Source organism: Anguilla anguilla, chromosome 3 (genome assembly GCF_013347855.1).
Source record: "Anguilla anguilla isolate fAngAng1 chromosome 3, fAngAng1.pri, whole genome shotgun sequence".
Classification (NCBI taxonomy): domain Eukaryota; kingdom Metazoa; phylum Chordata; class Actinopteri; order Anguilliformes; family Anguillidae; genus Anguilla; species Anguilla anguilla.
Genome location: NC_049203.1, coordinates 38,346,988 through 38,573,174, shown reverse-complemented (window position 1 = coordinate 38,573,174; position 226,187 = coordinate 38,346,988). Strand labels below are relative to the sequence as shown.

The following is a 226,187-nucleotide window of genomic DNA, read 5'->3' as shown; positions in this document are numbered from 1 at the left end:
ACCATCATATCAGACCCCAGTTTAATGGTTTGCAGGCATGTCTCTTGACATGTTGATTAAGAATGTGACACTCTGGAATCGCATGGCATTGTCACAGGGCACAGAGTACGTATGGTGTTGCATACGCAGATCACTTGCTGTCACTGTCACACAGCCACAGAGATGTTGACCTGTGCAACAGAGCAAGTTCTTTTGGCATGTTTCACTGTTCCACAGCGGAAGGAGAAGGGCCGTTTGTCACGTGACATGTCACCTTTCATTTTATTCACCCTCAGTATGAATCAGACACGTCATATTTCTTTGTGACGCGTCACTGTTATTATTAGTCTGACTCAAGAAGACTATGCGATCGATCAATTTTGAGACAGGCTGATGAAAATGAGAGGACTGAAACAATCACATTTGGTAATGAGACATGCCTCTCTTTGAGCTCAAAGCCGCTTTTCAGAACATTTGACCATGTAAAGTAACGTTGTAATTGTCTGTGCCCTTTAAGGTTGAGCTGAATTTCAGAGCGCTGAGAAATGGATTACTGAAGATTTGCTTATCTCTTAACCTTGCTTCTTTCTGAGGACAACTGTCTTAAGCATAGCTGCTGATACATATGCTGGTCTTTCATAAATTACTGCATAAAAATTAATTAAATTAATTGCATTAAATATGAGTGAGTAGTCATGTTGAACATGCAGTAGTATTTTTACAAACACAAAGGAAATTACCTCATATTTGAACTAATTAAAATGTAAATATACATAAACAAAATTAATTTTGAGTACATTTTCGTGATTTCAGAACTTGCCAAATCATGTTGGTGAAGATATACATAAAACTAACACTTGCATATATTTAAGGACGTAAAATTTAAGCTCATTGAATCCACTCTAGAATCTTGTATATACTCAGCTCTTGTATCTATAAGTATAACTCTCCTACAAAATATAGAAATTTGCTGGTGAAATTGGCTGAGAAGGTGCTGATCAGTGCAGAATAATTGTACTTAACATAAAAAAGAGTGTATCTCTCTGGTCTGTACTACAAGTACAAATGGAAGTATAAAAACACCAATTCCAGAATGATAATTTCTTAAATACATTCTGCATTGTTTATTTCCAAGCATTCCAGAATGATAATTCCAGAATGATAATTTCTTAAATACATTCTTTTTTTTTTTTGAAAGCATATTTTCAGTGTAGTTGTCAGATATACTCTGCATTGTTTATTTCCAAGCATTTCGCACAATTGCACAATGTTTTGGCAAGATTGTTTCTTGCCCTTGGTGGTGAACCAATTAGCATATCATTGCAGCTGAGTGAAAGCCTAAATGAACACAATTTCCTCTTCCTTGGCTGTAATGTTATGTAAGCTGTGCTCCAGGCCAGATACATGTAAAACCAGGCCTCACCTCCTCTGGTTAGGGCAATATGGCTCAACTGTGTTGAATGAGGGAGCAGTTGGTGGAGAATAACGGATGAGTTCATCTGCCTAATTCCATATCTCACTGTCACACGACAGTAGATCTGTGGAGAGGGAAAAGAAAGCTGCCCAAATGGGATCAGTACATGCTGGAAGAGGGGTTTGTTCGTTTAGATGATGGCTGGTTCTAAAATAAAGGCTTTTCTCTCAATAAATACATCTTCCACCATTATTTCTACGCCAGAACAAAAAAGGGCTAACTCAAATATTTGACTTAAACACAAAAGCCGAGCTATTCAGAATTCATAATGCTATAAGGCAACTGGCACAATGTCAGATTGGGAGAATGCCAGCTTTAAGCTGTGAGAAGTATGTCAGAGAGGAGAAAGGTCATTGAGGTGCCATTTTCTTCTCCAGGAAGAGCTTTCTTACATGACAAGTTTCTTAGGCTGAAGGTCCTGTGGTTACAGTTCAATTGACTTCTTTGGTACTGCTGTCTTCTGGCAGAAATCCCCATGAAAACCTAATTCAAACAAGAACGTATGAACATAAAATGTTTATTGATAGAAACAGAGCCTGCAGTCCACCATCTAATCATTTTGCTTAAAGTCTGGAGTGCAGGACTATATCAGTATTGGTCCTCTTCCACTACTCTATGTGTCCTGGTAAGATGGCTCGCATTTTACCAACTCTCAGTGTTAGAAACATGTTCCAGTATCAGTACTTTTAGTTACTTTTCACCTTTGTCCTGTTGTTCTGCTGACAGAACTCAGACAGCAGTCCTCTGTTTCACCTGACCCCAGATTAGAATAGATTAATGTGCAGAAATGTGGCAGGAAGAATAGGTTATGAGTCCACTGGTCTGCATTTGAGATTGGACAGTCAACACAGAGCCAAATAGGAGGAACATCAGATGCCCGGTGGTGACACGGATGATGATGCAAACTCAGATATAGGAACAGTCACAGACAGATGCAGATGTAAATGCAAGCTCAGCTATGGACAGTCACAGAAACAGATGCAAGCTGCAATATAGGCAAAGATACTGGCAGAGGCACAGACAGAGGCAGAGATAGACACAGGCGCAGATACGGACACAGGAAAGGGTACAGGCAGAAATTTAAGCACAGATACAAGCAAAGTTACAGGAGCAGAGGCAGATGCTCAAGCAGTTTCAGTGTGCTGGCAAAGATGCACACCTACGGCCCATCTGTTCCAGCCAGACCTTACATGCCCCCTCAGTTAGCCCATCACCATTCATTGGCATGTAATCAATGAAAATGGAGATTAGCTTCGTACTGTCCTCTGAGTGTGGTCTCATGGGATGAAGAGGTAAGTTTTACAGTCAATACTTTCAATTACCTGCTATGCTAACAGATCTTCTACTTCAAATTGTTTAGTATGTCCAAGAAAACACTCTCCCTTTCACAACTTTTTTTGAATACCGTCTGAATACGTAAAACAATCTTTTGACTCCAAATATGTTATTGATTCAAAGTCCCCATTTGGTAGTTCAGAACACCATGCACGTTCTCCAAAATACGCTTTTTTTTTCTTTTCCAACAACCGCTTCTCCACAGTCCATTTACTGAGCCACAGTCATTGCAGCAGATAATGAGGCAGTGCATTACAGACCCACTTACTCTATGCTTGTAGATGCCTGAGAAGATGAGACACTTTTGTATGAAAGAATGATACTGAGAGTTATCTAGAGCCTGATACCCTGCCTCCATGGGCCAGCCTAAAGGCCATGGCTGCCCAACTCTGTTCCTGGGGATATACCATCCTGTTCATTTTAGCCCTTATTTAACCCTGCTTCTGCTAATTAGCAGCTCAATGAGATCTCTAGCTGTTGAATGAGGTGTGCTTTGTTAGGGTTGGAGTGAAAACCTACAGGATGGTAAATCTCCAGGAACAGGGTTTTGTAGCCCTACTATTGGCCATTATGCATTGTCCTGTGGGTCTGTTGGCCACAGTGGCACTGGCACAGTCTGGATGTGAACATTTCACTATAATGAGAATGAGTGCTTTAGACACAGGCCCCATCTGGTGGCTCCAGTGTTAGTTTAGTTATATTTGCATACTCTAGTAGGAAGACACTTAAAACCTATTATAAGATTCTCTTTGCTCGTGCAGTCTGTCAGATTGCCCTAAGGGGCCTTTTGCTCCATTTGCATTATGAACTGTAAAATTATGGCTCCCCACTCACTATTATGCTTATCGATCAGGGCAACAAGAAAATATAACAAATCCATAGGTCAAAAAGGCCATTGTATATTGTACATTTAATTTTACATTTGATTGGTCATTCATAGAGAAATACTTTTTTATTAAGGAAGAATAAACAATTAAAGTCCACTCATCATTTTAATACAGCAAAAACACTGTCAATCAAGTATAGGAAAACAGTGAAGTGCATTGCAAGAAGTGTATTATTAATGCAAGACAATTGGTTCTAGACATCTGTAAGTATTTCTAATGCACTGGCTTTCACAAGCCAAGCCAGTTTAAAATATTAATATACTTGCAGTCTCTGCTGCCATTTTCCTTTAGCATTATTACCCATCGGAGAACTCTTTGTACCAACCCATTTAAAAGGTGTTTTATGCGGTTCGCTGACAGCAGAACCGCTCTGTATCTGTACAACAATTTGTGCGTCTGCCGATCGTTCATTTTCCTTCGGGGAAGTTTATTGTTTTGGCGAGCTTTTAAGTGCGCAGACTTCCATAATCAATCCACGTGGCCCTAGACCTTTTCGTTTGCCTGGCAGAGGCTGGGAAACGGTCAGGCTTGGCGGTGGATGCTGTTTATTCGGCCTCACATACATACATTGCATCGGCCTTTGTCTCGGAGCAAAATTCCCAGTGCCATGGCGATACCGTTAACGAGAGTGCATTCTGCCGCTCTCCGCAGGACATAATTAAGGGGGAATTCCTTCCGCTTGATTACAGAGAGGTTTTTTTTTTAGCCAACCTGGCCTGAGTAATTGATACGTCACCAGACACCGGTGTGTGTATTTGTGTGCGTGCATGTGTGAGGGTGGCTGTGGAGGTGGGCGGGGGGGCTGGTGGTGGGGGGGGGAGGGTGCGGGGGGGGATGTGGGGTAATTACCATGACAGTTGATGCTTCGCCAGTTGCCATTTGACCCCAGTGACCCCCTCAGATCTGCTCCCAGACCACACCTGCTTCCTGACTGCCTAAGGAATTCTGGAATTCTTTTTAATCCTAAGGTGAACAGATTCACATTTAACCGCATATTTAGATCATTATATTTTAGACTGTATTTAAATATAGGTAACAAGCGTACAGGACCAGGTGCATTCTAATGTGGCTTTTGTGAATCATCGGTGAGTGCAGCAACCTCTCCTTCTCGGCCAGTTAACTATCACACACAGAAACAAATTGGCTTGCATATAGAAACTCCTATAGATATAGAGTAGATAGAGTCTCCGTTTGTGTCAGAGCAGCTTCACATTGGTGTCAGCTGGCACGCCTCCAGTAATAGAAAGGCGCTGGAGCATGAAGAGATGACCCCACCCTCGCTTCACACCGCCCCTGGGGAGAGCCACCAGGAGATCTGGGATCCCCACTCCTGCCCACCCTCCTCCTGGGCTGGCTAATCTGCCACCACGGGGTAGGTTTCATGCCTCGCTGGCCTAACACATGCAGGAGAAGACTCCACCAGCTGCTGACTGTACGCATCAGAACATGGGAGAAAATAAGCCCAGAGCTGATACAGTGCTGTGAATGTGTGCTTGTGTGTGTGTGCGTGTGTGTGTGTGTGCCTGTGTGCATGCATGTTTGCTTGTGTGTGTGTGCATGTGCGTACATGTGTGTGCATGTGCGTGTGTGCCCGTGTGTACATGCTGTTGTGTGTGTGTGTGTGTGTGTATGTGTGTGCATGCTTGTGTGCACGTGTGAGCATGTGTGTGCATGCATGTGTGTGTGGGAGTGTGTGTGCATGCACATTGCCATCTGTTCCTCCAACGATTATAGATTGAAGTGTATGCACATATAGCAATGCCTGGCGGAGCCGGGGTGGAGGATGGGGGGTGGAGAGGGCACACCTTCTTTGCATGATCAAAGACAATTCTGGGAGGCTGCGCATTCCAAGAGAAGGCAAAACAGCTGATCAGTGACAGAGGAGAGAGAGAGAGCGAGCAAGAGAGAAAGAGGGAGAGCTATGATGCCAGGTTGCCAGGCAACAGGAATAGAGAATCTGCAGCATCACCCCTCGTTGGGAAGCCTCCCAAAAGGCTGGAATGTTTTGTTTCCACTGGTGCCCTACCCGTCTTTGGCTGAGCACCTCGCCCTGTGTATTATTAAGAATCCCTGACACAGCGTGGCCAATTACTTTATCACATATCTCATTAATGTTTTCATTTCACATCGATTTGGGAATGTGCAGTACATCGCTGTGGCTGAATTAGAAACTGTAATTCATAACAACATTAGGCTATCCTTTTTGTTCAGCAGCATTGCTCAGTTCAGTACAGAACACATTAATACGTATGCAAAGGGCTATAATACCATATGTACGGAACTTAAGCCTGGCATTGTGCGTGTATGCCAGCTTCATTGCTGACAACATCCCAGGGAGAAAAAATGACCTTGAAATCATTGTTAAACTTAAATGTGAGGAATATTGAAAATCAGAACAGATATCTGTTAAAGCAATCTTTCACAATTCATAGGGCCTGACAGAAACCACTGGCCTCCTAAGAGAAGCAGCTACAGGATGGACGGTGATTAATAATTGATTGTGGATTCCACCCACACAGGATTTTAATAGCTTCCTATCACCAACCGCTGAACCATTTAAAAAACGCAGCAGCTGACTGCTATGCTTGTGCGTTACATACAGAGAAACACGAAGGCCTGCACGACCCACTAGTCCCAGGGATCCAAGATCAGGGTTTCCTCATATTCATTACTGAAGATCATCTAGTGAGCAACACACCACCCAAGATAACATTTATAGAATGACACTCACTGCTTTAACAGCAGTTAACATGATCATTGATACAGTATATAAGTTTTAAGCCCATATCACCGCTGTGGAAACAAACTATTCCACACTTGATTAACCTTGATTCCATAAACAGACATTGGGCTACATAAATTGCTTTATAGAATGTACGGGAGAGAGGCATGACCTTACATACAAGGGTAGTATTGCTAATACTGAGACTGGGCTTGCAGAGAATCAGCTGACTGGGAATGACTAGAAACGGATGATCTAGGCATGCTTTATATCTGGAATCTGTACCAATTGGCAATCTTCACTCATTAAATACAAATACGCTATATGGACCTTGAGTCCGAAATAAAGTTTTGATTGACTGATTGAAACAAGTGCTGTACGTTATGGGAATGGCTGGGCATATGCTCAGTGAAACTGAAGTCTTCGGTAAATCCATCTGAGTGCAAACCGTGCTCTAGAAAAAATACATGCCATCAATTATCCAGTAATTTCAATAATGAAGAAACATGTCCTTAGACTATAAAAGTTACTGTGTACCCAATGTGGAGAGAAGCATCCAGATTGAAGATGTTGCTGTATGAACCAATGTATGCATACATTCAGAACCTCATTGCCAGAGACTTTTATGAAAATTAAAAAAAATTAAAAAATGTCTGAAATGACAAGTGTCTTTAAGTGTCATGTTATTTGGAATTACTGTTCCGGAATTTCAAGCTTAGAATTGTAATCTGTCCCTTGATGTGAGTAACAACATCGAGCTACAGGAAGTGAGTGGATAGTTTCCTGGTTATAGCAGGTATAGACAGGAAAGACAGGGACCGCGCTGCTAAGATTCTAACAGGTGTTAACTCCTTTATGAGAAGCAGGCTCTTCAACAATCTGTCTTTCCCGGCTCTCTCTGTTTCCTGGTGTCTTTCTTAATAATGCATGCGCCACAGCAGGAAATCTGGACATTAATGACGCCTGCGAGTCCTGGTGGTCTGCTCCCTCCTCTCCAGCGACTATCACGTGATCCATTGCCCTTCCCATCAGCCCCGGCGGCCCAAGCAGGAGGCTCGGCCTCCTACAGAAGCCATGGGGCAAGGACCTGATTGAGCCAATCACAGGGTGCGCAGGAGGACTATTATCTCAGCAGCTGCTGCTTTGCTCAGATCGAGCTCGTTCCTTTTAAAACTCGATTTGCGTCCCCCCTGAGACGTCTCTCCTGGGGTCACAGAGGGGACAATCAGACCAAAAGAACTTTGTATATGATGCAATTATTACAAGGGAAAATGCATTTCCACATGGAGGCAGGCATGGTCTGTCAGGTGATTTTTATACCTAAAACATTTGTTTGCATTACAGTGATGTGCCCTATGGTGCAGAATCAAATCCTGGCCATCCCAAAGCTAATTGTAAACAATTGTTCAATTAGTACTAACTGTACAATTAGCCATAGCATTGCCCAGAGAGAGCGGGTGACAAGGTACTGTCTGCCTCATTGCACAAAAGCAATGTTTCTTTGGCACTGTAAGCCTGCGCCACCATTCTTTAAGATGCAGTCCTTTCTTGCACAGTGACTGCAGTGTAGCTGGTTGGGGAAAAGTAGGACAGCTAATCCAAACAGAAAACAGCCGGATGTTTCTGCAATAGGACAATAATACAAGTAATACTGTCCATTCAAGCTGTGGATAAAAGAAAAGGGGGACAAAAAAGATGTAAAACGTTACATAATACACATTGGAAGGTTATATAGTAAATGTAGTAAATAACTGGCCTACGTAATTGATACAGAATCATGGGGTGTTCACGACCAGATTTTTACTACAGTACTGGATGTCTAAATGGGCTTAAGCACCCATTTGTGTGACTTCCAATGTTCTTTCCAATGTCATGAAACAACTTTATCTTCTTAAACAAGGCTATGCTACCATAATGGATTTTATATGATTCATAACATGATAGCTCTAGTACAATACATTATCCGGTTCAAGGTGTACTCCTGAATGCTCAATTATTGGAAATGATTGTGACATATGATATGATATTAATTCTTACATCTGTGGTGTGAGTATATTCACTAATGTTTTGCTTATTTTTAAGAAAATACAGACACAATGCACTGATGCTCACATTCAAACGTGACATGACTGTAGTTCAATAAGAACATAAAACTTACGGAACGTATTTGGATGCATGTAGAAAGAGTTAATCCCTGGATTTAGCTTTCCAAGAATGACTGGCATTTTCCAGAAAATTCCAAGATTTCAAGATCTCGTTTGGGGCACATACATGTCAGAGGTTACCTTATCGGTCCTTTGTGTGTCAGCTTAGGTGACCTTTAAAAAGGGACCCCACTCAGACGGTGTGTTTTCAGCTGCCCCCTCAGTCTCGGTCAGGCTTGATAAAGCGAGGCGTCATGCTGACCCAGAGACAGCGCTACAAACGAGTCCTGACGTGTGACGGCTCCGAGGACTCCTCCTCCCCTCGTCGCACGGTCCCCACCTGTCACCTATGTGCAAACGGGCCAAACCAGGCCTGGACGTAAAGCATTCCTGAAACCGCAGCTCAGCTGTCGCTCTGAGTCTGCGGCGCGGTGCGCCGTTGGCAGGAGAGAGCCAATAAAAAAGCAGCCCCGTTTGCACGTGTATATGTTTTAAAATACTGTTGCTATGGAAACCCTCACCCCCCCCCCCCCATCCTCCCCCGGCCCCGTTTATCCAAGAGCGAGGCTGTTCATTAGTCTTACCACTGGAACTATTTCTACATTACGCAGAAGACGGATGCAGGAAATAAGGCTAAAAAAAAAATCACATATTATATAAAATATTTTTATGTTTTTCATTTCAGGAACAGTACATCGTACATGTGAGGGAGATTTATGGTCCATGCGGATGTGGTCGGGAGGCAGAATCTCCATTCACAGTAGCCTAATAAAAGTTCAAAGACAGACCCTTCAATGAATAGTATAGTATCCAGGATGGCAGACCGCATTGCACAAAACAGGTACAGCTGATTCACAAAGCAGTATACAGCTCAACATGAAAGTGTCTTCCAGCACTAGTAAATGTGTTCATATCTTTTGTGAAATCTACATTTCAAATTGTGTTAAGAACGCAAAGGAAGGTGTAAAAAATAATATAATTACATAAAATTTGAAATAATACATTGATAATAGCACTATAATGTTTAAATCAGCACTATACATGTACACACTCCATGAAAGGGTAAAAGACACAAGGCAGGTAGACAAAGATAGAAACAAAAGGCAAACAAACACCCCCCTCCCCCGCAGAAAGCAAAGAAGAGGAGAAAATGCAGCAAAGGAGGAAGAGAAGCCGAGATCCCAAGCAATACAGAACACAGCTCACAATATAAAAGGATCCGTACGCATACAAACATATATACAGTGCATATGCCACACAATCCTCTAAAACCTTGATTGGCGCAGTTCAGGATCAACTCCTGTTCCTATTTATTACAAGAATTGGAAAACTTTTATTATACCTTTATCACTAACCACCACGCCCCCCCCCCCCCCCCCCCCCCCCTTCCCCCCCCCCCCCCCCAATACAGTGTTATGCCACAACTTTCATTTGTGGTCTCTACATCTAAACCTCTCTTAGTTTCTGAGAAATTCTGTTTGGTCTGGCTACTATTATCAAAGAGTATGCGTTCTTGAAATGATGTTGGTGCTCAACCTTGATCTACAATGCTCATCATTCAGACAAAATTCAATCAGTTTTTATCATCATTCACTTCTCATTCATTCAGTTCTAACAATTTTTATTCACAGATTCAACAGATATTATTTCAGTTCAGACAAATGGAAGGCAGGAACCACAGTGGAATGGGTTCTGTGAATGGCTTTCAATATGGCATGACAAAACAGCCGGTCAAAAAATGAGGGGAGTGTGTTATTTTCGGTCATACAATTGCAGTATAAATGTTGGTAGTTGGCCTTCAACCACTTATTTTGTAAATGTCAAATAAACACTTGAAAAACCAGTAATGTGGGTTATCTTAATGATTCTTGACTACAACATCTTGTCAGCCATTTGCCAATTTAAATAAAACAATGAAAAATTACTAAATGGTTGTACATGTAAATATGTTGAATGCAACATGCTGTTTGTAGCTGTTTAGATGCACCTTTTCATTATAAGCTCATTAGGTTCAAATACCAAAGGCAAATACCTGGATATGCAAAATATGATGTTGTATAGTATCAGTAGTAGACTGATTCAAAATATAGGGTCTAAATATCCAAAAGAGACAAAAACAGTATGTCCAAGAAAGACCAACTGTAGGAACTATTGTTTCCCAATGTAGGGGATTTTAAAGGTGAATTTTGAGTTATTTATTCAGAAGCTTCACAATGCTGCATTCTGTATTCACACTTTTGAAACCAAACCCCATTATGGGAACATTAGATCAGCCAGCTTCCATCAGAATTAAATATATCTAGCCAGACAAATTTAACATTCACATACTTCCACATACAGCAACACATTCCTCAATACACAAATAATTTTTGGTTTTAACCACATTTTATTGAATATATCCCTTTATGTAGTCTTAAGCAAACATACCGTATTTAAATAGCATAGACCAATACCGAAAAATAACTGGTGCTACATTGAACATATAGTGTTGGTGCATGGCTTGCAATGTGATGAATGGCATATCAACAAAAGAAAATGAAAGAAGTTCAACAGACATACCTGAGGTACAATAAACATGTAGCATTTATTCTTTTGGCTTTTTAATGAAATTTACTGTCAGATGGGCTAATTGCAATAACTTGCATGCAGTTTACTAATACTCTACAAGCATAATAAAAATGGCCGCTATCGAATGAAGCTTGTACATATATATGTGCGTATGCGTATTATATTACACATGTCTATATATGCATATACAGTCTATATATGAAATATAATACACACACATATATACATACATGTACATATATTTATGTACATATATAAACCTGTTCATTGTAATGCTCATGTGAAAGAAAAACAGTGGATCCTTACATCATTTGTGCAGAGTGAACATTTTGAAAAATAAAAACTGAAATAGAAAATTGTAAACAAATGTATGTGAAACTGAGGACTCCTACACAGCCCCTCTTTGATAGCCACACTTAAGACAGTGCATCATCTGAATCATAAATATTAATTCTCTTAGATATTTATTACCATACAGCAAGTCTACTGTGACCCCAGTCTACAAAAAACAAAAAAACAAACAAACAAAAAAAAAAACAATCCAGCAGTCAAAAGCGTAATGCACTTCCTGCTCAGTTCTCAAGTGGAAGTCTTTGAATGAAAAAAGTGCAGTGGATTCTAAGTAACAAAAGTGACTCTGGTGCAGACCATGTGGCCATATTTTATATTATTTACAATGGTTGAAAAATAAAAATGAGTATATTACAATATTCATTTTAACATGGAGAGAAAAAGAACCACCAAACTTCTTGTAGCTTGAGTGGAAAACATTGTACTGGATATTGACTTCTGCATTTTCGATCTCCTCTCTGTCCTTACAGAAGACAATATCGTTATGTGGAAAAAAATAATGATAGGACATTTTTTTGTTGAGAGCAGGAAACGAACGGGACTGACTGTGGAGAAGCAATTAAGTATTGCTTGGTGACAGGGAGAAATAGAGGCTTTGCCAAGTAAGGTTTCTGCTGATTGTAGCAGTGACACAGAAGACACCATTTTGAATCTGAACACTTCTTTTTGCATGACGCAGCAGGGAAAACAGCAACAGAAACATGCATGGCAGGACAGGATGCACATATGATATAGAATACAGCATCTCAACTGGCAAAAGCTTAAAGACTAGACCAGGTGGTACATATCTGAAGCTACTATACTGTGGCCTTTGCTTGCTCAAACATACAGCAGGTAAAAAACAAACACACAAAAAAAAAACAAACGAAAAAGAAAACAACTATATATACAACCTGGGGAGATACCTTACCCAGAGCTGGAGATGGCTACTGAATACTGTGGTCTATGAATTGATTGATAATAAGCAAACAAAACAAAATAAAAAATGCACTTCATCCACATTATGTGCTGTACAATGTTCTCAGGAGAGAAGACCCATGAGACTGTGCGTGTGGCGTTAAGTAGGTCATTGATATTGGGGGCTGGTGGTTGTTCTGGAACTGAAGGTTTGTATCATTTGCACTTAAAGTTGTTAGCACGCTTGCAGGCCACCCCCTCTTGACTTAAACCAGCATGAAAAGGGATGAAGAATAGGCACATACATATTCACCAGATTCACCAAAAAATATGATTCGTAAGCACCACCAAGATATCTTGCCCAGAAACTCTGCACAGGACAGAGCAGACGCGCTCCAGTGATGGTGACATCATTTATGTATGACGGGCAAGCGTGCTTTCAGTCTGAACAGCAAATGTTTTCAAGAAATTTTCAGCAGAAACCTGGACACTGTGGTTGCCGCAGTGATAGTTTCTGGTCCTCTAACCTTTCAAGCTGTTCACTAACCCCCCTCCCAGTTACAGAAAAAAACCCTTTTACAAAAATAGTCATACAATCAACTGATGAGCTTAAAAAACAACATGAATAAAAACAAATTTCTATAAGAAAAATAAGAACATAAAATAATATGGCAGTTGAAATGCAAGACACTGGATATAGCAGTAGTAGTACTAGCTGCAGAAGATGTTACAGTATACTTAATTGTTTAAGATTGTAACAACACTCAAAAAAGTTATCTGGTCACAATCAGAGCCACCATTTTGACTTGATCCACGTTGTCAGCTGGAATAAGTCCAAATCCCCCCCCCCAAACATTTCTGTTCACAGTCTGACATGGGTCACTGCCTCATTTTAGGCACTGACCTTAAATTTAGATTTAAGTACTGTCACTGTCAGTTTGGCATAGATCTCCACACCAAAAACGGAGTCCAGCTGACACAAATATGTCACCTCCGGGGGCTGTAAACAATTTGTCCAGTAAATGGAATGTCTGAGTTGCATCTTTTCCATTGTCCTACTTCTTGTTCTCCCTGACATCCTTGCCTTTGTCCTCTTTTTCCCTCTTGTCTTTTTCGTATTTGTCCTTGTCAGGTTTTGTGACGCTATCGTACGAGGGTGGAGACGCAGTGGAGGGGGTCATGTCGGTTTTTTCCGAGGTGGAATTCTCATTGAATTTGTCTATTACCAGGACCTCCTTGTCCTGTAGGTTCACCCCCGCTTTGATCTTCTCCCTGTACATGTAGGAGGCCCTTTTAACAGTTCTCCGGATGAGATACCGTCTGAAGGCTCTCTGTATGATCACGGCGGACATGTCCTCCTGCTTGCGGCGAAGCGTGGTGGTGATGGGCTCGTAGGATACCTTGGAGGGATTGGACGCCATGAAGCGCTCCTCCATCTGGCCCCGGAGGGCATCCATCTCCCCGCCCTCTCCAAGGACACGCTTGGTGAAGGCAAACAGGATGTCCAGGCAGTGAATCCTCTCGCCGCTGACCATAGGAAGGTCCATGGCGATCAGCTGGATCTTGTTAGGCTTGGGTATGCGGAGCGGGGGGTCCAGGGCATCGGCGAAGTCAGACAGCTTGTTGTACTCCACGAACTGCGTGGCGTCGGGGTCGAACTTCTCCCACACCTCGTAGAACATCTCGAAATCGTCCTCGCTCAGCGGCTCGGCGCTCTCCTCCGTGGCCACGCTGAAGTTCTCCAGGATGACGGCGATGTACATGTTGACGACGATCAGGAAGCAGATGATGATGTAGCTCACAAAGAAACAGATTCCCACCGACGGGTTGCCGCAGTTACCCGAATACGTGTTGCCGGGGTGCTCCTGCTGACTGTCGCAGTCAGGTTCTCTTTTGTTGAGGATGGGGGCCAACAGACCGTCCCAGCCCGCAGACGTGGTGATCTGGAACAGGCAGATCATGCTGTTGCCAAATGTCTCAAAGTTGAACATGTCGTCGATGCCGGCTTCCCTCTTGACGTAGGCGAAGTTTGACATGCCGAATATAGCATAGATGAACATGACCAGGAAGAGCAGGAGACCGATGTTGAACAAGGCAGGAAGTGACATCATCAAGGCAAACAGCAGCGTGCGAATTCCCTTAGCACCCTTTATGAGCCGAAGGATGCGACCAATCCTCGCAAGTCGGATGACTCGAAATAAGGTCGGGGAAACAAAGTACTTTTCAATCACTTCCGAAAGAAACATGCCTGAAAAAAAAACAAAAAAACAATTACATGTCTGAGGTTATCACATATTTTACCCACCTAAAATTAACATACAGTAGAGGGCTTTCCTGTGACTGAAACACAATCTCAGTTTTTAATGTAATCATGTCCCCACTGTCAGCCACATTGAGTTCTTACCAACGATTGATAGGATGACGACAACAAAATCGAAAATGTTCCAGCCGATGGTGAAATAATAATGGCGGAGTGATATCATCTTCAGCACACACTCTCCAGTGAAGAGGATAATGAAGACCAGGTTAATCCAGTGAAGTGTGTTGTCCGTTTCTTCAGTCTGGTCATCCGTTTCCACCATCATGGTGACCATGTTGAGGCAAATGAGGATCATAATGACGATGTCGAAGGCTTGCTTCGTAATGAAGTCAAAGACACACCCCTGGAACTTGTTCTGCATCAAAAAAACAAGACAAAATATAACATGCAGTGATTAATAAAGTGATATGAATGACAAATATTAATTATTCATACTGGAAATGACTCAATGTACACAATTGAGTAATCAAGCTCCTTTCCAAAAAGAACCAACATAAACTACAGATTTATTATTATTTATTGATGTTGATTGGGCATGGTTTCATACCACTGGTCTTGGAATTGGCTTCTGAGGTTTCTTTGATCCAAGCTTCTTCATTGCATTGTAGTATTTCTTCTGTTCCTCGGTCATGAAGATATCTTGACCTCCAAAGTAAAGGACCAGTACAAAACTGGTTACAACCATGTGCATTTCATGTACACTGACACACAGGATCATGTTCCTGTAAGCTCAGAGATCAAGGTCTGGCTTATTAATGCTGCCATAGATGGTTCTTCAAACCTAGTTTCCTGTCACACTTCAAGGTTCAAAGCATTGACAACTTTAAAATTGTGACTTGGACTACAGAGACAAATATCTGTCAATAGCAGCCTCCTGCTCAATTAGAATGACTGCTTTTGTCTAGCTGTACAGTCCTTTCATGCAACAAACAAAATGTTAATAGAATCTCTCACATCTCAATTGATCATCCAGTATCAGTTATCTCATATGACACCATTACACCACTTCTAGGTGTATGGTCTCCCTGGCTCAGCTCTAATGGCTTTTTAAAATAAGTGAAGAGCAAATATGTTACTTATTTAATCTGCAGTAATACATTATAATTTGATTACAATTTGTTTTAAATGGGCTGCATTTATTGCATAGCTCATGTTAGTTCTGAGTCATTGATCATCATTCAAAAAGCAAAGGCAAATAATTGTAATTCTTCAAAATGGCAGCCTAAACAAAGCCTGATTCCAAACCAAACAATGGAATTTGTTCCATCCAAAATAGTAGAACACAGGACTTATCTTTTTCTTCTGCTGGTTGAAGTTGTCGATGATGACACCAATGAACAGGTTGAGAGTAAAGAAGGAGCCAAAGATGATGAAGATGACGAAGTACAGGTACATGTAGAGGTTCACTTCGTATTCCGGCTGCTCTTCCAGCTGGCATATTAAGCAGAAGCCATCACTTAACAACAATCGTATCACTGACCGTAAGTAACAGCAAACAAATGCATGGCTGTGTGGAATGCGTGGAATGCACTGACAGGAACAGGTGTAAATTGCTTACATCACGGGAATCCACAGCTGCATACATGATATCCATCCAGCCTTTAAATGTTGCCTAGGAAAACAGCAGAAGACAATCATCCTCAGAGACAGCGTACAGCAAGAGAACTCATGACCCACTTTCCTGGAATTAGGGTCTGACATTTTACCAGCATAATACACAGCTACACATTAGCAATCACAATGCTTTAAAGGATCACAAAAGGTCATTTGGAGCATATAATAATAATAATAATAATAATAATAACAGCATGCAGTGCCCTCCAAATTATTCACACACTTGCTATAGATGACCAAAGATGTATAAAATATTCATAACGGGCAATTAACTATATTGTATGCTCCAAAATCAACAATTATATATTTTATATTTTTTACAATTGCACAGAGAGAAAAAAACATTTAATAAAAAAATATACTTTCCAAATAGATACAGTATGTGTTACAACAATTCACTTTCATCTCAATCTTAGGGAACTGTATTGGAACTTCAATTGGAAATGGATGTTATGGTGAGATGAGACCAAAACTGAGCTTTTTGGCCATGCAACCCAGCAGTGGGTTTGGCTTGAAAGAAGGACACTTATGCTGAAAAGAACATTGTGCCTATACTGAAATATGGTGGTGATCTTTGATGTTATAGAATTATTTGCTGCTGTTGCTCCTGAAGCTCTTCTGGAGGTCATTGGAATCATGAACTCTAGCACGTATCAAAACATTTCGGCCAAAAGCATGTTTCCCTCAAGCAGGAAGCTCAAACCTGGCTACAAATTCATCTATTGACAAGGCAATGATTCCAAGCATACCTCAGAATCACCCAACCAAGAAATGGCTAACTGACCATGATATCACTGTTTTCATTGGTCATCTCAGACTCTAGATTGAAACAATTGGAATGTGAAAGAGAGCAGTTTGCAAGTGCAAACTGAAGCATCTGAAGAATTTTGAAATATTCTGCATGGAGGAGTTCCCCTGCATATTTTCATCTTAAGATGCAGTGAACAAGTGCATAAAGTAGTGAACATATAGATGTGAATATTTGCAACACTGAATTTGGAAATAAATGCATGATTTGAAATGGTTATTTTGGCTGGTTCCATTAAATCATTATTGAAGTAAAACATTTTCAATATATTTTGAGGATTACTGGTATTATTTATTTTACAGTGCATCTTTATCAGGAATGTTAATCATTTTGGGGGATACAATGTCTATGTACTCATATTTTTCTCAAAACAAGCTAAACTGTATAGAACATGCACTATACATTTGAAGCATAAATGGATTGTCTGCTCACATCAATCCTACGTGTAAAAAGCAGAGATGTATATAATCAGAATCGCATGGTCATCAAATTTGCAGTCAATCTGTCAATCAAAGGATCTGCAGTTGCTTGCCTGTTTTCTTTTGAATTAATGCACATCACGTCACAACTCACTGTTTCCACTCACTCTGAATCTTTTGCTGCTGCTGTTTCTTCCATGATGTCTAGTTAAGCTGAACTATCTTTATTCTGAAGCTCCTCCCAATTGTGCTCCAATATTCACCCCTCTTTCAAAGTAAATGTGGTCACCTTTGGTACCCATGCTAGCAATTTGAATTCAATACCCCATGTCCTTTCCTTCCTTTTGTTAAGTCTGCTGCAAACAGGTTTCCCCAGAATTTGAGGTGAATTTTAAAACACTCCTCAGCTGGTGACTTTGTCTGGTGTAACTGCATTGTTGCATTGATGTTTTGTTTTTGTGCCACTGTAAGTACAGCTTTCATTCATTTTTGTATAGACAGCTTATTGCACATGCCAAAGGTAGAGACACTGATTGTGGAACCTTTTTTTAACTCATTAAAATATGCGTGTATTTATTTTACTTTCAGGAAATTTAAATTGTGAATCAAGACGAGACCCTCTGACAAGCATCCCTCAAATCAAGAACATCACATAAAAGTCTAAATTGGCTTGATATTGGGTTGAGTAGTTAATCAATGTGAATTAATTTAGATTACATATTACAAATCAGTGACCATTTCTGCAAATTCTGTGAGAATTTTGCATTGTTGGAGTTCTTTGAATATGACATGAAAATGGTTTTGGTTTGCCCAGTAGGATGCCAGATGTAGTTATGACTAACACCTGTTCAAATTGGTTGAACTTCAACTAGCAGCAATTTCCACCATAAATTTCTTCTGGTCATTTAGCATGTTGCTACTAGCAACACATCTCTCTTACAATGTATCCTGCTGTTTCCCTCCAATTTTCTCCCCATACTATGCACTAGGACGTTAACGCCTACTATTGTCCCAAGAGCCTGCCTATGGTGTAGTGATTGAAAAGCATAGCCAGATCTGCTGGTAATAAGAGAGATTATTTAGCTATAAATATCTAGGAATAAACAGCTCACAAAACTGAGAGATTGTAAGTATTACAGCAGTAGCAAATTAACGACCATATCTAGAAATAGGACAGGAAGGCGAGGATGGCGTGCATTAAAAACAGTCAACAAAGACTTTCAACAATGTTAGAAGAAACATTTTAGTTGTCCTACTTATTTTTGAAGAATACAGAGTAACTAGCCTAGTTTAGTGTTTGCTAGTAGGAGCAGCTTTCTAGCAAACTAGCCACCAAACATTGGCAAGAAAATGCTTTGTTGCATATGGGCTGCTTCATTAAAATGAGTTGTTCAACACAATTTTCCACAAAGCAAATGATGTGGTTCATCTTTCTTTAGAGTCAAACACGCTTTGTATTTAATATTTTATCTGTATTCTATTCTTATGTCAGCCAATCATACGTATGCTGAAAAAATTAGGAGGTATGAAAACAAAGTAATATTTTACATTTTGTAATACCAAATTTTGGAACTTCAGTAGGTGTCCAGTAAAGGACCAGAACATCATCTGTTTTGTTCAGAAGATATCGATAGCAAAACAAAACTGTATGCATATGTTTATTGAAAATACTTCTGGGACTTATTTTAAAAATTTAATTTCTGAACATGGAAACATTCCAGAGAATAGTGCACTTGACCTCATACCTCCCTGGGTCCAAATTTCATTACAAGTCCGCAATCTCACTGAACACAAAGAGATTTATACAAAAACCTTTATCTCTTGACTCCGATCCGCATAAAAGTATTTTTCTAGTTGTCATCTCCAACCACTGAAGATAAAATGACACCTCTGATGTATTTCGTTTCACCAATTTGATTCACCGAGTGTGCCTGGTGATTCAACACTGTGTCATCCACACCTCTGAAAGGAAGAGAAAATGCACAGCATTTCTATTTCAAGAGAAAGCAGCATGTATGGGATGTTGATAGATCCAGCGGGATCCTGACTGACCCTAATTCTGATGACTTCTTGACCAATGGGACAACACATCGGTGAAGCTGCTTTGCAGTCAGCCACAGTGCAAATAGACAGAAGCTGGCACTCACCACTTGCAGGAGAGCAAGGTAGCCGGCCCCCACGTTGTCAAAGTTGATCTTGACATTCTTCCAGCGAGCACTCTCGTTGAGGGCCAAGCAGTCGGACTTATTGTTGACGATGTGTGTGGGGAAATTCTCATCTGTCGTGGTGTTCACGCAGTAGAAGTACTTCCCCGCGAAGAGGTTGACGCCCATGATGCTGAAGATCAGCCAGAAGATCAGGCAGACGAGGAGCACGTTCATGATGGAAGGAATGGCCCCGAGGAGAGCGTTGACGACCACCTGCACCAAAACGTGCAACAGCAAACTCAGGGATGACACACTTTGGCGAAAGACAAATCCAACTGCACAAGCTATATATTTTTAGCACTGACAACAATAATTTGTATATTTTTGATTAGTTACGGTTCAGAAAAATAGGAAAACACAAATGTTATAGTATCAAGTTGCTGGTATACACATACTTTCCAGAATAACACAGCTTAACATATTATGAGCACTGAAAATGTTCATTTCAATATTTTTGATCAGATGAAAAATAGGATAACACAAGTATAGAATGTTGGACTGCAGTAGAATACTGCATATCATTTCAGCATGGCACACAATGCCTGTAAATGTTCATAGGCACTAAGAGGAGGATGAACACACAGCTGGCCAAGAACAGGGAAAGGTACACAGGAGCTATTTTTTCTGGGAAATACATCACATCACTTGTGAGGGTTTCTTAACTACGACAATGGAAGGGCAAATCAGAAAGAAAACCTTGTTGAAGTACGACGAAGTCACAACATTTGTTTACTGCAAATAAAAAACACACGAAAAAGAAAAAAAAGCAACAGTTAAAAGGCATAGAGCAAGCAACATTCAAATGCAGTGCCACATCACACAACATTTATACAGAACCTGAAAAAAAGAAAAGGTAAGAAGCTAGCCATGCAAACAGGAAAATATGGTGACAGTAACACGAGGACAGAACATGTCACCTGATACACGCCATTTCAACAGTAAGAACAACTCAGGAATTTCACACCCAATGTTTACCAGCTGCAAGAGCAAAAAATTCTCCGTCCTAACATACTGTTTCTAAATCAACAATCATTTACAACAGAGTTCAGTATTCACACGGGAAAAAGGTCAGAATCAGAATATGTGGGAACATTCCAGCCTAAGCTATTCTATTTCCATCTTATTTGTTATTTTATTGAGGATAAAATGTGCATTAAGACAGGGGCTACTAGATGACTCATCCTGATAAAGCACTGTTTCAGTCTGTGGACGGACTCCATGGGCTGCACATCAAGTGCCGTCCGCTGACTCATGTCTGTGTGAGCCCCGTTTCGCCAAATGCGGAGTCACAAGAAGCGGCGGCTGACATCACATGCTTCGGAGGAGGGCATGCGCTTGTCTGCGCTCTCCCGAATCAGTGGCAGCGGCCACGGCAATGAGCGCCGATAATTGGGGAGAAAATGGAGGACAAACCATTTAAAAAAGTGCATTTCCGTGAGAAATATCAGACGAGAATGGGCCGTCACATCAGCCGCGTCACGCAGTGAACGCGTAGGAGGGAGGGAGGCAGTTCTGCTGTGTCACCGAACCTAAAGGTCAGGCATAATAGCGCTGGGTCCCCTCCATGTTAGCTAATGCGCGCGGATAGAGAGGGGCCGGGTGCACCGGCAGACGACATTCGCTATTACGCTCGGCTGCCCTTTCGTCTCCACAGTCAGTCGCGGGAGACACACGAATCACAGGGGGCACATCTTACGCCGCGCTCGCGCAACTACAGCAGCTGATACCAGCCGCAGCATGACGTGTTTCTTGGGCGAGCGCATCTGAAACCGTGAGGCTGCAGGTTTTATTCCCGGGCAGGGGCACTGCCGTTGGAACCTGGCGCTCAGTCACATGAATGGAAAAAAGAGAAGCGACATCTGAATGTCTACAGAGTGAATTATTTTGTCAATTGTATTTTTTTTTGAAAAGAGTGGAGACAGCGTGTGTCCCAGAGGACACTGTTGTGGCGGCGCTTACCCTCATCCCCTCAAACCGTGACAGCGCTCGCAAGGGCCTCAGTGCGCGCAGGGTTCGCAGGGACTTTATGGCAGTGAGCTCCGAGTAACCGAGGGCGTTGGCTACCAAGCTCACCAAAGAGACCTGCGGAAAATACAGGGGATGCTATCAACAGGGCTACAGCTGGGATCACACATAGGGCACAGAGTACATTTGTTCTCTGGGAGGATAGTTCATTATGACATCATCCCCCATTCTATGATGAAACTACAATTAAGCAATATGGCACTGGAGGCCGTGCTGTCTTGTGAATGCAGTCATGGCTACAGGGGTGTTGTTAGGCACAACACAAAGTGAAGTGCCTGCAATCCCCTGTATCCGTGATTATTCACGATACAATAAGACCTTGAGTACCACATTGCTAAATTGTAGTTTCATAAAACGTTTACAGCATATAGAAACAATTTACTGATGACACAAGATTATTTATTTTGTGATATTGTCTGTAAATGACGGTTTGCGCTGGAAGTGATTCTGTTTTCAAACAGGCTGTTTCATTAACTGTTACAGAATCGGATTTACAATCACCGTAGAATGTGGTCTCCACCAATCAGCATCCAGGATCGAAACAACCCATTTTATAATCTATTAGTTAAACGTGACCATTTATAATGTTAAATGGAAATGAGAAATGAAAGCCGTAGAGAGAATTTCTCTCTGCTCCAGCTATTCCAAGCATTAAGTCTCTGTAACGATCAACTTGATGTCTGTACTATTCATTATATTAAACTATCCACTTTTCCTGGGGCTCATATTTAAACATTTATTTTTCACAGAAAATGGTAAATTAGAAACAGTACTTTGTGAAGTATACCACTCAGTATTTAAGAGACAACCCCTAAATGTGCTTTAAAAATAAAAAGACAGATATACAGTATTTGTATTAAAAAAGACATCGGCAGGTATTTATATAGCTGTCTATGTATTATATATTGCAAGCAAAAATAAATGGTCACTTGGTCCAGTAAACTGGCTATAATCCTACTGCTTCCACGCAGACAGGTTCAACATTGGTACGTACATCAACAATCAAGAAGTCCAACCAACACCAGGCATTGGTGAAGTATTTCACAAATCCGTAAGCGACCCATTTTAACAGCATCTCCAAGATGAAGATGTAGGTGAAGACTTTGTCAGCAAACTCCAGCACTGTCTTAATGGTCTTCCTCTGCTCAATGTATATGTCTTCAAAAGCCTGCAGGGAAGCAGATGCACTTCAAAATTTGATAAGAAACAAAATGCAGTGCACTTGCAATATTAGTGGCGGCTGGTCACGAGGCCAGTGAAGGAGAGGGAAAAATAATCTATAATTATAAAATGATAATTAGCTTGATTCTCTCATCATGCCCTCACAAAGGCTGTTCCTGTCACCCCAGCAAGGATCGCATCGATCACACTTTTTCAAAACAGCCCTACTTTTCTTCACCATTTCATTATGCTTTGCCACTTGCAGACAAGAACCTTTATCTCTTGCATGCTGAATTTGTATACTGCCAGTTTACTTAATCATGCATTTGCACTAATGTGCTCTTTTGAGAACAGGCCTGGGGCTGTATGTATAAAGCTTCTAAAAGTACAAATCAGCTTTTAAACCAGAAGAATTTCCAATTGTGGAAATTCACTACTCTGCCTACTCCAAGATGTACGAAAGAGCTATGTATAAATATTATTTAGCCTGAAAGTCCTCCTAACTTACCATGTTTTTGGACCTCAGAAAGTATGTTATGAAAAAGAATGGAATGCATGACCAGAATGGATGGCAGAAAGGGTGCAGCATACCTTCTGAATTATGTACTGTTGTTATTAGATGATGCAGAGTTCATTAAAATAAAACACCTAATAATAATAATAATAATAATAATAATAATAATAATAATAATAATAATAATACATGTGTATAAAACCTGATTTATTTTTTAAATTACATTTAATTTTTGAACAATTACCTATGGCACATGCTAATATTCACCAGCCACTATAAAGCCTGTAGATCATCAGACACTTGTATCAACATATCCTTCACTGAACATAAAAACTGGCAGGGGCAATTGCAAATATACACCAAAACTGAAATAAAAAAAAACTCCAGGAAGAGAACTATCCCTTTAACAGGATGAGCCACACAGCAACCCCCATTAGGTGATGTCCTTCATCAATCCTGGAGAGTGCAAACAAACATGCCCCTCCCCCAAAATGCGTACTGCCACATGCTGCTACTTTTCACTCTACAGTCCACCAGCTGAGCTGTGCAGTCACTGTGTCTGAGGAATGCTCTTCAAGTGCAGCTGACATAGGCAAATTACAGGCAAACTACAGGCTCCTAGTCAACGTGACTTGAAACTCTCCATGGCCTTGGTGATGCTGTAACCGATTATGCACCTCCCTATATGGCAGGGTGTGCAACACGTGCCAATCCTTTTCAGGGTTTTGTGCCAACTTCTGCTCTTAGCTATTTAATTAGCTCAATGAAATCTTAGATCTTAGACATTTATATAAGCACCAGCTATAACTGCAGACTACAAGTGAATTGAAAATATTTTATGGTGCTTAAGAACAGGAGTAAGCTACCATAGTTTACAGAACTGTTAGAAAACTAAAACAATGGAGAACTGTATGGAATCTTGCCATGTATACTACTGGCATGGTCAGGTTCCATCAGCCCTTATGCTCTCACCCATGTATTGAAGCAGTTATGTTAACAGAACCTTGGGTTTCTTGGTGGCAGGGATGGAATTTTCAAATCAGTAACTACAGTCCATCATCTTGTTGCTATAAAACAGTTACTCAGTCCTGAGGGAGGTATTTCACAAAGTAATGAGGTTTTGCAGACACTTAATAATGGAACTTGGGCTTTCCAGTTTCAAATCTTACATCTACTCAGGCCTGTTTCCATTGCAACACATGTAGTATCTACTCCATAGCAGGTTAGAGAACATAGATGTGAAATCAGGACAACTCAACGTTAGCCTGGCTGAATGTTCTCATTCAATAAATTAAGATATTCTCCATTCAGATAGCTGCATTGAAACTGGAGCTGTAGGGCAGGGCAGAGAACTTAAAGATAGATTTTATTAACCCTTCATAAGTAGGCAGAGCCAGTCCTAGGATTTTGGCCCTCACCAAGAATGAACCAGTAAGTGGTTTTTTGCATTAGCAGTGAAACTGGCACAAGAACAATTACAATAACAATAACAATAACAAGAACAATGACAAAGCTATTTGTACCCAGGGAATACAGCATAATTAAAATGTCTTAAAAAAACATTTAGAATTTGAATTGTGCGGCCCACAGACGGTTTGTCAGGAGCTGGCTCTGTAAGTATGTTTTTTGGAATGTTTTTTTTTTATTCAGTTTTTTTTAAGTCAGTGTACTAGAACTCCATTTCTCACAATTGCCATTTGTTACTGTTACATCAGCATTACAATGTTCAGTTAATGACATTCTAATCACACATTCTTACACTGTATACAATTAAAGTAAAACAGCAAAAACAAGCACAGAAAATGTATTGTAATATACAACATACATATTGTAGAGGATGACATAGCCAGGATGTCTTCAATTGCTGGCTTGCTGGATTGCACTTTCTTTGACTACCCCATATTAAATGTAAATAAATAACCATATTTTTATGGATTATGGATTAAATTTAATTCCATGCAGTAATAGTACAGGCAGTTGTTTATATACATCATGGCATGCTAAGTGATAATTTATACTTTACAATCTAATATTTTGTAAATGAGTATGTAATAGTACACTATCAGGACTGCCACCTCTAGCTGCCTTTAATTTATTTAACATAATTATAGACGGATTGCCCGTGTTGGTTATTAAGAAGCACACTCTGAGCCAACCTGAGGAGGTTGGGTTCTGCCTCTAGAGTCTGGTTTCTCCCCAGATTCCTTCCTATCTGTTCCACCGAGGGAGTTTTTCCTTGCCACAATACCCTCGGCTTGCTCTTGGGGGGGGTTTAGGCCCTTGTGAAAACCATGCTATGCCTTAGGATGTTGTTATTTTCAAATAATAATAATAATAATTCTACCTTGTCTCTAATGATAAAATCCACTATTTTAAACTGATAGGCCTATAGTTTCCTGAATCAGTACAATTCCATTTCTTATATACTGGATATATATTACCTGGCTTTCAGTCCTCAAGATTTTTCTCCAGTTTCTAAAGACTGTCTAAAAATACCTGCCAGTGGTTTAAAGATGATCTCACCCAACTCTTCAAGTACCCTTGGGTATATGCCATCAGGGCCTTTGTCTTTAGTTCATGTAATTTATCTAGTACTGCTTTATCCTCTATCAAAAAAAAAAAAAAAAAAAAACAAGACCAGGTCAAAACCTAGTATATGGCTGGACCTAACACACGTGATCCGGCCGACCAATGGTGTAACTTCATCACTCACTCAGTCACTCGCTCAGTCAGACATTCGCGTTTGTAGGGCTAGCCCCGCTGTTGCGGTCCAGCCAAAGAAAAAAAAAGAACTATCAACAAAATAACTATTTAAGGCATCAGCAATATCCTTATTGTTGTAAAGCATTGCTCATTCTTTCTTTATGCACTTAACCTCCTTTACTTCCAGTTTCCTACTGCAGTATTGAAAGAAACGTTTAGGATTACTTTTTGCATCGTGGGAAATTTGCCTCTCTAAGAGCCTTTTAGCTAAGCTTAGTTCTTTTTTAACCTTAGCAGTTATATTACAATATTCAGTATCTTTTATATATTGTATCTTATCTCTTTTTCCTCAAACTCTCCCATATAGCTTTATTCATCTACTTCAACTTTTCCTTACATTTGGAATGAATTTACATTGTACATCACGAATAACCCTTTTGAACCTGCCACACTTTTATTCACAGTCTTACAATCATTAAGTTGTACCCAGTCTATATCACTTAAATTTGCTTGGATCTTGTTAAAGTCAGCACGCCTAAAATGAAAAATTCTGGTTTAGAAGCCCACTTAATTTGCCAAAATATATCAAAACTAACTGCCGAATGATCACTTTTACCAAATGGCTCCAAACGCTAATTCTATCTGGATCATCAGATACTGACTGACATTTGGTGCCAAAAAATGGTTATTCATGCCATCTAATAATTCGTCCTCACTTTCCTTGTCCTGAATTCCGAAATAATAACAGAGTAATTGGAAATCACCCATAATAGTAGTCTCACATGCAGACAAGCTTTATTTTATATTTCCAAAAATCATTGCATTCATGCTACTGTCTGAAGCTGGTGGCTGGTAACATATGCCTATATTGAGGCCCTTCTCATGATCCTCTATGAGTTTAATCCAGATGTACCCACTAGGTATGAATTGGTTAATTTCAGGAATTTCTTGAACGTTAAGATTTTCTTTACATAGAGAGCCACACCCCCATATCTCTTACTGGATCTAACCTTCCTAATAAGTTTGTACCCCTCTGTATTATATTCATACCAGTTCCCCTTCCCTAAGCCATGTCTCTGTAATCCCAAATATGTCATTACCCCCATTATTTACATCAATCACAAGTTCCAAAAATGTATTTTCATGCTTCTGGCATTTAAACAAAGGCATTTCAGACTAGTGTGTCTACACATCCTCTCCCACTCCCTTACTCCCCATTGCCCCAAGCCACCCTTACTAAAATTTTGCTTAAAAAAGATTTTATCAGTTCTCACTACTATAGGTAGCATTGACAGCTTCCATCTGAACAGTCTGCACCTCCCTACACTTTTCACTCAAGCTCCCTACTTTAAATAGTCCTGAGCTACCCCAAGCATACAGTGGCCCAGTGCAGCAGTACCCCTCCGGTTCTGGTGCAGCCCGTCATGCTTGTACAGGTCACAGGTCGCCTGTGGAGGTTCTGCTCCTAATCTTTTCCGCTAACTCCACAAATGCATCCTGCAGAGCTTCAAACCTGCCCTTACCTACAGTATCTCATTGGCCCCTACATGAACCATGACCACTGGATCCCTCCCTGCTCAGGGCAGGAGCTTTTTCGCATGTTACAGTACAGACAGTACATACAGTGCATTTCAAATATGCCCAGGAGCAACTCATAAAAATCACAATAAAATCACACAGATCTTCGGTTCAGTGGCCGGCAAAGCTGCAGGCACCATATCATTGATCCCAGCAACCGGCAGTAAGTGTGGAATTAAGGGTACAGAGGGTCAGAAAGTGCCCAAACCCAGGGGTCTGCTTATCCTGTGGTTCAGAGGAGCTCTGGTTCCTCCGGCTCCACAGTAGCTTCTGAGTTTCAGAAGAAACTGGTTTCATCCTCGAGCCAAGAACGCACAGTACTACTACAGCCCTAACTTAAACTCAGTAACAACTGTTATGAGTATGAAATCCTACACTGAAACCCAACATTGGCTTAAACGCCCACAACTTGTAATATATACGTAAATATACTTAAAATCCTGTGACCACACTAGTCCATGTACTTATGATCTTTGTTCTATCCTGGGGTGAAAGTGCAAATTAAGACTCCATGATTTCATGAAATCTCACAGAACACCATCCCACACTCTGATGAAGCTAACCAACCTGCAGCACTTGGGACTGTTCCCATTCCTGGATGACCACCTAGCCATGCTAGCGCAACTCTAAAGGAAGCAGCATTTTACTCACCAGAGCCCCGCTGCTCAGCAGGATCATGAATATGATGAAGCTCTCAAACCAGTTGTGCTCCACGATTCTGAAGCACGTCTTCCTGAGGGTCCACCACATCTTCCCCTTGCCTTCTTCGATGCTCACTTGGCAACAATGGAACTTACGCACGCAGCCTGAAATCAAACATAGCACCCAAAAATTATGAAGCAACAAATACTTTTTTACCATCAAAAAATAATTTAAAATAATGAAAAAATGAAGAAATTCATTAAAAATGAATTATTGAAAATAGGTTTCTGCATAAAAAACTCAAGTAAAAGTATTTGGTCAGGGGATCTAGTCAAGCATTAATTAACCTGCTTTTGGGCTTACACCGATCTTTTGTGTAAGTGGCAATGGCAGCAAAACGGTTATACTGGATTTATTTTTCAACATGCACTGGTTATTATATTCACGTGTCTTTCTGCTACCAGGTACATGTGACAAACAATAATCCAAATGCAAATTACAGAGTCCAGCTCTATGTGCCTTTCATGAAGGAATTTTGTGCATTATATAATACCCAGAGCCTTGAGCAGCATTGCAATGATTTTCACTGCTGTGTAGATAACCATGGAGACACACTCTGGGGCGTACCTGCACTACTCATCACTGGCCTTTCAAATCACGGAACTCCAATCCTTTCTTTCAGTACATTATGTCCATGTTGCTACAGACAATAAAGTGCAGCAATCTATATAATATCTGCAGGCGCAGCTGGAAGAAAATGGCTTCCCCCACACTCCGACGTACGAATTATGAGAAACCATGAAGCCAAGGTGAGTTGCAGGGTTCATTCAAAGGCTCTATTCACAAACAAGCAGGTAAAAACAAGCAAGGACAAACGCTGCATTGTCCTTCGCATAGTTCTGGGTTTCCTATACAGGGAGTGCTCCTGTCACAGAGCCCAGTATCTGTGTGTTTAGGAGTGGGATCCAGAATGATTTATTGGCAGACGTTGGTGGGTGCGTGCTCCCTCCCTCTATGCACATGGCTGCTTTCCTGTGCCCTTGAGATGTGATGGCAGAAGATACAAAAATAAACCCAAAACCCACGCATGTGTAGAAAGACAACAACATGCACAGCACTGCACAGACCACAGTACATCTGCACAGCTCAGTTTGCCCGGTTCCCATTAAATGATTTAAATGTGCATGTGCGGTTAATAGTGCCTTTAATTAATGGAGTGTCTCCTCCCCTGCTGTGTTCATATGTTTCATTTTCTAGGAAACACAATGGAAACACAATGATAATGTCAGAGGTCCTTGCTTTCAATAAAGCAACACTGCCACCACATACTGTAATGTGGCAGAGGGAAAAATTCAGCAGCTCTAAGCTTGTGTACAGGATTGACAAGATGTTTGTTCGAAATCAAATGTCAGGCAGAAGAACAATTTGCCTGGCAATATGCACCAAATGAATAGACGAGTCTAAGCTTGATGACTGTTAATTTAAAAATGATCTTATAAAGGCAGGCATCGATTTCACCGCAGGGAAAGGACTCTTCAGGTGCTCTTTAATCCAGTCGTGGAAGGGAACCGAACACTAAAGAAAGGGGTGAAATCTGTACAACGAGGCTAAATCTAACTTAATCCAGGATGCTAAGACGATCAAGCACTATCACACCAGTGCTCAGATTTATTCTGGTATTACATCGTTAGGAAGATGGATTCCCTATGTCTGTGATCCTGTGTTCACTTGTGGAACTGCTAAAGGCAGACGATCCTTTTTCTCATGTCTTGTGGCTACTCTGGTAGTTCCCGAGAAAATGTAATTATCATATCGAGCGCTGTTCTCTGAACAAAAAAAAAACCAAAACAAACAAAAACAAAAACAAAACAAAAAACAAAACAAGTAGTTCAGAATATCACATCACTTGCACTGTAGCCATATCTAATCAGAGCTTGAAATTATGTGTAAATGTCATTTCACCATTTCAATATGAATTCCAGGGGAAGTCTTTATCTGGACATAATGTGGCAAGTGTGCCAACAGGCCTTATGTGGCCCAATGCGAAATATCAGGTTTTCCTGAGGCTCATTTAGCCATACAGCCACTCTATGTAACCTTTAAACAAACAGAAGAGAATAAAATAGAGTGATGAGGCCGGGCTCCTCCTCACCTTCAGTGAAACACGCCTCAGGGTCTAGGGACTCCTCGGGCTCCAGCTCCACCGACTCCCCTCCCTCTCCCGGGGGCCTGATGTCTACGGTGCTCCCCTCCGAGGAGCTCATCTGGTGATCGGCCAGCTTCTGCAAAAGGAGAGCCCAGTCAGAGCGCTGTTATGGCGCCATGCGTCGCCATGGGGGTGGGGGGGTTGGGGGTCTGGGGGCCGTTTGCATTCGCTTGGGATCCAGAGTCCTCGCATTCATTATATTGGATCATTACCTGATGCAAGGCCGCTATGCATAAGCTCAGAGCGCTGGACTCCAGTTTAAACGTGGCAATGGTTTCCTCATTCCATGCATCGGCAATCAAAAGTACCTACAGATTATTTTCTTTGTCTTTTTGCAAACTCAAATCAGAGTACCCTTTGGGCAAAATATTGACAGATATTCAGTGCTGTCAGAACAGGTGGCATTTATGTTGCTACAAGCTGTAGGTAAAATTGATTTCAGTTCAGTCGCATGGCATGCAGTACTAAGAGTGCACTTGAATTCAAGCCTGTGATCTAACCCATAGAATATGTGGGCTCCTGTATTTTCATGTCCTATGTAGCTGTACCCCCAAAATGGCAGGTGGTATCTTTACACTCCACATCACAGAGGTGTTGAACTTATTTTCCAGAAAACACGTTTTCCTTACTGACATGAAAACACACAATTCCATTCCTTTAGGCGATATACAAGCTTCAGTTGTTTGAAAAAAGGAGGGTATCTGCATTAGCTTAACAGCAAAAACAGTACTGTACGCTCAGTCCAAGATGGCATCAAGACAGCTGCATGACTGCACACTGTACGTTCCAGGTGGTTATTCATAAATATAGACTAGATGCACGAACCATATCAATTAATGTGATGTTGTGGGGAAGTCATTTTAAATCTTTTCCTTCCCCACAGATCATGTTTATTTCCTATTTATGGAGGTCAATTACTCATCCCACCAAAATGTCCAAATTATTTGACAATACAATTATTTAAAGGACTGTATTCATTCACACAACCATTTTGGTTCAACATCATCAATCATATATTCAATTTTGTACAAAGAGAGCTTTTATCATGTAGCATTTATTTTCTTCACTTACAACAAAGCCACTAAGAATTATGAGATTTGTTTTTGAATTATTCCTATTTTAGGACTGAATGAAAGGCTGTTCTGGACATTCTAATTACAGTAGTGGGATCTTTCCACAGTGGAGCTAATTAATGTGCAATCAGCCTGGTTTTCCCTCGCGTCTCTCACAGGCAGACACGGGTGTGTCTCCGGCAGGGGCTGAGGACGAGGGCAGCTTTAAACACCATCATAGAAAGAGCAACAGCACTGGTTGCCGTGGGGCCCAGCTAATGCAGAAGGTGGAATGATGTAAGCATGCTAGGCTAAAATGTTGACTACGATATTGAGATGATCCAAAAGGAGGTCTTTTATAGTGTTATATGATAAGAAAACTTAGAACAACAGGTTGCATTTTCTACCATATTGTTTTCGTTCCAAAAGGAATTTCTACTTAGTAGCTGACTTTCTTCTTATCAAGAAAACAGCCATATACAGCAGCATATTTGCACCTTAATTACTGCAAAATATCATATATATGCACTTAGTACCTTACCATTCTTAAATAAACATATTTTCCTTTGCATTGATCAGTCAAGCCATCTGTTGTCAAATCAAAAGCCAGCTGCTAATACTAAGCTTGGTTGTGAATTCACAAAATGACTTCAGAAAAAAAAAAAAAAGCTGGAAGCCTCTACCATCAAACTTATCTGCTTTCATCATTCCATTATGGGTAACTTTTGAAAAAAAAAACAAAATGCCATAATAAATGTTTTGGGGAGGCAATGAACCAGTCCTCAAATGAATTTTGGCATTCTAAAGCAAAATCCATTTCTCTGCATCAATCAGATTTGTCAGGCTCTGGGTGCTCGCTATCAACAGAGCGATCAAGTTCGACGACAAACCAACTGAAGAAACAAAACAAACATAATAATGAGCTGAGATATTGATGGGAAAAAAAGTGGCACTGCTCATTCATATGATATTTCAAATATTTGCAAAGAAGCCGAATGCCAAACAGAAATAGGAGGAGAAAAAAAAAAATTGACGGTTTCTAGCATGAAAGCTGCAGCTAAACTAAGAGAAAAATCAAGAGGAGGGGAATACATGATCGAGCAAAAATCATATATGAGCAATCCATTAAAAAGTTTGTTTTTTTCCTTAAATGACATTGGCAGTCTCCATGGTTAGTGTTACGTACAATAAATTGGTCTTACACTGGATACCGTGAGATCATCTGTGTAAAAGCTGAAATAACAATCAAATGGCGAATTAAGCGAAGAAACCTCACGCCCAACACATGCCTGACAAGAAATCACTTAAACACTCTCCATATATTAACACACATTTCACAGAAATTGCATAGACAGTAATACGATCAGGTTACAAGGAAAAGATATCAGACCTATGTACATTAATCTGTAAAGGTGCTCTGTGACCAAGAGTTGTAACACAGTTACTTTCAAACTGAAGACCAAGACTCAGCTGCCTCAGTATGAATGTTCAAAAACACTTTATATCTCAGTTGGGAAACAAATGGCCTCCATCTTCACAAATTCTCTTCTCTCCAGGGACACAGCTCATTAAGGGATCATGTTATATTGGTAGTCCTGGGGTAGAATGCTTTCATTTCATTTTGATGGGGAGTTCAATGCTTGTGAAAAAACACAGGCTTTATACATGGTTGTGTCCACATTTACTGTAATTTGAATAATAAAAAACTTGTAAGAAACCTCTGGAGTATTTTACAATCAAGACACAAAGTGGATAGAAAGTAGAAATCAATCATTTTGTGTGTCCACTAACATAGACTTCCATTGCAAACTACATTCAAAGATTAATAAAGATGCCATATCAGCTTTCAGCAGAATTCACCAAATGGCATGGAATACTTGTGTCTTGAATACGAATGAATATTATATCATATATATATATATATATATCAATTCACATTCAGGCAGTAGAAGATTTTATATAAAAATAAAGCAGTGGACTTCAAGAGGATTTCAAGAATTTTCCCTCATACAGCCATTAAGAGTTATGATGTAATTTTGGAGGAAGTTTAATTTTATGCCCGTGATGGAAACCCAGAAGGGATTGACTAGGCAAAGCTATCTTCATCTTCCTCAGACTGAGCATAGACACTGAATGACTTACTGCATGGCTACGGAAAATTGTACGAGTGTCTCAGCCATTTTCTATGGACTCCACAACCTGAGGGCTCATAACTTCTTAACTCCTTTTTTTCTGCTCTCTCGATCAGTAGTTGCCCTTATTGAGCTTCTGATAGCAGGAACCAAATATAACATTAAATTAAGAACCAAAGAGCTTTTAACCCTCCTATTATGTTTGGGGCCAATTTGACCCCATTCAATGTTTACTGTCTCTAAAAATATGGTTACCATACTTTTTTCAGCTAGATATTTCATGACTTTTCCTAACTTTATGGGGAAAACATGGCAAACATGAAATTAACAGAAAAAATTATTTTTGATGTCCTGTACACATGTTGTACGCATCGGTGTTGTTGGGGTCATTTTGACCCCAAGCTCTATTGTTATATAAAACCATCATTTTGATCTTGTTTTTGTTGTGTTGGCTAAGGGCACTTTCACATTCATTTGTGTGTGTGTGTGTGTGTGTGTGTTTGCGAGAGAGAGAGAGAGAGAGCGTGTGTGTGTGTGTGTGTGTGTGTGTGTGTGAGGAGAAAACATAGTTACCACGAGATCTCTGATAATTCTTGCAACATGGAGGCGGGGGCAAACTTATAATAAGGGCTGCACACACAGCCCTCTAAACCATTTCTCTTTGCATTTGTGCCTCAACTAAAGATTTTGAAAATGACCACCAGACAGAGGCGTATATTTTCTGCCACTGAGGTTCTGTCGCAGATCTTTCAAGGAGGATGAAAGTGATTTAGATGAGGATATGTCTGAGACTGAGGATAATGTTGAGGAGGACCCTGATTATGTGGCATCCTCCTCCTCTGAATGAAGCCTTTGAGATACCACATTCTGACCCTCCTGTTGTTTCTCAACCACCAACAAAACGTCCTGTCATCTCTCAACCACCAAGAAACCCTCCTGTCATCTTTCAACCTGCAAGAAACCCCCCTGTCATCTCTCAACCGCCAAGAAACCTTCCTGTCGCCTCTCAACCACCAATAAACCCTCCTGTCATCTCTCAACCACCAACTGACATGTTCACTTCCAAAAATGGAGAACTACTATGGTTCGGATCCCCAGTTGAAAGACAGGGTAGACTTAGTGCTGCTAATGTCATCAAAATGTTTCCAGGCCCCACCAGATATGCTAGCAGTCATGTACAAGACATAAAGTCTGCATTTGAACTCTTCATAACACCATCAATGCAAAAAGATATTCTTGAGATGACAAACTTAGAGCGGAGGCGTGTGTATGGTGACAATTGGAAAGAGCTGGATGTGACCCGCTAGCAATCCTATATTTGGTTACTTATTTTGGCTGGAGTGTACAAGTCAAAAGGTGAAGCAACAGCAAGCCTTTGGAATGCTGACACTGGTAGGGCAATTTTTCCAGCCACAATGTCTCTGGAGCAACCTTTCATGTTTTCTCCCACATTATACGCTTTGATGACAGGGAAACAAAGGGTCGACAGGAGCGTGACAAACTTGCACCTATCTCGTCTGAATGAAGAATTGATACCCACGGGTACCTAGTTGAGCTGTTATGTTCATTTTTTATCAAAACTCAATTCTGGTGACTAATTTACTTTTTATTGGTGTTTCTTCATTATTGAATAACTGTCATGTTACTTATTGATGTTCTGAAGTGTTTTCTGAACCTAAACATTTGAAATGTTTGACGTTTTTAATATTTTGTCATGGGGTCATAAGTGCTCCAACTTTCAAAACACATATAAAAGCTACAGAAAATCTATCAACGGAAATGCGCTGCAAGTGAAGAAACACACTGCAAAATACCAAAGCACATGTAAAAAGGAAACGTGCTGCCAGTTCAGAAACAATGCGCATTTCCTTTTAACATGTTCTTTGGCATTGGCAGTGTGTTTCGTCTCTTGCAACACATTCCCACTGTTGCGTTTGCTTTAGCTTTTTGTATGTGTTGTGAAATTTGCATCGTTTCTTGTTTAGGAGCATGTGTCCTTTTGCTTTTGAAGCATGACCGCTCTTGTGGGCCACCGTATGTTTGTCTGTGTTTGAACCCATTTCAGAAATGTTGTCAATTACTGGCTTATACAGCATCAACATAATGTAGAGCTGAGTCAAGTTATTGTAATGTAACTTAAGGCATGACGCATACATTCTGTCAGATGCAAACAGCACTTGGCACTGATGCAGTTCTAGCACTGCGAAACTGCTATGATGCACACAGGGATTATGGACGCTTTTAACCCTGGGCTAGAACGCTGAATTTAACCATTTCTTCAAAATGACATTTTGTATTCAGAATCACTTGGTGGCTGTGACTGCTCCGCTCAGCCAACCAAACAACACGCATTAGTCTGCCATGACCAACTGAGCGGCAGCCAGTGACAATCCACCTGCCTTCAGAGCCAAAGGCATTTCCTACTCAATTTGTGCTCGCGTCCTTTAATTCCATTGTCCCTGACCCGCCTGCAGTGCTGTTACGCGGCTGGGGCTTATCAGCAGACGGCTACCACCACAGACTGGAGATAATGTTGCCATTTCAAAAGAAAGCAGCCGAATACACAAATGAATAATGTTCTCCTTAAATTACTGCGCTGAAAACATGTTATGAAGCAAGGGCGTAGCTTTAGTTTGAATATTGGGGGGCGTTGAAATACATAGACCCAGAGAACTGCGACTCGCTAGGGGATCTGGGGAAATGCCCCTCGGGAAGAAAATATTTGTAAAAGACAAGCTGGGAAATGATTATTTATGATGAATTCTGAGGGGAAAACACTTCAGACTACTGATCAGTATCTCCCAATCACAACATGAAATCTGCATCTTTATTACATTAAATAATTTTTCTCATCATCACACTATTACTGGCAGGGTTATTTAGCCTGTTTTGTAATATTTGGGGGGAGGGGGGTTAACACCCCATGTTAAAAAAAACTCACAGGAAAACTCACATCAGATATTTAACATTATTTAACATTGTTGGTTCAACACAGGAAGGAACTCATTTTTGGTATCATTTTGACATTTTTGCCTAACTTGCTTCCACAATAAAGAGGCCCCTTACCTCTTTGCTGCCTTCGATGTCTGACGACTCGCTGCTGAAGTCTTCCGTGTTGAGGTTCTCGAAATCGGACTCACCCACGGCGATGGGCACGGTGACGGTGAGGCTGGGGTTGTGGATGAAGGACATGTAGTCGTTCTCGTCGATCACGTACTTCCCCACGCTGCTGCTGAGGCCGCTGGCCGTGCCGTTTCCGTACTCGGGGTCTTTGGTGATCTCCACGCCCGTGTGGTTAGAGATGCAGTTCTCTTTGGGGTTATGGAGCTCCTCCAGGGGCTTGATCTCGTCCAGGACCTTCTTCCTCTGGGAGCAGAGGCTCAGGAAGAAGCGGCGGAGGGTGGCCTTAATGTAGTCGATGCCGCGGTGGATTCGCCCCACCGCGACCTGCAGGTTGTTCATCTCGCTGTCGTCGTCCGTGGCCGCAAGGTTGTCCGCGCTGAAGGAGCTGAGCAGCAGGGCCAGGAACAGATTCAGCACCTGTGGAAGCAGTCAACCTCTCTGAGAAATGCAGAGATAAACCTGCTAGCGCTCTTAAACAGTAACAAGACCAGGTCAAAACCTAGCATATGGCTGGACCTCTCCGGCCAACCAATGCTGTAACTTCATAACTCGGCCGACCAATGGTGTAACTTCATCACTCAGTCACCCACAGACATTCGCATTTGTAGGGCTGGCCCTGCTGTTGTGGTCCAGCCAAAAACAGATTTACAGTAGAGTGTTAGCCTACACCTTATTAACAAGTGCACATTCATTATTCTGGTACAAAGAAGGAAAAACTTCTGTGAAAAGATAAGTTAGAATGGAGAAGCTTAACCTTCTTTAATTTAGCATTAGAAAATGTATATTCTTCTCAAAGTGAATAATTTAATTTTACAGTAAATCTGGATCAACTGGGTATAAATGGCTCCAAACCTGTCAGTGCCTATCCAGGCTTCTCTACAGCATTCAAGTCATGTTACTGCCATTTCATCAGTAGCTGCAGTCTTATTATACACACTCAGAAAGAATTCTGTATCTTGTTCCATGGCCCTCCTGGGAAATGGTAACTATGGTAACAGGCAAGAATGCAGTAAATCTGGGAACCAGATTCAGATTCAGCTAAATACTCCAGTGCATGGCCAAACCTGAACTTTATGTTCCCGATGACGTGGGCTTCCTCTAAAGTGATATGGAACAAAAACCCACATTATGCCGTGAATATCTACATTGCTAGGGGGTGCTGTTCAGAATGTCACTATAATATGACATGGATTCAAGTTACACATTGCTTTGAGAAAATGGATCAATCCACAAAAATCTGTGTAAACACATAAGTGTAAACCAGGACCATTTTAAATAGAGATCTATAATGGACTATGAGATGCATATGTACATGTAAACATAAACTGTACAGTCCACTTTGAAGACTTAGACACTGACCAGGGGAGGCATAAAATGGTGCATGAATATTCTGTTTAGCCATGCTGCATTATCAATATTGGCTCTGGCAACATCAAGGACTGTAACCATCCTTTACAATTTGTAAAAAATGGTTGTGAGCCCCATTCATAGTTATATATTGGTAGTGGACATATTTAACTAGGTCATGGGAAAAAACTGAAACTTTTAATTTGAAAAATGCTCCTTTGCCAGGTTTTCATGGTGAAAGCAGATAACTCAACTTATGATTGCCAAAGCAGAATGACCTTGCAACAGAACTGAGGCAATATGGTTACCATAACTAAAAGGGCTGTCAACTAAATCATCTGTTTAGCTACTATATTGAAAGAACCACTACAGGTAGCCATATTATTTTGTGTGATGTCATAGCCTTGAGATGCCAGTGGCCCAGAACGCTTCCAGCTTCCAGAGGTTGCTGGGTGGTGACTATGCTTGAAGAAAAGCCTAACTTAAAGGAGTAGGAAACTGAGCAGCACCAATAGCATTGACAGGGCTGGGTCACGAGGGAGCCGCAACGCATCCTAAGGTTTGGTAGCAGCGAGCGGGAAGCGTACCACCAGGTTGCCGATGACCATGACCAGCATGAAGACGATGAGGCACATGGTCTGGCCCGCCACCTCCATGCAGTCCCACATGGTCTCGATCCACTCGCCGCACAGCACGCGGAACACGATGAGGAAGGAGTGGAAGAAGTCCACCATGTGCCACCGCGGGAGCGTGCAGTTCTCGTCGATCTTGCACACGCATTCCCGGTAGCTCTTCCCGAACAGCTGCATGCCCACCACGGCGAAGATGAAGACGATGATGGCCAGCACCAGAGTCAGGTTTCCCAGGGCACCCACCGAGTTGCCGATGATCTTGATGAGCATGTTGAGCGTGGGCCAGGATTTGGCTAGTTTGAACACCCTCAGCTGAAAATCAGATATTACATCATCATTACAGCATGGCGAGTAAGTTTTCCATTTTGACTCAAACACTTAGAATTTTTGCTACAAAACCTCATACAAATTATCCATAGACATTGGTAATATACATGCAATGGGAATACTTACCAATCGGAATGACCTAAGGACAGACAGCCCTTCCACATTGGCAAGACCCAGCTCCATTAAGCTTAGGCTGACGATGATCCCGTCAAATATATTCCACCCCTCTTGGAAATAATAGTAAGGATCCAGAGCGATGATTTTAAAGCACATCTCGGCTGTGAAAATCCCTGTGAACACCTACGGGTGGAAAGAGTAAACCAAATGAGCATCTTGCTAACGAGTCTAATATGTTCAGCTAAAATACCTTGCAGATGAAATATCTGTGTTCGAAAATGGGGTGCCTACCAAATTCCCCACCGACAGCACACTGTTGAACTGCTGTGTCATTGGGTAGTGCTCCATAGCCATGAACAAGGTGTTTAATACAATGCAAATGGTGATGGCCAGGTCTACGAATGGGTCCATCACAATCAGGTTGACAATTTCTTTAATCTTCAGCCACATGGGGCAACAGTCCCAGATAAGGAAGGTGTTTGCGAACTTGTACCAGCAGGGTGGGCATTTCTGTCTTGATTCTTCAAGTTCTGTGTTTCATAAAGACATAAAAGTAAAGTTAGTTGATGGTTAAGCAACAGTTAAGGGTTGAGCACCAATAAAACAAGATTAATAAATCACTTTACAGTGACTGCCTGCTTAGCCAATTAGTAAGCCACATTTGATTTAAAATCAATTCTAATTGATAAATGTGTGGGACAGTGAACCTATTAACTTTGTTAACAGTTATATCCCATAGTGTTGTCTTGGAGTCTTCATGAGGAGTTATTCTTTATTCATTAGTGGGCGGAACTTACCCTCCATTGTGTTTGTTAAAATACTTGCAACGCTCAGTGCTCGTTGTCTGGCAACTGGGTCCTCTAAAAAGTCCATGGAAGGCTGCTGGGAGCCCGACCTCTTCTTTTTGATCTCTGTTTCTGTGGTTGTGCCCTGGAGGTCAGACGGTTTGAAAAGTTACCAATCAGGTCGCACACAATTACAGGCAGAATGTTGCATTTTCTCAGGAACAGTACTGAAAAAGTTTCATTTGTAAAAGTGCAGATCTACATTATGCATTGCATTACCCTGCTAATTTGTGAGCAGGTTTAAATTTTGAAAAGCACGTCATGTTCCATCATGATATTTCAATGAACCACAACAAGTAAACTGTCGGTATACAGCTAAATGTTTTCTAAAAATTTGCATGTCAAACATATTTGCCAAGTATTCACTACATAAACTCTGAATAAATAACTTAATAGTAAAGCCATTAAACATCAATACGCACTGCACATATCATTAACCTCTGTAAGGGTCATTCTATCCCAAGTGTACCAGTCTTGCTTCTTGAACCATATGTCTCAAATCAAATTCTGCTGGCAAATGACCAGTGGGGGTTGCTAATTAAATCGTATATGTAAGCAGACACTTCAACATAGTGTGTAGGATGAGGCGGCTCTAAACATGTCGATTCTTCTTTCGTTGGAAACCACCTGCCACTCCTCTAATTGAGAACCCCCTACCCCCTAAAAAGGTGCTATACAGACTGTGTGAGAGTGGCACGATTTAGCAGACGTTCTTATTGAGAATGTGATATTTGAAATACAACTACTCTTTTAGGCTTTGCTAGGTCACAGCTTGGAAGTCACCGAGCTTTGCGAGGAGCAAAGAAACCAGCAGACTTGGAATAAAATGACCCTGCCATGACCTCAGTGAAGAAAGCGTTGCCTTTACTGGTCAAGTGTCTTTCGAGACCTGGAAGACAGGCGCCATATCTGACAGAAGAGAGGAAGCACAACTACGGAAGCACACAGCAAGCATACAGCGGGACTACAGGCACGGCAGGTGGAGACAGCACAGTGCTGGCCGGGTCAGCGAGCGCACGCCATCGGCGCCAAACTACGCTTTCCTTACATTGTCATCGGTAGTGGGCTTATCTACTGTCACCTCTGGCAGAAGGAGTCCGACAGGTGATGTGGGCACGGAGGCTCCGCCCACCAGGGACACCACCCCGTTGCAGTCGACGGCGCAGTGCATCTTGCCGTTGGCCGGCAGGAGCACGTGCGAGGACATGCTGATGTTGCTGCTGCGGCGCTCGGACCGGCGCGGGACGAACAGGGAACCCCGGCGGCTGTCGGCGTCCTCGAACGTGCTGTGCTCGTCGTCGGCGAAGTCGTTCTCCGAGCCGACGTCCCTCGCCCGGCCGCGGAAGCTGAAGAGGCTGGTGCGGCTGTTCCTCCGGGGGGAGAAGAGGGATCCCCGGACACTGAGGAGTGACTGAAGACAAACACAACCCTGCTCACTGCGGAGGAACCGGAAACTTCTCTGCTCCCCACTCACATGCAACAAGCGTTTGAGGACCGGCGTTCAAACTTCATCAGGTACGATTCCAATGTGAATATTATCAGAGATCAGTGTTGATGTATAAAATGAAAACGGGCATGAGAAAGATGATTCCAATGATGAAGATGACCATAACCACAATGATGATGGTGTTGAAGATGATGACAAAGAACTTAAAGGAGGCGATGAAAGTTCTGCTGATGATGATGATGAGAATGAAGAAGAAGATGATGATGGTGATAATGATGAAGACAGAAAAGAACAAAATGGAGGCTAATGCAGCAGAAAAAGATGTTGACATCGATCCTTTATGAGGCATTACTTGAAAATGTTGTTCCATCTTCCTGTACGCTTTTCAAAATTGTAAATTGAGAAGGGAGAATTCTAACAAAAAAAACTTCAGGCGCTCTTACGCAGAACAATAAATATTAAACAGCCTTTATTGGTTTCGACTGCACAAGTTCTTCATCAGGGCGGGACTACAGAGGGTGTGTAACTCCCTAAGGAAGATCTTGCGAGGTCGAAACTGGTTAGGGTTTTAATTCTATTCCAATAAATTGTGCATTTTTGGAGGAGGAATGAACTTGGTTGAATGAGAAGAACCATGGCAAATGTGCGAATGTATTATCAGTCCATTGAAATGACAGCAAATTATTCTCCAGTAGATAGTGAAAATAAAGCATGAACTGGATAAATAATTAATTCTCCACACAACCATCCTCCTTTCTTCACAAGCAGACTTATGTGAAACCATGGCAACCAGCATTTACATTATTTTTCAGTGTAAAAATATGGCACATTCAAAAAAGGCTATATATAAGTACTGTGCTAGCAAAAGCTTAACGGGAAAAAAGCCAAACTCCAATCTTTTCAAGGATATAGAAAAAAGACAACAGCCGGTAGTAGTATTTCATAAGAAACAAATAATTGAAAATGGTAATGAATATATTTTAATGTACACAAAGGTTTTGTGGACATTTGAGTGCTGCCGTATGCATGAGACAGTGAAATTAGGAAAATAAGAGCATGTCATAATAATTTTAAGAAAGAAAAGCGAACAAGGATCCTTTGCCATTTTGCTAATTCTCAAAAAGGACACAGCCTTACATGCATACTTGTGGAGTCACAGTCAAATGCTCATCCCCCAGGGCAACTCAAAGTGGTGTGGGGCCCATATTAAAAACCATGTATGGTGTTGTTTTCTACATGTTACTTTGGACGTACAACACCGTGTCACAGATAGGCTCTCTCACCTGATGCGGGGACGAGTATCTCTTCTCGTAGGACAGCCTGTTGCCATCGATGGAGAAACGGAAGCTGGTCCTCTTGATGCTGTCCTCGGACTCGGACTTGCGGAACTTCTCGCCCTCTCCCCTCTCCTGCTCCTCCCTTTGCTTCCTCTTCTTCCGCCTGTTGCGTCTCTCTTTGGCGCTCTTGGAGCTCAGTTTGGAGCCCTCCGACGACGTTTCCGTCAGTCCCGCTCTCCCGCTGTACTCCCCGCTCTCGTTGATGGCCGCCGCCGCTGCTGCCGCCGCGGCCTGCCAGCCAATTCACACACACAGGCACGGTCGTCATGGCGACGGCGGACCCCATTGCCCTCGTGGGCACGGCAGCAGCACACACCCCGATTCGTTTGGAGGAGAAAATAGCCACAATGAAAGGGCACGCTGCGTTTAATTTGCGGGCCCGATAAAGCAAGAAATGTTTATTTTCAAGGAGCTGCGTTTGGCTGTCAAGAAAGAAAGAGCATCTACTGCGGTCGCCAGTTTTTTCACGAATGTGTCAGATTCAAGCGGCTGCCTATTATGAATCAGTGAATTTTTCATGTCAGACTTTCAGAAGCGTCTGATGTAAAGGGCACTGGTGACTGGGTCGGTTCAGAGATGAAAGAGCCATAAAGTTAATGATGTGACATGTCACACTAAAGCAGAGTCATCAAACTGGATCACAGCCTTGTTCCTCACCAGCAGGGTACTGTTTTTAATGGAGGAGAAATCTCCGCCTGTGAGTCATTTTAGCTGCAGTGCTCAACTAGCCATCTACTTCCCAGTTAAAACTAGCACAGAGAACTGTTTAATAAGATTAAATCATCAGAACGTCTTTGCTGATGCTGTATAGACCTACTGATCTAGAATAATATCTCCACATATAATATCTCCACATCTCCACATATCTCCACTGGGTGGGCCCTCCTACAATGGGACCTCCTACAACATTTTTACTCTTGTTTTAACCTGATAAAACCATATCTTTGAATTCTTATTACTAATTTTATATTTCTAATGGTATTTTTAAGCCAGTCCCATTGCTACAACCACCTCTTGCAATAATTTAACATTTTCCATCTGGGAATTATACACACATTGCCACCCTCATAAGATAACACACAGACATTACAAAACCTTCTGTTACTGAAATGGTGTAGATCCATTAGTTTTTTCTCTCTCTCTTCTATTGTAACTCACATGAAAATTGATTAGAATTTGAATTTCCTGCAGAATGTCAACTCTAATGCCTCTAAGGGAAGGGACATAATCAGTAAATTAGAAGGCAGCACTTTTGAGCAGTGGAGCTTTTCTATTGGTTGATGGCGGAGCTATTCTCCAGTTTGACGGTGGAGTACCTGCGCCTCCTCTTGCTGTCTCTTGAGCTGCTCCAACATGGCTTGGAACTCCTGCTCCTTTTGCTGCGCCTCCTCCATGGTGGCTTGGTTTTGCTCGTCGTAGGCCATGGCCACCACGGCCAGGATCAGGTTGACCAGGTAGAAGGAGCCAAGGAAGATCACCAGCACGAAGAAGATCATGTATGGTTTCCCAGCAGCCCTCAGTGTCTGAAAGACAATGCATCATGCCCAAAGGGATTCTCAGATTGATGGGTAAGTAGTAAACACCATGTTGAACTGTGAAGGACGGCACAGTGCATAATGCATTTAATTTGCTTGTGCATTTTATGTACTTGTTTTTATTGAAGACTTTATAGATTAAAGGTTCAAATAAACTAATTATGTAGATCCTTCAGTAAAAGCATTTAGGACGGTTCCATTCTAAGTCGTAACTCAGGGAGAGTTTGGTTGGACGCATCAGAAAAGAAAGAAAAATTAGGGACTCTAGACCATATTTACTAAGGAAATAGTGGCAGTGCAAAAATATATTGGAATGCAAAATTATACTGTGGCTCTGTTGCGGCCACACATACCAGCACATTAATGACTGATTTACTTAGATTGGTCCTAATTACGTAATCAGAGAATGAAACACCCAGCCTCCCACTAGTGAAACACACTAGTCAATTTTTCAGTAGGAGACACCATAAAAACAATATGGTGCAATGTGTTGGTCCGAACAATATGGCAGGCTTTCACATCCTGATTACAAGGGGCCAAAAAATGAACATGGAGCAACCAGGCACAAAGTAGCAAGGCAACCAGCAGAAAAATAAAATTTCCAATAAAAATAGGTAATGGTACAAGGGATACAGCTTCTCAAAGTCAAATCACAGCATAGGAATACAACACCAATGGACAACATAGAAATTTGGAGTAATATCACAAAATTCATTCATTAAACAAAACAAAATAAATATATATATAATGCTTAGTGTCACACTAAATAAAATAATTTCCTACTACACAATGTGGCCAAAAGACACAGGCCGTGGTCCAAGAGAGGAATATGAACAATGTTTGAACAAGTGGAACAATCCCTGCAAAATGTGAATCGGGGTTGAAAGAATAGACATGGCTGAACTTTTGATGGGAGAAGGCCACAAAGCCTTTGAAGGTAAAACAGGACATACACGTATAACTAGACAATTGTTTGAATTCAATACTGTGTTTTTACACTAACTGCTAGCTGAAAACAGATTGGTCAGTAGAAGTACTTTCAATGAAGCAAATATCATTTTCATATTACTTCTTAAAATAAGTTATAATTGACTAGTAGCAATTAATATAGACCAACAACTAAGACAAAGTGGACAGAAACGTACATAAGCTGAAATTACTGCAATTTAAAAAATATCTGGACACAAGGAGATATTAGGTTGAGAGAAACTTCACTGTAACTGGCATACAAATTGATCTATGTGTGCTTGCCTAAGTTCTTCTTCTATAGTCTCCAGCAATTAAGTTATTGTGTAGCTGTGCAACTTGTGTATATCGCTTCACTATTTGCTGTTCAGTTAAACTAAAGAGGGTAATTCTTGGGTGAAAGACCCTCTCCTGACGTATCCTATTTTTGCTTTGTCCTCTGTGTCTTTTTCTGGCTCTGATGACTGCTGCCATGCTTTGGAGAGAGAACTCCTTATTAACATACTTTTTTTAGAATGTGCGCTAGGCTATCTCAGTGTTCAGCAAATTAATGCCTGCTTTCACGAGTTCTTAAAATCCACATGCAAAGGGGTGGGGCTGAGGGGGTGAATTTATTTCCCAGTGTTGCACTTCCTTGTGCATTTGTATGACAGAGGGTGGAGGTTTGGGGTCTTCGTGATCAGCTTCTGCATATTTTACATGTGCCTCCATCCTTTCTGAGGAGATTCAAACCCCTCTTTGGCTATGTTTCATCACAGCCATTTTGACCCTTTGCAACCATTCAGTAAATCTGATGTAAACACTGCAAGTACATAGGGATTTCTTTTATTAGGAATTGCAGTCCTTTTTAAAAAATCTGGCCCTCAATGTCTTACCAAGTCCAACCTACTGAATGTGTGTTCATTGCCAAATAATTATTGTCATTTTCCATAAATATAATACCAGGTAAAGACCACTAGCATGTCAAAGCTGTTTGAAGTAAAATTTCATAGTGTTAGGCTAAATATTTTGAGAGCAAAGGAGCAAAATCCAAAAACTGTTACATTTATCCCCTACTTAAAATTCAGTTCAATTCGATTCTAGAGAAAATTGTATTCAGACAGTAACAAAAAATGGCATGCACCTGTGTACTCCACTCACATCATCCACTGATGTCATATCGCAAATCTGATCTGCAATGGCCTGTTTGATTTTGGTTTTGACTGGAGTGTCGTGATGTTCTCTACTCGAGAGAAAACAATCCACTTGCTCTGTAGTTTGTTCAAACGCGCTTCGCTTTGCGAAACCACGTTAAGCCATTGTTATTTGAGCATAATGCGCCTGCCTCCCAATAGCAGTTTGTTTGAAGAGCTAATGGACAATAGTCAGGGAAATTGCTGTAACGAGAAGCCGCCACACGGCACAATTCACATGTAAGAGATCGCCACGCGTGAAGCCTCTTTTATGTTCCATGGTAGAAGAAGTGCGGAAAAGGCACACGTTGGACATCCCTGATCAAACTATCAAAGCCCAGTGAATAAGCGCAGCTCAGAAAACAAAACAAAAAAGCAACACTGCCCACTGCCTCAAAGTTGTTCATCTGGAATGAAAAAAAAAACACCTCTGCTTCACAACGCATGCAACTTAATGTGAAAATGACATTCATATTTCAATATCATTTTCAGATTGAGAAAAGTGTCAGACGCAGACCTGTTGGTAGAGGTTCTCCCAGTAGTCCTGAGTCATCAGTCTGAAGAGAGACAGGAAGGCCCAGCCAAACGTATCAAAGCTTGTGTATCCGTAGTCCGGGTTACGGCCTGCTTTGATGCAAAGGTATCCCTCTGGGCACTGCCTGCAACATATCCGGGCACAGCGACTTTCAAAAGACCGGCGCTAAGCATAGATTTCTCATAGAATCATTCTGAAATACATTATGTCACAACTCTCTCAAAACCAGATTCCACACAGGACTCTGTGTTCTCACTCCCACTTAAATAAATTAATTCACAACTATCTTGAAAAACCTGATTCTAAACAGGGCCCAAACCAGTCTCACATTCAGAAATATGTTCACAATATAGCTGTCACAAACCGATTCTGCACAGAATCAAACTTACTTTCAACTTTGGACTACTTCAGTTCACACCAACAAAATTCTAACAGAAAGTGAACACGCTGCCATTGCAGCTATACTTAACCCTCCTATTATGCTTGGGGCCAAGTTGACCCCATTCAATGTTTACTGTCTCTAAAAATATGGTTACCATACTTTTTTCAGCTAGATATTTCATGACTTTTCCTAACTATATGGGGAAAACATGGCAAACATGAAATTAAATGAAAAAATTATTTTCAATGTCCTCTACACATGTTGTACGCATCGTGTGTTGTTGGGGTCATTCTGACCCCAAGCTCTATTGTTATATAAAACCATCATTTTGATCTTATTTTTGTTGTGTTGGCTGAGAGCACTTTCACATTAATTAGTGTGTGTGTGTGTGTGTGTGTGAGAGAGAGAGAGAGAGAGAGAAAGAGAGAGCATGTGTGTGTGTGTGTGTGAGGAGGAAACATAGTTACCACGAGATCTCTGATAATTCTTGCAACATGGGGGCGGGGGCAAACTTATAATAAGGGCTGCACACACAGCCCTCTAAACCATTTCTCTTTGCATTTGTGCCTCAACTAAAGATTTTGAAAATGACCACCAGACAGAGGCATATATTTTCTGCCACTGAGGTTCTGTTACAGATCTTGGAGGGTGAAAGTGATTTAGATGAGGCTATGTCTGAGACTGAGGATAATGTTGAGGAGGACCCTGATTATGTGGCATCCTCCTCCTCTGATGAGAATGAAGCCTTTGAGATACCACATTCTGACCCTCCTGTTGTTTCTCAACCACCAATAAACCGTCCTGTCATCTCTCAACCACCAAGAACCCCTCCTGTCATCTCTCAACCGCCAAGAAACCTTCCTGTCGCCTCTCAACCACCAAGAAACCCTCCTGTCATCTCTCAACCCCCAAGAAACCTTCCTGTCGCCTCTCAACCACCAATAAACCCTCCTGTCATCTCTCAACCCCCAAGAAACCCCCCTGTCATCTCTCAACCACCAAGAACTGACATGTTCACTTCCAAAAATGGAAAACTACTATAGAGAAACTTGGGTAACACTTTCAGTTACAATTATTTTCTGTGGGTTTATATTGCTGGGGTCAAACTGACCCCAAACATAAAAGTTGTTAGTTAATCTGAACATAATAGGAGGGTTAAATTGATAAACATTTTTTAAATTCTGTTTTCTCATATACATATTTAATAGTATAAAAAACAAAAATGACAGACTAAAAGAAAGTCTTACCCAGCATCACTGCCATTCCCACAAAGCAGAGCATCTCTTCGATTTGGTAAGAAATAATGGTTCTCTATATATGCAAGACAACAAGAAAAGCCAGAAATTAACACTAGACATATTATTGTGTTCTCACAAACATTTTTCATCGGAGAAGTGGCTTTGCAGTCCTGAAGCAGTGCAGTAGGCCTACGTTTATGTGTGTGTGTGTGTGTTTGTGTGTGTGGTCTTAAACCAAAAATGTTATCTGGACAATTTACGAGCGTAGGCTGTGAGCTGTGGGTAAGGTGAACATTGTAAACGATCTGTAAACATACAAAGCTCCATTTTATGTGTGACAAACTGGAGCAATGAGCCGCGTGGGCTTACTTGGGGCAAAGCAGAGATCAAGTGTCTTCAAGAAATATGGGCTGACAATTACAGAAGGAAGCAGTTGGAGAAAACCCATAAAATTACAGATACATTTATGATATTGTGTCAGAAGTTGAGCGAGAGGGAATTCAACAAAACCGGCGAACAATGCCACATTAAAAATTAATTTAATTTAATTGATTAGCGCAACAGAATTACAGTAGTGCCTGCCCCTTGTTGGCTTTTAGTGCATATCATGACCAATAAACAGAGGACATTAAGCAGACTGATCACACTTGGAGCAAATCTGGAGTCACGATTCTGAATGTAGGCAACATCAGAGCTCGCCTTCTTCTTCGCAATGTATTCATAGCAGCACGTTGGCAAAATACGACAGTCCCAAGTCCCAGAGTACATCATTCGGTACATCATTTTTCCTCTAATATTAGGCGAATTAATGCCTGAAAACTGCAATCCCCACCAAATTTCTGACCAATCATCAAACCCTTGCGTACACACTAATCGCTTTATTAGAAAATCGGTACGCTTGAATCTTTCAATGTGAAACCGACCTGACTAAATGAAAATTATACAATGTACTGTAACAATTAGCTGAACTCTGGTGTGGACATTAGCATACGAACTGGGAGTAAAAACAGGCAAACAGCCTAAGACAACCTTGGTCTCTCTACTTCCATTTTCACTTTTTCAAAAACATGACTAGACCTCTAGTCTCTCTCCCAAAGAAAACCCAATCTCTGTATCCATTTCACCCATTCAAAATGCTGACTAGTCTTCACTCAGAAAGAAAAAGACCCATTTCTCTGGGTCTGGTATTCCCCCTTCACCATTTACTTTTCTCCATATGAAAGGATGAGCTTTCTCTCTTGCTCACTCGCTCTCTCAAAGAATGCCCAGAGCCTTTCGGCATCCAGTGTCGCTGACTCTAAGTGGTGACTAGGCCACTCTCTCTCTCTCTGGGTGCCCAGGGCCTGCCTGGCCTCCATGTGTCATGCCCGTCCGTGTCCAATTTGTCCTGCACAAAAGCAGTGACTCAATGCCCACTCTAGTGCTAAACGCGCCACTTGTATCGCAGACAGATGGGCCACATCGCGATTATCCGCCGCGCTCGCTCGTTCTTCACCAGGGCTCCCGTCGCACGCACCTCTCAGGCAATTTCTGTCATTTCGTGTTCTGCTCATGAGGAGGAGAGGTGTGACTCACAGTCTCCCAGGCTACTGAGCGTGGCCCTCGTTAACCTTTAAGTGACTGGGGAAAAACAAGCACTTACCGGGATTGTTGGAGTACTCGGTCCAGTTGAACGTGCTCGTTAAATTGAAATCGGTCACATTTAGGTCCAACGTCCTGTTCAAATCTCCTTGGTCTGAGGTGGCATTTTCAATTGGCAGTCTTATGCATTTTTGTCTTAAATTACCCATAAAGAGTTGCAGCCCTATTAGTGCAAAGACACTTAGACAAAAGACGGTGAGGATCATAACATCCGAGAGTTTCTTCACCGACTGGATCAGGGCACCCACAATGGTCTTCAGGCCTGAAAGAGACACCAGAACCCACATATTACCTCCAGAAGAGTCTTGAGATGTATGGAAAACTGAGAAGGTAAGGAACATTCCTGAATAATGTCAAAATGGCATGGAAATGTCTGCTGACGATTATCCGAAAGCCAATGTGTTTGATTCATGTACTTAAAATAAATGCAGTAAAAACAATTTGTAAAAAGCTGGTGCTCATTTAATTGTGAACACAGAGGCCTTCAGCAAGGAGACCTCAATTTACTGGATAAAGGACATGATTTGTATATGAATCACATTCTTTTTTCCACACAATTAACATATGAGCCATAACAAGCGAATCATCTTTTCTGATGTGTACTCCAAACAAATACTCAAGTCAAATGTTTATAACACACTTGTTTGTGCTCCAGCCAAGCTTAAAATGTACACTCTCTCTGAACCTCTATTTAATGAAACTTCACCAGTTCAACTAGACAAGTCCCTGAGAATTTACTTTTTTGGACAGATAAACAATTAGTTGTTCCTTACTGTGCATTATATTAAAGAATATAGTGCACATATGCGAACATTAGCGCTGAGAAAGAGGTCAATTTCACAACATATTGCAGAAGTAAAAACAACCACCAAGTTTCAAGCTTCCAAATGAAATTTGTGGGTTGTATGACAAATGACTGCCTGGTCAAAGCATCTTTTTCATGCAGCCATAAATTTCACTTTGGAGCATTAAATTGTATGAGGGACCTTTTTTCCTGCTGAAATATACTGCATTGCCTTAAATCTACACTAGAAACCACCATTGATGCATGGTGGGAAATCATCTATTCAGGAGACACTTTTACTGTGTGCTTTTGACTAATTCTGAACTGGTGCCATGTGTTATAAGAGCCCATTATTGCTTGGAGCAGAAAAGATTGTTTTAAGTGAAATGAAAACATGCAGTGCCTGTGAGCGTGTATCATGTGATCGGTCACATGATACACCCCCACTGGACAAACACCACAGCCTGTCTTCATTAGACACAGGAGGTGTAATGAAGGCAGACCCCAGGCCAGGGGACACACGAACAAGCACACAAACTTAGCAAAGGAACTGAAGGATAACTGGACCGCCACCACAAACGTGACCACAAAGGCTGGATTCTGCAATGTCTCATGCAAAACAAATCTACTCAGATCCCAAAGCTGTTCTAAAAAAAGAACACCAGAAAAGAAAAAAGGAAGAAAAAAAAAACCAAATCCAAAAGCAAGGAATCCTCTCCATCTAAGTGGACCGGCTTCAGATTCCTGCTTTTACTGGCTGCTTTGCAGTAATGAGAGGCAAACGATCAGGCCTAAAGAAAAGTATAAGGTGACGTGACCCTTAAACTCGGATGGAGTGACCGTCACTGCCCTTTGACCTTTAACCTGGCTCTCACCTGGGATGACAGATATAGTTTTCAAGGCTCGGAGAACCCTGAATGTTCTCAGTGCAGAGACATTGCCCAGGTCCACAAACTCTGTCACATATCTGTAATAGGGGAGGTCACACACAGACGCCATGACAAGACACCGAAGAGCAGTCGCAGGAAACGTCACACAGGGGGCTGGCTAACACCTCGCAGCAGGCATTCCTTACCTGGGATTACTGAAATAGTTTTCAAAGCTCTCAGCACCCTGAAGGTGCGCAGAGCTGATACATTGCCTAGGTTTACAAACTCTGTTACATACCTGCAGGATTAAATTCACAGTTACCACAGGGCTGAGTACTCAGGGAATACACACACACACACATGACCAGGGGTTCCTTGTCTGGTTAAACATGAGCTCTTACACAGTCACGTGTGCCGCGACACAGGGCATGCAAGTGTCATGTTTAATAATGTAATTCAACATATAAAGCCACGAGCCAAAGTTAGGCTTTGACTAAAACGCCTACGGATCCTCACATACTATATGTGAAATAAGAGCTTATTTCATCTTTGAGTTCATTTTTCTACACAACCTAAAATAAATGTATATCCACATGACAAAAGCAAGAGAAAAATGTATTTAAACAACACAGAATTGTAATTATTAAAGCATGCCACGTATCTTCATAAATGCATACATTCATATCCTTCCCTCACTGTAAAATTTTTAAAGGTGCACATACACGCTGATCTAAGAAACAATAGCTAAAAATAGTCACAATTATTTAATCAGATGTAGCAAATTTGTGCCAAGTCTATATCCCTGAAATGCTAAAACTGTGATGTCATTTCAGCCATGTGACAGCAGGACATAATGTATTCTCTCATAAGAACTAAATGTTGACACAGAGGATCAGCCAAACATCTCATCCTTAGCATCAACATTTCCACTAGAGATGAAACTCTCACCTGATTTTGGCCTGATGATTTACTGACATGCAGATGCATATCAGCTGTTACACAGACAAAACTGTTCCATGTAATCACCATTAAGGCCCAAACAGAATACGTCTCCTGACTGATTTAAATTTGTATCATTCCGGTTACAGCAATATGGATTTTTGAGTTCATTACAATGAGCCGATAAAGTAAATCCTATGTTTTTAGTAACTGCAATACAACAGCAGTGGCAATGGTAGCTGTGGTAAATAGCATTTATTGTTACTAGCATTAATCATTAGTTCAGCTCTGGCCAATGATACAGAAATCCCACTAGTAATGAACAAATTATTAATTGCATGCAACTAAATGCTAGTCAATACTTACGCCATGACAATAACACTGAAATCCAGCCAGTTCCAGGGGTCTCTTAGGAAGGTAAACTTCCCTACACAGAAGCCCCTTGCAAGAATTTTTATAAGAGATTCGAAAGTGTATATTCCAGTGAATGTGTACCTGTTCAAAAGAAGAGACACATGTTAAACATATTACTTAGTAAAAGTAAAATGGTAAATATTTAAGTGCCTGTAAGCCTTTCAACTATAGCATTCATCTCTTTTATGTTCCAGATCCATAACCAGAGACATCTCCAAATATGCACGATGATAGATCAACAAAGATGGTTACTTACTCTACATTCTTCGTCCATTCTGGAGGGTTACTCAAGGTCATAAACGCACAGTTGGTCAAGATAGTGCACATGATTAGCATGCTGAACAATGTGGAGAGAACTGTCAAGGAAACCAAGATTCAGACTGTTCTTCATAGCAATTCAAATGTCACTAAAAGCTCAATACTGAAGACACGGGTTATCAGAAAACACCGGACATTCATACAAACTGCTATTAATTCTGAACTTTTATCCACAGGAAATTAAACAGACCTTGAAGGGTACCAATGTCTGCACTCTTCAAATGTACCCAAACAAGCATTTGACAGTGAACTTACATAGAAACGTGCGTTTAAATGCTCAAGGCACATACCAAAAGAATGGTGATTGAATTTATGGACAAACCATTAAGATTATCCCAAATTTCTGGCAATTATTTGTAAGCCAGGCACATTTTCACAATAGCCATGGCATAAAATAAAATGAGTGCACGCCTTCTATATCCTGTACAGATAACGCATTAGCTAAAATTAAAATAAACTGTTTCATAAAGTTGCAGTGAAAGGTACCTTAGAGTGTACTTGTAGACGAAATACAACTAAAATTGTACAGCTGCATTTTTGGCAAAAAGAGAGAGAGGATAGCAACAGCTGCACCACAAATTACAAATAGTTTTCAAGTCCCTTAATCACTTAAAAAGCCCCGATCACCTAAAAACATAGCTTACTGTCAGAGATAACCCTAACCCTAACCCTAATGCCAGAAGTCTGCCAATACATAAACTTTAACATAAACTTTTCAACAAGCAGCAAACCCTAAAATACCTTGGTTATTAAAGATCTAATAAACGTTTATCCTAGTGTGGAAAGAAAATGAGATTAGCAGCATATCTCTCATGGTTCAATTAACTGTGCATTTGCATTTGATGGTTTAATCCAAGAAGTACAAACATGGAAGGGTACATTGCTGATTGATGTCCAGCCCAACACTTTTTCCCAGATTGTTTTCTTGGAAGAAACCTTTTAAAACCATCCATTTTTCATTGTTACTGATGGGAAAAGGATATGCATGTACCAAAATTTTAATTGATATTCTCCTAAGAGGGTTGAAGGGACTTAAGATGTACAAGGCAGGAGTGGCGTTAAAGCGGAAGATTGCCTTCCCTCGGTTCAATACTATAAAGGTCTAAGAGAGAGAGAGAGAGAGAGAAGGGAGAGAGTTGGGGGAGAAAGGTTTTTGGCATGAAATCACATGTAACAATCAACCACAAGACACTGTTCATGCACTGCCTAAACATTTGAATAAGCACTCAGTGTGCTTGCTTTAGAAATGTGGACACGCTATCTGAAAACAGAAAGGCAGTTTGTATTCCAGTTTGTTTCCCCAGTGTGAAGCCTGTCCCCTTACCAAAAAAACACATGTTCAAAAACCATGAGTCCAAAAACCACTTGTGAACACCCAACACGCGAAGAGTACACATGTGAACTATAACATTAATCCCATTAATGAGATGAGAGTGGGAGAAGGTAACCTATGCTATTTCAAGTCACATGTTTTGTTTTCACATTTGAAAAAGTCAGCCACATATGAAAATGTGGAACTTTGTGTGATTTCATGTCACGTTTTGTTTTCACATTTCCAATGCGAAAAAAGCCAATCATACATGAAGATGTCCAGTTCACATGTGACATTTTTTTTTCAAATGTGAATATTTTAAAATTCACATGTGAAATTGCGATTTTTCACATGAGAAAAGGCAAATTTCACATGTGATTTTTTCGTAAGGGTCCTGTCACCATGAAAGAGGGAAAAGGGAGCTCAGGCCAACAGGAACGGGGTCAAAGTGAGCGATTGTGAACCTTCCGCTCACTGAGATGACCAGATTCATGCTGGAACTTCAGTGCAGGTGTTTGCTCGGTGCTTGGTTTCACTGCTTGTGTTGAATAAAAGCAAAAGGCTATACACATTCTGAGCAGTGGTGATAAACTTCTCCCGTGATGGCGATGCTGGCACCAAGCAAACAGCCGACCCTTGCTTTACTGTCACTTTTGACAGAGTATGACAGTGTGCTTCGGCACCTACGCCAATGCAGGTAAACAAAGAACATGGAGGCGAACAACAAACGCATCTATCAATGGGCCCCGCAAATGGAATCTCCTTCTGCACAAAGGGCAGACAGTACGCTTTCCCATAACATGATAAAGGCCTGTCATATCTATACTGAAAAAAAGTAATGCAGATGTCAGGGCCTGTCAGTCTAAAACACACCATCAACAATGGAAAGCTTCTGTTGCTCAGATCTCCATCTAAATTGAACACTGCTTCTGCTTCTCACTTTAAAGCCTTGATTTGAATTAAGTGTTATAAAGTGCTTTAGCTGAGAGAACATGTTTAGCTAGCCTTCCATTTTCAATTGTTTGTGCAAATATTCAGAAACGAATATTGATTCTGAATCCAGGTCCAATCCTCATATCTATCTAAAAAAAAAAAAAACAGACCAAGCATTAGGGTGCAATACTGCATCTGTAACATCTGGTGAATGATAATACTCATATCCAATAAAAAAAGGCCCTGGGCACATTCCAGCAAACTGTCACTCCTGGCTTCACTGTATCCAAAGCCGGCCTCTTCCCGAGGACCAGACGGACTCACTTTCTGATTGCTGTAAAATGGGTCCAGATCCTCCAAGGGCGTGGAGACCATGCCTTTAGGAATGTCCCCGTAAATGAACGGCAGCGACTTCCCGGCCTCGAGGTCGCTGTTGGGCTTGGGCCCGTTCTCGTCGTCGTCGTCATTGCGCCGCTCCCCCTTGGGCCTCTTGGCATTCTCCTCGGCGATCCGCTTCTCGATAGCGACGAGAGACTCGCGACAAAACGGGATGAAGCTGTCTGGTCCTGGCGGTACAAGCAGTTGTGCCATCTTTTCATCCTGCACCTTCAGAATGTACTGTTAGCCTCCTGCACAAGAAAAGGCTGAAACAGACAGGGGGGGGGCGAATGAGACTAGCTAGCAGTTCAGACACGACCAAGGACAAGGCTACTGAGGCACTGACTCTACCAAGTATGGAAAACTAATGACGTTTTGTAAACCACATGATGAATGCAATATTTTCTGGGAAAATATAGCCCGTGCTGTAGTTGACATTGTACATGCAGTAGGCATCCCTAGAGCCTACAGCTGATTGAACAGAAACACAAAGTTGAGCCACATCTCTGATATAACAGGCCTGCAACTGAGAACCAGCAATCCTCCAGCACATTTGCCGACAAGCCAGTGACATGTTTTCCACACAACAATCCCCAAAAGCTCTGACTGAAAGAGAAGCACTCCTCTCACCTCTCAAAGCGATAGCCTGTACACACCCAGGGGCTCATTGATCAAATTTAATTCTAAATTTCAGTGCACACTTAAATGCACAATCCATAATCCAGTCCACAATACTTGTGTTTGTCAAAGTAGTGTATACACACTTATCTGTGTATGCATGCACAAGCTTAAGCTCCATGCCCAGTGAATAACCATTAGGCGGCCTTATATAGCCACCCATTCAGGAGTCGTTCGCTGCTTTCACCGCTCAATGGCAGAACGTGTAAACATGCCAAAATGCACGGTTAATCATATATTTATGAGTCAGTGCAGACTTTCTGCATACAGAACAGCACAGAACAGTCAGTCTGGAATAACTGCTGTTGTTGACACTGACACTGTGCGTGTTGTGTTTGTCATGTTACGGTATTCTATTGGTGTGATCATTGCATCGTGTTATGGTTAGCATTGTTGTGTTGTGGTTATCCAACCGTGCTGATCCATTTATTTTATAGTATGCATTATACACTTTCACCACACCCTTACACTGCAATGGCTCATTTATAAAGTCTTGTGTAAGTAAGACATAACTATTAAGATGGAGTGTGTGATGTCAGGCCTTATATTTGCAGACTACTTGACTCTTGTTGAAACTAGTATAGCATAGCATTGTCCTGAATAACTACTGTACACACACTCAATCTGTTTTTAGCAAACCAAGAAAAAATGTTGGTTTCTTGCAATATGACTTTTCAGCCACTACCTGTGCATATGCTGGTCTGTTTTCTAAGTTAAAATTGGATAAATCACAAAGTTGGTGTGGAAATGAGCATTTTATAAATAATGCCTCAATGGTGATCAACCATACCACCAATGGGATGGCCATTCTGGTGGGAATGTAGTTGATCAGATCTGAAACTGTGATGCTATGAGGCTTGGAGTGCCTTTACTGACTGAGCCACTTTGGGAGGCTCCGCTCCTCTTCTAAGATGTCTTTACGCATCCATTTTTGTAAAGTGCCCTGAGAGCTTTTCAATGAAATCGACTCAGTGCCCCTACTTAATTTCCCTTTCACCATTAATCCTTTCCATAACAACAATAATCCCGTATTTCCATTATTGGCTTAAACATCTTGGTCCTCAGCCATTCGTTTCATTATTTAGAAATAATGTAGCATCTAGCGCATCTATAATGTAAATGGAAATCAATACAAATTCAATTTCTGGAAACGGTTTGTGCAAACATTTCATTGAGAGCAGGGAAAGTATTTAGCTAGACATAATTAGCGCACAAGTCAGTGGCTGTCTTATAAAAGCTTATTGTGTCCAAAAATGGGTGTCTGTCTAGGTCTTGTTTTGTGCTGGACTGCCGGTTAAAGTGCATACCCTTCTGAGTAAACACACCCAGATCTCTATTTTGCAAGTCACAGGTCGACTGTAAAATGGCAGCAGCTCTTTAAAAACAATGAGAGCCCCGAGCAGGGCCCATAGATAGACAGCAGGCCGCACACATAACTAGCTGAGCAGAGAGACCAGAGTTTAATGAGGCAAAAGGAACACAGCCCAGTGGAATAAGTGGATCCTAGCTGCCGTATTTCACTATACGCGGAAAGGGGTCATTTAGACTGACTCGAGGTCACTGATCCATGCGTCCCCTCCCTTTCATACAGACTGATCTGATGACAGAGATCAGTTAACAATGTGTGTCCTCCCTTCAGTTCAGGCTGATCTGAGATCAGAGACCAATTTACACAGTTATCTCTATAAAGCCCTTATGCTACTCTCATGTATGAACAGTGCTATACAAAGTATACTATCATATTATTAAGTCTCCCATCCATTCAGACTAATCTGAGGTCAGTGATGGGCTAAGCCTCTTTCTCCTTCCTTCCTTCCATTCATACTGACCTGAAATCAGGGATGGGGGTACACTATGCATCCTCCCTTCCTTTCAAAATGATCTGAGGTCTGTCATAAATTAAGCACGTCTCTCCCCTGTTTCTGTCATACTGATCTGAGATCAGAGACGAGTTAGGTCTGCGCCCCCTTCCTTCCATTCAGATTAATCTGAGATCAGTGATGGGTTAACCTCATGTATACTCCATTCCGTTAAAACTGACATGAGGTCAGTGATAAATGATGCATGTGAGTCATTTCCCTCTCCTTTGACTGTAACAGCTACCCACCCTCTGAACTCCCTCTACTTCCACTGAAATGCCTGGGAGCCTCCAACAGATATAGAGAGGAGGACGCAATACTCCAGACAGATGAAGAAGGCACTGACGCGACGCGGCACAATATTACCAGGGCCACAGCAAACAGGAATTACAGAGGAGGAGGGATACCTCTCCACATCTGAATGCTCAAACAGACAGTCCAGCCTCACTTCTGTATAATCATCTCAATGGCTCACCAGCAACGAGAGCAAGAGGAGAACGATGCTCGATTTCCACCGAAGAGCAGGAAGGAGAAAGAGCCACCGCATACATTTCAGAGCTTCAAAATGCCCAATGAACTGAGCAAATGGACCATGAACAAATGTACTGCACGGACTGTACATTATTACATACTGTGCATATATCAGTAACTATCATTTCACTGGGGACTGCAGTAATGTCATTCTAAAGGACAGCTGTATGGCTCTGTTCATCGTTTAACTGTGCGACGAGGATCCTGAATTTTACTCTCATTTATTCATAATCACAACTTAAAATTTCACTCAAGAAAATAACTAAAAATCTGTGCTTGATACCACTAAGCAGCTTCATTTTCCCAATCATTTCTGATTTTGTGTTTTGATCATGTCAGGTTGGATTAAGAAAAAACTTATGTATATTTCTCAGTTCCATTTAATTAGGCTCTTAAGGAAATGGAATATATAAATATAGCTATAAATATATGTACACATATATTCAATTTGTGGAACTACAAATATACAATGATATGTATATTTCATAGTAAAATGCTTATCTGAATGCATATATCCTATTTCAGGATTTTATATTTATTATGAAATTATATTGCATTATCTGAAATTATACAATAATTTGTATATTTGGTCAATCTATAATCTGAAATACTTGTATAATGCGAAGTGTTTCAATATCTCCATAAAATAATTTGTTTTATATATATTTTTAGTATATTCCATTTCCACAAACGGTTATTTTAAAGAGTCAATATGTTATATTTAACAAGCAAAAACATTAGCATTTTATGAAACTACATCCCAGAGTTTCATAAAAACAAACCTATGTGAAACTCCATACAGTACTTCTGAAATGAACATTAGCTATTTAGGACGTACTGGCTTTGTGTACAATGACAGTGTATATCAGAGACAAAATATCAACTGCATCATTTGAAAATGTGCCCCATAATATATATAATATCTTTTTATTCTTTTCAATAATCAGCTTTACTGTTATTGCAGGAGCTGCTATCAAACTGAGGCCAACATTTTTAGAGAAACACCATCTGAAAACAGAGCCAAACAAGCCAATGGCTCTGTCCTTCAAAAGCCCCGAAAGGCAGTTAGGCCTCTATTCAATGTAACTGCAGTGCATTCTTTCCTCAGCTTGGAGTGGAGAATCAATTTTTTTTTAAATATTTCTTTTAAAGCATCACTTATTTCGAGACAACTGATATCATCAAAGTATTCTGCGTATTAACCAAAAAAGTAGGCTGTGCTCAAGTTGTTACTCAAAAGTCAAGGACGATACGCGTTGTATTTAGATTGAATAGAGGCCTTGGGTCTAACTGAAACAGTCAACATTCTCTTTTTATGCACAAGGGGTAGTAGCCTATTATGACTCCTTTTCACCTTGTACAATCCATTCACGTCAAGTGGCATGCGCAGCACATTCTGGCCCTTCTGAAAGGCCGTTCTGCATGCACTGTGAGAGCATGGCGTCATTCCCACGCATGCACTAGGAGCCGCGGTCATGAAGGAGACTTTGACACATGAGATAGCTGGCCACTGAATTCTGAATAATGGAACAGATTATTCAGAATGAAATCCCTCCAAAAATTAGGGAGTAATAATGTTTCTATTTCGTCCCTCTGCGTAGAGTTTTTACGCCTCATACTTTCATGCGTTGTCTTTTTTGGCTTCCGACATTTTGTAGCGGCATCGCTACCGAGTGCACGTGAAACTCCTGAGCTTGAAACCATGTCGACAGTTTGAAGCATCCGAAGTGAAATGTCTGACCAAATCACAGACTGTAAATAGCACTGTTTCTGTTTGAAAGGCCGGTCTCGGAGGTCAATTCAGTCTGATTGGCTGGGGAGAAACCCACGTTTGTTTTTTTTTTTGCTAAACGGAAGAAAACATGGATGAAATGGCAGGTGCATTACGGTGTATACGTATACATTTTTTTTAATTTTTATAAATCAATAAATCGATGCAGCGCATTCTGATATGGAGATGCATGAAATGCTTCATGGATGGGAAAGGAAACCGTTTTTAAGCTTTTATGAAAGCTTACTTTCGGGGCGAATGAGATCTGAGCGCGACCCCCAACTTAGAATGAAGCGTCAGGCTGGGATCATGCTGTGGCCCTGGTACCAACCTTTCTCTAAGCCCTAGGGTGGAGGCTTCTCCAATACTGCAACTTTTATTGCCTTCCATTTATAATAGAAAGCTTCTACCAGAGCATAGGGGTCAAAGTCCAGCTGGAAGACAAAAACACTGGCACAATCATTCAGTTCTCTCAGCAACAATTTACTGAAAATATGTACAGATATGAACTGAAATGGAACACTTGAAATGGTCGTCGCCAAGCAGCCATGCTGCCCTTGTCCAGTCAAATTAGACATTCTGCTGTGGGTAAGAATGTTAAGGTATGACACATGGCCACGGTGGCTGGATGTATATTTTGTGGGTCAGTGGCCGTTCACATTTGCAATTCAGCCTGAAAATTCATTTTCAGGCTATATTCTTTTGAGAGATGACACGACAAGAGGAACCATGAAAACATTCAGAAGATAAAATTGCATTCAGTTCATTTTTTATTTCAGAATAGACAAATATTGGCTTGGGAAATTATTACTTTAACTGTACCTGTGCCTGTAAGTATCTAATATGACACAGTAAGGCATGCACAAGAATTGGTCATTAATACACTGACAGATGAATAGGTGAGTAATCTTCCCATGGAAGATTTGTTGGTTGCATCCAGGGGCAAATCGATCCTTTAAATACTCAAGCTGCAAGCCACCTAAGAAAATAAGAAGCCTACTAGAATTTGGGTGAAATAGCAGGCTGTGACACTTCTCACTATTCCCACAGCAAGTTATACATAGCCTGCCATACAACGTAAACCTAGCCTAGCATACAAACATATATACCCATGTAAACACAATGGATCAATTGCAGCATGCTTTAAACCAGAGGTTTAAAACCCTAGACTGCATAACTGTTACAACTGGAACTGCTATCTGCAACTGTGAAGTAAGGATTAGCTTTTCCAGTTGTGATACAGTTCTGTGGCCTAGAGCAATGGTTCCCAAGCTTTTCAGGCCCTAGGCAACCCTGTAAATAATTTCCATTTCCGCAGCATCCCGAAATGCACTTTGCAACACCTTAAACACGTTTGTAAGTGATGAATTGGTCGCAAATGTTGTAAATCTGTAGTATTGACAGAGATAGACAAACATGTCAAAATATTAAATCCATTTCATTCAACTTTTAAAAATTACATATTTAGGCAATTCTCATTAGCCAGTGGGACTATTACTGCATGTGAAATAACTAGCAGTTTGACTGCTCTGCTAATCTAGCCCAGTGGTTAGCACAACAGCCTCAGGGTTCAAGCCTTGCTAGATCCTTGGGTCCGCATGTAGCAAAGTTTGCCTAGAATCCGCACTAAATGTATGCATGTTTCTGATTTGCTCTGTACGGAGGTTTTTTCTCAGAGTCACCAAACAACACAGGTGTGTCTCAATATTCGAAAAACTTATCTTTCTTTCCTCCACTACCACCTCCTCTCCACCGTGCCCTGGAAACAAATCTATGTGTCCTCCCTCCCTCCTTTGACCCAATATTGTAGGCGACGAGAAAAGCACACAGAACTGTATTGGAGAAGCGGCTTTAAACTTGTCTCCTCCCATCCTTTCCTCCACATACTTCCAGGTAGGAGACGAGTAGTATTTGGGGAGTGGAGGAAAGGAGGTGAGGAGTGAAAAGTAATGGGAAACACCCCGTGTACACACGTTTCTCATGACAAATAAGAGCGCCCAGATAAAATCAGCGTAAATGTTTGCCCGCGCGCTTAGTGTCCACTCCTCCAGATGGTCAGAAACACCCACAATTAAGACGTTCAGCATTTATACATCCCTGTTCATATCTTATCCATAGGGCAGAATGTCGAATTAATGGCAGATGGGGGTGTGAAGAAAGAATGTTATTTCTCAAATTGTGAGCAGTCGTGTGTGAAACAAAACGAAATATGAGGAGGAGCAGAACGTCACTGTGGCACTGAATGCTGTCCGTTCAGAGGGGAGAACATTACCAGAAATACAAAGTGGTTTAAGGTATGGTACGAACGATCATCAACTCTATATATGCCGTTGCCAATTTAGCATTTGATCACACAAGAAGGTAATCAGGGGAGCTGATATAATTATCTGTCCATCAAGCTAGCTGGTACTATTATCAGTCTATATTGTGGGGAACCTGATCTGAAGTAATTGCATAACTGCACCATCCTGTGAGGTAAAAAGTGAATTAAATGTGGACAATTAAAACACACGGACAGTAATTTCATGGTACTTTACTGGAATCAAACATTAGGCTATCACACATAGTAAGAACAGAAAAATAATTCTACTTATAATTATTTTCTCGTATGCCTTATTGTTTTGTTGCCAGTGCGAGTCATCAAATAGGCTGCCAAATCAGTACAGTCCTGAAATTCGGTGTATGGCAACTATAAAATATGAGAAGAGTAGGAAACTTCTTACGTCACGTTTTCTCATAAATAGGCTACCGTTCTCTGCATAGAAAGTTGCTCAGCACTTTGATACGTACATACCCTTCATATATGAGGCCCCTGCACCTACACTAATATAATAATGCATCAAGATACTTGGCGTAAATACAACAAGCTATATAGCAGAATGATTCAATAAAAAAGTCAGCATAAAAAGTGGGGGGCAGGAAATCTTAATTTCAGTTTTTTCAAATTTTCTTCATTAATCATATTTTCAGAGGTTATGTTACAAAAGCACCATGTCATTAATCTAGGCAAAACATTTTAAAAATTGGCAGTTTCAGAGGATTAGACCATATTATACTAAATATAGTATTTTATTAGACCATAAAAACTATATTTAAATCAAAATGGGAGATCAGCCAGTGCAGAAAGACATTGAATGCGCAAAGAAGGACAAAGTTCAGACCAGTGGTAATATTTGCAGTATGAGCTTACAAATGCTCCATTATGAATTGAAATCTTAGTTTTTTCATAACTTTTTAATTTTTAACCTAGGCTAGCTTAAATTTCGAGGCACCCCTGGAGGGATTTCACGGCACCCATTTTGAAAAACGGTGGTCAAGAGGTTTAAACCTGAGGTTTAATATCAAGCTAAGCACGCTGCAATTAACCCTATATTCCATACGACAAAAAAAAAAAAAAAATATTGCCAAACAACACAAGTCACCACTGTTTTGCTGCCACTAGTTTGGTTATGTTTTGATTGTGGTGTCAACTGCAGCCTGCAGCGTAACCAAGCAAATCTAAGAAGGATATCCTGAAAAGAGCACCTCCGAAGCAAAACTGGAATAATTCCTCAAAGAAAAGACCTCAGGTGCTCCACCCAACCCATTACCATCACTGTCACCATCCTGCAGCAGCAGTTAACACGAAAATCTGATTGGTAAGCAATGAGCCACCACAATGCCTGCTATTTTTCCTATCCATTTACCTTATGTGAGGAAGAAGTATAACCATGAGCAAAACTAAGCACTCATTCATCACTTGATAACAAGGACCAAGATTATTTCATTATTTTGAGAGGCCAAGAACAATTACAAGGGAAGGGGGGGTGGGGGGTGGGGGCGTGATGGGAGCACCTTAAGGCTAGTTTAAGACTTTCTCAGATTGTGGCAGAAAATGAAACAAAAAACAAGTGGAAAATTGTACTGCAAATTACTTTCTATTTATTCTTTTTTGGCTTCCGAGAAATTAGTATGCAGTGAGATTTTCTCATTTCTGCAAAGTGCGCCTGTATTGAAAAAAAAACGGCAGGCCTCTTTTGAAAATTTGATAATGGAAAAACTATGAATGTAACTAACCAATTTCTCATTATGTTCCCAATCCCAATAGTTAGATACAAAACCATAATAGCTCCCATTCTCACCAGCTGGCTCTGACATTATAACTAAATTCAATGTGCTTTCTTTGCAACTTTATTTTAGGTGACAGATACATAACCCTGAACTTACAATAACACATTTAACTTTTTTCTAGAGTTATTTTTAGCTAACTGAAACTGGTTAAACAGCTCAAGAGTTATCCCGCTGGGATTCTATAAAATAAATTTCCCATACGATTCCATTGGTTTCTAAAGGGTTAATTTTGCAAAGGATATACATCAAGCAAGTCAATAGTTTCAAAGTAAGCCCTGACAGGGCAATTTAACCCCAATGGGGGGTCTTAACCACCCTGAATGGGGCTTATTTTGAATCAACTGACAAGCTTGCTGTACATTGGCCCACCTGTACCATGGTTACTTGCCAAATAAATTAATTTCCACTAAATGTTTAAATGTTTAAAATGCATTATACATTCTTGCACATTTCTATTTTCTGCCACAATCATTCATCTAACAAACAACAATGGTTTTTGTACAAACAAGCTAGCTGAAATAATACACACTGTATTGAACTAATAGTTTGAGTGTGCCCATCTCGGTCTAACGTGGGACACACCCTCAAACTCTGCGTCATGTGTGCATCTCACTCCCCTTTGTGTACACACTGGTTGCGCACAAAATCTAAATGCACTTAATCTGCTGAGGTGCAGATTTAAGTGCAATTTCAGACTGAAGTTCAATCTGTACATGTGTATCTTTGGTCTGAATATGCTCAGCAATGCTTTGTGTGCTCAATCACAGAGTAAAATCAAAAGTCTGAAAATGATCCTGTCAAGTTACAACCTAACAGACCAGCACATAAAAAAGAATTTATCCTGCGGCCCAATCTCCATGCTAGGATGTCTCTGTAGACATGTGAAGCAAGCATCAGCCACAGCCTTGGCCCCGCCTTTCCAGTTATTAGAGAGATAGGCAACAGGGTAGGAGGCTGACAGGGTCACCAGCCCCACGCATACCAAAATAAACAGCAGCGCGAAGCGCAGAATGTCTTTCTCTCTCTCTCTCTCTCTCTCCCCTCTCTCACTCTGAGTGGACGGATAACCTGTGTTTTAACTGTCTGTGCAGTGTATTAGTCATCCTAACTCCAATAACACAGCAAGCTCTGCTAGACTCTCTAAACAAAAAGATGCAGAATTTTTCTATTTAATGATTAGTTGTCTATTCAAGTGATAGCCATTGGTAACACATGAGAGAGCAGAGCTGGCCACCCCAAAGAAATGCCATGTTTCAAAATTACAGTTCACTGACTAAATAGAAGCAATCTCTGAATCATATTTTAACTAAAAGAAAATAATTGAAAGCATCTGTGAAAGCATCCATTTTCAGGGACCAGCATTTTCAGTAGTCAGTTATAAAAGCCCTGCCCTTCTTACATAAATACTGGAGAACTGGGATACATTTAAATGGCAGAACCCCATTGCTTATGGGGCTGATGGGAGATGGAGTCCACAACTTGTCAGATGCACTTCAACATGCCCTCTGTGAAATTTCTTGTCACAATCTGCCTTTTCAAATAACTTCAAATTCTGAGATGTCTGAAAATGAAGAGATTGAAGCACTTTCACTGACTCCACATAGCTTCTGTGTGCTCTGGATTGAGATGGCCACACAAAGGGAGAGAGAGAAAGGGAAAAGAAACTTAACATTAGCTTGCTTGTTGAAAAACATGCAGGTTAGCACCAAATAAATCTGCTTAAGATCTTAATGCAAATGTCTCCTCATTGAAAGATTTTTTGTTGTTGTTGCATTTTCAAGTTAGTATGAGCAATCTATTAAGGTCAATTATACAGCTGGCTAAAAATATCTCTGTCTGAGAGATGTGTTAATGTTGAAAAATCCATTGACAGTTAGATTGTGGATTGGGAGGCTAACTAGCCTAGCTAGTTAGGAATAATCTGTGGCAAGAACTATTTGTTCTGAATTAGCTGGCTAGCCTTACCGATGCATCACCACAATATTCCACAAGGAAAATGACAAATAACGCCAGTAGGCTAGTTAAATGTTTCACAATTGCACTGATGAGCTTACCAAAGGACTTAAGAAATACTTGCAGATCTGTAAAACCAACAACTGTATCCAGCTAGTGAAATTAATAAAAAATGTAGATTATACCAGCTTGCAATGGTACTAGCTAGCTAGCTAGCTATGTTTAGCTTAAGTTCAGCTTCCTTTCCTGCTTGCAGGTTAACTGTGTTGTTAGTTGATGCGCGATGAAAAGTAACACTGTCACAGGCTTCAGCTGAATTCCTATAACTGGGACAACTTCTTGTTTTTCAGGTCTTTAAAGCTGTCCTAAATATAGCATTCTCCTGACAGCACAAAACAACTGAGAGCTAGTGCAAATGTAAACAAAATGCAAATTGCTGGAAAACGATGATAGCTACATGACAACATTGATGTTTATTCTAATGAAGCATGGTGTTTTCAAAAATAGTGCTGTATCCAATATGACCTGTTTAAGTGATCTCATACATATACAAAGTTTAAAAACTGCTTAATCAATTGGAAGTGGTTAGTAACATTACTGCAGCCTTATTTTTTTAAGTAAATGTTGTCATTATATATTTTAACCTAATAATAAATGACCAAAACAGAAATAAACAGGATTACAAAGCAGGATTATAGAAAATAATTTGTGTCTGCTATTTATATGCCTGCTTCCTAAAGGGTGTTTCTGAGCTGTAAGACAGGTGTTCTTTGGTCATCAACTCTAGAGGTCTACCTTGGCCCTTTGCGATTACTGAGCTCACCAGTGCTCTCTTTCTTCATAATAATGTTCTGAACTGTTTATTTTAGTAAGCCGGAGGTTTAGTCTATGTGTCTGTGTTTTTTTCTTATTTCTCAGCCTCCTAATGGCTTCCTTGACTTTCATTGGCTTTATGCAGACAAATGCCAATAACAGACTCCAAAGGCAACCAAAAGTCCAGAATGAAGACTAGATGCTGAAAGCTCTCTTATACCTGCACTGGAGTCAATTTAACATGCCTGACTAATCAGAAACACCTGTGAAGCCATGTGTCCCGACCATTATGATGTCCTGAGGGGGGGGGGGGGGGCTGAGTATAAAAAGTGCTGTTATTGCTGAAACCATGAAAATACGCTTTAATAAAAGTGGAGAATCTGCACTTTAACCTCATATGAATTGTTTGATTACAAATATACAATCATGGAGTACAGAGCCAAATTAAGAAAAAAATATTGCTTTGTACCAAATTTTAAGGAGCTCACTGTCTATATATACATACACATATCAATTCATATATAGTTCCATAGGAAATCGCCACATACGTTGGAACAGTACTAAACCACCTCTGAAAGCTCACACAAATGGAGCATGATCACCTGCTGCGTGGCACTGGTGAGAGATTTGCTTTAGTGGGCGGGACAACGTTTGACTTGGAAATCCCTAGGTCGCTTCCAATGCGAGGTGAGCTCTTTGCTTCGCAAACCAGTCCCACAGATCTGTTCGTTTTTCTCCAGAGATGACACACACACACAGAGGTGCAAAAACAAGCCCTCCTCAAAAGCCATGAGTGGCATTGCATCACCCTGTACCATCAAACAGCCCATACCATCGTACACCCCAAAATCATGTACTGTACACAATTTCAAGCCAACACATTCCAACCTGTCTCTCTGTGGCTTCAATAACAATGGAATGACACCCCTACATTTCCGGAATCAATCCCAACCGCGAAAACACAATCACAACACATTTGAAATAACATCCTCATGCAAAAAATTTCAGACAACAAAACCACAAATGTACAATGATCGCACAAAGTACCTGAAGTCTACAACTTCATCGCCAAAAGAAATCTCAGGGAATGACATTCAAAAACAATTTCCAGATGAATCCATAAAAAAGAAGACTAATCATCGAATTCGCCCAATATAACATTTTTCATTTGTATCTGATAAAATATTAACAAGCAACCAGAGGCAAAATTAGACAGTTCTATTCTCAATCACTGAGCTTCCATTTCTACATTCCCTATTGAACTCATAAATAAATATACAGGCATTTCCTTAAAGAAACGTATGGACACTCTACCCTACAGGCTAGTGCTAGTAATCATAGATCAGGTTCATCAATGCACAGAAAGATGCAGAAAAGCCATGCCCACTAGGTAGGATGTCCACAACACACATTCTCACAGGGGACACCTATGGCAAATTTCATAGGCAGAAAAGCCATGCCCACTAGGTAGGATGTCCACAACACACATTCTCACAGGGGACACCTATGGCAAATTTCATCATACCCACATGTACAGTAAATGCCATTCTGCAGCGTTTGTACACATGCTAGGTAGTTATGAAGTACTTTGGAAGTACAACAAGGACAATGTACCCACATCACAACACACACCAGGAAAGAAAAATGCTGTTTAGTTTCTTTATATTTTCAACTGTGTTCCCTACCTCTGCTCGTTCACCACATGGGCATTTTTAAAGTAAGTAGGCCGGGTTTAAGCAAGAAAAAAACCTTTCTTTGTTATAATGTGCCTATGACACTAAAAATGCTCTGATTTGAACAAATATCACGGTTTTCAAATACAAAAATATTACATTGATTTAAATGTATTATCCGTGCATAAGGTACTCAAGCAATGACTGAGATAATAAAAAACAAACAAACAACGTGTTGAGGACAGTAAAGTCGAAACAGGAATATATTGTTGGAAATCACGTGCTGGACAGCCTAAAGATTAGTTGTTTTGCGTAGTTTTCCTAACCACTAAAAAAACATTGTCTACGGGCGTAGGCGCGTGGTGCTCTCCAGGGTTCTGAAATATTAACTCCTTGAAGGATTTGGGTGTTGTCTCGAGATATTTTTCCCTATTTAGCGTCTGGTATGTCTTAACGAACAACTACATTTTTATGTATTACAACATATTGATTACACAATGAAACATAGCCTAAATGAGATAATTCCCAGAAGAGTATTAATGACGAAGCCTGCCAGTTTTCTGTTTCTAAATTAGCCTCGGTTTCCTCTTGATATGACCATGGCTGTAGGCTACTACGTCAGAATCCAAACATTAATCGTTGGAACACAATGTTGCTGTGAATAGCACATGGCAAAACTTAGGCCTATGTCTTCTAATATACATCAACACAACAGGTTCGAATGCTCACGAAAGCTGTTATACATGGACCACATTAAATTAGTACTTTTTCAAAATGTTGCTCCTAAAAATAACATAGATAGGCCTAAGATTTTTACATCGCCTCTCTGATTTCCGATGACCGTTTGATGACCGTTCTCACGTTTTCATGTAACAAACACGGTCCAGCAATGCTGAAATGCCAAGGATGTCACGTTGAATTTTCAGTTTCGAATTAGTGAACACCTGGCATGCGGACTATCCTGTCAAATAAAAGCAGGACTATCCTTCATTTTTGGAAAAAATAAACATTTCTATTTTCGTCCCTGTATGTTTAAGCGATTGAGTCCATGCTGGAGAAAGTAGAATTTTCCGAGCTCGTCTAGTTCTTTCCTTTCCTATTTCTGGCTGAACAGAAATTTGTTATTTCCATTCGCTTAAGTTCACAAAGAGGAAACAGAAGGGGCACAGCTAAAGGTCAGGGGGTAACAGCCACAGGGGCGTCTACAACAACGTTATCGATTAGAATTACCGGTAGCCTATCACAGCCTGCTAAATCTGTTCAAGTTGCCATTCGCCAAGACATTATGCATTCTTTCCAGAAATGCTAGTCACTGTATTGTTCAGTTAAGTAACCCAGAATTAAATGTTCAGTGAAATTACAATAAACCGAATATAAACGTAAGATATATTAAATGTGCCTCACGTGATAGTCCATGACATTGCTAAGTTAACGATCAGTCTGCTATAATACTCTTTGAGATACTTGAAGTCTTCAAGGACAGTCACCTGATTATGATTTAGTCTGTCACGATAGATCATGGGAAAAAAGTGTTTCACGTAGCCACAAATGTTTTTTTTTTCCTTTTGGGAGGGGGTGGGGGGGGGGGGGGGGGGGGGGGCAACAAACTTACTTGCTCCATTAATCAAATATATATGTATAAATATAGATGTGCAGACTACAAAGCTAAGCGAAATTATATATATATATATATATATATATATATATATATATATATATGTACACCAAATACCGAGCCTTGTTTGGAGTCTGCACACACCTGTTTTATTAATTAGGCTTTCAATAAAATAATATTGTAATGTAAAATTTAATTTAACGCACGACGATTTCGAACGCTTGCTCACTCAACAAATCGTGCTTTATTAATCATTAGAAGCGCATCCAAAACAAAAATACAAATTATTTAATATGGCGCTTATAGCAAGGAAAACGACAGCCCCGGATTGTTCAAGATGGATACGACAACATAAATGAAATCTCGCATTGTGATTGCCTCTAAAAGCATGTGGAATCAGGATCGGTACCTTGTCCGTCGTGGGTTTTATACGAGAAGAAGGATTCGCAGTTGTCGCCATATTGGAGGCTTCGTTCAGTTCCATAGAGAAGGCTCTAATGCCTCTTACCGCAGCATCTCCGCCCTGCCCTACGCCAGCCCGTGAAAATAAACAGCCCCTGAGCCGCCCTGCCCATTCACACTATAAAATATCGCTCAAAGCGACCCTTTACGTCATACACCTTCATAGAAAACGTAAAGATCACATACTATCGGGTAGCTATCGGAAAAGGTTTGCGCTTGTCTCAGTCGGTAGGCTATTTTATTTGAACTCCACACCCTGCCCATCAATATGCATCCGTGCTAAAATGGATGGATGTCTTTCCTGACTGCCGTCTGAATGAGTTTATTTTATAGAAATATAATTTCATATTTAAACTCAGCTTTTAAATGAGCATGTGGTGGTACGTGTCATATATCTAAATATTTTTTGTCAATTTGATGCAAATATTTATTGACGTCGTAAATCCCTTCAGCGGACAAGGCGACAGGTAAAGTAAGTTGGCCAGCTGGTTGACTCTGCCCATTTCCCTTGGTTTCTCCAGTAGGCTAATTACACCAGTCCGAATATCTATGCGAGAGACGCCACATGCGTTGATTCTTTAACATAAAAATGTATTCAGGGTGTCATGACAGTTACTGGCCAACGCAACATTGAATCTTTTGTACTACTCACAATCGCTCAGCTCGTGGGAACACATTTTATAGTCAGAGATCCAGCAAAAGTTGACTATTAGCTATAGCAGGCCATACATTATTAGGGTTCGTCCTTATGTGCAATCAGCACCCCTCCACCTCTCTAAGAGGCGGATGATTCAGGTAGTTCAAGCAGCCTATATGCATGTGATCATATTCAACTGATCGACAAGCAAACACCTTTAACATTTTTTTCCCCCTGAACTATCTTAGCTTAGTGTGTTTGCATGGTTCCCCTTCCTTCCTTAACCCCCTCCATCTATCATAACCGTTTAAGTTAACCTGCTCGGTGTAATGTCACTGTCTTCAAGCTTTTCTTGAAAAAAAAAACGAAAGATGCGCGTGTTAGGGTAAAATGTTATAAAATTCATGCGAAAACTATTAATGGTGAACAGTGATACGAACGGATCCCCATACAACCAGAAATTCAGCCTTTCGGGCAGACACCAGCCTCCGCAGCTTTCTGACCGGTAACATAGGCTAAAGCGCACGATCAAAAACATGATAAAAACTAATCGGACGTCGCATTTCCAATGTTTGCGTAAAACCGCAAGAATATATTTTTAATTTTGGATATTGATCTGCCAAAAGGATTGAGCTTTGGAGACGGTAGTTCAGAACCAATGATGGTAGTTGACGCCTTTTTCAATGTCTGTCGGTATAAAAACAGGATTCATTGGAGAGGCCACAGATAATTACCTTCCAAAGAGCTAAGGACATATGCCAAGGACCATGAACATCATTCAATAAATTGGCTATTATCAAAATAAAGCTTAGAGTTGGTGAGGAATTTAAAAGGAAATCCGTCAACTGTCGAGATTTTAGATGCAACGAACCACTAGCTATAGTAGGCTCTACGTGACCAATGGTGTGAATGATCTTTGTGATATAAGTAATAAGACAGAAAGATAACATGTTAATAACCCGTGTTTTTTATATGATCAGTATTGTCAAGGGCCATACTTTTTATTTATTTTTTCTTTGAAGATATGGCCACGTATTTTCAGCTGTGAAACCAATCGTGTGAAAACACATACAAAAATTAACAAAAATATAAGACTTTTGTTGTTTACACATGTTTTCTTTACAGCAATTCCGAAATTACAAATTATTTTGTCCTTGTTAATGCATGAGAAAACCTCCGCCACGGCATCCCCGTTTCATCACCTTAAGGCGTTGCTAACCCAGTCATCTTCTCTGTACTCACCATCATAATCCGCGACAGGTAGGGATCTATAAACGCGGTGCAGATCCCGAGCTTTCTTCTGTGGACGATGTCAACAGCTCTGATCAACAATGAAAATGAACTTTTCCTCCTCGAATGTGTATTTCCCAGGTAGGTAGAATAACAATCACCGCAGAGAACTATTCATTTGCTGCCAGTGTCGCCAGTAACACCGATCTGCGCTTCCGGTTATTCATCTCTGGGTAAGAATGACGCCAGCTCCTCCGAGGGCTTCACGCCTCTTCTGGAACAGTCAAGAAGGGGAGTCCATGTGAGCCCCCCAAACTGCAGACGACAGCTGCAGACAGGGACCTCGCAGTAATTAATGTGTTAAGTTGTGTTTGTCTGCAGCTGTCTTTAACACAGAATATGTAATGTTTGATCTCGACTTTGCTTCGTCTTGTACAAGCAGAGGGTGGCGACAAGGTCGATATTGACTTCTACGCATCTTTATTGAGAAGGGTGTATGTACTGTTGCTAATATGCTGTAGAACAGCTACAATTTACAATACTGTTTATATATATATCCATAAAACTAACAACCCAGGAATGACTTAAGATGAAATGTATCCTTTGCCATCTACATTTTAAACATATCCTTTTACTTACCCCCAATGAATAAAGGAAAACATACACACGCGCGCGCGCGCCCACACACGCATGCATGCACACACACATGCACACACGCGCGCGCACACACACGCACAGTTTACACTTTAACCCACTATTAGTTAGTAGTACGCATAAAATGGATTTTCTTCGCAAACTGAATGCAAGAAAAGCAACAGATGTTGTCTGGTGATAGGTGAAACAAGTAAATTAAGAGATGTCATTGCCAGTAATTCAACAAATGTATTTACTGTGAAGAAGCAGTGAATGCGAATTTTTCCGTATAATTATTGCAGTCACAGTAACATAAAAGGAAATAGTGAACCCAAATGCATACTGCTAGGCCGTTTCCTAATAAATTAATTAGAGCAGCCCACGATAACCTCGGCTCTGCGTTTGGACTTGTACACTCCTTCCAAGGCTACAGGCGACACCTAGTGGCTATAAGCTAATAGTGCATTTGTTTTGGCTCCTAAATAAGAACTCAGCAACGGGCTGTTTGGCAGTACACGTACATGGAGTGCCATTCAACATAGTGCCAGATGATAAAATAATCTTTCAAATGGCACTATGTTGGATGGCACTCCTTTCACATTTAATGCCAAACCAACATTTTTAGAGTTTTAATTTAGGAGTCAAAACAAAAACACAGTATTACTTATTGTATCTCCCTAGAGAATTATATTCTTTTTAAATCACCGAAGAGAACTAATTGTGTGTGTGTGTGTGTGTGAGAGAGAGAGAGAGAGAGAGAGAGAGAGAGAGAGAGAGATATTTATGTGTGTATGTTTGAGTAACTATGCTGTCTAATGTGTTTTGTTTCTGGAACTGGTTTATATAGGTCTCTTTGGGGTATGCAGTACTGGCATTTTTTGGACAAATTCTAATCTGGCCCTTGGACTCTTTCTGCTGAGGAGAGGTTTGCATCTTGCAGTGTAGCCACTATGATTCCGCTCATGTAAATCCACAATGTAAATAAAATACGTTGAATAACTATTGTTTTTACTGAGTGAAAATAAAGTTTTTACAAATGTTTGAAAATGGAAAAATGCAGTGCTCTTGAAATACAGTGAAAAATGTATCCCCTGCATGTGTTTTTTGGTTTGCATACAGAAAACTGAGCAATCGGTCAGTGCTTTTTCATTTTGAGCAAGAACAATGTGTTCTCAAGTGTAATGGTCGCTCACGGTAGTATCTTTTTAGTTAATACACAACCAGATATTAAACCTTAGGAGTAATCAAAAACCACATTAAATATCTTATAAACATGAGTATTATTGAATACACACACATGCTAAATATGTACTACTTCTGACAACCTGAACAGAACTCTCTCAGCATTAGTCTATAAAGACAAATAATAGTGATACCCTGCATATTTTCCCTGTTGAATCAGAATGTTATTTTACCTGCTGTAAGGGATCATTTCTCAAATTCCAAAATAAAACTGATGCAAACTGTTTTCCTGCCCTTCCATTTAAGTTATAACTATGCGTATTCATTCCCTTGTTTTCAAAAGTACCCTAGAAGGGATAAATGACAAAGATCCTAGTTCTCTGTTTCTTTTGTGTGGTTGTGTCTTGTTCAGTCACCACCCTTACATTTTGGCAAAACCTAACATATTTCCAAAACAAAAACATTAAAAAAATTTGCAATATGTAACATGTCATGGTTTCCCAGAAGCACGACACATGCAAGATATGAAATAATACTTTTTCCTGAATCTGCTTTTGACTGAGTTTGTTAATTTAGGTAGGAATCACCTATCAGCATTATTCTTTCCCCCTCCAGTCCTTCTGGGAAATTAATATTTTGGTCTTCACATTTCATATAATTTTTTAGTTAATATAGATTGATACCAAATGCAAATGTTAATTTGATGTCCTAATCCACAAGCATGCAGATTGTATTAGCTACTGGTGCTTTAATGTTCTGAACAGTTAATGACTTTCACTATCAAGCAATTGAACCACATTTGATTAAGCATTATTTTCCTTCATAATAGTTCACTCTCAAAAGGTAAATCTGTTGCTTCAGTATTTTAGCTAATTGGATAGCTAAAATACTGGATATTTTGGATATCTAATATTTGCTCCCATCCAAGCTCAGTGAAATCTGTGCTTCAGTACAAAATATATGTATGTAATAGAAAGTCATTCTAAACATTTTTGATCTTACCATTAGCCAGCTACAAGGAACGACCAACAGTCTAAAAAATATAGCTAAAAAGATGATGTATAAACGTGAATTCACTTTAAATTTAACCACAAATCTTGCCATTAGAGCACTGAGAAAAAATATTGTGCTTTTCTCTGTCACTGTGGTGTAGAGAACTTATTTTTTGCACAACTACAATTAATTTAATTGAAATTATGAGGCCTGCTAAAGCTTTTGAGATATTTCCTATCACTGAAATGTGTTTTTTTGTTGTTGACTCCATCAGTGAGAGGAAAAGCAGGGCTCGAGGGCTTGATAGTCATTTGACTCAGCTTTTATGGACTGGAACGTAGCACTGATGGGTTATGGTCTCTGGACACTGTACTTAAGACTTAGTTGGGAAAGAAGCCCTTCATGTTTTCCTCACCCTCTACCTGGAATAGCCAGCAAAACTTAAACTTCAGAACCAAGTTACTCTCAATGAATTTAAATGGTAAGCACAAGATACCATTTATTTAAACACCTTCATTTAAACACCAGCCAAATGGAAGAAGTTGTCCTTTTAAATGATTCACAATGTTAAAAACATAATTTTATTTAAATAAAGGCAAGAAATAAGCCCTAATAGATAATATCCCTAATATCCTTGTACTGGACGCACAATGACGCACACATTTGGTATCAGTCTTCTCACATGAATCAACGGAAAGATAGCTAAAAAAAAACAAATTTCCCACAAAGTGCTCTGGTTGTTGGCTTTGGGAAGAATTCTCCAACTCCAATCACCTCTAACTCAAATCTGAATGGCTGTATTGCGGTAGCAGGATTAGCAATTATGTCTGATATCTGAGTCACTGATAATGTTCGTTGATTCAGAATAAAATATTTAAATGCTGTCCATTTCTGTCATCTTTTCAACAAAGGCTGTCCATTTATGTCATTTTTTCAACCTAAAGGTATAATAGCAGAGCTGTTTGTGTTCCCCCTATGACATCATGCATCACAGTCATTTTCCGGCATTACTTTAGGTGTTCCCATCAGGCGTGATCAATTTTTAAATTTTGAAGCCATACTAACAACTATTTCAGCTTAATTTAATAAAACAGTTATCAATAGAGTGTGATACCGCAGACTTTACAAGGCTTTAAAGGAAAAGCACCACATAATGGCATCTGTCAAAGACATTAGATCATTCTATTTAGTCCATAGTTTTTCCAAGTCAATAATTTTATTGCATTTCTCCTTTGTGCTTTTATTGTGTAGTATTGAATATTTTGTCTTTATTCTCTTTTTGAATTGTCTCTCTGAATTATTTGCGGCATGGATTCAACAAGGTGGAGTAAACATTCCTTAGTGATTTTGGTCCATGCTGACTGAATAGCATGGAAGGCATGTTTCTTCCACCCCATCCCAAAGGTGCTCCATTGGATTGAGATCTGGGGACTGCGCAGGCCATTGGAGGAACCTGAAGTCACTGTTATGCTTGTGGAACCAGCTTGAGATGATGTGTGCTTTATAATATGCTGCATTATCCTGCTGAAAGTATCCATTTGAAAAAAGTAGACTGTGGCCATGAAGGGATGCACAAGGTCAGCAAACAATGCTTAGGTATGATGTGACATTCAAATATTGCTCAAATATTGGTTGTAAGGAGGCCTAATGTGTGCCAAAAGAACATTCCCCACACCATTACACCGCCACCTCCAGCCTGCATCATTGACACAGGGTAGGATGGATCCATAAAATCATGCTTTTTATCCAATATTCTGATCCTACCGTCTGGATGTCACAGCATAAATCAAGATTCATCAGACAAGGTGATGTTTTGTCAATCTTCGATTGTCCAGTTTTGGTGATCACGTTTCCACTATAGCCTCATCCTCCTGTTTTTAGTTAATAGGAGTAGAACCTGGTGTGGACTTCTGTTGCTGCAGCCCATCCACTTCAAGGTTTGTTGTGCATCCAGTGATGCCCTTCTGCACACCCCTGTTGCAAAAAAAGCTGTTATTTGAGCATGTGTGGCCTTTCTGTTATCTTGAACATGTCTTGGCATTCTCCTCTGACTACGTCCATTTCCAAGTTGTTTTTTCCACGGTATTGCTGCTCACTGTCGCCCAATTCTCTGTAAACTGTAAAAATCCCAGGAGGGCTGCAGTTTCTGAGATGCTGGAACCACCAGGTGTAGCACCAACAATCATACCTTGGTCACAGTCATTTCTACTGTTTGGTTGAACACAAAAAATACACCGCTTCACCATGTCTGCAAGATTTACATACTGAGTTGCAATCACATGATTTTCTGTTTGCAGGAGCAGCAGGCTATTTGTGTTAATGAGCAGGTGTGCCTTATAAAGCAGCTGGTGAGTGTATGTACTGCTGTCCTTCTTGGCCAAGTCTCTCTTGAAGGATAGATTCTAATCTCAATGGGACTAACCTGGGTAAACCTGGGTAAATAAAGGTTAATAAATTAAAACTTTCACTCGAGGGTGATGATGAAACATCTCCCTCTCCTTGACTGAGGCCAAGTGAAAGGATCCTATTTAGTGAGCTGCAGCTTGAACTAGGATGCTGGGCAAGTGCAGACTTGGTTATCTTATGTCATGTTAAGTCATGTTACATTTTTTCTAAATCTTTTAGACAGAATCATCAAATGTGTAACCTCATTCTCTGAACAGTGCCTCAAAACCCCACACCATTAATGTAAATGGCCATGACACTATTTCAGTTCTCATTGCGTTCACACAAAATGCAAATGCTAAAGCTAATTTTGCAAAACACTAAATGCAATTGCCATTGTGCAGCCCCAATTCTCATTCAGCTATGACATGCCACTCAAACAGATTGTATTTTCCTTGATTGGCCATATACATTTCCCCTTCACATTGACACAGTTCATTTGGTAAATCATTACATGCAAAATACTATGTGCAATGAGCATTGTGTTTGTATAAAAGGCCAGCATGATTGGAGTGAGTCACTTTCCTTCCCACAGTTGAAGAATAATGGAGAACACACGCTGTCAGTCCCATATTTTTTACAGTCTCTGGTCCCATCCCACAGGTGCAAATTTTGAACAGTACATACTCATGAGTACATATAGTGCTAAGGGTTCCAGTACATGGTGTTACTGAGAATGGAGCAAGAAGCAGGTGTCAGACAGGGGCAACAACCCGGCCTGGCAAGAGGTATTCAAATGCGTGGCAGCATCGCAGGGGGGAAGGGGGTGCACGTATTGCAGGGGGGAGAGGGTAAGAGCTAATGGAGCTGGATGCAAGTGACACCCCACACGCATTTGGGAATGTGGATGAAGCAGGATTCAACATAGACAAAGTTAGACGACGTGGCAGGAACATCATCAAGCCACAGTAGATGGGCCTGGCCAGTGTGGGGGTAACAACAGTGCGTGCTTTCATCTCAGAGAATGGTGTAATCCACCATGTTCTGACCATGGGACCCTACAACACAGTCTATCTTGTTGGTTTCTTGGGGGGCCTTTACAATGTGCTCATCCCTGAGAACGAGAATTTGCCAAATTACGTGATCATTTGGGACAATGTCAGTTCTTATCGCCCCAGTCTTGTCAGTGAATGGTTTTTTTTTCACCCACGAATGTTGATGGAGACCCTACCCCCCATTCCACAATCCAACTGAATTCTTCTCATGATGGAGGTGGAAGGTGTACAATCACCAGCCCCATAAGCACTTGTCTCTACTGGAGAAAATGGACACTGGTCATGAGGACATCACAGCTGAGGATTCGCAAGGGTGGCTGCAACAGGCAAGAAGGCTTTGAAGGCCCCTGTGCTTTGAAAGGCAAGACATCAGGTGTGATGTCAATGAAGGGTCGTGGCCTAACAGGGAGGAGAGATGATCAATGAGATAGTGAAGACTGTGATAGACATTTTTTTTTTTTTTTTTACATATTTGTGTGTCCAAGAAATCTTTTGTATAGAAAGCAACACTATGTACACAATCTGTCCAATTTTGAAGCAAATACTTTGAATTTTTAGTGTCAAGGTTTACTCAATGATCAGAAGGTGCCATATATTTGGCGATAGTGTTGTAGCGGCTGACCGACTGTGTGTTTTGTTGCATGTGGTTAACATTTTGAGTGTTGTAAGTTCTGTTGCATGTAGTACACCGTGATGAGAACTAGTATTAGTCCTTTGGGAATTGCACTTTGTGTTTCGAGAATTAAGTCAGGGTTTCAAGAAATGCATGTAAGTGATTGAGTAACTGTAAATGCATACAGAAATCCAAAAGACTCCTGAATGTGCTAAACAAGGTACTTTAAACAGCTATCCTACCATTTAGGATAAAGCCAAGGTTCTCCATGCACCAAATGAAAGTCACGAGGTTTGAAATAAATACCTTTGGCATGCTCCAATTTAGTCCCCAGTCCCATAATTCCAGTGTTGTCCACCCGTGAAATGCATGCAGCATGCAGTATGCAATGTGCAGCACGGTGCAGCTCTGACACTTCACCAGCTGGGCTGCAGCTCTGCCACAGGTCATTTGAAAGTCCCCAATCAACCAGAGGAGCTGCTGATAAGCAACAAGACAAGAGCCATCCTGCTGATTAAGAGTCTACCTCCCTGCGTGATGCTGTGGCCAATTATTCTTCACCCCTTGGTTCTCTGGCCACTGTCAACATTTTGAACGGTCTGGGTTCCCGTTTGAGTCACTGGGTGGACCACTAAACTCTGAAGTACCTCAACCAGGAGTACCACTTAGCACCCAAAAAGGACACCCTCTTTAGCACAAAGGAAAACTGCATCAGTACCATTGCTGTACAGTAGGTAGGTCAAAGTTAGAGAAACATGACCTATTTCTGCATTGTGCAGGTACTGTATGTTTCATTATTGTGATTTGTTTGGGAAATTACATTGCAAGTAATACCTTTCAACCCAACCAAAACTGGGACAGATGTTGTGGTCTGCAAGTTTTCTAGTAATATTGCACATACAGTGAGCTCCATAATGTTTGAGACAAGGAAATATGTTTTTTTTATATATATCTGGCTCAATATTCCACAATATTAGACAAATGGCCAAATGGCTTCACATGCTTTTCTGATTAGTCAGGTGTGTTGCTTCCTGGGTGCAGGTAAAAGAGACGTTTCTGTATCTAGTTTGTATTCTACATTTTTCATTGACTTTGGAGTCTATTACTGGAATTGGTCGACATTAAGACCAGACTGGTGCCAGTAAAAGTCAAGGGAGCCATTATGAGGCTGAGAAAAAAGAAAAATAACATCAGAAACACAGGCCATGCCTTTGGCTTTTCAAAATCAGTTTTTTATTGAAGTGTAAAAAATACCCTTAAATAAAATCGGAGAGTTTGCACTTCAATTTACACCATGAGCCAAATTAAGGACAAAGGTGCCTTTGTCCCAAACATTATGGAGCTCAAGGCATATACATTGAGAAAGGATTATATTTATGTAGCGTTTGAGTAACACTGAACAGGGAATAATGATCTCTTTTTTTTTACCACTTGGGGACTTTTAAAACAATATGTTTTACAGTGGCTGCTTTACAGCCAATTTTCTGGCTAAATGCATCTTGCTGCCAAGGGGCCCGAGCTGACGCATGACAGACTAGCGGCAGAAGCATGATATTTGATATTTGCAGTTCCTCCTTAAACACTCCCTGGAGCAGGTCATGGCTGGGAGGGCCGTCAAGGTTTGTGTTGATTAAACTGGATGGCACGAGCGTGGTACTCCCTGACCCACTTTTAAAAATCAACAGCCACGCTCCAGGACAAATGTTTTAGGATAGAGATAAGCCCCTGACGGGGGCACGTGGAAATGAACTAACTGGTTTTTGTCTGAGCTGATAAGTGCACTTGGCAGTTCAGTGCACAGTGGAGATGAATGTAAAGATACCTCCATGAGTAGTGGCTTTATACATGCACTGTAATGATCGCGCAGGTTTCTGGGTGGATTGCAGATCGTGTTGAATTTTGTCATGGTTGCTGGCTTTGTTAGTGTTGTCTTGTTTTAGAGGTAAATCCAAGTCTTTAAAGTTTAAATCAGTTCTGTTACTGGATGAAAGGTTAACAAGTTGGTATTTATTGGAGTTGTGTAATTCAGTCCAGCATTGGGGATCATAATGTATACTAAGAATCACATGTAGCCATTACCTCAATTACAAAGGTTCAAATTCACCTTCTACACGACTGTAGTGCATCCTGCCCATACATTCTCCTGTGTGGAAGTGGGGACAGAATGAGTGAGTGAATCAAGTCTCTTAATGAATGTGAATGAATGGGGTATTTGTGAATGAAAAACACAATGAAAGGAGTGCTGTGAGTATTTGAGTGAGTGATTGAATTTGTGGATGAGAGCAGTGAGTGAGTGAGTAAGTGAATATGTTGAACATTACTGAGCTTTGACATTGAATGTTAAAAATATTTATGAACAAGTTCAGACAGCTTATTTTATTTGAGCATTTATAGCATTTATATTATGCTTCTAAAAAGAACCCATTAATGGTTGTTATTTTAAGCTGTAAATGAAAAAAGGTTGTTTATCACATCATTGATGTTGTTATTGTGACATTGTGTCAAGCCTTGTTTTGTACCTGTATTACTCCCTGTTTATGCATGAGAAGAGACATTCCATAAATGGCCTGTCAATACAAGCAAATGCTGCTTATATAAGCAAGTTTTTTACATTGCAGCGCCAATATTAGCTACAGTATGCTTTTCAGTGTAGCAGTAGTTTTAATGGTAATATTTAGCTATATTTCAGCCTGTCATAGTAAACTACCTGAATGATGAATTTACTAGAGATGATCTTCAATGTGTCCCATGCCTATCTCCCACGCCCCAAAGAATAAAGTAATCTCCAGAAATTGGCATCTGTTTTCCAAATCTTTCATCACCATAAACAGAGGAAAATATTACATCTTTCTCAAAGTATCTTTGCCTAGTAAGGTATAAAAAAGCACATAAGCAATCATTTTCATGAAATCCTATTTTAACAGTATCATCAGATTTATTAATGTGGATACGGATGAGTTTATTCACTGTCCCTGTATAACTATATCTCTTAAGCCAAGAACACATGGAAAGATTTTAGTTCTGGTATCTGTTATTCTTTTGCCGTAATTATATGATGGAATCTGCAAACTGAAATGCAATGTTATTGTATGTGGCATTTGCTAGATGGTGTGTATCTTTAAGTTATTTTGTATGTGCTCAACTTAAAAGAACAACTGCTGGTAGCCAATAAAAATGATCATTCCACAAAGTAATGTTCCAACAGCAGTTGTTCAGAAATAGTCCAGTAAAACGACTGGAAGTGTGACAGTGGTGATTAACTGACTTTTAAATAATCTGTAATCAGATTCTTTGATATCACAGAACTAGATTGATCAGCCAATTCAAAAGTGTTGGCTGCCCCATTAGTCGCTGAGTGTAGATACATACCATGTTGACCAATTTCACAACTTTCTTGCCTGTCAGCTCCAATACCTGGGATTCTAGAGAAAAAGACCTCCATTGTGCACAGCTGATGTACCCTTTCTAATGATTTGTAAAAAACCATGCTCACTTCCATTCACCATCCTCCTAAATGCAGCAATCATAAGTAGGTTTGATAAGAAGTAAAAGTTTCTGGTAAATTGTTATGTGTGTGAAAACAAGTCACTTGAATCGATTAATTGTTGCTTGTAGATGCAAGGTTATCAGTAGTAAGTTAAGCATTACCACGCCATGTGCAAACTGTTCATTATCAAGAGTATCTATTTTGTCAAAGTTTTAGAATACACCCTTATAAAGTACAGTCAAAAAGAAGAATAAAGGTTTTTATTCAGTTTGTTATGTGTGTATTTTAATAGCAAGAACAAATCATTTTAAAAACAGTGAAGCTTTCATTTAAGTGACTATACTGTTGTACAATGCATTATACAATGACCTTGGAAGAACTTTTCTCCAGTGCAGATATTCAATTGTAATTTTTATCTTCATATCTACAGGCATTTGTTCTCAAGCTTCCTGTTTTTCTTCAGCTCAGTACTTTTGGACTCAAAATGAAGGTATTCAGTGGGTTGTATTTGTTGTAGTTATAATATAAACGTCAGAAATGTAAGTATTGTGAAGTTATGGGTCCTTGAGGGAGAATTTTCCTTGAGAGGAAGAGTGCAGGTGGCAGGAGTATGGAATTATGACTGGCCATCCAAACATCTGCATCTTTGTTTGACTCCTATTTGAAATGCGTCGTTTTGAATGAAAAGTTTGGTTTTATTTAGAATATACTGCCATCTTAATGAGCCATCCCACTGTAGTTCAAATGGAGCGACATGGGGTGATTGTCCAACTTTTAGACCATGTTATAAGGCAGTTGTTCAAAGCCTCGGGTTTGGGACCCTTTCAAAAATGATTGCATTAATGTTACTTTAATTTTTTCGGTCAATGGCTTACGTTTTCCACACAGAAAGTGAAGATATATCCGTTGGCAAGATGAATTTGATGTCATTCAGATTTACGGCTCGAAAGAAGAAGGTTTTTGAAGGTGCTTCCAAAAGTAATGTGAGGGAGTCTGTGTTATTAATGATGTAACTAAATTCCCAATGATTACATCATGAGAGATAAATCTGTACTTTTGGCTATCGGCTGTACAGCATAGAGAAAAACAAACTCCTTTTGGTGAAGATTTTCCTGACAGCAAGGAACTCTAGATCTACTCTGATTCCATTATGAAGTCAGATCATCTTGGCCAGATCCAGCCCGGAGTCGCTTGCTATCTGGATGGGCCTCAAAGAACTCTCATGCTTGTAAGACTTAATTTGTGCAGAGTATAATATTTCGTGGATGATTCATTCAGTCCGTTACATTCTGTTTTTTAGCCTTGAAAAACACATTTAGTAGCGTGTTTGGAGTCCTTGGAGTCCTGCTGCAAGGAGAATCACCTCCACCCTCCACCATGTTTCACAGTTGGAGGTGGGGGGATGGGACGCTTTTGATCATGAGCAGTTCCTTTCATTCTCCGCACTATCCGCTTTCCATAATTTGGGTACAGGTTAATACTTGTCTCATCTGTCCATAAGACTTTGTTCCACAACTTCACAGATTTTTAGGCACTTAGGAACTCTAACCTGGTCATTCTGTTTTTGACGCTTACCAGTGGATTGTATCTTGCGGTGAACAATCTGAGGTTATGCTAGGGTAGTCTTCTCTTTAATGGCAGTTGAAAAGGAGTTTTCTTCACAATTGAAAGTATTATTCCGTCATCTACTAAAGTGGTCTTCTGTGGTCTACCATGTCATTTGCTAATGTGGAAATCACCAGTACATTCTTGCATCTTAACACTGTACCAAACAATAGGTTTTGACAGCCAATGATTTTTCCATGTCCATTTTCTAATTTTCAGCCTCAGGATTGCCTACTTTACTAGCATTGACATTTCTTTGGTCCTCATGTTGATACAATCCCAACAGACTACAAATGAAAATTCCACACCTAGAATCAACTCTAGACATTTTGTCAGCTACCTCGTGCATAAACGAATGATACAAAGACACACAGCTGGTCAAGAAAAAGCTAAGCAGCCAAAAATTGTAAATGGCAGCCAAATATTATAGAGCTTATGGGTCCTAGAGGTAAAAATGCCAAGCATGAGAAGATACACTAATGTACCAAGCTAGACAATTCTGGGACTAATGGAATGGCGGGGCTGAAGGTTTGGAAGCTGTTTATAGCACCCCCCACTTGCCAATTCATGTCATTTCTATTGTGGAGGTTATACATATACAAAAAATAACCTATGTTAGGCCATGTTATTGGACAAAATAGGGGATGATGGTGATAATAATAATAATAATAATAATAATAATAATAATAATAATAATAATAACAAAAGTTTTCCCCAACTTTGCAGTAGAACTAATAAATGCAAAAGGCATGCAGGTTGCAGCACCTGCAGTGCTTGGACTATTCATAATCATAGAAATGAATCACGCCCTTATGGATTTCAATGCCCTTTACAATAAACATGCCATTTAACAACAAAAGGGAACGCCTTTATCTCATTTTTGTCATCAAAGAACAGGTTTTTCAAAGTTAAACATTAATTTAGCAAATACTCTCTCACTCTGCTACTTAAAAAGCATGGTACATACAATTTAAATACAAAATACAAATATACAACTCTTTTTAAATGGGGGTTCATATGGATTAAAATAAACTAAAAGATTATCTCAGTACAAAAGATTTTACTTAGATTGCTTTTAATTGTTGCTTGCTTGTTTGAAGCAAGTAATTTTGTCTCTGCTTTCCTATTTGACTTTGGTTTAGGTGAATTTTCTTTTCTGCACAGTTCAGGCATGCTGATGAAGATACAGTTGTCTATAACAGGGGCTCACAACCCCAGTCCTGTAATCCCAAAGGTGTTTCTTTAATTGCACAGCTTGCTTGATTATTAACAGTCTGGGCATTACTATCCTAGGTACTTCCAGTACATGGTAACCTGTGCTCATTAAGCCTAATAATAATCAAATTATTCAAGAGTAGTCAGGAGTTTGGATGGAGCACAAACCAGAAACATCTTGTACGCACTAGTACCAGGGTTGCCTTCCACTAATCTATAAACCAGATTAAATTCAAACTGCACCAGTTAGCCTACTCAGCCTGCAGTTTAGATCATGAAATAAATTATACCACATCTCCTTTTCCAATGGAAAAGAGGATCAGAAAATATAATATTTTTGCACAAACCTCTTGCATTAATACCCTGGGAAACAATCCTACTATGTACGTTCCAGGCTCTAGTGAGGGTCCACGGTATTAAATAATTCACTATAAATCTATATTTTATGCTCAGGGTGGCATTTCCCCACTAATAAGCATTGAGGTATCACAGTAAATTAATCTATTGAACAATATTGGCTACAGTTACTGCATTGGTTAAGAATTAAACCAGATGTAGATATTAAGACAGCTGCAGTGTCTATTTGATTTGATTCAGATGTAATTGCACAGCTTGCTTTTGATTATTAACAATCTGGAATATATTACTATCCTAGTTCTAGTGGTGAACACTAAACTGCATAGGTTTTTTTTTTTTTTTCAGTTTAGTGGATATGTGTGTCAAATGTAATTTTACGGCTGTAGCTTTACGTGTGAAGTGAGGCGACCTGTGGCTATATCCACTGTTCACTCATGCACAGATCATTTAGATGCTTTGTGAAGCGGATGGAAAAACATCACTGTTCACTAGGGAACTGTCACCATCGTTTGTGGTTGTTCCTTGCTCAGAGAACGAGTTACTACTAGCTCACAATGATTGCGATTGAAAGACATACATTAATATATAAATAACATAGCTGATAATTTTGCAAGAGCTCGACTACACGAAACGAAACAATAAGCATCTTGTTCTAAGGGGTATGATCAAAAACGGGGAGAAAGTAGGGGAAAGGTCAGTATGAATAAATCCTGTGTAACTGTACCAGATCAACGGCTCATCAAACGGAAACAGACTGTCTCATCTAGTTTATAATGTGATGAACATAATGTTGCTTGCACGTAGCCTACGTCTTTTACTCAGTTAGCGCCTTCACCATCGTCTAATACTTGTGTGAAACGCTGGCAACGAGGTGATTCCTTGGGCGGACTATAATCCCTGCCCAGCAGAACTACTGACCCTTCTGAGGAGATGCGAAGAAGGGGAGATCAACTCTACAATGTCTGACAGCGGTTTTATTCTGAGGGACACAGAAATTAGCCTTAAACGCGGCGTCGATCAGCACGCGCAAAGCGTTACGCTTCAGGTACAGTAAAACGACCATCAGTGGTTGTTTTTCTTTTACGTGTAAAAAAAAAAAAAACATTCAGAATGTTGAATACTTAGTCCATTTTGGTGTAATTAATACATATAATATGTATCTATATTATTTATTTTCAGACCGAGCTCAGTGAAAGGAAGTCATTGATTTCCCCGCAAAATGAACTCGGTGAAGGTGGGACAAGTTCCATGCCGGCAGCCTCCTTTAATTTCATCAATTCTATAATCGGATCTGGTATAATAGGTAGGCATTCGCAGCAGCCAAGGAACAATATTGTTGTAGGAATTCAAAAGTTTTATCAAATATCAACGACCGTAATTATTTACTGTCAGTATTTCAAGTGTTAAAGTGCGCGTTGGGAAAATCACCCGGTGATCATGTGATTTGCTACATAAACCAAACATTGGTTAAAATGGCTATCTGAATAATGTGCTTAATTCTGACCCTTAAACACGACAGCTTTCACTTGAGTTAAGTTCAATACAAACCGATTTAACAGTTTATCTTAAGTTATTATAGACTGTAGCCTATTGTTTCTTGTAACAGTGAATCAAAGGATTACATTTCGTGAATAGCTAGGCGACCATGACAGCCTGTTCAAATGGTTCGTCAAAGGTTCACCAAGGGACATCGGAAATAGGCTAGTCCGTTTCTTTACTATAATGGTAAAATATATTTAGTTTACAGTGGGCATTTTAACATTAAGTTGTGCATTAAAATGGCTAAATATTTTAAATAACTTCCCTGCAGGTCTCCCTTACTCAATGAACCAAGCAGGCTTACCTCTTGGGATGCTGCTGATGATCCTGGTTGCTTGTATTACAGGTATGTCAGTAAGATGTAGAGTAATATCAGTGAAACTATATATTTAACATGTAGATCAGACCTGAACACAGTTACTTTTATAAACTGTTGAACGAGCCACAGAAACCTAATAAATTTATATGAGCCATGTTATAACACACTCTTTGATATGTCTCTTTATTATAGACTACTCAATCATTCTTCTGATTAAAGGAGGACAACTCTCAGGTACCAGGAGTTATCAGGCATTAGTACAAAGCACCTTTGGCTTTACCGGATACTTGATTCTTTCCGTACTGCAATTTGTATACCCCTTTATCGGTAAGTGCATGTTAAATCAACATCAGGTTACTTGATTCAGCTGTTCGAAATGCACAGTACTAATCCTCAGCCTCACATCATTTGAGATAGGGACTAGCACAATATGCAACAGGATCCCCATATATGACATGCACCTAGACCTGCACGTCAAACTAAGATGGGGGTGATCTGGCTTTCAGTAGCGGCTTCAAGACCCTGTGCACTCTTTATAAAGCGCTCCTTTTAAAATGTTCATTTTAATAAGAACACTCAAAGAGTTGTCTCTTTAGCTGCCTGAGAGGCTAGCACCAAGGATTTGACACAAGCTGATGTTTTGATGGAAGCTGTTGGAAGATAAGAAGGGGAGTGACACGACTGAGGTTGTTATTCATACGAGCAGCAGCATTCTGGAAGAGCAGTGAAGGCCTGATGGCAGAAGCAGGCGTGTCAGTGAGGAGGGAGTAGCAGTCCAGCCTGTAAATGACCAGTCCTTGGACTAAGGGAGTATGTGTTGAGAAAGGGTTGGAGTCTCTGGGTGTTGTACAGAAAGAATCTGCATACTTGACAAACTGCTATGATGTTCTTTTAGAGTGACAGTTTGGGCTAAAACATTGGCCAGTTAGCTTTGCTATTTTATTTCATTTAGTTTTTTTATTTCTAACAATTAAAATTATTTTTAGTGCCCAGGGTCGGTAATATTGACATCTAATTAGCAAATTATTGAGGCATGGTAATATAAGGTTTGAACCAAGTCAATGTTTTTAAACAGATGGACATTCTCAGTTACCAAACAAATGTCTTACTTGTCATAAAATCATTAGATTACCCGTGGACATTTAACTTACTAACATCTGAATATTATACAATTTCCAATTAAGGGAACATAATATCATGATATTAGGGAGTCTCCAGCCAGACAGCTAGACATTGGAGCACTGGTCAAGCACTCCATGGTCTATAATCACATCCAGATGGTGCCAGTGGCAACTGGAAGCAGGTATCACATGGTTTGATAGCATTACCCAGGGAGGGAGGGTTTCGGTTGGCAGTGAATGCTCTGCCTCAGCAGCCACTCCTCTGGTCGGTTGATTGCCTGCGCTGTAGCTGCTCCAGCTGAATTGGTGGTCCAGGCCTCTGGCTCCTTCATAGCACTGCTTAATGTAGCACAGTGTGCGCCTTCCCAAACTGACTGAAGACAATTCAGCAATGGGACAGTAAATTGTAAAAATAAAAGATAAATAAAAAAAACCTGCCAGACAAGGTTATAATAAAGTGATCACTGCAATCTAGCAAAGGCACATTTAGGACAGAAGTCAGTTTTTTTTTGACTGTGTGTTCATTTTTTCAAATTTAGGCCTGTCTCATCACTTCAATGTCAGGAGGGTGCACACTAGGTCACATGTGCTTTGGAATGTGTGCAGTCTTATCTTCTTTTCACTCAGTCTACCAGCTAAGCACAGTTACAACAACTTAACTATCTGGGGCATAGCTAGATATGCTTGTACTATGTCTTGGGGAACTTATTAAAATCCATTTCTACTGTGTTTACTGTCCTAATATGTATAACCCTGCTTGAACTTTCTCTATCACATGCTAGAAATGTGCTTTCAAATGAGTGTGATAATTGTGCCTATAGCTCATTCTTCTAAAAAGCTACCAGGCTAAAATTTAAAATAACCGATGTTAAAACGCTGTTAAATCCATTTTCATATGAAGGTGGCTGGAGAGTAATTTGATGTGCGCTTTGTATCACAAAGACTTGCAGATACTGAATCCTTATCCTTAATACATCTCTATATTACTCTTCCATCAGCTATGGTCAGCTATAACATCATTACTGGTGACACACTTACCAAAGTCTTTCAAAGAATACCTGGAGGTATGTGGCTCTTTAACAATGTCATAAATTCAATGGAATAAAATGAATGTATTCTAAGAATAGTGTGCACACGTGCCCCCTCTACTGGAATGTGAAAGTACCTACTCATTCCTGGTCAGGGTTAAGGGGGGGTGGGAGGATGCTGGAGCCTATTGTGAGAGGCAGGAATACACTCTGGACACTTTTCCAATCTATCGCAGGGCACAGACACCGTTCACTCACACACTTGTACCTATGGGCAATTTAGTGACTCCAGTTAGCCTACCTGGCTATCTTTAGGAAGAAACCGGAGCTCCCGGAGGAACCCCATGCGGACACGGGGAGAACTTTCAAACACAGAAAGGATCCAACCCAGGCCGGGATTCAAACCGAGGACCTTCTTGCTGTGAGGCGACAGTTCTGCTCACTGCGCCACCCTTTAAAACTATATGCGGTGCCAAATTAGACCCAGTCCAATCACCATAGGGGCCAGTTCAGACTTGAGACACGTGCATGCAAAGTCAGCATGGCAGTTTAATTAAATTTAATTGAGTTGGGAGCTTAAACGGTACATAAGTGAAGGGGAGCTTGTTGTTGCAGCTAAATTAGTACTTGGGGGCTGCCGTACTTACAGTAAGGCAAAAAGTTTTGTTATTCCAATGGGTACTGAAATCTGTAATGCTCTTCACCATTTTGTTTGCAGTTGGGCCCGATCACATGCTTGCGGAGCGACACTTTGTCATCCTCGTGACCACCGTTGTTTTCACCCTTCCTCTGTCTCTCCATCGGGACATATCCAAGCTGGGAAAGGTAACATCCGGAACGTTCATTTGACACTGCAGCGGAGTTCTGCGGGTTTTGTGTGACGTTGAAGTGAGCCTGTGTGTGCTGGCAGGTGTCCCTGCTCTCCATGGTGTTGACCCTTGTCGTTCTTGTCACGGTCGTCATTAGAGCAGCCACACTCGGACCGCAGATGTACGTACCATCTGCGCTCACCCTGTGTCATTTCACCATGCATTCTATCTCTGTATACAGTACCTGTTTCTGGGTACTGCTGAAATATTGGATTTACCTAGCAGAGGATCATTCATTAATTCATTCATTCATTCACCCATTCACTCATTCATTCCATTCATTCATTGTTTTATGTTTGGTAACTGGATTCTGCTTATTTTATTTTCAATAACTAAAATATAATTGAGCTTCTTGTAATGTAATATTTGAGAAATCATTAAAGATTTTAGAATCATTTTGGAGAGCCAAGATGCTCAAAGTTTGAGAGAAATCCTTGAGGAATCATTCAGACATGCAGTTAACTTTTTGATGATGTCAGAAACATTCCTTGGTAACACCCGTGACTCCTGTGTGCCCCAGACCTCCTACAGAGAATGCGTGGTCGTTTGCCCATTGGAATGCGATTCAGGCTGTTGGTGTCATGTCTTTTGGTGAGTTGTGCTAATTGGCGTACACGCAACCCATCAGCGCATTGTACTCCAGAACCTTGGCGTCGGCTCTTCCGATTACATCATCTGGCAGAGCAGCGGCCACCGGCTGTGGGCGTCTTTCAGAGACCCGTCAGAGAGCGTAGCCGAGAGATGACGACCGCGTAACGGAAATGGCACGCGCCGATTGCATCATGTGGGGGGAATTTTCCCCTTTGTGTCTTGCAGCCTTCATCTGTCACCACAACAGCTTCATGATCTACGGCTCGCTGGAGGAGCCCACCCTGAGGAACTGGTCGCGCGTCACTCACGTGTCCGTCAGCTCCGCCGTGCTGGTCAGCCTGCTGTTCGCTGCTGCGGGCTACGCCACCTTCACGGGGTACACGCAAGGTAAACTTTGCTAGCGGGCTACACCACCTTCACGGGGTACACGCAAGGTAAACTTTGCTAGCGGGCTACGCCACCTTCACGGGGTACACGCAAGGTAAACTCTGCTAGCGGGCTACACCACCTTCACAGGGTACACGCAAGGTAAACTCTGCTACCGGGCTACGCCACCTTCATGGGGTACACACAAGGTAATCTCTGCTACCGGGCTATGCGACCTTCACGGGGTACACACAAGGTAAACTCTGCTAGCGGGCTACGCCACCTTCACAGGGTACACGCAAGGTAAACTCTGCTACCGGGCTACACCACCTTCACAGGGCACACGCAAGGTAAACTCTGCTACCGGGCTACACCACCTTCACGGGGTACACACAAGGTAAACTCTGCTACCGGGCTACGCCACCTTCACGGGGTACACGCAAGGTAAACTCTGTAAATAGCCTTTTTCTCCAAGTAGTATCCTGTGTTGAGTGATCAGTTGTTCTTTCGTGTCTTAGGCGATATATTTGAGAACTACTGCAGGAATGATGACCTGGCTACGTTAGGTCGCTTCTGCTATGGGATCAGCGTAATTACCACTTTTCCCCTGGAATGCTTCGTGACGCGGGAGGTAAGATGTCACTTTCTCTCCCTTTGTATTGGAAGGTGAAGGTTATATCCCACCCTAACCATGAGACCTTACTTTCAGAAATCTGCCATTTGTGCGGTTTCAGTCTGCCTCACAGTCTGATTTTCAGGACTAGGACATAGTGTCACGGCTTTACGCAACAGATAGCTCTTTCACAAGCTCTTCCTCTTTGGTTGTCCATGGAGATTATGATTGGATTGCACGCTCGTCTCCAGCGGCGGGTCCACGAGTCATTGACGAGCCTGACCCGCAGCTAAAGGGCGGGGTCACAGGTCACGATGCCGCTGACTGTGCCTGTGTCTGCCGACGGCTGATTGGACGAAGAGAAAAGTAAAGCGAAATCAACCAAACGGAGAGCCAGATTGACTCAAAGAAAGTGTAGAAAAATGGGATTGCGAGCAGTACGTTTGCGGCTCGGTCCGTTCTGTCTGACAGCAGCGCGTCATGTGCTTCTGTTCTAACACACAGGTGACGTCAAATTTATTTTTCAACGGAACGCTCGGCACCGCCGCCCACTGTGCTGTGACTGTCGTGATTGTAGCTCTGGCCACGGCGATCTCCCTGGCCTCCAACTGCCTCAGCACTGTTTTGGAATTAAATGTGAGTTAGAGCACTTTTTTGAATAAATCACCTGGCAAAAGTAACTTGTGACCTTAAATCAGAAACATGCCTCAGACATCCACTTATCTTCACCTTCTCTATTAGCCAAAATGAATCCTCTGCCTAGAAACTTACCATAGCAACTGTATATTATATGACTGTAATTATGATTGTAACTGATTGCCAAACAAGATAGCTATGTCACTCACTAGTATACATTTTAAATTAATTTTTTTCCAGTTGATATGTTTGTAATATGTGTAGACTGGTGGACTGTGCAGATACTTTGTGATTGGTGGAGCTTCGTCTGTACTCTGCAAGAATCCGGATGATTCCGCCTCCTGTCTGTTACAGGGCGCCCTCAGCGCGACGCCACTGATCTTCATCATCCCATCAGCGTGCCACCTCAGGCTTTCGACCGGACGCTGGCTCCAGTGGGAGAACCTGATCTCCTGCCTCATCCTCCTGTCGGGCGTGTTCGTTATGATCGTGGGCGTGACCATGACCGCCCTGTACCCCCAGGACTGCTCCCACGGGACGGAGATGTTCTACTGCTCATCCTCCAACCTCTCGGTGGCCCGCACAACCTCCTCCGCCAATCCCAACCAGTCCCAGAATCTGTCCCAGGATGCTTCTCAATTCACTTGATTTTTACCATTTTATTTTACCTTTCCTGCTGTAGCTTTACCTGTTGTCATGTGTCGCGTATTCCCTGTTTTTAATTCTTTGCCGGTCCAATGCTTTTTAAAGTGATTTCATAAATGCAGGAAATGCAGTGTGTTTTTGTTGTCACTCTTGCCATAAATCCGACCATTTCTTCAACCCTGTTTTATCTTCTTTTAAGTTCCTCTTTTCTTGCTTTAGGAGACACTTCACACAATTTAAGGTACATTTAACATACATCTACGTATGAATGGTTAACACACAAAGGGATTTTAGATATGAAATGTACGGGCAACATTTTTAATCGGAATACATTTGACAAAAGAAAAATTAACAATGACCAGCACTGTCAAATATAGTGTAATCTGTCAGCCAAACATTTCTGCCACAGGACGGCGCTATAAACATTTTCCTAAATTAATTGGCAACTTCGGCAGATACAAAGAGGGTACAGTATTTCACTGTTGATTTTTTTCCCCTCATGGGAAGTTCAAACAGATGCATTCGTGTCAAAGGAGACAAACAAGTCATGTAAGTGATTGCGCTTTAATGAGATATTTTAATTCATCGCATCGATTAATATAAATAATTATGAGTAACCAATGTAATGTAATATTAATTCATAAACACTAAACGTACTGTTGTGTTCATCGGATAAATGTAATCTGATCAACTCGTTTCCAGAGGCTACCCGGCTTTTGCAAAAAGCGTGTTACGTGGGAAAAAGTGCACGCAGCCAGACTGGTACAGGACAAAGGCTGGACTTGACTGCAGTTGTGCGGACAGTGTGATGCGAATTTTAATAAACTGGACTTAGTTTGCCTGTCAGCGCTACGTGAAGTCTTGGCTCTTTCAGTCGTAGCATAGTCTACTCTTTTACTGTAGAAAATTAATATGTACGTGTGAAATGAAAAGGGGCTTTGGCTTTGAATCGTGCCATCATGTCATGACTTGAAAATGTAGTCTGCAAGTTTAATGAAAACAGACCGAGTAAATCCCGGCGACGCGGTGGAAACAGAAGATCGACTGTTATGAGGAGCGAGAAAAGGTGGGAGTTCCAGCGGAATTTGTTTAACTGTCGTGGAAGTAAATATTAATCTCTATTGAACGCATTTAAATTGGAATTATTGTCATTGGTGTTGGGATTGTCAGTTACAGAATCGCTCTGAGAGAACATATTCCTTTATTCACATTGTGTAGTCTAATGTATGATAAAGTAACGGTTTAATTGCCACTAGAGGGATTTGTCCGTTGACGTTGGTTAAATGCCGGATTTCACAGAAAATCTGGTTCGCATGCAGGAGTTGTAGGCTACTTTAAAGGTAAATTGAAATTCTTCGGCGAGTGTTTGACGTGACTGTCAGATTGCTGTAGATGCAGTCGCCCACAACGAACACTAATTCGCATCATTAAAAAATATCTTGGGGGCATTAGTTATGATGAATTGTTCGTCTTCTTGCTTTTTTTAGCCCGACGGATATAGCTAAATCTGTAGAGTTAGACACGGGAATGGACGACCATGGATCTCAGGGTACCCCGCGTCCGCTACCTCCTGCTGCCAGGTATGTTACTAATTTTCCATGGAGAATCATTGACGCAACAGCTTTACGAATAGCCACAGAGTTCCAAGACAGACCAATTTCCCTGAAAGATGGCTGTAGGCTAAGTTTTAAATGTTTGGAGGTAAATATTCAGTTCCTAGAGTTGAAGTATGGGAATATGCCAGAAGAGTGTAGCCTATATTACTCACCACGGATGCAGTTTAGAGGAACAGTTTATATTTCGCGGCAATCTGTGTGCCTTCTTGAGAAAATGTTTAGAAGATATTGAAAATACAGGAATAAGTCGCTAGACAGATCTGTCGTTTTAAAGATGAAATTGGTTGTAAGAATGCCACACATTTTAATTAGATAACGTTCATTAAGTTTACGAAGCAGAAACATTTTCGCGTGTTTTATTTCGTGTTGTGCTTGCGTGGTCATATTGGTGGGACCCTCACTGTCTCATGGCTACAGCGTTGCGTTTCTGTATTTATTTAACTGAGAATACAGCTATTGCAGCGTTATGACAGTGCAATGTGTTTATAAAAATGTCTTTCACTGCCAGTAGTCCCTTACTTAATCTCACGTGTCACAATATCAAACCCCCTAGGTTCCATAAAGTTAGTATGTCTCTCTTGCAGTATTTTCTTTTATTCTCTTGCTGTTATTTTGCCAGGAAGCCAGACGTATTAGGCAGTTTTGAACACCCTATGTCGTAAGGAAATTCCCACGATGACATAATTGCAAGTCTGAGAGCGGAAAGTTTTGCTGATCTTGCACCCAACAAGACGTTATCCCCACGCACTGTAATTAGTTGTAGGCTACAGGGTGTGACAAATTCAGTTGTCCTGGAAAAACTAAAAAAAAAAATATATATATATATAAAAAAACTATTTAATTAAAATGTTTAACTTCTCTTGGGCTTCATAACATCATTAATCTTCCAAGTAGGCTATGGGTGAAGCATTTCTTTTTTGTGTAAGGCTAAGTATTTTGTGTTGGTGTTTACATGCATTATTTACCCCAAAGGCAGTTTAAAATGGAAGTCTTGTGTCCTTTTAGCTATTGCAGTAACCTTTGACCTTTTACTCATTTCCTGAGTTCAGAGAAGCAGTGAGAACCTGGCTGGGCCATCTGGGAGAGCTATGGGAAAAATGTATACCATCATGCCAGATGGATAGGCCTACTATTTCCGGTACTGAATAACTCTATAGTTGTTAACTGTATACAGAACTGCACCATATTTTTAGTTTCTTAAAATACACACACTTCAATGAAACAATGTATTTCTTTTTTATGAGGGTTATAGTGGGCTGCTGTACATTTTGTCCATTATTGATTCAAATAGATGGTGGTTATTTTCATTCCAGCTTGCTGTGCCTTTATCTGTAGCCCATCTGTGTATGTGGTAAAGAAAGCTGAGGGCACCATGGAAACACTTCATTTTTATATGGAATTTTGATTAAGGACAACAGTGAGTCGGGACCTCAATTTACCATGTAATCCAAAGGACAGCATTTCCTTCAGTAGAGCCTCCCAAACGCTGCTCTAGGGCATTGGCTTGATTCCTTGGTCCAGAGGGAACACCCCCCACCCCACCCCACCCCACCCCACCCCACCCCACCCCCCCGTTGGTTCACTAAAGGAACCTCCAGTAGAAATCTTTTTTTCCCAGGCCAGATGTCTGCAACCCTGGTCCTGGAGAGCCACAAGCTCTCCTGGTTTTTGTTTGCACTTTGATGTCATCATCCCATATCTAGCCCAAATAACCAGGTGACGTGAGTTGTGTAATCAGCTGCTCTGATTAATTGAGTGTAGAGTATCACCAAAAATCAGTGGGGCCTTTAGCGTTTTGCCATCCAATCTCCTAACCCTGCCCACCCACTCAACTTCAGACATCAGGCAGAACACTGCTGGGTTGTTTGACAACTGATGTGTATTTTTATATAATTATAAATGTGAGGCAGTCATCTTAATTCCATCGGCCCGCATAAATGATTGTCCTTTAGACTAGGTGAGACACCACTTGAACTGAATGGGCAAACTTTACAGTCCCCATTGCAAGTAGGTGCACATTTCAAATGTGAGGAACAAATGTGAGCAGTATCTGCTTGCTTCATATAAAAAAAATAGTGATTGGTCAGGAGATGATGGAATTTCCTGTGCCTTTGCTCATGATTGGTTACCTGGTGGAGATGTTAGCTCCCAGTTTTCCAGAGTTTGGGAGAGTTGGCTACACAGGCACCCTTATGAGCTTTAGGCAGCCACTGCTCCTTCTCTTGGCACCAAAGCTTATTTTGATTTTAATTAGAGGGGAGGTGTAGAATTTGATAGCGGTTTAAGTCTCTGAAGTCCATCTCTGCTTGCTGCCTTCCAGAATGTTCCACCATTATTCCACACTTAAGCTGGAAAACTACTCTGAAGCCCATGCTATGCTGCAGAAATGGTTATTGAAATAAAGCTGTTATTTCTAATTGGAATTTTAAGCATGTGGAAATATCATTGTGTAACTTAGAACCAGAGCTTGGCCGCTTTTGTCTGGATTTTCACAGTAACAGACAGCCCATGCCTGTCTTTGGCTTGACTACAACATGAAAATGAAACCTTTCTCTTTGAGAGCTGTTGTAGCAGTACAAGGACACATGGTCCTTATTTATTTGTGTTTATAGTGAAATTGGGAGCTACTTGAAAGTGGCCTCTGAAAATCCAGCCACTTTTATAATGATAATTGGAAATTTCAGTGTTCCCAATGTTATGACTCTTACATTCCCAGAACAATAATAATGGCTGATGATGTCATTACATACCATAGGGCCCACTGTAACCCTAAACCTGTGACAGGCATTCTCATCATATGTGAAACTGGTTGGACAAAATTATACAACACTTGGCTTTTCACTGCAGTGTGTGAATGTATTATGATTTCCATAGAAAGTGGCTAAGGTGTTCAAAATGATACTTTCGAAACAAAACGTTTTGGAAATAAAAGAAGAGGGTCTTACCATGAGATGTTACCATGTTGCTGCAGTTGATTAAATTTGAGCTGATTTCAGGATTGCATTGCTGGATAATCACCAGCAGCAGTCTACAACAATTCATGCGTGTGTGAGTGCGTGCGTGTGTGAGTGTGTGTGTGTGTGTGAGAGAGAGAGAGAGAGAGAGAGAGAGAGAGGAAGAGAGTGACAGAGACAGACAGAGAAAGGGTTGGAGTTGGGATGGATAGTGACAATGTGTGTCCAAGCGAGAGAGTGGAGAACAGATACTGACCTCTGACCTGTGGTCAGCTTTTTGGAGGGTAGGAGTGTGAAGTCACATGGAGGCTTTAGCTGTGTCCCAGATCGCCCCTCTGTCCCTGGTCTCAGTTTGATGTGTTGCTGACACTATGTGGTGGACTACATCTAGAGCAGTGGTTCTGATGTCCCCCCTGTGTGTGTTGGTTTTCATTCCAACCACAATTGCAATCCCAGAATTCTGACAAGCTGTTAATCTTTCTTAATGACTCTTTTCATGTTTAGGGATTATTTACCCTCTTACGACACATTATGTTAGACATAGCTATACATGCAGGGAAGAAAAAAGTCCAATATTTACATTGTGCTATATTGCAAGCAATTGAAAAAGAGAGTAAAAATGTTTTAACTGAGCAGACTGAGATGGACTGAGGTGAAACCCTAGGGTACTGATTGGTAAAAGTGTGGACACCTGGCCATTAGAACTAACCATTTGTTAGATAACAAAAAATCAAAGACAAAGCAAATGATAATGAGCCAAACCTGCATTGTGTTAATATTTTAAAGGAAAACATTATGATGGAACTTAAACACATGTGTTTGACAGCCTAATTACGTTGCCTCTTGGGCCAGTTAAATTTTTTTGTTACCTGTTTTTATGTCATGTTTTGCAATATGGCACAATTAGCACAATGTGAACATGGGACATTTATTGTTTATGGCATGCATAGCTATTTCTGACATAATATGGCTTAAGTGGGTTATCCCTCTGAACATGAAAAGCAACTGATGAAGAAAAATGAACAGCTTGTTAAAATTCTGGGATTGCAAATGTGGTTGGAACGAAAGCCAGCAGGGGGGGCTCAGCATCGAGTTTGAGAACCACTGATCTACAGGGGGCTTTTAGGGGTAAGGGGGTTAGTACGGTGTTCAGCTTTGGAACGCTCGTAGCAGTGCTCCTGTTATGTTCATCTGGCAGTTCCATAATGGTGTGGGCTGCATTTTACTGGCATGGTGTATATTCACTCATACTTAGAAGGCACTGAGTGATCATTTCACCCAAATTAAAGAGTAGTATAACCCTTGAGCGAGGTACTTAACCTGCATTGCTTCAGTATATAGCCCAGCTGTATAATTCGAGACAATGTAAATGCTATGTGAAAAAATAATGTAAGTCGCAATGGATAAGAGCATCTGCTAAATGCCTGTAATGTAATGTAAAAAAAATTTTTCTTGTGAAAAGGGGTGTCTTGCCCCATTCCAAAGAGGAGGAGTAGTCACCCACTGGTTTGATATGCCATGAACTTCTCAGTCACCAGATCTGAACCCTGTCAGCCATTAATGGGATTTTCTGGAATGGCAGCAGCATTTCACACTTCGGTCAGCTAAACATCAGTTTTGTTGAACTTCTCTTGGAACAGTGCTGTCAAGGCCCTTCTGCAGAATTGCAGACCTTTCTAGACCCTGCTATGCCGCAGATGCACTGGCCACACATGGTGGCCCAACACACTACATTGGTTTTTCCTCATTCTTCACTGTCTCATGGTTCTGTCATTTTGAAACTTTCTTTGTTGAGTGTGTATCCCTTATGAAACCAGTATGCCTGAGCCACATGTAGCATTTAAGTGCTGTAGGGTGCCCTTTGCCTCGTAGCCAGCAAAGCTGCTGGCTTTAAATCAAAGGCATTTTAAGGGCCTGTTAAGCCACTCGAGTTTCCTTCCCTCACTAACTGTGGCTGGCCTGTGTGTGCACATGTAAATCAGCGGGGTGTGGTCTGGATGGCAGGGCATGGCTGAGGCCGATGTGAATCCTGGCAGCTGTGCACCGAGCCCAGTTCCACAGTCACAGGGCAAGGCTGTCAGAGGTGGAACAAGCTTTGCTATGCTGCCTACGAGCAGTTTCGCATGAACCGTGTTAAGGTCAGAAGGTCTTCCTTTGCTTTGGTTTTTATTGAAGCCCGCACGTGCGCCAAAGGTCCATCTTTCAGATGAGACCTTAAACTGAGGTGCTTTGTTGCTATGAAAGATCAAGTGGCATTTGCTGCAGAGAGCTGGGTCTCCCCGGCGTCCCGGCTAAATTTCCGGCCTTCTCCGCCCTCTCAATTACCCTTCAACAGTGGGAAGCGTGGAACACGATATTTGTGAGGTGAGCGCACTCTATGAAACTTTTGGAAAAGCGGTTAGCAGTTAGCACCCCTCTGGTTGTCTGCGGAAACTCTGGGACAAACGGGACCTCTGTTATAGGGCTCAGGAGGAATTCGCCACGGAGGTAGAGGCAGAGACCTGGAGGCTGCTGATTAAAAAGCTTTTTCATTGGCCAGCGCCTCTGGGGAACAATGGTAGGCTATTTGTTGCCTTTTTTTCCAAGCGTTAGACAGGAAGGGAATTCCAGCTGTGTGTATGAATCGCTTGTGCCATAGATGCACTTCTGAATTTACCAGAGCACCCTAAAGGTGCTCTCCTATAGTTCATTCAGCTTTGCCGATAACAATAGGTTACAGAATATATACAAATATTCATGACAAAAAAGATATTTTTGATTGCATTGTCTTCTGGACTGTATATCACAAACTAGCTCCTTTGCTTTTACAAAGCAAGCCTTCTGCTTAGACCCTTTAGGCACTAGGCTGATGTTATTTGCATACTGTGCCTGCACACATATTTTATGTAGTTTTACAAACTACCCCCCCACCTTACAAAGTTGCACAGCTGCATTTTTAGACTTTGCTGAAAAGGGCAGTTGCAGCAGAAGTACAGACAGAAAACAACATTTCTTTTGGAACAAAAATATCATTGAAGTGCAGGACAAGCTTGCGTTTTCAAAGCTCGTCTTGTCTGGGGAATACTAGGCCTTTCATGCCTTATGGAAAATATGCTTTATGCCCCAGAATCGGAAAACAGACACTTTGACCATCCTCCAGAGTGGGAGAATAATGCTTATTCTTTGTTACACTCTGGAGGTCAGTGCAATAGCTGTAAATACCAGTAAATGCTAATTAACTGGATGATGTAAAAATCTAGCAAAAGAGCCTGCCTGGGTAAATATTGCAGTATCGCATGCGACTGGTTTATGAGCCAAAATGGAGTGGATTTCACATTGATGATGCTGTATTCCTATGTACAAAGAGGTCGCCAGGGGGATGTTGTAGCTCGCTGCTGGCTAATGGCCTCTGTATTTTGACTCGAGGAGACGAAGCTGCTGCTGGCGGGTCTGGGGTCAGTTTGATGTTAGCCGGGCGTCCGAAGCGGCGCAACGGCGTTTTAACAATCGTGACTTCATTTTCTCCCCCTCCATCACAGCAGAGAAACTGTATCTTCCTTTGGCTGGAGCAACTGGAATGTTTTATAGTTCATGGGATTTGGCCGCGGTGAGCATAGTTTGCTCATGACTGTCATGATTTGGAATTTTTTTTTTGAGGATTAAATGGAAAAAACATTTTTCCAATGCAAATAATCATTTCATTAATGGAACGTCCACTTTCGTATCTGGGTTAGTGTGTTGCATTTTTTCCATTCCGTGCACATTTTCTCAACGTTTAATGTTGATTTCTGCAACTTGCGAAGTCACTGAGTTCTTGGAAATGCAAAGCAAGCTCAGATTTCTTGTACAGAGTTAGAAACAAAAGGATTTGTGGTCAGAATAAGCAGAGGCCTTGTTTGTACCATTAACGTAATAAAATAACTATCCCCCTCTTGTGCAGTAGCTGCAGTAGCACGTGCTGTAAATCTAAACAGGCAAACAGGAGCTGACAGTGTTTGACCGGAAAGACAGTTGCAAACGTTATCTTTCGTCCGACAGTGCTTCACAGGAGAGAAGAATGTAAACAGTCTTGTCTGCAGGGCAGCTTTACGTACTGCCCGTGATTTAAAACCAATACGTGGGAAGAATTAGGGCAAGCAGACAGTGTACAGCAGCAGCGGTAATAAGAGCGTGTCAGAGGCCCACATCTACAGGGGTGTAGTGGCGCCCCCTCCCTATGACATACAGTAAGCTTTGACAGGTCTGCTTTTCCTCATCCAGGGTTACTGTGATGGAAATTATGCCATTTTACACCAGTTAGGGCTTTTGCACCCTCCAGCCATGTGTGCAGCTGTGTTTCTCATAATTCACCAGTGTTGCCTTAATTAGGCCAATGTTGCACAGGTCATGTGATCATCTGATCTCTGAATAGGCTGCATTCTAATGGCCTTCATAAGCGATACTCTTGTAGTGAAGCACAGAGTTGGTGATCAGAGTCACCCTGCCACTGTTAACAGGGCTGTCCACTTTTTTCCTAAATGTTTATTGAGGTGTTTTTTCTGCATCCCATCATTCTCTAGAGATCACTGTCATTGTAGAAGGGCTCCAGTTTCCTTTCTGGTTTGGATTTCTAATTGATAAAGTAGTAGTATGTCTGAATGTGAGTGTATGTGTGTGTGCGTGTGTCTATGTGTGTTTGTGTGTGTGTGGCTAGGTGTGTGTGTGCATGCATGTGTGTGTGTGTGTGTGTGTTTGGGTGTGTGTGTGTATGTGTGTATGCAGGTGTGTGTGTGTGTGTGTGTGTGTGTGTGTGTGTACTGTATGTGTGTGTGTGTATGCATGTGTGTGTGTATGCACATCTGTGTGTGGGTCCAGCTACAGGAGCTCAGTTCTTTCCCCCTGGCCTCAGGGGAATTGGTGATTACAGCCTGTGGTGCACAGGCAGATGCTGACAGCACCAGTAGAATCACAGATAGATTGCATGCATCAGGCCCAGGACAGCCCCAGAAACAAAATTCAATCATGAGTAAAACGACTTGCTCTGCAAAGTCGATTACAACGTGCTCTGCATCGAGTCAGCCCCTTTATCGCTTTGCTAATCCTTAAATAGGCAGTAAAAAGCAGGCAGAGAAACTGCTGTTTTTTAAAAATATGAGTTAAATAAATACAGACTTGTGTAATGCACATCGATTGGGAATTAGACTCAAGGCCATGCAAGACAAAAACTAAACACAAGGTGGCACTCCTATTAGGCAGATTTAAAGGTGTTGATATAGAGAGCTTAATCTGACTTTCGCCACCACGTAAGTGTATGGTTTAAATGCATCATGGTAGGATTCTTCTAATGTTATATTATTTTGTTAGTAAATTAATTTATAAGCAATTGCAATTGCCCTGTGTTTAGTGTCATGTATTTAAGTGTCCACCAGATACAGTATTTGTAATATCTGAAACAGAAAACACATGAAGGCGGCTTTGTTTTAGCAATGTGTCGGCTCACACATATGATGTGAGTTATTTGCGTGAGCTCATGCTGGCTTGCGCTTCAGGGCTGATGTAATGGTGTCAGCCAAGGGGCGTCTCAAACGGCCGTGACCGCACTCACGCAGGGGAGCACCACTTCGGCCATGTGACGGTCAGCAGGGTGCGGTCCCTCTGGAAAAACCAGGTACCACACCCTGGCCTCTGTCCTCCAGAAAGCTGTGCGGTGTTTAGCAGAAAGAAATGTTTCTTTGTGAGTGGGGCGGTTATTTCTGCCCTCGTGATGAAAGTCTTCATTGTGAAGTCACTGAAATGAAGTGAAAATAGGAATATGCAACTGGGGCTCCAAGGCTAGCACTCTGCTATTGTCTGACATTGTTGGGACAGGGAGAAGGTTATTTTTTGTGTATTTTAGTTTTCATGATGAAAGCACCTTGTGAGGTCAGTGAAAGGAAATGAATGAAAGCTTTATGCTAAGGCTAGCTCTCCGTTAGAGTCCAACATTGCCTCGCAGGGCGGGAACACAGGGCCGGGTCGCCCTGGCGAATGCTTTTGGAGGGGACAATGGCTCATTGTCTCACAAAAACGGCCACAGTGTAATTGATATAATTATGACTCATGGGAGGGAAACTCTGTTTTTGCCACTCCGTTTATGTAAAGGTTTGCTTGGCAGGATGAGTTGCTGCAGTCTCTGAAAGACCTTGATGCCCCCTGTTACACAAAGAGCTGGGATGTAGGCCTACTGCTTATTGAGTTTGTCCTGGTGAGCTTGGATATACACATCCTCCTCATGAGTGAAAACAATTACTGTCTGTCTGCCAGTCAGTGTGAGTTGTGTTCCCGACGCTAACAGAGGGGGGGATTGTGGGCAGCTAACGACCTGTGTAGCCACGTAATTACTCCTGCGGGCGCCTATCGGCACTTAGCGCGGCTCGTTTTCTGTCCTTATCGCGTGGGCCGCGCGCGGTATCAGCATGTCAGCGGAGAGCTAGCACACGCCCTCTTTCGCCCGCAGCATGGACTGCTCCGCAGGTGTCGCGAACTGCAGAGTCGCCGCTGTGTGCTGGGAAGCCTGCGAGGACGTAGCGTAGCATAGCGACGTGGTTCTTCTCCGCCGTGTGGCTCCTTTGGTGGGGGAAACCCGTAGCATGATTTGAGACCGAGGGACCTCGTTTTTCATTTTTGAATGAGGGATGTGGGCACGTAAGGCTAGGTGTTATTTATGTGCAATATAATTGAGTGTGCAGTTGTGTGGATATGAGAATCCACTAAATCTTTATCATCATGACTCACACAGGTGCCAAATGTGCTGACACAGGTTTTGAAACCTGCCTGAAATGCACTGTGGGAAAATTATATTTGTTTGCTTTAAATAAAAAAAATGTGCAGACAGGAAATGGGGAGTTCTCATACAGACAGTTGCTGTGTAGTTCCACATTACACATGGCTCCTGCAGTAATGGCCTTTCCAGACCTGCCCTTTTCTAAACAAATGATGTTTACTGTGAGTGACCTCTTACCAAATTCCCAGCTGCATCCCCGGCTCTGTGTTATGTCTGTCCACCGGGACCACCCCCTCTCTCCTCTGCCTGAGTCCCCAAACCCCAAATCCCAGCACCCCTCCCCTGTGAGCTTATCCCCGCCCTCACCGGCCTCAAGCTCCAACCACGGTTTGCCACACTGTCAGCTGATAAGGCCTCCTCTTGGGTTTAAAGTGGAAGAATGAACAGAAAGTGATTACCATGCAGTTCATTCATGGAAGAATTCAGACAGGCCCGTAAGGTGTTGTTACTCGTGTGTGGACTTACGTGACTCACCCACACCTGCAGAGGCTTTTTGGGCACGGACCGAAAGGGGTGCGCTCCCTCACAGTAACTTGGTTAATCTGTTATTGCAGGCATAAAAAGCACTGTCTCCAAATTCTACAGCAGGGCAGGGAGCCCAGGAGAAGTTGCTGATTGTGAGACGCATAGGAAACTTCTGTGAGTCACCGTAAACTTGTGTCCCAAGGTCACAGTTTCCTGCCTTTAGTCACAACTATTCAATGGACCTCCTGCGAAAACACGAACACTTTCAAAACAAAAGCGCTGGAAAACAAAATAGAATAGGGAAACGGGCCGAGTTCTCCCTTGCAGGGGTCCGATTTCCTCAGATTTCGCCGTACCCGGCTAAAAATAATTCCGATGAATAAGCGATGCTTCGCGGTGTTTTCAGGTTTTGGCCTGGATGTGTGAGCGTGCTTGAATGCGCGTTCCTTTCTCTACGATATCTGGCACGGCTTTCGTAAATTACTCTGCTCTAGGGCAATGCACACAAACTGACGAATCGTCAAGTTTGGTTGCGCTTCACACCCCCCGGCTCAAGACCATGGCAATGCTGGGAGGGGAAGGGGGACACCATGATGATGAAGGTTGAGCTTCTCTTAAATATAGCAGTCAGCCCCAAACTTACCACAGAACGAGCCAATAAGCCGCTACAATTTCAGTCAAACTTTTGAGCTGAAGGGGAGCATTGCTGCACTACTATGATTGGCATGGAGGATCTTCATAGAACAGATCATCTGATCATGGAATTATCGCAGTCTAGCTAACCAGAAAGAGGAATGCTATGTATAAGATTGGCCGGATAACTTTGACAAGATAAGCATAGAGATTTATTTTCAAGTAAATCTCTGATAATGGACATTGACTACATGAGCATATAAAATGTTCTATGTGAATTTAATGTTTTATAGCATTAAAATGCATTGGTGCTTTAGTCATCTGGAAACATCCCACCGAACATTAAAGTTGTTTCGGTCTAGTAGATATTATTTCTCCTTGGGTAAATAGTATTATCTTTAACATTGTTTTAGGCCCCGCTTATCAGACATACATGTGTTAGCTATTCAGTTTAGAAGAACAATAAGAAATCACACTCTGACTCTCACACTCTGTTGGATGTTTGTGTCTGCAAGCTAATTTGTTTTAGTCAACCTAAATTTGTTGTTACTATAGAACAACCATATCTGCAATGCTGCTGTGGAGTTCACATTAATTTATAAACCTAATTAAAAGATTAAATGATGAAAGAAGGAAAGAAGAAATGTACTGATATGACTGTTTAGGTTTGGTTCGTTTGCTGACAATGACCTTTCAGCAGCCCAGGGGTCAAGGTTGACTGTAGTCAGTAAAATATGTTGCTGCTGGAATCAGTCAGTTTGAGCTTTTATCACAGACAAGCAGAAGCAAGAATTGTCTAACAATATTCATGCTGGGTATCCAGAATGCAAATAATACAAATGAGCAGGCTGATGCCTTGCACTGCATGCAATGGTCTTGTAGCCTATAATCAGAAAGTAAGGTTTCTGCATTGTCATGGGTGTGGCTGTCATGAAGGTGATTGCATAAAAGGACTCAGAAATGGCTGAATTCGCCAGCACGAAATTTTATTCCCCCTTTTCTTGGGGAATAGCAGATAAAAAACAGGGAAAACCAAAACACAACAAAACAAAAAAAACTCACCAATAGAAAAGGCATACAGTACGTTTCTCGCCATGTGATTCATAACCACGCCATTAAAAAGTGCCTGAGAAGGCAGCTCTACCACAGGGCTGATTGCTAATCAGCTCGAGGTGTGCGTGCTGATAGGCAAGGCCTCCGCTGCCTGTAACCCCGAAGGTGTTCCAGGTGTTGGGAGGCAGCAGAAAGCGCGGGCGGCAGCCAAAAAGAGCAGCAGAGAAGGCCGGGGACAGGAACCGAGCCCGCCCCTCCTGGCGGCGCGGAGCTTCGAGTAGCGTCTCGAAGGCGTTTTCCATTACCGAGCTTTCCAGTTTGGGCTAGGTAGCGTCTTGCCGTGACACGAATGAGCACCTGCGGAGCGAGTAGCGTTGCCTGAGCCCACACAAATGGCTTGGCTTCCATCGCTGAGGTTTCTGGGTACTGATGGTTCCAAGAAAATAATCACATGCAATATTTTTTATTTGTGTAATAAATAAAAAAATAAATGTGATTTTGAGCGTTGTAGTAGTATTGGTATTTGTAATTCAAATATGGGCATAGTAAATATGAGATGTTTATAGTTGTCTGGACTGCAAGAGATATTTTTGGTTTCAGAGGCATATTGATGGCTGTGTAGAGACGTGAATTGGCAGGTTGTCAGATTTTATTGGACAGCGTGCTGAACATGAACAGATAGCTTTAAGTGCAGGCAAACCAACTGCACATTACTAAAGATAATGGAGATATAATTACCATTCTAAAGATCAGAACCACTGATGCTTAATATAAATGTTAAACTGAAGAATTACATGAACTGTATTTGATTTACATTGCGTTAATTGTATGTATTTTTTTCTACTAAAGTTAATTTCCTCCATCCTGCTTCTGACTGGAAATTCCAGTGCTAAAATTACAGCCCTTGTTAAAGTCACAACAACATTGTACGTCATTGTCTACCTTGGCTAACGTGTTCTTAAAACAAAACGGCTAATGTTACTGAAGAGAAACGTTTTATTTCTGTTATCAAAGTAAAACATCACGTTTGGCGTGATTTTACCCCAAGAAGCCGCTGTTATATTGCAACTGGCGTTAGAGTAATGAAATTCTACAAAGAACATTTCAGCATGTGTGAAAATAGCTGCTGACACTAGTCTTGCTTAGTTTAATCTCAAAATAAGCGGATGGTGACACTTTTATTATAATGGAGCGTTTTCACTTTTCACTGTACCATTAAATGCATTACACTTAAGAACTGTCAATATCCAAAACGTCTAGACTCCCCACAAAGGATAAATATAGTCCTTGTAAGGGTTTCCTCAGGTTCCTCTGGTGGGCCAGAGAAACATATATCCAGTGACAGCACTTCCCACAGAGCTCTCAGGTCTCCTCAGTGCTCAGGATTTCATCACTCCGTCTCCGTACCTAATGAAGTGCAGGTTGCCTGGCAAGACCAGCCCCAGCAGGCAGCCGCCAGCCAACAGCTGCACATTTTCTCTCACACGTAGCCCACAGATCTGCTTTAAGGTGGGATTTGGACGCGTACCTGACACATGTCATTTTACAGGCAAGATTGTAGTGAGGGAAAGATATATAAATCTCACAGTTGATTTATCAGGCGCAAGCATATGTACTCATGGGCGTTTAGGGGGAACCGTAGGCTATGCCAAATGAATTGAATTCTGTCTTCAGTCTCCTGAATGTTGAGTTACAAAGTGCCATGTTTACCCTCACAATGTAGCTTGTTAGTGTTAATGTTACATTTGTGGCAGGTGTCTGCTTAAGAAAGTTGATTGGTCCTCTGGGCATAGGTGGCATAGGTGGTTCTCTGGCCTTGAACGTGAGCTGCCCTTACCGTATTTTTTCTATTTCATTAGTACTGAATGAAGTACTGAACATGGTACTGAATTTAAACTGAATCCACACTGTTTAAAGCCATTTTAAAGCTGATTGAAGTGTTTAAAAATACACCTCATCATTCCATTCATCTTCCGCTCAAGTGACTGATTATACAGACATTTTCTAATACGTTTTTTGGTTCTATTAATGATAATTTTGATTGAACTACAAATGCCAAAATGACAGTCCTGGAAGTGGCCTGTTAATAATTATCACATTCCAGCAGAGAGGAGAGTAACAGTCACCTTTTTTCTTGCATGCTTTACCCCTAAGGCATATTAAACCTGGGAGTTGCTCGTTATTTAATTTGAATGTGCTGGCTTTCTTTGTGAGCTCTTTGATTTCCCTTTTGGGAAGATCATGATGGAACTGTTCTGGTTTTGTTCAATAGTAATATAAATCAATATTTGTATTGCTGTCTGGAGTGGCATCTGACAAGAGTATTTTCATGAACACTATTGACAATATTGGAACTTGTATTTTTATACCCCGTTATTCCATTGTATTTACAATTTCTGGTCAAAAGCCACTTTAGTAAACATGTATTTTTAGCACATATGTACCTGTCAATTGCAATCATACCTGTATGTATGTATGTATAGAGTTGTGAAAAACTCCGTTTGAATATCTTTAGCCTAGGTGTATGTAAACTTTTGGCCTCAACTGTATATATATATATATATATATATCATTTATTCATCATTTATTTTTGGTGATTGCAAATTATGCTTGTGAAGGAGGAATGAGCATTCCTTGAATTTCATTGGGAACCCAAGTTAAGGCCCAATGTTGAATGCTGAATTCAGACCATTGTGTGTGTCCTATACACAGTTTAGGGCCCTGATTCATGAAGCATGAGCTAGCTGGATAACTTCACTGAGTAAAACCCAGAACCCTCCCAAATCTGGAGCATGGACTGAAGTTAAAAAAGGTTGGGTTTTGTTCAGCTCAGTTATCTTGCAAACTCAGTTATCCTGCTTTGTGAAATACCTCCCAGGTGGGCTATGTATTCTGAGTATCTAATACAATTGGAGCAGCATTAGATATCAACAGATACTGTGTAAAGTATCACCACCTCAAAGTAAGCCATGATAAAATGATTGTGAGACATAGTTTAGTGGTCAGCGGTGATCTGTTGATCATCAGAGTAAACACTAATGTTCCAGTATGATAAGATTGAGATTTCAAGATGACAGCCCATGTAACCGTATTGTTTTCTTGTGATTTGATTAAAGAGTACCCAGCATGCAGTTGTGCCTCTGTTGTGACATGTTCTTTTCTTGGCAGTGTTTATCTAATAAGGTGTGACAATCGACCCAGTATCCCAAATTTTCCCAGGTGAGTCATGTTTTAATTAGTAGGTGTGGCGCGTGCTTGGTGTGGTGTTTTTCCATTAAAGTTAAGAATAGGCAGCAGTGCCTAGTGATCAGATTTAAGGAAAAACAATTCATTAGTGCAGACCGAGTGAGAGATAAGGTGAGTTTTTCATAGCCTGTGTAGATGTAGTGGTGAGCCGTGCTGTTGCTAACTGTCCAGACAGCATGTTCCTGGTTGTTTGGGCAGGAAAAGAAGATTATCTACCGGTCTCCTTTCAGTTGGCAATGGGGAGGGTTCTCTGGAGTGATACTCTTTAACTCAATGCTAAAGAGCTTTCTCTGGTGGGGTCATGCTTGGAGTCACTATAAGCACAGGAGACAGATTTGCTGATGTCACAGGGCTAGGCAGAGCACAGGAGGCCCACCTGCAGCAGAGCCAGGATTACTAATCTGTTTCTATGGACACTGGGGAAATGACAGGCCTTTAAGAGGAGAACTCACAGCTCAAAAGGAGAGGAGAGGTAAGGACCAGGGCATGCAGAAAAACTGCACCTATGCTGCAGTGGATCTACCTCACTCTCACATGTACCAGGGATTCAGATAGTCCTGTTCTTGTGGCCGTAGACTGGCCCTGCTATAATCCTTCTAGGGCATGTGACACGAGTGTAAACAACAGAATAAAAATGTCATTTATATGCCATTGTTTTGACTGCATTTGGTTTGACTAGTTCTTTTTTATTCTAAGAGCATTCTCTTTCTTTCAGTATTCAGAAACCTTACCTGTAAGGTGCTTTTCTTTGCCGGCCTTGTTTATGTAAGGTTCTTAAACAGCATTAAATATGAATTTATACAAACTGTTATATCAAGCCCATATTCCTATGAGTATTGGAGACACACCAAGTTTACAAGTGCTTGATATTTATATCCATTTCTCTTAGAATTATGTGGTTCATTATAGTTCAGACAGAAAAAAAAAAAAAAAACATTTAATTTGGTAAAACATATTGAAAACATTATGTGTCCTTCATTATACACCACTATAAAAAGAATATAGAAAATGAATCACTACAGTTAATGTTTGATACAATCAGATATATATCACAGTACAGATACAAAGAGAACATTAAAGAAACAGAAAGTACCTGTACCATATAAATTATAGAATATGAATAAACTTTGGTACTGCTAGTTCCACTTTCCGGAACAAGTAATTAGACAAGATCTTATCAATCTGATAGACTGTTGCCTTGAATTCTACATATTAAATGTGCCATTGATATTACTGAGATATGTGCAAATGTATGCAAAGCATGTGTTAGATTCCAAATACAGTCCCGCCAACACCAATGTGTGACTGAAAGGGCGTATGAGGTGTACTGTCATACCATTCAGGGGTGATTCAGCAACTGCTGTGGTGGTATGCATTGTGAATCTCCGTTCTTAAAATACTCTGGGGTGTTGTCTGCTTATGAGTAGTACTGTATGTATTGTGGCATGCTTGTTCTGCACATGGGCCCACCTTTTCCCAATGGTTCAGGACTATGCAGAGCTTTTTAAGAGCCTTGTTCAATCATTATTATAGACCTGTCCCATTCCTGTAATATCCTCAGTCAATCTGGGAGGACACGCAATACAACCTCTGAGGAATTTTGCGACGAGATTGGGAAATGCTTATACACTTACAAGACTCTTATTTTGTGCATTAAGCATGAAATCATGAGCGGTTATTTCATACATCCATCCATTATCTATACCCGCTTATCCTGGACAGGGTCACGGGGGGTGCTGGAGCCTATCCCAGTGTGCATTGAGCGAGAGGCTGGAATACACCCTGGACAGGTTGCCAATCTATCTCAGGGCATGATAATTTATTATTATTGTTGATAATTATTGTTATAACATCACTTTTAATTTAACTAAACAGTTCAAAGTATGCATTTTCACAGGAATAATTCCCATCCCAGATAAATAGTTAACAAGAAAATATCAGTTCAGGTACATAATATACTGCAGTTAGCTTGGGACATCTGGCAAGCAAGCTATTAATGCATGCTGTGGACAGCTGGGATTTCTGAGGGGCCGGAGCCAGGAATCGAACCCTGATCTTCCATCCCACACTGCAACACCACCGAAATTCCACCGATAGGTTGGGTACGTGTAAGGAGCCTGGAATGCGTCTCTTCTGAGAAATTCCATAAACGCTGCGCAGCTTTTCCTTTTAATGAGCCCAGAGTGCCAGTGCCCTCCGGACTCATGTGGGCAAACCCGCGCTTCGGAACGCTAGCATGGCATGCAGAGGCTCTGCGGAGAGGAAGAACTCACCTGGCAGAGCAGGGAGCCAAACCATGCGGCAGGCCAAATCCTAGTCTCGCGCTCTACACTGCAGCTGCATTACCACTTCACTGTTATCAATAATAATAATAATCATAATAATAATAATAACCTTTCATACAAACATGCAGCTCAAAGTGCTTTACATTTAAAAGAAAATAAAAACAAGTGAGGTAGTAAAAGGTGACAAAAGTGACAATGAAAATAGAAACACAAAAATGCAAGAATAAAAAATTAATATAAAAGGTATTAAAAATCTATATCGCATAGTGAAGCAAAAACAAAGCTCTTCGCCAGACAATGCTAACACTATCAGTGGATCGCTGAAATGAATGGACTAACAAAAATAAGTAGCTACTGTTCACATATGCTTTATATAGCCTATGCGTTGACACTGAATCACATGCCTTCCGTGTATTTTAATGTTCTTACAACAGAGGAGCTCTTTCGAGTTTTATTACTTCCTTCATTGACTGCTACATATGAGTCTGTGTCTTCTCCTAATGGACCCAAATATGCACCTTCTTAAATGTTTTCTTAGTTCATATGATATTGCATACTAGGTTTCTAATCTCCTAACTTGTATGTGGACATATAATTGCTGCTTTTTACTGTTAATTTATAAAATGAATATTCATAGTTGAAGCAATAGGGCATCATCTCTTTATTTTGCCCGTGGTCGGGTGGCCCTTTTTGAGCTTGCTGCTCATGTTTAAATTAAGGGTGGTACATATGGAAATATGGTCATTTATGAGCATTTAGGTCAGGCACTATCTCATGAAATTCCTAATGGATGAGAAAACGGTTTCAAATATCGGATATCAAACTATATAAGATACATCATTATGCACTATATTGCATTATTCTTTTTTAACATCACGTGTTAAAAAATAGTAATGCAACATCATTAAATATTTTTTTAATTATTACCTGTTCTGTTGGGTCGAGAAACTAAAGTTTAATTCGGGTTTAAGCGTTTATATCGACTCACATTTCAACTTATGTTTCCCCCGGGAAACAGAGTGCCAGCTGTGTTGTCATGGAGAATAATAACTAACACTGGAATGTGAGGAATCTACAAAACTCTCTTTCATTTGTATCCCACTTCTCGTTCCTTTTCGACTGCATATGAAACAGCAGTTTTCTTTTCATTATAGCCTACGTCTTGCACTTTTTTTGGTTTCTCGCCTGAAACAACATTAATTAGAAAACAACTTTTCAAAAACATTGATTTTATGTGTAAACAAAATGTATGTGACGATGCCACGTTCTCATGGTACAGACCTCAGTGTTTTAGGGCTTAATTACGTAAATCACACTGGCCTACAAATAATAATTATGCAGTACGCTTCCGCAGGCCTGAACACTTGTCCCAGTGAATACTACGCAATAGGCTGCAGAAAAAGGGCGTTGCAATAGTTAAGGCTTCTCGCATGATTGGTACGAGTTACAACAGGTTCGGCGTTTCACCATGCTAAAGAACACACAGGAGTTAGGTAAAGCGAGGTAGCTTCAAAGGTAAGAACAACACACATTTATTTTAGCGCATAGTATTGTTCGCAACGCGAATATATACCTGTAAGTGTTTTTTTTTTTTTAACGTCAGATTGATCTCGCTGCTTTTGATTAAACTGTAGCCTATAGTGAGCTCACAACACCTGTAGGGCTGTTCCAGACTCACAATGCATGCTTGCGAATCTTGTGCTACGTAGCCATTTAGTTTACCACACTGTTCTTAACATTCTCCGAGAAGATGAGTTTATCCTGCGTTTATTCAAATGTCAATGTTGCACATTATAATATTCGATCTTTTACAGATTAGCGTGTGGACAGTTGTGTGTGTGGTATTTAGCTTCTTTTACATTTTATAATACATCTGCTGATGGTTTACTTTTTGGAAGTAGGAAAATGGTGAGAAGCAAAAGGAAAAAAAAAAAAAGTTTATTTTAAAAAGTGAGATCATCTGTCTGCGATGTATTTATTCGTCCAAAGATAAGGGGGAAATTCCCAAACAACTGATGGCAAAATAGGTGACGGACAATAATTTCTACACATCACTGTGTGTCAACAATGCCCATAAGCTTAGCACTGGAGGAACAAAATAATATTTCCACCCTACCTCCGCCCTGTAAGTATGGTTAAGAATTCTGTCACTTGACAGAGTGTGAACTGAGACTGAAACTACGAGGACAGGAATTCTTTCCCAATCTTGTTCATTGACGTACTGTTGTGCAATATTGGATTCAGTGCTTGGATTGTATTTTAAGCCGTTTTATGATTACAGAAGTAACTTTTATCCGGGAAAATATGTCAAACAGATAATTAGTAATGTGTTATATCGTAATGGAAGAAGACAATTCATTTTAATGATGGTTTGGAACGCGGACATTTATCTGATTGTGGATTGTTACGAGGTGATTTATCTCATTAAAGTACGGAAAACTTTTATACACATTGCCCTTTTCCAGCCCAGGTGTTACTGAGGACAATAGGGGGCGTGTCCAGTTCTTCGGCACATTTGTTTTGACCATTCAGTAATTAATCATAGTCGCACTGAGCACATAGTTGCAACTTGTGTTCATGTCTGTAAAATGTAATTTGATAGTTTGTGGTTTAATTTATATGCTGTGCTTTGAAGTTGTATGCCATGTAGCTACTGAACATATGGTGTACTAAGTTGTATGCCATATAATAGCTACATATAGCGTAAAAATGTAGTTTATCGAGGCATTTAGGCTAACCTAATGGTAGTGTATTTTTCCGTCAAGACGGAGCGGTACGGTCGTGTTGTTTTGCCGCTTCCACGCAAGAACATTTCTTTCCCCCGAAACTCAACAGTCAGACGTACTGCATGAGCCAACTGTTGATATTATATATGATATTGCATACTAGGTTTCTAATCTCCTAACTTGTATGTGGACATATAATTGCTGCTTTTTACTGTTAATGTATAAAATGAATATTCAAGACGGAGCGGTACGGTCGTGTTGTTTTGCCGCTTCCACGTTAGAACATTTCTTTCCCCCGAAACTCAACAATCAGACGTACTGCATGAGCCAACTGTTCGTGCTGTCATTTGTATTCAGTACGCCCAACATCGCAGGCACCTTACGATAGTTGACTCGGGCGAGTCAAGCTGTAACACGTCCCCGTCACTGCCGTGCTGCCACACATATGTTTCTGAAAAACACCTCTTGTCATGGTGTCAGACTTCACTATTTTCTGCCGATGTAATACCATTTACAAAAAGCATGTTTTTTTTCTGGAAGAGAGACGAAACACTGCTGTATTGTGCTTCTAAGTTGTTCTATTAGCAGGTGAGTGGTGCGTATGGGACAGGCTGGGTTACGTGGACACAGCATGCTTTAGCAATGCTCTCAGTTTCCAGGTTGTTTTTTTTTCTCACCTTGTTCCTACATATTTTGGTAATAGGCTGATGTCCTAAAATAACCCAATGTGATAGTATTTATCAGGGGCTGAATAGCTGAAGGAATTTTGTAAAAACACAGAATATTGATTCTCAGAGTGACGGGTAGATTTTGTCAAGCTTATTGGATTGAGAGTATGTAAACTACCTTGAAAATGGGACTTCACACCCAGTTGTGGATAACTGCATGTGTCTAGCACATAGTCTCTATAGATACATTTGGCTGCTTTTTGTCCTCTGTGGGTATTTCTAGGTGTTCCAGAACAGTATTGTATGTGCATTGAATGCCATTGTTTATGTAACCCTGTAATTTCAATGGCCACTACTATGTGAAGGGAGAGAGGTGGAAAGCTCAGGAAACAATCCCCTCCTGCCATGTATGGAGCAGCAAGTGGGAAATGAGCATCATAACAGAGCATGAAAGACATTTCACCATCCTGTTTATTCACAGTTTTTTAATGTGAGGTAAGTCCATCTTATGTGACCTGCTGGTGTCAGTATAGTTTATTGTGGTCTTGTTGATTCCACAGCTGGCGTGTTCTACGTGGAGTCGCTGTAGCTTTGGGGACTCGTTTCCAATAGTGAATGTAATCATTCTCTAGTGCATACGGTAGTTCACTTTTTGGGTTTCCCTACAGATTCACTATTCATTTTGAATAGGTATTCCCTTGGTGTGCTCCAAAAACATGATTTAAACTTCCTATCACATTAAATGGACTAAATTGACATGTTTGCGTTCGTGCCACAAGTGGCAATCTTGGAAAAAATGACCGTCACAACACAAGAAACGTGTTTGAGAGACAGAGAGGAGAACTTGTGCTTAATCCCTTCATTTCTGCAGCTTAGAGGGGTACGAGCAGTTAAAGCTTAGATTCCACCCCAGAATGCCAGCGGTGTCAGGGCAAGAAATTTCACACTGAAATTCCTTAAGCTCTAGGTCATGAGGCTTAACCTGCCACATCTGAAATACTGTAGTTTTATTTCTCTGAACAGCTGCTTCACGCTCACACGCCTGCTATTGTTTTAAGTTGTTTATTGTGAAAGATACAGTTTTGCAAGGGCGTATTGGGGAATTTAAGCACGAATGCTTGGTGACCGGATGGAGAAATATTCTGTTTTGAAGGTCAAAGTACGACAGTTCATCGAATGATTCCCCGCCTCCCCCCCTTTTTAACAAACATTCAGGTGTTTACTCTGGTTTGCTAAATCAGACAAACAGCGTTGAGTGGAAAACAATGTGCGATTAAAGTCCAGAAGCATCCCCTACAGGAACTCCTGTCCTCGGGTTTTGATCTTGCTCTGGGAATGTTTGGATTATAGAAGCTTTTCATCCTCTGCTGGAGATCCGCTTTTCTTTTGGTAAGTTCAGTCAACATGAGCTGCTCAATCAGTGAAAAGCTTTTTAGTCGCGAGGCTTGTTGCTCAGCTGCCAGGCTGACTCTTTAGCTTGAACCAATCTAACATAGCGTAACCTTTTTTTTCCTTAAGAACTCTCACTTGAAGGTTATGTAGGGCTGTCTGCTGTATGGTCAGTTTGCATTACACATGTACTATAACATCAAACCTATGACTGTAAGAAGCCTGGAATTTACTTGAAGTTATTTTTGGAGAATAAAGTAGTATCTTTGAAAATAACACACCCCCCATCCCCAAGGAATGCGAGTGGCTAATTTATAAATGGTCCCACTAAGTACTTTCCTTTGGTTTCATTTATCAAAGAACCCGCTTTCTTTACTGCCCTTTCAAAACTTCCTTCTTCTGCAGAGCTAATTGTTTTGTGTTTGGAATACACATATACAAAAATCTTGGTTCTTTTACTTTTTTGCTAAGTAAAATGAAAATACTGCCAATGCGGTGAGACAGTTTGACTCATTTCATGGTTCGACGATTTCACTTGATAGGCAAAAAGTAACTTAAAACAAGCTGCTATCTTCGACTCTGAGAGAAAAAAGATTTTAAGTCTCATTACAAGACGAACAACACTTACTGCAAGACAGACTTGTTTTGCAGTGTATTTGCTATGGTGGAGTTCTTCCCAGTACGGTATTTGCTGAGCTTTCGTACCACATGGCAAAATGCTTTCACTTTTATAGCCTGACATCTCTCCTTATGCTGTCGGTTATATTATTTATTTAGCTGACACCCTCCTCCAGGATGACTTATGCAGAATATGTTTAAGGTATAATGCTTATAAAATGTATGTTCACTAAAGAGATTGACATCTGACCAACAGCCATGCTCACTTGAAACTTTCTCCTGTATGACAACTGAAGTTTGGCACAACAGAACTAGCGTGACCAGGAAGTGCTGCATGCATGGGGGGGAGGGTCCAGGTGCTTTGAGGTTGCAGGACGGACGTCTGGCTTGTGCGTAGGGTCCGATCTTTTGAAGATATAATGGAGTGGTCCCTTTAGCTGCCAGATAGGCTAGCACCTAGGTTTTGAATTGGATCAGAACCAAAACTGAATGTGAATGGAGCCAGTGAATGGAGATGAAAAGGGGAGTGACATGGCTGAGCCTGGGGTGGCTGTAGAGCAGGTGAGCAGCAGAATTCTGGGTGAGGTGCAGAGGGCTAATGGCAGAGGCAGGGAGACCAGTGAGGAAGAGTTCCAGACAGAAGATGGCCAGGGCTAGGGTTAAGAGCTGAGGTGAGTAGGTGGTCAGGAAGGAGTTTATTAGCAGGACGTTGTACATGAAAAATCTGCCATCTGATGTGCCACCGTGATTCTTCTCTGTGGACCAAGTAGAAAACCAATTCCCTGTTGCAGTGATGGCGACATTGTGCTAAGCAGAGCAGACAGTTTGCCTTTTTTTCACTTTATTCCAACCAAGTGAAATCAGGAAAAGGGGTATGCAGAGACACTGTCTGTATTTATATCTGTTCAGTCAGCAAAATTGTCTGTATCTGTGTTTGGATAGAAAAACTGAAGTGGGAGTGACTTAAACTGGAAGTTATGTGAATGGGAGAAAATGGCAGTTTTCTAGCCTAATGCACGTGGCCATTTCACCAAGTCTGTTTAACCCTTACATGTAATTTATCATTATGTATAATTTCTTTTTAAAGCTGTGTTTTTAAAGCTGTACGGGTACTTGCATTAATGTAACATTATTTTTTTAATTGCCTATTTTTTTTAAATCTGTAACTAATTTAGAAAATAATAGCTAATAATCAGACGAGTTGTAAATATTATCTCACAAGAACATTCTTTTTTTCTACATCAGCTTATAAAACATTCAACATAGGACATAAGCATAATAGCCTGTTTATAGCTGTTGAAATATCATAGTTGGTGTAGCCTATGCACATTTATTACACAGAAACTGAAAGCCATTTTATTGAAGAACAGTACTGAAAACTGAAAATTATTTATCAAGAAAAGTGCTAGAAGGATCCACAGGGCAAACTGCAAGTTGAAAGCAAGCTAGTGCTGGTTATTACTATCGCACACAACATCTGTGAGGGGACCGTTAAAGGTGAGCATCAGTCTGCAGATGTGAAGGTGACTTCTGACAAACAAGTTCAACCTAAACTGCTTCTAGCTATAATACAAATTCTTCTTTCTGTATGTTGAGTAATGCATTTAATTCTAGGCTTCATTTTGTAGAATATATTTTGGTTTTTCTTTTCATAGTGATTCGTCCAGATCTAGCTAGTTTTAGATGGACCCAACATGTAGCTATAGAGTGAGACGTATTCAAGGCTTTTTTCCATCATTGAATGTGTTCTTCATTTTGGATTAATGTTTATACACAATTACCTGCATTTTTGAATAGGGTATTCAGGTTTGGATGGACTCCAAGTGGAGAGAGATACAGATGGGAGGGGGGGAGGTGGGATTGACATATATTGTAGGAAGCACCATGGTGGGGAATCAAACCCCATAGTTTCCCTTTTACAGGGTTTTTATGCCCAGGTGATTTGAGATGTTATTGTAACTGATGTTAACCTAATTGTCTGTAGTGAGTGATGATCTCCATGGCATCATCATAAAGAATGTGTTCTTAGGTAGGCTTCTCTGGCCTGTGCATCCTTCCTTACAGTGCTGCCTTGTGTTTCCTGTGATGGGTCCCATTCTTCCTGGATGACTAAATCAGTTTCACTTATAAATAGCTGTGTAGTGCCGACTCTCTTATTCAATGATGGTCGCTTTTAGGTAGAGAAGAATTTCTTTCGTGCAATTTCATGAGAAGTTACTTTTAATTGAGGCTCTTTTCAAAAGAATACGCCCTTCAGGTTGAATTATTATGACACTGAAATGTTTTTTTTTGACAAAGTAGACTATTTTACAGTTTTGCCTCAAAGTGTAAAAAGGATATAATTCAAAAGGGTTGGCAGATAAATCCAAAAAATATTTTAGAAATTTCACATAAACAGAATGACCACCTGACCCATAGCTGAATTGTAGATGCTGGCATGAAGGGCATCTTGACCATGGACAGAATTGAATGTCCTTTTTGGAGAGCACTGCCTGTGACATCTGCAGCCAGCATCTGATGTAGTCAGCAACTACATGCTCTTGAGTGTGGCATAAATAGACAGTCACAGTTTGAGCTGCCAGAGAAAGGGGAAGATAGAAATATGTGCATATACAACATTTCTATAATATGTAGTGTTTTTAAATGGTAATTACAGGGGACAGTGGAAAAATATTAGCTATATCGTACCAATTTCATAATGAAAAATAGTCATAGGACTAGATTTAGCTGTAATACTTACATTTCATTCTTCAGAATTATTTTGTTTGGATAGTCCAAACCTACATGGAATCTTGAATATCAAGTCAGTTCTGTACTAGTGTCATTAACTGTGCAAGTGGTGTTGAAATGATCTGTCATATGCCTTCTATTATATGTCAAACACGTCCACATCCTCTCCAGTCTGCCATTACAAATTAAGGTGTAAAAAAACAAGGTTATGCTCTTTGAGTGAAGTGGACGTATGCCTCTTTCCATTGACTCCACTGGTACCGTTTTTCCACACTTCCATTCTGGTCTTTCAGTTATTCTTCAGGTTTCAGACCATGCTGAAACATCACAACATTTAAATAGTACCAAGGTTTCAGGTCATTCAGTGGATATGTCAACAGCTGTCTGAGTTTTATTTAATGACCATTTTTTCAAGGCAAGTGAGTTCAGAACATGAAAACAAACAACAATGAGCACACTTTGTGAGAGACTGATGTTTTAGAATTTCTGCATACCTTTAACAGTTAATAATGTTTACCCAGTTTTCTATTAACGTATTTTCCCTTAGGGGAATGTCGGAAAATCTCCAGGTGGAATAAGTGCAAAATGTAATACATTTGAAATCTAAATCACTGATAGTCACAAAAATGACAAAAAAAGAAAGAAACTAGTGTGCTATAGACTAACTTGGACTTTTCCCACATTACTGTGTTTCGGTAGCATTACCATAGAAAGCATTCTTAAAAGCAGAGAAGGGGAACATTATGAAATGTGGTTAAATCCAGTAGCACTGAGCAAACAGCATAATCAAACGCCTTCCATAGTACTGCCTTTGCACCAACAGGTATAGTTAGACAAGCTAGTCAAGGCAGCAGAGTACTGCCTGTTGACAGTGCGCTATTTTATAGCGGTGTTATTTGACAATGAAACCTTTTGGCAAAGAGAGGGTATGAAGACAGGAGTCTGTCAACAAACTGACTGAGTTTTGGCCATGTCCCTTAGACATGAATTCGCTGGAAGGTGACGCATATCTGGAGCCATGCTGCACAGCCAGTCCGACCTTGGAAAAGACTGCAGGGTGACAACCGGTTCTGAAGCGCGCTCCCGCCTTCAGACGGCATTTCATAATGACTGCGATTGTATGCTGCTGAGCACGCAATCCGAAAGCACAGGCAACAGTTTAGCCTGTGTGGCTTTTGCGTCTGCTATTACGCTACCCTCCTGTCATTGTGCGATACTAGCGAATTTAACTGAGGAGGATCATTACCGCCTCCTCCGTTCTTCGTCACGGCACGCCCCTTCGCTCCCTCCAGCGCGGCGAGCAGTGTCCCGACCGTGCAGTCGGGCGGCTCTTGCGCAAGCAGCGCGGTGCTGGAATGATCTGCAGCGCGTGAAAAACCGCCGACCTTACCGTGGCCCCTCGGGGAACGCGTTGAAATGCGCAGCGTTCCAGGCTGCCACGCCCACTCAGGTGTCCTGCCTTCCTCTCTTTCTCTCCCTGCAGAAGATCGACAAAAGGAAAAGCTCCTCCCCCACCTGCAGCCAAGGGCCTGGACGGCCAGAGACTGTCCCTGAGACTTCTGGGAAGCCCGCTCTCCACCATGGACCAGAAAGAGAACCTCATCGACAAGGACCTGAACCTGACCGTGGTTCTGCCCGGAGGGGTGGAGACACCGGCCACGGTGCCCGGGAGGTGAGAGAGCTTCCGCAGCCGCCTCCGGAGGTGGTTTTTTAATCACATTTTCATAAACTAGCGCAGCTGCTGGGCGGGTTCCATATAAAACTGCACTGATCATCATAGTATCTGGATGGGCTAAAAATAGGCCGACCGCTTGGATCGACAGAAGCCCGATGTAACGTAAAGATCAGTGGATCTGTACAGCGCCTGGTTTAAACTGGCACCCGTCTGTTAGGAAGCAGTGAGTTTAGAGCCGATCTGAAAGTGCTCTGCAGTCTTGCGCTCCCGTTGGCCTTGCTGGACGCCTGCCTGTTGAGCACCCTTCAGCTGTCTGAGTGAAGGTGGAGGGCGTGGTGCAGATCAGGGAAAATGGAGGAGAGAGAGAGTCTATGAGAATACTGATATGTCACACACAGGAGACATGATGCTGAGAGGGTAAAACTGCCTGTGATGGTCTGCTGCACAATGTTATTCAGGCTGGGTGTTATTTGTTGTGAGATCCACCAAACTCTTCACTGTCTGAAGAACATCTGGTCTCATTGCTCTCGAAAGGAAGACTTAAATACTAAAAATTGCTTTGATGTTGGAGAAAATGTATTTACCTTTTTAGCTGAGGTATTTGTGAATATGCAGAATTGCATTTGTTTTGTTTTTTTGTAAAGGTATCCACTATTTGCTGACCTTGCAGTAAAATTGACAGTAAAATATCTCAGTTTGCTTCTCCTAGTGTTGGTGAATTAGTTTACTTGTGTATTACATGCTTTTCCAAACATTTGTACTCACTTAAAGTATGAATTGCATCAATCTTTCTAATCATTATTATGTTGTACGTATTGCTCTTTGATTAGGGGCCATGTTGTGTAATTCTGACTTAGTTAAAATTGAAAATCCTTTTCAGTCCACAGGGAATTTAAATTTGTATTGCATTATAGAGAATTGATATCTTCATGCAATTCATAGCACTGATATCGTCATGCAATGCAGAGCACTGATATCGTCATACAATGTAGATAATTGATATCTTCATTGTTTGTTTTTCATGTGTTTCATGTGTTTGTGTTTTGCAGTTATTGTACTTGATTGCTCAGATGTGTTTGTGGTATTACATTAGTAACTATTTACAAATATAAGCTCTTTATTCTTATCTTATTCTTATTCTTATCTTTTTGCAAGATTCTTTGAGGACACTACTCATTGGAAATAGACAAAATGTACTTAGTGAGTCAAAGGCACTTTGTTTTTTTTTTCTGTTGCATTTTTGTGCATAATGTAATGGCCACACCCAACTGTGCTGATCTAGAGAAACAGGCAGCTGTCTTCTTGAAGTATGTTTCTAAAGCCTGCCAAGCTTACCATGGCTAGCAAGCTCAATAAAAACTCTGCCGTGTACAGTACAGAGACTGGTGTGCTTTGTGCTATCAGGAGACCGGTGTGACCTTTGTTCCACCTTGAAACTGGACAGATGGCTTAAAGCTGGTAAAGCCGTCAGCAAAGTTTATTTAAGATATCCAGTCTCTCGGGTCCGCTCCTCACAGACCTGGCAGATAAACAGGCATTTAGACTGTTTGTCTTGTCAAGCTATAATTGAAACCAAGATTAATATAAAGGGACTTAGCATCAGATTCTTCCATTTTCTGGATCTGAATTGGCTGTGAGGACTCAGGAGTACAGTGTGGTCTTTATTGTCTGGATTTAGATGTTGGCATTGCATGTCTATAGCTTCTCTGAGGCCCTGACATAAGGAGAGACTGCAGGAAGGCCCGATAGAAATGCAGTGGCTAATGTTCAGTTGCACCTTTCAAAATTTTGTGTAGAGTGTTAAATATTGTGCTACCGTTAAATATTGTGAAAAGTATTGTGAGTATATATTAGCACCCAAAATTTGCTTATTGTAGTTGACACAGTATATGTCATAATCTATACTTTTGACGTAATCATTATAGTCTTACATGGAATTGGTGTTAAATTTAGATGTATCTTCTGCAAGCATGTTATATGAGTTCATGTATGTTACTATTCGTCCTCTAAGGTAGTGACCCCACGTTATCGCATTTTGAAGTATTTTATGTTTGCATGTTTTTTAAAAACTTCTCGAAGTTTCCTGTCTTTTCTCTTTTAACATTTATTATGCCAATGTTTTGGAAGGGAACATGTACATAGTTCCAGCACCGCTGCTTTTAAAATGTGTGTTGGTACGATGCATACACAGCTTCAATACCTTTGTTCTCTGACAGCAGGAGTGCTTAAGTGCATCTGCAGATGACCCGTTCGGATGGGGAAGCACCTTGAAATATTGGCTCTGATTCAATGTAACCTCAATGCACCTTGTTTTTAAAATGGTGTAACAAACTTAAGCAGGTTTTGCATTCTTTCGATCATTTCTAGGAACCACCAAATGTCCCAAAGATGTGAAGGTCAAAAGAAATGGCTGTTTAAAGTGTGTCACTCTCATATTTCACAGCATATAGTGATTGGGGCTAGATTGGTTCTTGTTCCATATGTAAACTTTTTAGCCGTGTTAAAGCATCCCCGCTTGAGGCATGGGGTTGAATGTTGCATTTAACGATGAGTGGTTGATTTCACCCACTTCCTGTAGATCAGGAATTGATCTCCATCGCTAGGTGGTGTTGCACCTGTAACTTTAACTATAATGTTAAAGTTTGTAATTAAGCTCGACCATCCTCATGACGGCCCATACAGAAACACTTTTCTTTTGAAGAAACACAATACTTTCCTCATGCTCTGATGACTGTTCTTTCATTCAGAAATCTCACTGCATATTCTGCAGAACTGGCATAGGAGTAAAAAAAAAAAAAACAGTTTCCTCTGTTTTGACTTTGACTGACACTGTGCTGTTCATTGTATTTTTGCATTTTTTTTTTGCAATTACGATGGATAGAGATGGTTTTACATGGATGTCTCGGCTAAGGCGTTTTCTTTCCGGGTCTGCTAACCTGCATTCACAAGCAAAGCAAATGTCTAGTGTTACGTGTTCAGCCTGGAGAAATGGTTGTTCTTTTGCATGTATTCATAGTTGTTCTTTTCCTCTACCACCAAGGGGGTCAATAGAGCCTTTATTTCAAGCCATGCGCAAAATCTTCTCTGTCAAGTTGTTGGATCACCACACAATCAGGTGCACAAGAAGACTGGAAGCACTGTGCTTGTTGACACTTATGTGTCAGGTTCTGCTGCGTATTAGACTGTGTAACAATACATCAATATGTTCACCATGAAATAGTCTGAGGAGCTGTAGAATGTTTTAACATGCTCTACAGTGTTGAAAAACAGGTAGACAAATTGAACAAGCTGCTTGCAGCAGGGATACGGTATGTAAATCAAGACGTGTGTGAATGCAACACATTTGCAACTGCTCATAAATGCAAATGCCCAGTGTTCTGATTGTTGCAGTTAGATGTAATCATTGTCAGTTGATTTACTGTCTCTTATAGATTGGTGGCATATGAAACTGTGAATGCTTTTCTTGGAATCAACAGAATTAGTAACAACTGGCTTTTCTGTTTCTTTATTGAACTGAGAAAGTTTGTTCCCAGTGTTTGGTATGCATTCATCAGATGCTGTAATTTAATTGGAGTTTTTTTAATTTTGCCTTCCCAAACCATGGTGGGGAGTTGGGAAGGTATGTATGGTGTCCTGCAAGATTCAAGGTGTCAGTATACTTTATGAGAAGGCTTAATTCAATCCACTGCCAAAAATGACGCTGCATACGTGTATACTCATTGCGCCTTTTAACTGTTCGTTAGTGACGGTTCGGGGATGCCGATTCAGATTCTGCGGCTCTGGTTACCACAGGAAACCGAAGTGACAACATTTGATACACAAAACAACAATGGCTGCAGTGAAGGAGCAGGAACTTTGACAGATTGAAGATTGAAGACGATTTCCAAGTCTCTTTCGCTTATTGGCGCTGAAAAGAAATCAGTCGGACGAGGAGATGGGACTGAGAGTATGCTTCACCTATGTGATATTTTACACCAGTGGTGGGCAATTGGGCCAAAGCTGTTTCTGGTTTTCATGCCAACTTCTAGCCTTAATTAAAAAATTATCACTGACATTTAGCTACATTTCTTGATAAGTGCATCAATGACAGCCAAAGACTACTCTTGCATCACTATATAAAACATTGTACGGTGATCTAATCTATGAGTGAACCAGTTTTGGCTCATTTAGCCACGGTATTTGGTGGAAACAAAAACCTGCGTACACACTGGCGGTCCAGGACCAGAATTGCCCACTCCTGTTTTAGACCAGTTTCAGTCAATCCGGTGTACCAATATCTCTGCACAGATGTGCACACTGTGGTGGCTGGAGTCCATACAAAGTTTCGCTTTCTCCACAAATGCGTCATTTACTTCATTTACTTTGTACAAACTAGCCACAAATGCGTTTCCGCCGCAAGTATACTGCCGTCTTCAGTCAGTTTCTTCCATGTTGCACAACAGTTCGTCTTCCATCGATGTCCTAAGCTCCTTCATTGCGTCAGTGCTGGGTGTGGGTTTGGAATGGTACTCTGTAGCCGAACACTAAGTTCCCCATCTGGTTCTTACATGGTGCAGGAGGCAGTTTTGTCAATAGAGAATAACCTTCCTGTGTGAATGCTTTCCTAATATTCTGCAAACATCATTTTCCAGCTTGGACAAATGTTTTACCTCATTTACCACACGCTTATTGAAATGCATGTCATTTAGGGTAACCTCCACTATAAAGAAATTATTTGCACTGACCAATGCCTTCATTAAATTGTAGTTTAAGTCAGCGTTTCCCAACCGGTGTGCCGTCAGGCGAGGTCAGGTGAGCCATGTGAAAAATCCTTTAAAAAAAAAATGTAATGTTCAAATTAATAAAAAAAAATTTAAATGAACAAATCCCATTCACAAAAGCCAAAATAAATGTAATCAAAATGCAAATTGCTTAATTAAAACCCCAAAAGAACATTTAGGCCTACTGTTGGCTGTTGGCACGTCACATCAACATCAGTACGTCGTGTGGAGGGGGGCTGCAGGGTGTTTATTTTTTATGCTTTTGAGAGCGGTGTGCCATTAGATTCTGTAAATTTGGAAAGTGTGCCACGGAAGGAAAAGGTTGGGAATGCTGGTTTAAGTAATACTGCCTCTGGATTGCCCTTTTTCCATTTGATTTTTGACTAAAGCAGAAATCATGTGTTTTTTAAAATTCTGTGTCCATCACAGACTATTTATATTTTTGTATCTTCTAGTGCTGGGATAATGCAATCTTTGACCTGTGTGTCACTATGCACTTCAAAATGAGTCATATATAATTAGCTGTGTGGCAGGATTGCTGAATGATTGCTGAATTTGGAATGTGTACTGTGTACAATTTCGAAGATACTGTAACTGCTGAAAGGTGGAGAGCTTATGCGGTCACATGCTGGGTTATTTCTCCAGTTCCACTGCTTATGTGCCAGTCAGCCAGAATCTGTCATCAGTTCCCTTATCAAATTTCAAGTTTTCAAGATTGAACTTGGGAAATGCTGCTGATTTTAATTGACATTTCAAAACTGAAAGGAATTTGGCTCGAACGGTGTATTTTAATTATGTTTATGGTCCTCGTCATACTGCCAATTAAAGCTGGATTCTTTATTCCATAATTTCTAGCATGACATCAACACTTGCAGTAGTTGTGAATTTGAGGCAGGGGCTCTAGGCAGCAGAGATGCCTGCTTAAACATGAACTCTGAAGAAGTTTTAACGGTGGGAACGTTGCATTGACATGCCGAATTGCTCAATTGACAGAGGACATGTAGCTGCATATGTGCAGATTCATTTTGAAATTGTAAGGTAGCCGAGAGCTTGAATGTCACATTCTGTCTTGAACAGCGGCAGGTGTGCCAACTGGTGTGTTTTTTTAAATCTGTATCTTAGGAATGCTCACTTGTCATGCAGGCTATTCCATGGAACATATTCTCAATATACAATATGCACTTCCTGCAGTAAAATTTCATATGAATGTATATTATGGGGTAAATTTTTCCACTGTAAAGATCAAATCCTGTTTTAATACGTAACAACTTTTGTCGCTAAATTCACTCTGGAGTTCAGCGTTTGTTTGTGTAGGAAGGGCGTGCCGTAAAGCTGTGGCAACCAACCCTGATCCTGGAGGTCTGCCGTCCTGTAGGTTTTCATTTCAACCTTAATTTGGCGCACCTTACTCAAGATCTATAGCTGTTGAGTGAGGTGTGCTTTGTTCGGGTTGGAGGGAAAGCCTACAGAATGTATTTAGTCTGAGAAATGGTAGTTTTGCCATATTCATCCTGTTTGCTATTTACTGACTCCACATAAGCTCAAGTTCAGGCCCTGCTGAGGGTGTTCCAGGAATCACTCACTAGCATGTGGGTGCTATTATTCCATAGCGGCATGCATGTAGTCACGTTGTATTTCCTGTCTTCTTATGCCTTACATGGGTGTGTTCCTGTCGCCTGTTTTTCAGCAAGCCCATGATGGACCTGTTAGTCATGCTGTGTGCAAAATACCACCTGAACCCTTCCGGCCACACCATCGAGCTCATCTCCACAAACAGAAACCACATCAAGTTCAAGCCCAACGCTTTGATAGGAACCTTGGAGGCCGAGAGGATCCTACTCAAACCCAAGGGTGTGGATGAAAAGAGCAAGAAGGCAGGGCCGCAAATGCCAGAGGTAAATTGAGGTATCTCTAAAACAAAAAAAATGATCTTTAAACTCTCTGAAGCCTTTCAAACCCCTCAATAAGAAGTGTATTTTAATTAATTGCACACTTGAGATCCAGGGTGACCAGACTGGTTTACACAAAATGTCCTGCTGTGCTGAAATAAGAAAAAAAAAAGAAGGAAATGTCCCAGTTTTCTGCTTTTGCCCAAAACCACAATTTGCTTACTGCTACAACGGGCACTTGTGATGCTGAATCATAGTCATATGAGCGTGCTGTTCTGCTGGGTTCCTCTTCAAAGGAATAGATCTGAGCTCAGGGTTTCCTGCCACTGGCTGTGGTAAAGGACTGGAGGTAGGAAAACCCCTCAGATTCTGCACATTCGAAGAGGAACCCTTTCCGTAGAGCAGATGCTGGCCTAATCTGAACTGAAATGTTTCTCAAAAGCTATGAGTCACTTTTGCGGTTAGGACAGCTTCTTCATACAATTATTATTATTTTTTTTTTGCAAGACGAGGAGCAGCAATTGCAGATGATTTTTTCCCACCTGAATAGTGATTATGGTAAAGCAGTTTGAATAGTATTTATAAGTGCATATGTGACATGTGTCCAAGAATTGCATTTTGAAAATTTGGTCACCCTATTCATAATTAGTTAAATATTATGTGAAATATTTCACAAGAGATCAAATCTAGCTTCAGTGTGAGACTGCCATGAAGCCATTTCCTGCTTATCAAGAATTGGTACCAGTCTACTGTAATGTACGATATTCTTGTCAGGGTTGTTTTTTTTTTTTTTGGGCATCGGCCAATTAAATAAACTCTTGGGAATTAGAAGTGAATTATACTGAAGCTAAACATTGTGAAATTAATCTCAAATCTCTTTCAGCGGGGGAAGTTTCACAAACGTCAGGTTGAAAGCTCCCTCCTGGTGCATTACCAGGCTGCCAATGGCTATAACAGTTCACTTTAGTGCTTCTAATGAACATGAGACAGCCCACACCAGGTGAATAATTAATCAATATAAAAGAGGAAAGGAACTGAACATGTAATTAATACACAGGCTTGCACAGATACTGAGAATGCATAAAAATGGACAGAAACTCAAAAGGTTTGAGGAAGAAAAACAAATGAAAATATGGTGTCGTTTAACACCATGCTTGTCCTGCACTGTGTATCATGAACCTGGCTGTGTGCTGGCCTGATTTGACTTGCACTTGCACAGAAGATTAGCCATCACACACTGTTGCCCTTTGATGATGTCATCTTTCCTTCGCAGTTCCAGGCTGACAGCTCCTTAGATGCTGTTGCTCTTGAAACGTCCGCTAGCTGTCCCTGCCACTGAGGCTCTGGCCAAACATGCCTCAGCAAATACCCCTCTTTCAAAGTCACTAAGGGCTCCTTTTGCAGCTATTTTTAGTCATAATTACAGGTACCCTATGTGTGCTGGGGTGTCATTTGCTTAATTAGTGGACACAGTACACCTGTGGCCTCTAATTTTCACAAAGGGGTTGTCCCTCATTTACCCATTGTTTCTATTTTTGCCACTCACTATGCATGGCTTTTATTTGTCATAAGAGTTCATGCAATTGCCTCCACTACCACTAGGTGGAGCAGAGATTGTGAGTTCCTCAGGCTGTGATGTGCTTTTCATGTTGCATCTTGTTCATAAGGTCTCTGGTAACTAAAACAATTTGATTAACAGGCAGTAATATATTTCTCCAACATGTGACTAATTAATCAGATGATTACTAATGAGACATGTAACATCAGATTAATTGCATACTCAGAGAGATAATCAGATCTATTTACATAGTCATTATGCTATTTACATAACATAAAAGGGCTGATGCAAGTGATATTGCAGTTGTTAAACAGTACTCAAATTGAACATGTTTTGAAGATGGGAATATTTTCATTTAAATGCTTTTAAAATGTAGCCTGACGGATGGACATACTCCCATGAAAATTATTGACTGACATGATCAGTCAATACTGATCACTGAGGCATTTAAAGTGCAAAGGTGGAGGCAGCATGAAAGTAGTCACTTTTTATCTTCTCATTTGAGGAATTCAGAGACTTAATTATGCAACTAGACATTTTGCCCTGTTCTGTGAAGCAGAACTGTCGCTCTACTTAATAAAGCAAAATATTTTTTATCACCATTTATGAGTACTTGTTCACATCTACAGATACAGGCGATCGCCTACCCTACCCTGTTCTAATTTATAAAGTTCTTTTAATCAAAAGTTAATTTCATCAGACCTATGGAAGGAGTCTGAAAATGTACTAATGTTTTCAAAAGCTATGGACCACTTTTTACAGTTTTTCAATAAAATATATTTGCAGTTGTTTTGTACATTTTGGCTAATTGGGTAACAGTGAGTATTTTGGGTTTCACAGAGGGCTATATGGTTTTCTAAATAATTTTTATTTGGCATGGTTCTGTCGCATTTATCTCTAAATGAATGTGGAGAAACTGCTTTTTTTGTATTAACAGCGCATAAATCCCTAGTGTCACTAGTTTGTGTAGCTAATGGCTATACAAATTGATTTTTCACTTTTTCCCCCTATACATCAGTACTTTTCACTTTCGAGTGTCATCATGAGTCATTCATAAAGGGCCTCTAGATTCTTCTTGCAAGACAATCTGCTTTATATTTTAAGGATGATATCCGCACTATAAGGTCTGCAGGTGCAATTTGATGATCGTAAAGTGAGGCCAGAATGTTCACATTGCGACTCTTGTATTTATTTATTTTTCTCTAGGCTACCGTCCGCCTCGTCATAAACTACAAAAAAACACAGAAGACGATTCTAAGAGTCAACCCTCGAGTTCCCCTTGAAGATCTCATGCCTGCAGTTTGTGAAAAATGTGAATTTGACCAAAAGACCTCTGTTTTATTGCGAGATGTCCTGTCAGAAGAGCCTCTGGACTTGACCAAATCCCTCAATGACTTTGTCTTGAGAGAGGTCTATGCAATGGACACTAAAAGTAAGGGACTGTTGAACATGTTGTTCACTGTAGCCATTGCTTATATCGTAGTCAGCCTGATATTACTGTATTGGCATTCTAGTTATTCTACATATTGAACTGGATTTTAACTGTTTCTTAAAAGAATAACATGGTAAAGATTGTCTGATATAACCTTGTATCTTATATTGCGTTTCTTTAGCATGCATGATTTAACTTCCTGTCTTCTTTTAACAGGTGTTAACTCAGACATACCGTCCTCGCCAATAGAGAGAGGTAATATGGTGCAGTTCCTGTTTTATGCTCTTGAATATAATTAGTGCTTTTAATATTGAAATGTGAATGGATGGCTGTGCTTGATTTTTAACTGTGATGTTTGATTTGCATGAACAAAGCTCTTTTGTGAGTCCTGATTAGCTTCCTGTAATTGACTTTCTTAGGAGATAGAAGTCCATCATACAAAAGCAGATCTTTCAAGGAGAAAGAAAACAAAGGATTGTTCAGCTTGTTTCGTAGAAGTAGTAAGAAGAAGTCAGACCAGGTGCGTTCTATACTTATCTTTCATTATACCCCCTGTCATTTAGATGTTGTCATGTAATACTTACAATCCCTTGAAAATGAAACCTTATATTTTGCCTCCTCTTGCAATTACTCTATAGTTTAAGAAGTTGAGAGGAAATAGACTATGATTTTTGCAGTTTATGGTCAACACAGCCAGCTCAATTCTAGCCGTTACTGACCTTCCCTGTTCTCAGAGTACTACTGGCTACATGACAAAGCAAGCTAACGGACACAAATAATCACTTTGTCTCCTTTTATACACATTTTTAACCAAAAGATTAATTCCCTTCACCAGTGATACTACAGTTGAAACTGTACAGTGTACTTCTCACTTCACAAATGGAGCTCACATGGGTGCAACCATGGGTGCCTCACTAATGGGCGTTTTAATGAGAAAATAGATGTGTTGTGATAATTTATTAAGGTCAAACTTTTTTTTTTTGTCATAACGTTTTAGTAGTGGGTAAGATTTGTACTGCCAAGTTATGATTATTGAAGGGGTCAGTAGAACCATGCGCTTCAGGATAAGTCAGTAGAACCATGCGCTTCAGGATAAGTCTTTAGAACCATGCGCTTCAGGATAAGTCAGTAGAACCATGCGCTTCAGGATAAGTCTTTAGAACCATGCTCTTCAGGATAAGTCTTTAGAACCATGCGCTTCAGGATAAGTCAGTAGAACCGTGCGCTTCAGGATAAGTCAGTAGAACCATGCGCTTCAGGATAAGTCTTTAGAACCATGCGCTTCAGGATAAGTCAGTAGAACCGTGCGCTTCAGGATAAGTCAGTAGAACCGTGCGCTTCAGGATAAGTCAGTAGAACCATGCGCTTCAGGATAAGTCAGTAGAACCGTGCGCTTCAGGATAAGTCTTTAGAACCATGCGCTTCAGGATAAGTCTTTAGAACCATGCGCTTCAGGATAAGTCAGTAGAACCATGCACTTCAGGATAAGTCAGTAGAAGCATGTGTGTGGTTTAATGGCGGTTAGGCTTGTTGTTTAAAGGCGGTGGCCATGAGTGCGCCTACGTCCCCGGTCCTGAGCAAGCCGAGGCCGGTTAGCATGCCGCTGCTCGGCACCAGCGCGTCCGTGTACAGCTCCAGCGCCACGCTCTCCGACGTGCCAAAGAAGAGACGGGCACCCCTGCCCCCCACCATGGTGTCGCCGAGCTCCCCGTCCAGCCTCAGTGACTCCCCGACCGACGCCTTCTCTGAAGGAGACCGGGTGAGTGAGCATCAGCAATGCACCCCCCCCTCTGGTATTTGGACCAGGACTGTGGGAGATCTTTACCCCGACAACCCACAGCCTGGTTTTTTGCCTTATGCTTTGATTTGGACAATATGATTTTGATGCGATGCATTTGGTTGTATCTTTTGGAATGTTTCCTATCATGGTGTGGATTAATCACTGTTAAAGCTGTATTGGCTGTTTTAAGAATCTTAAATTACCAAATCTGTACTCGTATGGCCTTTAAAAGGGTCCCTTGTGAAGATTTCATTATATGAATTTCAGGTGCGCATTCGGCCATCTTGTCTTTAGCACTATAGTTGTGAATGCAGCCAGAGATGCGGAAATGGGGGTTTTAATTGAGCTTTAGTCTATACGAGTCCCTGGATGTGTTTAGCTGCAGCAGCCCAGAATACCTGTAAAAGCTTTATCTCCAGGAAGTGGTTTGTTTGGCTGATGATTGGTCGGTGCTAAAGATCTGGTCAGAGTTTGTCTGTGGGACCAGTTGAGGATTTGTCTCAGGGATCACTCAAATCTTTGTGTTTGATGAGTAGGCGGTCTCTGAGACCTGTCAAAAGTTGTCTCAAGAGGAGGGTTTGTCTCCGGGGCGGTTCCAGGGTTCCTCTTCTGGATTAACCCGGGGTTCTGTCACTGACGTGCAGGAAGTTTCTGGGATCCGTCGAGGGTCCTCTTCGGAGTCTTCGCTGAAGAGGACCAAGAGGAAGGCTCCGCCGCCCCCTTCCTCACCTTCTGCCATGGCCAAGCCAGACGAGGCTCTGGAGGACGGGAGTGTTAAAGGTTGGTCTGGACGTTACCTCAGCCGTCTTACTCGTGTCGAAACTGCATTTATCCCTTTCACACCCCTCATTGTTTATTCATCTGCTAATGTGCAGTGGAATATAGAGAATGCTGTGTTTGCTGCTTAGCAGATGTTCAGTTGGATATAGCCTTGGGGCTGCGCTAATATAATTTGCCTGAAATGTCAACAGCAGAAAATGGACGAGGCGGCGTGCTCTGAGCATTGCCTTATGCCGGTACTTATATTGCCTCCTAGTGGCTGATGTGAAATATGTCTGCTTTTTCATAGTAATTCAGAATTTGTCATTCTGTTTGACACTTCTCTTGGCCCATAATCTATCTTCCACTTTCAATTAATGCCAAAGTGTTTATCCATGAGGCATGACCCACATAAAGGGAAATTATAATTGATCATTCTAAAAAAAATATTTAAAAAGTGCATTCTGGTGACGAGAGTTCTCATTGCTGAAGTTATATGAAGAGAATAATTGGACTCAGTGTGACCTTAATCCATCTTGTGCTTATTTTAAAATGAAAATTTAAGCAAGCCTATATTCTGGTTGATTACTATTGATTATTTTATTGAATTTTTTTTTGTTTTTCATTTAAAAAAGCACGAAAGATAGTTCGTGGATTGAAACTTTTTTTTGACGGGTGCCATGCTAACCCAAGGCTCAGAGGCATTCCATTAGCATAGAGGGTTTCAACAGGTGTACAGTAATTAGCTTGTGAGGCTAACTCAACGGATAAATCGCCCAGGTTTTCAGACTGGAGCTGCACTTCCTGCCTAGTACATAATTGCTGAAGTGTAATGCATTTTGAAGGCCAGATGAAAAATAGACTCGGGCTTCAGATAAAAGCCTGCATGTTTTCACCTGCATCAGCATAGGGATGGATATGGCAGTGTCGTGATGCCTAATTACTCACTTTCTGTTTGTTCTCACAAGTGCACTCTCATAGTTCTTTCAAAGCTCTCCTGTCCCCACTTTAATCTCACATATTCTTATTTTCGTGTTCCCAACATAGGCATTTACTCAGATCGAACAGGTTCGTTGGGTTTCTGCTCTGTATGCAGCTGGAATCTTCCAGAATGTGTGGCCAAAGCTTGTTTAACATTCATTTAAATTTTTTTGACAAAGAAGGCCAAATGACAAAAATTGATTGTTAGAGATAACGATGAGTCTTTTGAGTGTTCAATTTTAGAATAGAAAAATGGCCATAATTTCATAAATTGAATGAATTGAAATCACGGTGACCCAAACTTTGGTGTTAGCATCAGGGCTGTATTGTGTAGTGTAAGAGTGTAAGACTATTGGTCCATGATGCTCTGTGTAAATTCCCAGGCCTGAACACTTACTCTTGGGGTATTATGTTTCGCATTATGTTTTGTGGCGGAGAGGCTGACGTATGAAAGATGAGCTCACGATAGTTTGTGCTCTGGGTGTTGCAGATAAGACGTTGACCCAGTGGGGCTTATCGGCCATCTTTCCCGCCCTAGAGGGGTGTTTGTTATCGTCTGTTCCTCGTTGTATGTTTTCAAACATTCCCTTTCTTCCACCCTGCAGACCCGGAGTCACGGGAAGGGGTGGCATGAAGCCCCCCCCCTCCCGGTGTGTCCCCTCCTCCCAGACTTCCTGTCCCCTCTGACTGCTCCACCCTGGCGCTCTCAGCCCTCTGAGCATCTGTCTGCTTTGTGCGGTGGCCCCTCTCTTCCTCTTCTGTGTTTTCGTGTCATTTTTAAAAAAAGAACTGTTCTTCTACCCTGCCATGTTTTTGTCCTGTTGAATGTTTTCTTTTTTTTAATGTGTTCATCTCCGTTTTAATGTTTTTCTTTGTGCTTTCTCTATTGCCAAAGGATTTGTTTGAGCAGACTGTGAATGAGGTAAATAAGTTTGGCCAGAAATAGTCAAGGAAGCCAAGGCACGTATTTGAATGGGGAAAAAAAGCTTCTTATGGCTAGAAATATCAGTGTCAGTATTGTTCTTTTAGAAGACTTTTTAAAGTGTTTCTTGACAATTGTTTGGTCATACTCTATTTAAAAGACAATTTCTCTTTCGAGCAGCCTTTTTGAAACACCTTTCCCCCCCCATTGCGTTTTTAAAAAGCAGCTAAGCATTCCTAGAGTATTTGCTCTCATGGGTTTAAAAGTTGTTGGTCACACAGTACTCAGAGGAATCTAGTGCTAAATGGAATCATTGTTTTCGTGTGTGAGCATTTGTTTGTGATAAGCGTATGACTAACAGCAAGCTATTTTGGCTGTATTACAAAGGTCTCATGCGTTATCATGGAATACAAAGCCTTATACGTTTTACTGACTTATGTAAGAATACAATTATTTATGCTTTTTTAAAATAAATTATATTATTCTCATTTTTTTTCTTTTCTCCCCTAACTTTGATTTCAGAATCATGATTAAAGGGCTGCCCCATCATTGCAGTGTCCTTTGATTCAGGAAGAAGTGTGGGCTAATAAACTGGCCCAAGCATCTTTTCACTCTGCAGTTCACCAGTGCAGCTGTGGACTTACTGAGATGGTGAACTGCACAGCTCTAAAGATAGCCCTCATTATGAAATCAAGGGCCAGACATGTAGTAATATTATAGATTGCAATCAGAACCGGGGGTGGGGGGTGGGGGGCGCGGGGTTTTGGACAGGGAGTTGGGGTTCATTTCCGATCGCGTGCCATGAAGAATAAATTCAAACAGTAAATAAATAATAAATCTACTGTCAAAAAGACTTGGGGCTGAACATACCACTCCACATCTGTTACAGTAATATTCAGGTGCAGTATGAGCTTAACAGTGAGCGGTGCACCCTGCGCCGAAAATGAGCACTGCCACGAACTGCACGTCTGCACTGTTTCACGGCCCAAATTTAATCGATTGTCTCGCTTGAAACGCAGGCCAAATCACAATTCGCGGTGGGCCGTTTCTTGGCCCACAGGCCTTGAGTTTGACATGTGCGCTAGATCAACCGGAGAAGTCCACGTCGGTCACATGATGAGGTGGTGGAACGTTACGCTGTAACCGGAGCGGTCAACGTTCCACCTGCGCGTGCTGAGAAGCGCCTCGACCGAACGAGTCGTCTGGAGGCCGCGCGTCACGCGTGTGCGTGTTTCCCGTTTGGCGGACCAGTCGTAAATGCTAGCGATGATAAATGCACACAATGTGGGATTTATGCTGGGTCATAATGGTGCCTTGTTTATAGATGGAACTTAACACACCCCCTTCGGAATGGGCTTTGAAACATTTTTCTTTGGAAAACATCTGTGAATTAGACAAGAACTAGACAATTTTGTTTGCACATAATAAAGCCATTCATTTGATTCAGTGTCTTCAAAGTATTTTATAAAGAAAAACATATCATTCCCCACTGACAGTTTTTGTGCATAGGTGCTTTCTAATCCAATATTACATCCACAGACAGAACCTCCCAATTTAATACTTGGATTTAGAGATGGCCCCTTTAGATTGAACATGTGTTTATCTTTTTTCTGTTTCATTTGAGCGTGAATTTACTGCAGCATGCGTTTTATCTGATCTTGCCTGTTGTATTTCTTTTCTGGAGCTGCGCATTTTCTCCCATTCTTGCAAGCGTTTAAGCTGCGATGTCACCGTTCTGTATGTTGGGTCTAAGAAGACCTAACAGCAGGGGGCGAGCTAGAGGAACATCCGCTGGTAACAGTCCTGTGTTAGAGGCGTTGGAGCGTAGCACACTTCATTTTGATTATAACAATAAAAAACCATAGATTTTCTGCCGTTTGCTCACGCGTTCCCTGCCGGATTGAGCCGACGGGATTCCATGCATCCCCATTGGCCGTTCTTTAGGGTTCTCAGCTGCGCGGTCCAGCAGGGGGACCAGAAGCCGTAAAGCCGGGGAGCTGTGCCGCGTAGCCGCCGCGCGGCTAGCGCCCCGAGCTCTTTACTCCTCCTGACGACAGGGCCGCTCCCGGGCCTCCTCGCTCCGCGATGTCGTAATGAATCCCTCGTCAGCGGCGAGAAAAGAGAAAAAGAACAGGCACAAAACACGGCGTGGCCGGGGGCACTTCATGGCAATCTGGATAATGAAGTTTAGCGCGCTAATTTGGTCCCTCTTTGATTACGTTACGTAATGCTCTCAAGTGCTTGGCGGATGGAGAAAGTATTCATTTCCTCATTTGAAGGATCATTGCATGCTCGGGTGGACAGCTTGGATGGGTGGCCTGTAAGTAGTCCTTCAGAACTCATTCGCCGTCCGTCCCATTTGATCTCTTAAGTGGAATGGCCCATTTGTTTCGAAGCGGCCCAGGTCTCAGCGGAGGCTTCCATTTTCCGATAGCCATTATGGTTTATGCAGATGACAAAGTTGTGATAAATGTGCGAGTGTATCGTCGTTGATTGACAGGCTGGCGTCTGTGCCTGCTGAAGTTTGTCGTTGTGTGTCCCCGTTTGACCGCGGAACAGCCGGATCGGCACCCCACAGTCCCCTGGAGGAGATCCGCGAGCAGGAAGAGATGGCGGTCACCGCCACCCCCGACCCCGACGCCGCAGCCGACGTCCGGACGGGCGACGGGAGCCCCGACGCCTCTGCCGACGTCCCGATGGATTCTGGGAAAACGGAGCCGGAGCTGCCCCCGCCTCCCACGGACGAGGAGCTGGCGGTGGCGAGCTCTCCGCTGGCGCTGGATGGCACGGGGGAAGATCAGTCGAATGATCTGTCCTCAGATGGCAAGTACGAACTCTTGAAACGGGTATTTCGAAAAAGTGCACTGCTAGAGGTGGGCCTCCAGTTAATGGCCTCTTGTTTGCTTAAGAGGTTCCATCTGTTCGCTTTTCAGACGTGAAATTCGTCTGCCGAACGCAGAGGCCTTAAAAGACTAGGCGCTAATGTGACGTGTGATTTTCTTTCCAAAACTTTTCATAAGTTCTATTTTGACAGACCAGCAAAGGACCCTGCGAGTGATCAGGAATGCACTGAACAAACTCCGAACACTGTGGAAACCCCTGAACTGGAACACAGAGGTGAGTCTAGAGCACTTGATTGAATAAATGGGTCTCTGGGTACTGTGGGCAAATATTAAAAGCATTATTTGAAGTTATGATATGAAAAGCGCAAACTGTAGTAACAATATAAATACTTCGAAAAAAGTTCTCGAAAAAGCAATGAAAAGCAGTCATACTTAGCTGTCCGTGAAATTATAAGAAAAGTTCACTTGGGCATTACATCCATCTTTCTTGGTAACTTTGTAGCTTGATGCCTTAACTGTATCAAGTCCAGCAATGTGTCTGTTCATGCAGACAGTTGAAAGTTATGCTTCTCAAAATGTATGTGCCCTTAAAATGTTACAAAACTTCAAAATTTGTGATAATTTCACAACTGTTGAATCATTGATATGTTCATATCCGTGTATGGTGTACACATGTACACACACACGTTCATATTTACTTGTATTTCTCAGATTCTGCAGGGACAGATACTGCAGGCACTGATTTAAGCCCACCAGCTGAAGCGGAGCAGACGGTCTTGTTGGTAGAGGGTGCTTCAGTGCTGGGTGATGTTAAGGAGAAGAGCGACTCTGGAACGTGCATGGCTCCGAGCATGCCCGAATTCCCCGCTCCCCCCCCTGTTCTCCCCGCTCCTCCCGCCCCCTGGCCCCAGACCCGGGACGCCGAGACGCTGACCTCCGACGAGCCGAACGGCGGGGCTCCTCTGGAGCGCGCGGAGATAGCGGAAGCGCCGGCGGCCGTCGCCGCGGTATCCCCCGCGGCCTCCCCGCCGATAGCAGCATCGCCGACCCCGCCTGTCGTCCAGCTGCCCCCGGCGTCCCCCTCCGAAGCGGCCCGGCCGAAGAGGGACATGGCCACGTCCACGGAGGAGCTCCCCCAGGGCGAGGCTCCTCCCACGTCACCTCAGGAGCCCAAGAGCTCGCCCATATACCTCCTGGACTACGCCCCCAAACCCAAGCCGTCCAACGAGCTCACGAGAGAATACATCCCCAAGGTGGGGCTCACCACCTACACCATCGTGCCCCAGAAGTCCCTGGAGAAGCTCCGTTTCTTCGAGGTGGAGCTGACGCTGGAGCCCCCGGGCTCGGCCCCGGGACAGATGGTCGCCGTGGGGACCCAGCGCTGTCTCGCAGGGGTCCCCGCTGAGCAGCTGGAGCTGCGGAGCCCCACGCTCGTGATGGGGGCTCCGCTGAGCAACGGGAGGTTCGCCGGCGTCCACGGCTTCCACGGAAACTCGCCTCCCGCTCAGTCGCCTCCCGCTCAGTCGCCTCCCGCGCCTGCCGACGCCAAGCCGCCGTCCCTGCGCCGCATGGGCACCTGGGCGGCTCCCGGGCCCAAGAAAACTCCGCCCCCGACCAAGCCCAAGCCGGGATCTTTCCGCTTGTCGCTGCACAAGAGGACCCCCGGATACGTGACGTCAGCGGCCGTGAAGAGCGCGAACGCCATTCTCGCCAGCGGGCGGACCGAGGCGCCGGGGAGGCCAGACGCGGGACAGCCTGCGGAGGAGGAAAGCTTCCCACCTCCCCCTCCCCCTGAGCTCTGGGCAGCAGGGGTAGAAACCAGTCAGGATGAGCCAAAGCCTCGGGAAGAGAACGCAGTGGACGGCCCTGCTGCCAATCTCGCAAGTCCTGCCCCCAGGCCCATTGACTCCGCCCCCAATGTCAATGTCCCTGGCCCTGCCCCTGGGCCTGTTGACTCCGCCCCCAATGTCAATGTCCCTGCCCCTGGGCCTGTTGACTCTGCCCCTGATGTCAATGTCCTTGCCCCTGCCACTATGCCTGTTGTCCCCGCCACTAATGTCAATGTCCTTGCCCCTGCCCCAAGGCCTGTTGACCTCGTCCCCAATGCCACTGTTTCTCCGCCCAGGGCGTCAGGCTCCGCCCCCAGGCTCACTCGCCAATATAGTCTGCCAGCCAGGGACCCGACAGTGGGGCTGAGTCTGGAGAGGATGAGGGGCTTGATGGCCCCCAAGCCGTACGCGCCCACCTCCCAGTCCCGCTTCGCCAGGGCTGTGTCCACTGCCATCAAGAGGTCCCAGTCCTTTACTAAACCCTCCAGTGCCGACCCACAGCCAGCCAACCAGAACTCGATCAAAGAAGTGGCGGAACCTTCCAGAAGTCCGGTAGGTGTGCGTGTGTGTGTGTGAATGCGTGTGTGTGCGTTTTGCGTGAAGCTATGTTCTTAAATTCAAATGACTTCAAAATGCTTCCTCTCTTATCTCTCACATCCCTTGCCTTACCCCAGAAGTCCAGTCATGCTCCATAAAGCATGACAGTTCCACTGAGAGGGTAATCGGTGAAAAGAATAGAAGAAAAGAAAAGGCAAATGGCAAACCTTTAGATCACCATTTGTTTCACAGATGTAAGTCTGAGTTTGTCTCGCTTTACCTTTAAGGGTCAGAGATGACCCTTCAGGTATCAAGAGAAATCGGTGTCTTGGCACTACAGTGGCATGCATATGTCATATGATAGAAAACACAGCAAATATAATGGATGGGCAGACAGATGTTTAGTGTGAGTATAAAGGCTTAGGCCATGCAGTGGTGACACATCTGCATGTTTTTATAACCTTAGTATGCAACATGTTCTATTTCTGACAGGCACAAAAATGTCAAAATGGCCTGGTTTACGACCCCAGCTGAACTCTGATTCAAGCCGTAGACTAAAAAAAAAAAATTATAAATAACTGTGACCTCACCCATTGACTTTCCATGGGCTTGTGAAACGTGTTTTGAAGCTGAGGAAGTGCCTTTGTTTCTGTGCTGCCATGTTGTATAAATTGAATCCAGAGACTGCACAGTAGGGAAAAGAAAGGACTCTCATGTGGTCATGAAATCAGGGCCGGGTCCGGCCACAATGTGATTGACAGTCTGGGGCTGAAGAGCCCATGACCTTGATGTCTGCTTATCCCTCGTCATTACCGCTTACAGACAGCGAATGCGAGCGACACGAGGAAACGTGAGGCGATTGCAACAAGCGTGACAAATGACAGCTATGTCAGGTTTTCATGAATCCCCACAGGCTTTAAAAGTTAATGTATTGCTCAACCTGAAGTGGAAACCTGAAATGAATAATACGCCAGCCTGTTTGACTAATGCATGTCCTCAATGTCCAAATTCACTCTGCATACAATGCACTTAATGCAGCATAATGAATTCAACACAAATGACTTGATGCAAGCGGATATTACATGCAGTGTGTGCGATGTGAGACTGAGCACATTAGCCAACTAAACATAGATGAGAGAATGTCAAGGTCATTACTTAACAAATCTGCACATGGGAAGACATTAGACAAAGAAAAATTACCTATTGCAACTACATGTACTTGTGGGGGAAAAATTGAGTCCCCATTGTGATCACTTTGGTGCCTTGACTTATAATGAAGCGGGTGGCTGAAAGATTGGAGCCAACCGCACTGGCATTACAGATCCACGTCTCTCACCTAGACCAGGAAGTGAGCTTCAAAAACAAAGCTTGGCCTTAGGCATTTGCTTTAACCTCATTGGTCACATGTCACTGTGTTTCTCCTTTCACCTCTAGAAGTAAGAGCACACCATTATGAGGAAGCATTTATACAGTACAAGTTCCAAGAAATTTGGAATTGCACGAGAAGAGATTCATCTGACTATGAACCAGAATGAACCAGTGTATAAGCCAGGTTTATAAATAGCATAAATCTGGTATGAACCAGTGTAGGAAGGATGTACGTTTCCCTATCAGATAGCATCGCACTTCTAACCCTTAACCTTAGATGAATTCTTTCTACTATATTCCTGAAGTCAAGCTTGAACCGATGTGCTGTGACATAACACGGGAGAAGGAGGGACCGGCTCTCGCTGTGAGTGTGCATATAGAATATACAGCGCGTTACCTTCGACTGGCTAATCTTCGCTCAAAGCTGCGCGGACAAGCTTTTTTTGCGCTCAGTAGGCGCACGCAGCTTCATGTGCGCCACCGCAAAACGCGATACACGCACACCCTTGCGAGTCATCTCTGTCTGCCGCAGTGATCTCTTCGCATAAGGGTGTGCGAGCCGTGCCGTTATGGTGCTGATGGGGAGGAAGGAACAAGTTCACATCACTGCCCACCTCCCCCCCCCCCCCCACCCCCCTTTACATGCCCCTAGGACACCCTGTACTTTTCTAGATGAAAGGAGGTACACCAGCCCAGCGCCCCCCACGCTGAGCGACACACACAGTTCTGAATCTTGAGTGATGGTTGCGCATTGTGTTGTGTCCAAAGGAGAAGGAGGTGCGGGAGAGAGAGGAGGGCAAGACGCCGGAGCCCCAGCCAGGGGAGCGGCCCGACGGCGGGACAGGTGGCGCCGTGTCCTCGGAGATGCCCGCCGGAGGAGAGACCAATTCGCCAGCGGTGAGTACAAGCCGCCCGCCTGCTGTCGCCTCCCCATCATTTAGCTTCAGAACGCATTCGATCGAGGGCGTGAGAATTCACTTTAAGACATAGCTCAGGAGGTAAGAGCGGTTGTCTGGCAGTCGGAGGGTTGCCGGTTCGATCCCCCACCCTGGGCTTGTCGAAGTGTCCCTGACACTTTGACAAGACACCTAACCCCTAATTGCTCCCAACGAGCTGATTGGTACCTTGCATGGAAGCCTTTCACCGTTGGTGTGTGAGTGTGTGTGTGATAGGGTGAATGAGAGGTATCAATTGTAAAGCGCTATGTAAACGCAGTTCATTTACAAGAACTGCAGCATCAAACCTGAAATGAGGGAATTTGTGTTAAATTTCATTCATAATTTTTACAGTGTGATGTCTTTAATAGACTCGTCGCTCATTTTGATGGTTGAATATTGTTATAAACTTAATGAATTTTATGCCTAACTTTTAATATAATAATTTTCGTCAATCCCACCGGATGTAAAATACAAGGGTTTTGTGCAAATAACACCCTAAATTCAAGTTAATGTTAAATCTACTATGAACTATGTTCACAGAAGATCTGTGCTCAATTTTGTATTTATAGTAAACCTTACTAAAATGGGTGTTTTTGCTGTAAATGTATTCAGTGTTAAGAAAGTTGAATTGTTGTTTCAAGATTCATTTCACTGCCCCCCAGGTGCCTGATGCTTTGCCTCAGTTGTCTTTGAATGGAGGGCCAACAGAGATGTAGCCAACACAAGTTGAATAGAGATATTTATCTCCCCCTGTCACATGACCTGAGTCGACCCTCAAGAAGAGGCAGTTCACCAGGTTCAACGCACAGGAAATACATTTTTTTGAGTAAATTGAAAAAGTTTATAAAGCGTTTCCCTTTTGAGATTACTTTGTTTCCAAATAATTATATATCAATATTTTGAGACTAATTATGTATCATAATATATTTCATTTCATTTAATTTGTTTATTAATATCAGACCTTTTTGGGGTTGCTGGTTTTATAATGGTTATATGAATTATGTACATGTTCCGATTTAAATGGTCTGTCTTAAGTTGCATTAATGTATTTTTCTGGGTTAATTAAATTATTAGTATTAAAATTAAGTTGTAATTTTCATCCAGAAATAAAAAATATATATTTACAATAAGTCTATTCAGACTGACTTGAAGATGCGGTACTTATAAAGTGTTCTTCCATCAATTAGATTTTTTTATTTGATTTGTTTGTTTTATATTTTATCAAAACATCTGTGACCAGTCACTGGTACACGTAAACACTGTACATGCAGTGTTGCTATATATCTGTCAAGACTTCTGCTGAAAACACTTTAAAGAATGGAAGCTGTGTTTGTGTACATTGAAATTAAATTTATCGGTTTGACTCTGTGTCATTGTGTTCATTGTGTTTCATTATGTGAACATCCTGCTGGGAGAAATAAAACAGTCAATCCACGTCACCGTCAAGCATGGTGTTTAAAGAAAATGAAATATTTTCATCGTGACACTCATTAGCCCAGGACGCCTACTGTACATTTTTCCTGCATTTCTATCTCTAATATTTGTCCTTTCCAGAGACTTACTTTTCTGTTTAACTGGACATTTGTCTGCACAAGGGGCTTTCAACCTTTTCTGATCCAGGGACCCCCACGTAGACTCAAAGGCGTCTAGGGGACCCCAAGATAACGATGGTTATATTTTTAAAAAGTTTAATATTTTCTCAAATCTATACAGTCACTGCGTCCCAGGTTTGGCCGGGACCCTGTTCAGTGCTTCCAAGGACCCCCAGGGGTCCGTGGGCCCTTGTTGAAAACCCAGGCTGTGCACTCTTCCATCCTTTTGTAATGCTCAATAGTCTCTTTTTGTTTTCTCCAAGCGCAGATCTCAATAATTGACATTTATTTAAAAGTACCGTATTGTACAATTTTCTTATAAATTATGTTGACATGCATTCCTGATTGCTTTCATGTGTTATCATGTGTTTTTTTTTTTTCTTTCCTTCTTTTTTGCAGTCATCAGCTGCAAATTTGCAATGATGGCACTGGAATGTTTGTCAAGGGCAGTCCAATAAAAACATGTTTATGATTAAAAAAAACAAAAACAAAAAAGACTTGTATTAGTGACTGACCAATGTATCAGTGTGTGAATAGCGAGTTTTTCTAAATCGTATGGGGAAAAAAAAAAAAAAAAAAAAAGCCGCGGGATGGTACCGCGTGACGTAATGGATGAGGAACCAGGAGCACCTGTTTGTAGAGGGCGTTTGGAACAGACAGTCGGAAATCGGCAGGACAAGCATGGACACCGTAGAGGCGAACACTTGAATCCAGGGACAGCGGGTACGGTGATGTGGAGGTGGTGTTCAATAGGTTACTGAATGCAGTACGGTAAGCTGTATTCATCTGTCAATTCGAACTACTTCCTGGCGACATGTTCAAGAAGAATGAAAATTTGCTTGACTGCAACAGTTGGAAACGGTGTTGCCTACCTCAAATAAAATGTATTTGGAAGGCTATCCAATCCAACTTCAGTTTATGCAATCACGGTCAGTTTATGCAAACTAATTGAAATGTTTAATTTACGCTATAGCCTAGATATGCTTCAATTTGTATTCGTGCATTTATTGGAAACTACAACATGTATGAATATGTTATTCATTTTCTCGACCAAGCTCGCCTTCGACAAACTGTGCCTTTGTAAAGTCCATTTGCAAAAAACGATAAAATGCGACGTGATTGATATTTGGTTAATGACTGGGTTAAACTACGTTTTTAATGGTAACATTGATTTTACATTATTCAGTGCTCACAAAGTGTGATTTACTAATCAATGAAGCTTACAGGACGTTTAGGCGCGGAGTGAGTAAAATGATAAAATTACGTTTAAATCTTTAAAAGTCGATTAAACATGTTGCTTCTGTTCTCACAAATTATTTAGCCTAGGCTATTATGCGCCGACAGATTCGAGGTCATACAATTCGAGGTATCGAGGTCATACAAATCTTTCTCAGGTAATCTGTTATTAGTTCTAGGCTACTTAACAACTGGAATTTTATAAATGTTTAAATAGTTATGCATTCTTCGTGCAACCAAAAAATAAACTTATTTTCTATTTCATTTACGGCGTTATTTGTTGGTTTTGCCAATGTTTTATTATGTAGGCTATTTATTTATTGGGGGTGGGGTGAGTTACATTTATTGGGGGTGAGGGGTTACATTTTACATACGATAAAATTACAGTGACAACTTGGTCTCCAATATAACATTTGTTATATCGCACTGATCACCAGTCAGTAATCAAATCTACGAGTGCCACCTACTGCCCACAGAGGCAATGGCTGCGACTGTTGGGCTCAAATAAAACTCAGAAAACGAAATACATTCTCCTTTGCAGCCCAGTTTTTTGTACCCTGTCTCCGGGCTCTCTTAAATCCGTGGGGGGGGAAAACGAAAACGAAATCGACAAAAGATTGTCAAATGCAGACTTGAGCATACGGATAGCATTTAGTGTGTAAAAGTAGCATGCCTCCAGAGATGAAAGGATGAAATGATTCAATTAAAAATACATATCATCATTGAAGTGTCGAAAATGTGAGTTTTTAGGCGTTTGTGGAAGACAGCCTGTGAATATGCCTTCCTGACTGATTAAGTAAGGTTGTTCCGTCATTTGGGGACGTAACAGAGAAAGACCTGTGGCCGTAAGGAGCACCTCCCAGGTGCTTGAAGAGTTGCAACAGCCAGCTGATCACAGGATGCGAAACAGTGAGGTCTGGTTGGAGTGTATAGCTTAGTGGGAGGGAGATACTGCAGAGCTCTCATCAGTGATTGACCCGCGGGTAGGCTTCTGCTGGGGGGTCTGTTTTTCCTCTGTGGTGTTTCAGGCAGTGGGCAAACACCCTGGCTGCAATCTCTGACAAGCATGCAGATACACATGCCTGAACTTGGGTATCAGAGGGACAATATGAGAAAAAGAGTTGAGTGGTACAAGATGCCATGAGCAGACATAACTGGGCCAAGTTATTTAGTGAAAATCGGGATGCTGATATTGATTACATTATGCATTTTTGTGATTTTTATGCTTTAGAGTTTTGCACTCGTGTCACTAGGAAAACAATATTATGTGGTATTATAGATTCACTTGTGATGCTAGAGGACTGATAGCTAGCCTATATATGGTTGTGGATCATAACCCTTGCTATTGGATCGTGTTGCTTTATTGACCTAGTGTACCATGTCAAAGTATTATGATTGCAGAGAAACCATTTTTGATTGACTGATCCCTAAGGAGTGGGGATTCACTTAACCGTTCATCAGTTTTATCATTTTTTATTTTACTGTAATTTACATACAGTATGTACCCCATTTTAATCCTTGGGCCTGCCATGTTCTTGGCCCATATTATGGTTGCTGCAACAATTTGGGACAGGGCAGGCAATCATGCACTTAGAATCTGCATTTTGGGAAATCTTTGGGTATCAACCTACAGCCCTCTAAACGTAAGATAATATGACATCAGCTCTAGCACTGTGCTCCAGTCTGACTTCATTTCAAATCACAAATGCCCTAAAACCAATAAGCTTTTACTTCATGCACTCTCTTCCTAAATAGTTTAATCTTAGTACCACCAACTGAATCTTGCTCACATTAAGTTTTCTTTACACTGTACTGGCAGAATTTATTTTCTGCTACTACTGTGCAAGCGATCTGCCTTTGTGTGTATTGATAGCAAGGTGTAGAATGTCAGACAACAAACATTCTTGATATCAGCAAGCATAAGCTTAATAATTGATCTCATGTGGCTACATATTTCTGAGTTATGCAAATTCATAAACTTCATCAAGTACCCCAATAGTACTTGAAAGTATAATACTTTATATATATATATATATCCTATATGCAATCTCAGTAGCAGTTAGCTAGATACTTAAAGTGTGACATTATAAGCTACTCTTAGTTGATAGTTATTTTCACAAACCACTTCTAGCTTGTACCAAAGCTAGCTATAAAATTTGGGTGTCTGGATAATTTCACTTCCTACCTTACTACTGATGTTTAGCTAGCGATGGTTAGCTACAGTAAGCTAGCTTGCTACTTAGAGGCCTGTATAAATAAACAATATGAGTAGGTTGACCAAAATGCCATATTTTTCCTGGGAAAGCCTCATATTTCAGCCACTTTTCACAAGTCCTGACTCAGAATATAAGTATTTAATTCATTCATATTTCAGTCAAGCTCTATTTCAATGGGTTTATTGTAACTGGCATTATTGTGGATTTCCCATTACATTATTGTACGTCCTCATTGCATTATGTACATGCATGTAGTCCTCAAGGGAATCTTGTTGTCCTCGTAATGACCTATATTATATGCTGAAGAATAGTATGTAAGAAATGTACTCAGAGAAAAATATGTTGTTAAACAGGCAATATTTAACAACTTGTGCACCCTCCCTTTGTAACACTGACTTCTATGGTGTTCCTTGAGGTTGAATATATTGAGAGGATCTTCAAGCATTCCTCCATACAGAATTTTTCAAGATCCCCCCAAGATGCATTGGTATGTATGAATGTGGCCTTCTTCAAGCCACAGATTTTCAATCAGGCTCAAGTATGGAGACTGAGATAGCTGTTGCAAAACAGTCATTTTCTGGTCATTTGACCATTTCTTGGCTGTTTTTGAGATATGTTTAGGATCATTGTCTTGCTGAAAGATCCTTTTCTAGCCAAATCTGAGCTTCCTGGAAGAGGGGACCAGATTTTGGCCAAAATGTATTGGCAGTTGGAAATCAGGATTTTGTTGACTACCCCTAATTTTAAAGATTCATCACTGTACTTCTCTGTAGGTATGATTTTATTTTCAACTTAAGTGTCCTTCTTCCAACACCGAACCCAATGCCATTTCCCATGTCATTTTATGTGGCCAAAAGTAGTAGCCTCGTCTAACCTGGTTCCAAAGTTCAGCAATTGAAATTCCATTGGAAATGGGTTTTTCTCTTTTTATCAAGGATACATTAATCATTTTGGAGGGCACTGTTGAATGTCTTACTCTGGTTAATCATTTAAATGAATGCAGTAGCAATTCATAAAACAATTTGCTAAAATAAATTTGCTGTATATTACATATAAATTGATGGTGATTTCCACCTGTGTCTAGCCATGGTTAAGCTAGCTAAGTGTATATTTAATATTCATTTCAGATTTCAAAGAAGCTGAAGTGAAAGAGGTTCTGACGATAGTGCTTAGGATGTGGCATAGTAGGAGAAATGCCCTGGTCGTAAGAGTGAGGAGTTCAGGCAATGGTATTTCAGATAAGGAAGTCGTCACATAAAGAAATGGCTTATTGAGTTATGATGTTTGGGATTTGGACTGAAACTATGTTGAGCTCATGTTGTTCTTGCTAATGTTCGTGGACCTAACTGTGTAGGCAGACTGCTGATGCCAGTCACTGAGAGGAGTCACCCAGCAGAGGAGTCACTCAGCAGCTCTCACATTTGTGCCAGTCCCTACCCAAACAAATGATTCAGCTATTGTCAAACCTACTATATAAAGGTTTGGCCTCTGAGACAGGGAATACCACTATTCGCCTAACCAACTCTGCCATGCCTCATAATAGTTTGCTACTAGTATGTGTTTCCCCTTGTCCCTTATAGTGTTAGAGAGAGGTTTGTTAGGAAGAAGTCTTGTTTGGCATTTCTCACAGATAATATGCTATAAACATAACATGTGGATTTTGATCCATCCATTCAGCTTTCAGTGATTGGCAATATTATAAAATGCATATGTCCTTCAGTGAAAGTTAATATATAAAATGCATATGCCCTTAAAGGAAACCTACGGCTTTCATTACCACCTTTGTCTATTTTAACATACAGTATGTATGAGCGGGGGTGTTAAGCAAACTGACAGAATTTTAATCTGTGTTAATCCTCGGCATTAATATATCTGTTTCTTGGCAACTACATGTCAAGTCTGCAAGCTTTGCTTTTCTGTTGGGTTTTTTTTTTGTTCTGAAATTGCATGACCTGCTTTGAAACACAGGAAAGATACAGTTTTTATTCCAAGCTGGATTTAGCGAAGGTGGCCATTTATTTGTAGTAGCGCAGCAGAGCAGTGAAGCCCTTTCCATGGTAAGCATTATTGTGTTCTCTGGGATCAGGCTATGCTTTATTGGTTTCACGTGTTTCTTTGTCTGCCTTTTTAACATTATTTTGGTCAGGCTCTCGGTCTGAATGCTTGCTCTATCATTGCATTTTAAGTCTGCAGTACTTTATAGACAGAAAATATGTGATGATGTCAAAGTGAGTGAACTGAATGTCTGTCGTTGTAGTAAGCTTCTGTTTTATATCAGCTCCACCACTGGTGCTAGTGAACAGAATGTGAAGGAGCTCCTTGATACATGATTCTCAGATGATCACCAGATGAGACGTGCTGGCAAGATATGGTTAGACTAGTTTCAGAGATGTAACTTGGAACAGAGTTATTGAAGCTGTCATCCCAGAACTTAATCACATACAATATAATGCCTGTCCATTTAATGTACATGCCATGTGATGAAAGTGTGGGCCTCTGAATGTTAACAGAGAACAGCAGATTAACAGGGAATTCTACAAGGAACTGGCCAAAGCAATCTCTGAACAGAGGTGGGTAACACGGATGCTATCGTTAGCAGAGTAGCCCAGTGACATGGGAGAGCAGCAGCACCGATCACTAAAAAATGTCAGCCAAATCCAACACCAGACACATTGACACTCACAAATTAAAAATAAGTCACATCTGTACTATTGTTATGAATTGTATTGCCAACTATCTAACAAGCATCATCATGTTTGATTCCACATTTTAATCAAACAGCCTCAAGTTGGCTAACGTTAGCTTCCTAGTTACATTTTGCTACTGCTCCAATTTGCCATGACTTACCGTCAACATATGACAATAGCAATGTTCCAGTAGGCCTATGATTTTACTGCCACTTTCCCATATGTACTATGGCTGACATATTGTCAGTAACAAAAATGGACTTGAAGTGCATTTTTATGTCTTCTGCAGTAGTTAACTACACAAATCGATCTTGCTGAAGTTAATGTAGTTTTTATTAAATTTGATAAATACTTCATCTCACCCAGAGGATGCAAGGCCAGACTACATGCAAGGGAAATTTGATCCTATAAAAGACAGCATGGTATGCAATTTCAGCAAATGAAATCTTCATTCGTACCTAACCAACCATGCCTACAATAAACACTGGGCTATCGGCTTTGGTGTGATGGCTACTCAAGCATTAGAAGCACGTGTTTTTTAAAATAACAGCACAGAGACTTGACTAACGAACAGTTTTGTCATGGTCTGCAAACCTAATCCAAATACCATCCATACCAGCTTTGGTGTGTATTGGATGTAAATGTACATCTGTAATCATCTGGGTGCTTCTTCATTTTGTACATTTAAAAATAGATTTAAAGGAGGTGGCAAAGATAGCAAATATATTTTTCAAAATGTATACATATCTTCTTTAAGAATCTTGGACTGAGGCTTCTCAGGACTGTTTCAGGAAAGCTGTCTAAGGGTTCCTGTCAAATTATGCACAATTTGGGTTTATGGAGCCAATGCAAATTAGTATTTCACAAAAAGAGCCCCCTATAGGTCATATTGCACTATAACACCACACATTTGTGCATGCTCGTCCACACTACGAGTTTCTATCATCGTCTGAAATGTTGTTGCAATCATCCTAAATAATTTGGGCTTAGTCAGCCATTTTATTTAAATCGAAATGGTTGTCCTCCAGCCATCTTTGGACATATCAAATTATCCTTCCCAATTTAACACAGGGACATGCTGTAGCTCATGCATGCCAAATTGGGTGAGAATCGGACAAATGTAGTGATTATGATTTTAGAAAGTATGGTTTTTAAAAAATTCAAAATAGCAGAAAATCCAATTTGGTGGCTTCTATCAGTAAATCTTTTCAGGATGAGGAGCTACGCATGTGGAAGAAATTTAGTACATGCAAGTGAAACGGGATGCCCGTAATCGTTTTTAATGTTCCAATTTTGTAGGGGGCGCTATAGTGCCACCTAGAGCATCAGCTGCATGGGTTTCATGCATAAAAAACTGGCAGCCATACTGGACAAGCCTGCACATTTTTGAGCATGGGAAAGGGGTAAGAAGAATAATCATAACAAAAACAATAGGGGACCTACGCACCATTGGTGCTTGCCCCCCTAGTAAATTAACAAGTAAAAAATGTTTGGACATGCGCCTTTGACATTCACAATGCATTATTATTATTATTATTATTATTGCAATAATGCACCATCTGCTTTCAGTGTACATTGTCCCTCAGGCAAGTACAGTGTGGTTGTGTTTCTGTTGCTTTATCGGTTCTATTCATACCTTATGTAACACCCTATGGTTTTGGTTTGCTGCACGTGTCAGTCATTTTTAATTCTAATTTTCAGGGGAAATGGTACTATAGAGTGGCTGCTATTCTTGTAAATTCTACATGGATTATCGCTTTAGAAGCCAGATTAGAGTTCTAAAAGAAAGTGTACATAGGTTTTACACATTTTTGTTCCTCATTTGGCTGAGTTATTATCCATGTACGTCAGAAATAGCGGATCACTGAAGTCAGCAGCCTTTTGTTATACCCTGATAAAGGCTTATAACAGGTTCAGTTGAAGGCTTCTGTGTGATTAATTTTGATGATGAAATCCAGAGAGTGCTGCAGTGTATTAAACATAATACAAATGTGCCTGCATTTATGACAGCTCCACTGTGGATATTGAACTGTGCGGCGCAGGGCTGCCCAACCTTTTCCTGGAGGTCTAACTGTCCTGTAGGTTTTCATTCATCCATGCACACCTTATTCAAATAGCAGCGCAACAAGATCTCTGGCTGTTGAATGAGGTGCGCTTTGTTAGGGTTAGAGTGAAAACCTACGTGAAGGTGGGTCTACAGGAACAGGGTTGGACAGCCTTGGTTTGGTGTATGTATGAAAAGGTGGTGCAATTTCAGTGTTTATTTAAGACCATTTAGTGGGTGGTTTAGAGCCATTTTACTTAAGAGTTGTTGTTTGACCAGATTGTATTTGGCCTAAATCGATGGATTTGAGCATTATTGAGACCTTTGCACACGGGTCCCATAATCTTTCTGTGTATCGTTTCTTCCTGGTTAAAATGTCACTAGCGAAACAAAAGTGACTTGTGTGCATTTCTTTTTCTGGAAATTCCCTTGGGAGTTAGTGAAAGAGGAGATGGCCGTATCATCACAATGGCATGGTAGAACGACTGTCACTGTCCCTCCACGCCAGTCAGTTCTTTGGGCTCATTTACTGCGTAATCTGTGCAGAAACCCACAGGAATCCAAGTCTGGATGATTAGGTGAAATCCCTCAAGCTGCCTCCTGTTTTGAACATCTGAGCTTATTTTCTATGTTTTCTGATCTTACTAATTCTGGAGTATGACCTCATCAGTAACAGTTAAGCACAGGTTTGTGTGCTGATTGTTTCAGTGCTCACAAAATGACTCAGACCACTAAACAAATATTACAATAATGGGCATTTTACTGTTCATGGGTGGACAAATCCCAAGTCTATATGGCTGTACGCTGGGCTACCAAGCAGCCAAATCGACCCATCTCAATTTTTGGTGGCAGTATATAATGGTTTACTATGAATTGAAAATCTTATTTTTTTTACTTTATAAAACTTCATGAACACTTTCCTGAAAACCAACTTTCTTTTTCAATCTAACATGCTCTGGCCTCTCTGCACTGTATACTGTGCATGATTTGGGTATCTCACAGAGTAAATGAGCAGTCAGCTAATTTGCTAATTTTTAAGCAAGACTTGTCATCAACTTAAATTAATATCAGCCCATATGACAAAAGCAGTCTGCTGAGCCATTTATCAGAAATGGATTCTACCAGCCACTGGCAAAGTAGGCCTGTACTGTAATCTAGGAAATGTATCTGCTTAATGCTATCTGGAATTTAAGAGTACTAGCTAAGTAACTTTTGCTAACTAGGCAATATTGTAAAAAAAACACCATATATAATTATAAATAACACACTATATAATTAGCATCTAGCTTGCATTAACTAACATATTCCTATTTGTCCAGGCATTCAAAATATGAATGCTTTCCAGTATTTCTTTCATAGACATTCGCTTGCCTTAATGCTATCAATAATTTTGTAGGCTATGCCAAGAGGAGTGCTACTGGCATGCCTGTGCTAACCGTAGTTAGGGGAATTTCAGAAACTCGAGCTCCGCTGTCCTATGAGAATGCTAATCAGTGTCTCGCGCAGTCAGGAACTCCCTTCTACTTATCTAATCAAGGGAAAACCAACTGAGGTCACCAAAAAGGAATCGGTAATAAACTCAGCCATTTACTTTATCCAAGACTAAGAGCTTTTACTGGTAGTGCCCTGGGCTTTGATGCATCACGGTTTGGTCGTTTCGTAGTTTGAGACAGAAAAATGGTACTGCAGACTGCATGTCAGTTTACATCAACTAGCTAGCTATCAGAAAACTCAACTGACAGGCAGCCTGTTAAAAGGTTTATGCATAGCAAACATGTCCAGCTATCAAATGATAGTCCTGACCTAATGCTAATCCTAGCTAGTACTCTCAGACTCCGGTTGCTTGTGTAACATCTTTAACTAAACTAAATTGGCAGCAACCAACATGCAGGTACTCCCGATGAACAGCTGAACTAGCTAGCCCCCCCACCTGCCCAGCGCATGGGCCATAATCATAAGCAATGAGAATGCTGTTGCTTGACTATTTATTTTTCTAAGTAGCATGGAATCTAGGGGCTAGCTAAAATCACATTCTAATAGAACTAGCTAATGACCTAAATGATTAGTTAGGTATTTAGCTAAAAAGGTAATTAGCAAATGTTAATAAACAGCTTTAGCCTGCAAGCTAGCAGTTACAGTAACCTATGGCTCCCCAGTAATTTGAATAGAGCTTGCACTGCTGTTGTCACCTGCACAGAGTAGACAAGCTGTCAACTGCCATAGTTATCTATGTCTACAATAAGGCTGTGTTGGTAGATTTGATAGTATGCGAATGCTATCTACATCGCAAAACAACATGGAAATGTCCGAAAATAAGAATGTACCAGCATCTGGAAATCTGCATGAGGGATGCAGCACCATTCTTCCATGAGAAAGTAAATCAACTAATGCCTTGTTGATGGAGCTGGATAATGCTGTCTCAGACGCAATTCAAGAATTGCTCATTTATGCTCAATTGAGTTTGTCAAGACAATAGTGTAGAATGATTCATCTGACCATATCACATTTATTCACGACATGATAGTCCATTTTATATACTCTTTACATGACTGTACTCACAAACTTGCATTTCCAGGTGCACAACCATTACCTGTTTAGCCTTGAAGGGGTGGACATCACAATATGGGAGTATGCACTACTGATAACAGTCGCCCTTTGTTGATGTCTTTCTTTCAGACTTCCATGCCCACCTTTGACAGTGCACTTCATGGAACATCAGCAAGTTGGGTTATCTTCATCACTCCTGATAAATGGGCCCCAACATTCAGCCCTCTTTAAAAGTCACTGAGGTCTCATCTTTTAGCCATATTAGCTATAATTATAGGCAACTATGCAACAATAGGCAACCCTGCCCAGCAGTTTCCAAAAAGATAAAAAGATCAGTAATTACACACACATTATGTAACTGTTACTCATTCTCCTTTACTGAAACGCAGAACAAAACTTTTTGGAAACTAAATGCATGCGCACATAAAATGTACACATCACATCATGCACGCACGCATCCGCACGCACGCACACATATATTTATCCGCAAAACTCTGGTGAATTAACCTGTATGGGTGAGCATATTTGCTCAATGTATAGACCCAGTGCATGGGATTGTGACAGCGCAGAGAATATTCCAGCAGTTATTTCCATTCCGATTTCATTCGGCCTCAATCTCACATTGTGCTCTCTGTTTTATAGATGAAGATATTCTCTTTCTTGTGCCTCAGCATCCCATAAGGAGTATCTCCTCATCCCACATTAAAAATTTATTGAGAGTTGCGATGCTGCGGGAGGCTTCCCGAGAATAACACATCGCTGGATTTCTCGGCTGTGCTGCATGTGAAAGAAGCACATTGCACCGCCGCTGTTTATTTGCTGTGCTGCTTAATACCCACACACCAAACCAGCTCCTAAGCCTGATTAATGTTTTCATCTCTCATAAAAGGGATCAGGGCTCTGCAGAAATGCATTGATTTGACACTTAGTTACGCGCGGGCCTTTAAGAAGGTGGAAAAACCTGTGAATGCCTGTGAATAACATGCTGTGGGTTGCATTAAGAAGTCCCTTGAATGAACTGAGCAATCCCTGCTCCTTTGAGGTTTAAGTTTTTTGGGTGACATTTTACAGTGTAAACCTGCATTTTATTTCCCTGTGCTTTAAAAGGAAATATCTCTGTGCTCACGTTACCACAATTCATAGGACTTATATGATATGATCTATATGTCTAGTTTTTATGGATATTAGTATGCTGCAAACAATAGATAGTCAGTGCACTCAGAAATACTTTTCCAACCACCAACACCTACCCAGGAAGTTGGAGAAATGAGAACCATGAGCCAGTTTGAGCTATTTCAGCAGTAGTTAATCAACATAATCAGTTGCTGCTTTTGTCTTATGACAAATACTAATTTTAGTTTGGATCTACAGTTAGGGGCCCTACCCCTGCTTGGAACTATGGATGCAACTTAAGTCATACTTTGATTGCCCATGAAAGCATAGTACATAGTGGGGCAGTCAGTGTTAATTGAAAACTGAACAGCTACCTGTTTTGCAGGAATGTGTAGCCACTGGAGTCATTGTTTTTAAAAAAAAAAGTTGTCGCATAAAGCACCAGCACAGCTACCGAGTTACATAAAACAGTTTTGTCGCAAGGTTGCGCCCATTGTTGCGGGAGCAGCATGAGGTATTTCAGCCGGGCATTCATGCACACAATGTCTCGGGCAGCGTTTCTTTCTGTGCAGCTGGACTGAGTTGGTCTCACACAAAAGAAAACTTCAGTCAATCAATACAGAATTTCACAGATGTTTTCAAATACATTTTCCTGCATGTTTCTCGTTTGTCTTCTTTTTAGTTAACAGGTGTATTTGGTTGTGTGTTTCCCTGTCGAACTCAGTACAGTTTCACAATGTTAGTGTGGGTTATGCACATTATGGACCAGTGGCTTTGTTGGACAGGACATTTTCTAAAGCATGATGTCTGATGTGTGAGTTACTGTGTAATATACACTGTTTATAATGGACAATTATGCTTTTACAAGACACTCTATTTCTACAGTTTCCATAAAGCTGCTCAGATGTATGACACCACATAGTGCTTGAGCGTATCAGTTATGGAAATCGGTCGTCAGTGAGATAATGAGTGTCGTTCGTCATTCTCGGAGCAGTCACATTGCTGCTTCGGTTGATGACTCAGCTGTAGATAAATTAAATTAGGGGTCGTTCTGAGCCTTGCCCTTGTTTCCCATTAAAGTTTACTTGCCTCTTACAGGTTTCTGCATCTTAATGGGTGCTTAAGTCTCTTCTCCGAAAGACAAAACTGATCATGTCCATATGAACTGCATGTGTTTAAAGTGGTTATGTAAGGGCACTGCTAAAAATGGAAGCCCAGGCAAAGCTTTGCGTGGATATGATATTATTATAATTATAATTAGTAGATGACAACATATTTTACAGAGTCATGCTCTGTGGTAGGTGTACTTTAACCCTAGTTTGGGAGTAGAGAGTAGAAGTGAAGTGTCGTGAACACTGTGGGACAAGATCAGCTGTAGCCCAGCCTTTCCTGTAAGCTGTGCACGTAGCCAGTTTGTCCAAAAGAACGAGGCATTCTGTTTAATAGTCAGCGAGTGAAGCTCTTCAGTGTGGTGGTCGAGTGACGAAGAGGGGGGGGCAGGCGTGGCGCTAACCGGTTACGTAACCGCAGGCAGGGCGATAAGAGCTGCGCTAGCATGGATGGCCTTCTGCTGAACTCCCCGGGCTCCCCTCTCGCGCAAAGAGGCGGTACGAGGCCGGGCGGACTGCCCCCCCCCCCCCCCATCCACCCCCCGCCCACCGCAATCCGTCAAGCAGGCACGCCGCTGACCTTTCCGCCCGGGTTGCGCCGCCGCGGACGATCCGGGGAAGGGAGGGGCGCGAGGGGATCGCTTGCGGCTCACTGCTGAGAATACGAAAATGCAATACGACCTCCGGGAGAGAGGAGCGACCTCGTACGGCTATACATCATCGCTGCATATGCACGGAATGTGTGGAAGGATGAATGGGGTCGCTGTGCGAAGGGGATGCGCCTGAAGGTGAAGAATGCCATCACCCATACATCATATCCGACGCGTGTAAACTTCAATTAAAAATGCGTCCGAGAATAGCTGGGGAATCGCTTGTCCTGTTGCGGGTTGACACCAGCACTGAGCTACAGTAGTGGTACTGAATGTGCAACCCTTGCCAAAAAAGGAAGGAAGGAACGCAGAATTTAGGCCATTTCCTTTGGTTTATTTATTACTTTAGATGTGATTCTTGCCTACAAATGCTGGCTTAGTAGTATTTCATTTCTCACATATTATATTACGTGAATCGTGATTGATTGATTAGCTACAGTGTATTAAATACAAAAATTGGCACACAAGGAGCCGCAGTAAGTGTGATGAATCTTGTGTGCCCTGGGATGGGTTTTTATAATGAACAGCTACTAAGCCGATAGTAGATACAGGTCGTAAGAAGAGACTGTCTTTCTGACTCCACTGCACACAGCGAGTCCCTGTGGAGGGCTATGCTATCTCCCTCTCTGTTGTCTCTCATCGTGCCTGGATAGAGACAGCACAGCTGTAACTGAAAAAAAACTCTGGCTCTCATCTTATGCTAACATATTTAAAAGAATGCGTGGAACTATTTTTGGACTCCAACTATTTTTTCTCCCCAGCTTTTTTAGGGCGTATGATTAGCTTTACACTCATTCATTCATGTAGTGAGTCACTCAAATGTGCTTTCTCACTCAAGTATATTGATTGATTCATTGACTCATTCACTTCCCTATATTTAGTCAGGCACACTAACACACACTGATACTCCCACACAAAGGCGCCACCCGGGAGTTTGAGCCCCATAATGATCTAATTTTGGGCCCCACCATCCCAAATAATGTTATTTTGTAATATGTTTTGGGGCTCCTGGATTGTAATGCAGAAGTAAAGAAACAGCCCAACCATGGAGCCGCATAGTTACAGGAATTTGTTAATCCTAAAAATTATTTCCATAAATCACTGTCATTTGCTCTGGTGATATGATGTAATGCATCTGTAAAGACTATGAGGACAAGCGGATCTAGGCGCTTTCGGGTGGTGCATCCAGTTGGATAATTGTTCTCTATGTGCTGAGGTGCCACAGAGGACGGGTCATGAATCCTGGCTTTGAGGCCAGAAACCTCACGGATTGGTGCATAATCAGCTATGAGTCACTGGGGGGGGAGGGATTTCCTCACCTGGTTGAACAAGAGCGACTCCTCTGGTGAACCGGTCTCCTGCAGTCTGCACTCCTCTAGCGCAGCACAAGATGGTGGATTGTGGAGTGCAAAGAAGCAGTGGCTGGCAGCACAGCTCTTCAGAGGACATGTGCTAGAGGAGTGCTTCCCAAACTTGGTCCTGGGGCCCCCCTGTGTATGCTGGTTTTCGCTCCAACCACATTCACAATATCATCATTTTAACAAGCTGCTCATTTTTCTTAATTAGGTGCTTTCTGAAATAGCTTTGCATCCCATGAATGATAAAATTCCCATGTTGATATTGTGCTACATTGTGCATATTGTGCTACAGTGCAGACACTTGCATAAAACGAGGTAACTTCTTTTGACCAAATGAAAGACCGTGGTAAATCAATGTGCTCCTAATTAGGTTGTTGAACACGTGTTTCTCATTATAATTTGCTTTGTCTTTGAATTCTTCATTGTCTTCCAGATGGTTAGTTTTAGTGGCCAGGTGTCCACACTTTCACCAATCAGAAGCCTATTGATTCACCTCAGTCTTTAATTTGAAGTTTTACCTCTCTTGTTGCAATATAGCACAATACGCACAATATGAACACGGGAATGTTGTTCTTTATGGCATGCATAGCCATTTCTGACATAATTCGGTTTAAGAGGGTAAATTATCCCTCTAAACAGGAAAAGCACCTAATTAAAATAAATAACAGCTTGTTAAAATTCTGGGATTGTGACTGATTGGAACAAAAACCAGAATACACAGCCCCGTACCAGACCATGCCTTCCAGAATTGACACATGGGCCCTATTTTTGTGACAATGTTAGTGCATATGTGCCTGGCACTTGTAAAATTGTAAACTTCATCCTGTGTAAATTTTGTGGCAGAGTGGCAGTATTATTTTTTAAATAAGCTACTCTCATTTTTTAGCCATATACAGTATCTTAGTTCAAATGAACACATAATAAAAACTCGCAGGATCACATTAGAACAATTTTTTTTTCAACATCTGCCACCTGAGCATACTGCACATATGCTTTTCAGTGTTTTCCTTTGTGAGCTGTTTGGTTTGTCCTACACTTTCTTTAGATTAGAAAGTAGTGCAGAATTTGTTTGCTCATGCCCAACGGCAGGCTGCCGAATAGGATTACAAAGTGATGTGAGAAAATATATGCATGAGAATGAAAACACAAATAATACCTATATCTATGTAGACACATAAAACAGAGCAGAAGCAACATGTTTTTTTTTTGTTTATTTATTTATTTATTTATTTTTTTACCCCCGGGGTTTTTTAAAGGCAAACCCACCCTCCTACAGTTGCAGAAGACCTGAAATGGTGAAAATGCATTTCCTCAATTCATTTGTATGTATTTTTGAGCATCTGAGTGATTATTTGTATTTTCTGTTCCATACTTTTAAGCTGTTCCATGCTTTTGAGAATTTCTATTATCTAACAGTGCTAGGTGGGTGCTGCTAATAACCTTGAATATAGCATAATTGCTGCTATATATTACAGTGTAGCATAATGGTTAGCAAACTCGGCTTGCAATACTAAGGCTGTGGGTACAATTCCCAGCTTAGAAATTGTACCCATGAGCGAGGCACTTAACCTGAATTGCTTCAGTAAATATCCAGCAATTTAAGTGGATTTTATGTTTAAAAAGAATGTAATTAGCTAATTTCTCATGGTTCCAGGTGACTGCAATGGACCCACTGGCTCTGGAGCATCACCGATTCATCACTAAAATGTAACTGAAGTGGAGAATACATTTGTGTTTTTAAAAAAAGTCTGCTTAACTAAAAATGTAGTACCGTCTATACGTACATTTTATTGCTACAAATTAAAATGAAATGAAAACGATGGCAAATAATAAATCAATACGTTAAGATTATATCCAGTTAAGGTCAAAAGCCTCTATAATTTACAGACAAAAATGATAACATTTGGCGTAAGAGGGTTTTTTCAGGTGGCCTTATGTGGACGTGTTGACTCAGCATCTCCCATCAGGCATGACACTGACATTTCAACACTGACATCTCAATTATGTCCTCGAGCTGATCTGATTGGCCGTAATGAAACCAATCCCCCACCACACCCACTGGAATGTATTCCTCTTAAAGCAACCTATTTTAAAACAGCGCTGCAGGTGCAGGACTCTCCATTGACACTGAAGAGTCACCCCCCATGAATGACCACTAGAGTTTGTCAATTGTACCTCTGCAGTGAAAATAGGGGCAGGGATGTTGCTGAGATTCTTAATAATATATTTAGGACAAATAAGGAATAAAAAGCTATTATTCCGAAAGACTGGTGGATCGGCATTCTTGTGCTTTCTGCACAGTAGGCGAATTACCTGGCATGTGCAACTCCAGATTAGGCAGGTTGACCTGATTACATGTTAACCATTACTTACCTCCTCCAATCAGAGCAGCAAAAAGCAAACCTGTGAATTCTCAATGAAAGCATTTGCTTATGAAGAAATAGTGTGCTAAAAGAAGCGCTATACGTTGTGTAACCTGCCTTAAAAAAGTTACACATTCATCTTGTAAAGGAAAACTGTGGAACAGAACGGCAAGTTCACCCCTAATAAAGGCTAATGGTAGCATGCCTTTGATTTTACAGAAGATAGCAAGCCCCCTATATTCCAGTCAGGAATAGCTGCAGAGGCCATATGGTGCAGCCCCGTGCAGCGTCAGTGCAGAGCTATGTACCGCGGCCCCAGTTAAACATTAGCCCTCGGATTGATTAGCGCTTATAAAGCCCTTCTCAATGCGCCGCGATGCCCTGCCCAGAGCAGATCAGCAGAGCCGACTCAGGGGGGGCAGGCTGCGTGCCCCTGCTTCTCCAGCGCCGTGCCGAGTTTAAAGTGCACGCAGGAGACCCGGCGCGAAGTCCGCCACAAAGAAGCGCTCGCCTCGCGGTCTGGCCAGCCTCCAGGGCTCATTATTACAGAACTAAGTTGCATACCGACGACAACGAAACCTTTTCTTTTTTTTTCATTTTTTTTTTTTTCAAGTAAGCCTTGCGCTGGTCCGCTTCCAGGTAATGCTCGACCACAAAAAAAAAAAAAAAATTGCAGACCAAAAAACCAGACGAAAAAAGGCTGGGGTGGGGGGGGGTGGGGGGGGGGAAACCCCGGGGGGAGAGATGCGGGCGGGGACGGTGTCGGCGGAACAGATCTGCGGGGTTTAATTCGCTGCCTTGTCACGGCCGAAGAGGGTCTGTGTCCCGAGTCATCGCTTTAAAAATAGCTTTATTGTGGTGGATCATGTTTTGGTAGGAGGGATCGTTTTGCCCCCCTCTCTCTCTCTCTCTCCGGACAGGACGGCCTCGTGGGGGCGGCGGACGAGCTCGCGAGGGGGCGGGCGAGCCAGAGCCCCCGTTTAGCTCGCTCTCGCTGCGGTCTCTCCGGCTCGGCACCAGCCAACCAAGCGCGTGCGTCTGTTCTCTCCGGTCCAGATGACACCTGGGACGCGGTCGGGCCACCACGAGTGACATGAGCGAAGCCCTGGAAGACGTGCGCGCCTCTCGGAGCCTGCCGGAGAAAGGGGCCGTTTTTCGGGGCGCCAGGGGAGACGGGAGCGTCTGCTCCGGCCCGGCCATCGCCCCCCTGAGCTCGTCGCTGCCTCTCCCGAACAGGACGGCCCTCCTCAAGGCAAATAGGTAAACCCCCCGCCCCCCTACCCTCTCTCGTTCCCTGTCTTTCTCTTCCCTCGTGACGCTGCCACGGGACGGGGTGACGCTTCGCCCGATCGGCTTTCGTCCGATAATGCGGAGCGCGTTCGGGTTTTTTTGTGGCCGCTTGCGTGTGCTCGCGTGCGACTCGTCGCGAAGCCCCACGCGTGTGAGCGAGCGCGGCAGCGTGTCTGTATCGCTCTTTGTTGTATGGCTGCTCGCAGGTTGATCTTTAAAGGTTGTCATGGTGAGTTCTGTCAATACGCTGTCCTGCGCGAGAATAGTGGTGCCTTTGTGTTCCCTGCAACAGGCAATGCAGGTTCTGTTGAAATATCGTGGCAGACTTTGTACCTGTAAACATGAATGGCAAGCTCTTGGCTGTCAAAGAGTACATTTTACCCAATTTTGGCCATGGAGAGAAAGAACTGGATGAAAGTCAAGCACCTGTTTCTTTCCGGGACGTAATTAGTAACTTAGTAACTGCAGTATTTACAGTGAAACAAAAGTCAATGTGGTGAGTGCAAGGCCGTCTCACATACTCCGTAGAAAATCTTGATTTTACACCTTTATGTTGTACGGGAAAAAATCCCTCAGCTTTCCTAAAGCCCTGACATGCCTCCACCCACACATGCAGGGCTTTTTTTCAGCCGGATTTGGTCGTGTCCGAGTTACACAAATGTGCGTGAAGGGCGTGTTCTGTATTGCTCACTATAGCTTCCCACTCTTGATCATGTCCGGTCAGGTAAACGTGTAGAGTAAGTTTTCCATACGGTATGGGGGTCGCCCTGCCATCATGAAAATGGCCACATAGGAATGGCAGTGTAATGTGGCTGATTATAAGACGGGTTTCTTCGTTCCTGGATGCTGATTGACTGAGGCAGCATTCTACAGTGATTGGACATCCAATGTAGTAACAGTTAATCAGACAGCCTGTTTGTAAACAGTGTCACTACGTGCACAAACAGTTACTTACAAATAACATTGGAAAAATGATATTGTCATCAATTAATTGTTGTAGCAGTTTTATAAAAACAATACAGCAATATTGCTGGCACTTTTCTTTGCATGGTGCCTAACAGTACCCATGTAGCCGTGACTGTATTCACGATACAGCACGGCCCCGAGTGCCGTATGGCTTTTATTATACTGTGCCTTATTGCTTAAATGTCTGTGGAGTGTCTGCTGGCCGATAATTGGTCAGCAAATGGCTGTGGTGAGGAAGCTGATGGCATGACTGGAACTGGCTGCAGTATGCTGGGTTCTGTTATAATATAATTAAATATAATAATATAATAATAAATATAATTATAATATAATATAATTAAATATAATAATAATAATAATAATAATAATAATAAGAAGAAGAAGAAGAAGAAGAAGAAATAAGAAAAGGATGTAGAAGAGGAAAAAACAATCAATTATACACTTTCATGTGTGTTTGTGTGGGTGTGTCAATGCATGTGTGTGTGTATGTGTATGTGTATGGGTATTGGTTGGGCGGTTGGGTGTGGAAGAGTGGACTAGGGGTGTTCAGCCAGATGGGGCAGTCTATGTAGGCCAGTGTCTTTGTTCTGCCATTTAATTTCACTTTAGCCTTTTTCATGCTTGTCAGAGTTGGCAGTTAATTTTATATTTCTTTTTGAGCTCTAAGAGTGTTCAAGAGCATAGTCATTGTCAACAGAAATGTATTGGTTGTGGTTTGGTCATAATAATTCTTGTAAATACAGTATATACATAATAATATTGTATAATAATATTGATAGTTCATATTGTATCAGAATTCATCATAATGTTCTCTCCACAGTTGCCATTTTGTATATAAAATTTTAAAGAATATTTTCTGTTGTTTCTTTCCATAGTATAGTGCTTATGCGGTAGCTAGCAACAACTATTGCTTATAATGATGGCTTGGGGTGTAGGCCTGGCCTGGGATTTAGTTCTGGAATCTTAAGTGAGTGTCGCACAGAAGATCTGGGAACTGTGAATAACATAACTATGCAAAGTCTGTGTAAACACTATTTTTATGTTGTTCATATGAAGGTTTTTGGTTATTGGTATAATATGAATTTTACTCCCTCTTACTTGATTATTAGCTACGCTAATGTGTTATGTCATGGTTTGTTGAAAAAAAAAAAAAAATATAATCCACACTCTTTAGGCATCAACAAACCAGATTCTCTAAACACCGGCTTCACAGGCGTTCAAGTTAAAGGCTCCTGTCGTATATACTGATTTTTAATTTGGGTTTTCTCAATGACTGTGTTTTTTTAAATTAAATGTTTGTGACAAACCAAAGTAAATTCAATTTCAGAGGAATTTTCAGGCTTACCTTATTTTTGTCAGTTCTGACCCTTGGCAACTTATAATAATAATAAAATATTATTGAAGAGTTACCTATGGTGGAGGAAACCCAGGGGATGTGTTTGGTTGGATGTACCGAATCCAGTGGCTTAATGGATCTTGCAAGGCCTACACAAAATCTACACAGAGTAATCTTTTTTTAAATGTCCCATAGGCTTTTATAGACAAGCCGACAGCCATACCATTGTTTACTCTTCTCAACTTCTGAAGCGTAGGGGGAGTGGTCTTGGTGGTACATGGATGGGAGAATTCCTGGGGGAGGTTTGTGCTGGAGGTACTGCTGGGCCAATAGGGGGCAGTCTTTTCTGTGGAACAAGCGCAAATTAAACACCCCAGCAAGGTGATGTGGCCACCCCGCTGTAGAAGGTGCCATCTTCCGTAAGATCCCATGGCACTTTTCGTAAGAGTACGGGTGTTAACCATAGCATCCTGGACAAAAAGTGTTTTTTGTTTTTTACTTTTTTTCCATCTAAGTAATATTATCAATGGTAATGTAATGAATTTGGTGGTACTAGCAATTATGATATTGATTGGCGGTGCTGACATGACCCTCTTTTTACACCACAGGAAAAGCAAAGAAGGGGAAGAGACTCTGGCATCCCATATTCCGAATCCTTTCCCAGAGCTTATTCCTCCCGACTCCTCTGTCATCTCGGAATGCTTATTACCATGGACCAAAAGCAGTGCTACTCAGGTAAGAACTCTTTACCTTCCCATCCCAAATTAATTTACTGCTAGTTCTCGCCATCCTGAATGACTCTAATTTCACTTTACAGTGAAAGAAGCTGGGTAGATTTATCTATACACTCTTATTCAAATAACCCGTGAAAATGACATTTGCAAAGGGCACACAATATAATTTCCTATATAACACAAAATTCCTTGCCTTGGTTCTGATGTAGCTTTCCCGTGCAAAGAGCTTAGTAAAGCAGAGGCTGCTGGGAAGTTTGTGTCAGAAAGGAATGAGATATCAGGTAATGGGAGATGCTGAATCGGGGAAAAGAACGATACATCAGCCTACAGAGTACAGCCTGACAGGCAGGTTGACAACTGCTACAGTGTTGTCAGTGTGTGGCCTTGCCTTCGCACATAGGTAGCATGGCAGCCTTGGAATGCTAGCACATTATAGTTAAGGAAGCGATCGTAAAAGATTGGCCTCCGGCGAACAACTGCTATGAAAAATATCACTGACATCGCCTCTTATGGACAGCAATGCTGCAAATATATATAAAATTGATATCGCATTTTACTGGCTTTTCTTACAGGTTTGCTTATGATAGGTCACTTTGATAATGTGCAGCATGTGCACTCTCTTTAAGATGCCCCGGCTCCTTTATTGCTATTCTTTATGCTCCTGTGATATACATTCAATGTATCATGCCATGGTGGCCTTGTAAGTCACTAAATCAGTCTTTGCCAAATGGTATGAAAGAACCTGGGACCAGTAAGAACTGAGGGTGCACTTTAGATGCAGGAGGGGTTCTTACTTGAAGTTCATTTTCTTGCCTTGCACAGCAAGTCCATCAATGGCCATATATTAATAACAGTAAAGCTGGCAGGTTGTTAGTGAATTCTGTAAAGGTCTAAGATATCTTTCATTGCACATAAAAACTGAAATAATATTTTTAATAACTCCAAAAAGTGAGCTGAAATCTTGACTTCAAGACAGTCTACCGCTTGTCTTGTGTGATATTTGTAGCTAAGCCTCACAACCTGGTCAGATATTGGGCTTATGTGAGGGTGAAATCAGAAACATGTGCTAGCAGCAACAAACGACTTCATTTCTGTGTTGAAAATGGTTTCATAATTTGCAATTATGCATTGTTTTTTTTAACCGTGAGTGTTAGTCTGATTGCGACAGTGTGTGTGGATTTTGACTGATTAAATACTGTTAACCAATAAATTGTATTATGTGTAAATTATATACAAATCCATATATACAAGTCCACACAGAGAGGCCCAAGCCGAGATATATGTATACAAATGTGTTGCCAAAAAGGTAATATGCTTTAAATTTATGCTGCTGTGGACAAATAATATATAAATAAAACGCTGCAAAAAGTGGCAAAGCAACAGGATAGGGTTTTAAGTTGGAGTTTTAAAATGTTTGCTGGTCTTTGCTGGGGGTGCATCTGAAAACAAATGCCTTATTCAGAAATGCACAGATATGACATATACAGATTTTCTCTTCAGTTGGTCAGTATTATTTGGAACAGTTTTGACTTTTTCATTCATTGATAAGTAGTGGAACGCCCATGTTACCACAGAATAACTTGTGATTCACACAAAAAACAGTCACTTTTTTAAAGTTGGAAAACTGCATGTTGCGTCCATCTAAAATGACCTAGTTCTGAAAGTGTGGCATAATTAAAAATAAGACAGTTCTAATTACTTGGTTATAGTAAAACACATTTTATTACATTTTGCAGTGCATTGACAGAAGCATTCTTAGCTGAGCTTAAAAAGGTCAATTTTATTATTACTTTTTAACTTACGAAGCAATGTTCAACTTAAAATGAGATCCTCTATAAAAATACCATTCCAGTAATTGATTCAAATTAAAATTTGTGTAATTTGAATTCACTTTAAAAGTTGTGAACATTTCAGAGTTCTATACCTTCCCAGCTCCCAATGGATTTGTATCTGAGGTTCTAGTGTAGTCTAGTGGAGGGCTAAGGGGTGGGTCTACACACACACGCTCCCTCGTTCATGCATACACACACACACACACACACACACCAGCCAGAGTGAGAGAGATACTCTGCTAATATGCCATCTTAGTTACACTGACACAGTTACACTGTCTTTGATTGCTACCAAAAATAAAATCAGAAGATGAAATAGTTGAGGTTGGTAGAGATTTGACAGCTTGTGGTATTGTGGTTTTTTGATCACTTGTTTTGCTGAAAGTACTTTTTGCTTTCCGATCTTTCCCATTTTTCCAGTGTTCTCCACCCTACTCGCATACACAGGGTGGGTTCAATTTAGTGACCCAGCCAAAAAATGTGTGACATGAATAGCCCAACAAGCCCATGGGGCGTGTTCATTAATTTGTTGTATTCCGTGGTGTCACGCTGAACAAACTGCCGCAGTATTGTACGGATACAGAAACTCATTAGCAGGGTAATAAGCTTCTGTATCCATAGTGATGTCAGCAACAGCGTGTGCTGAATGAAATGTTAGCCAAACACAACACTAGATACACTGGCACTAAGAAAATAACTAAAAATACGTGCTGTTGTTAATTGTGCTATTGTTAACTAGCTTCAACGTGTTTGACTCTGATTTCACATTTTACTCAAACAGCCTCAAGTTGCCTACTTTACTGCTAGTTATGTTTTGCTACTGCTGCAGTATGCCATGACCTAGGTACTGTTGCCATATACTGTGTCTATTATTGGCAATAGTGCTGCTGTGTTTCATTATCATATTGATACCACAATGCCATATCTACTGTACACACATATAGCTACCTGTAGGCTACCATCGTCATATTACTGCCATTAATAAATTATGTTGTCATTATATTAGATTATGTTTAAAGTGCATTTCTGTCTCTTGTGCCATAGGTTAACTGCACAAATGTATCCAGCTGAAGTCATGTAGGCTCCCATTCTTATTATATTTGATAATTAGGAATTTCACCCAAAGACTTGTAAGCCTGCAATACATGCAAGTGAAACTTGGTAGGACAGCATGGTATGCAATTTCAGAAATTAAATCTTTGTCCGTGCTTAAACTACCCCATGCCTACAATAAACGTTAGGCTATTTATAGGCTTGGGTGTGATGGCTGCTCAAGCATCAGAAGCATGTGTTTTGAAAAAAAGCACAACACAGAGACTTGATTAACAAACTGGTTAGGCTATTGAAAACATTTAAATCCGTGCTTGCAGTAGAATGATGCGGATTGAGGTAATTGACCCAAACACTGCAGACAGTGTAACATGTGAAGTGACTTTAAACCCTACATTAAAACCATTTTATTTTTAACCGCTTATGTATCACCTCCTTTTTTAACACAAGCCTGAAAATGACATACCCAAAATAAAATGGTTACTATTCCTGAACTGTTTATTACAGTTGATTACAGGCATAATGTTGGTCTCTTCTGAAAGGTAGCCCTTGGGAGTTTTCCAAGAATTACTCTAAACATTTAGAAAGTTTAGAAATATAAGAAAGTAACATAATTCAAACCCAGTGGAAATGGAAGTTTTGTTCCTCACCTAAAAGGTCATTTTGAAAAGATTATTATTATATTGAGTGGATACAGATGCTTTTGGCTGTGCCTGGTGGGTTCAGAAAATCAATGGAGCCACAGCCACAACACTGGACAAATTCTGGTTCTGGACAAATTAAACCAAATTCTAGACAACCAGAAATTAGCATTCTGCATTGTTTTTTATCTGAGCTATGTCTAGGCGGGTTTCCAAAAAGGCCATCCAAAAGGACACTATTATGGCTGTTTAGAGATGTAAAACACTATATGTTATATGCTAGTGGAAGACGTGTGCTGACACCTTCCCTCTCCCCGGCCACCTCCCTCTCCTTGCTCTGCTCTTGCCACCTTTGGCAGCAGCAGGTCTGGGACACTGTAGAAAATAATTACATTAGCCATCTAGCTTACTAATCCATTGATTGAAGTTTTCAGAAAACACCCGACCCTCATCTACATGTCTAACACATCCCACAATTTCATATGCCACATTTATTATTAAAAATCACACCTACTCCTTATTTATAAGTGTACTGAATGATAAATATATTTTGAGAATGTGTTTAGATGCTCACCGATATAAAATGGGGTCATGTCCTTCGTTAAACATGCCCTCTGTTGTGAAGTCAAAACTGTTTTTACTGATTTTTTTCCAAGACCTCCAAATTTTGAGTCTTGTTTAGACTTAAAAAATTTTTTTCCATAAAACAACAAACTTTTTAGGCATAAAGCCTCAATAACTTTTCTTGCCAGTGTGTAATGTTTTCAACAGTTTGTTTAAGCAGGACAAACAACGCATGTCCTTTCATCCAAGCCTAACAAAGTATATACTGTTAGAAACATTGGCAATAGATTGACTAAAATGCTTTTCACTTGTCACTAAAATAGCTTGCCATTGGCTGGATGTGTACTGAGCAGAACTTACACTGTCCAGGTCGAGTTGTTGCAGGCGCCCATTGGCTATACTGAGGGCCAGTACTGGTCAGAGAAGCCTGTAGGTGGGCTCATCTTGTTCCAGAGAGTCTATACAAACCAGGGATAAACTTTTGGCATGCATGTAACGATGAAATGGACAACAATGATAATTCCCCCAGAGAATTGCTAAGTATACAATTGACATTCTATTGCTCTTTCTCTGAGTTATGTTTTTGTGACTGAATATTACTGTGGATTTTGTTTGCTAGATCTTTGATCCATAACTTCTGGCTTTCAATTAACATGTGTTAATGTTTTACTTATGGAAAATTCAAATAAAATGATGTTCCCCCTAAATGCAAACAGTTAATGCACAGATCTTGCTCCCTGCTTTTGAACATTTCTCTTTTATTTTTCTGTTAACTGTTTAGAACTGCCTGACCATCTCTTCTATATATTATATTATAGGCATTTAGCAAACACTCTTATCCAGAGCAACTTACAGAACTTTTTACATAGCATTTGCATTGTATCCATTTATACATCTGGATATATACTGTCTGAAGTAATGCAGGTTAAGTACCTTGCTCAAGGGTGCAACAGCAGTGTCCAACCCGAAAATCGAACGTGTGGCATTTAGGTTACAAGCCCCGCTCCTTACCCATTATAAAGCACTGGCATCTCTTGTAGTTCATGTTGTTTTCATGTGGCCCATCTATTCTACCCCTGCAGCACACATCAGTATCTTAGAGCCTGTTGTGTCCTCAGCTGTTTTTAAAATACAGGATTTGTTGGACTACATGAAGCATGGGAGCTTACTTGCCCTGAGAAGGCCTCATGCAGTGCACATTTGCCTCAAGGACCTAAAGAGGGCTCCTAATTTCAATAAAAAAACACAGAAGTCTATTCCTCCAATAAAAAGTTCCCTATTTACATGAAATTTGGCATACAGCCTCTGTAGCCCAAGTGCCATGAAAATTATACAGAGACATTTTAATTTTGATTTTGAAAAATAGTTTATTGATGAGTAAGGTAGCTTGCTTGTGGTCATGTCTTTAAACAAATACGCACATGAATCCCAAACAGTTTGATGAAAAGCCATGAAACTGGACATGTTGGTAGCCTCGTCCTTATCATGAAACCAATCCTAAAGAATGAGCCTGATCAAAATACATGGTGGTGTTATGGAGCTCCAGAAAAATAATTAAATCACCTGTCCTTTGTAGAGATTTCTGAGATTTCAATTTGTTTCAGTGGCCAACCCCCTCATCAGAAATATGCACACACACATTATGGGCTGCCGCCATCTTGATTTCGGCCACCATTTTGGATTATATTTCCTGATCTGTTACTTTTCTGAGTTATTGCTTAACTATGTATAAAAAGGACTGTAATTCCTACATGGATTACCCAATATGGACGTAAATACCCTCAGATTGAAGCTGAATAGGCTGTACTTTAACCTCATTTTCATTGTTTAATTTCTAATTTAGTGTGCAAGAGTATGAACCCAAAACAATAATAATTGTGTCACTGTCCAAATACTAACGGGTTGCACTGTGTATATAGTCAAATTCAAAAATATTGGGATAGTTGTGTCAAATTGTTCTTGTAGCTGTTATTGTTGTTGTTTAATTTGAAAATACTAATTTTTATTTATTATTTTTTTTAACAGACATTGAACTATATTATAACAATGGCATTCAATGAGTCAAGTCAGCATAAGTGTTGGAACAAATAAGCTGTTTCAAATTTCCCAGTTATACCATACTAATTATTTATAAATGGAAAGCTGTGAGTGTCAGGGCATGGGTTATATCCTTTGGAAGTGTTTGTAGCATCTACTTTATAAGCTAAAAGATACAAGACAAGAAAACTGCAGAAGAGGGCCATAGAACTGAGCATGACAACCAGTTTGGCTACAGAGACTACACTTCCAGATGTAAACTTCTCATCAGCACCAAGAACAGAAAGGCAACATTTTAAAAAAATACAAAGATGAGCCTGATGAGGATAGGGTGGAGTAAGAGAGAGACTGTTCTGGACCCTGGACATGCAACTTAATCTGTCATGCACGCTGGAGGCAGTGTGATAATTTGGGCCTGTTTGGCTACATCTGGAACCACTTCACTTGTCTTCATTGATGATGTAATTAGTGACTGCATTAACACAATGACAGCTGAAGTGAGAAGAAACGTATCATCCACAAATACCACCAAACTCATTGGGCAGATGTTTTTCATGCAACAAGACAATGACTCAGAACATATACATGTATATGGCATAACCGTGTTTTGTAGACTTTTGCCTTTTGCACACTTTGTGTGAGATAACTGTGACTTCTCTGCATAACCTGTGGCTGTGCCATTTTTGAAGTGGGAGCCCGTGCCCTATACATTATGTGCAGTGTTTGGCTACAGTGAAACTGCACGAAAGTGTGCATTACAAACAGGAGACTTGCAGGGTCCCCATCTGTTGAGTAAGGCTGTGGCTCTCTCCCTGGGACGCCTGTTTCACCGTGGGTGCTAATTACCATCCCTGTCTGTGGGTGTTGGGTCACCTCAGGTTCCTGCCTTGGGTTAAAACCAACCATAATCATACTAGTGGAGTTCTGCTTTCTTACAGTTTTTAATGAGTCACATTCAGCAGGTCTTTGACACTCTCCACGGGCTCCCTTTGGTACCTGCAATCACAGCGTTTAGAATTGTGAGTGATTTGCCAAAAGGAAGCAATCAGTTCTTTGCTTGTTCTCTCACACCTAGCCTGATCAGATGCCTTTTCTCTGTGTGATTATCCATTAAAAGTGGAGTGTCTTTTTCCTTTATTCGATATGGGTAGTCACAAATGAGTTCTTGTTACCTGACTCCCTCCATACTTGACCCCGGCTTCACTCTCAAAAACCACAGAGTGATTGTAATTCGCTAATGCCTCCCCCGCATTGTTAAAAATCTGGGGATTAGCACGGGTTGGGCATTGTATTTTGACGGTCCAGTATGAAATCCTTAAGTTTCCCAGTGAAGAAGCGGACTGACATCTTGGTGACCTCGGGTTCTGAACAGGGTGGCTTCTTGTTAGCCAGTCTCAATGCTCCCCTTATATAATTCACTGACGGGGGCTGACAGCCTTTCACCTGCTTTCACCCGGGCCATTTGAGCCGCCGCATTGAGCGGACAAAGAGAATACGTAAGACCGGCCAGCTGTTTGTGTGCCACGATCCCACAATCCGGGGGTTAAGACCCATCCCTGGAGCACGTGGGAACTGTGTGACATCATCACCCTCCCCCCAGCTCCTGTGCTCTCAGAGGGAATGGCACTCCTGTACGCTCTGGTCCATCACCATGCATGTTCCCTTTTGGAACTCCAGGCCAGGAAGGCTGTTCTGTGACAGTCCAGTCTAATAACAGATCACGCCAAGTTCTGTATTTTTTCAGTAGACGGGTGTCTATTTTACCTTGCCATTTCTCTAGCTGCCTTTAAACTGTGCAGCCCCGGAGAGGTACTTATCAACAGGAACCACTTCCTGTTTGTCTAAGGACTTGTGCATTTGACTGACAGGCAGAAAGAGCCACCTATGGAAAGTTTGCTAATTTATACGCTGTGTTTATGTTCCTCCACGATGAATGACAATGTTGAATTTCAGCAAAGGAACAGCTCTCAATGTGGAAAACGAATCCTTTATTAAATGAAGATAAAAATGAAATGTTATAGCCATCTCAGAGGCTTTTATGAGAGTAATGTTTGAGATGTGAGAATGTTAAACTGACACTTGAAGTAAAGTTGTGAAATGAGCTATTTCCATTGCATGGTCCATATTCATATTTCTGGAGTGGCGGATTGCTCTGTGGTTGCTTAGTAATTCCAAGATTATAGCTCATTAATCTAAAAAAACATGTTACTTTTAGACACTGCATGCCATGGATTCAATCATGTGAATCTTGTAATGTAAAGTGAAGCTGAATTTACGATGCTTGGCGGCTCTGTTCTTAATGGAGATGGCTGAAACTGAATCAGCTGTTCATGTCAATTCTTTGCCAGCTGATCTGAGACACAGCTTACTCATGTGTAAATTAGATGATTGTCAGATATAATCTTAAATGTTTTCTTTGCTAAAATTTTGCCAGGATTGTTTGTTTGACGTAAAAGCAGAAAGTTGATAATTCTTTAAAATCTGTGAACGTGGCCACTACTTCTCGAGTGGTTCTTGGTTGGATGTTTGGTTTCAGGCTGAGCAGATCATTTTATTAAGAGTGGTGGCTCATAAATTCCTGTTTCGATGGTCATAATTGTTGCTGCTTGGTCATAACTACATTGACCAAAAAAATGTATCAGGTTTATCATGTGACTGATTTCTGCCTATTAGCTTTCATCATCTCGTAAAGACACTGGGGGTGTAAACCTTAGGGTTTACCACGAAAAGATACGATTTTGACTCTTGTGGCAACGGTTTGATATTTGACAAAATTACAAGTTTTGCTAAGTTTGGAAACAAACTATTTATGATCCAGCTAACACAGTCCTGTTACCACGTACACATACTGCCAAAATGAGGTTGCATAAACGTATTGACGTCACAGGAGAAAAAAAAACAGCACTAGCGTGAGTAATGATGAGGTCAATTCGGAACTGTAAACAGTGGTGCTGGCAGTGTTCCTAGAAAGCAAACTGCTGTAAGTTCATGGACATTTAAATAAATATTTTGCTATGATTCATTGTGATATGGATCCATTTTTGCATGTTGTATCCATTGGACCGAATCGTTGGCCTTTGACATTTTTCATTAACCCCCCTAAAGACACCGTTAAAATACTTTAGCATTTTTTATATTTTTAATAATATTCTGTTCTCATCACATTTATATAATATTTTGATATGTCTTCTTATATCTCTGATAACCCTGGGAAACATTTATTTTTTATTTTTTCAGAAGTGGGAGAAGCTAACAAAAGCTAACAACAAACTCATTCAATAACTGTGCTTACATTTTGTGCCCTACTTTTCATTCACAATTTTGTACATAACTATACATACAGTTTAATAAAAATAATAATATTGTCTGATGTGCTTTAATAACAGAGATATTGGAGCGGGGCTGGGGTTTATGCCTGACTCATGAGTTCTGAATAACACCTTAAAGTCCTGAAGAAAGCTATGTGTTACCACGATTGAATTAAAATTAAAGTCATTGCTAATGCAAATTCGAGGAATCTTTTGGTGTGTGGAGCCTCACCTTTTCTTAGAATTTTACAGCGATGATGCATTTAATGTGGGGAGGTGACGGCCCTGTTCTCGTTGCCGGTTTCTCATGCGCGCTCTGCTCGCGTATAGCGGGTAAACAGAATGCTGACAAAGAGTTGCCGAGTGATCCACATCAGTAAACTTGGCTTTGTTTAGCGCGAGCTTCGAGGCTGCCTTCAGTCGTGAGAAAGCAGTTGTCTCCACGCTCCCCCCCTCCCCTCCCCTCCCCTCCCCTCCCCACCCCTCCCCACCCCTCCCCTCGCCCGTGCATTTGCCGTGTCACGGCACATTAGCATGACAAAAGTCGCAGAGCCATGACTGACACGGACCTCGGCACGCAAGCAGTTACGGGCCTTTGTTCCGCGACACACAGTGGCTTTTGAAAAGCCCTGACACTTGTTGACTTTGTCAATAAGAAAACGTGACGCTCGTGTCCCCCTTTCAAGAAGCAGAAATGAATTTGTTTGTATGCAATCTGAATTTCTCCAGTTCACGCTAGATGAATTAAAAATTCCAAAGGGTATGTTTTCTGCTCTCCTGCATTATTCCCTATGTGACTGATCCATCAGGATTTACCTATGCAGTATGCATTTTCATTGGCTATATTAGTAAGAGGCACGTGTTTGTACTGCTTAGGAAATTGGAGCATTTGCAAATAATTATGTCTTATATAGTTTCCATATAATGTATGTTCACAGTTGTTCATATTTCAGCTTATTGATAATGTATTTTTGTTGTGCCATTGCCTTCCCTCTGCAGGGACCAGCTGAATACAGTGTTGTGCATAGACTGTATCTGGTTTTAATTGGATACTGTATGCGGCCTGAAATGCTTTAATGCAGATAGGTATTGAAACGTCCTCCCTTCACGCTGGGATTGACTGTGTTCGCGACCTCTATGACAGTGCGCACTGAGAGATGTGCCTGTGCGAGTAAAGCATGAATAAAAGATTCTCTTTAATGCAAATGTCTCAGTGTGTGCTTTTTGTGCAGCGTCACCCTTCGGTCCTCTCTCTCCGGAGTCATCTTTGAACTTTCGCTGCGTCATCCAAATATGAGCGATCCCTCTCTGCGGGAGGGTTAATCGCTCCCCCGTCAAAATGTTTCCCTGGAAAAATGTCTAGTCACAACCCCAATGTTCCCAAAGGATGATTTTGAACCATGAGTTTGTGAGGCCTTTGTGAGGAGGGGGGGGGGGGGGGAGTGGGTTGGGCCCGGAGTGGGATTTTTTTTTCAGAGAGCACTTAACCCTTCTGCACCAGGGCCTTCTTTATATTTAGACCGTGCAACTAAGTCTGAAGAGCGCAATTTGGACAAAGGCTATTTTTTCTCCTCCTTGTTATAGCTTTTCTTTTTCTGAAGGAGGAGGGGCTTCTTCTCCTCCCTCAGAAGCCATAATTCAATGTATTTTTTAATGTTTATGTAGAGCACAAAATAAGCCTCTCCGGATTTATGTTCCAGTACTTCATATTATGTAAGGATTACGTTTCATATTATGTAAGGATGTTTTATTTCCTGTCGGAAACCATAATGCTAAAGTTGCTCTTTCTGATATGCTGAAAAGTCAGAGTGCAAGTGTGTTTTTAACAGTGTGTCAACTGAGTTGTTTAATGGAATGCAACTTTAGATCTCTAGAGGTGCAATTAAAAGGATTCTTACTATGTCCACATGAAAAATAAAACTTAGTCACATATCTCAAAATACTAAAAGATCCATTGGGTGTGTTTTCCTCTCATACAAAACTGCTTTCAAAAAACAATTTAGATAAAAAATAAATTTGTGTCGAATCCAGTGAATCGTGGCTGTTTTTAATGCTAGCTGGAACATTTCGTGCGGTGAACGCGACGTAAAAGCTCTCGTTTTCCGGATCAGCTGAGCTGCGATCCCAGGCGAATGCGAACGGGCTCGTTGGACGGGTCGATAGCGGGGGCAGGGTTCTCCCCCCGTTCTGGGCGGGACCTCCTCGCGGACTCATGCGCGACGGCCATGTGAAACAGAACGCCGGTGCACTTTGGAGCGCGACCTCGGCGAGGGAGCTCCCTCCTGTCCCGCCGAGCACGGGTCACCCGCCCCTTTTCGTCTTTCCGGCAGCGGAGATGGTTCAGCTGCTCCCTGCCCTTTTCTCCCTCCGCTCCTCTCGTAGCGTGCCCGTGGCTCGGTGTGTTCTACAGGACACCGCGGCATGGACCAGCACTTTCAGCCTCCCCGTGTGTGCCCAGTTATAGTTAAACATCCAAATTGCCGCCGCAACATCCTCCATAAAATTCCGTAGGATTGTTAATGAAGTGTTAATCCAACTCCATCAAAGTTCATACGATTCTAGTAGGAATAAAACATGCACTATCTGTAAAATGCTATCAGTGAAAGAAGTTGTCCTATTTTATGATGTGCAATGTTAATGAACACAATTTTATTGAAATAAAAAAAAAAATAGCCCTAATAGATTAAATTGCTTATTGTTTTTGCCCCGCCTCTCATTTTAAACAATCCTCGGAATGATCACCTATGTCATATTTTGTGATGTGATTAATTGCGTCACTGAGATCCTGTCAAATTAGCTATAACTAGCCCGTTTTCTATGAAAGAATTAGTCTATATCGCTACAACTTGATATTCACAAGAAAGTTATTGCGATAATGCTAATGGAAAATGTGTTAATTCGACATATATGGGTTTGAAATTTTGGGGGTGCCCTATGGGGGCAGGTTTGGAGCTGCCCCAGCACAGTCTCACTGATACATGCTGTACTGACTCAACATCCTAGCTCCCTTGATAAAACGTGTGGTGAATTAGACATCCCCCCCAAGGCACACCTGACCAGTCAGGGCCGGTGTTGTCAGGATTCAGACCAAACACTTAGGGTGCATCACGGCACAACGAACATGTGTCTGCTGAAGACACCACTTGGCAACTCCTGGCAAGTAGTTCTGAACAGAAGGAAAGTGAAAAATTAATCTGTGCTTTTTTAAAAAAATGTCATCCTCAGGATAAGGACCTTGGTGTCAAGCTCCTTCTGGGTTCAGTAGATAACTTTTGTGACTGGATGGATCCTAAAGTCTGTCTTTAAGGCTGTCTGTTACATGTATGATGCATCTACTGACAATAAACATGGTAGCTATTTTCCATGTTCTTATCTTTCCAAATTGGGAAATATAACACTTTTAATCTGTTGTAATCCACTGTGGTTAAAGTTTGGTCGTCTTGAAAATAGATTAGTGTTTCCCTAATAGCTTAGGCTGCTGCCATACAAAGCTGCTGCAATTGTGTCAAGTAAATTTGGTGTCCGATAACATGAGATCCTTTGATAAGATAGAGAGAGAACTGGAACACGCCCAAGTCAATAAATTCTGATGCACAATAAAAGCGTAATTATAATGCAGGCGCTGTACAGGTTGTGCTGTACACAGTTTGATTTTGCAATTGTGCTCTGCTATTGAGCGGACCACACTGCTTGTTCAGCACTGTTGGCTTATTAGTGTTTTTGTGACCATCAGTAAGTTGTTGTGGGGTTGTACGTGATTTGTGGGGTGTGCTCTTTTGAACAGATACTGTTTCATCTGTGTCTCGTTTTGAGTTTGAGTTCACTCTGAGCTGACTTCCTCTGACAAACAGAGCTCTATGAATAAGTCAAACATTATTTCTTTACCCAATAGAAATATTATAAAGAGCAGTAGTGTGAAGTACCGCATACTGTGTGTGTGTAAACAGATACCTTTTTTATTAAATAAGTTTTGTTAATGGTAAGCAGAGTTCATTTTTTGTTTGTTTGTTTTTTTGGAAATGACTGAACTTACATGGAGTGTAAAGGGAGGAAAGCAGGACAAACTTCTCCCAAACAGGAGTTCAGCCTGGCCTTTTGCTTCACTGGGAGTGGCTGGGAGTCGAGAGCTGTCTGTACCATACCACTCTGAAATTCACCTATTACATAAGTCAGATTTGATTGTTTAACTGTGCTTACTGAATGTGTCCACAAACATTTCGGCATTCATCATTTTTTTCTTATCGGAATTTGTTCTTCGGTAACATCAAAATATGTGCCTATTTGGAAACATGCATAAAGGTACATGCATAAGACCTTTCGATTTACAATGTTTTATCATTAAAAGTCATTTTAAGCAGTTACAGACCTCATATTAACCGGAATATTTATCAATGCAATTTTTATATTATGATATATTAAATAAACTATTGGTTAGAACTATCTAAATAACCTTTACATTTCACTAGTTTTTATTTAAATAGCAGTTTAGTGTTACTTGAAGAGTAGGTTTGCTAGTTTTAGTTTTCCATGTGTATTATTATTTATTTTTGTTTATGATAATGTTTTTTTTTCATTTAGTTTTCGTCTTATTTTTAGTTCACGATAATAACCTTGTCGGTAACACAAATAATTAATTTTGTTTATTGATAAAAGTGATTGATGATGATTATTAATGATGAAATATGAAGACCCACATGTGTGCAGCTAGACCCAACATTTACCAATGATGTATTTGTTGCTTTTGGATTACTTGGCTAATCGTGTCTTTGGGAGAGAGCCTGTCTTTAGAGCCCACTCATATGAACCACAGGCACATTTGGGACGAGCGATGAATGGCTGATGTTTCCAGACAACCCTGAAGGTGACCTGCCTATTATTTTGGGATTGCTATTTCCTTATCCAAATCAACATGAAAAGATATGCATATTCAATTTGCGAACAATTGCCATTCATCCTCTGATACATCCAGGATATGCACAAAATTGAAGGCCTGCGCATGTTTCATGATTCCTGCATTGTTTTTTCATAGGGACTTTTAATAAGAACAAATGTAAGAAGAATTTAAGAAAGATTTTGTGAATGAGACCCATTGTGTATGTCTGTGTTTTGCGGGGTGTGTGGGATTTATGATATGGTAACTGCCATTCATTTAAATAGTTTTAGTTCAAGTGTCCTCTTAAAATATATTTTACTGTCCTTAAGGCCTCTTGCTGTTTTTCACACAATATGCGTACCCCACCTTGATTTTCATTGACGTTTTTTATGATCACACATTGTTCATCAATGAGCATGTACATTTTCCTCACAGGAAACAATGTTTCTACTCTTCATTAATAACACCGTTTAATGGAATTCAAAGAAAATCCACAGCAACTAACCGAATACTAAAACGAAACAAACCAAACCAATGTCATTTGAAACTAAGAAAATAAAGTACATATCAACTGAATGTCTGTTTGATTTCAAATGAAAGAGACAAAAACATATTATTATTATTATTATTATTATTATTATTATTATTATTATTAGTGGTGGTAAACATTTAAGCTGACTATCCCAAATCCCTAATACTTTGCCAAACCAAGAAAATTCACCTGACCAAAGCAAACCAAAAGAAAATGCTTCAATGGGGAAGCCAAATGATCTGCGTGTCTGGGGCCTCCTTCTGTTATGAGAGCAGCGGAGACTTCCTTATCAATCTGGCACCGTTCATTCAAATAAATCTGCACACACTCAGATAACCGGCAGCGTCTTCTTGTCTGTGCTCCCGCATGGAGATGTGGTCCCATTCCAGATAAGTGCTGAGTCTGGTGGGAGGCGGGGGGGAATTTGTGTTTTTTGGCCTTTGGCTGTTCTCATGAATGCAGCATTAAACGGCATCATGGGAGTTTCCGGGAATCCTCTCGTTCCGCGCCGCGTATCTCAGTGCGGCGAAAACCTTCTCACGGGCCCCCGACACTTTCGCTGAGCACGAGTCCGAACGTCGTTATGTTTGGATTTCCCTTTTAGATCAACATATGGCGCGTTGGCAATTATCATTAGGGTAATATTTATTTTATTTAATTAAGTTAATTTTTAGTTATTTATTATCTAGAGTGACATGCACTGGTATTCCACACTGTCACAGAGTTATGATGTCATTATCGTCAATGTGGTGATCCTTAAGGCCATCAAGGACGTTCACCAAAATTTGGTCTTTCCCTTAAAAATGACATTGCATTGCTTACCATGCATACAATGTGCAAGTGTTGCATGAATTGAAGGTAATAAAAGTAATGACCTTATTCTGAAATGAAAAACTTTTTTTTTTTTTTGGCCATACTGGATGCAGTAAGGAAATGTAGTCAAGTGAGCGAGGCTGATTCGTAAAAACGCTGGTTTCACCCGACCAGGTGCTTTTCAGGAGAGCCGGCGCAGATGACATGTTCCGTAAGCGACTGGTGGGGCTGCAGGAGCAGATGGAGTTGCGAAAGGTGGTGGGAGGTGTAGCGCACCTCCGAGAGAGGCCAGCACCCATCTGCGCCGGGGTGACGGGGAATGAGAGATCGGCGTGACTCATTAGGAGCGAGTGGGCCGTGCGATCCGCGCAGTGACGAGCGGATGCTCTCCTCCATGGAGCATGTGCAGCACTTTCTTCCTCCTGTCAATACGCTTGTGTAGAAACCCACTTTTCTCCATTCCATCTATAAACCTTACTTTATTGGAGCGTGCAATGTGGTGCGCTCAGGTTTCGCACCAGATGCGTTTGCATACCAGTGTGTCTAAATCTAATGCATGTCTACGTGTGGACTATTTTCATGTGGGAGACAAAGTTTGAGATCAAGTTGAAGTAGAAACTGCTGTAGATTTATTGGGACCTGCATTGAACTGGAAATGCCTCATAGGTTAGCAGCGGCAAAATTATGAAAGCACCGTGCTTATATTTAAACTTGCTTTATAAAAGTGCCGAGGTTGGGAATCCGCTGCAGTAAAAGGCGATTACTGCTGCTACCACCCCCTTTCTCATTTCTGAAGGACTCTCCTTATAATTTTCGCCCAAGGTGTCTCGAGCTCCACAGAGGAGTGTTGTGCATTAGCGGCTCAGAATGAAGTTCTTTTCTCTGAAGTGCACGAAACACAATTAAGTGAGAGGCTCCGCAACTTTTTTAATCTGGTGGACCACTAAAATGAGCAGCTGGTCAGTGAAGACCCCACGTCAGTAGAATTTAACATTTAACACTTTCATTCAATACCCGCTACAGGCTAGAGTCCAGTGGACACACATACCAACATGGTGCTAAATGTCTAACTGATGCTGTCAGTGCATCATGAACTATATACAGTAAGACGGGTGTAACTATTTCATACCACATAAATGATGTGTCTGTTTAGTACTGTCTTTAACAAGTCTTTTTTTCAAGTCTCTAATCATTTTATCAATTTTGTAAATCTTTAATGTCAATGGATTACATGGACTTTTACAAAGGATGAGTCAGGAAAATTTATTTCAAGTATGAAATACACCAGTTCTATAAAATTTAATTAAATGTGATTAAAACTAATTATTATTTTCAACATTTTACTGGGAATGTTTTCTTATTCTGAGTTTTGGAATTCCTGTATTGAATCACAGGGTTTCTGCAATATCTGCATTTGTAAAGGTTTGAGAGACCTGTGTTCACAGCCGCAGTTGCCGGGTAATGGTTTGGTTGAGGATCATGGGAATTTTTCAGAGCTGGCCCGACTCTCTCCTCATCGTCCTTTGTGTGGCTCGGCCGCTAAGCAGACGTGGGCAGCGAGGGAGCGGGGTGCTGGTGTGGGAAAAAGTTAGCGCGGAGCTATTTTGAACTTTGCGATTCAATCCCAGCTCCTTCCCCACCCCCAAGCCCCAGCCCCTGCCGCTGCTCCACCCCTCCCCCTACCTCCTGTTGCTCCCCAGCGAGCGTTGCCTCCTTACAATGACCTCAAATGGCCATTATATTTACAGGCCACTTCAAGCACATCTTTTTTTTGTTGCTGCTCGGTGGGAGCGATATTAAATTGGATCAGTTCTGTCCTGTTGCTGTTTATTACCTTGAAGGCTGTGACTTCTGCCTCTCAGTTGTAACTTTTCATCTTATGCCGTTAACTCTGCATTACGTATCTATATTGATAAAAATGGCGCAGGAACAGCAAGAGGAAAAAATGTGCCGCATTTTAAACACCTAACGAAACAAGAGCTCCCTCTATTATGAAATGGAATAGTAAAAATAGTGTAAAATTCGGTGTACTGACAAAGTGCTTTGTCTTTTCACTTGAATAACAATTTGAGCCATAATTGAGTTATGGTACATGCTAAACTGGAAAAAAAAAAGTTTATGTTACTGTTTTTATTGCACATTATATGCTGTCGATTTTAGCCTCCAGAGAAATCACTCTGTTCTGTAAAAAATTGGAATAGTTCATGGCTGCTACAGTTTCAGTCACTAACCTCTTGTTAATCAGGCACTGAATTTAGTGAACACTTGCTGGTTGCAATATACTCTAAACAAGGTTTGCACTTTTTATTCATGATTTTATTGTGTTATTTTAAAGCATTTTGGACAAATCTCTTTGTGGAATGTATGGTTGATTTGGCTGGATTACAGTAGCTGCTCTAGTCTCTGAAAACACATAAAATAATATCCTGCAATGCCTATGTTTTGTGAAAGGTCTCAGTGATAGAGCAAACTGCTAACAAAAGCAAGCGGAATAGTCAACACTTCAATGTCCATCTATCAACGTTTGCATGGAGATTTAGGCCCTGATTCAATCTCACCACTGTTTGCTTTGTTTTCAGATTTGACTAACTAATTCAGGGAAGCAGCATGCTCATATATTCTCACACAACATAAAGACTTCTGTGGCTCCTGGAATTAATGAAAATATGCACGTAAAAAAGTAACACTCGTTGAAGGATAAGGGCTGAGCACATTTTGTTTAGATTGAGCCTTTGTCCTCCAATTTATTACTGAATTAATGCCCGCTCAACCAAGCTTCTGTGTTTGGAAGAGTTATTTTATGGAGGGTTTTTATTAGAACGATGAACTGGCTTACTGCTCTATAGAGAATCATTCTGCGTTTCCAAGGACAAAGGAGGAGTTTGGGATCTGTGGAATGATTCTCCCTTCTTCGTGTTCGGCTGAATTCAGGCAGAGCTGCACCGTGACATTGGGCATTACACTACATTACATGTGACTGGTTATTATACAAATTTCGTGTGCACTTTTGAATACACATACGATATTCCAGTTAAAAGGTATTTTCAGAAACATCAGTCCTGGCAGGCTACTTCAGTTGGTGTTGTTTGAAACTACTTGAAGGGAGCAGCATGAACTTCAATGCAAGAAGAGTCACCTTGCCTCTGATTACTCCCCTTCTCCTTCAGAAGCGGGTAAGAATACCAACCGGTCTTTTCTGCTGTATAATCTAGATTTGGGATTATGCCATAGCCTTAATCTTGTCCTTTCAACAGTATAAACTTGTTAGGGAATGGACTATCTCACACATTAGTTCTAGGCTTTCAGTTTAATTCAATAACTACACGAGAAGTGCCAAATGCTGTTTTACGCCAAGTTGCAAGTGGAATCAACCTTTTTTATTTAGTGAAAGAGTTTCATCGCAGAAGTCATTGCTTACTGTGAGCCTTCTGGTGGGCTGTCTAACATCTGAAAGGGTTTGTCTGTTTGATTAAGTGGAAGTGTCCTTCATGTGAAATGACAGATTTAAAAGGAAAGTTAGGGATGTTCTCTGGAAGCACGGGTAGTCTGCTTCATAGTGTGCTTTTTACAATAAAACAAAAACAATCTGTAGCTTGAGAATTAAAATGTCAGCCAGTGTTTGGAAAAGAACACCAGGGAAAGTGTTTAGTTGGAAGCACACTCCAGCTCAATGGCCCTCTGCTGGCCTTTTGATACAGTAAATAGTTTTTATTTTCTCATAGATGCCATGGTGCATTTCATCAGTGACAGATATCGACTTTTAAATGAGCGCATTCATGTTTCTTCCTGATTTCTTCTTGCCAGGGACAAACAGTGCTTGTGTAAATAGAGTGCTGAACAGAAGTACTGTGCTTTTACAATTGGATGCATTCCCTTGGTCTTGAGCTGTTGTGTTCTGGTGTAATAAAACCCTTGCTGATGTGAAGCATGTATAATTTATAACCAGGTCTGGAATCTGTTCCTCATATCTGCATTTGAAATGGCTTGTGGACTGAACATTGTGTGACACTAAACACACATCGACTCCAGCATGCGTTAAGAGCATTAAGAGCGGGCAGCAGAAGTTTGACTGTTGATTGATTGAGCCCGAAGCTCTTTATTGGTGCATTACCCATATGGCTTTGGAAACAAATGCTGATTCCTGTACTAGACACATACAGTAAATAAAGATAATGAAATGCTCAGTTCTAGTCTTGCATATTATCAAACTGTGATATAATAATGATAATAATAACAATATTATTATTATTATTATTATTATTATTATACATCCAAACATATCTGAGGTTTAGGATCTGTTTGTTTAATTTAAACAGCTTTTTTATATTTTAAAATGTAGAAAGTGTTTCTTTTTTTTTTTTTTTTGCACAGGTCCTTTTTAAAGGAAGTAACAGTTGCTTAAATCCTAATTGCTTTGCTTTGAGACTGAGTAGAATCCTGTGGGCCAAAGCCAAGCAAGGCTCGGCCATCATCGCCATACCGATGGCCGAGCGGTGTCTCGGGCGTCCCACCCCCTGGCTGTCGCTGTGCTGTAATTTAAGGCACCTTGCCCTCAGCTGTTATGCCCGGAGACTGCCCTCCAGGTCACTCCTGGCGGGTTGGTCCGGCGCTCTTCCCGCAGAAATGGCGGATCAGCCCTTCCCGACGCCCCGGTTCCTTCCGACATGCCCGGGCGAGAGGGGGAGGACGGGACACGGTCGCCTGTGATTGCTCGAGGCCGGCAGTGTGGCGTGGCGTTTAGAGAACTGGTCCCGTAAAATATAGGCTGAAGGGCCTGTAAATGTACTGAGCTAGTACCCTTGGGTATGGCGATTGCCCGTAAAGTTTTCCAAGAAAGTTATCCCATTTTGTGTAGTAAGTAAATGGAAACTTCACGTATGGAAATCTTAGGTCTGGCACTTTGAATAAGGATAGGGTTTAGCCATATCCAATGCAGACTCATAGAATAATCAAGACATGCAGCAAGATCTGTTGTGACACTTTCATTTACGTGCTCCTCAGATTTACCTCACCCAAAGTGCGGATACATAACTGAAGGATGAGGCTTCATAAAATGAATGGCTTTATAACAAGATATCCTGCAAGCAGTTTCTTCATTTTCCTTAGAAATGTGGTAGATCCCTTAAAAACCCATTGTGCAGCAGATTACATTTTATGGTCCTTGAATACGTCATTATGCACAGCCTGCACAAACTGTTTTTCAAAACGGCACTGCATGGGACTTCATCAAAGAAAAGGTAGATCACTGTGTTTGAGATTTCAACTATTTTCTCAAACACCTTTGTAAAATATTATCATTGGAAGTGTGTATGTGTCACTTTTAGTTGGCCTCCTTGTCACATGTATTGTTTCTCCTTTATTCAACTAAAATTCTAGGATGTATCACATGCAAACCTAGATTAACTTTTCTTTTGAACCTTAATTTATTTTATTTTTCAGTGTATTTAAAAAAAATAGAAATGTTACGTACCTACCCATTACAGAATCCATATATATCTATGCAGTCAGTTCTGACAGATCATAGCCGACCTTAGACCTCCCAGCTAACTGTTCACTTCATGAAACCAGTCATTTTGGCTTACACAAGTATTGACTTCTTAGTATGGAAAATAGGCGATAGAAAGATAGTTAAGTGGTAGACATAGTTGACAATTCTGAAAAGGCAGGGAATTTGAAATGAAAGCCCCACAGGATTCTTGCTTGTCTATTGTCATAACAGTGCTTTCCAACACAAACTGTTTTTCAAAACTGCGCTGCATGTGGCTTCATTTAAAAAAAAAAGGCAGATCACTATCGGGTGTTTGAGGTTTTATCTATTCTCTCAAACAGCTTAGTAAAATATTATCATTAGAAGTGTGTATGTGTCACTTATTTAGCCTACTTGTCACATGTATTGTTTCTCCTCTATGCTTAAACTATAATGCTAGGATATCGCATGCAAATCTGGTTGAGGTTTTTGTGTTGGACCTTTATACTAATTGAACTGTTAATTCATTAGTTTAATTTAATAATCTTTAATTAGGTTCACACAAGCTGCAGGATGCCAGTGTGCATTACTGTACCATCACCATCATGATGAATATTAAAAAGGATTGTTTGTGTATTCCAATGTCTTCCTTACTCCTATAAAAATTAAGCCTTGATATTATACCATTTTGAAAAGCTGTGTGTGTTGGAAACTGCTGTCGTGACAGATCAGGTAGCAGTGCCAGCGTGCTCTTGTTTCAGTGTTTTTTCAGCATTGTTAACTCTTACTGTCACTTTAAACATGGCATTTGTCTGCAATATTTGTCTTGCCCCTGGCATGTCTTCAGTGTGGTGAATACGTGAACATTTTTATTCTTTACCACAGTACATTACAGGTAACTGTTGTCATGTAGGGTATATGTGTTATGTTATTTTTGCAGTTTGAATTTTCAAGTCAGAAACTCTCTTCGGTAAGCTATAATGAGTTTTTGAAAATGGATCAAAACAAACACGCCATTTATCAAAGAACTTGACAGCACAAGAAATTCAGTGCTCTTCTTCAGTTCATCCAGTTTAAAAATTGTGTTCCATCACTTCTGAGAACTTTGTAAGATGTCTTTGTGGGGGCAATGCAGAAAAGTGTGTTCTCTTCAAGACTAACTGGCTGAATTGTGGCAAAGCTAAAAAAAAGTGTAGGATGACTACACAAGAATTGCTCAACGACTTCTGTCCTCAGCGGATTAAAACTCTTTATCGTGCAAAAAAAAAAAAAAACAAAACAATGCCTAAATCTAGTCTGAATTGAGAATACGCCTCTTAATTTCCAGACAATTACACCATAAAATACGAGGCTCATTGTGAATGATGTTGATTAAAAGTCACTAAAATTGACAATTTAATTGGACAAGACTTTGTGGTGAAGCAACTCAAGAGGAGCAGCAGGAAAATTCACAGAAATTTCATTTAGCTAATTATTGATTAAGCAGCTGGATCAGGGGTGTCAAACTCAAGTATGGGAGGGCCCTACATCTGCAAGTATTTGTGGTTTCCTTTCAACCAGCTGCCAATTTAGGCCTTGAGAACAAGGTGTGTAGATTATTTAAGCAACCAATGACATAAATTAATCACTGGTGCTGAAACACCCCACAAAAAACAGCAAACACTGCAGCCCTCCAGGACTGGATTCTGGCACCATTAAACTGAATGAACAATAATGCAGGTCTATGCAGAATTATAATTATTTTTTTACATGTCCAGTCAATATTAGTGCCCAGCTTCTCAAATTACATTTTAGAAAGATCTTTCTGGTTGTAAAGACTTGTGAAACCATTGTGTTCATTTGAATTTCCTTTCTCACCAACACATTTTTCCTTTGCTTACCTGTGGAAAAAAAAGCACAAATTGAACATATTTACATCGTATCTGCAAAATAGTTTGGCGGGGGTCACAAAATAGAAGCTGTGTTGTTTCGGGCTTTCGCAGGTATAGAGCGTCGCGGGCTCTGTGCCGAATGAATCGGAGCATTCTTCGGTGATTTAGGTGATTGATGGCGGCGAGGTGATTTTTAATGCATTCCGGCGGGGAGCGTGGAGGCCGGTCTTGTTCGAGGGGCCAGATGTGATAGCCGGCGTGGCCCTGGGACTGGCACGGCGACTCGGAGCGCGGCGCGGTGCGGCGCGGCCGTCCCGGGGCTCTATCGCGCTCAGACAGGTAGACGGAGCCGCAGCTGTGGGAGCGCGGTTCAAGGCGAAAACAGCAAAGAGTAATGGGCGAACTGGTCTCCACGACGCTGGCCTTGAGATAAGGGACTTTTAAAAACAGTCTATGCCTGCGAGGGTGCATGTTCGGTTTGATAGCTCCCTTTTCTGTCATCCGAAGGGATTTTTTAAAGATCCATAAGGGGTTGTGTTGCTATGTTTCACTTTCCAGTTCTGAATGCATATCATAATGACCATCAAGGGTGAATGTGGTACATGTAGCTGTATATGCATCAGTATAGTGTTAATATTTGTTGCTTTTCCTAAAAAAACAATATATTTCCGCTTCTCTGTTTTGGCTGCAGGACCAACATGCTAACTGCAAAAATATCATGGCTATGTGTAATGCCATCAGAGAGAATTCAGTTTAAAACCATAGGCCCCAAGAAAATAAAACATGTTGATCATTATTTTTGAATGGCAGTACAAGGGCACAGAGTTATATTTTGTTGCTAGCTCATTGTTCCTGTAGCATATCGGAGGCGTGTCATATTTCCTCTTTTGTCTCCTCGTGGCCGCGCGGCATAGCTGTTTCTTTAAGTTCTTTGAGTTGCAGGTTGACAGCGATTATCTGTTGCTAACCTCAGGCGGGCACACTCCGTGTATTCTTTGGGCCGAAGCACCGTGGTGTTTGGTTTCCTGAGAGCCGGCTGTTTGTTCTCCCATAAACCCGGGCAGGGCTCTGTTCAGCGCGGGGCTGTAGGCGCGGGGCACGCGCTCGCTTGCCCTTCAGATGAGCAGGGCTGCGTTTTTATCATCCCGCAGTAAACCTTTAAGAAACCCATTCGAAGTGGGCCTTCTTGCAAATGCCAATTGCATTCCGATATCAGCTAGAACCTATGCGCCATATATGGCATGTTTACCATTATCGAATGCCTTCTAGCAAATGGCCAGTTGTACTGTAGAATTTAAACATGGATATGTGTTCCATTATTTAAATTAGTTCTCATTAGGATTCAGGTGTGTAACTTAATGGATGCACTGGTTCGGTTATTGCAGGCTGTGCCATCTGCACATATGTGCAAGTTGCAGCTTTAAATCAATACTTCAGTACAGAGCGACGGCCAGAGATGGGGGCTTGTGGGACTCAGCAGTGTAAGGTAAGACAGGCAGGAGCCGGCTCCGTGGGACCTGCATGAATACGGGTCTTTGTGCCTGGCGATATCAGGGCCTATGGCAAGTGGCGGTTGACAGCAGCAGTTTATGAAGGCCACTTTTCAAAATAGCGGATGACATGCGGCAAAGATTTATCATGGACGCACTGTCCTGTCTTCTTTATCATAGCTCATGTAAAGGACAGTATGTAGTGTGGCGAAGGAGAAAAGACACTGGGCTCCTAAACGGAGCACAGCTGTTACCCTTGACCGAGGTTTTTAAGATGAGTCTCTTCAAGTGTTCAGATTTATAAATAACACAATGTACAATATGTATGAATAATATGTTCTATATTTAGTCTGTGTGCTGAATGTGAATGGTAGTTTTAGGAGTTTGCTGGTGTTGTTTTTTGTTTGATAATTTTAGATCTGCATGAAAATTTATCAAACACACTAATTCCTCAAGGACAGAGTAAGTGTTAACACGCAGCAATCTGAGGACAATTAGACGGATAATCAGGTATTTCTCTAGCTGGCTAGCAGTGTTAGATGTAGATGTGCTATATGGACAGTAATAAAAGAAAATGCATGTGTTTGGTGAACCAGATGGCAAGCAGAGGGGAAAATTACAGTGTCCACGTTGGGTAAGGGAGATTTTGCTGCCGAGCACAGAACCTCCCAGAAGTTACAGTGTCTGCAGACTGAGGCGCGCTGCTTCAGAAAAGCACCGTAGCAACAGTCCTTGGAAACAGTAATTCCTTTTTAATCTTCTGACCAACTTGGCATTTTTCGAATAAACTGACGAGCACCCTTCGACTGGCATTGCGGTCTGGAAGGCGTTCTGTGCTGCCAGCGAGTTTTAAGAGAACGCAGAAATGATCTCTCTTGGCACTGCTAATAATAGTGCGATAAAGTGACGCCCTGTTTAAAATGCAGTTTGAAACGCTGTTTCATCATCCGTGCCGTGTAACAGCGCGGGAGCCGGATCCGTTCTCCCTCGTTAACAGCAGGTGCCATTTCAAGAACGCCCCTGGCGACTACGTCGAAAAATTGTACCGAGCTACGGTAATCATCAGGCGAACGCTGATGATGTCTGCCGTCTCTCCCTGCGTGACAAATGCGACCTTGCGTGGTTTTCCCCTTTGTCCGCATCCCGAGAGGAATCTCAGAGGGGGCCGGTCCGAGCGCTAAGGCCGCTACACCTTGTGACAAACTCAGGCCTGTTCCTTGTGACATAAAATCCCTCCAAGATTTCATCTGGCAAAGAGGCTTCCACATGGGACGACCGTTGGAAGGCTGCCTGGACGCATTTCCCACATACAGCCGAAGTGGGACTGCCCCCCCGCTCTCTCTCCTCTCCTCCACCTCACTCCCTCCCTCCCCCCCCCCCCCCCCCCCCCCCCCCCCCCACCCGCCATACTCGGAATGCGTCCTTCCACGCATTAGACAGTCGTTTATATTTAGAACCGGTTCCCTCCTCGAAAACGCCTCTCCCGCTCGCGCGTCCGCCAGCTGTTGCGGCAGCGGCTTATCGGGGGCCGCGTCGCCGGCAGCGCTTCTCGCAGTCCGCGGCGGGTTCTCGCGGTGGCGGTGGGGGTGGGGGGGGGGGGGGGGGGTGCGGGCTGCACTGCCTGTGAAAGAGATTTCAGTGAACCAGCCCCTTGGCCTGGCTTTTGTTAAGTGCCGGCAAAGAAAGATCCTTAAGGGTCTTTTTTTTTTTTGTCTTGTAAATCTCCACACCGGCTTGATTAAATAGCAGATCGTTTACCTCATTTGGGGGATGATGTCATGGCCGGGGGTTCTCATTCGCTGTTGGTTGCCTGAAGGGTGCTAACCCCGGCTCTGCTGGAACCGTGTGACCTCCTTTCCCTCCACAATAGAGGGCCAGCTTGTCTTGCCCTGGCGGTCCGCCTTAAACCGAGATTGGAGCACAAAGAGCGTGGCGTCCAGTTGATCCTCCCTCCCGCCCCCGGCCCCACCCCCGTCTCCCTCATCAACTTTGGACGGAGTTGACCCAACTAGCATTACATTTAACCAGCAGCTTTGTAATTGCCTGAGGACTCACGCAGAGCTTTATACCGAGAACTATACTTGTCAGGGTCGTGCCAAGAGGGAGGAGGAGCGAACCTTGTGCCTTTTTTTTTTCTTCTCCCTCTTCTCCCTCCAGGCAGTGCGCTGCAGCCTCGTCGGTGGCTCCTTTTGCTTGAGAATAGGTGTCAGGTGATTGGGCAGGGCCCCGGTGACATATATCAGTGGAGCCAGGAGATACGCTCCGCAAAGAGGCAGCTCCGTCTAATTACCTCATTTCAGCTCCACTGCAGTGAGGAGAGAGGACCCGCTGCCTCCCGCTCGCGCAGTGTGTGTGTGCGTGCGCGCCTGTGCGCTTCCAGTTGCGCTCGCGCGCGCGCGCGTGTGTGTGTGAGCCATCTGATGCACGGGTCTGTGTGTCCCACACATAGCTGTCTCTACCATGTTGTGCACACAGTCCTATATCAGCTGCAGAGCTAGTCCAAATTCGCGAGTCTGCTTGTCTCCTAACAGATGGGTAAGTAGCAAGGAGAAGTGCATGCATTCATTTATCCTGGTTTTGGGAATTTCAGTGTCATTGTTTTATTGCTATCACATTTATGTGTTAAGATTTTGAGTTTTTGAGGAAGCTATTTTTTCAGTATTGCTGAACTCTCAGCACATGGCAGCATGTTCTGAGTGATGATGTCTGTAGGAAAAGCTTGCAGTGTTAAAGCTGAATACTGTAGCTTGTGTCTGACTTGCGCAGCTGGAGCCGTATTCTGTGTCTTGTTTCCCACTTGCAGCATTGGAGCTTTGTACTGTGGCTTGTGAAATGGCAGAATTCTGACTTGACCGAGGGCATTGTTTAATGGCAGTGAATGTGGGGGCTCAAATGTGGAAAAACTCGCTGTTTGGACCAGAGCAGTTTTCAGAAATATGACCCCCCCCCCCCCCCCCCCTCCTCTTAAGACGGGACTTTAAAATGTGGAAATTTCACGGCGCACCTGTGCGCCAAAGCATCATTTGTGCACGCGATGCATTTGAGAGTTTGCACTTTTAAAACACGCTGCATTGCGAGTCGGATATTGCAAGATTTTGTGACAGAAACGTGATCCGGAACTTGTTCTTAAAGGGACAGGCGCAGTAACGCCGGTCTGACTTGTCCATGTTCTCGTTCCAGGTGATAAAAGTGTACAACGAGGATAACACTAATCGGGCGATAGAGGTCCCGTGTGACATCACTGCGCGGGACATTTGCCAGCTCTTCATTTTAAAGAACCACTGCGTTGACGACCACAACTGGACTCTCTTTGAGCAGCTCTCGCAACTGGGCATAGGTAAGGCGCATTCTTCGTCCTTCTGATGTGTTGCGATTGTCAGGGACTGACTATACCCTCTGGAGACCGTGCAAGGCTAGTAGAGTGTGAGTGCAGAGAAGTCGGCAAGCGGTAAAATTCAGCCTATTCTGTATATTGTTTGAGTAGGACTAAATCTTGAGCGGTAACTGTGAACAGCAGTCTCAGATCAGTTATACTGAGACTGTGAAAAAAAGAAGTGAGAATGAAGCTTCTGGCTTTAGATTTATTCTCAAAGGTTTGGCTGCTGAGAAATGAATTCCAAGTGGCTTTCTACTTTGATATGTCTTACAGGAAACGCTATTACTCATCTCCCCATGGATGGCTCCAGCATTCCAGTGCTGCTGCCTCAGTGTGCACCACATCAATGCCTTTCCATTTATAATGAAGGAATATATTCCTCATTCAGCTTAAAGAGAACTGTGCGTTCTCCACCTGCTGAGTCACGGGTGATGCAGGCAGCAATAGGAAGATACCACTGATTACCACCAGAGTACCGATTCATTACATAACACCTCAATGCCTTTGAAATGAATAGATCTTTATTGACCAATCAAATTGTTTACTTATAAATGAATTATGGTAATGTGCTTTTCTCTCTTCTAATGATCAATGGGCCTGAAGATGATTCACAGTCTTAAATATGACATGGCACGTTTGATATGCAGTGAGATCAGCTCCTGCAGCTAAGCCGTGTTTAATGGGAGCTGAGGAGCGCTGGTGAGAGATGATGAGAGAACGGTTTTGCACATGCAGCAAAACGCATCAAATAAATCCTCAAAACTTCATATAAATGATGGCGGTGTTTAGTGTCCCGATGCAGGGACACGATTGGCAATACAATATTCACTGAACAAAAGTTATTTATTTAATGATCCATTTCTGACAAGTAGTGCATCCTTTATAATAAGTAATAATAAGTGTACTTTTTTTGTTTTTGGAGCTGCGTAAGATTAAAATGAGATAGCTCTTGCAATATTCTGCCGTACAATATTTTTCTCAGTAGTTAGTAATACAACAGCAATATTAATTTAACATTTGCCTTAAAGTTCTTATCACTTTTTTCATGTCATCTCCCGACAGTTCTGTCTGTGATGCAAAATGTAGCCTTTAGCTAAACCTGCTGGTTGCGGAGGGAAGGAAAGGGGTTGTGGCAGTCGCGGCAGTGGCTTGTCCCTCCTGGCTGGATGATTCCTCAGAAGTTTTCCTCCCTAGATTTCATAATTCAGCCATCTGCTCCATCTTCATCTCATTCAGTCTCAGGATAATTCTGCACAAATATAGACTGGGCTACTTAAGAATATATTAACTACTTTATAGTGTGCTTCAGTAATCTGAGCAGTGCTTCACATGCCTGAAACTGTCTATGTATGTACATGTGTATATACGCTTGAGAGGTGTCATTTCAAAAGAAGCTTAAACAATGAACCTTTTGATAGTAATATGGCTCTTTGTCCTGCTTTCTACAACTTAAGATTTACGTTTTAGAAAAAGCATGTTTTTCAGATGTTAGATAAGCTAGTCTTTGCCATGAAAGAATGTGGCCTCGTCAGTGCTTTAGCATCGACCAATCAGGGCCAGCTTCTTGAGTTAAGTTTGGTGGAAGAGAGGAAATGTTTTCTTGTATTTTGTGGTGGTTTCGCAGGAGTATGTTTGTTCCATCTTCTGTCAGCGTTTTACCTTGTTTTATTTTGTTCCCATCACACTGAAGTCAAGTCATTCACTGATAGGATACGACTTGCTGGCCTCTCTCTGCTGGTAATTTAATATTGCTTTCAATGTCCTTTTAGGTCATTATAGGTAGCAACCCTACATTCCTAAGTCAATGTACTCAATGTTCTCATTGCCTTATCTTATCTGTTTAGTAGAGATGTTTGGTCTAAATGCAGTCGTTTGTTCAGCCTTGTTGGTTTATTGCACCAGTTAATTGTTTGGCTAACCTAATGAATTTGGAGATTTAAATAGAGAATATTTTTTTTTAATTATAATGAACAATCATTCTAATAAAACATTCTGTTGCTTATTCTTTCTTTTGATTCTCTTTCCGAGGGGTAGCCGACCAAAAGGGCATAAATAATAGTAGACCAGATTGGATTTAAAGCTATCACACCCTACATTTTACAAAATATACTTGTCCAAAATTATATAATTTTGCCTTATTGCCTTTATTTCTTGTTGAGACAGAATAAAGTCAAAGCTAATGTTCTATTCTTCCATTGGGATTATGAGGTTATAGATCCTTTACTGTAGGCCTCTTTGGTTTTTTATTTCTGAATGCAGTAAAGGATCTATAACCTCATAACCTCAAAGCAAGAATAGAACACCAGTTTTGACTTTATTCTGTGTATAGATCCTTTGCTGTAGGCCTCTTTTGCATTCCTATTTTTTAATGCATTGGGCAGAGAAAGAGTATTTATTTTAGACCTCAAGTAATGTGTTCATGTAGCTCTAACTGTCATTATGCTATGGGAATAATTAGCTTCTGATAACTATGCAGTGTTCCAGATAGCAGGATGCAAACAGCTGGTTTCCATAGGTTCATAAAATATTCATTTTGGGTTCTGAGAGCTGAATAAAGTTCAACAATGATGTGAAACAACCCCTACACAACTTGCTTTGCACACTGAGCATCAGATTCATTATTTTTAATGGTTGTTCATTAACAAAGAATAATTTTGAGGAAAAAGGTAAATAATTAATCTCTCCCTGGCACAAAGTGCTTAAGGGTAACTATGCCTTCATGCTTTAAACACAAGCAGCCTAAAACATCACATGACTGCAGATGCTCGCTTTACAATAACCCTGCTCATTTTCTGTTGTGTGTATTCTGCTACCTTCATATTTGTCACAATATTTAGAATGTGATATACTGTAACTTTGGGTCAGTTTATAGCAAGGATTCCAGAAACATATTGAATACAATAATTATACTTAGTTATATCCCTTTGTTTTACTGTCAGCTTGACTACTTCTCTTTCTTTCTCACACTCTTGCTCTCTCTTCAACCTCATTTAATTTCTGTACCCAGAGAGAACCATAGAAGACCATGAGTCAGTCATGGAGGTGCAGGCATCCTGGGATGTTGATGCTGACAACAGACTGTATTTCAGAAAGAATTATGCCAAATATGAATTCTTCAAGAAACCCCTGGTAAGTGCAGTGTATGTTTTTTTTTTTTTTTGAGAGGATGGAATTTTAGAGGTCTCTTTCTATAGTACAGCCCTTTAAAATGACATTATTTATTGGCTTTTATTGAGCGGATTGAGTTATCATCGCCTGTTTGAACTTGATATTTTCAGAGGCAAAACAGTTTAAGAAATATATGGCCCATGGGAGGCTAATAATTCATTAATGCTCTGGTTTTGTTGTTTCATAGAACCACCTTACAGATTCCATTCCATTCGATTGTTAAAACATGAACTACATATAATGTAACTGGTAAGGCCAAATGTGAAGAAACCTTCATAAGAATCACATAAGATATACAGAAGCAGAACATAAGAATTTATAAATGTTCATGCCAGCTGATATAGACGTAGGCTATGCCATATCACCATTTTGTTAAATCTGGCTTAATCACGACATAGGAAATTTGAATATTATTTATACTTCAAGTAGACATTGGTAGGGACATGGTGGCCTAGCACACTCACACTCTATATTAGTTTCCATAAACGCAGTGTTTTAAAAAAACATTAACACATGTCCTGTGGAATGCTTGCTAGGAAGTGTTGCTCTGTAATCTAACATGCAGAATTAGGGCCATTTTGATTTCAAATATTGTGCAGTTAAATAATCTGAATGCCACTTTTGTTTTCACTCTTCTGCATATTGTTAGGACTTTTTCCCGGACCACATGGTGTCTACATCAAATGAAACCAATGGGATAATGAACCACTCTCAGCTAATACAGGTATTAGCTCTCTTTCAATACATGTCAGAGGCAAAAACAACCTGCCGTAACCATAACCTTCTGAGACCTGGTGCTTGAGGATGTTCTTGAAATGAAGACTTGAGGCTAATTTACCCTACAGGGGACAAAAATGAATTTCCAGGTCTTCGGACGTTATGGAATGGTGGAAATGGCACAGTAGTCGTTGCCATTCCAGGTTTTACTAGAAACAGGTTAGTCCACTGAATGGACGCTTTGTGTTGGTGCCCTACTAGCCTGTTTTCACTTAGACAAATGGCTGCCACTGATATTCCCATCCCTCTGTGGATGCTTCAGTCTTTTCAACACTAAAGAAAATTCACACAAAAAAAGCACAATATATTTTTATACAAATACAATATATTATGTAATAATATTCTGTAATGACAATACACACACCCAGAGAATGATATGTGAGTTGCCCTGTTTGATAAGGTATCACTTGTAAAATTCAGACAGTTTAGTCCCAGTTACCTAGGAAGGAAGAACTCTGCTTCATGCTCTTTCTAATTGTAATTATTTTTGAGTAATATATATTTGCATTTGTTTTTTATCGTTCCATGTCTTGTATTGCATTAGAATGAATTCAATAATTACAGCTGTCTAATGCATGGCAAGGCAACTTAAGGAAGGGAGCAACTTAATAAATTACCTTACAGTATCATTAACTGATACACTACATGACCAAAAGTATGTGAACACCTGACATCCAACATCTATCCAACAATTATGGACATTAATATGGTGATGCTCCACCCTTTGCTGCTATAACAACCTCCACTCTTCTGGGAAGGCTTTATACTAGATGTTGGAGCATTGTTGCAGGGATTTGCTTCCATTCAGCCAGAATTAGAATTAGTGAGGTCGGGCACTGATTGGCCTGGCTCGCAGTTGGCTTTCCAATTGATCCCAAAGGTATTGGATGGGGTGGAGCTGTGGGCAGGCCAGTCAAGTTCGTTCTCACCAATCTTGACAAAACCATTTCCCAAACTGTTGTCACAAAGTTGGAAGCACAGAATTGTCTAGAATGTCATTGCATTAGGATTTGCCTTCACTGGACTAAGGGGCCTAGCCCAACCATGAAAAACAGCCCCAGACCAAGGGGTGTTCAGATACATTTGGCCATGCGGTGTAGTTTTGTTGTAATAGGTACCTATAGGAGATACGTGTCCTTGTCACGGTGCGTTTTGATATTTCATGTTTTTCTATGCTTCATAAAGGATGTGATTTCTCTTTTTGCACAATGGCAGTGTTTCTGGATTCTGTCATTCTTCTACAGACGTTTCTAAGCTCAAGCACCTGCCCGGAAATTCACGGGTACCTTCATGCTAAGGAGTTCGGAAGAAAATGCTGGAAGAAGTTCTACTTTGTTTTACGGAGGTCTGGACTCTACTACTCCAACAAGGGGATGTCCAAGGTCAGTCAGGCATTAGTGAAAGGAGAAAAGGGCAGGATCTTTACAAAGCAGGAATTAACACCATTTTTTCACAATATGAAACATTTAGTGCATTATTGCCTCCATGTCATCAAGTTATTTTGCAAGTTGATAAGTAAACACAATACACAAATCAAATATCACAACAGTACCTTCAGGTCCATACACACCAAGTCATCTACCGTACACTTAAGAGTTTACACTGTCACCAAGACACGCATGCATTACATACTAATGCACATACGCCAAGGCACAAAGGTATGTGTGATACATTGCATTATACATAAAATATCATGATGTTATGAAACATGTTCTGTGCAATCATTAGTGATGCTATTAGCATTCTCATTCAACCAATGAGGCAATGGTGCAGCAGTCTGCTTTGAGTGGTTCCCCTTGTTGCTTGGAACCGGTCCGGCTGGATTTAATGCAGGTTGGTTGGCATGTCAGGGACCGAACCCTGCAAACTGTTGACAGACGAGGCTTACACCTGCCCGTCGCCGTGCCAACCGGCTCTCCGTTTTCCTCTCCCTACAACAAAAGAGCCATTGTCCCAAGTACCGGGCGGCCCTAGTTTGCACTTGTCAATATCCGCAATCCAATACTGCCGAAGGAGTCAAACTTGACTTGACCTTTTTTCGGTTGCTGCATGTTTTCGTCATGTGTCATTTATTCCCGTTCAGCAATGCATGTCTGTCCGTTACAGTTCGGCACAGGAAAATTTATCTAGCGCAGCAGAAAAGTGTGACAGCTGCTCTGGCTCTGTGCGCGGCCGTTGTGGAAATAGTTTGTTTTGGTGTGTGCTGTTCCCGGCAAGTTTGCTTATTGGATAATTTAACCTCCCTTTATTGTGTTGCGTATCTGGCGCTATCTAACGAATGAACTGATTGAACCTGTGTCATATAGGGCAATGCTGTTTGGACTAGATTGGTATTGTCTGAGTGCAATCACGGGTGCCAGACAGTCCTTCTCCGCATGGCCCGATTCCAGGTGAAACACAGCAGGTTTGGACCGTTTGTGTTTTTAAAAAAAATTATAGTCGCAGCAGAACCAGGAATTAGCTACGAGAACTGGGCCGCAAGTAGTTCTTTTGCAGTGGTAAAGGCCGCCTGAACCTCTGGCTCCAGTAGCCGTGGCGTACAAAGACCACCATGCAGGAAACTCTTACCTTGGCCCCTGCCTTACGTTTTGCTTTTCTTCCTTCGCTTCTGTTCTTATTCAGGGCACCCCACGCAGCTCCCATTTTGACACAAATCTCTGCCCTTCATATGGACACGCTTTCCCCATGAATTCAGTCCACTCTATACAGGACTGCCATGAGCCACCGTAACACATCCCTGGTTACATAAAGCAGAGCTCAGCTGTTCAACGGACACGAATGCACAGGTCTAGCTCTCAAGTGAAACTTTGGAGTAAGCGCGTGACGTGTCTCTCTTCCCCCTTCCTCACAGGAACCCAGGCATCTCCAGTTCATCGCCGAGTTCAGTGACAGCGATGTGTACACTTTGCTGTCCGCTAGAAAGACGCAAGGTGCCCCAACCGACTATGGGTTCTGCATTAAGGTATTTGCTTTTCATCCTTGAGATGTAACAAATAATAAAGTAACCATTCAATGAAGAAAAGGTGTTTGTTTTCACACTGTCAGAGTTTTTATTATTTGCAGAGAATAAAGAACTTGCTGTCTTTTCATGAAAATGTCATAATCCAAATGAAACAAAAATTACTAGGACGTAACCTCAGATATAGTGCAAGACTCCTTTCCGGCGCAGGTTACATTATCTCCCAAAGCTTTTGAGATGTTGGGCTTAACTCTACTTAACCTTTTGCGTTATCTGACGGAGGATGTTTAGGGCATGTTGTAAAATGCCCCATAGTTGTGTTGTCTGTCTTGCGCTTTTATCAAGCGTTGAACTTTGTACCGAAACATTGGTTAAACTTAGGACAGCAGGGATTCCTGAAATAGGAACAGAGTGATAAAGGAAAGCAAAACAGAGACAAAGCAGAACACAGAAATATTAATACGCCGCAGAGAAAACAGCGAAATGCCTCTTTTGGTTCCTCAGTTTTATGATTCCAAAGATCAGTGGAGTCTTAGTGTTCTTTTTCTTAGAGTAAACACAGTTTATGTATATGAGGAAAAAACCTTAAGGCAGTGAATGTCATGTTTGCCACAGTAATGTTTAAGCACTGTTCTGTACACTCCCAGCCTAACAAATCGAGTTCCCCGCGAGACCTGAAGCTGCTCTGCGCAGACGAGGAGCACATCAGGACCTGCTGGGTGACCGCCATTCGCCTTTTCAAGGTAACCGTGACAACCTTTGGGCCCCACTTGTGGCAGGGCGGCAGAGTGTTTCCCGTCGCACGTCCGAGGTGTCACGCGCACAGTACGGCAGTGGTTCTGTCCTTGGGAGGTGATGTCATAACTGGCCATGCGCTTCGTCCATACTGTCAGTTGTCGTTTTTTGCTGTTTTGGATTTCTCTCCAAGTCCATAGCGTGAGCTTGGTGCCGACAAAAGGTCATTTGCTAAAAAAGGGCGGACCTGCTTTCCCCCTGTATCACGAGAGCTTGTGTACACCGGCGTGTTTACAGAGCCGTCTGCCTCACAGCTGTCATTAGTGTTGGGAGGGTTTCGGTTTCTGAGGCTTATGTGAAGGTTGTCTTTGTTCTTTGTGTTTGCAGTATGGAATGCAGCTGTACCAAAACTTCATCCAGCCACATCAGAAGCAGAGAGCCTCACCTATGGTAGGTGTAGTGCATTCTCTCTCTGGGCCTTCGTCTTGGTCTTTTCATATTCAAGTTAATGTGTCTAGCCTTGTATTCTGGTGTATTTAAATGAAGGGTGTCATTTATGTCAAATATTTCTGTCAGGACCTTTTGCACTCCTGCAGACGTGTGAATTTCCCTTGAACCAATGTATGAGTTAACTGTTTATTTTAGTTAGATTCTTCTTAAATAAAACAGTTCTGCGTGAGTTCACCTCTGGTTTATTTTGGCCCGATTATCTTCTTAAGACTAAACAATGCTGAATGAGTTACATACAGTTTATTTTGGCCTCATTCTCCTCCTTAAACCAAGCAATTCAGAGTGAATTAACACATGATTTATTTTGGTCCGATCCTCCTCCTTGAGCAAAACAATACTGAGTGAGTTAACGTGATTTTTTTTTTACGTGATTTTTTTTTCTTGGTCAGTCAAGCGTGCTAGAAGAGCTGCGGTTCTATAAAAATAGCCTCCCCATGAGCTGCTCCTAGACTTAACAACTCATCACCTCTGCTTCGCTGTCATGAAAAAAAGGCACAGGGCATTCAGAACGGCTGGCTGGGACGGCAAAGGGTCAAGTGGCTTGGGAGAGCAGGGACAGCATGGGGATTAGGTCTGGGCATGGGACTGGTGGAGGATCATGGGTATGAATGTTCAGTGGGACACATCATGATGTACCTTTGAGCGATGCACATGACCTGAAAAACATCAATGAGACACTGGCAATTGTTCGTAAAATCATTGACGAAGCCAAGTAATTAATGCAATCTAATGAGGAGACACTAGTACAGTGCAGTCTATATGCATTTGAACTGTGACACAATCTTTGTTGTTTCATCTCTTTCCATCACTTTGGTACAGGTTAATATTAATCTAATCTGTTCATATAAGTTTGTTCCAGAGCTCTACAGTTTTTAAATGTACATTCAAGCAAACTCTAACCAGTGGTTTGCATTTTGCAGTGAACCATCTGGGTTTATGCTGGTGTAATCTTTTCTTTATTTTAGTCTTTGACACATCAATGCCTACATCCTTGAGCATTCTTAATGTGTTTGACTGTTGAAAGTATTCTTTGGTCATCTATTACAGTGGCCTTCTGTGGTGAACCAGGTTGCTTGCTATTGCTTAGCTCAGCAGTACGTTCTCACTTCTTAACAATGTAAAAAATAGTAGATTTTGACACACCCAAAGTTTTGGCTATTTTTCTGATAAATTTATTCTCATTTTTCCACCCCATGATGGCCTGCTTAACTTCCATTAACACTTATTTGGTCCTCATGTTGAGAGACAACGGCAACAGATTCCAAATGCAAATGCCACACCTAGAATCAACTCTTGAACTTTTGTTAGCTTTCTTGTGTATGACCTAATGATGCAACAACTCACAGCTGGCCAAGAAACAGCTGAGCAGCCAATTGTCCAACTGTTTTGCTCTCCTAAAATGGGGGGCTATGTATAAAAAGGGCTGAAATTCCTACATCATTCACCTGATATTGATGTAAATACCATTAAATTCAGGCTGACAGTCTGCACTTTATACCTCATATTCATTGTTTCATTTCAAATGTGCTGGAGCACAGTGCCAAACAACTACATTTTTTTCACTGTAAAAATACTGCACTATAGATTACATTTTAGAGTTATGAGGACAGAATTCTGTAATTCTGTATCCAGATAGTTAAGATACAGAATAGCAGTGTTTTGCATTACATTTATGTAAAGTTAAATATTCATCTAAAAAAGTCACATGATGTTAAAAATGCATCTGTTTTAAAGTCTAGAAACATTCTATTTAGAAATGTTAGTCACTTTTAATACTGCAGGGGTCGGATTTCCTTCTGTGGCAGCATAAGGAAGAATGATGACATCTCATGGCCATCCTACATTCATGTGTTTCTGAAAGACAACAAGGCTATGGTCAGGATTACACATTTATGCCACTGTGATCACATGAGGATGATTGTTATAGGATCATAGGCATTAGGTCTGACATTTATTTTTGGACTCTAGGTGGCAGCAAAATACCACTGTACACCACAGCCATGCCTTCTAAGGTCTGGATTCAAATCAATTACAAACAGCAAGCAGCTCAACACCCAGACTCTGATCAATCACTATGAATTACAAATGGAAAAGCTTCACTTTATACTTTATTACTGAAACACCTGGAGATTGACAGTTCAGAAATGATCAGGAAAAGGAAAAGTGCGTTAGAAATGGAAATGTACGTTTTGCTTCTGTTAAAATGACTTTTGTAATGACGAACCAAGATGTTGTTTGTTTTTATAATCCATTAAGTTCTTTGTATTAGTTCAGCATATTATTTTATGCATTTCAGTGTTGGGGTCAGATCAATGTCAATTCAGGAAATGGATTAAAACTACTGTTTTTTTGTTTGTTTTTTTTAAATGTCCATATAACATTATGGGCATTTTTCAATTAATGGATTGACTGACTTGAAAATGGATTTGGCCCCAACCCTGATACATTATACAGTATGGATTACTAGCCAGTGAGACTGCATTATTAGGCCTGTTTCTCCTCACCAGAGAAGCATATCAGAGAACTCGCTGGTGGCCATGGACTTCTCAGGACACAAGAGCCGGGTGATTGAGAACCCCTCAGAAGCTCTGTCCGTGGCTGTGGAGGAGGGCCTCACCTGGAGGGTAAGGCTCTCGGCTGTGCGCCCCTGCTCATTTTTAGCCCCGCTTCCAGTTTCACTGTGTCAAAGTGGTGCACAGTAACAGGTTCTAAACCTGGAGTTTTGTGAATGATCAGCTGAATCAGGCTTAGTTCTGAATGATCAATTGAATTAGGCATAGTTCTGAATGTTCAGCTGAATCAGGCACAGTTCTGAATGATCAGCTGAATCTGGTGCAATTCTAAGCAGCTGATGCAGGAAGGCCTGGCTTCAATAAAACCTTGGTTTGCCCTCCACTATCATATGTAAGTAGTGGACATTCAGCAATCTCAAAAAATAGTTGTGAAGGAATGAAAAATTGAACTGCATATTTTTTAAATAGCTTAATAAGTTAGGGAGGAAGGGCAATTTTCTGTTCTTCTTTGTTACCACTTAATAATATGGTTTCGCTGACCTCTTTTCCTTGTGCATAACAGAATACATTGAGTCTGCCTACCAATAATCTTCAGGATTAAATCTCATCCAACTCCAAGTAATTTGCTGTGATTATATTTTTTTATAATGAACTTCACCAAAACGCACTCTGCTGTATGAACTCAGAGTTAAGGACAGAGTGTATTGTGGTTAGACTGATGGGAGGAGAGAGTGTGAAAGTGATTTAAGGGAAAGCCTTGGGCAGGCGTAACTCAGCGTGTGACATTCTTGTTCGCTTGTTTCATAGAGGAAGAGCTGCCATCGACTGAGTTGTCACGGGAGCCCCTCCGCTTCGCAGAGCCCCCTGTCAAACTTAGGTGAGTGAAATTAGCGTCAGCCGAATCATTACTCACTGTGTACTGCGATAAAGCTGCAGGATGACCTTCTCACCTTCGGATACCAATGCAAATGAGATGGTACTGATGGGATTGTTTTCAGTGCCATCCAAACAGGTGATTTTTTAGAGTGCGTGCATTAATGTGCGTGCTTTTGAACTGCATCTCTTCACACAGTGCTGCCACTACTTATAAATGCAACAGGAGTAGTTTTACAGTTGCGAATGAAGTCATTTATTTCAACATACAAATACATTTTAAAATGCATCCAATATTCTAAAAATTATGCACATATTGGTATTTTTGCTGTAAGTACATTTCATATGTTACCTTTAGGACAATGATCATGATACATACATCTGCAAGCAATTATGTGGGTCCTGGCACCTGATTTCGTATTAAGAGGATGGACCGCTACAACTTTACTACCTCTGTAATACAGCAATGCTTTTTTGAGATTTTAAGTGAATTTGATGCTTTATAGCACCGAATGGCCATTCTTTCTAAGAGTTAGAGTAAAGTTAATTGCCATTTTCTTGTCAATTGTTTCATTGTTAAGAGCTCTCTGCAGGCTGAACAAACCTGTGCCACTGCTGTTGCAGCCTGTCATGTGTGTAAACATGTCTACCAAGTTGTGTGATATTTTATCAAGCACTCTTAGAGATGCAAGCGTTTATGTAAAAAGCCACATCCTCTGAAAGTTAAGTGCCCCATTATTCGGCAATATTTCCATACATTAACTTTCTTTATGATATTTTTGTGGAGTTTAGTTAAAATATGCTGTTAAACAGGGTGTGAAATGGGTTCCGAAGATTGTGTATAGGTGTCAAATGGGCCAGTTGTTTTTAAATATTGCATATTCAGTATACTGATATAGCTCCACCATGTTGCCATGTTGTTCAAATGCTGTTATGTCACATCTGGAGCTAACACCCTCTTTCAAGCCAAGCTTTGTGACAGTCAGCCAGGTTGTTGGTCCAGATAAGCAATGATATTCCAAAATGGGGGCTAATTCACAATGGAGGCAACTTATGGTAGACCTGTGTTTTGCTTACAATGAGCAGATATGTGATTACAGCAAGTTGAAATATCTGCAAAGGAATAGTGATTTGTCACAGTTTAGGAATATTTTTCTTATGTGGAGCTTTGTAGAACCGCCGTGTGTCTTGGTTGGGTGGATGCTTTAGGGCTGGAGCTTAAAGCTGGATTTATACTCCCTTTCGACAACTGTCACATGACAAAAATGACATGTGGATGTCAATATAAATACCAAGTTTCATTATTTTATTTCAATAGAATGGGATTCATAAGCTTGATGTTTATTCTCCTGTTAGGTTCGTTTCATACGAATCAATCAAAGTTTGTAGGAGGAGCAGCGTTTTTAAGTTTTAAGTTATGGATTGTTGAGTTAAATTTGTTCCACATGAGAAATGGGACCAATACACCAATTTTGGTATTGGGTCTTGGTCACAGGTCATGAGAGCTGGGGTAAATGTCTAAATTGTGATACCTGCTGTGTAGTGCCACCAAGTGGAAAATCTACATCTTGTTTTTCTCAGGGATTTGCATGGGCTGATTACAGTGATTATAATCCTTGATACCGCCAAAGACAATTTTATATTGATTAGCATACTCATTTCATTAAAAAATATAAACTCACCGAAAATAGCGAAGGTAGAGGTGAGTAGATAAAAATGACACCACTGATAAAAAACATATTGTAAGAGTGCTATTGTATTTGGTTACAAATGCGTTTATGAACAGTAAATGACACACAGATATGACCAGAGGTGTGTATCAAAAAATAGGAAATACAACCTTATACATTTAGAATGTCCAATTACTTTGTCAATTGACAATTATGTAGCAGTGTATAAAGTGTATTTTGTTTCATTATGGGATTTTGCTGCTATGAAATGATTTTTGTTAAAGTCTGGAAACTTGCTTTGTGGCCTGTTTCATTTATAATTAGTGTAGTTTTCTGCATTTCTACTCATTATAATTCAAATATTCTTGTCATTCAGGAAAACACCCACTTCACAGTTGTTAATGATAATAAAAATATGAAAATATTAAAGTCTAAGGGAATTATTCTGAACAAATGTGATAGGCTCTTTTTGGTGTCCATGTCTGTGTCTATATCTTAAGGGGTGATAATATACATTTGAATTTTAGTTTGCTGTGTTGCTGGCTTGTGGGCAATAAAACAATATAGATTATAATTACAATTGTATCCCATTGTTACTCATAAAATCTAAAACCCCATAGCTCTTAGGAAAAGAGGGAAAGGAAGCATTTAAAAAGTTAAGGCCTACGTGTTGCACCACTCCGATATATTTGTCTGTAGTACTAATGTAGCATATTAACGTTCTTCACTAGGGATATGAATCAAGTTAACATTAATTGTCTCTAGCTTTTTGCAGTTAGCTAGCCATATGTTGGACGACCATTAATTTAATCTAGTAGCCAAAACAAATTATGCGTCACTTTAAGTGCTATGCTGCCACCATGTGGTACGGCAAGTTACTTTTTACCAATGGTCACACTGCTCAGCTAACGATCATTTATTTATTATTTTCTATTCTCATACCAGTATACCCAATACCCGCATGTTTTTCAAGGACAATATGGAACTGCTCAACTCACAGTTTGCCGACTCTGAAATAAATGAAACAAAATCTTTAATTTAATTGCACTGTAACTGTATCTAACTTGTTTTCTAGAGTCAATGATGATACTCACTGTGCCAATAAGTCTTTTTTGGTAGCTATCCACAGAGCACAGCCCTGGTTCCACAGCAAGCTCTCCAGAGATGAGGCTCACCGTCTGATTGCAGAGCAAGGTCTTATTGATGGGTACGTAGCCTTACCTCAACCGAGAATCAACTGTCTTTAAGTTTAAGGCAATTCATCTTACATGTATTTGTATACGCTTCTTTTGCCCATTTTTGTTCTTCTCTGATTTCATAAAATTTCTAAAGAAATCTGGTCAACACCGTAAGTTTAAATGGAGGGTACAGTGTGTGTTTCGGTTGACTGCTACACTTAGACCTTGGGCCTAGTCCTAAAACCTTCAAACCCATGTGACAGGTAATTAATCCATGCCCCCTTGACAGCTCATGACCAGTGAGCCTTATAAAAGTGCCTGCTTCAACATGAACTGTGAAATAATTTTCGAACCTTTGCCAATGAAAAACAATAAATGCAAAAGATATTTTGTGAAGCTGATCATGTGTAAGTTGCACTGACACTGTCCTCATAACATTGTTACAAATCTGCATCCTAATGATAACATCCAGTAAATATTTGGTCATCAGTATACAAACTGCTTTATAATACAGTGCACACACACACACACACACACACACACACACACAGTTCAGTCATTTAACATATTGATATCAGTGGAATCCAGTCAAATGCTTTCTCGGTTCTGTAGTGTGGCCCTCTGATTTCTCTGTTCACCGCCTCAAGAGAATGTGCTCTTTCAAACTTTTTTTTTTTGCAAAAAAGAAAACAAATAAAGTTAAACATTTGGGAATTTGCCTTGTGCCAGTGCATAGGTTTACCTGAATGTTTATTGTGTATCAAAACATGTTAGATTGTTTGGATTGTACATATATCTATAAGTGAATATTTTATAATGGCTGAAACTTCTGGGTTATTTTAGTAGGAATTTTTATAAAGGAAATCCTGAAAAATGCCAAATTCTCAGTGATGCATAGGCATTCCCAGCAAGCTTGTAATTTGTCTGGATGGCACACCTGTCATCCCATTTGAGCTAAATTAGGCAAAATGGTTTCAACCGACAACTACACGAGAGAATCTGAAGCGTCTGCTAGAAGTTGTTCCCCAAAACTTTAGGGCAATGTCAGTTCTGGGTGCTATAAACAGAGCCTGTGATGTTTTTTCTGATTTCATCACCTCGTGTTCCTGTATAAACAGATACACATTTACACATACAGTGTGCATACTTCAGAGAAGTGCATGCATTGCTTTGATGGGGTGGTTGTGTAGCATGGGGTTGGGGAACTCGGCTTGCAACTCTATAGCTGTGGGTTTGATTTCTATTGATATCTAGCTGTGTAAAGGGATCGCGTGTGATAAGAATGTAAGCTGTGTAAGTCACTGTGGTTAAGGACATCTGCTAAATGCCTAAAAATGTCATTCTGCTTCATTTTCAGGGTGTTTCTGTTGAGGGACAGTCAAAGCAACCCTAAGACGTTTGTCCTGTCACTCTGTCACGCACAGAGAATCAAACATTTTCAGATCTTACCCGTGAGTACGCCTCCTCATGTCCATACTTCTGGCTGTGTACTCCACTGTAATGCCTGCTTTGTACTGAGCAACAGTGCTTCTCCTGTGTGTGTGTGTGTGTGTGTGTGAGGCAGGTGGAGGATGAGGGTGAGCTGTTCTTCAGCCTGGACGACGGTCACACGCGGTTCAGCGATCTGATCCAGCTGGTAGAGTTCCACCAGCTGAACCGGGGAATTCTGCCCTGCAGACTGAAGCACCCGTGCACCAGGATCGCCCTGTGAGCCCGGCACTGACAGGAGCGCCCCAGTCACAGGAGCCCCGGGGAGAGTAACCAGCTTGTTCCGTGCCTTGGACAGGACGTGCACTTGAGCAAACCCAGCCCAAATCGTCCGTGCATCACCAGCTCCACCAACCTGTCTTTGATTCCTGCCAACCCTCCTTTCATTTTCTCGAAGAGGAGAGAAAACATGATGAGAATGTTTGGGAAACACAGTATATTAAGTTGTGTGATTGTGTGTGGTACATGCACTGTAGGCTAACACACCCTAAGCTGTCCTAACACTTGAATCCCTGACTGTTAAAAAAAATGTATATATATATATATATATATATATATATATATATATACATATATCCTATAACTTGGTGAGAGGCTAAGAAAAGGAATATGATCAGAGCAGATATTTACTGTCTGTGTATGGTGCCGTTCCTTTTAAACTCCCGTTGATGTACTGTATATATTGTAAATCACAATTTGTTTGCATAATATATGCGAACACATGACCGTGTATGGCCTGAAGGGATAAAGACTCCAGGTAACAGATACAGTGGTTCAGCTTAAAGCTACACGGCACTATCGTGTAATCATCTGAAATGAACTTAAGCGGGCCCCAAAATCGACAGTTCATCTGTAACTTTAGCCTACAGTTTAGCCTAATGATTGTGTTGTTCTTTTTTTCTGGAAGAGATATTGAAAGATGTGAAGAAAGAGGACCCTGCAGGGAGCCGTAGTTCCCCGTCCCTTTTGCTTCGCTGAGCTTATACGTTCGTCACTCAAATCCAACATCTGTCGGGTAAATAAAAAAAAAAAAAGCTTTGCTCGTCGTTTTATTCACATCTCAAGGAGGTATTCAGGTATTTTTTAAGCGGCTGTTCTCTTTGAGATCTCTGTATGTACATGACAACCAGAAGTTGAGTGCAATTTTGCGGGCACGCGGCAACAACTGAAATAGGCTACGCCTATAATAGCGGTGGCACACATACGATGCAGATTTTAAACCATGCACTCTTCACACTTGCCCTTACTGTAATGAGTTTATGTCGAATGTATTGATAGAAACTGAAACGATACTCACCCGACCATCCCTTTGGTTGAATCAGAGCGGGCCTTTTTTTAAAATGGTGAGACTCAGAACTGAAGGCGTGAGATGCAAAATAGGCAGTGAATGTGAAATGTTATACGTTAATGTACATTACATATTAAAACGATGCGTAGACTGTTCCCGAATTGAAGAAAATCATGTGCAACGACACATTTGGTTAAATAATGATCTTAAGATACTATACTATTACTATAACTATTAGAATGAAGCAAATAATGCTACTACTTCGGGTTGTAAATAACTTTGGATGACAAGATGTCAGAAAAGTCCTCACTTTTGATGTTAAGCCAATTTAAAAAGACTGTTGCATTTCAAAATTACAGAATGTATCTTTCTGATACGATGCACTTTTTATTAGAATAGGCAGGGTGGTGACTTTTTCATGAACTGAGAGCAGCGAGTTGAAAACAGTAATGAATGTTATTGGACTGCAATGTTTTGTATTAATCAATGTGAATTTGCACTGTATGTGATATGTTTTTGTAATTTTTATGGATTTGAAATTGAGCTATTAGGCTAACATAGGTTTGTAAAATGTTTTACATCCATGGACAAGGATTGCTTTTAAATGGTTTTTGGTTGACAATTTTGATTTCACTGTAGTTGGAACACTGGAAACCATTATTTCTGATACTGATGATCAATATTAACTGTTAAGGACTGTTAAAACATCTGGAGTAAATGCTTGTGTTGTTTGTTCTCCTCTCTGTGGTCAGAAATGCTTTGCTTACATTTTGTATGGGCCTAAATCCAAAAATGTATGTAACATGACCATTTACTGTATATATATAATTTAATGTCTTATATAATGTTTTCTCTGACATTCTCTTTATTTTCTATATTTGCATCCCTTGTTGTGTCCTATTGTCTGCATTGTCCAAAAAAGCCACTGTGTGCTTATGTGACCTTTTAGGAGATGCCAGTTCTGCTGTCCCATAATGATGCTCCAACTTTGTATCAATGATATGCTGTAATGTGTTTGCAGCAGTGTATTTGCAAAATTGAAAGAACACCATCAGTGACCCAGAAAATATTGTATGATGGTGTCCGCTAGAAGTGGCTGACATTATAAATGGAGGAAAATAAATTGAACACTACCTTGTGCAATGTTTACAGACTTCCCAGTTAGAATTTGTTCCAATTAAATGTTCATCTTCTGCCAATACAAGGTTATATTCTTCTGTTTTATTTTCCATCTTGTGTGTACAAATATATGTGAGATTGCTTTATCACCCGGTATATGTATGTGCTGTAGTTCACCATTCCTGTCTTCTCTTGAGGGTATCATTTAATAGACATCACTGACGTGTTGTGTAGCATGTCTTAAAATGAAAATAGAAAAGAAATAAACTGTTTCATAAGCCAATAAAGCTTTACTTTGAACTGAAAGCTGCCCCATTCAACACAGTATTTAGGAATTAAAAACTCTATTTGATAAATGTGCTAGATATAAACAACAGAAAGCCATTGGAAAAAGTTGCTTGTTTAGTTTAGCCACTAGGTGGCAGAAGAGTGCTTGTAAAGAGGAATTTGTTGCTGTGAGGAGGCTTCATTTTTTGATATTAAGCCTCCTCTGCAGTAAGTGTTAATGTTCATCAAAACAGTGATGAATAATTTCCATCCAAAATAATCCATCCCATCAATTAATATTGTGAATTACAGAGCGCGCTATCAACCAAGTAAAACAACACTCAGAGTCTAGTAATTAAATTATTAACATATATGACTTAAATAGCTGAATGTTTGGTGCAAAGTTTATGGAAATTATTTGGTTCAGAAAGCTACAGTAGTACATAAATCTTTGATTCAAAAAACGTTGTCTACAGTATTTGTTTATTTTTCACTTTTTGTATTTATTTTGTTGAGTTTATTGCTTTAAACATAATTAAACCATGCCCACATTTTTGGTTACAATTAACGTTATTAAATAATGTACCAAATCATTGCATTTTTAATTGATATAATGATTTAATGCTGGGCAGACAGTGAATGCTGTAATCTACTTTGACTAATTTCCAGATAAAATTCAGATGAAGCAGAAATTGTGTATTGACTACAGACAGCAGGTCTGAATGCTATTCAATGCTCTATTCACACACACACACACACACACATGCACACACACGTTTTCCTGAGGGAACGCAATCCACACATTAGCAAAAAAAAAAAAAAAAAAAACGCACTGTAACCATTCTTTATGGCCTGTTTAATGTATCGCCCCACTATTTCCTGGGCACGGCTACCTTGACTGTTCGTCCCGGGAAACGTGAGCCTTGAAGTGGGAAACGGGCTGCCTCCTCCAGGTTTAGTGTTGTTAAGCGTTCTCTGGTGTTTTCAGCCATTGATTCACCTCTGGCTGCAGGGGTAGATGGCGGCTGTGTGAGACACCTCTTCCTTTAATGAATTCTTTCAGCCAGACGGAGCCAAAACAGCCTGTGGATAGCTCTCCTGGGCAGGGGCTAGCAGTCTGGCTCCACGAGCGCCACTCGGCCGGCATTGTTGGAGGCACTTTCGAGAGCCGGGCTCCGTGCGGCACACCTGACTACGTGGCGTGCTGCCAGGTCTGGCGCGGACGCCGCGGGGTTGGGATTGGGTTGCGGGTGAATCCAGGCGACCTCGCCGTGCTCCAGCGAAGGCCGTCCCTGAGAGACCACGCGAGACTCGAGGGCAGGTTGGACAATGTCACCGCTGTGGCCAAAGCCGCTGTCACCCCACGGGGACTGCACTGTCACACAGGTAACTAAGGCTGCTCGTAGGTAAAGATAAAGCCACCCGCGTGTGGAAATGCTCATAAACATGCGCGCGCAGGCATGCGCACAACTTTGCAGATGAACAGGGAAGCTGATAAACACACACACGCACAAAAAATTATATATATATATATATATATATATATATATATAATATACGTAAACTAAATGAGTTCTAAATGTATCAGACAGTGACTGAATAGAGCAAGTGAAATTTGAAAACAGGGTTTGCAGGGAGCCGCTGGATTTAATTCTTTGTTCTGTTGGAGTGGGGTCGAATTATGAATATGTGGCTGGAACTATGCCAACAGCACGGAGAGCCAGACACACTACTGTTTTTCAAAAAAATAAATTGTTTCATTAAGAGAGAGCAAAGGCTTTAAGAACACTGCATTTCAGACAAATCGCTAAGATGTTCAGGGAATAGCCGTAAATGCATTCCTGAGAAGACATGGCATTTATCTGATTTTAGGCAACAAAAACACCAACAAAACAATCTAGCGAAAAGTAAATATACCATATTTTTCTATGATTAATTTCATATAAATTGCTGCAACTAAGCAAAGGCCTTTGTTGCAAATAAATGCTATTTATGGATGTGCAATGTATTTATTCTAAACATCTGAAGCTACACCGCCTTAAAAATCATTCCAAATTTACACACATTGCAGTTTAAATAACCATTTTTTTCCTGCTCAGTTATGAGAACAAAAATGTTTATTCTGAAAAAATAGAATGTATTATTTGGACTGAGAGATGTGTGCTTCAAAGACACTTGCAGATAATTTACATCAGAGTATCCCAAGGATCATGTAAAGGTTTCATTCATTGCATTTTAGTAAAAATTCTAATTGAAAGAAATGCATATCAAACAGAATCATTACTCACATTGTACTCGACCTGAGAAATCTCTTTTAGTTAATGTAATCATGCAAAACTTTCCGTTTAGTCAGAAGTTGAATAGGTTGAAGAGGTTGAAATGATAAATTGGAACACTGTAGGAAAACAGCGTGAGCTAGCAGTGGTAATCTATTAAAAGGCACCGGTTTGCGGGAGGCCCCATTAAAGCAAAGTCATTACTAAATAATGTATGAAAGTAGACAACCACCCACATCATTCTTCAATGACTTTGCGTGAAACTCATTACCCACTTTCCTTCTAACAGCCAGTGGAAATGTTGCCCGGTAAAGAGGACGAGAGTAATTTAAAGTCACTGGTAGAGGCCTTGGTTACCAGCCGTGTGGTAGGCCTGACATCTAAACTGAGATAATGCATGCACACAAGCTGAGCAATCAAAATCATTGGGAGAGTCACCCACTCAATCAGAGCACAGTGGTCATTTCTCATTATATACGGGACATGTGGGTACGGACCAATAAGTCCTCCTTACAATTAAGGGCAACACATACTTATCTCAGTTAAGTGCATGTCACCGCAGGAGTGGCCTTTTGGTTGTATTTCATTACTAGATAAGACAATTGTCTTATTTGTTAACCGCTGTCAGTTGCTATTAGCCTTTGCGAATGTTAATTTCATGCTTATGAAAGTGTTGTGCAATGCCCGAGAAGGCTTTGTTTGCTGTATGAGGACAACTGCTAGCCTTAAGCTGACCACAGTGTCAATCAGGGAGGCAGGGCTTAATTTGGCAGGTTTCTCCCTTCCTCATCACAGATTAGCAACTCCTCTGGGTGCCCCCAGTGTCACCCAGGGAGGGAGGGCCTAATTCAGCAGGGTCGAAGTTCCCCTGAGCCAGCTACTTAGGAATTGCAGTCCCTCAATGCAATGGCTGCACACATTACCTAGCAGATTTAGGGAGAAAAGAAATGTTGGCTGACTGAGTATACGCGTGCTAGTGTGGGCTCTCTAAATTTATGCAGGATGTAGCAGAAATGTGATGGTTTTACAAGTACAAATTAACAGCAAAATCCCACTTGTACCTTGATTGTTGTACTCTGGGTTTTTGTCCAAATGCCTGTAAATGTAATGGACCATTTGTGGGATGGAAACCTGGCGTGCATATGAAATAGGGCTAACGTGAGTAATTAAAAAGAAATTTCGATTACACGGTGTACAGAAACATTGACTAAAATAGGAGCTTTCTGTATGCCAGATGATATAAATTAATATTTGTAAAATATTCAAACCAATCTGTCCGTAAAGTTGTCAGCACAAAGAACTATCTTAATAATATTTTACTTTTGTAATAAAGAATACTGCTCGGCACCTTTTCAATTCTGTCGTCTTAATTATATTTTGTACTCATGTTATTGGATGGTTGTAAAATGGTTCATTGAAGCATGATTGAGTTTTATTCCTGTCAGTAGTGCAGCTAAGTAAAAAAAAATCACTTGTGGATACTGCACCTTTGGCTATTCTTAAACAAAACAGTGGGAAGCAGCAAATATGACTGAAGTGCACGTTCATCTCCGAGCAGAGACTGAGACTTTGTGAACTGAGATTGAATTTTCTATAGCCGGTATGAGAGTGGTAGATAGAGCTGGTCTGTGACTGTGGCAGGGCAGTGCTGTGATGCACAGGGAGGGGGTAAAGAGACAGGATTGATTAGTGGGGCTGAGGTGACCACGTAGGTCACACTTTCTGTGCTATGGATAATGTGGAGATAGAGAACCGGCTCTCAGGCGCTGAAGTTTGGTGGTGACCAAAACATAACCCACGCCTAGTTCTGGACATCCTGTTATTACTTTTTGAAAACCGGGGCTTGCATTTATAAAGCTTCTAAAGTTTTTATTTTCTTTTGAAGAAAGGACCTACCGTAAAACAGAAACCTACTCAGAAAAGCAACTTTACTGAAACTTGAATGAAAAAGGCAATAGTTGCAAAGTTATGTGCCCAATACAAACCCCGTGATTAGGCAATTGTAGCTACTGTATATATGTGGGTGTGGGACTACGTAGCTAGCGCACTACCTGAAAAAAATGTGTCCCCGTGTGGTTAACTTGTGCAGCTCATCCAAATTCATCTGGTGACAGGAGGGCAATTTTAAAAGGAATTGATCAGAAAGAAGCAGTCGCCTGACAATAAATTCAGCTGTCTAATAAATCTTGTATGAAAACAAAATGTAACCATACAATTTGTTTTCATGTTTATTTCAGCTGCTGTATATATGTTTAGTTACATAACAATTTTATCATCAAATTACGTAGATTTGTATTTTCAACATGATTATGAATTACACAGGAATACAACTTAAAAAAAAGAATGCTGTAGTTGCTGAAAGGTACAATTTGGCTACTAGATATCTATTTCTTTAGCTGCTTGCTAGCTTTAAATTATTGAATTTATTCGGGCTAGCCATAGCCTACTCCGGTTTCCTCCCACAGTCCAAAGACATGCAGATAGGTGAGTAGGAGACTCTAAATTGCCCATAGGTATGACTGTGTGAGTGAAAAGTGTGTGTGCCCTGCAATAGATTGGCGGCCTGTCCAGGATGTATTCCTGCCCCTCGCCCAATGCTTGCTGGGATAGGCTCCAGCACCCCCTGCGACCCTGCCCAGGATAAGCGGGTATAGATAATAGATGGAAGAATGGATAACAATAGCTGTTAAAAACATTCACTGGAGATTTTTTGTTGCTTTTCAGAAAGGTGAGTATTCCTACAATTCCCTATGGTTGCTAACTACTGCCACCCACTGCGACACTTGGTACTGCATCTTGAATTTATGAACAGTTAAACAAGACCAGGTGAAAACCTAGTATATGGCTGGACCGAACCGCCGACGTCACAGACATGCGCGGTGTAACTTTATCACTCACTCAGTCAGTTAGTCAGTCAGTCAATCAGTCAGTCACAGACATTCGTGTTTGTAGTGCTGGCCCTGCTGTTGCTGTCCAGCCAAAAATGTGAATGCACTATTTCACAATACACAGTGAACCCACACAAGCTCCCTGCATTGTGTGATGCCATCACCAAGCACTTGCAGGTACTTAGTCACTGTAAAAAAGTAAGGCTCCTTCTACTGCAAAATTGTAAGTAACTTATTACAATGCACTTTTTAAGTTGGCTCAATTTAGGTTCTTTGGATTACAAATTCTAAATTTCGAAGGACAAGCTTCAAATGGGCCATCACAGTGGTGCACTGTGCTTTTGCCTCGCATCTAGAAAGTTCCATGTCTGAATCAGAGTTGCCTCACCCAATGTAGGCAGCGCCAGGCCCCAGTCCTTCCACAACCCCAGCCAGGAGCAAGCAGTATAGAAAACGGATGGAGTTACATGAACTGGATCATTTTGTTTTTGTTTTTGAATGGAGTAATAAAATGTAGTTCACAAAAATACAAACATTTTACTGAACCTATTAGTCTTTTTAGCTGAACAGCACGATATGAGTTAATACATAATACTAATTTATGGTTGCTTTGCCATTGTAACAGGCTTTGAATCTGTAATAAATTGAGCCAGATTAAATTTAGCCAGATTAAAAAGTGCACTGGAATCAGTACCCTAAATTTTTGTAGTTGAAGGAGGCTTACATTTTTTACAGCATATGTTGATTTTGCACGGTATGGACCTTAACAATTTTTAAAGGCAAATGATGTTCATAATGGGCAGTGAGGATCATTCCACCTGTGAGCTCAGGGAACCATAAACATGTTGTTGAGGAATACACACACACACACACACAGACACATTTTCCTGGGGACGCAATCCACACATTAGCAACAAAAAAAAAAAATATATATATATTATTATATATATATAATAATAATGCCAATAGACCACATTCTTTCTGAATGTTTAATAGTTGCACAATAATCGCATACAAAATACTTCATATAAAATATATGTAAAATATCGGCAGTATACAACTTATGACATTATGTTACTATGCAAATTTATTGCAGTATACTACTAGCAATGTACACATGCATATAAAATTATAAATTATATTTTATTTTATATGCATGTTTTATCACACATAATACTTTTGTCAAAGAACTAGAAAATAGCATACATTGATCAAAGATTTATAAAAATTTCTAGTTCTTTGACAAAAGTATCATGTGTGATATTTTTCTGTAATTATTTGAAGTACAGGATAATGTTATGGAAAATATTACCTATATAACAATAGATCTATTTTATTATCAGCCAAGACCTTTTCCAGTGTACTGCAATATATGTCTCATTTCCTCCTGAGTGAAAATATCTCTGTGTCTTTGTCCCTATTCAATGAACCAAAATGGCTTCAAGACTGTGCAGGGAAGGAACTCCCTACCTTGCTCGGCACTGGTAGGTGCCATTGCTGTCAGCTATCTATAGTCTAATTAGAACCAAATATTGATATATTCCAAAACATACATGTGGGGTTTCTATGCATTGTGCCTCTGGGTTTGCAGTTTCCTCCTCCACCCCACCTGCTGTTTGGCCTCACCTGACAAGGGGAGTAGCAGCTACTCTGCCCCCTGCCCTCAGCTGACTGCCGGCCAGGCATGCTGGGTACTGTTGCGTTTCCCCCTGGGTGGGTAGGGGTGGGGGTGGGGGTAGCACTCTGAAGGGTGGAGTCAAAGGACAATTTTAAATGATTGCATTTGCATGTTTCATAAACATGTACATTTCTTTTCTTTCAGATTTCACTAGTTCTCCTGGCTTAACCAGTGTCACAGAAGTGCTTGTATGTTTCTTATATCTTGTATCTTGTATGTATCTTAATTAAATCAGTAGATGATATTTCCACGATCACTAACACTGGATGAAAGGGGACCAGAGAATATTAACATCTATTACCATTCTCTTACTGTTTGCAGTGAAATTCCTGTGTGCTTGAATTATACAAATAGTGCACATTTCCCCTCCTGAACACTTACCTCTTTCTCATTTACATATAGTGTGGGGGTACGACAACTTTAGGTTTGGGAAAGATTACGGAATTCCTTCAGGTGTTTGAATAATAGACCTAGCAAACTGTCCTGCTACATTTACAGTTGCTCCTCCTCATTGTACTGCCCCAAAACATTTCACTTTGAAGGAAACTGCACCCATAGCTTTCTAATTCATGGCCTTCTGCTGTCAACGTCCAAGTGTTGCTTTTAAAATGATCCTCGTACGAACCTCTAACTTTTTTGTTTCTAAGAGTACACATAAATTCCTAAAGGCCTTTATAAATCACTTTCAGTCGGGTTCAGAAAAGGAACTGGCTGCTGTTCCTATAGATTTCCTTACTTAAGTGCTATTTTCAAAGCTTTTATGGGTATGGAACCCGACAGCCCATCTGGAGCCGTATTCATAAAATTTTTGAGCATAACTCTCAATGATAGGCTTAAGGTTTCAAATTCAACCTCAGTTAGTTACATATAGTGTGTTCATAGCACGGCGAGTGATATATAGCAAGTAATTGAGACAAATTCTCAGAGGAATGACAATGTGTCATGGCTAGAAGAATAATGTGATGTTCATTTTATTAATGTATGTAGCGGTGAGAATGGCAAATGTGACACGGCCGTAAGTGTTTCTTCACCATTTATCGACACCACCAGAGTGAAAAACAGCCTCGTGAACTAAGGGGAATAGATTTATGAGAATGCATATATATACAGTAGAACCCCAGAGATACAAATCATTCAGGAAAGGAAGGTCTTAAAACGTTATCAAACATATATTAATCCCTGCTTTCTTTTCTCTTTTTTTTGCAGTTGTTTTTATGTGCGACTGTGTAGGCTCACTCTTTAGGGATGCCATTAGAGCCTCAATTTTAGCATCAACAGAGGCACAAATATCATGTCTGATAGAAGCTATTTCAGACCAGAGTGAAGCCCAGGCATGAAGAATAGCATCAGTGGAGGAGGCAAGCTGCATGAGCTCGTTAGCATTCGTGGCTCGGGCCAGGCCTTCCTAGCCAGAGTTAGCATTTCTCAAGTGCTTGTTTTCTTTTGTATTTGCAAAAGAAAACAAATTAAGTTAAATTAGGATTAATTAATTTGCTGCCCCCCACTACCACCAGTATATACCACCAGTGGATATACAGTATAATCTCAGACATACAAACTGCACTCTGTTAACCTCTGTTCTGTTAACCCAGAAGCACCATAATCAGTTATGCCTTTTCAAGCCCCTTATTATGCAATACATAATATTCTCTTAAGTACTGATGCAAAGAAAGTGAACATTACATTCATCATGTTTTCAATTTATAAAAAAGGAAAACTGTAAATGCTCATTCGAAACTGCATGTTGGGTCTGTCTAAAATGAGCAAACTGGCAATAAGTTTCCAAGGGGGTGGCATAATGAAACACACTGAAATGCAGTTGGCTAAAATATGTTTTTAAATGTGTTTCTTGACACTTTGACAGATTAATTTACTCATTAACAATGGCAGAAGGTTAATTTGAGCTGGTTAGTCAGAAGCTGCCTCTGTGTCCATGCACAGCTACTCATATTATGCCATGTTCCTTCTGAAGCTGTGTTTTTTATGATGCAGCATCTCTAGCTTGCTTTGAACTCGCAAATTCACCCATGGATCCTTCTAGTGCCTTCTTATTCAATAGCTTTTGTCTCTTGGTCAAAAGACATAAGCTACATTCTTTGTAACTTTAACTTTAATATTTTGTTATGTTTTAGGTTTTCAGAATGGAAGATGGGTAAAATTGTCTCGTTAGCATTGCCAGCATCAGACCTGGTATTATTATACTGTGTCTTAGTACATTGTATTTGTCAGAAAACCGGCATTAAAAAAAACCCATCATGTTCTAATGAAATCCCAAATTATGTTAGATTGATTATTGCTTTTTAACTAAAAAACATACTAGTAACAATTCCAGTCAATTATTAAAATTAAAGCAGATGTATTTTGATTTAACTTACAAATTTACAAACGTAGGCAGGCTGTAGATATGCAGCTGGCCAGAGGTGTCACTGTTACTGTTTAAATACTGTGCCAACTGGAACTCTCCCTGCTACGGCAATTATGCATGACCCATGGGACTGTCGGCCACAGTCGGCACTGTTGTGATCACGTTTTGGTTACAGTCCAAAGTGCACATCACTGCAGCAAGGACCTGTGCTATGGCTGGACACGCCAATCCTTGACATTATTTTTCATAATTCATGATGGATGAATCAAGTCCTATCTGTGCTCAATCTGCCCCAAAACCAACTGATCTAGTTATCTTCTTATTAATTCATTTTAAGTGTAGGTCTTGATGACAGTCTGTCTATGATAGCTATTGCTAACTTGTGGCTATGACTTGCATTACAAATGCTATTCAAATGCCCATATCTCTAAATTTACCGTACTCTCAAGTTATGAGTCCACTGTAGACCTCAGATACTTTGTATGTATTCTGTGGCCAGTGCACTACTTTGGATTATCTGCGCTCTTAGAACCTTCCAAACTTTAACACAAGTTGAAGTTCTGACTTCATAGCTTCACCAATACAAATTATTTTCTTGCTGCAAAAAAGGCCCTGGCTCCCCAGCTAATAAAACTAATCATACTCTTCTTCTGGCTCTAGGGTGTGACATTGTTACCTTCAGCAACAGGCACTTAAAAACTCACCTGTGCTTATTAACTTTGCTATGCATTCAAACTCTGTTAAGCCAAGAATACCCACTGGGCAGTAATGAAGACAAGGTAAGTGAACTGGGAATAAGGATATCAATTATGTTTTTGATGTAAAGGCAGATAGGGTTTGTGTCCCTAACCAAATCAGCCTGGCTCAACTCATGGTGAAATGGAGTTTCAAGAGGGGTCACAACTAAAGTGCTTGGGTCCAATTAGTTGACCGTTGATTATGCTTGACCTGGTCATATTTTCCAGATATATCCATATCAGCCTAATATTGTCATTTGAATTAGGCTGTACTGCATTCAAACTTAAAATACATTTTGTTGAGCTTTAAAATTAGTTCAAACATGACATGTTGAAAACCGATGTATAATGTACACAAATGTACACAGTGTGCACACATTTAGAACACATTTATAGTATCTGATATAGTATATTATAATAAAGACGTGTCAGCCCTTTCTTTTTAAGTGTTACAATCCAGCTTTAATTGTTTTAAAGAACTCTTATTATTCTGTAAAATGATTAACTGTCCAGGGACCAGGACAGTTAATCATTTGTTGCAGCAAACATGAAGATTAAAAGACCGAAACAATGGTAAGACTGTAAAGCTAAAATGCTAGTATTGTGGAGACAGACTGCTTGTTTAAAGTATATTAATGCCTCATTTTTCCTACAGAACTTCTGATAGATTGCATCTCATCTAATTGCAGAGTTTCTCTGTTACATTCTCGTCTGCTCCCTCACCCCGCCTATTTTTTTTCCTTGGGTCTTGTGACAAGAGCCCTGCTAGTCCCTGGCTTTTTTTAATTACAAGGCGAACACAGACACTCATCAAATAATGGATATGGCTTGCAATTTCAGCTTTTAATAATCAATTACTGGAAGTAATTCTCCATTAAGTCACAAGAGAGTCGTTAAGTCTCAAAAGACAAAATGCGCGGAACAAGGCAGTGTCAAAAGCTCTATTTTTAACATTCGTGAGAGTACAGATTCAGCTGAATTTCGACGCACTTTTCCACCTCATTTCTATGAAAAGTATCTCAATTAAACTGCATGTATTAAAAGTTAGCTTCTCAATCCCAGTGCAATAAAAACAATGTTTTTTCTGTCAAATGACTGTATGACAGGTTCTGATAGTCAAGGCGTCAACCAAAGCGTCGCACTGCCCTGTAGCCAACCCTGCATTATTAAATATATGACATTAAGGGGACTGGTGAGTGGCTCATCCAGTTAAGGCACCATTTTAGTTCAAGTGAATGGGCGGGCTGTAAGGTCC

General features: G+C 41.1%; 4 protein-coding genes across 16 annotated transcripts; 3 read left to right on the top strand and 1 right to left on the bottom strand.

The window, feature by feature from the left end:
• Positions 1-11,101: 11,101 nt before the first annotated feature.
• scn1laa (sodium channel, voltage-gated, type I-like, alpha) lies at positions 11,102-74,055 on the bottom strand. 8 transcript variants are annotated; one of them, XM_035409283.1, is made up of 28 exons: positions 73,674-74,055; positions 61,500-61,602; positions 56,276-56,595; positions 54,690-54,808; positions 53,645-53,734; positions 53,341-53,469; positions 52,042-52,133; positions 50,384-50,644; positions 48,751-48,814; positions 47,104-47,245; positions 44,230-44,436; positions 42,860-43,144; positions 41,178-41,540; positions 40,082-40,214; positions 39,576-39,814; positions 39,294-39,467; positions 38,796-39,152; positions 36,805-37,278; positions 30,501-30,630; positions 28,358-28,512; positions 22,745-22,918; positions 21,685-21,807; positions 19,666-19,938; positions 16,236-16,289; positions 15,971-16,108; positions 15,225-15,329; positions 14,762-15,032; positions 11,102-14,605 (listed from the first exon to the last, which is right to left on the bottom strand). In XM_035409283.1, exons 3-28 carry the CDS (start codon positions 56,540-56,542, stop codon positions 13,413-13,415), a joined length of 6,012 nt encoding a protein of 2,003 aa, XP_035265174.1. In that variant the 5' UTR covers positions 56,543-56,595; positions 61,500-61,602; positions 73,674-74,055; the 3' UTR covers positions 11,102-13,412. The 8 variants fall into 8 exon arrangements, with proteins under 8 accessions (XP_035265174.1, XP_035265175.1, XP_035265176.1 ...); XM_035409284.1 differs by lacking the exon at positions 73,674-74,055 and adding an exon at positions 71,742-72,070; XM_035409285.1 differs by lacking the exons at positions 52,042-52,133; positions 61,500-61,602 and adding an exon at positions 52,242-52,333 and having other exon boundaries at positions 73,674-74,054.
• A 13,597-nt stretch (positions 74,056-87,652) lies between these two features.
• Positions 87,653-95,090, top strand: slc38a11 (solute carrier family 38 member 11). 3 transcript variants are annotated; one of them, XM_035408224.1, is made up of 13 exons: positions 87,653-87,879; positions 88,095-88,231; positions 88,366-88,489; positions 88,997-89,071; positions 89,237-89,371; positions 91,164-91,229; positions 91,912-92,018; positions 92,104-92,183; positions 92,583-92,653; positions 92,879-93,040; positions 93,538-93,650; positions 94,137-94,268; positions 94,623-95,090. In XM_035408224.1, exons 2-13 carry the CDS (start codon positions 88,145-88,147, stop codon positions 94,914-94,916), a joined length of 1,446 nt encoding a protein of 481 aa, XP_035264115.1. In that variant the 5' UTR covers positions 87,653-87,879; positions 88,095-88,144; the 3' UTR covers positions 94,917-95,090. The 3 variants fall into 3 exon arrangements, with proteins under 3 accessions (XP_035264115.1, XP_035264116.1, XP_035264117.1); XM_035408226.1 differs by lacking the exons at positions 87,653-87,879; positions 88,095-88,231; positions 88,366-88,489; positions 88,997-89,071 and adding an exon at positions 90,229-90,347 and having other exon boundaries at positions 89,351-89,371; XM_035408225.1 differs by lacking the exons at positions 87,653-87,879; positions 88,095-88,231; positions 88,366-88,489; positions 88,997-89,071 and having other exon boundaries at positions 89,237-90,347.
• A 259-nt stretch (positions 95,091-95,349) lies between these two features.
• cobll1b (cordon-bleu WH2 repeat protein-like 1b) lies at positions 95,350-149,237 on the top strand. Its single transcript, XM_035409440.1, has 14 exons — positions 95,350-95,462; positions 96,401-96,493; positions 123,561-123,749; positions 130,200-130,407; positions 133,166-133,391; positions 133,608-133,646; positions 133,811-133,911; positions 134,932-135,150; positions 135,816-135,951; positions 140,393-140,660; positions 140,868-140,950; positions 141,388-143,057; positions 145,179-145,307; positions 149,205-149,237. Exons 1-14 carry the CDS (start codon positions 95,413-95,415, stop codon positions 149,235-149,237), a joined length of 3,444 nt encoding a protein of 1,147 aa, XP_035265331.1. The 5' UTR covers positions 95,350-95,412.
• grb14 (growth factor receptor-bound protein 14) lies at positions 143,006-215,027 on the top strand. Of its 4 annotated transcripts, XM_035408219.1 has the most exons (17): positions 143,006-143,057; positions 145,179-145,307; positions 146,011-147,711; positions 165,320-165,523; positions 168,464-168,590; positions 196,248-196,404; positions 199,451-199,572; positions 200,261-200,335; positions 201,633-201,770; positions 203,240-203,350; positions 203,995-204,090; positions 204,470-204,532; positions 207,100-207,216; positions 207,913-207,982; positions 210,768-210,855; positions 212,184-212,277; positions 212,391-215,027. In XM_035408219.1, the coding sequence occupies exons 4-17, from the start codon at positions 165,357-165,359 to the stop codon at positions 212,535-212,537; spliced, it is 1,572 nt and encodes a 523-aa protein (XP_035264110.1). In that variant the 5' UTR covers positions 143,006-143,057; positions 145,179-145,307; positions 146,011-147,711; positions 165,320-165,356; the 3' UTR covers positions 212,538-215,027. The 4 variants fall into 4 exon arrangements, with proteins under 4 accessions (XP_035264110.1, XP_035264112.1, XP_035264111.1 ...); XM_035408221.1 differs by lacking the exons at positions 143,006-143,057; positions 145,179-145,307; positions 146,011-147,711 and adding an exon at positions 164,143-164,902; XM_035408220.1 differs by lacking the exons at positions 143,006-143,057; positions 145,179-145,307; positions 146,011-147,711 and adding an exon at positions 164,144-164,902 and having other exon boundaries at positions 165,184-165,523.
• Positions 215,028-226,187: the final 11,160 nt, after the last annotated feature.

Bases quoted from the DNA above. Each gene is read 5' to 3' on its own strand.
- grb14 (XM_035408219.1), top strand. From the start codon at position 165,357: ATGAGCGAAGCCCTGGAAGACGTGCGCGCCTCTCGGAGCCTGCCGGAG. The intron at 204,091-204,469 runs GTAACCGTGACA...TTGTGTTTGCAG, and splicing joins CCGCCATTCGCCTTTTCAAG to TATGGAATGCAGCTGTACCA. The intron at 210,856-212,183 runs GTACGTAGCCTT...CTTCATTTTCAG, and splicing joins GAGCAAGGTCTTATTGATGG to GGTGTTTCTGTTGAGGGACA.
- cobll1b (XM_035409440.1), top strand. From the start codon at position 95,413: ATGGGAAGTTCAAACAGATGCATTCGTGTCAAAGGAGACAAACAAGTC. The intron at 95,463-96,400 runs GTAAGTGATTGC...TGCTTTTTTTAG, and splicing joins AAAGGAGACAAACAAGTCAT to CCCGACGGATATAGCTAAAT. The intron at 133,647-133,810 runs GTAATATGGTGC...TGACTTTCTTAG, and splicing joins GTCCTCGCCAATAGAGAGAG to GAGATAGAAGTCCATCATAC.
- slc38a11 (XM_035408224.1), top strand. From the start codon at position 88,145: ATGTCTGACAGCGGTTTTATTCTGAGGGACACAGAAATTAGCCTTAAA. The intron at 88,232-88,365 runs GTACAGTAAAAC...ATTTATTTTCAG, and splicing joins CGCAAAGCGTTACGCTTCAG to ACCGAGCTCAGTGAAAGGAA. The intron at 93,651-94,136 runs GTAAGATGTCAC...TCTAACACACAG, and splicing joins AATGCTTCGTGACGCGGGAG to GTGACGTCAAATTTATTTTT.
- scn1laa (XM_035409283.1), bottom strand. From the start codon at position 56,542: ATGGCACAACTGCTTGTACCGCCAGGACCAGACAGCTTCATCCCGTTT. The intron at 52,134-53,340 runs GTAAGTATTGAC...CCCCTATTACAG, and splicing joins TTCAGTGTTATTGTCATGGC to ATATGTGACAGAGTTTGTGG. The intron at 50,645-52,041 runs GTGAGAGCCAGG...TGTCTCTTTCAG, and splicing joins AACTATATCTGTCATCCCAG to GCCTGAAGACCATTGTGGGT.